This window comes from Choristoneura fumiferana, chromosome Z (assembly GCF_025370935.1).
Source record: "Choristoneura fumiferana chromosome Z, NRCan_CFum_1, whole genome shotgun sequence".
NCBI lineage: Eukaryota > Metazoa > Arthropoda > Insecta > Lepidoptera > Tortricidae > Choristoneura > Choristoneura fumiferana.
The window spans coordinates 12,598,491-12,862,430 of record NC_133472.1 but is presented as its reverse complement, the minus strand read 5'-3'; the positions used below and the strand labels follow the sequence as shown (position 1 = coordinate 12,862,430).

Sequence of the window (263,940 nt, the reverse complement as noted above, 5' to 3'; positions counted from 1 at the left end):
ATACGATGCAAATGAATGATTGAAGTGCGAAAATGACCTAACCTAAAGAACGACAGATTGTGCCTGTAAAAGCTTATATTGCTGATAGATATTACCGTTACGTAACCAAGATACAGATTGTAATGTTTACATTTAAGGCCAGCATAACCAAGAACCCTTGTTTTTCTAGCTTGCACAACATGATCCCATTGTTTTTTCCACTGAACATACATTCTTTGTTTTCAGTATTGGAATAGCATCAGTATATGGGAGTAGGACATCAAAACTAACGTCAATAGGAGAAGAGTTTGCAATTGACTGAGCCAAGAAATCTGCATTTTCGTTACCAAGATACGCCTAATATGTGAAAGGAGTCCATACATGAATTCGATAACAAATTGTTGTTTTTAAGTGAAGCTCAGACCAAAGATCTTTAATTAGAAAAATTAATGAATTTGTATTAGATTTTACTTTATTATTTTTTATAGCTTTTAATACACTCATACTATCACTGACAATTACCCATTTACATGCCTCTTTTGCCTTTGATATGTGCTTCAGTGCACAAGAAGCAAATGCCTCAAGCTGTGAAAAATACTAGCATGCTTGTCTAATTTGAAACCAAGAACCCATTTTGTTTTCGGAGTTGTATATTAGCTGAAGATACACTAGACTCATTCTTTGATCCATCTGTATAAATTAATTTAAAAAACCATTCCATGAAGCTAATTTCTCATATACTTGTTCCTTTCTGGAGAGACCATTATCAATCACAACATTTATAGGACTAAATTTACTTCATAAGGCCCATCGAAAGCAGGTAAGTGGTTATTGCTTTTATGTATACTAATTTGATTTTAAAAAACTGCTAAATTCAGATAGGCCCTGCAAAACATAAAAAGATTTTTGGAAAGGCAATAGATTAATATTCAAGAGTTCTTTTAAAAGGTGGTTGTCATATTCAGCATGTAGTTTTACAAACAAATCTTTCTTCAAATATGCAAGTCTTATTGTTACTGGAGGGAGATTACACTCTACTTGTAATGAAACAATAGGAGTGGTTTTAAATGCTCCAGTCAACACGCATGCACTTATTTTTGAATTTTTTCTAAACTCTCTATAATTTTTATGGTCTGAAGCAAAACACATAAACCCATATTCAAAATGACTGCGAACTAAAGATTTATAAAGCATAAGTAATATTTTGGGGTCAGCCCCCCATTTTGTACCACGCAATGACTTAAGGATATTAAAAGCTTTATGGCTTTGACTTCTAAATGCTCAGCATATTTTTTTCCAGGATAAATTGTGACAAAATATACACACCCAAAAACTTAGTATCTGTGACTATTGGCAGAGGTGTATTATTATACAATAAAGAGGGCAAAGTAGCTTTAGATTTTAGACCAAAAACGACAACTTTTAGACTTAGATGGATTAACTGCGAGATTTAAATAAGAGAGGTAATTATGGAGTTTTGTTAATGCTAAGTTTAAGTTATTTATTATTGTGTTAAAAATTTTCCAGATAAATATACAACAAGGTCATCAGCAAATTGTAAATTTTTGATATTAGGACCCATTACCAATTTAAGCGACGTATATTACAGAATGAAGATCAGAGGGGATAAAATTCCACCCTGACAAACTCCTATGGAAGATAGTCGAGGACCAAACAATCACCATCATACTTCACAAACACTTTCTACAAGATAGAAATTTTTGAATCCACTGTACAACTTTAACTGGAATACATATATTTAAAAGTTCTGTACATAAAATATCAATATTTACATTGTTAAAAGCACCAGTAATATCAAAAAACACTGAAATAAGTTGTTGTTAGTTTTGATGCTTTTCAGTATATCTAAATGAAACAAAGATATGCTTTCACGTGCTGAACGACCTCTACGAAAACCATACTGATTGTTTGGAAGCAATCCATTATGTTCTACATAATATTCAAGACGCTGCTTAAGTAATGTTCAAAGACTTTTCCTGCGCATGATGTCAATGTTATAGGACGATAAGAGTCTGGATTAAACCTAGGTTTGTCAGATTTTAATATAGGAATGATGCAATCAGTTGTCCATTCAGGTGGTATGTCGTTTTTTGTCCAAAGTGCATTGTAAATATTTAGTAAAAATAATCAGACAACTCTCTGGCAGTTTCTTGAACATCATATATGGAATTCCATCTAAACCAAACGAAGTATCCCTACGTGAATATATGCAGATTTCAATTCTTCAAGGGTAAATAAGTTTATGAGATAATCATTGTGCGGGCTGGAAGGGGATTCAAGAGACAAACTACTTACATTTTCCACACTATCAGGAGTATATTTTTGTAAAGAATCTAGAATCCATTCATGATTACTATTAGAGTGTCGAGGAACATAAGTTTTATTGAATTTGCGCATGAAGCGCCAAATTACTGACAATGGAGTAAACCGATTAAAAAAAGTGCAAAGATCAGCCCAAGAATTTTGTCTTTCTGTTTTAATAACAAGTTTTTTCTTAGCTTGGAGTTTCTTAAATTCTAGTAATTTTCTAAAGTAAAATTTTGTTTAAAATTGATGTACGCCTGTTTGGAGTTTTGAACAGCTGTGGAACATTTATCATTCCACCATGGAAGATTAGATTTTTTCTTAGATTTTCTAACAGTACAAAAACGATTAGGACTATTTGTCATGGGACAGGGACCTTTATGATTCGGTATGGACTCTGTGACAGCACACATTAGGATAGTGAACAAATTGTAGGCCTCAAGAGGCGTGTAAGAGTCGAACTGAAAGTTATTTAACTTACACTCCACCTTCTCGGCATACATTTGCCAATTCACCATTTTAAAATTGGGGTGAGTGGGCAAATGTACTCCATTTACATTATTATTTACAAAATTATTTACATTGTTATTTAGAACCAAATTGATTATTCCAGGTAGATGATAACTACCCAGAGGATCGTCGTGGACTGACCAAGTACAAAGAGGAGCCAACGATGGAGAAACTATGGCTAGATCCAACGCATTAGGACGCCAAGTCATTGAGCCCACAGTAGTGGGCGTGCCATCATTTAAAAGTACCAGAAAATTATCATCGACAACATCTAACACAGTACGACCACGTGATGAAGTAGAACAACAACCCCATGACGTGTGATGAGCATTAAAGTCTCCTGCGATTATCATGGGTTCGGGTATAGATTTAATTAAATTTTCAAATTTTGTTTTTTCAAAAACTGGGTTGCAATTTGTAGGCTATAAAAGCTTACTATACTAATTTGTTTACTATTAACAGATATTTGTATACAAATATTTTGAAGAGAGTCATCAAAAAATGTGTTAATTTTGTTATATGCAATACTATTATGTATCAGAATACATACACCATTATGTTTGTTACCACATCATTGCGCTCTATGTTAAACCCAGGGACCTTTAGCCTCAGATGAGGCTTTAACCAGGTTTCGCAAATGATCGCAATATCTATATGTTCTTGATATAAAAAGTTTGTAAATTCGTGCGCTATTGTGGAGTATACTCTGAGCGTTCCAATGTACGATTTTGAGAGCGTTCATTATGCTTTAGATTGAGCGTTCCCTCTTATCGTACCTTGGAACGCTGCACGTATTGTTTCTGTATTTATAGGCGATTCGTTTTTATTAGCTACTAGCTTTATGATCACTTGCGTGATCATATTTAAAAATGATTGAGATTTTAGCATATTCTCTAAGTAGGTTTCGGCTGTCCTAGCCGCTAGTTGGGGAAAGACTTTTCATTAAATAGATCAGCATAGGCTGCAGTTCGGGATTTGATTTTGTTTCTTCTATTTTGGTTTTTTAATAGGACAAGACGCGGAAATTGCAATATGTTTACCCTTGCAGTTGGCGCAAACTGGATTTTGTTTGTCGGCGCCACAGGCCTTATAATTGTGATTTTCGGAACAGATAGAAGCAAACCTCATTATTTTTGCAAAATTTAGCAATATGTCCGAACTGTTGGCACTTTAAGCATTGCTTAACTGGAGGGACATATTGCGTCACCTCGTGTCTCCATGAGTCCAGGTACACGTACTCAGGCAGCTGGGTAGAGGCAAACGTTACTGCGACAGTCTGCGTGGGAAATACGCGACGCCCCCATCTGCCCTCACCCTGCGCATGAATCGCCGCACCTGGATGACGTTTCGTGAGCTGCCGATCATTGCGAAATATATTTTTTGTTAGATAAACCAACTGGGACAGATTTACGACTCCAGTAACTTCTGTGTCTGCTGCGGGGATTGAGGCGTTAAGCCCCAATTCGTCTAGGAATTTATTATGACCTAAAAACGTGTTGGCATTGTGACAAATCGAATGTTATAGCCACTTTATATATTCATAGGCCTCAGATGTAGCACTCCCGATATGGCGTATTTTCTTATGGCCTGGGACAGTTTACTTTATCGCCATCCGAAAACGGCTTGTCGGCGCATTGGTGTGTGAGGAACAAACGAAGTCTCGCCTCTGTGAATTTTCTGGATATTTACGAGAATAATTTGTTACCTTGTACGGCCTGTACTTATCTACATCGTTTTCATAATCGGAGTCCTCGGCGGAGGACCCTCTGTCTTCAGCACCTTCTTTTTTTTTCCGTTTTTTAGATTTCTCCCGTCCCATTATAGCTTATGTAATATTTACACACTTATCCGTAAGTATGTACAGATATTTACACCTAAAAACAATATATACAGAATTATTAATAATTATAAATATTTTTTTTTGGAAATTCGCGCCTTTCCCTCTCGAAGGTTCCCGCCTTTTTTCGTTACACACCACTACCACCACAAACAGCTGACCTGTGTGTTGTCATTATGACATGTAGATTTTTTTTGGAGAGCAAAAGAAGCGTCACCCATGCAGCCAGCCAAATCGAAGATAAAAAGTATTATTATTTACTTACTATTGTAATGCTTAGGTCTAAGTCTTCTTTAACTTAGTACCATAGCATTGCTTGCATTACCATACCATAGCATCTGCGGTACGAATGTCTCAACATCCTTTAGCCGGTGCCAGTGATTTTGACAGCTGATTGATCCGCAAAACAAGCTGCAGGCAGTCCAAACTAAACTAAGGTCCAACACGAATGCAAATTTCTCTGTAAAACAAACACCAGTTTAAATAAGACTCTACTCAGTTCGGACATCATAATGTTGCTGTTTGTTTGCTTCAAGTTTAGCGTATGGTTTACGTATAATTATAGTTTATTTCACTTTGTAAATAAATAACCCCACTGGTAAAAATTACCAACATTTCGTTTCGTATTAGTGAGGTTATTATAATCATACTTAAAAGTAGCCCGAGCTAGCCCTACCATTGAAACCAAGGTACTTTTAGTACTTTACCTTATTTCAGGGTTCAGTACTTCAGACTTGCACCTTACAAATACAACTTTACAAGCTATTTACTGCACCAGTGATAAGAAGAAAATGCCAGTAAGTAAACAGAATTTTATAGTAACTTATTTATCATTTGGTTTTCATATAAATTTTTGGTTAATTTTTTCCTTTTTGATAGTTATACATGTACCATATTTTTGTACATTTCTTTTAGGATATAATTATCAATCACTTTTATTATTTTGTTTCACCCTTAGCAATAAGCTAAGCTATGTTTGTGTCTATGTATAATGTATTTCATCCAACCTTTGCATATGCTTAGCATTGCACAATTACCTTTTTGTTACAACTTTGTAATACTGTAAATTTGTTCTAAAATGTTTTTGTTCAAAGGTCTCCTTAGTATCATGCCTTTTTGCCTGGAATTGAAGTAATAATGTTGACTTGTTTTTGTTGAAATGCCTTTTGGTAGCAAAAAAATATTCACCAATTAAAAAAATAACAAATAATTTGGTTTCTGGGAACTATTCAAATTTTTGGGATAAAATATCTTATTTCTGGAAAACTATGCTTTCAGCTATGTTGGTTTGGTAAAATATGCTGCCATGCGAATAGTTCTGTATACATAGAATGTTGTGACTTTACACCTTAGGTTGCAATAAGGTTGCAATAAAGATGATTCAAAATTATTGAGCATGATTATTGATGAGATTTCTGCTATCTTAGTACTAGCCCATTTTAGTTGCTAGAACCATAAAGACTAGCTATTAAAACAAAATTCTAGAATTTTGCAGAAACTCCCATGGGAATTCCCAATAATTACATAGTATTATTACATAGTAAAAGTTATTTACATAGTAAAATTCATTACTGTTGCATACAAACTTCCACAACACTTGATTTTACTCATAGCAGTTACAATTTTTTATTTTATCTAATTTTTTTTTAGCCTTTTTTATTTTACCACTTTGTCGGCTTGAATGATATGTATATTTATGCCAAATTGCAGCTTTCTAGTACTAACGGTCTCTGAGCTTAGCCGCGGACAGACAGACAGATGGACATGGCGAAACTATAAAGGTTCCTAGTTGACTATGAAACCCTAAAAGTAGCCTATTTGTTATTCCAGACAGTAATTTACATATTAAAATGTTATCTAAATCAGAGGCATTTTAGCATGGAGAAATAACAAACACACACACACACACACTCACACACATACTCACAAACTTTCCCATTTGTTATATTTATAGGATACAATACAGAAAGTAATGAAGAATAATGCTTTAGCATTATACTCTTCACTGTCACAACACAAACAAAGTGACATGCTCTGTATGTAACAGAAAAATCAGCAACAAAGCAACTTGATTTCTAATTACATTGTAGAAGGATTCATTTCGAGTTGAATGTTGGTCATCTATAGATGACCATGGTGTGTGAGGCATTTCATTGGCTGTCACGACTGGATGCCTTTGGCAGTTAAGAGGTTAATAAAATTATGAATTGCAATATAATCTATGGCAGCTGGAGGCAGCATCAGCCATCTGTAACTTCCGAAATCTACTGGTTCCTGATTAATTCACATGCCTAGGCACTTAATTCGAAGATATGCAATCAGTGCATATTTTTCTTAGAGTGAAAGATGAAGTATAGAGTAGGCGCATCTCACTTACCCAGTACAACCTACTGAAATTTACATATTAATTAATAAACATTTTTGTCAATTTATATTCTTTTGCATGTCTTTCAGGTGGATCTGAATGCAGTCAAAAACCAGTTCAAGCAGACCTGGCTAACAACAATTTTGAGTCTAATTTTGTTTGCGGGAGTCACATATTTCCTGCTCTGGGCCGAGGTGAATTTATATTATTTATTAAAAATTTTGAGTCACACACTCAGATTTCAGTTTACTTAGGTAACCGTTTTAATATTATTTGGTGATTCAATTTAGGTGACAGTTCTACTATTTTAGGAACAAATATTATTTATTAGGTTGCCGAAAACGCATTTATTAGGTGATCAATAAAATCGTACCCACTTGAAAGCCAGTATTTTTTATTATGGCTAAAACATTAAAGAAATCGTTCCAGTTCGGCAACTTCAGCATTAAAACCATCCATTCTTTACAAAAAAATAAAATGTTGATTGGATTTACCTTCATTTGATATAATCGATTGCAATTTAGCTATCTTTGAAAAAACTCGTGTGGATTTGTATAATTTTAAATATAAATAAATATTTTACCTTTATTTTTCTCAAAAACGACACGGAATACTTACGCTTAACCGAAAAAAATGTAACAAAACTAGTTTTTTTTTACCCTATTAAATACCATAACCTAACCATCAATAAGTTGGAAAACCCCCGACTTTGTCACTTCTAAGTTCAATACCTCAAAAACGGCTGAACCGATTTTGATGAAACATGTCTAAGAACTGCTGTTAAATAAAAAAAACCGCATTCAAATCGGTCCACCCGTCTAAGAGCTACGGTGCCACAGTAATACACACAGAGTCAGACAGACAGACAGACACACCATACTGACAGACAGACATACATAGGGGTCAAACTTATAAAACCCCTCTTTTTGCGTCGGGGGTTAAAAATCTTAAAAATGTCCGAATTTGATTTACTCGAGTTTGAAGTTAAGCGACTCAATTGTAGAGAAAAGATGACCTCAATTATGTCAACTCCCGAAATTGACAAGTAGAACCTTATTATTCTCTACTCACTTTCTTTTTAACCAATCCTACATACTTTTAGAGCCATACAATTCAAAGCAACCTAATGCTAGAAGAGCTGGTCTCATCCGCCGTCAGCATAGATGTTCATACCGGTGATGAAGCAGCGCGGTATGAAGGCCGAGTGGTACATATCGTGGGCCCTCTGCGCATCCTCGAGCCCATCTCAGAGCCCGACTACAATATACAAGTGCAGGCTGTGAAACTGAGAAAGAGAGTGCAGATGTACCAGTGGATAGAAGAAACAACGTAAGTGTTATTAACTTTCTATTAATTACAATAGACATAGTTTCCATGAGATGTAGGTAAACTGCGATTACATCTAACTACCAGTGTCATTGCGTCACAATGCGTCTGTTAGCGATCATGAAGCTGGTAGACGTGTCAAATTACCGGGAGCAATATTTACTGCTCCCAAAATGCATGAACGACTTGTCCCCGAATCATTTGTATTGTAGAGTTCGCGACTATCGTGCAGTATGAAGCCAATAAAGCGCATTACAATTAAATGATTTAAATTTCGTTCACGTGTTGTGTCAGTCAAATCGTGCAATTTTACGTAGAAGTATAAAACTGTCCTATTAGAAAAAAAGGTGTTATGAACTTTAGGATTTCTGTGCTTTCTAGTAAAAAATTAGTTTTTGTACCATGATTTTCACAGGGAGCAGGAAAACTTCTTAAGTGAACCAGCAGAGGAATCTCAGAAGACATATTGGTACCACAAAGATTGGAGAGACTATGTGGTGGACTCTAACTTGTTCTACATCAGGCCCGGTCATCACAATCCGACATCAATGCCGCTGTTTAGTGAAACGCATATAGCTGAAAATGTTAAGATCGGATGGTTGTTTTTAGGTAAAATAATTGCTTACGGAGATACTTTTGCTTCAGCTTCACTTCATTAAATACAGTTTGCGAGGCTTAACCTGGGCTTCGCATTTGTGTGAGATGCAAATCTGGTCACCGCCCGATTCTCGCCGTACCTACACTATCTGCGTGCACTCGCAACACAACTAATTTATTTTGCGCACTGGGCATCGACCGATCACAGACATCATTGCAAAGCTAAGCTTCTGCCACGCGCACTCTACAGTCACCAGTACCTGACACAACACAGCGTGCATTAATATCTGATACGACTTCATTTCTAGGGCTGGTACGACGTGCCAGATATTTTATCACGCTCCGCTGTGGCAGATATTAAGGTGACTGTACTTTTGATAATTATTTACCAATGATTGCTGTGGCACAATATGAAATCACAGATTAGAGAAGAGTTTATTACATTGTCTAGGCGTAGACGTAAAGCGGAAGGTCAACGATTACTACGAGATCTGGTCAGACTCGCGGCCGGAGCGCTCGGATATTAAGCTCCACTCCGGTTTCTACTATCACGGAGAGAGCGCTTTGCAGCACGAAGTCGGCGATCTCCGCATACACTTCTCTTACGCCGGACGAGAAGATGATATCGTAAGTTTGCTACTGTGATCGTAGACCCATTTTTTGCACAGACAAGATGTGAATTTTATTCCGATCTCACGCATAAAGATTGCGTAGTCATACAAACAGCTCGCTTACGGGAGATAGTAAAGTGCACAATGCTTACACTACCTGCTAAATTGAATTCGATTGAGCAGGTACAGTCCAGTTCTTATACATTTGAGCAAAATTTTATCAAAAATATGTAAACTAGACTGTTGTTAACGGCATAGAAGCAGGTTCAGATATTTTTGATTTAATTTTTGGCCAGAAGTGTATGAAATCGACTGTACACATATCCTGCTATACAATTTGTAATCTTACGAAAAAAAATATTTCTACTTTCAACCCCAAATATTAATTATTAGTTCTATAATTATCACACACAAACATCACAAACATCACACCTGTATTCCAAATGGGGTAGGCAGAACTCACGAAACGTTACCGCTTCGGAGCCACTTTTAGCAATTTTAGGTTTATAGTTGACAAAAACGGTACAATAGTATCAGGTTGCTAGTCTGTCGCCTACGGTATACCTTAACCTACAGCTTAAAACTAATTTATTTAAAATTTTTTGATTACAGTACACAGCGGTAGGCATCATTGAGGATGGTGTGCTCCAATCGTACAGCCCGGGCAACTTCCCAGGCGCGGACCCGATCTCTCTGCTACGCAAGGGATCGTTCAGCCTGCAGCAACTGCACGACCTGGAAAGTCGAGCAGCTAACGTTAACACATGGAAGTACAGGATCCTGGGTTTCGTGCAGGTGTTCGCCTCCGCTATGACGCTGCACCCCGATTGGATCACTTTGTGTGAGTTGATGTTAAAGTTTTTGAGTCTTTCCGATCTTTTTAAGTTACAGGAAAGTGACACAGGAATATAACAAGAACAACTCACGCTTGTATAAATTTTGTTGTATCTGATATATTTTGTTCATGTACCTAAATATATAGGCATTTATAGTAAACAGGTCAGGTCACATCGATATCCCGACAAATAAGTCACCTTAGTTCAAATTACAAATGAACGGATCCGCAGTACACCCCCTCAACCTGAGTTAGGTTTTAAACTTCGAAGCTGCAGTTACTAAGGCGGCTGCGTCGCACCAGTGTATTTTACTAGTCCGCCGTCGCCCTAGTTAGGCTTCAGTTTCAGAAAAACCTTAATGCAGTTGCTAAACAGAACTGTCTATGTTTTCAGTTCTACAGTGCCAGTGGATATCGAGCAGCTTGCGACGGTGTACAAGGATTTGGGTCAACCTGGTCCTTTCGTTTTCATACACTCTTTTGGTCACGTCGATTCCATGGTAAGCTATTTGGGTAAATTATAAGACACTTAGCCATTGTTTGCAACTTCGTCTGTGCATTTTTCCGGGGTACAAGTAGCCTCTTTTAATGGGAGATAAGTGTAGCTTCTATTGGTTAAAGTATTTTTGAAATCTGTTCATTAGTTGCAGAGTATGTAGGACATACAAAAAACAGTTGTAAAATGTATTTTGTTATTAAAATAATACAGTCGCCTGCATTAATATCTGCCACGGCGGAGCTTGCAAAAATATCTGGCACGTCCTACTGACCCTAGAAATAATAATAATAATAAATTTGTTGTTTTAGGAAATCAGCCCATTATGACAAAATGCAATTAAATTATATTAAATTAAACTTAACTAAAGTATTGCAAAATCAATAAGCTATTTATGAATGCTTTGTCTTGTCAAATATTGGTGTAGACTGGATATTGGTAGTGACTGTACATACGTACACATAGATATGATAAGTTGATAACTAATTAAATCTAGGTCATCTGCTAGGCATCAGTTTTTGAGAAAACTATAATATGATTACGACATGCCATCGAAGGTTCTTAACTTAGTGGTTGCATAGAACTATCAATATATAACACACATTCGATAATTAGTGATGTACCCTAGTTATTTTGTCACGTGCCACAACTAGCCCGCGTGACATTCATTCGCCATTTTATGTTCTCTACACTCTTTGTATCCTTGCATCTGCCATATTCCCTGATGTAGTTAGTATCAAAAGTAGAAGATGCTTTAAATAAATTCTTTGTAAGGTTTACCACCTTCACCGCTCCAACATTTCCAATGCATAGTCGGCATCGGAATGTCATACGAAATTACTAAAGTAGTTTTACCTTTTCAGGTTGGTGCACAAACCTACTTTTGGAGCAATAATGCTAGGCGGTGCAATGCTTCCAATATTGCACTACTCCACCCTCTTGACCAGGCGTCCTTGAAGTTATACAAAACATTGTTTGAACATTGTTATTATGCTAAACAGAAAATGGGTCCACGAGAAAATTTGATGAAACCGAATCCTAATAAAACATCTTAAAGTCTTCGAGATAGTCAGTTTAACACATAAAGATGTGTAGGTATTTAATGACAATGTAAGTACAGTCAATAAAAACCGGCCGAAATAGGGTTCCGTAGCCATTATGAAAAATTCAAGTAATATTTGTCTAAGGATTTCGTATTTTGTACGGAACATTCCAAGTTTAGGTATATTTTATACCTTAGGCTGCTATTTACTCTTAAACTACTAATAATTCTCAAGAAAAGTTAACCGTTATAGTTTTCCTTGTAAGTTTGATATACTTAAAACCATTCTGATGAGAAAAAAAGCACTCCCGCTTTACGACTATGGGAGGTACTTTAAAAAAAATTTTTTTTGATTTTTTTACTGTTATATTTTGTCGGCATCGTTTACATACATATTCGTGCAAAAAATTAAAGCTTTCTAGCATTGCTAGTCCTTGAGCAAAGCCGCGGGCGGACAGACAGTCAGACAGACATGGCGAAACTATAATGGTTCCGTTTTTGACATTTTGGCTACGGAACCCTAAAAAGAGTACTCTAAAATTGACTATAGTCAAAACAGCAAGAAAAGCTTGTGTTGTTTGCAAAAATAGAATATTGTTTTAGCTTATGCAAAGTCTTAAAAATACGTAATACAAGAAAATTCGAGTAAGTTAGTTTTAGTTCTATAATTCTTTCTATTTGTTAATTATTGTATCTATTGTGTGTTATTTATTAAATTCTAGTAGCGTAAATATTAGAAAATTCTTGAAAATCTATTATCAAGAAGACACGAGTTTACCATAGCTTAAGAGTGGTATGGGAGTAGATAGTTGAGACAGATTCATATTATTTGTATGATGATAATCGTAATCGAAACTAGGTAGGTATCATTGCGGTCGGAAAAATGCACCTATGCAGGAACATGTTTTGTACAAACCGTCACGGCCAGTGCCGCTCGTCAATTAAAACTAAGAATTGAAGATCATGAGCACAATAATATTGCTTAGTATTGAATCAATTGAATGCAAAGCATCACATGTTACTAATGTACTTATGGTAGCATTTCACTTCTCTATTCGAATGCGCGAGGGATGATTTTGACGCGCGCGACTGAGATGCAATGATTGGTGTAAAATACCAAAGGGAAATTGATCAAATACATTATTTGTAATTGTAGATGCTTTTTCTTTGAAGAAGCGCTCAATCTTTTGGCTACTTGCCTCCAATTTGTTCAGCTGGTTTTCCAGTACCTTCGTGGTACTAATATTATTTTGGCAACGTTGATTTTACATCTAGCAACTTTTGTTTAGTAGCTTGGCAAACTTGGTAGATGTCTCGGTGTGTGAATCGATCAAAGCCTACTAAAATTACGTGTAGCAAAAAGGAGTGCTGTAATTTTATCATATCATTTGCTAGTAGGACAGTAAATAAATGTCCGAGGAGATGGAATTAGAAACTACTTAGAGTAAAGTAAGTTTTGTGTGTGTACGGTACAGTAAATTATCGCGTATCTTTTGGATTTGATGGATTATTGCCAGATGGATGGAAACATTTACCTAGATGACCTGATAGCCCAGGTTAGATTATGAAGCTTGAGGTCCCGGGTTAGATCTCCGGTTGGGCCAGATATTTGTATGAAAATACGAATGTTTGTTCTCGAGTCCGTGTATCTATTGTGCTTAACTATGTTTATCCGTTATCTAGTACCCATAACACAAGCACACAAGCTTTGCTTACTTTGGGACTAGCCTAGTCCGACTAGGTCATTTGGAAACAAATGTCCCGTGATATTAATGATATTTATTTGTTTTTAATTACTTATCTATCAATAAATATGAACAGCACACCTAAATAGTAGTAAAACCAAAGCGTTCTTTAAATTTCAAAGAACGAAAGATGCACAGCTGTTTAGGGATTTTCGTCTTTGCTTCTTTAACGAGAGGACACCACATCGTCCAGAAATCGGAGCGCAGGAACATCTGCTGATGGAGACACGTGTAACACGACATTGATACACGGCATGAACCATGCTATTCACCGCGCAAAGGTTTGTACAGTCGCGTTCATAAACTTGTGAGCAAAAATTTGGTCAAAAATATCTGAACTCGCTTCTACGCCGTTAACAATAGAGTCGTGTTCAGATATTTTTGATCAAATTTTTTGCTCACAGGTTTATGAGCTCGACTGTACGTTGGCGTGCATTGGGTCGATTTCAGGGTAGGCAGTTGGTAGTTCGCGCAGGCCCTGTTTCTCAAAGCTTGCAAGTCTAATAATATTAGTGTTTTGTCTCGTAAATTGAATGAAAAAATGAAACAAAACACTAATAATATTAGACTTATATGCTTCGAGAAACATGGGCTAGCCCTAGCGCTGCCTACCCTCTGCTGCGTACTCAAGCAAGGCATGCCATAGGTCCCACCCTGGCCGTGATCCAGTTTCTTTGACTGTACATACAAAATTATATCCTGGAAGCTTTTGACTTAGATAGTTGATTGTTAGAGTAAATAACCTAAAACACAATAATTGAATGTTGTGTAAAACCCTTATCAATAAATAATAACCATGTGAAGAAATCGACATGAATGGCAGTTGTATATTTAGAATCTAGTCAGTAGAATGTGTAATGATCATAATTAAAATAAACTAAAATTTATTATGTACAAGGGTCTTAAGGTTTTTCAATCTTTTAGTTTAGAGTACTTCTGAAGGGCTACTACGAAACTCGAAGTTCGTGTCGTGCGGTCCCTCTCGCTCTCGTATTAAACAGTATAAGTGTCAGAGGGACCGCACGACACGAATTTCGAGTTTCAAGTTTCGTTGTAGCCCTGCTGTTCCATGCGACGTACAGTCAAGTGCAAAATAAGTATCTATTCGAACCACTCAAAAATATATTGCATCGGAATAAGAGTGTGGTACTTATTTTTGAAACTTTGAATAAGTTCATATTTTTACACTTGACTGTACGTGGATCGAAGCAATTGTTATAAAGTGTAATAATAATAACAATAGATAAAAAGTTATTAATTTTTTCAATCACTTAAATCAGTCAAATTTCATTAGGTATTATTAACTCTATGAGCCCAAGCAATTATCAACGCGCACAATTATCCTTTTATCACTGTCGTAACTCTACTAGCACGTGTATAATTAATAAAATAAAACACGACGTTTTGTATCTTGAACAACGAAAGAATGTCAAAGCAAAATCGGAGTAGATATCAAATATTCACAGGTGGATGTACAGTACTTTCATTGTAGCGTGGCGCGGGTGACAGCTGTCAATATCACAAGACTAGAGAGTCAAAGTGTCGAAACTTGAATCGATAAAACTAATAATTTAAAATCTTAATCATAATTAATGTCATCATTAATCCGATTATTACGCTAATTTTGATTAGAATATGTATTAGTGAAATTTTTGGTTGGAACATTATTTGACACTTAAGTAAGGCTAAACGGAGGTTGCAAGAATATTCGTTAAAAATACAAACTGAAATATAGATGCACAGAAAAAACAGAAAAATAAGACCATCACTGGGAATCGAACCCAGGTCCTCGGTAATCCGTACCGGTGCTATACCGCTACACCACTGATGGTCAACGGTACCGACACGAATTTCCCTATGCACCTCATATCTCAGCTTGGGTTTCTTACTTAGTCACTTAAGCAGCGACGCTAGCGACATCTATGCCGTAAGCCCTCAAACTTTTTCGGCATTCCTTTGGAACTAACCGCTCACCCGGACAAGAGATATCGTTTCTAAGCAATCAAATTAAGATTACCGAGGACCTGGGTTCGATTCCCAGTGATGGTCTTATTTTTCTGTTTTTTCTGTGCATCTATATTTCAGTTTGTATTTTCAATTTCGGTTTTACGGGATGACCGTAAAAGTAAACATTTGGAATTGAAATAAAAAATACAAAAAGATTCCAAAAAACCAATCTTAGAATATTCGTTACTTACGAATTACTAAGTACCGATATAACTCAAGATCCATTAGGTCCCATCACTAAACGATCCGAGTCTTTGGTGTTATGTTACGTTACATGCATATTACGTTTCTTCACTTTATTGTGCTTTGAATTTAATTAAGATAGCTTAAGTTTATTTCGTATAACATAGTTCTTTAGGTTCAAATATTTTACGCCAGTCATATTCAGGCTATAACTGAATACAGGTTGGGCCAAAAATTTTTGCAAATAGCAACATTGAATTTTTCGAAAACTGTCTTTTTTTAAAAGTGAGCGTTCCACGGTAAAACAAATTGCATACAAATATAGTGTGTATTAAGTACTAGTGTTTACCCGCGGCTTCGCACACGTAAATCATTAGGTCCAGCAGCTGAATTGAAATTCCGGGATTTTTTAAAATTCCCATGGGAATTCCCGTAAATTAAATTATTAATTTCATTGACGTTACATTAAAAACAATCATGGTCAAATTTCATGACTCTAAGCCCAGCGGTTGTTGTTTCGAGATTTTATCCCTATCCTGTGGGAATATCGGAATAAAAAGTAGACTATGTTTTATTCCAGATGTTCAGCTATCTACGTACCAAATTTCATGACTCTAAGCCCAGCGGTTATTAGTTCGAGATTTTATCCCTATCCCGTGGGAATATCGGAATAAAAAGTATTCTATGTTTTAATCCAGGTTAAAAACTAACTTTCTGCCAAATTTCATCCAAATCAATCCAGCCGTTTCAGCGTGAAGAAGTAACAAACAAACTCATTCACTCACTCACTGGAGGATAGGATAACAAAGATATTGTACCTACGATTGTATGGATTCGCTTTGTGTATGAGTCAGACTGAAACTTAACCTGTTTATAAATATGTAGGCGTGTCAATATTAAAATTTGGATCTAACTTTGTATTTTGTAGTAAATAGTTTATTTTCACTGTTTTTTTGTAATTGCAATTGTATTGTTACTTAATTATCATATAATTCTAGTTAATTTACTAATGTTATCGCCAGATGACAAGCAAAACTCACAAAAAATTCTGTCACTGCTCTTAAAAAAATCGTATCAAGTTAATATTTCATACTGAGATACGAGCTTTGTTGAAAACAAGTAGGTACCTATTTGGTACTTAGTGACTTTTGCTTATCAACCGAAGTTATAATAAGAAATAAAATACATAGTGTTTGGTGATATATATTTTTTTTGTTAACATAGGGTCCATGAATGATTTAAATCTAATCAGCGTTATATATTTAATATTGAATTAACTGCATACATACCTTACATAATAATAAATAGTAAAACATTCAGTGCTAGTGTGTTTTCCCGTCTACTTCTCGAGTAGATGTTTTGACATTCACAACCCGAAAAATATTAATGAAATTAGTACCGATCTATACAAGTATTATTAGTTATATTACTTACCTTAGTTAAACGATATTTTGCCTTAAATTTAAGTTTATGTGCGATACGATAAGTGAAGTGAGCATTAATTATAAGTATAATAGCTGGTTGTTATTTTTGAATCTCATATGTATACAGGTCTTATTCTGAAATAAAACCTTTTTGGAACTAACTTTTAATTTTCATCCAAATCAAATCCAAATTTTATTTGAAGGGTTTGTATTTTATGAATGGGGTGAGTAGGGTAGGCGAGGGCGGGGATTGCGGGTTGCAGGCTGCCGATGTGAATGACCCGGTACGCGCCGCGCAGGCGCCTGCCGCCAAAGTCCCCTCCCCTTTGCACCGCCACCCATCTTTGTTCCTGGTGTTCCTTTACGTCGCTGTCACGCTTTCTGCAAACACTAATTTGCTCTGAACTTTTAAGACATGTTGTTTTCTATATTTTTATTACACTGTTGACGGGAAACGGAAAGCTTAACATGCGGCTCATGACTATAGCGGTATGGTCGTTCATAAATATCATTTTCTTCGGCATGTGCGGCTATATGTATCTTGTGTGGTCTAAATATTGGATTTCCATGCCGAAAGAAGACTTGCAACAATCTATTGAGTCTCAACTGATGTCTTTTGACGGGGTCACGCGATCGTCAGATAAACATCAACAGTCGTTATTGCTTGCAAAAGTCCGCCGGTCAGCTGTAGGACATTATCGGAAAAACAAAGTTGCGAATAAAGCTAACAACACCGGCATCGCGGATAACAAAGTGATCAAGAAAAGCCACGGCAGTCCGAGATTCCCAAATATTCACTCGCCGGTTTTAGAGTTTGATAGCGGCAGATACTCTTGCAACGATTCGACGTCTATACAATGCGTTGGAATTACATCTTCTTTTAGAGAGTTGGTCGAGAAGGAGTTTCATAGGGTACTGATGAGTGAGAGTAGAGTATTTAAGTCTGGGTTGGCGTCGCAGAATATTTACAACGTGCATTTTGATGGGGAGTATGGGAAGCGGCGTCCGCGGGGGGAGGTTCTGTGCGCCCTCGGAAGGGTGCGGGTGCGCACGGTGACGAGGCAAGACCAGCCGTTCGCGAGGTTGGGATTCTCGGTGCCGCCGGCGCCGCTGCAGCCCGAGCGCGCCTTCAACACCTGCGCTGTCGTCTCCAGCTCCGGCGCCCTGCTGGGTTCACGACTCGGAAGTTTTATTGGTAAGTGTACCTACCTATTTGCAGAATTTTGCTAAAGATATGAAATACTTTTTGCCCGGGACGATTGATAAATCAGATTTTTTCTTTGTCGTTTGAACTGTTTCAAAATTTTCACAAAAATGTCGCTAGTCAATTTCTCCTTTCAACCGTCGATATAAATCTTAAAACTCGGAAATGAAAATATTTTGTAGGCGTACCGGCGCTGGCGCAAATACCGTAACGGTTTGTAACAGACTAAGTAGGTAGGTACCTATTTTAGGATGGAGTGTAAAGAAACAATCTCTGTGTATGCTAAAGTATCCGTCGAAATCTATCATATCATACATATATACGCCTTTGGGCTGTGCGTTGGTATGTCAGTCAGACAGCTTCTTTTTTATTACCTATATATTTTTTTGTATGTAGTAACTACAACAAATAATGATTAAGGAAAGTGAGAGCGTATGAGTGAAGACACTGTAAGGGTCTGGTACGTTTTCTTGTTTCTGCATTATATTCACAATATTTGCAAATATTTACAAGAATGACCACAATATTTTCTCTGGAAAATAAGTAGGTACCTACCTAGTTACGACTTTTTATTTTGTGGCTATTCCTTCACGTGGATAATTTTTTGACTATCTACTTACTAAGAGGCAGTCAGCCGTAGAAGTTTAATAGACACTACAGAAATTTTGATTAATTAATTATTTACTAACACATTACCGAATGAATCACTAAGTATATTCTAAACTTGGTTGCTACTAACTGTACTTGCTTATGTACGTGTTAAATATGTGTAACTACTTCGTTAGGCTCTCTTTATGTACAGCAGGTACAGTTATCGTCCTCAATGTATTTTCGGGTACTATTTTTTACTAGGTATAGTTAACTCATTTCGTGTCAGGGCGTTAACCCAAAATTAGCACTAACTTCATCTTATACATATCGTGTAAGACAGAACACATGATAACATACAAAAAATTAAATAATAGAACGCGTTAGCCAGTATTAATTGCCCACTGCTAGAAAAAGGATTTCCTATTTTTATACCAGCTACGGTCGCGTCCAATCGTCTCTCTCTCCTGTGCCTGTGACTGATGAAAACACATTATAGCATCGTAATATTGGATCATTAAAAATCAATGGGCCGTACGGAACTTGCAATATGGTTAGCTTCTGCGGCTTCGAGCTAAAGTATGTTCGAATTAAGTAGGGGAGCCCAATAGGGGATTGTGCGTTTTCCTACTCAAGCGCGTCAGAAACCATATAGGGAAATCCTTGCATCCTGTGTGTGATGTGCCCACCACTATATATGAACACTTAATATAGGGCGTGCGTTGAGGGTAGGTAGCCGATCAGATTAGTAAAAAAACAACCCTTTGAAAAACTCGACCGCGTCAGATTAAGAAAAGGTAAGTTAATTATATGAAGAAGTGTACATTTCAATAATCTGACTATTTAAGCGTGACATAAAAAATGCGAAAGTCACAAAGTTATAATAAAATAACTTCTCGAAATATTCAAGCGCGATTTTATTTTTATTTTAAAGGAAATCCTTGTTTATTACGGAAGACATTAAATCTGACGATTTTCTCTATTCAATTGAGCTAAAACTATCAATAAAGCCTGGAGCGTACAGCTATTGAGAACTGTGTATTTCCCACTCTGCGCCTCTCATTCCTTCCAATTTTTTTTATATCTTACTCTCTCGCATGGTCCCCACACTAGTACCGTCTGATGCCATGATGCCATTTCAGCTGATCATAATAACGTGTTCGTTCTTGATATATATCCTTTTATATTTCATATTATCTATTACTTTATGCTTTTGTTTCCTCGGTTACGTTTTGATGTTTGTGTCATCTGCCAGAGATTTAATAAACGATTTTCAATACGAGTTATAAATTTACACTGGCGACGAAATGATGGGTATTGACGTGGTAAAAGCTCACCGCGCCTAGGCAGTGCTGCGCGGCACGCTCACAAGGACAAACAATATTATTTTCAATCAAGAAACATTCACTAACCATAAATGGGTACATATTCAATATTTGTCGGACAACTTACAAATATGTCAAAATTTACAATCAACAGAATCACGAGATGACGAGAAAATTGACCAAATCAAAATGAATCCAGTGACGATGAACACGAAGAAACTTTCTTTTAGATTTTTTTCTTTAAAATATTTTTGTATTAAGAAATTTCTATTACATTTATATATATCTTTATACATTCAGTAATAATAATAAAAAAGAAACAACCTACATTTTTTTCACTGGTCAGATCAACGAATTCCCTTCATATAATTGTCAGATTTTAATTTAGCTCAACCCGCTGAAACCATCTGCAGAGCTACTAGAAAATCGTAATTCGAAGTCGTGTTGTGTGGTCCCTTGCGCTCTCGTACTAAATAGTTAAGTGTCCAGAGGGACGCAGACACGAACTTCGAGTTACGAGTTTCGTAGTAGCCCAGCTGTATAAATCTGACGCGCTCGAGTATTTCAAGATCACGTTTTTGTAGTCATTTAAAAAATCGTCTTGCTTTTTGGTGGCGTTATTGAACGTACCTAACGCTGGCCATCAGTACAGTCTATGGCTGTCGTATATTTTGTATAATGAACAGCCCTGTCACTGTCTCCTATGAGGTTTTCTCGGAGCTTTGTCATGTTTTGGAATTTGCTTTTAATAAACTTATTACATATATTATTCGTAGTTTCTGACCTTCTAATAGGTTATGGGCTTGCTAAGGTGTATAAGCTTATTCACGTAATATAGTGTGTGAATATTGTTTATTTGGCGAAATATGGGTGAGCATTCAAATCGACGGTTACTATGGAAAAGCTAAAAGGTACCATTAATTATCGAGATTGGGCATTTCAAATGCAAAATGTACTCATTTTTGAAAACTTGTGGCAATTTGTTACCGGAACAACCGAAACCGAAAAAGCCGAGCTAAACTTCGAGAGGAGAAGGCTCGAGCTAGGATCTGTTTAAGTGTTGACAAGTCATGTTTCTCATATTATTCAAGCCAAGACGGCGAAAGATGTGTGGGATGCTTTAAAAAAGGCGTATGACGATACTGGTTTGCATAGAAGGTTGACATGTCTACGAGCTTTATGTTCGATAAAGTTAGAACAGTTTGATTCCATGGATTATGTAAATGAGATCTTGTCGTTGGCTGATCAACTTAGTAGTATGGATAAACCTCTAGATGATGAATTCTTGCTGCTATAATGCTTCAAGGGTTGCCTCAAGAGTATGAACCCATGATTATGGCTCTGGAGCACTCAAGCATTGATTTAACGACAGATAAAGTCAAAACTAAACTGCTTCAAGATAAGCGATGGAAAGGGACGGCTGCTGGTGGTGATGACTGCTTGTTTACGCGGAATCGTGGTTACAACAAGACTAGTTCCATGGTAACGGTAAAATTACCAAGTACGTCTAAACATGCTAATACCTCGTCGAATACGAGAAGAAACTTTGGTGTTGGAAGTGTCGATCAAAGGGTCACGTCAAGAAAGACTGTACTCAACCAGATGATGGGTCGAAGACTAATCTGGTTTGACCGCTCTCAGCACGGCTAAAGGTGATGATACTTCTTGGATTATAGATTCCGGAGCTACGAATCATATGTCAGGATGTCGTGACTGGTTCGAATCTCTTCGAGACTCGTCGACGAAGGAGGTTGTGTGGCTAATGGCAAAAACTAGTCGTAAGCGGCAAAGGTGACGTACATTTTACATCTAAGTTTAATGGTGAATTGTGGAACATAACTTGAAAGACGTTTTGTTTATACCTGATCTTACTGTAAATTTGATATCTGTATCTAGTTTAACAGAAAAAGACTTTAAGCTTTCATTTACTAATACAACATGTAACATAATAAAATCTGGTAAGGTAGTATTAACTGCTAGGAAGATTGGGAGAGTTTACATACTTCTTACTGTTGGTAGAGCCAATCTGACTACTTCAGCTACTTCTAAGGACATGATGTTATGGCATCAACGATTAGGTCACTAAATTTTGATAGCTTGGCGTCACTTAGGAAGTTGCTAATGGTATTGATTTTCAGGTTACTACTCAGAAGGAAGTTTGTGAGGTGTGTCTTAAGGGTAAGCAATCGCGCACTCCCTTTGTGACTGATCCTAACAAGCAGGTCGCTAAAGCACGGCTGGACCTCATTCACACTGATGTCATCGGGCCGATGCCGACGACTTCTCTTGGAGGAAAAGCGTTACATCCTCACATTCCTAACGACTACTCCAGGAAAGTGTTTGTCTTCCCATTGCGAAGAAGAGTGATGTGTGTAAGTACACATTGATTTTATTAAACTTGTTGAGAATCAGTGCAATGCGAAAGTTAAAGTTTAAGATCAGATAATGGTATGAATACGTTAATACCGAGTTGATGAACTTCCTAAAGGGAAGGGGATCGTTCATCAGCTGACAGTACCATATAGTCCTCAGCAGAATGGATCTGCAGAGCGTTTCAACCGCTATTGCTGGATAAAGTCCGTTGTCTACTGTTTAATGCCAATTTAGATGACAAATGTGGGCAGAAGCTGCTAATACTGCAGCATTTCTTATTAACGGTCGCCAAGTTCGAGACTGTCGGGTAAAATACCCGAAGAGGTTTGGAGTGGTAATAAGGTTAATCTTAAGAATTTGCGTGTCTTTGTTGTGAGGCATTTGCACATATAAATGACTGCAAAAGAAAGAGTTAGATCCCAAAAGTAAGAAACTAATCTTCTTAGGTTACTGTGAAACGTAAAGGGATATCGTTTGTTCAATCCTGATGACAATAAGATCATTGTATCACGTGACGTGGTTTTCAATGAATCTGTGTTTCCAGGTAGGCGCTCTAATAGGATACAAAAACAAATGTTTGAACCTATTTTTCTTACAGGAGGTGGTGAAGAGGAGGATGTAAAATTACGCCAGTCGAGGCGGAGCCGGAACGAGTTTCGATCGAGTCATTGGATTATCCTGTGGAGGCGGAGCTAGAACCGACTTCTATAGAATCACCAAATTATCCTGTTGAGGCGGAGTGCGAACATGAATACGTGCCTAGTGAAGATCGTCTTGAAGAACCTCAGGATGTACAAGAGTCTTCTAGTCACCGATACAACCTACGTCCTCGTATACCGAAACCAACTTGTAACGTAACTAATGTTACTAATGTAAAAGAGCCCGATAGAGCCACGTACTGTCAAGGAACATTGAGTTGTGAAGATAAAGAGCTATGGCAGAAAAGCCATGCAGGAAGGAAATAGACTCTTTTATCTACATGCAGCTTGGGAGCTTACGGATAACCTGTTGACAAAAATGTAGTGAAAAACAAGTGGATTTTTACATTGAAGCGAGACTCTGACGGAAACATTACACGTTACAAGGCGAGATTGGTCGCGAAAGGCTTTACCCAAAAGTTTGGTGAAGATTTTAACGAAACTTTTTCACCGGTCGTTCGTCACTGCTCTATATAGACTATTATTGGCTCTAGCTGTACAATTAGATCTAAAAATGATCATTAGATGTACAAACGGCGTTCCTAAATGGAGAGCTGCGCGAGGAGATTTACATGCAGCAGCCGGAAGGTTTCATGTGTCCTGGAGCGAAAATAAGAGTTTATAGATTACGAAAGGCTGTGTACGGGTTGAAGCAAGCGTCGCGTTCTGGTATGAAAAGGTAAAAGATGTCCTACTTTCTTTGGTACATACAGTGTAACAAGAGGACTGTGTCTTCATCAGGAAGTCAGGTGAGTCGATTGTTATATCGCTCTGTATGTGATGATTCTTTCTTCGTCTTTTATAACGATAATCGCTTGGCAGAGTCGCTAAAATCTTCTTGGTTACGGCATTTTAATTGAAGACTTAGGACGGTTAAAAACATGTTAGGTATCAGTAGAACGTGATGCAACTTCCATCAGACTTAGTCAAGAAAATCGTATTGACAAGTTGTTAGATCGTTTCGGCATGACTGACTGTAAGTCTGTAAAGTCTCCCATGATAACTAACATTAGTTCTATTGAGAGTTTTATGCTACGAATAACACTGTATCGAAATTTCCGTACCAAGAGTTGTTAGTAGTTTATGTATTTGTGCGTAACTACGCGACCTGACATTTCGTTTGCCGTGTCATACCTAAGTCAGTTTACAGTTGTTATAAGCAGAATCATTGGATGCAAGCCAAACGAATTGTGAGGTATCTTAAAGGAACTAAGCAAGCTTTAGTTTTTAAAGAAATCCAATGTAAATCCTATCCTAGAGGGATATTCGGATGCAGACTGGGCTTCAGATGTAGATGAAAGTCGTACACTGGGTTTGTATTCAAGTACGGTGGAAACTCGATATCTTGGGGTATTATAAACAGTCGTGCATTCCGTTGTCGTCCACCGAGGCGGAGTATATTAGCCTAAGTGAGGCTAGTAGGGAAGCGGTGTTCCTTCCAAGCACTCTTGAAGGAGCTTTTAATGTTGCGTTGTTGTAAATAGTGCTGTATTGTGACAATCAGTCTGCTATGCAGCTTGCTATTAACCACGTACATCACAAGAGGAGCAAACCATCGAAGTTCGATATCACTATGTTTAGGGATATGATAGACCGCTTCAATGTTTTTGATTTTGTAATTTCTATACATTTATATATATCTTTATTACCAGCCTAATTGGTTGCAAAAGAAACAACAACTAATTTCAACTGGTCAGATCAACGAATTCCCTTCATATAATTGTCAGATTTTAATTTAGCTCAACCTCGCTGAACCATCTGCAGAGCTACTAAGAACGTACTAACGAAGTTCGTGTTGTGCGGTCCCTCTCGCTCTCGTACTAAATAGTGTAAAGTGTCAGAGGACAGCACGACACGAACTTCGAGTTACGAGTTTCGTAGTAGCCAGCTGTATAAAAATCTGACGCGCTCGAGTATTTCAAGATCACGTTTTTGATCATTTAAAAAAATCGGTTTTGACTTTTGTTGCGTCTTAAGTCGTTAGTCATTTGACTAGGAAATGTTTCAGGTTCAGGTTCTCTTAACATTCCCTCTGAATATCTGATACGCTCGAATAGCTTTTTTTTCTACCCCTTTTTACGGCCACCCCCACCCCCCAACCCGTCAGATTAATACCTCTCGGTTATTAGATAGACGCAGGACGTATACTTTATGAATGTTTGATGCGCTTGAGTCCATGTGACTATATTTTTCATTTTTGAAAATTTGCACACGCTCTCCTCGCACAAAAAGGGCATAGTTAACATAAACTTTTTTTTGTTTTTGCACCTAATCTTCACAATCCAATATAGGTCCCATTACCCTTAAGTACCGTAAGTGCGGGTATTTTGACCAATTGGAGGGTTACTTTGACCCATATGAAAACCACATAAAAACTTGAAATAAAACGTAAAATAAAGACATACAAAAATGATCGATCAATTAACATCTAACACATGGCACAGAGCCATATTCTCAAAGCAGTAATTAAACTAGGACCGAGTTAATCTCAAGGGCTAAATTTACCCTTTAGGGCCAAAGTACCTCGACCTTACGGTAACTATACCCGCCTTCCCTTCTATTAAGCTTGAATGAAACCCACTGATAGCGGAGGCGCCGCACCGCTCCGCCTCCGCTGTCATTGGGTTTCTAGCTTTAACTTATACCGTGTTATGTACGACGGAAACTCAGACCATCGTTGAATATGTCGTCAACACGTGTGAGTTCATGGTAAAGTGAAAAAACTCACGATATAAAGTTGATAATTGTTAAAATGTAGGTACGGTCGGTTCCCTAACTTATGTACTTATCCACTTTTTCATACTAAGTAGTTGTATAGAAAAGTGGATACTTATGTTAGGGCACTGACTGTACATGGGCGGCTTCAAGATTGTGGTTTGCGGTAGCTTCATGCTCATACAGTTTGTTTTCGCAGTCAAGCGTGAACTCTACCCTGAGGTGTATCTAGCCGTTATTTTGCTCATCACAGGGCATAAGCCTTGATTTGATTAAGAAAAGGATTCTTCGACGGTGTTTTGTTTAGTGTCTTAATCTACATACCTACCTAGACCTTGCGGGACAGTACCGCGAGGTGGCAGGAGTGACGGGTGATCGACCGACCATTGTGCAGTTATCGCATCGGATCTCTGCGTGTGCTTTGTAAAACGCATTGACATGCACAGCCGGCCCTCTTCGCTTCGCCGAACGGCCCAATTCGTAAACGAATTACTCGAATTATTATTGTTCATGGGATTTCACTGATTACTCAGTGTTATAACCCAAAGCCACAATTTCATTTGTTACAATAAAGGAAATGAGTTTTTTGCGGAGAATTTACACTTATAAACAGAAACGCATTTAATGACTAAAAGTGAAGTTCTATTTATAAATCTTCGGTTCGGCTTGATATTTTAGAGTAATTAACATCCTTTGCGCCGTATCAGAGAAGTCTTTGCAGAATTTAAATTACGGAATACGGTACGAGAATTACCTAAGTAAGTACGTAGGTATACTTGTCTTCAACTTAATTTAGTGAGAAATAAGTTAAATGAGAGTATTTCAAACATGTTAAACGCTAAATTGTCGCTTTCCCGTTAAAATGCACAGGTTTGATTTGAGCCTTGCGCTCGCCCTGAAATGTGTGGCAACTCGACATTATTATGCTGATATGCAAGTTGATTATGTACACTCAAGTTTGTAAACAAATACCGTAGCGTCGAGCTTACGAAGCGCAGGCGCCACTCTTCTGTAAAAGCTGTGCGTTCGCTAGGGAAAATCCAACTAATATTGCCAGAGATATTCAGAAGATAACTGAGGATATAACTTTTTACCATCAAGTCAAAGGCTTTGTATGCAAATACCAAGTTGCACCTTTGTCAATCTTGCTTACCTAGTTGTGTCAGTATAGATAGGTATTCAAATACAAGCCAAAGAAAAATGTTGTTTCTAAGGAAGTCTGCCTACTTAATTTTTATATATGTGGGCTTGAGCACGAGCACGCCGGCTGGCCAAAGGTAAAAGTTAAGATGATTCACTAAGCAAACAAAATAAACGGAGCGTAGTATTAGTCATACAATAACCGCAAAACATGTCTTTGTCCTTTTTAGAAAAAAATGATGACAACTTTAAACAATACTGTGAACTATTAAAAGCTAAAGGGTGTAGAGCTACAAACTGACTTCATACCTAATTTCTTTTGTTTGAATCCCTACCCTTAAAACCATTTTAAAGTTTGTTAGAAAATTTCGAAATTATTTAACTAGAAACCACGATATCCACAGGCAAACTAATATGTATTATATATGCGAAAATAACTCTGTCTGTCTGTTACCTCTTCACGCTCAAAAAACTAAACCTATTGAGATGAAATTTGGTATGGAGATAGTTTGAGACCCTGAGTAGAACATAGAATACTTTTTATACCTGAAAATTACACAGTTCCACGGGTAGGGATTAACAATTTCTTCACAGACGGAGTCAACGGCAAGTCAACGGCTTACAACAGCTTGTTGAAAATTAATGATAACTAATATATAAATATACTACGCATTAACTAATTAGATGACGCATGTTGCATATAAATATTTACTATTTTTTACGTGATAGCGGAGGTAAATGTCTTATTCATAGGTGGTTTAAAATGAGATTTGTTTTAGAGCCGCTATATTTAAGTTAGAAGGTAATTCATGAGTTTTAATGCGACTCAAATTTGAACCGTACCTACAAAAATTCAAACATAACATCTATAGAATGCTGTTACGTTAAAAACTCTGGTACCTAACTCAAAAATAAGGCACTTGTAGTGGTCATGGTTTACCCTTTTTTGGGCCTTCCTGCTTAACGTTCTTATTAGTGGGTGAACGCGATGTCGTTTTACCGTCCACATGACAATCATTCCACCTATAGAGAAACAATTAAGTACAAGTGCGATCTCGTAGAATGGGTCACGAGGGCTGATACGAGTTATTTGTAGCCATCTACTTCTCGTCACCTTTTCGCTTTGTTGTGTGCTGAACTTTTAGAAATAATAGAAATTGAAATCATTTATAGCATTATTACAAAGTATAGCGTAGCATAACAAATTGATATTATTTTTTTTAAGAAAGTTGTATGTTACGAAATGAGCGGAAGTGGGGGAATGTCCTTTTCAGTTCATAGTACCTATTATTTATTGTGAGTACACAAATCAATTGTTTTCCCACTAACCTTCTATTTGAACAACTAGCATAGTCTCTCATAAAGGCATTTAACATTTTTATCTCTACACGTTGTTCTGGTCAGTATACTTACATATCATTACGGGTAAACAGCGGTTGCAACGCTCATAGAGTGATCCTCCCGTGTATTGTGAGCTGGAGTCATCAACCCAAGCGTGTGTAAGGGCTGTGCATTATTCATACCAAGCGAGCTGGCACTATTGTGCTGCGCCGAGGCTTACCGCCTGCGATTTACCGTGTGATCAGCAATACACGATGTTACAGTTGACATTTATGGCGGCTAGTTTAGATAACTGTGAGAAAGTAGAACGGCAAATTGTGTTGTAAATACTTAATATCGGATTAAAACGATACACTAGCAGACTCATTTCCTCGTACCCTGGTTGAAAAATGTCACTTACGCACATAACTAGACTGGGTGACCCGTTGGCGTCATTAGATCGGGACCAAAAATTTAAGATTAAATGTTCTAATTAGTGGACACCTCTATTGCTAAGTATGTAATAAAATTAAAGATGGCAACTACTGGGATAGTAGTTTACACACAATGTCACTATAATTACGTTTGAAATGTATCCGAAAGGTTTATCTTAAATTTTACAACCGTCAGAAAATTTAGCTAGGTACATTCGCACTTGACCGAATTTTTGTACAAAATCATTGAAAAATGCACAATCTCGAATTAAAAGTATTTACAATATCTTTATTCAATTGAGGCTATCATGTACTTATGTTTATGAATGTAAAAAATCTACTACCTAGCTGTTCACAAAAACCTCTGTTGACAAGAATCCGGCAAGATACTCTTGAATGACATGCAATAAACAATTTTTAATGTTTTAATTTTGAATTTTGTTTGTCTGGCAATAAAATATAATTTTGGAACTTTGCTAAAAATCGTATACATATTTTGGTTTTAGCCAGTCTGTAAGTTAGAGTTTTAAGCTTTCCTATGTTTCTTGTCGACGTTAATGGCAAAATCACATATATTTTTTCTTACATACACAACTATTTCAAATACATAAAACGATGGCAGGGGGGCATACCTATTTCTTTAAAAAACTATTTCATAGATTCACGTGAACCTAAGTTACAAATCACTCTAATTGCTATCTTTTTGTAAAATTAAAATTGAATCCACATCTGCAGCAGACTCACTTTGGTAGTTGTGAAGTGAGATTCCCACTATAGTTTAGAGTCGGTTGTTATTACTGAAAATACTGTTGTTTGTTTGTTTGTTTATACTCTTTATTGTACAAAAAGGAAAAACAAAAAGGTTTTACTGTTGTTTTTTCAAAATTAATTCATTAACCATTTAATTTGATTTAAAGCTATTAATGGGATAAATTTATCAACGAATATTTAAAACATTAATTTCCCTAGGATTGAGTAACGAATTATTAGCAGCAAATCATGCAGACATCATGGACATGGGTTCAATGAAGTCGATGTTTTTCCTACTAACCTTGTAAAGATTTGTTGATTTATCTGATTTTCGGCTCACCATATAAGTTAGGTCATTTACATAAACAAAATACAAGAATAGGACAACAATGTGTCTTTAAACTTGGTTTAAGTTTGACAGTTCTAATAAATAACAGTACTAAACTGAGCTTAACACGGAATCTAGATTTTCCAGCATATAATTTTCCTGTTTTTAAAACGGAAACTGCATTTGTCTCCGTCGCCATAAATAAGTTGATCAGTGACAAAACAGGTTTAATATTATGATAACAACACAATCGTGTTGCAATTGCAACACGCTGTAAATTGCCGACAAACAATAGAACAAGTGAAGCTTCCACGCACCACATACATAATTGAACAGTTTTATTTTCCATTAAATTGTGCTGGATTGTCTCGGCATTTTCTTTGCTTTCGAGGCGATGAGCACGTGACTGGCTCCACTAATGAGTGAATGACACAAACTTATCTATATAGGTACACTAATATGATAAATGAGAGCGAGTTACTGTGGGAGTGCCAGTAGTAGCATACAACTATTTAGAATAAGGTTTATTCAATATCGTTGGCAATTATGGTTTACCGCAAAGCATAATTCAGTTTGTTCCGCTTTAGCTTATGTTAGATAACAAAATTATACGCGTTAAAAACCAAGTTCCTAAGGACTTGCCCACAAAAAAATTAGCACAATTTACGATTTTGCGTAATCGGGGTGTGCGATGCCGATCGTACCCTGTTGCTATGTGGTTTTCATCATGACTAACATCATATCATCATAGATCAAACAAATTGAGTTTTATCATAAAAACATACCTAACCCACAACATTTTTTAGATATCTAATCAGAACTGGAGCATAAAACTAAAAGTGTTCAAGGTTCGTCTCGGACGAATCTCGAATTCTATGTAATTTTTTTAAAGGTCTACTTACTCTCTATTTTTGTTTCGTAATTTTTTAAAGGTAGCAGCGGGCATGGTTTTAAACAGTCTGCTTGGGCCTTGTACGAATTGGCCACAACAATAAATATTTCCATTTGTCACGATCGTCGTGATCGGGACTTTCGATGTGGTTGCAGTTCTTGGATATGAACAGCTTGCGGTAGGCTGAGGGCAGGTAACTGACCGGGCCAGGTAATCTAATGGACAATTGTTACGATTTTCAATTGTTAAATGAACAGTGCCTACAGTTGTTACAGAGCACTGTAGAGATGATGCTGCGTAAGTTAGACCGTTGTGGATTTAAATAGCTTCTTGTGACCTTATGCTTTTTCAGATTCACACGACATGGTGCTAAGATTCAACAATGCTCCGACCACGAACTTTACCGAAGACGTCGGATCGAAAACCACCTTTCGCGTGCTCAATTCACAAGTACTATTATTACTAATATCGTATAAGCACATAAATAGGTACAAGCGGTATACTTACTTCTATTTTTACCCGAATGCGGCGATGCTAAAAAGGATGTATGTATGTGTGTCCTATGTCCTATCGTAATTACTCAACGGCTCTAACGATTTTGTTAAATGATCCGTCATTAGATACATAAAAATTAAACAAAATCAGAATGGTGGACTTTGCGAGCTGAAACTCCTCCTTTTTTAAAGTCGGCTAAAAGTGGTGGCTGTCTCAAAAATTTCCAGTAATAGTTAGTTTCCGACTGCTGCTGAACTCTTTATTACCATTAAATTTAGGATTTATTGAGTACCTACCTGTTTTATATCCATACATGAAAATATTTTAAAGTTATTCAATATATTACTCGTATTTAGTACGTAACAAAGGTCAAAACAACTAGACTTTTTTAGTGTTTATTTAAAGCTTTTTCTGCAATTGGATTTTTTTTTGATAAATTTGTCAATTACGATATTTTGCCATCATTTAACAGTTCAATTGATATAAATATATAGTAAATACGTCTTCGTCATAAAATGACAAAAAGACAGTATTTGGGACAGTACCACTACCATGAGTTTACAGTGACCGTGCTCGATAGCGACGGCGTAAATTATTTGTATGGAGAATTGTACAGCGCCTCTACAAGAGTAAAGTAGTAAAATAGAGCTACTTTTCATTGTAATCGTAATTATGTCTACAGGTGGTGACTAAACCGAAGTTTCGGTTTCTCCATGATCCTCTCTACGACAATGTTTCAATTATAATATGGGATCCATCTAATTATTCTTCGTCTTTAGAAGACTGGTACAGACACCCCGATTTTCCTCTATTTGATGTGTACAAAGAGTAGGTAACATTGATTAAATACTTATAGATACTTAATATGATTCAGTATTACCACGGATTGTAAAAAATATGGTCGATTACAGATTTCTTGAACTAAAACCGGACGCAGATGTTCACCTTTTGATGCCTCAAGTACTCTGGGATATATGGACTGTGCTACAGGAATCATCTCCGTATCGTATAAGAAAGAACCCGCCTTCTTCAGGTTTTATAGGTAAAATAAACTAATTAAGTATACAAGAGCCATCTATAAAATACGTTAATTTAGGTTTTAATTATTTTGTGATACGTGAAATAAATATGTGAGAGATATGCACTCTTGATACTCAATTCGATTATAAATGTTGAATATGCCAGGAATTGAAATTTTCTGCTACTACGACTCAGGCTGACATGCAACTTTTTTCTCAGGTATCTGGTTCGCAACTCAGCGCTGCTCAATGGTCCGGGTGTTGGAATACGTGCCGTCGGCTCGAGCTTCCAACCGCTGCCACTACTACTCGGACCATCGCGACCGCGACTGCACTCTTGGCTCTTGGCACCCACTGGCGCTGGAAAAGCTTCTCGCTAGCCAGCTACGCGACAATTCCGACTTTGAAGTCTTCCAGCGCGGCTTCATTAACATTCCCGGCGTTGCCACACTCAATTGTCCAGCTTGACAGCATGGATGTGACTTGGAATATAACGTCGAAACATGAAATGACGACTAACCTCTGGTTTCTGGTCCAAATGCAGCTTTTACCACTTTACCTTATTTATCGACCTTCAGATCAAAATTAGGTAGTTTAGATGCTAATACAAAAATTCTTCAGATTTTTATTTTTATCTCAATAATCATTACGAAGTCTATGACGACAATGAGGGCTATCGTTTTTTGTCTTTCTAGATGGCGCCACTGTTACATAGAGTTTTTAATTGTGGCTTTCTAAGTCTGTTATTACGGGCGTGAAAACAAAGTTAAGATTAAAATCATATTTACACCGTAAAACCGTACCATAAAAATATCGAGCAACCACAGTGTTTCGTAGTCCCGTTTTGAAGTGTATCCGAAAGACAAAACTGTCTCAAAACACAGACATTCATTGCCCCGTAACGCATAATTGAAATAATTTATTTCAAGCAATGCAAAATATTCACAAAATTATTCTAATCATAAATAAACCCGCGTAACTAACCCAAAAACTATGAGATTTGACATTTCGGAGACCTCACGCTACACTAGCGCCTCTAGCGGCGAATTCATACGCGATAGCCCTCTTAAATAAGCAACATCTACCACACCGTCGGCAAATATTTTTAACTAGCCGTTACCCGCGACTCCGTCCGCGTAGAATTCGTTTATCACTATCCCGCGGTAAAAATTGGTTAATTGGTTTAGACGTGATGAAGTAATGAACAAACATACTTACAAATTTACGCATTTATAATATTAGTGGCGTATTGACCAAATAAGGTGTAAATTAAAAGCTTAGGAAAAATATTATTCAAAAATAGTTATTTGTTATGCAAGGCTGGAAAAGTGACTGTTTGGCACGAGTGTCTATATTGAAAGCCGAGCAAGCGAAGGATTCTAGGATTGAACCACGAGCGAAGTTTGATCGGGTGCGTTTCCGAATCTCTTTTCATTCATCATTTCATATCTAGGGCTATGCTCGCCATTGCATCTTTAAAAAGTCACCAAAAAGTTTAAAATGCTAGACAATGATCAAAAGTCTCCGGCAAGTTTAGAGGTTTTGAATTCGGAACGAACAAGTGTCCCGTAGGTACGATACAAATCTCATACTCATAACATGCATTGAACATAAAACTACTTACTTGTAAAATATGTCATATTTTTTAATACTGCAAAAATCCTCATCTTTGGGTCATTAAAAAGGTTGAACAATAAACGTATAGTTTATTATAAATGTTATTAAACCTTTAACTATTATTTTATTAGCATTTATATTAAATAAACATAAATAGATTTAGTTGCAAATGTATTCAATTTGACAAATATTTATTCCAACTTTAAGAGGTAGGCAGTATACGGAACGCTACTAAAAAAAAAACAACAGCAGCGGCTTTCGTGCAATGAGGTTGCATACTTTATTAAAAGAGCGGGAAAATTTTGACATTTTGGAAATATTTCTTTTTCATGTAATTTATTGTAGATATATTTTTAATACTTACTATAAATTTAATTTAAGATTTTAATCAACACATTTGATCCTATCTCTGGCTTTTTTCGTGTTGAAGTGAAAGTGCCAGATCAAAGTGAAGTTCATAGATCCAGCACTGTCTAAAATTTAAAAATAATAATTAAAAAGTTACTTTGTCTCACGGAGTGAGCAAAATGCGATTTTGCTCACTGATTTTTAATAGCAAAACATGCCTGTTTGAGCTGCTGAGGTGAAAATGTTATTTATTTCGATTTTATGAGTATAATTGTTATATTATCTTCCAATCTATTAAAAAATTCTTGTTTTTTATTTATTATAACCATTTTTTGGACCCCCGTAATTATGTAAGTACAGTACACGACTTTTGTACTAATGTCTCTTATTCCGGTATTATGAAAAAAATAAAAAATAAACTATGGGGAGGGGTCCATTCTGTTTTTAGGCTTCCTTAGTCAACTAGAAACCCTTATCCACCATGTCCGTTTGTCCATCCGTCCACGGTTTAGCTCAGTGATCATTATTACCTACTTGAAAGCTGAAATTTGCATGGGTATAATATTATGATTGGTTATTTGGAGTCTTTTTGTATTTTTTTTTATTTCAACTCCAAATTTGTTACTGGGTTATTTGTGTTGTGGGTATAATACATGTATAAATATAATATAATACATATAATAATATATTGTTACCTTTTTTTTTAGGTAAAAAATGGCCTAATCCAATATATACGCCGAAACACTTCAAAAGTCGTTAAGTTGTAAATGATGGGACAGTGACTATCATACTTTAATGTGATTATCAAACAAAATCTAATTTTGTTTTTGTTCTAGAAGTTATTTTATTATTTGATATATTCAAATTATTAAGTTGAATCAATAAATTTAACTAAGCATGTTTTTCATTTTGTCATTTTAATTTAGATTACCTAAGTAGAGTATAATAAATTTCCCCCTCCAATTCCAATTCCTCCAATTCACGCAATACAATTTATATTTATTTCGTGATTATAATCATCATTTAAAAAAAGTATTTTAAGTCAACTATCTTGATAGATGCTTGAACAATGTGAACTTTAAAGCTAGCACGGAATTACGTACAACGACTCCCGGAATTAAGTCCAGAGCCAAATTTTATCACGGAATAAGGGACAAACGAAGGGTTTAGCGAAATAACGTTTATTTCTATAAATTAAAAGCTACGAAGTAAAATAATATCCTACATCCATCTTAAAAGACATATCCCTAAAATAGTTACCTACTACATTTAGAATCTTCGTATTTTTTTAAAAATCCTCAGTCAAAGTAGGAAACGCCTTAATATACCGTAATATGGTACATTTACCTTAAGTCCTTTACCTACATATTATAAGAACATAATAATATAAATGTTTTTACTTCTCATGCTCTAAAAGTAGATCAATATAGCCTTACGAGGCGGGAGTAAAATGACTACTTTAGCCTCTTAAGGAGTAAAGTAATTAACTTTTTAATTTACTTCGACTGACTTAGATAAACTCAAACAGCCAGTACTTGCTTAGTTTTTGGCATAAAATAAGATTGTGTGTGGACCATTTTCATGACGAAAATGTTACGTTCGTAGTATACGTGGTCTAAGTTCTATGCTTTTTCCGCATAGAAGGTGGCGCCATTCTATTTTTTCCAGTTTGTGTGTGGACCATTCCGCCGATGCGATTTTATTATATCTGTGGCTGGTTGGAAAAAAATACTTACCGCGAAAACTTTGAAAATGTTGTAGAGCGTAAATCATGCGATTAAAATAAATTCATTGTTCTCACAATGTCGTCAAGTGATAGTGAAAATTATGATGTCGAGCAAAGAGCAAAAGACATACCTACCTACTTTATTGATAATCTTTTGCCGAAATTTAGAAAGAATTATTTAAAAACCTATGAAAGTTTTATGTACAGGAGGTATAAGGAACGCATAAATTCTTTCGCAGAAAGCGTTTTCTCGCAATCAGAGTAAAAAAATAGAGTTTTCACCTTCAGACTAAAAGTCAATATATGTAGAGGAGGTGGATGTTAAACCAGGCAGTTGGCGTGTGGCAGGGCTCAGAAATAAAATATGGAAAGTATCCGACACGGAGCTTTATTCACTTCGATGCTTTGGTACAACAGATGATGATTATATTCTTATAACACGTAAAACGGAAGATTTAGAATTAAATAGAAAATAATAGTTCGCAGACCGGAAACAGAGGTCAAGAGGTTCAGACAGATGTGACAGATCAAAATCATGTGTTACAATATGTAAGAAAGCGAAACCAGTGATGCCATATCCTTCATGTTCAAATGTAAAAAATGACATTCACTAACAATATAAACCCTTGGATAAATAGACACCCTCGCTAAAGCTCGGGTGGCTAACCACCTCGGGTATATATTGGCTTATTTTATTCCCTCGATAAAAATATATTATTAAAAACCATTGCTGTTCATTATAACTTATTATTTAATTGATTTCATCACATGTGTTCATGTAGTAAAAAAATGCATGTACCATCAGCCAAATAAGTGGTCTATCAATTTTTGAACAACTTCCTATCAAATGAATATGTCGCTAAAGTCGAACTTTCAAGTTGACAGACACGTCTATTGGCATTATTGTTTAACGATTATCAACTTTAGGGTGGTAGACCACATATTTGGCTGATGGTACCTATGTAGAATATTACTAATTAAATTATTTAATGCTATCAGCTGTTTTACTGTGTAGAAATTGTAGCTAGATGAATACTTATGAACGCTTTAGAACAATTTCGCTTTAATATGAGCTTTTGAATTCGACCAAAAATATAAGGTGAACTAGAAATATTATAGAGATCTTTTATAGCAAAGTATGTGATTAACCTTTTTATGGCCATGGTATCACAGATTTAAGATTTAAGAATGTCAACTTAACACATACCTACGCTTCAAAGCGTTTATGATTAAGGGGGATATGTTTGTCATATTTGTCATAAGTTACAAAGTTTGTCAGCTGTTAACTTTGAAACATTTTGGTATTCCCTGCTTGCATTGTATTCCTTGAAAGCTCCAACCTGACTATCTTTGAATCTAAGCTCTAGGGCATTTATGAAACAAGCTTGTTTTATCTTAGGCTATATATTTTTTTACCACTAGGTACTACTGAGTGCGCAGTGTTAACGCATTTTTTTAATATTAAGGTGCTCTCGAAAGCCACGTCTTTGCTGAACATACAGGGAGGATATGTTTCGATTAGCCTTTAGGTCCTTCAATCGATGGTTTTCTATTGAACCATATGAAAATCTATACTTTAACTAGCTTTTGCCCGCGGCTTCGCTCGCGTTAAATTTGGAGTAACATACATTTACTTTCTGCGTTCCATGTTTCGTGTTTTGATTAATTTTTCGGAGGATTACATGGAAATAAAAATACAGACAGATTTTCTTTTAGACAGCGGTGCAAATTTTGTAATAGAAAAATCAACCTACATACGTATGTATTTTAATTAATTATGATTCTTACCAACTTTGAAACCCTGCTTCGCTGGTTCAGGGTTAGAATTTTAGAAAACGTTAAAGTACCTACTACGCGTTTCTTTTGCCCGCGACTTCATACACGATATAGGACTATATCCCGAGAAATTGTAAAGTTCCCACGGGACATGAATTACTGTTATGATCTATTTTAAAATTCTTAATTGTCGATTAGAGAAACATTATAGCTTTCTATTATTGAAATAATTTTGAAAATCTGCCTCAAAATTTAAACTTATTTTTATTCTGCGGAAAGTTTTCGTTTTTTTTAAAGTAAGTACTCTAATGTCAATCAAGGATAGTGAATCTTTCTATTGATAAAAGATATAGATTCATTACCTATAGTATAGGTAGAGTCATTCACGATGACGCGTGCCGTTGTTCTTATTACAATGTCCTTAATGTCTAATTTTGTCAAAATCACGCTTCTTCTTGGATGGCACTAGGTATAGTTCACTATCTGGTCTGGTACTAAATACGTCAATGTTTTTGTTTTTTTGACGTATTCAGTGTGAGAGTGACACGTGTCAGAATTGACTTCTTAACGGCGGACTACTTTAGTGAAAGTTACCTACTGTATGATTTTTTCTTTACATTCTTTTACTCTGAATTTCATAAATACCTAATACTTACCAAGAGTACATTTTTTATGGTACAGTATACAACGTATTAGGTTAGTAGGTGTGTAGACACTTTGGGTTGTTTAAATAATTTATCGCTCACTGCTGTCTTTAGGGCAAGTGTCAAAAGTCTAAATCACATACTTAAGGTATGAAACGGAATATCTAACTGCTTGTATGTACAGGCTTTACTTGTAATAGATTTAGCAAGATTGGTAGGTATTTAAGTTATTTGTTCGAAAAGCAAAAAGACTAGTTATGAATGGTGCAAAAGTTTGGGGAAATAAATAGCACGTGTACTCTATAAGTTTTTTTTTCTTATTTTTCAATTCTGTTCGTTGTACTTTTTGCTAACTTTTACAGATAGTGTGTAATTTCGTATGCAATATATTAACTAGATGATCAAAATTCATATTTTGAATGATATTTAAAAGGTACTAATTAGAAAAAACAACGTTATCTATTGCTACAACATTATCAAAGCGGAAGCGCGACACTTGTTCCAATAGAAACGAATTTTGCCTCCTTTTTATGTGATTAAATTGAGGCCATATCGGCCATGAGGTGCCCTTGCCGTGGTATTTTGTATTTTTAGCGATTTGTTATATAGCTACATGTAGAGTGGAGTGCGGGCGGCGCGGCATACTGATGACACAGATGGTGGACAAGGGTCATTATCGATTCCAAGCGGGCGTGCGGAATCAGCGCGACATCCGAGATGCTGCGCAACTCGCTTTGTACGTCGCAGGCGCAATCGCCTGCTTCCTCCTTCTATTTGACCACAGATCCTTCGTAAAACATCACTCAATATTGTTTAACTTTCATTAACTTTTTTGCTCCTACTTTCCGCTCTGAGGGGAAAAAGGTAACGAACGAACTATAATTTCTTTTGTGTTATGTATCAAGGCAAAAGTGGCCCGCCGCTATGGCGTTGCTTCTATTATCTGATCTGAGATAAAAAAGGTATTTAACGAACAAATTTATTATGTATTTTGTGTTTTGTTGTGTATTAAGGCAAAAGCGGTCCGCTAGAAAGTCGACGAAGCCCCGCTACTGCGGGGCTTCTATTTTCTGCTCTGAGGGACAAAAGGTAACGAACGAACATATCATGAAATGAGTGAATTTTTCTTAAAGAATGAGTACGAGCACTTCTAAAATCGTGTCTATAATTTAAAAAAAAACATGCGACTTGTTGCGACGTTCTGAATGCAGCATGCTCATTGGCGGAGCTGGCCGGTTCACGCGCGTGCGCGCTCTCATTCCCCCACAAAGCACCGCGAGGCGTGTTGCTAATTTTCATTAAAAAACAATACCACTCCTTGCAGTCGGGTAAAAAGAAGACGAATTATTAATTTAGTTGCTAAGTCATTATTTGCGATGATCTTTTTTGGGGGTTGATGTTAATTAAATTAGCATACAGAGAAGCTCAAAAATAAATAAAGTAGCTGACTTGCAATATTAGTCGCCAATCTTGAAGATATATTTATCGGTAGCAGAGTTATAATTAATTTTTGTTTGTTAATTTTCGCTCGATTTTGCATAATTTGCTGGTAGGTATTGTAGTGATGGCATATTAGTTTAATAGAAGCTGTTCTATTAACCCGTTGCTTACATACAAAAAAGACGTTCCGTTGCAGATGCTAAATAAAATTTTAGTCAATTCACTTATTATTTCCCATTTTATTTATCTTCACATCACAATTTATATTATTTAAAAGGTTATACGATTTACTCGTATTGGTAAATAATCTACAATAATATTTATGTAGTTAACATGATCTTGACATAAAGTAAATCTAAGAAAAAACGTAGTAAACAAAATAAGTTAATACATCTACAAGAGTAAATCTCGATGATGAGCGATTGAGATGAGATGAGAGATTAGTTTTAACCACTAGATTCATGGTGAGAAAAACCTCTTGATGGAAATTTGTACACACCTGCGAAGCATTTCAAAGGTATTTCCGTAGTACTGATTATAAATATACCTAATGTTTCTTAGCGTCGATTTTCATTAAGAAATGTTTGTAACAATTGCAAAGTTTCCGAGCGATGATTTTTTTTATTAATAAATCAAAGTCAAGTTAAAATCTAAGTTTAAATTAATAGAATTCCACGCAAAATAATGACAAACATCAAATGATATGGGCGTAATTACGGGCGATAAACACCATTTTAAATTCTATTCACACTTCGCCACAAAATATTTCAGTGGAAATTTTCTATTTTTGACATTATTTGATTATTTACTTAAACAGTACGTGTTGTGCTTATCTATACTTCTTCATATACTAATTAAATTAATAAATTTTATTTGTGTATACTCCCTGGAACTACAGAAGCGATTCAATGCTAGTCAACAGAAAACAGCTGTTGAGCCACAAAATGGTTTAGGTAAATAATAAGCGTTAATATTTGGAAATATTAATAAAAGCGTTTATTTCTCTTTACAGAATGTGATTAAGTCGTTTAGTTAAGTAAAACAAGAGCGCATTTTTATATGTATACCTTTCATATTAGATGCGTGTGTTTGATATACAACTTAGGAAGTTTAAACTTCATTGTCAAGGTGAAGTGACTTTACTTCGGAAACAAAACGCATAACACTGAAGTTACCTAGGTCAGTGGCATTTTAAAATGTACCACTGTTTGGTGCACTGCGCGTATGAGCTATGTGCTAAGTGGGGTTGGTACTAGGTATAGTAGCTTTAGATACCATGTAGTCAGTTAATGTACTCGTAATGAAGGTTATGATGTCAGTATAGGTACTAGGAAGCGCTGGATCTCCGCCCTGGCTAATGTCCAGCTATTATTTTAACCCTACGAAGTTAGCTCTGTAATTTATTTCCAAGTAGGTATTTATTTAGTCATCGATTGCATGAGATCGATACGTTTTTATTACCAAGAATTTTAACTGCAATAGCTTCTTGAGTTGATACAGTCACCTGTTGTCATTCTGCCACAGCGAAACATGCAAAAATCCTAGAAATAGAGTCGTATATGATATTAATGTAAGTACGCTTTGTTGTGTCAGATATTGGCGCTGATGACTGTACATTTTAAGTGTTTTATTTTATTAGTAGCCATATAAATCATTATTTAGACGATGCGAAAATCATCGTGCAAGCTTTATCCATTTATACCAGATCATTATATCTGCGTTGTTCCCTTGTAACTATCTCGTACATCAAAAATATAAATACGCCAATACTTAATGTAAAGTGCAGTTGCGAGCACAACTTAAGTGATTTTAAATAGGCTACAACACTTTATTTTTATTTAATTTGTCAGTTAGATTATCATAAAATATTATAGTTTTCTTTTGTCAGTTAAACAATAGTAGATTGATAACCAAGGGTGGAAAGTGACCCATTTCACCCGAGTTAGACACTACTTTTCATTTCGACTGTGAGGAATGTAAAATACTACAAAAAATTAGAATAATAATAAATTAAATTTACTCACGTCCGACACGACCAAGGAGCTTATATACAAAACTGGAGGTTGAACGCCGAACGAAGAAGTTTCACCTTTGTTACTTATTTATATATTCCATCTCTTTCTTTCACATTTCAAGAATGACTTCCATCTCTTTCTTAACCTAACTAAAGAAAGAGATGGAATATTATATTCGTGACATAATAAAAGTCAAATTTCTTGTTTCAAACGGATGTTCGGCGTTCAATCTCCAGTGCTGTAGGTACATAATATATAAGCTCCTTGGTCACGACGTGTATCTAAGTAGATGGCCAGGCCGAAACGTAAAAAAAAGTGTCATTGACGTAACTCAATTATCTTCAACTCCGTGGCTAATCGTAAAAATAAAAAATAAACTTTCCACCCTAGAGATGAAAATGCAATTTTCCACCCGGCTATCTGCCCATGAAAATTAAACTTTCCGAACAAGAGAGATGAAAAAAATTAGGTATACCTACTTAGCTTGTATAAATTTCGTGTGCTGTCGCTCCTTAATGCATTTTTACTTAGTCGCGGTCGCGACGCGACATCACACGCCCCCACTCACGAACGTTGATGCACTCTGAGGATGCACTTTATCTTTGACATTTTCAGTTTATCTGACAAAAAAAAAACATGCCCAAATTTTTTTTATTTTTACTAACAGATTTATCACAATAATATTTTATTTCCCAGGGCGCTACCCAATTGCCATGAATAATTAATTTTCTAGTGAGAAACTTAATGAAGTACGCTTTCGCGGTAAACCGGTGACCCAGGTCGCAGTAAAGTAATCGTTAGGTTTCTGAGGTGTTCGCGTGATTGCTGATGTCGCCGGCAATTGACCTCGAGAGTTAAGTAATAGGTGGCTTATACTTACGCATATAAAGCTGTAGGTAGGTATATCTTACACATGGATGAGGCGATGTGCGGAAACGACATCAATTATAATAAAGTAGCAGCCAAAGGTCTTTGCCATATACTCATCCTTCTTCAGAAGGGCTAAGCATTGTTCTGCGCATCTCGCAATAATAATCAGTTTATGGTTTATTGAAATGATGAGTCACGATAATGCGATGCCTACTCAGCCATGCAAATGTGACGGTCAATATTGTTTTTAACCCCCGATGCAAAAAGAGGGGTGTTATAAGTTTGACCGCTTTGTCTGTCTGTCTGTGTCTGTCTGTGGCACCGTAGCACTTTAACGGGTGGACCGATTGTAATGCAGTTTTTATTTGAAAGCAAGTTTTCTAGCGATGGTTCTTAGACATGTTTCATCAAAATCGGTTCAGCCGTTTTTGAGATATTGAACTCTGAAGTGGCAAATTCGGGGTTTTTCCAACTGTTTGTTGGTTGGGTTATATTTATATATGATTTGGAGTAACATAGGTAAGTACAATAAAAAGGAAATGAAAATATTATTATTATTATTACTTTGAGGAATGGAAGATTTTTATCGCAGAAGTTACCTTTCACACCTTATCATACCCTCGGAAACTTGGTATAAGTATTCAGAAGGATACCTTAAGGTAGAACTGTACCATTATTATTATTTTCTGTCATGCTGTTTCTTACATCTTACCGGAACTCCATTTCTGTGCTGTATATATCAAAAGCCACTAGAACTATTTCTTGAATTATAAAGGTGCATTAAAAAGATTGTTGACAGGTGTCCATGGGCAGCGGTGATTGCTTCCCATCAGGTGACCCGTACGCTCGTTTTCCCACAATTAAATAAAAAAAAAACTGAAATTTTTGCAAGGATAAACAATAAATAATAATACGCGCTCTAACTCAGAAATGGTTGGACGTATAAAAGCGTGATCTAGACAAATTTATAGAGACATCAAAAGCTGCAAAGTCGCAGTAGATACAAATACTTAAGTGAAATATTTGAAAAAAAACTGACTTTTGTTTTTGACCTTGCATGTTTTAAGACGCGGACACGGGATGCTGCGAGATTTTTGAGGTTTCAGAATACTATATTAAGGCTTGAATTGCATTTAAAATTTACCACGAGCTTTACGGTGAAGGAAAACATCTTGAGGAAACCTGCACAAACCTGCGAAGCAATTCAATGGTGTGTGTGAAGTTCCCAATCCGCACTGGGCCCGCGTGGGAACTATGGCCCAAGCCCTCTTGTTCTGAGAGGAGGCCTGTGCCCAGCAGTGGGACGTATATAGGCTGGGAATGATGATGATGATATTAAGGTTTATACCAGTTTTCAGCTTATTACTCACTCACTCGCTCACTTCAAGGTGCAATGCGTTTATGGCTCGGTTTAACAGTCAACAAAAGCCAAATCAAAATAAACATGGGAACAAATCATCATGAAGCTACTTAATAATATACTTCTAGGTATGTTTGAGTAGATACTCGTGCAATCAATAACTAGTTGTTTACATATCAAGCATCTATCCATCATACACGCGACTACAAACAATCAAGTGGCATCCAACCAAATATTATTAGGTGGGTGTTATAGAATAGCGCTATACGTGAATATGACTTCTAACGGACACGGTTTAAAATCATTCAAGTGAATCACTTTAGTCAGTATTTGGGGTTTTCCGGTCCAGGACTCCCATTGTTTCATTTATTCTCGTGGTTCCGTGGCAAAAAGGATATTAAATTAAATATTGAAAAAATTTATAACGTAGTTAGTTCTATTTAACATGTTTCGAAACAAGGGTAGATCTGGAACACGAAATCATTCTCCATTTAGGCATTAGTTGTAATGGCAATGCACGAATGGGTATAGTAAATCTGATTGCTTTTAATGGATCTTTCAATTGATAGGATATCTCTTTTCTGGATCACACATACTTAACGGATTATTTTGTTATTTGTATTACGTATCAAAATGGCGGGCATACCCGTTGATCGAAAGGTTAATTTCTAAGCGTGTAGAGCTATATTTGCACAGTCAATCTCAATTGGCTTTTGAACCATCAAAAACCCACTCTAACGCTAATGCCTCACTCACTCGATCGAAATTCGGTCAAGCTAACCAGACGTTCGGTGTACTGTTTGCTCTACTTAGATTTCTGTGAAGCGCGAGTATCCCGGGTCCCGTAGTGGCAGCCAGTAATTGTGCGCCTGAGTCATGCGAGCTCTGAATCACTTTGTAGCTGAATTTAAGAACTTTTCTCTCCATTGACGCACGCGTGGGTGATAAAGATGTAGGGTACACCAAGTGTCTCATGTTAAAACCGCAAGCTTCCTAACTAAGCGGGTTGTATCCGCTTAGTAATAAATTATTACTTGCAAAATACTCCTCTACATTTCCATGTCAAACTTCGTTGTGCAAAAGTTCCAGCAGTCATCTACCGTTTCTTTGAATTATCTTATTATAAATGTAGTTAGATAAACCAACGCGGTGAGTAATTGATTGTTTGCTCATGGTTTTTTTTAATAAAAAATACTAGACACGTTGTCGCTTAAAAACTATTTCATAAATAGATTTTTACTGTCTCCGCGTAGGCACACTTGTGACGGCAGACAATCCATTTATGAAATTAACTTATTCGGAGAACAGCAGGAAGAAATCGGCGCAGGCGACTCTTCTGACTCACTTTATTTATTATAGTAGGTAATAGTACGGCGGTTCAAATGCAGTGTAAAGTCTACTAAGTTTTGTTTTTAAATCGTAGGATTCATGAAAATCTAATGTCAGCTTGTACCTTTCTTTCTTAGACAGGCTATGTAAATACTGTAATATTGTTGTGATATTTTTCAAAATATACCATTCACTCATTCATTAATACTTACTTTTTTGAAATAATAAAAAATACTCAAATACTACTTACGCCGAATATTGCTGATTTACATATTTGGTGCCGAAATATGCGTTTGAGGAAAAATTAGAAAAATAAAAATTATTTCCATTATATCAGCGATGAACAGAACATCGAGGCTGCAAATAGCAAACAGTAAAATTTGATAGCTAACTGAAAAAAAAAGTACCTACATGGCAAATACTAAATATTTCTGATTTATAAATCTTAAAAAGCAAACAAACAGTTTACACTGCCGATTATTACGTGTGGTCAAATGGGCAGTAGTTATTGAATTAAGCAGCAAACTCATACCGTTTATAGCATTATAAGTAATTTACAAAACAATCATTAACTTAACACGAAGATTATCTTCTACGAAAATTTTAGGAGCATAAAAAAGAAAATTTTGAAATAAAAATCTTAATGTTAGTAAATATATCAAATTTACAAGGAAAACTATAGCGGCTAAGATTGCTTGAGAATTATTAGTAGTTTAAGAGTAAATAGCAGCCCTAGGTATAAAACATACCCATAAACTTGGAAGATTTCGTACCTACACAATACGAAATCCTTAGAAAAATAGCTTAATTTTTTCATATTCTATCTTGGGCGTGTCCGACACGCTCTTGGCCGGTTTTTTTTTGTTTTATGTAAGTTTGTTAAGTTCAGGATAGTTTATTCTAATTAAATTTTTATTTAGATACTGTTTTTTGTGGTATGTATGAACTTGTCTTTTTAACCGACTTCATAAAAGGAGGAGGTTCTATTTGATAAATCAATCTGGATGCCGCATGATCAGTCAACTCGTTCCAAATTGTTTTAACGGCTTCGCGTTAGTCACCGTGTGCCCCACAGACCGTCATTGTGCGCAGTTTTATGTAATGCAACTGTTACAAAATTTACTGTTAACCACCGCTCAAAGCGTAATAAGTACAAGCTCCTTTGTTTCAGACGAAAACAGAACTGAAAACAACTATGTACTTACATGAAAATACCATTGTGAAGGTTTCGAGGTCAGATATTTGACCAAATCCAGTACACTCTGGCCTGCAGTTAGTAAACGGTGCCTCTAATGCATTTCGTTTGGAACTAAGTTATTTCTTTACTGTTGTAGGTAGATCTAAAAAAAATAATTACAATAGCTTTCAATAATAAAAGATATCTTCTGTGAGATAAATCATGTTTAGTGTTTATTGAGCAATTACTACAAGTTTTAATTTTTATAAAGCTATTAATGAATATTACAAAAAGGCCTGCGATCAGCAGTTCGACAAAGCTTAGACATTATCCCAGATCATGACCATAGAACAATTTGAGCTCTCCAGTTGTTTTTGTATACTAAAGAGCTCAAATAGCCGAAAAAATCTTCATTCGGCCGACATTGTGGAAGATTTATAGGGTTGCGGATTTTTAGCACAAATGGGATATTACACAAATGAACGATTTTCCTTTGTAATTTAGGGTCATCCAGGGACATTGTCACATAATGGTTCATTCTTGCTTGTCAGTATAATATTATGGTGGTTTCTTCTTTTTCCGGCATTCTATACACCTATCTTTTCAAGAGATCGGCAAATGTACGGTTGAGAACATTTAAATTTTTCCGTGGCATCACGTTGGCTCATCGAATCTTAATCTCAAAAGTGCTGTGAAGCACTTGCAACTTCCACTTGGTTATTTTCTTGGCTGAGCGACGGCTACCACTTTTACGAGCTACAGTCAAACTCAAGCTCTGAAGTTAAGAGTGTTTATGGGCGACAAAGATGATTTTCTTATCTTACAGGCTGTTCATTAGCGTTTTCCATAAAAAACTAATTACCCATAATTGTATTCAATTCGTCACTCACTCCCATTTTTGCTGTTATGGAAATCCCAGTTTTGCGTCATACACTTATAAGAGTAAAGTCCAAACCACACATTTAACTAAAGCACTTGTTTTGTATAAATACTTGTATTCATTAAAAAAATATTTATATGAAAGTTTAAAAATCATTACGACATTCCCCAATGTCATATCTGCGTTGGTCGATATTAAACAAAATCTACGGGTTAGACTTATAAATTAGCTCTAATAGATAATTATTAAGATAGACGACAAATATAATCGTTATTCATAAAAAAACTAATTACCCATAATTGTATTCAATTCGTCACTCACTCCCATTTTTGCTGTTATGGAAATCCCAGTTTTGCGTCATACACTTATAAGAGTAAAGTCCAAACCACACATTTAACTAAAGCACTTGTTTTGTATAAATACTTGTATTCATTGGAAAAAAATATTTATATGTAAGTTTAAAAATCATTACGACATTCCCCAATGTCATATCTGCGTTGGTCGATATTAAACAAAATCTACGGGTTAGACTTATAAATTAGCTCTAATAGATAATTATTAAGATAGACGACAAATTTTAAAATAACAAAGCCATTATATAGATAAAACAAAAACGATTTTATTACAATTTACTTGGAAGGGATCACAAAAACTTACGCGATTTATTTTACTGGAGATTTAAATTTATGATAGGTAGGTAGTTGTAATACTTTCAAACTACCTTGCTGTCTAAACTCTAAAGTATGTTTCAAGCATTCGCAGCACATGCCGATTTGAATTCGCATATTTACTGTCTGCAGTTGACCGAATGACAAATACTAAATAAAGATTTACTATTTGATTTGTTTACCCACGTTCAATGTATAAAACAATGAACGCAAATTAATTAATCACAAGTAGTGACCTTCATTTCGGTCAAGATATTATACCCAACTTGGCTCTAAGCATTTAGTTGACCGATTACGTACTATCGACACATAATATGAGTAATGACTAACCATTGCTCCGTAAAAGTAATAGAAAGTTATTGATTAATGAAAAAAATGCAAAAATGTCATGTTAAAATTAGGTACATACATACATTTACACGGTGCTGACCACAACTAAATTGACTTTTCTTCAGCAGTTTTTTAACAAAAACCACTTGATTCGGCAAAACGAAAAAAAATGTTAATATTCATTATACGGGATTCGATGAAATCGGATTGATAAAAAAAGTAAGTGAAGTTGTGTTTAAAATCTTCTTTGAGCGTAAGCCTTGTATGATGTAGTTATCGAAAAAAATGAAAAACGCGAAAAGTGGTATCAGTACGTCTCTTTCAATTTCAGGCAACCGACAGTAAGTTTAAAAGTGGCACTGCTCAAGGTCATTGACGCATGTCATCGTAAGCATTAGAATTTACACGGGATGCGAAGGAGCTCGGGTCGCGGAGATGCGGCGGTGGCGGCGGCGTCTGCGCAGGAGTTTAAAAACCTTACTTCGTGCAGGAATTCGCTAGAATTTTGTTTTTCTGCTCGATCGGCGACCGGTATAGAATGTACTCAAGCTTATGCCCTATTGTTTGTAATCAAAAACCAGCTTGTTAGTATTTGATTTTGACTTTTTGAACTTGTTTTACCTTGTTAACCACAAATGTACTTTGTCAAACATCCAAGGAAATGTCGTCCTTATCTTCGTGATCAAAGAACGCCAAGTACGTTATTGTATAGCACTTATTGAAGATTTGCTCTAATTTCAAATTAGAGGATAGTAATGGAATTTCATACAACATTGCCGGCCAAGGCCAGCAAAGAGATTGTCTTTTGTTTCAGTGGGTTTTAATTCTTTTATTGACTATCTACGGCATACTACCAATTAAAAAAAACGTACTTAGTTCGTGAAAGTGTATTTACTTTTTAATCTCTTATTTGACTAGATGATTTAACCTGTCCTCTCCCAGAGGCACAAATTTGTGCCCAAATTCCTTTGATCCTGTTATCTTGGGAGATGACAGGTTGTTGTCGTCCTATGGTACCCCAGTGGTACAAAGGGCCTTCGTGAGACGTCGCCCTCCGCTCCTGTCCTGCGCCTGTTGCTCCGCGTCTCCCCAACTCAGCCCGGCCGCCCGCAGCTCGGCTCGGAACCAGCGTGGTTAATTAACTACAATCTTGTACTGATGAGCACCTATTAGCTACCTGTCATAGGTGCTTGAAATTGTAGTTAGTTATCACTGAAATAATATCCAGGCTAATTTATTCAATCCAAGTGATAAACTTGCTGATACCAACTTAATTGCTTGAATTAGGGTAACTAGATCAGGATTATCTCTTTTTCGGTATTAGGTACCATTACTAACATTTTTTTGGTTTACACAAAACGATAGAAGCACCATGAGGTTCAATCCTGGAGGCTAGCTTTATCTATCAAAAAAGTTAAGTAGGTATCTATCCTAAAATATTAAAGATTGTTTTCAATTTTACAATTGAATGTACAATGACGGATCATGGAAATTTGTTAATTATCCGGCCGTTATTGACAAAGGTTTGCAATGTTTTTGAGTGTCAAGCGGGCCGGGTGAATCGCATCAGTTCCGTCCTCTCGGTTGACTCCTAAACGATTTCAGCGTTTCTAAATGCCTCTGATTACTCCAAAAAATGACACGGACGCTCAATAAAAACAAGATGTCTCACTTCAAATCGTACAACTGGTATCTAGATATCTAGTTGTTACAAAAAGTGGTATGTATGAAAAGATACTAAAAAGTCATAGGCAATCATTTTGTTGAGCCAATTGCAACTTGAAGATGATACGAGCAGTTGCAACATTGTGCTCAGCTTTATCAGATCATCGGATGTCCCACAGACATGTCACGCAAGGAACTGAGCAATTATCTCCTTTTATCGAAGTCATCGCATCTAATTTGTAACTAACTAACAAAACAGCAATACTATACATGCAAATAAAAAAGCAATTTTATTCAATATTAGAGTGCTTCCATTAGTGATACGCATGTTGCTCATTGTGACTCGCGCTGCTCAAATAGGTAGGTACTCTACTCTACATAAGGTACACGGCCAATAATGCCTCCTATAACTGCACAACGTGTTATTTTTGATAATGTTAACTTCAGGGGAACATGACAAATGAAGTTAACTTTCCCAAGATATTAGTGGCCACTCTCTAACCGTTTTAAAGATAATCAAAAATTAAGAAAATGAAGTATGTGTAGTAAAACAGTATAATGATTCTTAAGTTCTTAATTTATGAAGTTTTCTTTTAAGTCCGTAACAAAAATGTTTATAATCCACACATAATTCACAAAAAAGGTTTAACATAGTGAATATTTTGTCTCTCTTAACCACCTCTTAACTCTCTTTCACGTCAATGCCACTCGTAAAGTTATTTTTCTACTCCTATACTGTAATATGTGATTTACTTAATCACGAACAGTAATATAACAACATACATAACAAGGTTCTGGAAAAGTCTATATTGTCTATTCCCCATAACAGCACTGTATCGTAATGTTGCTAAAACGATACTGAGGGCCTACTATGAAGTTCAAAAATTGAAGTTCGTATCGTACCGTCCCTCTCGCTCTCATATTAAATAGTATAAGTGTCAGACGGACTGCACGACGCGAACTTCGAGTCTGGAGTTTCGTAGTAAGTAGCCCTGCTGCAATCACTTACTTTTTTTTTCCTAATTCGTACGTTCGGACACGCTAAGGTGCCAGTTACATATTTTATATGGTTTTTATACAGAAAAAAACTTTCCGAACCTACTAATCCATAGCCTGCCACCATTTAAGTAATGCGTATTTTTAACATCGACACAGGCAAATAAACGTTAATCAAAAACAAAATTTAACTTAGACATATTTTGACGTTTTCATATTTCTCACTTGTTTATTGTTGTTTACCTTATCTTTGCGGTTGCGATACTTTTTACTAAAGTCTGAAAACCTTTCAAGTTTACTTTTTCTCTAATTTTGTATTTTAATTAATAAGTACCCAAGTCGAAGAAAAAGTATTGTATGCAACGTTGTATAAGTAAGTCAAAAAAAGCTCGTGGCGTCTTTTTCTTACGATGTTCGCTAAAGCTCACATCGTAACTCACGCCACTCACCTTTTTTGAATCCTGTTATACAACTGTTGCATAAAATACTATATTATTATTATTCCCCTTAATGGCGGCCTTAAGGCTTGGGCCAGTGTACTTGTAAAGTTTTCAAAGTTTGCAATATGACCTTTAAAAATGACTTTTAGGCCCCGTCTGCGCTGTTCTGTAACACATTGAATCTTATACGAGTATCCGCACTGGCGGTAAACAATTCGCAAAGAAATTGTATGTAAAGCACGGAATATAATTCGCGCAAATAAATGTCGCGCGGTGTAAATTCGCAGTGCGGAGTCGCCCTTAAGTTAACGCATTCACTGCCACCTGACTTCCACAGGTGCCAACGACGCAAATGTGCGTTCAAAATGTATGATAATTATGACATAATGTGCGACGGTGCTGGCAGTGAATGCGTTAAGTTACATTACGAATGAAAAAAAGCTTTGCAAAAAAATTAATCATTAGATAGTTTCTATCTATGAACTGAGCCGTCTGTCGAAGTTGACGGAAATCAAGAAAAACACGGTGTACAAGAGAAAAATTACGCTCAATTACTTAAAGATATCAAAGTCTAAATGCATTCAGTACTTATTTTCAACTTGAGATGTTTTTAACCGAAATAACAAAATTTCGAGGGCTTTGTATCTAATGTACCTATGTACAGTCAGCAACGAAAGTACTGAACGAAATAAGATTTAAAAAGTTACTAGACACATTCATTGCACTTTAGTTGCTGAACACAGGTGCAAACAAAATTATATTTACATCACAGAATTACAATAGTAGCTAAGCAGTAAAATTTCCAAAGTAACTGAACAGTTTAAAATTCCAAAAGTGACATGACATTATAATTTTAAAAGTAGCTAAACAGAAGGTATATTTTCAAAATTAGCTGGGCAGTATAATTATAATTACAAAAGTCAACGGAAATTGTAGGTCATAAAATATATGGATGATTTGGATAGATTTTTTTTACTGTGAACTTTAATACCTATTGCCCATTCAAACCAAAGAGGTTTGCCATATATGTACTTGCAATGGCTGGTGTGAAAAAAAACTACGACAACGAACTCATACCAACAATGAAAGAGACGAAATGACGTGACAGGTTGGCAATCTCAGATTATGTACTTCACATCTTCATTTCTCTAAGTTGGCACTCTTCTCGGTGATTGTCAAAATTCAAACTGAAGCTTAGATATAAGTACGTAATAATTAAATATGTTCAGCTACTTTTGAAAAAATAGTGTACTTACATCGTTTTCTGTTCGTTTGCAGTTGTCCATCGATATTTGTATTTAATTATGTTCAGTAAGATATTAAACTTTATAGAGTGCAGGTCTTAATATAAAAATTTGGATGTGTTCATGGACACGTTCAGCTTTAGACCTGGTAAACGGTCAATTTTAATCGTCGAGATGGTCGATAGACCCTTATAATAAGTACCTAATGATTGCACAACGGCCAACCGCGCCATGTATGCTAGGCATGGTAAGGGGGTGAATTGAATCACCGACCTTCACCCATTGGCGTTGGGGGTCACAGGTCGGGGGTCGATCGTTGTTTACCCAGCAACACTAACTATTCACTGAACAAATAAAAGCAAGTTTTAGGAATCGTAACACATATTGACATGGGATTATTACAATGCAAATATTAGGTACCATCAGCCAAATATGTGGTCTACCACCCTAAAAATGATAATCGTTTGCATGTCACAAAACAATAATGCCAAAAGACGTGTCTGTCAACTTGAAAGTTCGACTTTAGCGACATATTCGTTTCATAGGAACTTGTTTAAAAATTGATAAACCACTTATTTGCCTGATGGTACATATGGCGTGATATTAACGCTAGCGAGTTTTATTTCCTTAACAAATTTATGCTCCTGGTTGTTTCAGGGAATTGTTTACGTATTTTTAATTTTACGTTTTTCTATAATGAAGAAATCTGTAGTCTATTCATAAACATGCGCAAAAACTTACGTAGGTAAGGTAGAGACGATTTTGATGATACAAAACAAACTTAGAAAAAAAAACCTATATACTCTTTTAGAGGGGGGGGGGAGGCATGATTTTAATGAAAATTTGCACTTTAAAGTTGAATAATATTTCGCAACAAACAGATCACTGAATCGAAAATGGGATGTAGGCACCATAAAAAAAATCTTTATTTTACTTTTCCGGCGAGACTGATATGTATGTATATTCATTCCAAATTACAGCTTTTTAGTACTAACGGTACAGACAAACAGACAGACAGACTGACAGACATGGCGAAACTATAAGGGTTCCTAGTTGACTACGAACCCTACAAATTCTAACTGCCATAAAATATGGTGCATAACTGAGTGTATTTTATTTCCAGTCTCACTCTCGCAATGTCAATAAATTCAAAAACAATGTAAAACTAACGCGATGCCAAGAGCTAAGGTGTAATAATCAAGAACTTATTGCCAGATTGGAGTAAAAAAAACGAAATTGATTGAATTGATTGATTGAATTGATTGGAGAAAAATATATGACAAAAGCTTTCCTTTCGTAATTCATTTATACCCATCGGCAAACATTGGCAAACTCCAAAAATTTAAGTGCAAAAACTTATTTTACTCTTTTCTAAAAGTCAAATTCAACGTGTACGTTTTAAACAGCCTGCCATTAAGCATTTCCGGCAAACGGTGGTGGGAGCAGCGATGCACACCATCACCCTTGACCTTGAGCTGGTGGTGGTGAGCTCACCACTACGACCCCCGTGCCGCGCAGCGTTCGGGGAACCCACCCCTGCTTTAGTCACCGCAGACAATGGCCCCGTCATCGGCTAAGGTCATTGTAGTGTCATGAAACACCCAGCTAGCTCTGGCAATTGTTTCAAATGAAGTTTGAATCATGTAAGGCTTTGAAGCATTTGTGGTCGGGTTACTTAATGGATTGTTGGAAAACATCGCAGTCAATCAGTACGTGCATCGATTATAATATGCCCGAAAGTCACTTTTCGGTCTACCTACATTTATTTATTAATTATATGATAAACACTAAATACAATTTTCGGATCAAACTAAACTAAATATTTTGCGCGGATACCAGACTCTGTATGGCACGCCCCTCATGCATTAACACTTGTTAACCATCTGTTAACTTAACATTCATTTTGGTTTATTCATCACTGACATTTGACTTTTCTAGTCACACAAAAAGTATTTTTTCTTATAACAGTTTTGTTACTTTTATGAATAGGAGCTAGTAAGGGCGTTAACCTTCTGAATATGCATTAACAAGTATTTGTTACTTAAGAAATATGTACAATTACAAATAAGCCAAGTACTCGTAACATCCTGAGTATTATATAGCGATAAAACCTTTTCAGTTCCTTACAGATTCATTTTTATTTATTGCAAAACTCAACAATTTAAATACTTGCTAAACTGTGTACATTCACGTGCATTAATATCTGCCGCAGCGGAGTGTAGAAAAATATCTGACACGTCCTGCCGGCTCTAGAAATAGAGTCGTATTAGATATTTATGCATGAATTTGAATTTGAACTTGAATTTATTTGATACGAATACAGTATTCAAATGGATGTTAATATTATTGTTTGTCCAGTACTCAGTCATGTATTCATTCAGCCCGCATACAGGCGTGCAAATATTTAGATTAAAATTGAGAATTATTTACATAAAATAAAAATTAACATGTTAAAAAAATTAAAGTATTAAAAATATACAAATTATCTAATTTACATGTCTCGAGAAAATATTTCACGCTATAAAAACATTCGTCAAGAAGCCAGCTGTTTAATTTGCTTTTGAAAAATGCCCCTGAAGAGATCGTATCTCTTCGGGTACTCTGAGTATGTCTGTCATGCATTGTTGTGTCCTGATATTGATGGTGATAACTGTACAAAAATTAAATAAGTCACAAAAATAGACAGGGTTTTTCAAGTGACACAGTGAATGTTTCAGTTGGTATGAAAAGCAGCCCAGTACTTGAGTGAATAATAAACATAAGCAAAAAGCTAGCCTAAACACGTGTTCAGTACGTGTTTTACTGCAACAGCCCTAAACATTCCATGATGTCTGAAACTACAAGAAACTATAAGCAACCGGAAGCAATAAGTAGATTCCGTTTACATCAATTATGTAATTGATACTGACCGATGGAATGGAAAATATGAAGATTTTATTTATGATTTCGCTTCTCGGGAAACTGATGCTTCTGCGTGGAGGAAAATTGTGAATACAATACACTACTGTTTGTTGTACAAGTTTCCTCCTTTAAATAAGTATTGCCTTTGTTCCAGAAAACATATTTAAGAAACCATAAATATCAAGTTTCAAATAGCAAAACAGACAAATAAACAAAAAGTCGTGATAACTGTAGCGTGGGACAGCTTCAGCAGGGAGTCGTAGGTTCGAGCCCAGGTTGGCACCTGTGAGTTTTTCGGATATAATGTGCGAAATAACATTCGAATTTATCATAAACTTTGCTGAAGGAAAATATCATGAGTTTCCTTTTCCTTCAATGGCGTGTGTGGAGTTCTCAACCCGCACTGGACCCGCGTGGCAAATACGGCCCAAGCCCTCTCAATCTCAGAGAAGGCCCGTGCCCTGTATTTGGACGTAATAGGCTGCGATAAAATATCAAGTTTAAAATTAAGTAGAACTTTCTAAGAATTGCATTGGAAAGTTCGTTATGTTATGAAAGATAAAAAAAGTCATATGCAATAATAATAATTCAAAACCGTTTCTGTAGTATATTTTATTCACTTCGTGTCATTATAACTTCGAGTTAAGTTTACAGATGTATTTGGTAATAAGTACGCTTAATACTTATTTTAGTTTATTTTAAACTAGCCGTTATTCCCAAACTTCATTTGCGTCTCGCGGGAACCAAACACGTTTTCCTGGATACAACGAAGTAAGTTAGTTTATCAGGTGTGGTGCGGCTTTCTACAACTGAAAGAATATCCACTTCCAAAAACTAGCCTTCCTACATTTCTTTCTTTCTTCCTACATTACCTTCTACATACAAATAATAAACATTAATAACAGTAATTCTAAAGATTAATTTTCTGAACTTCCTTTGGCGGAAGCGTACAGGTAGGCGCCTTAAGCCGCTAACAAGACTGTTAAAAGGCTGGTGCATGATAAATGAATTGTCCTACATCTGACAGTTGCATGTAGATGTGCAATTAGAAGGCTGATATTTTTCTCCTTACATTATTTCAATTATGCGATAATTGTTGACTGATTGCTTCATTACAAGGGTTCCGTGGTGTAAAATTGAACCTTTGCGGGGTCACTCGGTGTGTCAATCGGCCTGCTGAAACCTGTTCTTAACATTTGAAGGTGTACACGTAATTATTTGAAGTAATAGACTAGATACTCCGAGTTTTCTTGCGAAGGAAGGACGTAAAATGACTAAAACAAAAATACGAAACTCGAAGAGTACCATCGTTAAGAAAATGAATCATCTGGTGCTATGTCTGCGCCTACATTTTTTTATTCCACCAAATACTTAGTCCTTTGCAAATCTGCGCGTTATGGTTGTCATCATATTTTTAGCCCTTGCTCTTTGTAAGTAGTTCATGCGAATTAACGTTTGGAAAAATAAAACAGATCATGGGTACCAAATGCAGAAATTATAAAAATACGACGGTAAACAAAGAATGCAGACCATTGAGTAAAATACATAGAAGCTTTATACTTAAGTACTCGTATTGACTGATTAGGGAAGTCTACTAACTAGTGCCGGTGCTTCTGTCTTCGTCGGTTACTCTACCCGTACCAAGAGTCTAGTTTGTAAGCCTTTAATTAATGAAGTTTCTTTGTTTTCATGAAAAAATAAGCCTTAAAACCTGCCAGTGATATTTTAATCTAGGAGGTACCAAAACGACAAAACAATTAAAATTGTAGGTAAAAAAATCTGTTAGTACTAGCTAAGTGCTTTATAGACTCAGTTTCATTACTTACTGGTCTGCTAAAAGGTATTAAAGCAGGTATAGGAATGTACATCTATATATTTTGCATAGTGTTTCCTGTTGTGCTGCGTAAATTGAAGCAATCTATGTGTCTACTTGTGCAAACAAGAAGAGTAGCATCAATCTCTGCAAGTTTATTCAATAATTTTAAGATATGTTAAAAAGGCTCTATCAATTTAAAAATAATAGTTACTAACCTGTCGGTTACAAATGATAAGTATTTTAGAGTTACCGACCTATTAAACTCTAGGGGTCCCGAAGTATGCTTTTTGCTGATACTCATAAGCTACATGAATCAATTCAAATTATCATGAAAGTAAAAAGTCAACGCTGAATTCGGCGAAAGCGCACAGAGCTTTGGCGTGTAACAAAGTTGAGCGTGATACCGGGGCGGGCGGGCGGCGCGGGGCGCGGCGCCGTGTTATAAGCCCGGGCTATCGGCGCGCCACCACACTCTCCCAACCTCGCGGGCTGCGGTAGGTCGTGCCAAGAGGGCGCAACGATCGCAGTCATTTTCCCGCCACGCGTCAAAGCACACATTTTCTTTGAAATTTGGTGCAATTGCAAAGAAAAAAAGTGAACCACGCGACACCTTCGGTGACCTCAACGAGTGTGCTGTGATTGATGTTACAATATTGACTCTATTTTCGACGGTATTTTGAACATTCCGACAAGAAGTAGAGCTTCTGTAATCCCGCTAGTGAAACGAATTAAAATTTCAACGTTTCAAGTAGTAAGGATTGCGTGGACTGTGATCGGGACCGAGTGGCAGGCAAGTAGATAGTTCTTTTCATTTATCATATCGCATACCGCTGTCAAGCACCATACATTATTCCGATAAGCATTAGTTTCTTTCACATTACGAAACAAGTTTAAAAACTAATTTCTACCAAGTTCATTTTGCAGTGTCGAAATAAAGTTACAGAAAAGTTAATTGCGTACCCGGTCGAGGCTCTAATACCTACTACTTATTAACTTTGGGTTGTTTGGTGCCTTTTTTCTATGCGGTGCGTCGTTAAAAGAATATTACTCTTTATTTGTGATCATCTGCTTTGCACAAGCCACAACACATCCGATCATTACTTGTCATTTATAATAAATAGCATTTACATAACTACTTATAATCGTAATGTTTCCATTTTCATAGTTTATGTGACTATACCTCATTCATAGGGCACATAGTACAAGGTGTTAATTAAATATTTGAAAACCTCAGACACCCGAAAATTTGTTTTAATTTTAAGTTAGTTGATTGCATTTATTTTTGAATATCTTCATTATTTAAAAATATATTAGTGCGTTTTGCTAAGTCAGTAATTCTACTTCATTTCTAACTCTACACTCATAATAATGTATTCGTTAATGAGGGCTATTGCGTATGAATTCGCCTCTAGAGGCGCTAGTGTAGCGTAAGGTCTCCGAAATGCCATATCTCATAGTTTTTGGGTGAGCTACGCGGGTTTATTTATAATTAGGAAAAATTGCATTACCTTAAATTAATTATGGCAATTATTTATGCGTTACGGGGCAATGAAAGTCTGTGTTTTGAGAACAAAACGAGACTACGCAACACTGTGGTTGCTCGATATTTTTATGGTACGGTTTTAAGGTGTATTAAATATGATGCTGATATGGTTGAATATGGTGCTGGGCACAGTAAAAACGGGATTTAAAAAAAAAACAAAAACAACCTGATTTAAAACATGGTGTAATTGAATCTTCTCTCGATTCTGAGCAAACTACTTTCTGGTTTTCAGTTATTTAATTAACATCTTGTATATATAATGTTGGTAACTCAATGACAGTACCTATAAAGCTTCTTTGGCTTAGTTTAAATATCTTAACCTTGGGAGAAACTCGCCTAACTCTGTTGAGTATTCTGTTGAATACCCCAGCAAATAAATAATAAGAGATATCTACGTTTGTAAAAATATTTAACACACGTAGGAGGTATTTTCTTTTATCAGTTAAATCCGTTGAATAAGGTCGCCTCCGTCGTATCTCGTTGATAAGAACTGATCTGAGATCACTCCTCAGACCGCTACGCTAGAGGCTTCCATGAAAATTGCAAGATGAAAACTTAAAGAATGAAAATACATTTTTGACCTGTATTAAATTCTGTCAATGAGGTTATTTCAAATGTTCTATTGTCACATTTGGGTCTGTAAAGGGATGAATGATCCAAACAATAATAGTAATAATAATAATGGTAGGAATATTTATAATATAACTTTACATTGAATAGGATAGAAAAATACTATATCATTTAATATTGAAACACATCAGGCTATAGGTACAATATATACTTTAAAGTTTTGTTTTCTACCGTTCCTGTCTCAGTTAGATATGTAGATACATACTGTCAACTATAAAGATATTGTTATACATATACTGTTCAAACAGCCTTAATGCTAGCCAATAAAGTCGTATATACATGTTTTTGTAACTCACTGTATCGATCTCTTTGTAGTTGACTGTACCTACTCGTCCTGAGTCTTCGACACCTACCTTTTTTTACCCTACCCTACCCACAAGTTAATTAGTTTTGAGTTTACACAAACATCTGTGCAGGGCGTCTTAAGTGGTTGAGTACATAAACAAGTTGATTCTCAAAATCGTTTGCGCTGTCAACACGAGATTGAGTCACGCGTAGTGCAAGGTGCACCGAACTTACGGACAACTGCTAGCATACTTACAGCGAGCTGTCTTTTATTATTCATCTCAGGCACGAGTAGGTTTCTACTCGATTATAGGTACTTACAATCAAACAAAACATTTATTTACTTGTTTTTGTCAAACAGCTATGAATGAGTTGTATGAGACGCCATAATAAAATATAATTACTTAAAAACAGCTACTAAAATGAAAAAAAAAAGATTTGAAAGTTAACAGTTTTTTTTTTATCTATAGTCGAGTCGCAAAAACAAAATAACGTTGTTTGAGAACACTTTATTAAACGCACTGAGGAGCCAAATCGCCGAATCAATCGGAGATGTTGCTTATGCGGATATGACGTATTAAGCTTAGTACCTGGGCGACCAAGCTTCGCTCCGCCTTAAACTCAAAAACACGCGTTTTCCCAGAGATAAGAACAAGTTAGACCGATTTTTCGCAACTAACATATCAAATTAAATCGAAGTTATTAGTGCCGTTTCCGAGATCCTCGAAATGAACCTACTTAAGTGTGTGACCGGCAGCCAGGCTTTTTTTCAGGGAGGTTAAAGTAACTTAATAACCATGACATTAATTTAATAAATAAATTAAAATTTAGACTTTTTTATCTTTCCAACAAAATTATAATTGCCAGCAACGTACAACAAAGTAAATTGACAAGTAAAGTGATAATCAATCAAATTTACTTTGCTGTACAATGCAAAATAATTTTGTTAGAAAGTTAACAAAGTCTGAATTTTAGTTTATTAATTAAATGAATGTCATGGTCATGTTACAGAAACCTTAAAAAAAGCCTGGCTGCCGGAAACACACTGTATAAGAATAGCTTGCATAAAAGAGTACTAACGTATAAAACAGTTGAAAAAGTTAATATACAAAATTTGTAAATCGTAAGATTTTTAAAAAGTCATAAAAGTGTTTTCGATGAAATAACTACGAAATAGGAACGTGTACATACAAATGGAGCTGAAAATTTGCTTAAGTTTTCGTGTTTTTCAGTTTCTTGTCTCTCAAATCCTTTTTATCGGTTAACGGCGTTCGTGACCTTCAAGAACAATGGCCGTTATCTAGTGCATTTGACACATCTGTACAATAAAGCCGGGTAAAACGTAATGAGATTTTCGAAACTGTTCTCGTGCAATCAATGTCACCTCAACTCTGTTTTGTTGTTCAATCAGTGTACCTCTACAGTACCTAAAAAAAATATCTGACACATCACAGAAACAGTGTCTTTAAGTCAGGAACAAACAATGAACATAGTATGGTCAGCATCAAAAGTAGCTGGTTACTTTTTTAATCTGTTACATTAACACATTTGTCAATCTTGTATCGCGCTAAGTACGTGACTGTACATAAAACGACAAAGTACAAAAGTAACAAGCTACTTTTGATGCTGACTGTACTACAAACGTATCGAAGGGTTGGCCAAATCGATTAAGTACCTATGTATATTTTGAAACTGACCGTATTTGATTAATGATATGCAACGTGAGACTTATATTTTTATTTTAATAGAATATTATTAATAAGAGTTAATTTAAGAATAATTGTTGTGCTCTAACAGGGTTCATACTGAAAAAAATGAATTGACATGTATTTTTCGTTCGAATGCAAATTTAACATCCCATTATCATGTCACCAAGGTAGATCTGATGAGAGGATCCTAAGGAAATCGAGTATATTCTTCAAATATTGTCGGGACACGTGCATTTGCTCTTGAAAATCACCATTTGGTGAAGTAGAACTGATGAGGAAGACCACTGTTGGCTATCGGAACTACTCAAATACAACTATTTCACGGGTTGAAATTCGATTAATTAAGCACATTTATCCTCGTCGCATGCATATGGTGAAGTTGAACGGATGGTGAAGCACCAGGACGACTCCTCAACAATTATCGTCTCAGCATCGGGAAAAAGAAATATTTTGTAAAACATAACGACCATTTGATATTAAGCTATTATAACCTAGATTACTTACACTAAAAAGAGAGAAAAAAATATAAAAAAACATTTAAAATAACTAAAAAACCGAAAAATTGCCAATATCTTCTTCGACTTCAAACAAATCAGCAGAAAGTGCACATAGATTCATAATTTAGTAATTTTTCGATTAAATTTTTAGTAATATATATTTTTTTTAATATTGACCTTCGTTATAAATTTTCTAGTAATTGACAGTCATTGATAAAAAAGCGTTCATTGGCAGCTTCAGTTCATTTCAAGATCAGCAGATTTTTTTTTTAACACCAATGTTTTTATGAATGGTTATTTTAGTTGAGGCTTAGTTCAAGACACAGGGAATCTGGTACATTGGTTTAATCTCAATAATATTTGAACGTAATTCCTACATACGAGTAGGAACGCATTTATACGAGTAGGTAGGAAATCAATACCTAGCCGGAGAAATAAAAATAATATATGTTTTGAAAAACTAGTAAGTATTCAATGTTTCTGCACTGCTTTGCTTTGGTAGTGCTAACAGCATTATTTGCAGAATGTTTGAAACATTCTTGATTATCACTTTTTATCTTTAGTCAAGTAAGTCCTAGCCCGGGTAATAATTTATTTACCATATTCCCACGAGTGGCAGTAATTATAAAAAAATCGTATAACCCGATCAAATACTTATTCCTGAATAATTTGAAAATATCCTGTGTAAATACAGTCTAAAATTGTAACTTGCGAAGATATTTAAGATTGAAATTGACAATGAAAATCAATGCATTCTGATTCCGTACTATTTGATTATGTATCAATTTAAGATACAACGCAGACTGACTCTTAAACAGCATAGATGTAGAGGCTGTGTTCTTATTAGTATTGGTGGGCAGCGCCCGGAAGGAGGAAGAGGCGCCATGGTCACGCAGCCCCAAGAGAGCTCGCTTCACAATACAGACACATACTGTGCATCTCTCTCCAATCTCCTTTTAACAAGGCTTCTGGTCAACCATCTTAGGATAAATTTACATCACTAGGTACATGCCTTGTTAATGTTGAAAGTTCTAAACTCACCGATATCATTTACACATACAAGCTATCTGATTTTGTTTTTCTGCAATTTGTTGGTTTTTGACGCAAAGTTATATTTGAAGTTATTCTGTAATACCTATGCATAATAGGAAAACTCACAATCATTGGATTAGGTACATTATTAATGTACTCGTATATAATATGAAGATCATGTTTTCACAAAATAGTTAAACGTACGAACTTAGGTGTTTATATGTTGTCGATTCTCATCGAAAAAAGTTGATCGTTGTTTGGCTTTCCTTGATAAGTAACTTTTTGTTTTTGTACACCTAACTTGATTTATGATATTTAACTACTGCCGCATAATTAAAACAAAACCGCAGCGTTAACTTGGCGTGGTGAAATCGATTAGTTTACTCCACGGTTATACCCGTTCAAGTATTCCCCACTTTTTGTGCAAGTTTTTGCAACACAGGAAATAGTATTTAAATCAAGCTATAGATAACAATTCACCATCTAGTTAGCGTGTCATGACAAGTCAAATTAAATTTTCAATCTGTCGATGTTAATTAAATTTCGTAAAACATAATTTGTTGATTTTCAGTGCCAAAATTGCCAATCGGTGGTCAAAATAGCCAAAAACTGTATGAAAAAAATATTTAGTGTTAGGTAAGAGATCTGATTCCAATGTCGCCGGTGAAACCGTCACCTCCGCCACGCTTGGGCGAGCGGAACATTGCTGGCGACACCTCTGTTTGATTTGAACTTTCGGTTCCGAAACCACATCAACAATGGTACGTGCGCCGTGACCGCGCAGATCCCCGGACTACCTTTCAACAAAATTCAACAATATTTAATCTGCCAATAATTATAATTCATACAGATCAGATTACATCTACGTATTACTGAGTTATTTACATCGTTTATTGTTCATCCACGTGCCTCACCTACTTACATCGTTTCACTGCAAACGCTCGTTTAGGTAGATAGTAATTGTAACCACGATAAGAAAAGATAACGTTTTTGGTGAAAATTCAGTTCAGCCATCTAATCAGTGTATCAGTATCCTTCATACTCAGTATACTTAAAAGGCGCGATTTCGTGTCCCTAACATAAAAATGTCGCAAAGCAGCTATTGTCAATCAGATACTTGAGTCATCAAGTGCTAGTGTAGTTAGTCAACGATAGTGTACTTGCAAAACGATAATCATGTTTGTAGACGAGCCCGCGATAGATACTTCATTTCCTCGTATATAGGTCACTGTCGTAAGTAAAATGTTTCGTAATGCCAGCTTTATTTTAAAGAAAAATTATAGCACATGTTTTGTTTCTCCGTGTCGCTAAATATCTCATTGTCTCGGTTATTTCTACATCTACACTCGTCGACTACTTTCACGTAAGCCTTTGATAAATTGATAATGTGGTACCTTTGGTTACAAAAGTAAATACTTTGTTTCAGATAACGCAAAAAGAAAACGTCGTTCTAACATCGAAAGAAGAAATAAATGGATAATTTATTCTGGAACCAAATACATTCTCAGAATTTATAAGTGTAATGAAAATTTTTGGAGTTATATGTTAAGTAGAACTTTAGTATAAATGAGCGTATCGCAGAATTTAAAAGGAAACAACATATCAAGAAACATGGCGGCTGTGAGTTTGAGGAGCGGCCTGCGGATAGCGACGATGGCGGTGACGACGCTGGTGTTGCTGGCCAAGAGCAGCGCAGCGCCCACCTTCGGGGGTACCGACAAGGCGATGGTATGTATACTCACCCGCTTTATGTACTACACAAAAAATATTGTTTGCAAAGCTAAACCCAAGACAAGCATTTCGTCGCTAAACTTACGTCTTACAGCGGACTTTTGATAGTTTACACATAAAAATCACAGGTAGCGGTCATGCTCATTGCCGATTACTATCGTCGGAATCGGAAATGACTTGTTACGTGTATCACAGATAGACTCCGCTGACTCAGTGTTTCTGAGAACGCGAAGCGGCGCCTCCGAAACGAGTCAAATTGAATCAGAGCCGAGTAGACCGCACCCACACCGTGCAGATAGTATACAGCATCGTTCATTCATAACGCGCTCGCATCCATCCGAGATAAGCGGCCGGCGCCCGGCGACCACTCTAGAGCGGATTGTTTGTCGTCTTACGCGGTTTGCGTAATACCACATGTGACTCATACTCACAACACTGAACACACACCGCTACACCTTAGCAGGATATTGGTCATTAAAGTCAATGAAGTTTACGTCATTTATATGTGTATTTGTAACATAATAAAATGTACCTTGTTATTGCAAGATGAATGATTCAAACATTTCATGCAGAATACCTATGTAGCTAATTGCTAAAAATGCATATGAGTTATGAAAGTATTATAAAAACATCTTTAAAATGAGTCATCATAATCGGAACCTTAAAGTCGCTAATAGGATATCCTTACCATAAAATAACTTCGTTTCTCGGAAACTGTTGAGTGCATGAGTCATTAACCAGTTGCTGAGCCCGTTCGCCGCCAAGTTCTAGGTCATAGAGCACCGACCAGAGGCTAAATGTACGGTACAAGCTAATCATGACCATCAGTGTCCATTTTGAGAAATCGCCTTTATATAACTAACACAAGGGCTCTTGCAATTATCACATAACTCCCGTAGCTTACCAAGTATCACTGAGCAATCGAACTCTTGGGTGCACAAAACCTCTATTCCGTCCTGGTAAAGAATAAGGTTTAAAAGTGTTACGACCACAATAACTTTGAAGTGAAGCTTAATTTCAATTAATTAAATGGTAAATTTAAATAGGATTTTGTAAGTAATTGATTTATTTTCACAACAAATAATGAAATTTTTGCCGCGACGGTGTCAAGGTGGTAGCAGCTCGTTCCACTAACCCTGTTCAAGCCTTTACACTGCGAAAAATAAATCAAGTCTCATAAAATAATGTTTAGCTCGTCTTGTTACTTACAAATGTGCTGACTAATGTCGACATTTAATCGGTGCCCGCGGTAGATGTTTATTATTGACTGCGTGAAGGTCTTCGAAGGTGTTTTTAACAGAAAATACTACGTTAGCGATAATGACGCTTGTTTTTTCTATTATTGTAATATAATAGTCGACAACTTGTAATGATAAAAAACGAGTCACAACACCGTGATCGCCGAGATTAGACCGGTTCAAGATGTGTGTTTGGAAAACTTGTTATTGGTGACTAAGGTGACGATAATCAAAGAAGAAAAATAATACTTTAATGTTATACGGGAAAAACCTAACAAGTTTCAGGAAGTACCTACTTAATAGTTGATCGTCATCATAACTGTCCTTATTGTACTTAAGTTCAAACTATGCAGCAAATAAGAACCTGTTAAAGTTTTACATTGCATAAATAATTTTCACGTAGATATACGAGTAACTAGTAGGTATATACGTAGTCTGATAAAGGCTAATATATCACCACCGGTTAAAAGAAGTATTGAAATGCAGAAATGGTTACTAGGTTACGCCTTAGGTACGGCGTGGGCTAATATGAAGAGCGCGCATTGACTTCAGTCACGAAACCATAAATTGTTTTTGTTCTGCTATGTTACTATTGGTACCTACTTACACTTGCAAAAACTAATTTCAGTCAATGGTAATACAAAGGTCACATATATGATGTTTCCCAAATATCTTTGCTGTCGACTTCAGTTGAACCATTTCACTCTTAAGCCACCGTAGAACGTTCTTAATATAGTAAGATTCATAATGGCTTTCACTGTCAGGTGATACGATGTTGCTGGGCATTTTCTATGAAAAGGTTCCTTACAGTGGGTCACGATTCAGTTGGTTGGGTAGGACTTCAATTACATTGTCATGGGCTGAGCATTTCCTGTCATTTCAATAGGTACTGTTATGATCCGCGAAGCACGTGCCCTTAAATAGCGGGTCATTCTCCTGGCGGGAGAACAATGGCGCGGCCAGAAAGTGCCAAGAACCTGATGTTCTTTGTTTTCATCATTCCTACCTGACTCGATTAATGCGATATAAAAATTCGACGCGTGTCCCATCGAGCGGACATCTCTCGTAAAATTTCCTACGGCACGTTAGAAGTACAATGAACTTACGAAACATATTTACTCGTTGATTTAACGCAGAATTTAAAAATTACTTATGTAGACATATGTGCTATACGTGCAAATGTGACAAACAGTTCCTGGATGTCGTAGGTCTATCGTTTGTGGCTGAGCGGGCGCGAAGGCCTGAGCGGCGCGGCCTCATGTAATGCGTTTCGGGAATCTCATATCGCGGCATCGCGCCGCTCGCCACCGCCGCGCAAGTAAACGTGACCGAAAACAAAATATTTTGAGCGTACAGTGCTACCGACCCGAGTCTTTAACCCTAGTCACGATTCACGATCCTGCGAAAAGCTTTTTTTAAGATTTCGCAGAAGATAAAATAGCTTACGGTGACAACTGTTAGGAATCGCGAGATGATTAAAGCGTGAGTAAGATGTAAGATAATCATATCAAGCCATAAGGTCCAAAAATAAGGAAGTGCCTACTTAATGCATATATAAAGAGATTTCACGATGTTTTTTCAATTTGATGTAAACACGGACCAAATTTTTCTGTTTACTCGTATGCTTTTACTTATTCTATTGCAAACTGACAAACTTTAAATGTCTACATCCTGCTATTGATCATAGTTAATCTCATCATACATTTTGCCAAATCGTAGGTAGGCACGTGAATCGTGTGTTGGCCTCACTTTATCATTATTAGTTACTAGTTGTCGTTTCTTCAGTACAGATTTAGCATAATACAAGTACTATGAGTGCCGTGACTCTACTGCACATTTATGTGTTTAGCCAACCGGTAAATTAGTCATATATGTAAGCCCAAATAATTGTAGTGCGTATTACCGTGCCAGGCTCGGGCTCAATGGCACAGTTGCGGACAATAGACCGCAGCCTCAAACCACCCAAGACAAAAAGAGACCCGGTCACCCAGCTAATACCGTAATTTGCAGTCATTCCTAAAAGTAACGGAAGCCTTTATTTTCTATGTCATGTTGTTTGAAGCTTTTTATTTAAGTTGCTGAAATTTGGTTGGCTACAACATAGAGCACTCGATGAGATGGCTCGTGATGATGACAATGATGAAAAATAATGTGATTTCGATGGGTATCTTGTTGGTGATAGTGGTGAGGCTGCGCGGCGCATGCGCGGCACGCACGCAGGAAGCGCCCGCGACCTTCGGCGCGCGCGCCACGGCCGCCCGACGCATCATTGTTCGCCAGCCTCTATCGCCATGACAACTCTGGGATCACATTTGTGTGCTCTACATAGAATTAACATCTAAACTGCCGTCAATCAAATCCTGATGAAATCACCATGGCATGTTCCAAGGTAATCGAAAATGGTACCTCATTAAACGTCCATTACAAAACGTTTACAATATCGCTCGCCAGTGTCGTCTGTAGTCGCACCCTGTCCAACCTTTGGCTAATTTAGTCGCGGGAACCTAATGCTTGAACAGAACGTTAGTCTTATCAACAAAATTTACAATTTAAATAAAAAAATGCTGCACTTAGTAGGAGCGAGTAAGGCGCACCTCCTTATTTCTCAATCAGAACAATAGGACATTGTGTTAGAGGCTGGAAAGTAAGCAATAGATGAACGAGTTAGCTCCCCTTCGGGTCGGCCTTCGATAATACGAGTTCCTCTTGCACTTTCGGCCGAGACTAAATATTATAGGTACTTAGATGAAGATTGGTCTCGCGCGCTCGCTCGACTAGATACCACGCTACCTAAAAATAAAAGGTTCGTGAATGCGGCAACTCAATATTGTAGTGTGCGTAAGAACGGTGTAAGACAATTTGCAAGGATTCTAGTGTGTGTGACGAATTGTGTTGCCAGCTGCTTCACTGTTACCCGAATTATTGGGAAAATAAATTATTCTGTGGTCTATTAAGTTACTGGTTACAAAATGTATCTTGGGAAATACTTAGAAATTAAGAAGTAATTAAGAGTGAATGTATTAATATGTTTGCGTATAGGTTAGGCGTAGGTTTCTTCTTTAAAAAAATGGTAGGTATGATGTAGGTATATCAATGATCAGGCCTCACTTTTAATTAAAAAATATATATATTTAAGGACATTCAATATTTACAAATGATTACCAAAAATTCATGGACTGAGTCACCAACTAAGAAGTTTTGCGTACTTAAGATAACACGTTGCACCTATAGTTAAACCTAATATAATGTACAGGTTAATTAAGACTAAAATAAAAAAAATGTTTACCAAATATACAAACATACATACATACTTACATACATACGCTTGAAAAACATAACCCTCCTTCGGGCAGTCGGGTAAAAAGTTAACATTTCAGGAAAATGGGTAGAAATAAAAAAAAAAATTTTTTTTCGTTTCCCGTAATACTTACCTAAGTAAATCAGCTGATTGGGCTTTTTGAATGGGAAGACGAAAAACATTTTTAATTTTAAGACACATTCACCCCTTAATTAAATAGTGTCGGGTAACAATTTATACACCTTCAGTGTATATATCACAAAGATAAACATTAAATAATATAGAGCTAGGTTATGTATATATAATAATTACGTTAGATACTTAAATAAAATAAGTTACTAAAATTTATCATCATTTAATGATGATAACACAAAAATTCAATTTATTAAAATCTCAACCACGGGGAATTTGATTCTTGTGTACGCGGCAACACAGAATGGCGTTTAGGGTTCATGTTATTTTATTTTGTAATTTCGAAATTATACGATATTTACTGATGGTATGTGATCCCAGTGTCCTTCTTATTTCTTGTAGTATTATTTTTAAACACTCACTGCGAAAACTGGCATTTTACTTCGGTTTATGACCAAAATTTAACAAAAATTCGGTACATGCACCTTACGCACAGTTTGCAAGGCGACTGACTCGCCTCGGGCTCGGGTACGCCGAATTTGGCGTACTATTTGTTGCCGCATTTGACAAGTACGCCGGCGGTATCTAGTCGAGCGAGCGCGCGAGACCAATCATTCGTCTAAGGTTTTTCTTTTGTGACATAATTATTTTTTTAAACGAGTCCGTTCTTAGTGGCCAGTACCTAAAACCACATATTTAAAACATAAAAACGGCAGCCTGGCTGCGGCAGCAAGTTGAACATGACGAGGATGTATGCTCGCGCACTGAGTAGCCTGGCTGTTCAGCCAGTGCAGTGCCGTGTGCAGCAGGTTTAAAAAGTTATAACGCTGTGGTGTTTTTTTCATACTTAAGAAAATTAAAGCATTTTGTGCATTTAAGGAAATAACACCTCATAAAAGTCATAAATGACGCATTCTCATTGGTCAATTTAATTTCACATGCAGGATTACTTTTGATTGGTCCTATTGTCGTTTCATGTTTCATTATATTCTAAAAAGTCGTATCGTACTATGAAATACATATATAGATACGACCTGTTACCGTACGAGCTGTTAAAATATGTACAAATATAGGCAGTTCTGTGTACTAGATTTAGGTTATCTATGGCCATATTTTCGAGCAGTGTCGTGAAAAAGCTACAAGTGATTCGATCTTAAGAGTCTGGTCAGCTACGAGTAATATTATTATTCGTAGCTAGCTAGGCTGCGAATCGTATCCATATGGAATGGTGATAAATAAAAAAAATGGATTAACAACACATAATCTCAAATAAAAAACCTAATATAAATTAAGGGGAGGTGCAGAAACATTCTACATTGTACAAAAGAAATTAAAATGAAAAAGAAATAATATATTTCTCTGTTCATATTTGTTTATCATAGTAAATAGCAAAGTCCGAGTATTACCTACTTTTAATGAGTTTTGACAGTTTTTCACACAAATAAAGCCTAGGAAAACCATCATCATCATCAATAATCACATCACTATCTCTAAACTAAATATCGTCCCAAAATGAGACGCGCTTTCCGTGGTTCATGTGCTTTAATGTACGTTATTTTAGTAACAGTTTTGCAGGTGGTAGGACCTTGTGCAAGGTACGCCCGGATTGCTACCACCATCTTGCTCGCTAATCCTGCCGTGAAGCAGCAGTGCTTGCACTGTGCACTGTTGTGTTTCGGCGTGGAGAGTAAGACAGCCGGTGAAATTACTGGCACCTGAGGTATTCCATCTTAGGCCTCTAGGTTGGCAACGCATCTGCAATACCCCTGGCGTTGCACATGTTTATGGGCGGTGGTGATCTCTTACCATCAGGAGACCCACTTGCTCGTTTGCCATCCAGTCGAATAAAAAAAAAATAGTTTTGAAATATCTTCCAATAATATCTTGTTGGTTCGGGCATTCGTACGAGTGTATTCACCAACTTTACGTATGCCTCAATTTAATTTTGATTTACATTGCTGCTTGCCAGACTGATTTTTAGAGTCAGAACGAGATCTGCTTTACATCGCTTGGGACGGGACTCGCTGGCCAGATTATACGAGTAGCTCCCATACATAACCAACCACCAATGTTTATTGGCTTATTCTAGCCAGCTCTTTAAAATAATGTATCAACATGGATATGATCATCGTGCATATCGGTACGAACAAAGCAATTAATTTAAAATGCTAATATTAACTTTTAAATTTCTGTCATTAGCGGTATTTCAACCCACGACCTCGTCTCTCATTTCAGTTGCTACTATAAAGCGCTGCGCCTTAACTGGCCATCAAAAGACGCCTTATTCGTAGGGTAGGGTAGGGGCTCAGCCCACCTAAAGAAGCTATTTATTTTACATAAATTCATACATTAACATTAACATCCCGTTTGACACGTGTCAAACAAGCAACACAGATGATTGGCGGCAATCAGTTGATTATCAACCTATTATCAGTGAAGCCTAAGACAATGTGCTCGTAACACGTGCCCAACGTGAGGCTGCGGACAAAGGGCGGATCACTTGAGTAACAATAGAAAAAATATGAACATTTTCTACATTCTACTGCGGAAAAGTAGTGGTTCACACGCGATTGATTCTATTTTAATCTTTTGAGATTTGCAACGTAATTGAAACTAATTGCTGATACAATTATCCGTTGCATGCGCGGATGTATGAGCTCAGACGCGACTCCAGCGGCCATCGGCGCACGCGCACGTGTCTCACGCGGGTTTACATACGTTTCCAATAAACCTGAAAAATATATACCTAGGTACTCAGTTCATGCAGTGATTCGTAATTCACTACCGTTAAGACTAGTAAAACAATGGAACTGGCCAAGTGCATGTCGGGCCACGCACAGTGTATAGGGTTCCGTACAATATTATATTTTAATAAATACTCGTTATATTCTGAAGCCTACCAAACTATACCCACTATCATCCTGTTTTTGGGACCATTGTATTGTCGCCAGATTTACATTAAGAATGCCAAATTTTAAGTCAATCTGACTACTGGAAGTGCGTCAAATTCACCTTGCAAGATTTGACCCGTATGTATAGTCACCAGCAGAAAAATCTGCCACAGCGGAGCGTGCTAAAATATCTGATACGTCCTTCCGGCCCTAGAAATAGAATCGTATAGACGCTTGTTGTGTCAGATATTGTTGCTGGTGACTGTATGGACACGATCGTTAATTTGGGACCCATTTCGAGAAAAGTTCTTTGAATTGTCATACAAAATAACAGATATGCGATCTTAAGTGGGTCCCAAATTAACGATCGTGACTGTACATACATACATTATACCTACATTTGAGTACACACATTGCAAGTTAAAATAAAAGCTTGTAAAATGTGTTTCTTTTCACTTATGATTCGCACAATCAACTATAAGATAGAAAAAAAATCCAGAATTTATACATACTTTACAGAGATATTAAATATAATGACCCGGATAACTCACGTCTTAAATCGTGTTTAGCTCGACATGTTAGATCAGGATCATGTCAGATATTTTTAGCCCTAACAATCTCCAAGCTATGCCGCAGACGGATGGACGAACGGACGGCCATGGCGAAACTTACGGAACCCTAAAAACAGAACTAGAATCATTTGCAGATAAATGCCAAATGATCAGTTACGACGCAGATGCCCAGATTAATGTCAATACGTCAACATAGATACTAGATCGTGCCCTGTTTGTGCGGCGGCAATTTATCTTCTTAATACCTATGGTTTTTTGCAAATTAATTACCAGATAATTCCTTGTTTACCTCGCATAGATAATGCCCACATTCCTAAAACCGTTTAAGCTATTGAGTAAATAAATGAATGTCAATCGACAGCTGAAGATCATGGCGGTCACTACTCGTAGCTAACTTGCAGCGACGCGCCGGAGATCAGCAGGGTTACCACGAAATTCGAAAATCGAAGTTCGTATCATACTGTCCCTCTCAATCTCGTGTTAAATAATATAAGCGTCAACGTGACGGCAAAATACGAAGTTAGAATTTTGCACTTCGTAGTATGGGGCTAGGCATGTCGCGGTCGCCCCATTACTGGGCCGTGCATACAACACGAACAACCTGTTACATAATACATGCCCTACAATGCACGACTACTGTCGTATAAATAAATGGTAAATCATGATTGTAAGCATAACAAGAGCTCATTGTCATTGGCTACATACGAGGCTCATTGGCTCGGCGTAGGCACAAGTAGTACGCGTACCAAGCTAAATATTTCATATGCGCAGTACACCATCGGATCCACCATTAAAATTCCAATAAGGAAATATACGATGGCGTGGTCTAGATATTTTATGCAAAAGCTGCAGCAAATTATTAGCGAGTCCACGAGCTTATGGTGGCGCAGCGAAATGAGGAGTCACCCCATCGGTATGTACCCACCTGCGTACCGTCCGCTGAACGTGGCCTACTTAATTGACGGATTCGATGCAACTGCGTGATACAGATTTCTAATTATGAATTAATTATGCGGATACTTACTTACATTCGTAAACAGAACTTGTGCATTTTACGCAAATTTTAATATCACTTGTGATCTTGGCTTGTGTCAAAGGACGCATCAGCTAATAACCGGCCTCACTTTAGCAGTGATTAACAAAAAGAAAATATAACATAAAAACAGATGTTATGATTTGTCTGAGAAGTTATGCCGCGTAGGCGCAAATCGTGTAATGTAATAGGGTGATTAGCATTGTAACAAGCTTGGTGCAGTTGTTATTTATTGCATCAGTAATACAATCGTTATCCGTATTATAAAACAATAAAGTTAATCAAATTACACTACTATATAGTACAATGGTATTTACACCTGAGGTGGATTTTAAAGCCTTAGGCATAGCTGAAGAGGGGTTTTAATTTTCATGTTAATTTAACAGATCAAGTAATATGCGCGTAAATGGAAACGTCAAACGTGGTAAAATTGACAAGAGCGTTATTATATATTTGTTTAACTACTTAAATGTTTTTTAATAGTTAAGTTCGAGGGAAATTGAGTTTAAAATTTTATAATTTCATATTTATTAATCATCTCCGAATCTCACTTTTCTTTTCTTTCTTTTACTTACTTTTTTATTTTTTCTGTTCTATGGAAAAAACGATTAGAAAGTAGAAAATTAAAAAACATAGTTTATTTTACTTTGCTAGTAGAAGCTGAAAATAGTTATTTGTGCAACAAGAGAGCAAAGTTGTTTTTTGTTGCGAGTGTTGATTTTGAATCCCGAGTAAGCGAAGGATTCTATAATTGAATCACGAGCGTGAGCGAGTGAATCTATGTTAGAATCCTGAGAGCAGCAAGGGATTCAAATACACGAAATGCAAAAAAACTTTGGTCTCGTGTGACACATACAAATTTTCACCTAAGCAGCGAGAACATAATTTAAATGTCACATAAGAATAAAACCACATATACCATACACATACATATACCTGTAATAAAACAAACACATTTTTTTTAAACAGAATCCGATTATGAAGAAACAAATATAATAATCACATTTAAAACCATAAAAAAGTGTCCAGTAGATACAATACAAATCTCATACTCATAACGTGCATTGTAATTTTAACTTAGAACTTCTTGCACCAATGTCACACTTATTTTTTAATACTGCAAAAAGCCTCATCTTGGGGTCATTAAAAAGGTTGAACAATAAACGTATAATTTATTATAAATGTTATTAACCCTTTAAATATGAATTTTATTAAGATTTACAAACTAAAAAAAAAAAATATTATATAAACATAAATAGATTTGTTAAAAATTCGTTCAATTTAACAAATATTTATTCAACTGTAGAGGCAGTATACGGAATTCTTTAATAAAAAAAAACTTGAGAAGCGGCTTACGTGCAACGAGGTTGCATACTTTATTAAAAGATCGGGAAAATTTACATTTTGGAAATATTTCGTTGTCATGCAATTTATTAGGTATCGATATATTTTTAATACTAAAAATTTAATTTATGATTGTAATCCACACATTTGATCTTATCTCTCGCTTTTTTCGTGTTGAAGTGAAATGACAGATCAAAGTAAAGTTCAAATCATCTTTGGTTCAAATATTTGGAATTCAGTGAGTAATTATTTACTTTTTTTACCATTATTATTGTTGATACCAGTTGGAGCATCTGCAATACAAACCTTTTTATTTTTATGTTTTCCCCATCACAAACACGGCCCAAAAGTTCCATAATTTTAAGGTATTAAATTAGGAATAATCTTACTTCAATTAATTATATTTTAAGCATTTAGTTTTTTTATTACCTTTGCTTCAACTATGAATTTAATTAGACTTGGTTTAGATAGGTATGTAACTAAATGTAAACAAAACAACGGCAATTGGTGTCTTAAATATTGTAATTCCCCCATTAAACTACTATCTAAACATTTAAATTTCTGTGTTGAAATATACTAGTCTAGTTTGTATTACAATGATAGATAAGTAAAATGTTTAAAATTCTTGAATGTACCTACCAAATCTGGCAGCTGAAGTTTAATTGTTGACATTTAGTTAATTAGCTATCCAAACCAAGTATAGTAAGCACCGGTAAGTACAAGCTTACAAAACCTTATAATTTAATCTAATTGATAAGTTTTTTTTAAACTCGAATTATTAAATCCAATATAATATGCGTGTACCTATTTTCTTTCAGCGTTGCTCAGCGAAATTGGCTTTAGCGTTTATGTATTTTTTCGTATTTCCGCTGTGCGATTTTTATTTGTTATTTTTTATAATTTTATTGATTCTGCATGCATAGAAAAATTAGATAACAAGGATACCCATAACTTACATATTATAACAGTTAGACATCATTAACCATTGATGCAGTGTTACCAACCCTACTGTTTTAACAGTAGATAAAATCTTTTTACCATAATATCTCTGTTTTCTGTTTAAATACTATTTTCTACTGTTTTTTTGGTGGCCAATTTCATTCCAGCCATATATAATAATATGCACTCATATTTAATACGAGAGTGAGAGGGACGGTGCGACACGAACTTCGTTTACGAATTTCGGAGTAGGCCCCCTGGCTTGGACGCAAAGCCAAAAAACAAAATAATAAAAAAATGCCTAAGCTTGTATCTGATTTTTTTAAATCTTACTATGCGATTCAAAATAAGAATAGGACAAACAGACAGACTTTCTATTGTCTAACTGTCACTTTTGTAGCTAATGTCAGGTTTATTTAACAGTCCTATTTTTATTTGGCACGTATTTTATTTACATGTTACTACTTTGTACTTAGCTACCTGCTAAATCTAATAACAGCTTGCAAAACAGTACATTAAATACAGTTTTTAAATTTGCAGCTACTGTTTTCTATTGCTTTTTAAGTTCGAACTACTGTTTTTTTGCTTTGAGAGGGTTGGCAACACTACATCAATGCATCCATAAGGATAAATTAGTCCACATGTTAGAATGGGGGCTATCGCGTATGAATTCGCCACTAGAGGCGCTAGTGTAGCGTGAGGTCTCCGAAATGTCAAATCTCATAGTTTTTGGGTGAGCTACGCGGGTTTATTTATAATTAGAATAATTTTGTGAATATTTTGCAATATCTTAAATTAATTATGGCAAATATGCGTTCCGGGGCAATGAATGTCTGTGTGTTGAGACAGTTTTGTCTTTTGGAAACCTTTGTCCTCCCTTTCTTCCGAACAAAACGGGGACTATGCAACACTGTGGCATGCTCGATAATTTTATGGTACGGTTTTAAGGTGTATTAAATATGATTTTATTAAAATTTTGTTTTCGCGCCCGTAATCCCAGACTTTGAAAGTCATACTTACAAACCTCACGCAACAGTGCGCCATCTAGTGAGACAAAAAACGATAGCCCTCATTACGCAAGTTTCTCTTTGGCGTATTTTTAAGAGTAAACTGATCAAAAAAAAAACCGAACTATTTAATCCTTTACATTAATTATTATTGTAATTTGTAAACTATTCATATCTACGTGTGCGTAGAGTAGACACAAATCACAAATATGTAAATTGCAGCCTGAGCTGGGCTGGGTGATGAGCGTAGTTTGTGGGCGTCATTAACTACCCGCATGCCATGCTGCAGTGCTGTAGGTAATATTCAAACAGCGGGTAATCACCGCTTTATAGTACCTCAGTTTGTAAAACAATAGAGTTATCGAAGTAACAAGAACAAGGAATGATAGATGAAAATTTTGTACCTAATCCGTAGTCCATACCGAACGATCTGTCTTTTTAGTGAACAACGCGGAGTATTGACTGGATGTCATATGCCAATCAAATGATTAAGAACTTATTAATCATTAGACCTTGAACAACAATGAGTGGTTCAATGACTTATTTTACGATGCTACTACGATGCAAGGCGACACTATATCTTTGTCTGATTCAGCACCTTACGCATACGACAAAGCAAAGGTGGGCTTACCGGAAGAGAATACAATAAGAAATATAGTCCCATCATATATTTTTATGTATAGCATAGTCCATACTGTCTAAACAAGCAAAGTTGTCCACGTAAGTCATTGTCCGTTTACTTTAGCGACTTATTACTAACTTTTACCGTTAAAATGTATGACTCAAACGAATGAAACAAACACTAGCCGCAGACCTCATGTCTGCCGTGTGTAAGTACGCTAATTTCATGTTTTTTTATGACCGTGAATAAGCTATGACTAAACTAAACAATAGACATTTTACGGTATACTACTATGAATCGTAATGTCACTTAAAGTTAAGTGTGTAACTAGTACACTTTCTTTAAGCAAAACCATAAAAGGTGTTCAAAGTTTAAATCTTTAATTTTGGGAAGTTAAAACTGTTCCGATCCGACAGCGGTGGGAAATTAGCTGTTTAAGGAAGGTTACTCATTTTACATTTTAAATTGGCGTGGGGTACAGAGCCCGCCTACATGCTACAAGCACTGAGTTAGTAGGCTAAAATTCGCAAAAAGAAGTAGGTCTGTGGGGCACGGGCCGCGCCGGCTCCCGCGCAGCATCCGACCGTTACTCGCGGACTGCGGCCGCGCTGACCCCGATACGTTCCCACTGATATTAATCACATATGACATCGTTTAAAAAGAAATTCCTCACTAATCGACCGAACGAATGTTTAGGTAAGCTACTTACATTTATCTATGACATTATCAGGTTACTGTTTACAATTTTGTTTAATTCGTACGAGTTCTCCAATTAGGACTCGGTGATAATATTGATAAGACTAATGATATCCGCAGTGATCCGTTTTCCCACAAATTATGAGTCATCGCATGCGTTTTGAAAATCGTGAGGTTCGACAGTTTTTTTTTATTCGACTGGATGGCAAACGAGCAAGTGGGTCTCCTGATGGTAAGAGATCACCACCGCCCATAAACATCTGCAACACCAGTTTTACGAGGGAATTAAATGTATAGCTCGAGCAGGTCACATAAAATAAAATATTCTTGGAAATGCACGTGTACGGGCTCCAGCGCAAGCAAAGCTGCATGGAAGTCAACGCCCGCGGCTGCCGTGTAAGAATGCGCGCTCAAAAATATACGCGATGAACTTTGAAATAATTAATCACTACCTATAGACCATAAATACTTACTTACGGCATTGAATTATAACAGGAATTGGTTACTACCATTTTATAAAATATTTTCAATACTTGTAATTCATTCGAAAATTGAATAAAATTTTCAGTTCAAAGCAAAAATAGTTAATGTACCTATTCACATAGGAGCAGCACATAATCAGCTCAGAATTCCCATAAGCATGCCTAGGTCTAGGAAACAAAGGTGAGGAGATGTGTTCCGCGGTACCAGCCGGGGATGTGAGCGCGCATTGCGATGCGCCGCACGCTTCCAACGCGCAAGGTCGTCCATGGCCGACGCTCATATCCGCACTTTGTGGACTAGCGAGGCGCCGATCAAATTAGATATTAATTGGACAAACTTAAGATTCGAAAACCACTGCATGTCGTGATGCTTCAACTGTTTCTAAAAATTTCTAGCTTTTTCCTAAGAAGCTTACACGAGTAGCGTCTGTACAAATTTACACGATTAAAATCTCAGAGTTCGTGTCTGTCACCAGGAGACCTCTTTTAATGCGCTTTGTTCGGCTTAGAACGACGCGAGATTACATATTTACGTCAGCCCCTTATCAGTGCCGAAGGCGTTAACAATAAACAAAAAGCCGGTATCCTTTGTGATCATACGCGATAACTTTATTGTTCCAAAGATAACCGTTGAAAAAGACAATCCGTATCAGATTTTACGAAAATTGGGGACAAACCCTTACAATTATTTACAGGAACTAAATATCTTTTAAACTTTTTGTATATAGGCTTTGAGACTTTTATAGAAGAATAATAAATTGAGCCCCTCCTCACGGAGGGTCACTCCTCATACTAAACGATTCAAATTCACTAATGATAGGTGGAGTTATTACAGATTGTGACTTGTATTTATATTTGCGTGATACCTACCTATTGTATTTCAAAATAAAATGTACCTAATACTAATAACGAACAGTGACAGCAGCATTGCACATAATAGCGCTTGCCGCGCACCCGTAATTTATCCCTATAATTTAATGAATCCCCCGTTTATCTTTTGTTTTACGAATAGCGATGTATCTATTTTGCACGCAATTGTTGATACTGGCAACGGAGGTTGTACAATAGCTTGTGTTTGCAGATGTACCTGGCTCAGTTCGGGTACCTAAGTCCGTCGGTGAGGAACCCCTCCAGCGGCCACATCATGGACGAGAGCTCGTGGAAGCGTGCTATTGCTGAATTCCAGAGCTTTGCGGGCCTCAACGCTACAGGTAATTGAACAATAATAATGTCAATCTTTTTAAATGCTAAAATAAAGGCTTCTGGGCACCAGAGTCCAGGAGCAATAGTTTTACGTGGCCCGTTACCGATGGACTGCGACCTGCGGTTTACAGAGCAGGTAGTATTTTGACAGTAAAGAACGACACTAAATAATCATTTTCTCAGACTTTGATAATGATAATCCATCCACGACAGCCCTGAGTGCTTGTTCGAAGTGGACATTTGTCGTGACAATTTCAATCGTACTACATTTTACATTATTAAACTTGTAATTGAATTCTTCTCACCCTCAATACCATCAAAGCGCCATGAACAAACAAAGTAATACCATACCTCAATTCAAAACACGGTACCATAGTCACTCCTGGCATGCATGACCATGCATTTCTTGCAGTACAAGGGTTGACGTAATTAATGTATGTAATGGTAACCCACATCCGCGCACAGCGCACCTTGACCTTGCGTGGTGCATGGAGCGCAGCACCGAAGCCGCTAGTTAGATCTTCTCGCTGTGTAATTTACCGGCCCTGGGGCCACTCATTACCTCTGTCACGAAACACATTGCCAATACACACACGTAACAGACAGTAAGCACCTAAATACCCTAGAATTATATGAGCAGTAGCTGAATCGTCTTCAAACATGTGTACGTGTCTTGATACGAGAAGTAGTGTATTGGTATTGGCTGTTATTATGTAAGCAAATAACGCAGACTGGACGCGCATTAATATAATCATGCATTAACAGTCACCGCACGAGTGTGATTCGGATTAGAACTCCGGACCGTGCCGTTGACTCAGTTCAATAACTTATTCTACGTCAGCGTTAAGTATAACTACTAGCAAGCAAATGTGTTCACGCTTTAAGATCACCTCAATTGATGCCAGTCATATATAAATTGACTCTGTGTTTTTGTAATTACTTCCTTCACTTCAGTTGGACAAAAAGTTTGTTAAGGTTTTGTCCCTTGATTTTCCTCATTATTGTAAAGTGCTTCTGTGGATGTCTGGAGTAACTAGAATGTTTTATGGACTGGTTAAACGTTCTTGTAGGTATAAAAAAATCATAGGTTTAGCTATTTCCGTAGTGATTATTTCCACCGTGGTATATTTAAAACATCTAAAAATAGTTAAAACATGCAATTGATGTTTGTTGCATTGTCCAGGTGAGCTGGACGAGGAGACAACACAAGTGATGTCGCTGCCGCGCTGCGGCGTACGAGACAAGGTGGGCTTCGGGGAGAGCCGCGCCAAGAGATACGCTCTACAAGGTAGTTTTTACGATCTGTAACCTAAGGTTGCCATATTTTACTGTATTTTGCAATATCTGCTAGCCACGCGAACTTTCTTTTGTCTTAGTGCTCAAGCTATGTTCATTTCAAAATGTATTTTTATTTAATTGTACCTTTAGTTGTGTCGTTCACCGTTTTACTGAGCTGATGTTTGTCGTAGGTTCCCGGTGGCGCGTCAAAAATCTAACATACAAGATCTCCAAGTACCCGTCCAGGTTGAATCGCGCTGAAGTGGACGCCGAGCTCGCTAAAGCCTTTAACGTATGGGCCGACTACACTGACCTTACCTTCACACAGAAGCGTTCCGGTCAAGTACACATTGAAATTAGGTATATTTACTCATTCAGTATAGCTTTAAGGAATTCAAAACTGGACCCAGTGTTACTTTTTAGTAGGAAAAGTTAATGTCCAAGTTTTTCCTTGTTAGGTAAATACCTATCAAAATTGATGTAAACTTAAGGCAAATAAAATTGTACTGACATGATCAGTGGTTTATGACAAAGGTTTATTTTCGTATTATTTGATTCTATGATTGTATTGCCAGTGTCAGTATTGTGTCACTGGCCATTTGGTTCAGTAATATAATGCGTTTTTTTATTACAAATCACGGTTCTGTGTTGCGTAACTAATGCTTGTATTACAATGGAGTTAACGATTACGCCTTGGCGTCATGAAAACGTCCTTATCTATTGATATTTGGTTGTAGGTTTGAAAAAGGAGAGCACGGTGACGGTGATCCTTTTGATGGTCCTGGCGGCACCTTGGCCCATGCTTACTTCCCGGTAAGTTCGTCAAAAACCTTGTTTCATAACCACAGTTAGGTAACATTTGATAAAATAAACTATTACCCAATCCGAGAAAGTAATCAATCAAGTGAATGATTCTTTGTCGATCTTAAAATAGCGTGGATCGACGATAATAGATCCTACTGTTCATGCGATATGTATGATGCTTAAAAATTATAAAACCTAGTACAGCATAATATAGTACTACTTTTACAACATTTTTTGAATTTGAGAAATACAACAAAGAATGTATTGTTAATTAATTTAACAACATGTGTAATATTACAGATGACTTTTATCATAGTATGTAACTGTATTGAAGAGGAATGTAACGGAAGTGACATATTGCTCTTCAACAAATGAAAGTACCTACGGGCCGTGTTTAAATTGTTCATTCTCTTTTGTGAACATGTTATTTATTTCCGTCATAAAAATTACTACGTTTTGCAACATATAATTATGGAATTATTTCCAGGTGTATGGCGGTGATGCTCACTTCGACGACGCCGAGATGTGGTCGATCAACTCACGGAGGGGAACCAATCTTTTCCAGGTATGATCCATTGTCACAATTGATTGCAGAAGGCACGTGCAAGCGGAAGTAAATGATTCATGCCAGTTATAACTGCGTCATTTCTTTATTCTCTGTCAGTCAGGTAACATGTCCGCATAGGTAAGCACCTAACCACCAGATAAGCATCTGTACCTAGTAATACGCATTTCATTTTTCAACTAAATTTTATCGATGTTACTTCCTTGACTATGAATTTTGTTCAGGAAATACTAACTGAACTAAATATTCTTTAATTTCAGGTGGCCGCACATGAGTTTGGACATTCGTTAGGTCTTTCGCACAGTGACGTTCGGTCCGCTCTCATGGCTCCCTTCTACCGAGGCTACGACTCCGCATTTCAGCTGGACCAGGACGACATTCAAGGCATACAGGTAAAACATTATTTTCACTTCTCATGCTCGTAAACTTCGTATTTTGCAACTAAGCAACATAAAATTACATTTGATGCTCTAGTGCATAAAGTAAAATCTTCGCCTAAGACTACGGCAATCAAGTGTCAACAGCCACAAACAAAAAAGTTTCTGTATATTTTCTGAATAATTTTAAATTTATATAAAACTAATAATACTTATATAATTATTTAGCAATGCAGGAAAAATAAAATGTACCTAGTAAGTGAACAATTGTTTCCGCTGTTGCGATTTAATGTCTTCGCAATCAAAGTGAAAAGCAGTGTGTAAAACTCGGGCATTAAACTAATTTTCCCTTCGACGTGTCTATCTACCCTCGCGGTACCGGCTCGGGTGGCTATATCAACGTTTCGGGTAAAATGGCTCGTTTTATGCTCTTGTTGTACATTCTACTATTTAATGACTATCGGCATATTAAGTAAAAAAGTGGGCATTTGCTAAATAATAATAATAATAATAATAAATACCTTCAAGACTAACATACATATAATTTATAAAAAAAAACAATATTTAAAACTAATTTATTGGTCCATTGTGGACCCAAATGAGCACAATAACACACATGAATCTTTTCTGTCTATCCTTATAAAAGGAAAGCCAGGCTGTGTAATAAAGATTCCTGGCTGGAAATAGTGATGATTCTGAATCAACTAATTTGTGATGTACAATCCACAGGCTTTGTACGGCCGCAAGACGCAGACAGACATCGGCGGCGTGGGACCCTTGCCGTCGGTGCCCCGTGTGACCACCCAGCAGCCCTCCGCCGAGGACCCGGCTCTCTGCGCCGATCCCAACATTGACACCATATTCAACTCCGCCGACGGAAACACATTCGTTTTCAAGGGTAATTGTTTTGTGCTGAGAAATTCATGTTCATTTGTCACGATGAGTCACATCCACGTGACGTGACCTCAGGGTGAAATAAATTCTTCATAAAGCTTACCTACGTTATGTAGATACCGATCTCCAGACGGCATTTTACCGTCAGATGTTATCAAAACCGTCTGCTAATGCAAATATTAACTTTTGAAAAGCAAAATACGTAGGTACTCAGTAAATCAGTTCCTACATTTTCAAGATACTTACCTACTGACATTATAAATATTAGTACCTATACTTCTTTTGGATAGGTATTTAACTAAATGTAAAAAAAAACAGCTACCATATTTGGTACATTCTAGGATACAAACTAGACTAGTGTGTTTCAATACAGAAATGTAAATATTTAGATAGTTTGATGGGGGAATCCCAATATTTAAGACACCAATTACGTTGCTTTATTTACATTTGGTTAAATACTTATCCAAACCAAGTTTATTTATTATGTTCAGGTGAACATTACTGGCGATTGACCGAGGATGGTGTAGCTGCCGGCTACCCACGCCTTATCTCGCGTTACTGGCCCAATTTGCCTGGAAATATCGACGCCGCTTTCACCTACAAAAATGGCAAAACATACTTCTTCAAGGGCTCTAAGTACTGGAGGTATAACGGACAAAAGATCGATGGTGACTACCCGAAAGAAATTAGTGAAGGTAATTACTTGTTTTAATTTTCAATAATAATTATTGGATAAATATTCAATAATAATATTGGCACATACACAAGCAAATTTCCCTAATCATTCCTTTGTTTACCTTCAAGGTTTCACTGGAATTCCCGACAACCTGGACGCTGCTCTTGTCTGGTCTGGCAACGGCAAAATCTACTTCTACAAGGGTTCCAAATTCTGGAGATTTGACCCGGCCCAGAGGCCTCCAGTCAAGTCTACATACCCTAAGCCTCTCTCTAACTGGGAAGGCATTCCCGACAATATCAACGCTGCCTTGCAGTACACTAATGGTTACACCTACTTCTTCAAAGGTGGACAGTACTGGAGGTTTAATGACAGGACGTTTAGCGTAAGTTACTGGTCCTGCTTGCTAATTTTTCTAACTTGTACATGATCTCTAAATTATTTATGTTTTGTTATTGGCATAGGTGGACTCAGACAACCCAGCGTTCCCGCGCAGCACGGCGTTCTGGTGGCTGGGATGCGCGAGCGCACCGCGTGGCACGGTCGGAGGTAACGCGCGGCTGTCCGCCTCCTCGCTGCCGTCCGATGACGACGTCGGCGACATTCAGTTCGACGCAGGTAGGTTCGGGGACCCCGGCCACGTGACTGCGATACGATAACCCAACGAATTACATATTAATTGGCAACTATTGATCAGTATTTTTTTTTAATGAAACTACCGCTGAATTTTTTTTCGGGGTATTTAATTCTATTAAAGTAATTAGACTTCTTAATAAGTACAGCAAGCTCGCTCCTCACAAAATTCAAAAGAAAAGAATATCTGTAGCTGATAATTTCGCCGAATGTGCGCTTTTGTGTTCTCTTTGTGTTTTCCGTTAATGTCTGTCTTAGTAGTCATACTTTGTGTTCTTTACAGTCGTTTTCATTTCATCTAGTTGTAACATTAGTATCACCATTTCTTCTTTTCAAACTGTTTCAATGTTACGTTTGATCAAACCTAAACTATTTATTTTATTCCATTATTTACCTATTTTCATGAATCTACGGATCTTTTATGTAAAGCTCATTATTCATTTTATTGTTTTTTTTTCAGTGCATCCAATATTAACCCAATTTAAGTTTTTAGCATTTGATAACATGCTTTGTGACCAATCACTAAAACTAACCACTAAACGTTCTTTACTTTAATGAACTAACCTAACCAGCAACTAACAAAGGCAGATGCTATTATGATATTCGTTTTACAAACTTGGTCTGGTTTGCCTAACAAGCATCTATGTAAAGCCCATAGAATTTAATATGCATTACACGTTGCGAGTTGTGCCAAATAACGCTTAAAGGAAGTGCTGATTAAATCAAGTAAGTAAGTGGTGGCGATCACACCGGGAGCGGGGCGGGTGGCGCGACGAGCGACTCGCGGTCGGGTTGGCTGCCACGTGGCTTCAGGGCGCCTTCGAACCTACCTCCAGCACTGTGGTTAAAAAACGGAGACGCGCAGTAACTGTGCCATTACATTTTTTTTTCGGTTTTAACCACATGGCTGTAAAATTTATCATATTTTTGAAAGCTTTTGAAAACCAATATCACTGGTTTTTTTTTAAATATATAATATTTTTGTAGTTCATATAACAAGTCACGAAGCAAATTAATACAACACTTTAAATATTGAGCACTCTATTTACATATGCCCGCCCACAATTTGTGTTAGTGTAATTTTAGTAAATGTTGTGTAACACGTTAATTTCTCGTATTTACCACACTATATTTTGTGAATGCCGCACCTCGTGTGTCGTACTCGTACATCTGCGGACTATGTCTTACACGGCGGTGCAAGGTATTTTTGTTCACGTTTCGATTTGTGTGTTTGTGTATTTTGTTTTTCTAGGTGTAAAATCATCCGCTCCCAGATCATTCTTCTGGTTCAGGAAATAGCCTCGGCGGAGCAATCCTGAACACTGTACATACAGAAATTGCATAAAGAACAAAGACTCAATTAGTAAATAGGAGAATATATGCGAATACCAGTGAGATTATAAACATAAGCGGTGATTTTAGTACCGGCCCGCTTGTCACGCGCTGACTGTACGTTCAGGTTCATTTCACTTTTGCATGCTTTTTGCCTGTTAGAATAATGCATTTACACATTTGGTGATGGTGTATTACACTTAAGATTAATTTCAGGGCATTAGTAATATTCATTTATTCATTATTGTTGATTTCAAGCATTGATATATTCTTTTACGTAAGGGTTTTATATGGTCGATTATACGCTTTATGGGTGCCATTAATTATTTTTTTAGAAATTGGGGTAAAAGACAAGTAATTGGAAAGTGTACTGAAAAGAGTTAATTTGTCTTTAAACGACGTTTAATAAAAATGCCCAGTGATGGATCTTAAGTTGCCTATCGTGCTTTAGCTTGATAGTGATCTTGATTATACTTATATGCTGCTTAATACATCATCATTCGTTTATATAAAAAAATATTTAGCCGATATCTCTTAGCGTTTCCCACCAAAAGTATTTTTTTATCTTTCACTTTGCGATACTAACGTAAGTACTTATCTTGGGTTTTGTATCTATACACAATTGCACAAGTAGGTCTAGTTGGGAAAGAGGCAAATCGGTACTGATATTTTTATGATATATAGGAACTCTACATTCTAGATTTGATCAAGCCTGTGAGGTGGGCATTGCATATAATAATGAATTGATGCCGGCAGTCTTGTGCGTAGAGTTGTCCTCAAACCGTCGTCGATTCATTTACGTAAGATACATTTAACACGTGTCCAGTGTGAGATACACTTGTGAAATCGGCCGCGTAGCACCCAAGTTAACATAAAATTAACACGTATTATTTACGATTACACGTAAAGCATGAAAGTGATATGTTGCACTGTAAATTGATGCTTGTAAAGTAGCATTTAATATTAATCCTTTAGTAATATTACCTAATACAGTTTTGTAACTAACTTTATTATTAAGTATATGTTATTAAATTGACACCACTTTTGTGTGTTGACTGTGGAAAATGCAATGAAAATAATCTACTACAACTAGTAAAAAATACTGCATGTAAATACGCGTGCGTAGAAATGTGACCATAGTGAAGTTAGTGGGTTTGATTGAGTAGCGAGTAGATGGGTTTTGGTTTCGGTGAAATAAAGTTTTCTTGCTAAAGGCAAGTTCATGTTTCAGTGGTCAGCGTTCAGTCGGGCGGTGCTAAACTGTAGTATTGTTGACGTGGCCACTAGCCGCTTCCTCATATAGGAGGGCTCGCTCTCCGCCGTGACGCCAACCATCCGCATCTGTAGGTTTCTTTTACTTCCATTTTTATTTTGTTACGAACGTTTTGTTTAACTGCGTTTCAGATTAGTAGCCTAATGTACTATAATGTGTTAAGTACGTTAAGGTACGTTTGCGGTATCCCCCATACCGCAATATTTATTTATACTATGAGTATGCACTCCTCGAAACTGTTATTATCAGCGTGGGCGGAATAGACAGTGCATTCGAATATATAAAACTTTAAAATTCATACATTATGTAATGAATAACCTACCTTACTAGCGAAACTATTCATTGTGAATTTGGCTATAATTAAGGCCAAGAGCGATTGCATTAGGACCGCCTTCCAAATTATGTTTGATGTTAACTGTACCTGCCAATCAATTAAAAACTTCAATCTAAAATATCCATACATCCCTCATTTTAAGCCAATTTACTATGTTCATTATCCGTTTCTTTTCATATCATTTAAACGTATTAATTAGGTACCTACTTGTTATTTTTGTAACATTTGTCAAAATGTCATTGTGTGTGTATGTATATGTAAGTAATCTAATCATAGTATTTAAATTAAGTGTTTGTTACTATTAGTCACTATCCGCACGAGAGCACTTTGTACTTCTAAGTTCCTAGCTGATCTTCTCGACGTCGACTAACAAAGTTATAAATGGTGACAGATTTTTAAAATCGCGTCTCCAGTTACTGAAATAGAAATATCAATTGTAGCTTTGTTATTTGGACGGAGCGTCGGCGCTAGGGCTTTTGGTGGTTCGTGCCGTGCTGACTGGGTGTGGTTTGCAGATCCCGAGGAGGCTTCGGGTGGCAACAGCGGGGCGCGCTCGCGGCTGTCGTCCGGCGTGGCGCTGGCGGCGCTGGCGGCGGCGCTGGCCGCCCGGTTCTAGCACTGAACTTCGGGTGGGAACTGCGTGGCGCGCTCGCGGCTGTCCCGGCGTGGCGCTGGCGGCGGCGCTGGCCGCCCGGTCCTAGCACTAAACTTCGGGTGGCAACAGCGGGGTGCGCTCGCGGCTGTCGTCCGGCGTGGTGCTGGCGGCGCTGGCGGCGGCGCTGGCCGCCCGGTTCTAGCACTAAACTTCGGGTGGCAACAGCGGGGTGCGCTCGCGGCTGTCGTCCGACGTGGCGCTGGCGGCGCTGGCGGTTCTAGTACTGAACTTTGGACACGTAGCAACGGCTAGAGGATGTCCGTGACTGCCTAATGACCTTGCGATCTTTAGCTAAAGCGAAGTGAGTTGGGCGGGTCGGCTCGCGCCCGCCCTCGTGCCTTCACCGACTGTTATCGTTTGTGTATGCCTGGTCGGCTTCGGTATATTGTGTATAGCGAACGCCACACTGTGATGATGAATGCAACCTTTTATATTGTTACGAGAACGATAATTTAATGCAAGTCATAGTTTTTATACTTATTATATAAATAGATGATGTAAGATGAGTGTGATATTGATGTAAGCGACGATTTTTGTATTAAAATAATGAAATTAACTGTATTGCGATTGTGTTTTTTCTTTCCTCTGGTATAATATTTTTACCTCGTGGCGTCTAGCCTATACTTGAAATAAATGAAAATACACGTCTGTATTTTTAATTGGTTTATTTAACGTTTTTCTGGTTCTCCAATAATTTTTATATCTACAAATTCCTCTTACTTTAGTAATTACAAGTTTATATGACAATATTTTTCGTTTTTATTCCATTTTCATAAACGTATTCTTTAATAAACATCTCCACAATTCATCATAACACGGTCGTGCGACCTACTGTCTCAATCGTTCTAACTCTTAGGAAAATGCAAATAATATTAATTTCAAAATCTGTCTACAATCGAACGTGACTAATCTTACTTCGAGTGTCGAACGATGTCTACCTACATGCGGCGCGGCCGACAGCGGCGTGGGCGGCCGTCGGCGGCGGCGCGCCGGCCGGTGTGACCAGCGGTAGGCACTGGGCACTGGGCGCTGGGCGCTGGGCACTGGGCATCGGGCGCTGGCACTGGGCATTCACCACCGCACGCTCCTCACCCCACGCTTACAGAGTTATAATCACTTAGAAGGCGTAACATAAGCCTTAGTACACGATCACTACTCGAGAAACAGCTACAACATCCTAGATCATATCAATATACCAAGCCCGCGTGCTGTGGCCGCGAGGCCGCCGGCGCCGGGCGCGCTCCCGACCCGTGCTTACGGCTGTAATTACGAGTAACATTTTATACTACGCTACCTCTCTCACTATCATTTAGGCATCTTTAATGATATTATATAGATAGAGATTAAAATTATGGTTAAGTGCGGTCCTTCGTACAGATCGACATTGTTTACAGGTAAGTAATCGAAAGTGTTATATGTAGTAAGTACGATTTATTGAAACTATAATGTAAAATTAAACTGCTTTACTTTCAGTTGAGTACTCTTGACTCGTAATTATACATATATTTATATGATCTAGAACTTATTAAGGATAAAGGGTGTTGTCTTCGTGACTTTCAGTAAATAACTTTCGTCAAATTATAAATCGATTTCGAGGATCTACATCGAACAAATTAAAACCTTAAAGTAACAAAATTTTCGAATACAAACGGTTTCTACGTAAACTCGTATCTAGTACCAACATAACACTATAAATGAACACAAAACATTTATATTCAAATGGAAACAACACTAATTACATACATTATCATTTATACTAATTTATGAACAAACACGTGAATTAAATAAATCACTACACATTTGTTACTTTAAAATAAACAAGATTTATAATAGTTGGTTACTTAGCGCTGGCAATGTTTACAAACGTACAAAGAGAACTCTCTGGGGCTGTAGTAACTAGACCATAAAACGGTCATCGTATGTACCAATATCTCGAAACGCACGACTATGTATCTGAATCATCATAAGACTTTAATTACAATTGTATCTTACGTACTAACCACCTTCATTTCTTTATATTGGAATAATTGGGAAGGCCATCTCATCCACCGCGCGTGCTCGCAGTATGGGGCCCGCGCCTCGGGCTCCCGCGTGCTGCTGGCGGTGGCGTCTCACACCCGATATCGCGCGTGTTCGCAGTACGGGACCCGCGGCTCGGGCTCCCGCGTGCTACTGGCGCTGGCGCCTCACACCCGATATCGCGCGTGCTCGCAGTACGGGACCCGCGCCTCGGGCTCCAGCATGCTACTGGCGCTGGCGCCTCAAACCCGATATCGCGCATGCTCGCAGTATGGGATCCGCGCCTCGGGCTCCCGCGTGCTACTGGCGCTGGCGCCTCACACCCGATATCGCGCGTGCTCGCAGTACGGGACCCGCGCCTCGGGCTCCAGCATGCTACTGGCGCTGGCGCCTCAAACCCGATATCGCGCATGCTCGCAGTATGGGATCCGCGCCTCGGGCTCCCGCGTGCTACTGGCGCTGGCGCCTCACACCCGATATCGCGCGTGCTCGCAGTACGGGACCCGCGCCTCGGGCTCCAGCATGCTACTGGCGCTGGCGTCTCAAACCCGATATCGCGCGTGCTCGCAGTATGGGACCCGCGCCTCGGGCTCCCGCGTGCTACTGGCGCTGGCGCCTCACACCCGATATCGCGCGTGCTCGCAGTACGGGACCCGCGCCTCGGGCTCCAGCATGCTACTGGCGCTGGCGTCTCAAACCCGATATCGCGCGTGCTCGCAGTATGGGACCCGCGCCTCGGGCTCCCGCGTGCTACTGGCGCTGGCGCCTCACACCCGATATCGCGCGTGCTCGCAGTACGGGACCCGCGCCTCGGGCTCCAGCATGCTACTGGCGCTGATATCGCGCGTCTCGCAGTAACCCGACTATATCGCGCGTGCTCGCAGTATCGGGATATCGCGCGTGCTCGCAGTATGCCCGCGCCTCGGGCTCCCGCGTGCTACTGGCGCTGGCGCCTCACACCCGATATCGCGCGTGCTCGCAGTACGGGACCCGCGCCTCGGGCTCCAGAATGCTACTGGCGCTGGCGTCTCAAACCCGATATCGCGCGTGCTCGCAGTATGGGACCCGCGCCTCGGGCTCCCGCGTGCTACTGGCGCTGGCGCCTCACACCCGATATCGCGCGTGCTCGCAGTACGGGACCCGCGCCTCGGGCTCCAGAATGCTACTGGCGCTGGCGTCTCAAACCCGATATCGCGCGTGCTCGCAGTATGGGACCCGCGCCTCGGGCTCCGCGTGCTACTGGCGCTGGCGCCTCACACCCGATATCGCGCGTGCTCGCAGTACGCGGACTGGCGCTGGCGCCTCGATATCGCGCGTGCTCGCAGACTACTGGCGCTGGCGTCTCAAACCCGATATCGCGCGTGCTCGCAGTATGGGACCCGCGCCTCGGGCTCCCGCGTGCTACTGGCGCTGGCGCCTCACACCCGATATCGCGCGTGCTCGCAGTACGGGACTCGCGCTCATCGTGCTCGCAGTACACGCGATATCGCGCGTGCTCGGAGTACGGGGCCCGCGCCTCGGGCTCCCGCATGCTACTTGCGCTTGCGACTCACACCCGATACTACTTTATACTGCCTTGAATTTGTCATTTTCAAGATCAACCATTATTTGTAATCTGAACAATACGTTTTTTCTACTAATCTTTCGGCAGTATTTTGGTTGAAATAGCACAATAATAAACATTAATACATTTCAAAACCAAAACACGTCTTTATTGGTTAATCGCAATAGGTACTTAGGTATATTAACAAAGATCGGCCATAAGTTTGAAACCGCTAAATCGTTCTTTTTACTTTAGATAAATCTTGATTTATTTGACGATTTAGCAGCTTTGCACACGTAGCTGACGAAGATGTTAATCTGTCGCATAGCATCATTATGCTCCTGATATTCGTGTCTATGCATTATGTGCTAACCTGAATGTTGGTCGTTTTAACAAAATCTTGAAATATTGTTGACAACGATATTAGCACATTGACCTATTATAATTAATTTAGTTATAATTGAACCACAGTGAGAATAAGTATTTCATGAGCGCTGGTAGTGTTACGGCGTTGGGTAGCCTGTACTGCTTGATGCTACGACACGTTAATATACCGTAGAACCGCAGCTCGCTGTGACGATCTTAGGATATCGCATAATAATAATTATTATCATAACACCCGTAAATGGTTTTAACATTTGTGTTTGTTATTACGAAATCAGTCATTTAAAATTCATAATCTAGGTTAAGAGTCGGAAAGAAAATTAAGGCTTTATTATTTTGATTTTTCACAATACCAAGCGTGTAGATGTAAATGGTTGTGTTATATTCGTTGTTATTGTGTGCTTAAATAGAAAATTAACCGTATGCGTATATAAATACTACTTACCTACATTTGTATTGCATACCACTTTTTAGGAAAGTGGCGATATAAAACAGCAAAAGAAGTAGCTGTCTTATACGGTTGATTAACTTTGGTGTTCGTTTTGTCATTATTCGTATTGCTATAATTTCTCTGCTAGATGACACCTTTTACATTCTTGTTTGACTTTCTAGTTTAGCTTTCATTTTACAAAGAATTTAGAAAATTATTTTTTATTTATTTTATTTTAGTACTTATCTAATGGAGTATTTTGTGTTTGCATGAAAATTGTTGGTGAGTAGCTTTTACAGCACGGATATCAATGTGGTTCAAAAAGTGACTGTGTTAATTCGCGTTTATACTCTTTCTTTGTTGTGCATTTGCGTAGAATCCTTGCATAACCTTCCAACGTACATTCCAATGTACAGAAGATAAAAACCAGTGTGTGATACTCTGACAAATCAGTTAGGGTAGGTAGGTATGCATCGTCAATAATATTGGGCTCTATCATGATATTACATAGTCTATGGAATTGAGTATAAATGTGAATAAACTGACTCCGTCAGCTGACCTACCCAAGTTTTGGCTTTAAATTAGCCGATGCGGCGCCAAGGAATTTCACATTTTCATTTACCATTAGCCGCCGATCTAATAATCCCTAGAATCAACACACGATACACAATCATGCCTGAAACATGTCCCTTAGTCGTAGCTAGATACAGATGTTGAACAGTCATCGAAGTGATGTTACGTAAGTACACCTAAAATTATTTTTATTTACGTTTACGTATCACACAATAAAAGCAAGTTTTGTCGTTATTTATAAACTTTATATTATATTATTAGCTTTCTTGTCTTAGGACGGATTTCATACGGCAGTGCTAAATCTAGGGATTACAAGACTATGATAATTATGAGAAAATTATAGTGTATGTACATCGATCTCCAAAAGTAAAATGGGATCAAGCTAAATAATATCAGAAGTTGTACCAGTTTAGCGGCAACACGTAACCTTTTTGCGTCGGGTGTTGCACCGTGAAGTGACCCTTACTTTACATTTAATAATTGTGCAGAATGCCGCTATCACTGAAACTCATACATATCATCATAAGCATACCAGTTCCACTAACATTTCAAAGATATTTCAATAGCAACAAAATTGGGCGACTTGATCAATTTAACGAACCAATTTGATTGATTGACGGTGTGAACGGCCTTATTATAAAACCTTAATTAATGATTGTAAATTTCAGTCCGAACTGAACATAAGTAGGTACAACAAAGCTCAACATTTTTTGTTTATAGCTAAGCAACAAGACCAAATAACGATCGCGAAGATGTTTTGTATGACATGAGTGATCAAATTTCGGTTTTCAGACCTCTGACTTTTTTAGGCGCTGACGGTGATACTTTACTTACATGTACTATCATGTTTATTGATGAATTTACTCTAAGAGATGATAATCACATAGAATCACCAAAAAAAATCTGCTCATTTCTAATTAAAAAATATGTTAAACGTTCTGTACACAGGCACAGTAGAAAAAACTCAAACACATCGAGTAACTTTCTTAGTATTGAATAACTATTTGAACTTAGACGTCTCGTCTAGCTATTGGTGTTTTACTTACTTCTGCACTTTACAGAGTAAGATATTATCCCTATATTTTATCTACTACTTTTGTTAAATCGAGATTATTGAGACTATTCGAGACGTATCATTTAACGACCCCGAAAGAAAATTCTCTGCTTGTTTTGTGCGTAAGTGTGACTGTTGGCTATTGGTATTGGTATGAACTAATGTCGTAGGGCAGATGCGTGTGCTGTACGCGTATGCGTCGTGTAGCGAGCGAGGGCCGGGCGCGGCCGCGCGGTCACGTCGCGGCGCGTGTCCGGCGCAACTCCTTGTCCAATTAGGCAATAACTCTCCAACTGTACCAAACGACCAAGACCAACTGATTATTTACATTAAATGTACCAACTAACGTGATTACTTCGAGAACAAGAGCTACTTACGCAGCCGATGGAGCACGGAAATTGCGACATTCGTATTGCTAATCAATTACTCTTCAGATACAGTTTACAGCTAAATACATAAGTAAGGTTTTCGTACATTGCTTTACATAATCAGCTTCTTTGTCCATATTATTTGTGCGTTAAACATTTACACTTTATTATGTACACCAAAACATACGTATATTAATAAAACAGAACGTACACTCTATCATAAATTTTTCAACGGAACATTGAAATACACCCGTTAGTTATACTAAGCTTACGGAGAAGTGCACGTCGCGCGACGCCGAGGCTCGCGCCGCGGCCGCGGTGGTCAGGTTAAGCGACTCATGGATAACTCGGGGAGCCTACCTTGTTACTAAATTTACTACGAATTATTGCTAACCTTGCGTCCCTACTGAACCAATGTTGTTTAAAATAATTTGCGGAGCGGACAGTAAAATAATCCATTTACTCTAACTCCCTCTATGCTGTTGATCACAATTATTTTGTTGTAAAAAGCGTGGGTTGGTGTTTATTTAATTGTAAGCACTTCTCCCGCGAACGTGGGTGAAGGTGCGACTTGCTAACCACTCCGATATTTAAAGAAGAGTGTCCATGTACAGTCAAGGGCAAAGATATCGACACGGCCAAAGTTGCAAAAATATGTATACACGACTTTATGCACTTAACATTAAGGCCGTGTATACATTTTTGCAACTTTGGCCATGTCGATATCTTTGCCCTTGACTGTACATACCGACAACATTCCAACCGAACTCCTTTCTTTTGGTCTTTCGATCTACTCGTGTACACAATAGTGAGTAAGTCAAGATATCAAGGTTTAAAGTGTAGAAACATCCACAAAGAAGGAATTTTCGGTCAATGTGTAAGTTTTAACAAGTGCTCGAAATTGATTCAATTAATTTAGGTTCCTAGTAATTCATTTTCTATTTCTAAATTTTAGACACCTTGATTATAGTACATATAACATGTAGAGATTTTTAAGTGAAGAGGAAAGGTGACTAATAACCTTTAGAACTCGGTACTAATACTCCCCGGAAGTGATTAAATTTCTCACTAAGTAGGTATGCTTTTATTTTAAATAGATAAATATGACATAGAAACTGTCGTCGGTTAACTAAAATAACATCAAATACTGGTAAATAAGTATACAAAATGAGCAATACATTTTATGAGAAGGAATCTTTATCCATGAGTTTTTGATTCTTGTTACGGTACACTATATTTTCGCAAATAATCGATTTTCAACATGGTAAACGAGCGAATCGATATATCCTCTAACAACTATATCAAATTCTCTTGAAGAAACTATTCCTATGATTTTTTCAAGTACTTTACTCAATGAGAATATGGCGAAGTTTATTTTCATGGCAAGTTAAAAAAATAGGATATTATTGATTTATCATGATGCGAATTAATCCACTTAAGAAGTGATTGTTTTTTCGGGAAGATTAGGTATTTGTTATTATTTTGTGAGCGAAACTGCCTGCACTCGACTAACATATCCAACTTGACCCGGTCATTCGTGGCCGTTGCACGGAGCTAGGTACATTGATGTTGATTGTGCGTTAACACTGCCATTGACCAAACTCAAGTCATCTGACTCCGCATAATGCCTACGAGCGAACGAGTAAAACCATGGTTGTTAGTCGACCGCAGCGCTGAATCCATGGACGAAGATTTTTTTGTTAGATAATGAAACCCAGACCAAAGAATGATATCCAATTATCAAATTATGTATAGAATGCCTCGGGTAATACTAGACTAAGGGGCAAAACGGAGTACCTAATGACAGTGACAATTTTTAAAACTTAAGGCAACATGATGCATAAGTTTAACTATTTTAGTAACACGCTTAGCGAAGTTACAATTAGTTTGTCCTTAATCAAGTCCAGAATCAACAAATGCACCATGTGTAATGTAAATGTAATAATAAGAAACTTGCTCGAAAATGTGGTGGTACCTATCCTTTACGTACAAACCTTTTAAGGTACCATATTGTTTAGAGGACATAATAAGAGAGATAATGTGAACGATGTGTGAGTAAAGTCGAGGCACAAGGCAGTGGTCGGCGCGGCGGCGCTCGGGACCTGACGAACTGGCGGTTGGTAACAAATTAGCGACCTAATAAGCATTAATAGACCTTTAGCACCTTTGTAGTGACTTTGATTAAGTACGGAATTGGAAACAACGAACCTTTTTTGACATATGTACACGATAAAAAACGTAAAAAATAACTTACTTAATATTATTATCATTTATCATTTGAATACAACAACTACATCCCCACACGAGGACAATATTTTCAACAAATTTCCATTCAATAAAGTCTTCATAACCATTATTTATATTTGTTATCGATCACATTATGTTCAACGACACCATTATATTTTAATACTTTTCAAAAATAAGAAAAAGTAACAAACATTGTTATATCAGACCTTCATATGCGAACGACTATGCCAATGATGGAGTTTGCTTTACACCACATATTTTTCATAATATACATATACAATAATATATATTAAAAATCAATTCATTATAAAAATCATTTTCAACCATGATACATCTGGCAATACTTGAATGATAGTTCATAAGACGGATATTATTACATACAACTCGCATTATATGTATTATTAGTCGTATTTTACTTCTTACAAAACAACAACTACTTTTAATTATCCCTATATTACTTTAATCAATATTTTTCATAAACCAGCTGCCTAGGCATTCGCGGTCGGCGCGGCGGCGGCGGCGGCGGCGCGCGCGCCCGTCGCCCGCGCCGCGCCCGCACCACTCGTTATCACCTACTTCAATGACAGTTTGCGAAACTAGTAAACGACTCCTTGTAACTGATACCAGTTCAAATATGTTTACTATCTATTGTTGCATGAGCATAATAAGAAAAAACTTCAGTTCTTCACAGTGCCATCCGTGTGAGGTGCCTACTTATATCTATAGCAAAATTTCAATCCTTTAACGAGAAGGGAAGGTATTGCCCAATACGGAGCCTAGACATTGTGGAACAGCAAATTTTCGTGGCATGGTTTATACAAAACCGTATTGTTCAAACCTGCATGAATTTCCCGTACTAATAGTATAATATACTCATAGTACAATTAACCCGAAAACATTTGATGCTTCTAAAACATGTATAAAAAAAGATCGGTTTTGTAAATTAACTGAGTCATCAACGGTAAACCGTAACATTAGCCTTTTCAACTTTTAAAAAATACTGTCTCTATGTAAACTAGTTTAGCAAAAATAACAAAAAAGTACAAAGTGCCTAATAACGATGTTACTGTAAAACTCTATTTAAAATATAACATCTTGACTTAAAGCAAAATGTCGTTTGTGCCAGAAATATTAACATACTGGCCGGAACTTCGGCTTATGAGATAAAATGCATACGTTGAGTACATTTGGTGTTTCTATATTTCGGGTGTATCAAGCATTTGGACACGAATATTCACTTAGTGGATAGTAGGAGCGTCACGCTGGCGCGGCGGCGCGGCGACGCGGCGGCTCCGTCCCGCCAGCCGCGACTCTCGTCGCACTCGAAACCGCGCGTAATTTATTATCATAAGTACTGTACTAGTAGTTCTGATCGCAGTCTGACGATCGCGAGACGCGGAGGGGCGACGCACATTAACGTAAAACTATAACCTTGAATCTCGCACATTCACTAGATGCATGGAGGGTGTCCAGTGGGTCCGTGTGTGCGCGTGCGCGGCCAGGCCGAGCAGCAGCGCGGCCGCCAGCAGCGCGGGGCGCGGCGGCGCGCGCGCGGCCGCGCCCGGCGCCTGGTACGGCACCGCGCACGACGACACGCGCTCGTCCACCGGCGCACAGCGCTCCGGCTCCGGCCGCGGCGCCTCGCTCAGCCGCGCCTCGCAGTGGTAGCACAGCCGCCCCTCGCAGTACGAGTAGCAGCACTCGTCCCACCCGTAGTTGGACTTGTTCTTCTGCGCACCTGTCTCTGGTATCCGCGGATCTGAAATATCAGTTCGATTGCCGTAACTATAGGTACACTTATAAGAAAATATTGTTTCACTTATATAAATGAAACCCGCTTAAATATGCCCATATTTCCTTCAATAGCGCATATCAAGTACATATACGTTCATAATTATCTTAATGAAAAAGAATGATCGATTGTCACTTTACCTAGGCATAGGAAGGTGGGCTCGCCGGCATACTGTGTCGGATACGCTGGCGCGCGGTCTGCGGGCAGGAAGTAGGGGCAGTGTTGCTCGACGAGCTGGCAGACGGACAGGCAGGGCTTGAGGCGGGCCAGCGGCCGGCCGGGGCCGGCGGCGGCGGCGCGCACCCAGCGGCCCACCACGCCGCCGCCGCGCCGCCGGTCCAGGTGCCCCACGCGCTCCAGGTGCCGCGCGCGCCACCGTGCCGCGTGCTCCGCCGGCGCCCGCCGCGCCCGCCCGCCCTCCTCTCCGCCCTCCTCGCCGCCATCCTCTACCCACAACGGCACTATAGTACTGCATGCCCACCGTCGATACGTCTCCTGCAATAACATAACACAACGCTCAACCATTTCAATAACAAAACCGACGACTTCTTATTTTGTATCAAAACGATAGGTTCTCAACGTTGGCGACAACACCACGTTGCGGACGTTGAAGGCTTTTAGGGCGGCAGCGGCAGTAAGTAGAACGCTCAGAGAAAACTAGGAGTCTTTACTTAGTGAATAAAAGAAAAGGGGGCTCGAACAAAAAAGGTTGAGAACCTTTGTTCTAAACTAAATTTATATTGGAGTCAGTTAAGAACGAATAATACTGACAATTTGAAATATTCATACTCGTTACAGTCGGAAAACAAAAGTTCACCAATATTTATTTAAAGACTTCGCATGGCAGGCTTATAAATTCATTATCGCAAATAGCGGCAAGCAGACACAAATATAGATATGTAGCGGCGACAAATATATCTGAAACAAATCGCTTAGGTCTGCGAAGTGCTTGCGAGGTGACGTAAAACTGTGGAGATCAAATTGGGACCGTGAAGAAAGGCTAATGTCTGCGGTCGGTCGACCCTTCTCACTTTTATCTTTAGCAATTTTAAATCCCGCAGGAAATCACGCCGCTTTGCTAAGGCAGTGATTAATTAGTTTACCAAGCTGCGCGTGGCGGCGACTGCGACACGCGGGTTACATTCATCGAGAAAAAGAAAGAAGGGTCCGAGGAGCACCTTGGCCGCGCCACAAATACCTAATAGCCGCGCTCGCTTCATAAATAAACAAGGAGATAGATGCAGACAGAAACATCTGTAAACGTAGACAGGCATCATATTTAAAATCACGTATTATGTTAAGTTATTGTTTTTTCTATGGTTATTAACATAATCAACACTTTTACAGATATTCATTAATAATAATAATCGACTTCAAATAGAAAAGTTACAGTAGTTTTAGTGAATCACATAATCAAATGTCCAAAAAATCATTGAGACTCGCAATCAATACAAACTAATTGAGTCTTCAATTTTTAAAATCGAATAAGACTGCAATTTGTATTCGCCGCATTAAATTGGTATTGATCGTAGAATTTTAACACAAATAGTCAATATTTCAGAAAATCGTTGTAATAATTGGCTTTGAATTTTCGATAGGTTGATACACTAATAGCTTGTAGGTAGGTACTTAAATAGTTTAACTAACTATTATAATAACCTATATATTAATACAAGTAATACAAAAAACCGGCCAAGAGCGTGTCGGACACGCCCGAAATAGAGTTCCGTAGCCATTACGAAAAAATTAAGTAATATTTTTCTAAGGATTTCGTATTTTATACGGAATCTTCCATAGTTTAGGTACATTTTATACCTTAGGCTGCTCTTAAACTACTAATAATTCTCAAGCATACTTAGCCGTTACAGTTTTCCTTGAAAGTTTGATATAGGTACTTACTGCCATCCTGAATTTTTTCAAATTTTTCCACCCACCTTTTTAGAGTTTAGAGGGGGGACGCTCGATTTTAATAAAAATTTGCACTTTAAAGTTGAATATTTCGCAAAAACATCACTGAATCGAAAAATCGTCTTAGCTATACAACAATACCTATCCAACGATATTCCACACTATAGGGTTGGAAGAGAAAAAAAATCACCCCCACTTTACGTCTATGGTACCCTAAAAATATATTTTTAAATTTTTTATTATACTTTTTTGTCGGCATAGTTTACATATCCGTGCAAAATTACAGCTTTCTAGCATTGATCGTCTCTCCGAGGACGGACAGACAGAGAGACAGACAGACATGGCGAAACTATAAGGGTTCCGTTTTTGCCATTTTGGCTCCGGAACCCTAAAAACACGTACACAATTTGATCAATCGTCAAGAAGGTCATTATTTTTACCCGACTGCTCGAAGGAGGGTTATGTTTTTCGAGCGTATGTATGTATGTATGTAAGTATGTATATACATATGTTAGTATGTATGTTTGTATGTGGGTATGTATGTCCATTTCTTTGGTCCTCGTTGCAGCCTAAACGGCTGGACGGATTGTAATATATGAGGTATCATTGGATTCGTCATAACTGTCGAAGTGACATAGGGTATACAATATTTCAATATGGCGTCTGCGAAAAAAAATATGGCGAAGGAATAAAAAATATATTTTGTATTTTAACAATATGGGAATCAAATGAAAGCTAATAATTAGCCCATTCTAAATATATACGGGTTATAATACTTTTAATCTACTATTTTCACAGAAATATCAAAAAAGTATAAAATAAAAAACCTTACATTTAAAAAATCAATAAACCCGACTGCCTTAAAAACTAAAAGGAAGAAAATAAGTCTAGTGGTCTAGAACTCTGTCAAGAAGCTCATTTAAGGTTCAACAGTCGGGTCTTAACCAGCTCAAAAAATCTTGGTCATGGGTCCCGACTGTTGAACCTTAAATGTGCTTCTTGACAGAGTTCTAGACCACTAGACTTATTTTCTTCCTTTTAGTTTTTAAGGCAGTCGGGTTTATTGATTTTTTAAATGTAAGGTTTTTAAAAAAAAAATAAACATACAATATAAATATAAAATAGCAATATTGTTTATTAAATAAAATGGAAATATGCTTTTTTTGTAAATTCTGAGCAAACCTTAAAACTTTGGAATGACCTATCTAACAATACCGCATTATGAATTTAGATGAGAAAAAATCATCCACTCTTAGGTAGTTGCAGGGGAGGTACCCTAGCAATAGTTATTTGTTATGCAAGGCTGGAAAGTGACTGTTTGGCACGAGTGCTTATATTGAAACCTGAGCAAGCGAAAGATTCTAGGATTGAACCACAAGAGAAGAATTCTGAGCGTAGCCTAGGGTTTCAAAGGCACGAGATGCTAAACAACTTTACAGCCGAGCGGAACACACAATTTTTCAACTCACGACAGCGAGAAAAATAGTAAAAGAAAAATAGAGAAAGAAAATAAATTGAACACTTATAAATCAGTTTCAGGTTAAACTAGCTAGCTTTTACTAAATCCCAGAATTCTCGTCCCATGGAAATATGTTAAAATACATTCACGTTCTTGTCTCCATAAAAAGAGGGAACTTCGAAGTTCAGCTTTCTAGATCCAGGATTTGGGTTGGAAGTTGATAAGTGAGTTAGTCAGTACTTTTTACATTTCATTATGCAAGTAGCTAAACCTACTCAAAGTTAAAATAATTATTACTAGAATTGGTAATATTGTCATTGTGACCTTTTTCCCTCCAGTAGGTGCGTTCTGAATTTGACCATATATCTATCTACCTATTTGTCGTTATTTTTGTGAATAAAGACGAAAAAACTTATGTTATAGAACAAAATGTAAATACTATCTATTTTTTGTATTAATAAATAACAACAATAAAAACAAGAATGAAAACACTAACGCATTTATATTAATGAAATAATTTATGACAAACCACGTTTCAGAACGTGTCATTGTGCTTTTTTTTCGAGTGTATTTCCGAATCTCTTTTCATCATTTGATAACTATTTTGTTCTTGTTTGTTCTGTAAAGTATTATTTTGTAATTATAGACGCATTTGGAATAATTTTAGAAAACTAATTTTGTGGCCAGATACGAGGTTGTGAAAGTAAGCGGTCGATATGTATATTCAACTACTAATAATTCTGAAGCAGTCTTAGCCGTTATATATAATTTTCCTTGTAAATTTGATATACTTACTACCATCCTGACTTTTCGCAAATTTTTCCACCCAACATAATGGATTTTAATGAAAATTTGCACTTTAAAGTTGAATATTTCGCAAACAGATCACTCAATCGAAAAATCTTCTTGGCACCCCCCACATTGATTTGGTTTCAAAAGACCTATCCAACGATACCCCACACTATAGGGTTACTTGAGAAAAAAGAAATCACCCCACTTTACGTTTATGGGAGGTACCCTAAAATAGTAGATTGTTGCACCAAGCAGAAAGTTATTTATCATTGCACCGAGTGCCGTTTTGGAGCCCGAGCGTTAGCGAGGGCTTTAAAAAGCACGAAGGCAATATAAATTACTGAATGCGAGGTGCATAATCTGCTTTTCTTTCAACTATTACAGGAATAGTAGAAGAAGAAAAAACTGATGCTAAAAAATGAATAGGAACGAAATGTCACTAGCAGTTGATGATTCCATTTTTGTAAGTTTACATTCGCACTCTCAAAAATTTCCACGGAAAATTCGCAAGGTTCCCGCCAATTTTTTTTTTAATTTCTTACATTTTTGCCAGAGTTAGTAGCAGATATTTTTACCTGCGATCTGTCGAATTTCGGATGGGCGCCAGGTTCGGTTGGCCAACCAAACACACAAAGTTTTTAAAAATATGGCTACTTACTATTTTTGATAGGATTGGTAGCAGCAATTTTTTGTACGCAATATGTCAAAATTCATAAGACCGTCAGGTTGACCAACCTAATACTAGATTTTTTTACACTATGCAGGCTAATTTTATAGCAAAAATACTTGTGTTACCTCTTTGGTCGTGCAATTTAAAAAAATCTAAAACAATGCAATAAAGGAATTTCATACATTTTTTCTGCTCTAGAGCAGAAAAGTCCAGCTTTGTGCTGAGTATTTAGTGGGGTTATGATGAAATTAAAGCATAGTTGGAAGAAAAACAATTTTTTAGTTCTTTTTATTTTACCACTGTCGGCGTGACTGATATGATATGTATAGCCATGTCAAATTACAGCTTTCTAGTACGGTGTTTGAGCTTAGCCGCGGACGAACAGAGAGACGGACAGGCGACATGGCGAAACTATAAGGGTTTCTAGTTGACTACGGAACCCTAAAAATGAAAATGTAACCAACTATAGGAACCCAACTTTTGAAAACATTGTCTCTGGAGGCTCTTACACTCACGCGTGATTCTTAATACGCTTGAATAATTCAAGGGTGTTCTTAGTCACCAAAGACCTCTAAGTGCAGAAAGTAGTTTCTAAATTATGCTTCGTTTATTACGTATTCTGAGGTACGGGCTGATTACGTCCTACCTACATTCATTACCGGGATCATCACTTAAATTTGCACGTACGACGTCTCTGCTTATAATATAATGTATATGTTGGGATACTTGGTTCCCACAACAATTTACTATATACATGTGATTGGAGAACGTGAATAATTAGATTAACACTTTAACGACAGCGTTGTTAAATATCTAATTATACGGTACCTAATTATCCGTACATCGAGTAGTAACGGAGTGGTCATTGATGCCCCAGCCTTTGTGTGAGAAAATGTATTTACCATTATGTTACCAGCTTTTAACTTTGCGTTTTTTTTAACCAAGCAATCCCTTTTAAATGGTTGACGTACAGCCGGTGCCCTAACAAGTATCCACTTTTCAATACAACTAGTATGAAAAAGTGGATCTATACACAAGTTAGGGAACCGACCGTACTATTTCAAAACATAATATGAAGTAGGACGTTGATACATCTGACATTTTTTACGCAACAGGAAATGTGCATTTTTAAGTAGAATGACCCACCAAAGACATTTTCGTGAACAAGAACCAACAGGGACTTTCATTTATTTCTTGTAAGCTTATACATTGGCTCTAATCCTACTAATACAATTATAAATGTGAAAGTTTGTGACTGAGTGAGTGGGTGAGTATGCTTGTTACTTTTTCACGCTGAAACGGCTAGATGGATTTAGATGAAATTTGACAAAAGTTATATAGTTCAAAAACTGCTGTATCTAATAATTTACGCGTGCGAAGCCGCGGGTAAACGGTAGTACTTAGATATTAATGGGAACTATATTTTCTGTCACAAAAATTTAGATTTGTCACTAAACTGCGATAAATTAATTATATATCTATCCCTAAGAAATATTAGTTACCATATTAATCAAAACTGTCTCTAAGTATGAATCATCAAGATTAACGTAAATATGTAACTTAAATAATAGTGTGATCACTTTTTTATATCCTGAATATAAGATCTTTCCTCTATAAAATAAGTCACGGCCAGCAATAATACATTTGTACCTAAAATAATAGGTCTGTCACCTAATAAATAGATCAGTTCCTTATTTCGATGCTTTTACCTATCCTACTAAGGTAGGTTTGGTTAGGTAAGACGACGAGCGAAGCGAGGAGTTTTAGGTAGAACTTCGATCCTCAGTGCGCGAGTAGAGCAAGCGAAGCGAGCGTGCCGCGGCAGCGGCCGGCGAAGTGCCAGATCTGTTTTTTTTTGCTAATACTTGTATGATGAATACGAATGTTTGTACCTATAGTAGGTACAGTCACCAGCACCAATATCTGACGCAACAAGCGTGCATAAATATCTGATACGACTCTATTTCTAGGGCCGGAAGGATGTGGCAGATATTTTTGCACGGTCCGCTGTGGCAGATATTAATGCTGGTGACTGTACTTGAGTCTTGGATGTTTGTATGCATTTAAGTATACATTAATGTCTATCCGTTGTTTAGCACCCATAGAACAAACTTTGCTTAGTTTGAGGCTGGGTCAATTGGTGTAATTTGTGAGAAGATATTATTATTATTATTTCATTCATTATATATCATATAGTCAAATTTCAGTTAAATTATTAGATGATCAATAAGTACTATTTTCAAGTAATAATAATTAATTTTTAGGTAGCCATTTCTATATTGTTTGGTGATTCTTTTTAGTGATACATCTATTATTTTGGAACCCAATATAATTATTTGATGATCAGTATTATTTCCAAGTAATTTTTTAATAATATTTAGGTCACCGTTTTAATATTATTTGATGATTTAATTTAGGTGACAGATCTACTATTTTAGGAACAAATATTGTTTATTAATTATATTAATTATGCTACTGGTATGTAATGAGGACTAAAAGACAGGCGAAGTATCGCTAGATGTCGTTAGTATCGGGAGACTAATAACTAAAAGAGCCAATTGCAAGCAAGCGTAACGTCAAAAAACCTCACTATACTAACGCCATCTAGCGATATTTCACCTGTCTTAAGAGACAGACGGACAGAAAGCCCTCATTATGTTAACACAAAACTTTATTTAATTATTTCTCTCAGTATTAGTGTGAGATAGAATGCTATGGTTGCAATATGCACCGGGCTCGTGTGGGAATTAGTTCAAGACCCTCGCATTCTGGGAGGTGGCTTGAGTCTTACAGTTAGATGTACATAAATGCTACGAATCCATACTAATATTATAAATGCGAAAGTGTGTGTTTGTCCGTCTTTCACGTCGAAAAGGAGCGACGGATCGACGTGATTTTTGGCATAGAGATAGTTTATGGGCCAGAGAGTGACATAGGCTACTTTTTACATGCTTTTCTTTAGCTTGCCCTGTTTGTTTATTTATTTACTAGAGTTTATCCGCGGCTTCGCACGCATAAACTATTTGATCTGGTAAAATGTTAATTCCGGGATTCCCAAAATTTATATCGTGATCTTCATTGAGGTTGTGTTAAGAACAACTGTTCAAAATTTCAAGACTCTAAACCCAGTGGTTGAAATTTCAAGATTTTAACCCTACCCCGTGGGAATATCGGGATAAAAAGTAGCCCATGTGTTATTTCAGATATCCTGCTATCTACATACCAAATTTCACCCAAATCTGTCCAGCCATTTTAGTGTGAAGGAGTAACAAACACACACACACACACACACAAACTTTCGCAATTAGTAGGATTTTATGTAACATAACTTATGCCGTGATCAGAATTTCCCTTCTTTTCGCAGCAGACACATGAATATAAAAAAAAATTGGCGAAGACTCTGAAAAGAAATAATCTTTGCTTAACCTTTTTGTTTTGTTTTGTTTGTACACAAAACATTTCCTTACGCTTTATGTAGCAAACTTCTTGGAGTTTTGTACTTTTTGGTGTATTTTTTGTAAAGTTCTTTTTTTGTATATTTTTCTTTTATGTGTTACTTGTCTGCATTGCTTTGTGTTGTGTGGTTGTGTTTTCAAGTCAAAATATTATATTTCAATTTTGACATATTATTTATTCGTTTGCTTTTTAGTTATTACAGTCCATTCATACGTTTCACTTAATAAAAATCCTCCTATTGGAGAGTGACATGCTTTGTCATCATTTTAAATTTCCTACTTACACTTTATTTTATCGAAACCAAATAAGAAAGAGAAATTATTTTACTGCCACGATTTGCTGTGTACATTATAAGCACCCTTTGACAATGCTATAATTGCTATGGGTAGGTAACATATGGACTGAACATGGCTGCGTCTTCTTAAAGAAAATGTTACTTTAAAACAATATAAGTAAACACGTCAGAAATACGTCATTATAAGCAATAGGTAATCGAGCTACATGAGCTAGATCTAGATTTCACCGGGCGCGTATCTAGGAAACGATTTTTTCCTCATCACCTATAAATAGAGAAACGTAATATCTTATTTGCTGTATTAGTGGTAATCCTTGCTAAGTATTGGGGTAGTTCTAGTCTGATGGATGAGAGAGGTCGATTGCTGCGTCACGCTGAGGCCTTGTCGTTTCAGAAGGTGCTTATAATTTATTACTGTCCAACTGCCGTAAGCATAAATCGTCTCTACTTAACTTTCAATTTGCACATGATTTATTCACCTTAGCTTTACTTCACGAACGATCGTAATTTGGAAGTAGCTTTCCATATAAATTTTGCATTTAAATCTACTGCAGATTTGATTTTACAGCTGAAAATAACAATTACTACCTATATAGAATAGGTATATATTGACTAGGTACTTGATCACCTAATCTACATTAGAATATACATGTAATCACTTGGCAATAGCGTGGATTAAACAATTTTTCTATTAAGAAACCCGGGGTACAGATTATTATAGTGTATAGTTATAATATCTGGAAAGTGAGAGAAGCGTGAGTAACGTAATCTTGCAGTTATTGAACACAAGCTTTGTCATACTCGTCGTCAGTGTGAAGTTTGGTAACATTAGTTAAAACCGCAGTTCAAAGATGACTGAACCAGGATGGGTTCAGTAACCGACATTAATATCTACCACAGCGGGGCGTGCAAAAATATCTGACGCGTCCCCGGTCTTAGATATAGTCGTATCGTATCAGCTGTTTATGCACGCTTTTTTCTGGCAGATAATAATGCTGGTGGCTGAACACCTTCCAACAAAGTATTTTCTTAACAATATTTACCAGTTTCGCTTTAATAAAGCCGTATTATTATTTTAAAAGGCTATTTTAAGTTCCAGTTTCGCTTAAGTAACTCTATTGTAAGTTCGGGATAATCCCGGCCGGCTTTAATGGAATATGTACTTTTTAACGCCATTCTAGCCTGCAAAGAGAATTGACACACATGCGCATGTTGCTCACCAGAGTTGAATTTATTCCATTTGCCTCCACCGATTTGAACAGTTACATTACCTATATATGTTGGAAAAAGCAAAGAGCACCCCACAGGCAATCATTGCACTGCGGGTTTTAAATCGCAAACCGATCAAATGCTTTGTTTCAATATGTTGAGAGCAGTAAGTATTTAAAGAGCATCTCAAGGGTAAGACGTAACGGCGATTTATGAAAAATACTAAAGCCGTATCAGAGAAGAATAGTAGTTTATCAATTTGTTTCATAATCGTTTTGTTAGTTTGCGGGGCAGTAGCCTACTGCCTCAGTGTAAACCGCCTGTAGCCATGCAGTAGTTTAGACCGAAAGGGACTCTTTATTATACACATACTTATTAAAACCAGCAAATATTGGGCTGCCAATCAGTTACGACATTAAACAGTTTATGGACAAAAAGGTATCCAAATATTTATTTATACACTGATGTTGGTTGACGCAGGCCTAGCCGCGATCAGCGCTCGCTCAGATAAGCGTCTTCCATATGGCAAAAGAATGTAAGCCCATTTAAAATTTTCAGGTATTCATAAAAGCTTTTTTTTATACCGTGATCAAAAACCTCCTTTTTAAGGCATTAAACTTATTTGCAATTTAGTGCTATTTAGAGAGTTCTTAAAATAATTATCCTTAAAAAGTAGGTACCTAAGTAAGTTGTTTAATTAACCCTACGAAATAATTCTGATTGATAGAATTGTATTGCTGCTTAAACCAACGCTCCTTGGAATTCATAAAATAAAATATAAAGTGAATGTTTACTAATTTTTATGTAGGTATCTTTTACTGTTAGATCCCACACAATTCTTTGAATAAGATTTAACTGTTTACACAATAGTTATTTGTGCAACAAGAGAGCAAAGTTGTTTTTTGCTGCGAGTGTTCATTTTGAAACACCGAGTAAGCGAAGGGTTCTATGAATTGAATCACGAGCGTAGCGAGTGATTCTAGTTTAGAATCCTGAGAACAGCAAGGGATTCAAACACACGAGATGCAAAAAACTTTGGTCTCGTGTGACACATATATTTTTTCACCTCAGCAGCGAGAACATAATTTAAATATAACATAAGAATGAAACTACATATACCTACTTGTTGACATAACAAACATAATTTTTTAAATATAAACGGATTATTAAGAAACAAATATAATAGTCACATTTAAAACCTCACTAAAAATGATACTCATAGTCGCGATAACATCTTTAAAGAGTCACCAGAAAGTTAAGAATGCCAAACATTGTTGAAAAGCGATAAGTAGAGAGTTTTTGAATGCGGAACGAAAAAGTGTCCAGTAGGTACAATACAAATCTCTTAATCATAACATTAATTTTAATTTGAACTTAGAACTACTTGTAAAATGAATACTGCAAAAATAATATTTATAATACTGCAAAAAATAATACGATACCTTAGTACCTATAGTAAATCATGTTGTGAGATAAGTCCTAATTAATAATTATTATAATATCAGCACGTGAATTCAACGCGTATTTAAATAACCAGATAGAGGTTAATTCGTAACTTAAAAAGAAAGAATCTTCCTTAAGGCTGTTTTTTTGCGACATATTGATGTATCTAAATGGTGGGTGAACCCATTTTCACCTGCTCTACGCTAAATAAAGAGCCGGTTTTATTACTTCTGTTGAATTTTTTTTTTTTCATTATAATTATATGTTCGTAATCAGCTTATTAAAACGCATGCTAACTAGGTTGTAATCCCCTAAATAAAACCCAAGGACTTTTTGTTTGTGTATCACGTACATGTACGTAATGAATGAGTTTGTTTTTTATTTGTAGTACATACCTAGGAATTACGAGTACTTACCTAGTTCCGTAGGTACATCGGCCAGGTTCAGATTTAAGCAAGGAGATTATACTCTTTAACCCAAATTGAAACGTCTGGTTAAAAAATATTACTGAATAATTGTTAATAAAAGTTGAAGCCGTGGTGGCCTAGTGGTTTGACCTATCGCCTCTCAAGCAGAGGGTCGTGGATTCAAACCCCGGCTCGCACCTCTGAGTTTTTCGAAATTCATGTGCGGAATTACATTTGAAATTTACCACAAGCTTTGCGGTGAAGGAAAACATCGTGAGGAAACCTGCACAAACCTGCGAAGCAATTCAATGGTGCGTGTGAAGTTCCCAATCCGCACTGGGCCCGCGTGGGAACATATGGCCCAAGCCCTCTTGTTCTGAGAGGATGCCTCTGCCCTGCAGTGGGACGTATATAGGCTGGAATGATGAATTGTTAATAAATACAATAACATATTTTAACAGCTATTAGGTACATAAAAATATTGCAGTACTTTTCTAACTTATTCGAATGTAGGTACGTCGAACAAATTGAATCATGACCCAGAGTGGAACCTTTGTGCTACTAATGTCATGTTGACATCCCATACTTTTGTCAAAGAAATCATAGCAAAGTCTCTGTAATAGGGTCCCGTAGACACCCTTTGGGTATGGAACCCTTATAAAGTATGATGTTTTACAAGGAGTTCTAACTATGTTCAAATTATAATGCATGTTATGAGTATGATATTTTTATCGTACCTAATGGATACCTACTTTTGCGTTCCGTGTTCAAAATCTGTCAACTTGCCGGAGACTTTTAATCGTTGTCTGGCATTCTTAAGTGACTTTTTAACGATGTAATGGGGTCTTTTGGTACGAAACATTTTTGAGAAAAGGTTTTAAATATGATTAAGTACTATATTTGTTTCTTAACAATCGGATTATATTTTAAAGTTTTTGATATTTTTTGTCCTCTAAATATATGTGGTTTTATTTTAACCTTTAATTTAAACGTTCTCGCTGCTGAGGTGAAAAATTGTATGTGTCACACGAGGACAAAGTTTCATTGCATCTTGTGTGTATGAATCCCTCGCTGATCTCAGGATTCTAAACTAGAATCACTCGCTATCGCTCGTGATTCAATGGTAGAATCCTTCGCTCACTCGGGTCGGGATTCAAAATGAACACTCGCAGCAAAAAACGACTTTGCTCTCTTGTTGCACAAATAACTATTGTCATTTCTATTTAATCTTAAATGAAAAATATTGTAAGTAGGTATATCACACAAGCGATACAGTTACCAGCACCAATATCTAATTAATAATCTTTAGGGAGGTAATCTTCCATAAAAATACAATGTTAACAAATTTATGGGCTACATTTGAAAATAGACCCAAATAACACGCATTATTTACCCTAAGCCAGGAAAATTCCTGAAGGTGTACATGTAAAAGGGCTAAGGAATATCTGACACAATAAAGCGTGCATAAATAGTAAAATATCTGATACGACTCTATTTCTAGGGCCAGTAGGATGTGTCAGATATTTTTGCACGCTCCACTGCGACAGATAATAATAGGTACAGGTGAGTGAACTGGAGTTTTGGCTTCTAATAGACCCTCGTTCATAATTGGTTATTTAGCACCTTTAAGAAACAATGTACTACTATGATATGAGACATAGATCATTGATTTGATTGAAATAGAAGTTATTTAATTAAACAAAATAAACCGAGATGATACGAGTACCTATCGATAGATATCAGGCATATAAGAAAACAGAAGCTTATTGTACTTAGCTTAACAAATTTTCAGTGAAAACCGGCCAAAAGCGTGTTAGACACGCCCGAAATAGAGTTCCGTAGCCATTACGATAAAATAAAGTAATATTTTTCTCAGGATTTCGTATTTTATACGGAATCTTCTAAGTTTAGGTATATTTTATACCTTAGGCAGCTATTTACTCTTAAACTACTAATACTTCTCAAGCAAACTTAGCCGTTATAGTTTTCCTTCAAAGTTTGATTTATGCCTACTTACTTTTGAATTTTTTAAAATTTTTCCACCCACCGGTTTAGATTTTAGAGGGGGCGGGGACGCTCGATTTTAATGAAAATTTCCACTTAAAAGTTGAATATTTCGCAAACAAATCACTAAATCGAAAAATTGTTTTCGCAAACCCCTAATGGTTTTTAAAGACCTATCCAACAATACCCCACACTATAGGGTTTGATGAGAAAAAAAAACGACCTCCACTTTACGTCTGTGGGAGGTACCTACCCAAAAAAAAGATTTCTTAATTTTTTTTTCTCAAAAATGTCCGTAAAAGTTGACATTATTCTTTACATATCAGAAGGTGAAGTGCATAGTTCATGGTCAGCGTAAAATTTAAAAGTTAAAAAGATTACAGGCGCGCTAGCTCGACAATAATGAATTAGCGCGCCGGCAATCAATCACAATTTTTTTTTAAAGTTAAAAAGGCCATGGAAATGTTGGCACAAGTCGTATACAGCCAATTCTAATGGCCGGTATCGGATATTTTGTTGGAAGTGCGGACTTTTTCTATTGGGTCTGAAATAGCTTGTGGTGTTTTCGGTGGAAAAATACACTTGCAGTTTATTTTTAATGAAAAGAGGCGGGAAAGCATAAGAAAAATATTGGAATAAAATTCAATTTTATAATATATTTTGAGAAAAAGTTTATTCTATTTCAGAATTATTCACCATTTTTGAGAAAAGCTTTATATTAGTCTCGGCTGGAATAGCAATTGCTGGCTTCGTATTAGTTAAACGGACTCGCAAGCTCGTCCGTTTAATACTCATACTCAGCCAGCAATTGCCTACTTCCAGGCCACGACAATAATCTTCTATTATTGCACCATGTTGTCGGCATAGTTTACATATATATCCGTGCAAAATTACAGCTTTTTAGAATTGATAGTCCCTGAGCAAAGCCGCAGACGGACAGACAGATAGACATGGCGAAACTATAAGGGTTCCGTTTTAGCCATTTTGGCTCCGGAACCCTAAAAAATAATAATTAAATATAGAAATACAATTCTTCGACTCCTTGACGATTTATACCTATAAACGTAATGTATTTAATGTACAGCAAAGAGTTAGGTAGTATATGTACATGTACCTATGTAAACACTTAAAAGATCTAAAAAGAAAATTTAATGTTGTCAATTAAGATGGTCCATACGTATACACATGTAATCATGTGTAAGAATGAATAACTTTGGATGTCAAAAAGTTTAAGCGTCTTTACGGAAGAAATGTGAACCGCTTTATTTAATTTATTTATAAGGCAATGTCCACTAACACTACTTAATTTTTTAAAAAAAAATACTCGAGGATTTTTTGGCATTAGGTATATTCAAAAATTTTCACTGTGATTGGAGGGATATTTTCACAACGAATTAACGACTTGTGTTTTAACTGGCGTAGTGTAGAGTATGTTTTTCGCTGTATTCATTTGGCCTTGTTAAGTACTTTAAACAAAATAAAATTTGGACAGTAATTCCATCCAACCACTTCCCAATAAAACTAAGCGACATACGAGTAAGTATGTACGACGGAGATACAATACGAATACTTAGTAAACTTTCATTTTAATGAGGTTTTAACCCAAAAGTAAAAACTCGGCTTAAGCTTAAAAGTAACCTTTTTTTAAAATGTTGTAAAACGAGGATTTCAAATGAAATGAAATGAAATGCCCATAATGTAATCAAAAGCAATTGGGGGATATTTTATGAATATTTAGCTAATCAGTGGCGTTATTTTGCTCTTTCACAGTGAAACTTTTAAAAGTTACGGGGGCTTAGAGAAAGGTATTAACTTCCGTACATAGGTACATCTACCTAACAAAAAAAAAGGTCGAATCCACCATTTTTACCCTTCTCTGTAAGAAAGTACTGATATTTTAACTTCTAATTTATATCTCATCTAGGTACATAGATGGAATAAAAAGATGTTATAATTTTACTTAACAATTTTCGATGATAAAATGCAAGTAACTACTTAACTTGAACCTAAACAAGTACTAATTTTCATGAGCTACAAGTAAATATAATGACAATAAAATCCCATCCCTTCCCGCTGGTCAGACTAGTTCCACTAATCCCACTAATTATATTATATAATATTACAATCATTATATATATAATATTATAAGGCGAAAAATTGTACAAATGGATGAATGTATGTTTGGATGTATTATCATTACTCTTTCACGCAAAAAGTAATGAATGGATTTGAATGAAATTTTACAATAATATGTATAGCTCATACATCAAAATAATACACAACACATAGGCTATAATTTATACAGATATTGTGTAAATTGGCCAAAATATAACAATGAGGGTCACGCAAATCGAAAAAAAACTCTCATCTGCGAGTTATTCTGGCATGTGCTGCAAAAACCGTAAGAGTTATAAGAATGCCTGCCCGCGGTCACTCTAGCGGCCTGCAAATAGATTTCATACAACTTTGCAGGCCGCTGGCCGGCAACCGGCAATGCGACTGTCTTTTGTTTCAACGCGCGCTCGCGCACGGCCTACGCCAACAGCACCCGCTCCGCAGCCGCCGCGCCTGCAGCCAGCGCGACACGCGCACACGCAACAGGGCGACCAGACTAGCGTCCCGCCATGCTTGATTTCTTGTTTTTTTATTTTATTTCATGTCATGTTTGAGAAAAGTATTGAACAAGCCTCGGTCGGAACGTGGGGTTGCCGGCCTCGCATCCCTATCCTATCGCATCATGTGGAAGAAAGGAGCTGGTGGAATAAAACGACCATGTAGTTTCAACGCACATTCTCCGAAATGTACTTAATTTGTAGAAAACTGACACACATCCACTCTTCAGCGGTGGCGAAGACTATAGTGGCGAAAATTCACCATAAAATCGACGCTGATGAGTTTCACCGCTCGCCCTTCCACTAAATCTAAAGCAGCCAATTGATACTGGGTTGAGCCGTTCCAAAGGTGACAGCAATACTTCATGCAGAACCGGACTTGGGCTCGGTAAAGGCGAAGGAGGTGCTTCGCAGTAAAGTACCGCCTAATCTTGGAAATAAAATTTTTAAAGAAAGAAAGAAAGATGTCTTTGGATTCGCCATACAGCCGCAGCGGTTTTTGCCAGAGACCCGATGTGACCCTCAAAGTTTAGTTTATAAGAAAGATCTAAGCCAAGTAGCTGAAAGTGGTCGGAAATACGTACAGGCACATCTCGAAAAACCGGAGTCCGGTTAAATGGACTTTGAAAATAAACACTCCTGAGTTTTATAGGCATTGATACCGACCAAATTGGCATCACCACAATCGGAAACCGCTTGGAGGTTTCGGTTTCCATCATCGCCTCTCTAGTTAAGACAATTGGTCTCAGAACTACTGACCAGTGCAGTAGACAAATATCTTCCTGACACTGTGCTACCCAAAGATACTGGAATTTGCCAATAGGTGGTTGATATCCAGCAAGCATAGAGTGGCAGGAAGCACTGACGCCTGAGGAACACTGGTATTACTGTCCATAAGGTCGGATGAACAACAATTAATAACACTCTTTCAATTGACCTACCCCGCAGGAAGACAGCAAGTCACAAGCCAGTTGGAATCCCGTAGGAAGGATTGACTACATATCTAATAATACATAACCAATCCATTTTGCTTGCACATTTGAGTGTACACATGCTTGCTCTGTTGTTTCCATGCCTGCTTGCATGCTTGCTTGCTCGCATTCCTGCTTGCAGCTTGATTGCATATTTGCTTGCACTGTTTTTGGATACTTACATGCCTGCTTGCATGCTTGCTTGCATGTTCACTTGCATCTTACTTACTCGTAAAATGTTTATGGTTTATACGAGCGCAGCCGGGGATAAAGCTTTCTATATACTCGTATATAAAACAGTAGCGTGACTGACTGACAGATAATGCACAACCTAAACCACAAAATCTATCGAATAAATCGGATAGCTAAGTTATTAGTGAAGTGACCCTGACTACAAAGCTAGCGGTCGCGGGTTCCATACCCGTGACGGGCAAATATTTGTGGGATAAATACGAATGTTTGTTCGTCTTGGATGTTTGTGTCTATATGTATAATTTAAGCTTTAAATTTAACTATAAATATATGTATGTCCATCCGAAGTCTAGCACCCCATAGTACAAGCTTTGCTTAATTTGGGACTAGGTCAATCGATTTAATTCGTCGCAGTCGTAAGATATTAATATTATTATAATTAATCTAGAAACCTGAAATTTGGAACATAGTTATATTCTTTAGAAGATGTAAGGAAAAGGAAGGATTTCCCAACAATTCCGAGGGAACGAAACATTCGGGACATTTAAGTTTTTATGAGAAAAACATATTCCTATGGAGTATTGTTTACCTAAATATCGGAATCCTCGCGGACGAAGTCGTAGGCAAAACTAGAAAAAAAATAACTATAAAAGTTGACAAGCACCTTAAACAAAAATACTTATCGGGCACCAGTACTAATAAAACAATTTGTTTTTAAAGACGTAATTACTCTAATAAGAACGAGTATTCAGTCCCATGACTTCAGCTGTACAATTTCCAACAAACACTATTTTATGTATGCCCAAAAGTCTTCCACGAAAAAGTTCAGAAATTTTTCCATCGGTGTTTAACTTAGGGCGTAATTTAATAATGAACGCCGTAAAATTGTTTCTTGAGTTCTAAAGTTGACACCATTAATATGAGATCATTTAAACTTAGGCATAGAGCGCGATAAAACAAATTTAATCGCAGTCTCAAATAACATTAATTATATTAGGATTAATTACTTTGCCATGAGAATTCACATGATGATAATTATTATTATAAAAACCGGCCAAGACCGTGTCAGACACGCCCAAGATAGGGTTCCGTAGCCATTACGAAAAAATAAGTAATATTTTTCTAGGAATTTCGTACTTTATACGGAATCTTCCAAGTTTAGGTATATTTTATACCTTAGGCTGCTATTTACTCTTAAACTACTAATAATTCTCAAGCAAACTTAGCCTTCATAGTTTTCCTTGAAAATTTGATAAACTTACTACCATTCTGAATTTTTCAAAATTTTCCACCCACCGGTTTAGATTTTAGAGGGGGGGGGGTGAGTTTCGATTTTAATGAAAATTTGCAATTTAAATTTGAATATTTCACAAACAAATCACTGAATCGAAAAATCGTCTTAGAAAACCCCTAATGGTTTCAAAATACCTATCCAACGATACCCCACACTACAAGATTGGATGAGAAAAAAAAAACACCCCCACTTTACGTCTGGGACGTATGGGAGGTACAATAAAAATAATTATTTTTGAAATTTTTATTGTACCATTTTGTCGGCATAGTTTACATACATATTCGTGCAAAATTACAGCTTTCTAGCATTGATAGTCCCTGAGCAAACAGACAGCCAGACAGACAGACATGGCGAAACTATAAGGGTTCCGTTTTTGCCATTTTGGCTCCGGAACCCTAAAAATCCTTAGGTAATCTCTACTTTGAACTTCTTTTTTTTACTTTTGTCTGTAACTTCTACACCGCTTAGTGAGTGGCCTCGGCCTGAGCCTATAAATAAATATACTCGCATAAATGACAGACCTAAATTGTTGTGATAAATGGACAAATTCTGTTATGTGAACTTACGGAGAAACAGGAGTGTGCCCTTATTAAATATAGAACGATAAAAAACATACAAGTAGGTACATACTAATAACTTGCCTACAGGAACATTGAAAAAAGTGGTAAAATACTTGAAGGGTCCACGGAAAGAACATGCCTATATAGTCACCTTTTTAAAATTGCGATTTTAACTTCAATATGTAGAGCTCCCAAAGTGCTATGATTTACCATTGAATTAAATAATCTGAAAATAATATAAAATATATATTTTTTAACTTTGAATAAATGGTAACCATAGTAATTGTTTGTGATGACTAACTTTCAAACCGCTATAACTCAAAAAGTTGCTTAGGTGACTAGACACGTTCTTTCCGTGGACCCTTCACTTGAAATAACGTTCAGAAAGAATATGTTTCTGACTATACCTAGTTTGTACTTGTTACCAGATTTAAATCAATCCAATTACTATAAGTGGTCGAAATTTGTCGAAAATTGACGACCGGATGGCTAAGTGGTTAGAGAACCTGACTACGAAGTTTGAGGTCCTGGGTTCGAATCCCGGCCGGGGCAGATATTTGTGTGAATAACACGAATGTTTGTTCTCGGGTCTTGAATGTTTAATATGTATTTAAGTATGTATTTATCTATATAAGTATGTTTATCCGTTGCCTAGTATCCATAGTACAAGCTTTGCTTAGTTTGGGACCAGGTCAATTGGTGTCAAATGTCCCATGATATTTATTATTATTATTTATTTATTTATTTGACTGACAAGATCTGATCCCAACAAATAATTAAATAAAAGCTTGTAAAAACTAATTTGTAAAAGAACGAGTACCTAGGTTAATTATCTTTTGACTTACTTATTACAAAATACGTTCTTCACAAATAGATCCGATCACGCTCAATAACTGATTTTACTTTACAGCCTTCTAAAAACTCCGACCACATTGCAGTCATTTTAAAAAGTAAATTTATTAATAATTAAACTTACACGTACACGCTTGGCAATAAAATCGAGTAATTGGTTTGGCTGTAAGGAATTATTCTGCGGTCTTCCCAATTACCATATTATTGTTTGAAGTTTTAAAAAGTTAGGGAAGCGAGAAAAATTAATTTCAGTAGGTACTTAATTTACTTTTCACTTCTCTTGCTCTAAAGTCAATATAGCCTTACGAGGCGGAAGTAAAGTGAGTACTTTAATTCCTAGGGAGTAAAAGTAATTATTTTTTTAATTTACTTCGAGTGACTTAAATAAACTCAAACAGCCAGTACTTGCTTAGTTTTTGGCATAAAATAAGATTGTGTCATGTTCATGACGAAAATGTTACGTTCTTAGTCTACGTGTTTTAGTTCTATGCTTTTTTCGCATAGAAGGTGGCGCCATTCTAATTATTCCAGTTTGTGTATGAGTCATTTTACCCGAGACGTAGTATACCTCTAGGGTTCCCTAGTCCTCACAGCCATGTCGTTATCTTGGGTCCACTACTATTCACCTGTCTGTCCCTGGCTGGCTAAACTAGGTGGCTGTTTGCTAGAGAGCTGTATGTAATATTGTATGAGCCTACATACTAACTACGAGTAGGCGGACAAAGTGGTAAAATACAATTATGAAAATATGAAAAAAATGTTATTTGTGCAACCAGAACGTAAAGTTGACCTTTTCTGCGAGTGTCAATTTTCTTGTTACTCGCTTGACTCGCTACGCTCGGAATTCAATTATAGAATCCTTCGCTTACTCGGGATTCAAACACTCCACATGCAAAAAAACTTTGGTCTCCTGTGACCACCTCAGCAGGAGAACATAATTTAAAGTTCAAAATAAAAGCGCTTGTATTTACAGAACAAACAATATCATTTTTAATTTTAGTCTTATAGTTTCGCTCTCTCTCTCTCTGTATGTCTCTGTCTGTCTGTCCGTCCGCGGCTTTGCTCAGGGACTATCAATGCTAGAAAGCTGTAATTTTGCACGAATATATATGTAATCTATGCCGACAAAATGGTACAATAAAAAATAAAAATTAAAAAATTTTTAGACAACCTCCCATAGACGTAAAGTGGGAGTGTTTTTTTTTTCACATCCAACCTTGTACAGTCAATTGCAAAAATGAGTATACACGACTTTATGCACTTAACATTAAGGCCGTGTATACATATTTTTGCAACTTTGACCGTGTCGATATTTTTGCCCTTGCCTTTAGTGTGGGGTATCGTTGGATAGGTCTTTTAAAACCATTAGGGGGTTGCTAAAATGATTTTTCGATTTAGTGTTTTGTTTGCAAAATATTCAACTTTAAAGCGCAAATTTTCATTAAAATCGAGCGTCCCCCCCCTCTTGCAATTTCCAAAATGCAATTTTTGCTCACTGATTTCTCATAGCAAAACATGCCTGTTTGAGGTGCTGAGGTGAAAAAAATATTTATGCACGTAATTCCCGTGTTCAGGTACGATGCATTTGTTGCAGCTGGTCATCAAAGGATTTAAGTACACTTAAAATGACTCAGTGTGCAATATCCGGGTTCATGGTATGATATCCAATAAGCCAATTTACCTAAATCGCCGACAAGGATTATTGAGGACGATTGAGGATTGTATGGATTATTGACGTGCATTATGTTTGCTTGCATAAGCGCATCGAGCTTTCGTATATGCTGCCTAGTGAAGGCCTGACGCTGATGCTATAAAAAGTGAACAAAACACGTAATATATCCTAACACGGCTTCTCATTATAACTCAAAGAATAATTTGTACCAATATTCAAAGTAATGCTATAATGTATAATGTTTATTTCTTTGGTATGCTCGGTAGCCTAAACGGCTGAACGGTTTTAACAGTCGGACTGACTTGGGGTGTATAATATTTCAAAAATGCTTCTGTGGATAAAAATATGGAGGAGGAAACAATTTTCCCTTATTGTATCAATATACATAGGTAATATGGGTATCAAATGAAAACTAACGATTAGCCTATTCCAGTACCTATAATCAAGTCATATCTTTGTACGTCTTCTAGGTAAACGGCCGTAGGCACAGTCTGCAGCAGAAGTGGATGAGCGGTTACGGTGCTCAAAATTATCTACACACGACTCTACTGCCAAGGCAATAAGAAAGTGTTTAGATCATCTTGTCACCGCGACTGCTGATCTACTTCTGCTGCTGACTATACTGTTGTCCATCTGTACAACCATAAGGTTATACTTACTATGTTGGCTTACTGAGACAATTTAGTGCATTTATTGTGAAGAGATTGAACTGCGATCGGGTTGACCTGAAATTTATTGACAGTGTTTTAACAGTGGTGTATTTATTTTAAGACGTTACAGTATAAACACGTGTCGTGTTCCAGCAGTGATATACGCGCTAGCAAAGGGGGAAGGGGAAAGGCGGGGGGGTTACTGATCTTAGATGCGGCCTGCGTGTCCGCTGGCGTCTGCGGTGTCGTCAAATAAGCAAAGTTTCTAGGCACCAGGCCATCCGCATTATACTTCCCTACCGTCTAGGATACTAAAACAGAATAAATAACGTTCTTCGCTAAATCAATTTAGTCTGAGATTTTATTTTAATACTTACCAATTTACCACCAGGCTTTACGATTAAATCTATATTTATTTTTTCCAGCACGTGCCCATGAAAAATAAGCATTAAAAGCGCTGTTAACTTTTCCAGAAAAAACAAAACTGTTCAAAATGCATGACCCATTGCAAATACGACAAAAAAAATACAACCGAATCGATAACCTCCTCCTTTTTTGTAGCCGGTTAAAACAGTAAAAGAGACTTATCATTTTCCTCGAATAATCCGATTTGGAGATCAACTTTACATTATTTACATCTCCTAAGTAGGTACCTGTTTTACTTAAACTTGCCTTTTAGTTATTAAAAGTAAAGCATTTAACGATGCTTTTTGAAGGAGGCAACTGTTCAACCACTGAAGATTCTCTATGAATAATAGGTGTAGATCCTGTGTCATTGAACGTGATAGTAAAATCCACAGTCGATCACTGATTTTACACACGCAGCTGGCGACATCTTGGTATTTAACTGTCGTGCCGTGCCTGCCGGCATCTTCAGTTGCGTGTCGGTTTCTTGTCTAGAGTTTGTTATTTTGTCGAGGTTCAATTTGGCTACAGTCAGTCAGCCAGACGATTCGTAACATGACGGATCAAGATCGTTTCGGCCTATACACGTCCCAATTCAGGGCACGCAGGCCTCCTCTCAGAACGAAAGGGCTTGGGCGGTAGTTCCCACGACTACTAGCTCGATAAGGCCAAGTGCACATATAAAACACGCCACGTGTCATCACGTAGCATGTTTTATATCTGCACCTGGCCATAGTAAATGTATAGGATTAATTAGTACTGGCACGCGTTGGGTGGCGTGGCGTTGCGTCGCGTTTTAGTAGTGTGTAACTAACTTAATGCGACGGTTTTACGAAAAAAAAATATCAACTGTCTCAACACTATTCTACTGAAATGCACAGGTCATATACAATCATTTAAACACTCGGTTCTAACGTTAGATCTTCCTATTCGATATTTGTCCATGCCACGATACAATGAATCTCAGGTTCTCAGGTGGTTTCGGTCCAACGTGCCCTATATACACATCCGTTTTGCGTCGCAGTGTATGAGTCTGTATTGTGGATATTCACTGAATGAGGTGTAGTAAGCACACGTAGAAATTAATGAATACACATACTACACACAACGTGTTAGTTTGAAAAGATCCCTTAATTCGCCTTTGAAGTATTTTTGCTCTGTTGTTTTTATTGTGTTTTATAGACAATACAGTACCTCTATTTACATACATACATACATTTACATACCTACGTGTATGTAGTGTGTATCACAAAAGTTTCTAGTGCTACAAATCGACATAATTATTAACATTCTCATTGAAAAAAGTGAAAATTATGCAGCACTTGTAACGTTTGTGGTATAGGGGCCAGATTGCGTTCATAATGGTAGCACATAAAAAACCAAACACTTTATTGCACGTAAAAAAGACAAGTATATGGAAAGAAGTGAACTTATCCCTAATAAGGAATATCTACCAGCTAACCTAGTTAACCGAAGAAAATTTATCAAAAAAATCACGTGCAATAAAAAAACCGAAATAATTACAAAATGCATGTATAACAGGGGTGGCCAACCAGTCTATCGCGATCGACCGGTCGATCGCGATTATTATTCCAGTCGATCGTGGCAAGGCAAAAAATGTAAATACGTAGAACAGACTGCGCAACCTAAATAATCACCAAACAAGTATATACTCGTATGTAATTGGTAGATCGCACAGGACTTGGTCAGTAAACAGTATAGATCTTTGGGTCTAATCAAGTCAAAATCCACCCCTGATATATAACATACTTAGTTTAGCAGACAAATAAAATAATTGTATATTTGTCTCCTACACACAATACACCAAAAGCGGACACAGTCTCGTCTCAGGTGTCAGTTGCATCGGCATTTAAGTATCTATGTGCACTACCAGCAGACGCAAATGTTAGACCTTGGTACTCTCAGGACTTGATTAATTGCTCGTCTGTTAATTTCGCAGCGGCTCGAGCAGCTGTCGCCGACGATGCCGGCTTAACGAGTACTAGGTACTTACTACTCCAGACAATGCAGATATGGCCCAAAACGTAAATACCTACACATATTTAACACATTACAGAAAAATGATACGAGTAACTCTCCTTCGGGCAATCGGGTAAAAAGTAACCAGATGATGGTTTTGCTGCTGTGTAGCGATATCGCAATTTTCAAGTGTTTCCATTAACCCAGATCATAATTAACTCTTGTTTTTTTTTTCGAGGAACAATAATAATAATAGGTTCTTTATTTCATTCAGGCTTAGAAGGTAGATTACAATTGGTCGAGACTTTCTGTTAGGTATTTTGTACTAACATTAGAAGTATGTAACATAAAAAACACTTATGAACTAATCATCATCATCCCAGCCTATATACGTCCCACTGCTGGGCACAGGCCTCCTCTCAGAACAAGAGGGTTTGGGCCATAGTTCCCACGCGGGTCCAGTGCGGATTGGGAACTTCGCACGCACCATTGAATCGCTTCGCAGATTCGAGCAGGTTTCCTCACGATATTTTCCTTCACCGCAAAGTTCGTGGTAAATTTCAAATGTAATTCCGCACATGAATTTCGTTAAACTCAGAGGTGCGAGCCGGGGTTTGAACCCACGACCCTCTGCTTGAGAGGCAATAGGTCAAACCACTAGGCCACCATGAACTAATCAACTAAGGTCTATTCATCCTTAAGTGTCTTATCATGTTTGTAAACAAACGTGACGTCACAGGTGATAATGGACAATGACTAGTGATTGGAAAAGTCGATAAAATACGAGTATACACGGTGTGACGGATCATTTTGCTATTAACATAAATAAATCCGAAAGCATGCCAAGTCGCCAGAAATATCACAAAAAGAGCACCCGTAACGTACGACATCAAGCGAAGTTGTGAATGACATTTCTAGACTCATCTCTTTTTATTTTATTTACTATTATTTCCTCCAGTGGAAAAGGCAAAGGTTGAACACCATTACAGCCAATGTTTCATTATATTTAATTTTGTTTTTGAAGATTCAACTCAATATGAAATGACGTTTAGTGTAACCATAGACACCTACGCACTGTCCGTGTCCGTCCTCGCTTAAAATAAATATTGAAATCAACCACAATGCATTTTCCGAAATCTCTCCATTAGTATCAATTGCCACATTTATCCAGATCGATAAGTTGTCACTTCCCAACAATACGATCATAGACAATCTAGACATTAGAATGGCAGATATTTTTGAGGTAATTCATTCGTTCCTTCGATTACTTATTAAAGGCAATCTTATTGGAAATTATATTTTTTCAGTGGTTACTTGGTTGATTTCAATGGGTAGCTATTATATCGAAATTGGTTACGTCGATTTTCATTTCATCGAAAACTATTCCAAGAATTTCATTACGTTTTTTTTTCTAATTACATCTTTAATTCATTACTTTTTATATAATCGAAAAACTTTTCATCGTAAATCGTTTCGAATCTGTCAAATCGTAGCGTAACGATTCATCGAATTTCCCTGTCATAGAATTATCAGTTATTAATAGTATCAAATTATTGAAACATTATTCACAGACGGTACGTCCTATATATTATTATTGCCACGAACAATGTTTCATAGTGGTCACGTTTCATCGAATGATGCATTTGTAATTATTGCAGCACGTTTAGAAAATATATTGCGGTCAGTCGTAAGTTAATACACAATTACCCTCTATTTAAGAATCCAACAGCAAAGATCATTTGTGAAGCAATATTATCCGGTCTGCTATAAAAAAATACCTAACATCGAAAGCTAGCTTAGCCTTAGCTTAGCTTAGGCTTAGCCTTCTGAACCTAACCTATCCGAGTCACTTCTACTCCGACCAGTCTTTCATAGTAGTTCATAGGATATACATTGTTAAAAATAAGGTGTGTGTTAAAAATAAAGGTGTGTTAAAAATAAAGTTGTGTTAAATACTTGTGATGTATACATATCATTTAATAATATTGTAAATCTGTTTAAAAAAATATATACCTCGTTGAGTTTCTTGCCGGATTCTTCTCAGCAGAGGTTTTTCCGAACCGGTGGTAGATTTTTTTTGACATTCATAAGTGGTTGTTATAGCCTAAATTGATTAAAGATATTTTGACTTTGACTTTGACTTTTACTTCCCTGTTGACCTTGTTGTGCATTATTGCAGATAGTTTATTATTGTAGATAGCAGTGCAGGCGGATTTTCTCGCAGGCACAGATGCAACTGTGTGAACAGTTCTTTTGTTGAACTAGTTGGGGTCGAATGTCATTGATCTGTGAAGTGTTAAGATTGCAGAGGTTACCCAGTTACAATAATTTGATAAGAGTGAAGCGATCTGTGATGTCCTGCTGCCACGGCAGCAAGTGCGACGTTTCGTTTCGAACACACACAAAGTAGTGATCGATGTGATCATGTATTGCATGCTAATTTATTTTATACGGCAAAAAGTCGTTTTTTTATTAATACAACTTATGGAAGTGTGTTTATTGTGGTGACCTTTGCCCTTAAAGTATTTAGTTTAGTATAACCATAATACACGCTGTATATAATTATATACTTAGTTATGAAAAATAATAACAAAGTGATTTGTTCAGTAGCCACATAAATAAATGATACTTAGTGCATTTCGAGCCAGGCGTAGCATAGTAGACTATTAATCCTAATCGTTGCCTTAAAACTTAGCTGATATAGTTTTGTACTATTATGGCTGTTATAATACTGTTATGGCTTTTCTCAAATGTCCAAAAACAGCTATGAGGTAAAAGCGACTAGGGGGTTATTGCGTTTATTTGAGTTATCTTTTTAACAGCGTGAGTTAAGTAATAGACACTTGAACTACTTGGAGAACAACCCGTAACATAAATTTTAAAATTTGTTACCACACCAGAGTTTAGCAGTGCTCGAGTTAGGTGAACAAAATCCATTTACATCCTCATTTTTTTAGGGTTTTGGTACTTTTGGTGTTTATTTGGCATTAAAAATGATCAGTATTAGTTGGTTCACATGTCTGAATTTTAATTTACATTAAAAATGCTACATTTTTAGAATTATTTCCATTTAAAATCTTTGCAAGTTATTTATGAAACTTTGCTAAATGCGTCAGTATCTTTGAGGTTATTGCGTCTATGCAACGCATTTACCCCAATGTGAGTGGTCAATATTTTTTTATAATGTAGTTTTAACAATTTTAACACGTTTTTCATAGTATATTATTTTACCTGTAGAATGTTTCACTGACTATCGTCTAAATAATGTCACTTAATTAAACTTTTCATCTAACTCTTTTCAATCGTAAAATCTTCTAGTTCAATCGGTCGATTTTTAAATAAAAAATAAAACTGCCTTAAAAAACACACACGAGCTAAAAAGCAAAAAAAAAAATATAAAGTAATAATTGAATTGGCTACAATAACCGACTAACTGAGAACCTCCTCTTTTTTTTAAGTAGGTTAAAAAATGTTAACAACCTCTGGTATTTAGCTTTGGATAAATGCGCCTGTAATTATACTATTTTTGGACTCAGCTGATTATTCGCGGTTTGTGGTTCTTGTATTAATAATATCTTCTAGATTATTATATTGCGAACACGTGCCATGAAGTTTTGAGGCGAAATCCCAAACGTTAGATAATTATTTTAAAAAGATGCATTTTCCCAAATTGAGGTAAAAAAACGCTTGAATATATTTTAATGGTCGTGCAGCAAAAAAGTAACTTCAGAAATGTTAATGGTAAAGAATTGTTTAAAGCACAGAACGCAAGAGTATTTCAATACACTTAATACATACTTCATAATATGAGATTTAAAAAATACCAAAAAAAAAAAAAAAACAGTGACGCCTTTACCTCAGGTGACCTTATTAAATAAGCTGGGAGAGATGTTTCATAATAAGAATTTGCACTATAAACTTAATATTAAAAATGTTGTTTCAGTTTTGCACACCTGCAATATTTTGCAAATGACCTATTCAACGACATCTCACAATAAGAGAAAGACGACTGAAAACAACATTACTACGTTACGCGTAAAAAAGCATTTCTTATTTGTTCCAAATTTTAGTCTACCACTTTTTGATCTGGTTATTATTCGTACCAATGCCAAATCACAGCTTTCTAATGCTAAAAGCCTGAGCAAAGTCACGTACAGACAGTTAGAAAGACAGAAAAACTAATTATACTATAAGTAAATGATCTGCTTACGAAACCCTAAAAAAAAGTTTGGAAACGACGTTTTAGATCATTATCTTGATTGTCAATTTTTCGCCAAAACAAAAGAAAGTAACACTCCGGTATATGCATAACTTTAAATTAGCGATGTCCATATCATAGACGGAAAACCAGTAAGTTTTATTTAGCTGCAACCAACCATACCTCCCCTAAAGATATCGGAGAATAAGAATATTATCTTAGGAAAACCGCCTCCATCGTCCCCCTCCAGAACTTTTACGCTCTAAGGTTTCACTGTCATAAAAATAAACCTGATCTTTAGTTATAGATCATTTACAGGATATCATGTTCATTTCAATAAGTATATACTGGAGGGTTTCGGCCGCACATTTTGCATTGGCACGGTTTTATTTTTCAATTTAAGAGGAACTTTTGCGCTTGGAACTCAAAAATGAGTCTCCAGAGTAATATTACGGTGGTTGAAACACGTTTTTAAGGCTTTAGTGCTAAAAAAATAAAAATGTTTTCACGACGAAAACTCTTGTACCATCAGCCAAGTAAGTGGTCTATCCATTTTAAAATAAGTTCCTATCAAATTAATTATGTCGCTAAAGTCGAACTTTCAAGTTCACAGACAAGTCTATTGGCATTATTGTTTTATAAAATGCCAACGATTATCAACTTTCGGGTGGTAGACCACATATTTGGCTGATGGAACAGTCACCAGCACCAATATCTGACACAACAAGCGTGCATAAATATCTGATACGACTCTATTTCTAGGGCCGGAAGGACGTGTCAGATATTTTTGCACGCTCCGCTGTGGCAGATATTAAATCTGGTGACTGTACCCTACAATGGATATTAGGTATTATGGATTAAGTCAAATATGGGGCACCATTTTTCATTATTTAGATACCAATAAGGTCCAGGGCACACGAGCTTGACTTTATATATTTTTTGTGAATAGGACTGACCGTAACTAACCTATTTATTTCACTATGTATTAATTTATATCTATCCTCCAGTGTTTTGAGCTCCGAAAAACAGTCTTCCGAGAAGTTAAGATGTATATCTAGTGTCCTTATCTAGCTAGTCATTTTACCCAGGTCCTAATACTGACTTAGGTAGGTATATATGAATCTAAACAATTACACATAAGTATTATCTGAAAAGTCGCGTCAGCTAAAAAAAATCTAGTTCAGGCCCAAAATATTAGGTACATGTACTTAATTTGTCTTAATTTGTCTAGGTTCGCATATTCGTCAAATTGAACTTAGGGCCATCGATCCAGTAGTGGCTGAGTTCGCCGGGAATAGTTAAGCATCACCTCGGGCTCTATTAAGTAAGCGACGAAGTAAATTGTTGATGCGCGCGCCGCCAACACGCATCAAATATGCAGCGATTCCCGCCTCGAGTGGCCTCTCCCGGCCTCTTACAGTCACCGACATGGAAATCTCGATATGCCGACTCGACAGCCCGACATTGATAGACAAACCCCGATGTGACAGCGACTCTTAGGATTGTGTCAGAACTATTTCGGATTCTTCGCAACGAAACAACGGAATTATGTAATTGGTTCTGAAAATGTAGCCTCGTAGTACTCGCGTATTTTTTTGCTAAAAAAAAATGTGGCCGTTGAGAATCCTTTTCTAAGATTAAATTTTTTGCGTGAGTTTGGAATGTTCTAATCCAGTATGAATTAAGAAAAATCTGCAGCGTAATTAAAACGTGATTGATAATACAATACAATACGATACAATGACTCTTTACTGTACACCAGAAATAGTAAGCGATACAGAAAACAAGTACACAGAGAGAAAATTACAAGGTAAGCAATAGGCGGCCTTATCGCTTAAGAGCGATCTCTTCCAGGCAACCTTTTTTTGTTTTTAGAGAAGGAAGGAAGGACCAGTTTTACAGTAACACAGTTACAGTTGATATTGAGCTGATATTAAGAAGATCTTCCATCCTAATGATAATAATCTAATTAAGTATTCAAATAAACATTCAATGGCCGCCAGGTAGATAGGCCGCGGTAGTAGCGGCCTATATTCTTTGACTTGTGTATATCTTTTATTTGAAAAAAAGAAAAATAACTAGACAATCCACTTTTTATTTTTTTCAAGCAAGGGTAAAAACCCTAGACTTTTTTACGTGAACTGTTAGGTCTAGGAGTCGAATTAAAATCCCTTGGAAATTCCCTAAAAATAAGTTTTTGGTCAAAATTTCATTTTTAATACAAGCTTTTTTGCTGACTGTACTTTTTGCCGACTTTATTTGCATACCCAATTTCAAATCGATGCCATTAACCGTTGATGAGTTCCGTCCTGCAGAGACGATCCTGGCCAGACTACCAGGATGTTACTACCAGATTATTAAATTGTCACGTAATTTACATAAGTATGCCAAAATTGAAGTCAATCTGACTACGGGAAGTTGGTCGAATTTAACTTGTAAAATTTGATTACAGACAGACAGACAACGGGACAGGTGAAAGTACTCGTACTCGTAAATAAAAGCTTGTAATAAAGCGCGGTCTTCGCCGCTTGTTTTACCGACCAACGTTTCGATTATTATTTCATCAGCAACGATTCATCGATTACTTATTCAAGTATTTTTACTTAACGTAATTTTGTTTCATCCACCTGTCATTTAAAAATTTCTTACTTGACAGAAAACCTGTTAAATGACAATTAGTTGATCGACGATTAATTTCATGAGAATTTGAAATGGCATTATTACTAAACAAACACCTACATTCATTTAATCGACGTACTAATTCAATACAAATAATTATTTCATAATAATAAACCCTAAACTAGCAATTGAGATTCCAATAAATTTATATGCAAACTTTTTGATCCCGTGGGTATATCGCAATATTAGTCTCTAAATTCAACTTAGTACAAACTACATTAATTAATATATTTCAGAAATTACTTTTTTCTCATAAATTGGAAGTTTGCATCAATTATCTGAAAACATCAACTTCTAGTCTAGTTTGTTTCGTCGTAATCCATTAAAATAAGAAAATGGCAATCAGCCAATGTAAACGGCAATGGCCTAGCGCGGCGTACCTGCGACGGTCGACGGTGGGCGGTCGGCGGTCGCCAATGCAGTTCCAATTCTACTGCATTCCCACCGCAAAATATCGTGACATATTTTATGACAATTCAACCTCATCCGATACAATTTATCCAGCAATTATACAATACCAGCGACGTTTGTTTCTTTTCGGATTAATGATAAAAACGAATGTTCATTCCAATCAGTGACTGAGTTTATTGAGTCTACACCGATAATTGGTGAAAGTGTAACAGGGCCATATTGCAATAGCAACAAAAATGTACCACCACCACCACAATAAATAATCAAACTTGCGTTTTTATGACACAAAAGAAGGTAAACGTTCGTGGATTAATATTATAGTAGTAAAAAAATATTCCAATAATCCAGTGCATCTTTTAGACATACATCTCAATAGTGCCCCGAGCATTATGTGAATCCAGCTGTCTTTATTAAATCTAAATTATCTGAATACATTATGTGAATCCAGCTGTCTTTATTATATCTAAATTATCTGAATAAATTATTTTAAATGCCAATCAAGTATTTATGGTACATTATAAAATTGTACTGGTTTGTTTAATTCTAAGTCAATTATGGTAATTAACAAATTAAATTCATAAATTTAAAACAAAATTAATCATAGTAACAATTCGCATGGCTGCTAATAAAATAACTCAAAAGCATACGCATTGACAAATATATAACTCTAAGATTATGAATTCGAATTCAAATAAATTGAGCCGCGGACCATGATGGAACCTTTTCGCTGTGAATGTCAAGTAGACATTCCATACATCTGCCTTAGAAATTAAACGGAAATTGAGTAAGAAAAGATTCCATCCGGGTAACTGGTTTAGTTTTCTCGACTGCACCTATGAAGGGCATCTCTATGGAGCTCAGATATTTTTTGGGAAAACTATAGTTATACTCGTACTTCATAACGGTAGCATTTTACTATTACAGCGAAGAGATAATTTTCATATGTCTCCCTTCGCGTACTATGAAAAACGAATGTTTCGTTTTACAAGCTCAGTATTTTATTAGAGACACTATATACGAGTATAATTATAAGACATAACAATAAAAAGTAATATTTTCAGAAATTATGTTCAAGGCATTTTGCTGGTTTTGTGTCACCGCCTACCTCGTAAAGCGAGGAATAACTAAAAAGGTTACTTTCATGTCTGCATTACATTTTACTATCTAATCCAGCGTTGCGAGACTGCCCGGTAGAAATGCAGTAAATTGAGTAAAATAATTTATGAAGAAAAGTGAATTACATAACATAATCTTTAATGATTTAAGGACGTCTTAAATGTTATTTTCATAAGAAAAGAAACACAATCAAAATCTATACATCGAACGTGACAAGCGATAAGATATTATTATTAATAAGCAAAAAAAACACGAATTCAATGTGAAATAAACAAACTTCGCACAATAATATTATAAAATGATTCTATGTATATTTGTTATTATTTTAAATACTTTCGCAGTAAAGAGTGTGCACAGCTCACACATTGCTATGAATCCACATGATGCTTCGTCCGGCACTCGAAACACTTATGCTTTTACAAAAACTCTTGAAAAAACAGTCTCCAAAATTTCCATTCGCTGATGCAAAAAAACGGGAAATTAACAAAATCCGATTTATTTAATCTGAGTAAATATTTCAAGCACCTTGTTTAGATGGTACAAATTAAATTGGTCATTGCAATATCAAAAAAACTTTCAAGAAGAAATATTAGAAAGATTAAACTTTTATGTTTGAATATGGGTAAATAACCTTCGAAAAACATACCTATTGTGTACTACTTAAAGAAAACCATTCTTTGCAGTAAGTCTTGAAGATGAAATCAAACACAATGAAAACCAACACGACAAAGAACTTTATATAACTCTTTCTGGGTACATTATTACGAAGAATACATACATCAGTTCAGTATTCATGATCAGATGAATCTTTCAAACACTGGTGCAAATAATAGTCTTGCCAATTCAAGTATTCGTTGCTGAATCAAACTCCTTGGGCTAAGGTGGCAAAACTAAATTATTAGAATGAACATACATTTGAGGCTCTACGGTTGTAGAAAACCATAGTTTTAAAGTAATAAACTCACCGTGCAAGATTAAACCAATACGTTTTAATCAAATGATATTATTATGTTAAGAAACTAATGCCAATACTTAAAAGTGGGTTGGAAAACACACACTTCTGAATAAAAGTTTTCAAGGAAAAGAGATTAGCACAAGGAAACTCATTTAACCGCCGATTTTTGATCCGCAGACCGGACAGCAGGGAAGCGCCGGGTTAAACGTTGAATTAATTGGAGCCGAAACTTCCCTACGTTATCTGGAGCAAACACAACATGAACTCATAAAAGTCAGAATAAGTGTTCATAAAAGCACCGTGACCGTGGTATTATGTCCATTTGTTAAGAGTAAGTGGCGGTATTTGATTTGGGACGCGCAGTTTTGGGCAAGCGAGTACTTAGTTGTTATACCTAGAATCATTTACTTATTATATTTTTGGTTTACTATCCTAGAGCTCCCTTTCAGATGAGATCCTCGGTAATTGAGCAATGCGGCAGAAACCACTAGGTACTTAGGAACAAGTCACTTACTGTTTAGTGAACTAACTGTTTGGTTACGGCAATATTGATTTTGGCAAAAAAAATTAACCGACTTCAAAATAAGGCGGAGGTTTTTTATTTTATTTTGTTATTATTTGTTGCCTGAGTATCTGCTCCGTCATTTAAAAAACTCTTCCAATTGAGTCACATTGTTAGTTAATAAATCAGGATCCCAGGGAAATCGAGGAAACTCTTCAGATATTGTAGCGACAGCTACAGCACAGTACTGTACACCAGAACATATTTAGAACATAGTAACTCATGCAAGTCGCTCTTGGAAATCAGCATTTGGTGAAGTGGAGTTGATTAGGAAGACCACAGTTGCCCAGTAGAACTATTCAATAACAAGTAATTTCACGGGTTGAGATTTCATTACTTTAACACAGTTGTTAAGAATGCTCGTCACAATGCATAATATCGTGAAGTAGAACTAGAACGGATGGTGAAGCATTAACTAAGTAATTAACGTCTGCATCGGAAAAATCGGAGAAATCTTTGGTAATAAATTGTAACTTTATAACTATCTTTATAATTTCAGGTTCAACTAATGACCGGTATATGTATACATCGATTTCACCTATGGTACTTTCAGAAACTTAATGTTAATAAATATTACGTGTGTAAAGGTTTACTAATTTATGTAAAAAAAAAACAATTAGTGAACCTTCTCTAACAAAAGTTTATAAGTAAATTGCATTAAGTACCGTGTTAAAGAAACAAAGTAGGTATTGTTTTTGCCAGTAAATAGCTTTTCAGTAAAGTTCCTTATGCTCGTATTATACAAGCGTGACAATAAAGCTTGGCTCGGGGCCGGGAGAGGTTGCGAGTTTCTAAATATCTAATTGTAATCTTATTTGCATTGAAACCGTTCGCTTATTCGCGAGGAATTTCTCGTTAACTCTGTTAGAACGCTTCTGGCTCTCTGCTAATCAGGATTGTGTCTCAGCACAAATTCTATTACTTGCACGCGCCGGCGCCGGCGCTGCTCCGGTCCTATGCCGAAGCATAATAAAACTGTAATGAGTAATTACACTGCTATAATAATATAATACTTCGTAATATTATTTATATAATTTTTGTGATTAATCAGCCTTTAAGTCGCTCCGACTTCGCTCGCTTGAATATTTAGGTCTGGCAGTTGAATTGAAATTTCGAGGTTTTACTAATTTTCCATGGGAATACGCTATAATTACAACATAATCTTCATTTACATTGTATAAAGAACACTCGTACAAAATTGTGTGTACTTAAAGATTTTTCCTACTCGCGGACGTCCTGATCCCGTGGGAAAATCGGAATTAAAGTAGCATATGCGTTTTTCTCGGTATCCCGTTATCGACATAGTAAATTCAAACCTCGAGTCAAGCCGTTTCGGCGTGAAAGTGTAACTTACACACTTAGCGTGAGTTATACCAAGTTACTATAATTTTATGTATCATAACCAATATCAAACCCGTCATCAAATCCATTTGATTTGAGGGCTGGCTTGACATTGATTATCGGTAAAGTAACTTGGTACAGTCAAGGGCAAAGATATCGACACGGCTAAAGTTACAAAACTATGTAGGTAATTAAGGTCGTGTATACATATTTTTGTAACTTTGACCGTGTCGATATCTTTGCCCTTGACTGTACAACGCTCGCTTAGAAACCTTTGCCTGTATAACATACATATATATTAGTACACGTACAATCGCTTTTGAAATGAAAAGAGGTAGGTGATGGAACAAACTATGGGATTTCTCTTTTTAATTTTAGGTTTAGGCCCTAAAATACATTTTGTAAAAATTTCAAATGTCGAATTATTACGGCTCAAAATATAAAGCCCACTGTATAGACATAAATGGACAGTGAAGCTTTGTAATCCCAAAGTAGCTAACATCTTTTAGATTCGGAACCCTAAAAACGTGTTTCCTATTGGGGATCATTAGCGTACGTATTTATCGATACAATTCACTATCGATTGAAGTGGGACAACTTTTTATATGAAAAATTGACACCTGAAGCCAGCATCAGTTTAAAATTAAAGGCGTATTACCGTGCGTATTATGAATTATTTTGTGTTAAAAACTTATTTACATATAATAGGTACACAGAAAAAAATAACCATATATAAAACTTAACTATTAACTAAGTACCTAACTTAAAAACTTAATACTTACCCACAACGTTAAATCTAAAAACCGGCCAAAAGCGTGTCGGACACGCCCAAAATAGGGTTCCGTAGCCATTGCGAACAAATTAAGTAATATTTTTCTAAGGTTTTCGTATTTATACGGAATCTTCCATGTTTAGGTATATTTTATACCTTAGGCTGCTATTTAAGAGTAAAACTACGAATTTTTCTCAAGCAAACTTAGCCGTTAATCGTTATAAGTAGTCTTCCTTGAAAGTTTGATATACTTACTACCATCCTGAATTTTATCAAGTTTTTTCACTCACCGGTTTAGATTTTAGAGGGGGGGGAAGGGGGGAACGCTCGATTTTAATGAAAATTTGCACTTTAAAGTTGAAAATTTCTCAAAAAAGTCAATGAATCGAAAAATCGTCTTAGCAAACCCCTAATGGTTTTAAAAGACCTATCCAACTATACCCCACACTATAGGGTTGGATAAGAAAAAAAAATCACCCCCACTTTACGCCAACATGGGAGGTACCCAAAAAAAATTTTGTTTTTAGTTTTTTATTGTACCATTTTGTTGGTATAGTTTACATATATATCCGTGCAAAATTACAGCTTTATAGCATTGATAGTCCCTGAGGAAAGCCGCGTACAGACGGACAGGCAGACAGACGGACATGGTGAAACTATAAGGGTTCCGTTTTTGCCATTTTGGCTCCGGAACCTTAAAAGGGCCCCCGTGGCATGGTGCCCAAGAGGCTGGCAGCATTCCCTCATTAAATGGCGATGGCGATTCGTTGAGAGAGATAGCTGCCAGCCCTTTGGTCTCCAGTAGGTAGTGTCGACCAAGCGCTTCTGCACTTCTGTAATAAAATTTTGTGCGCCGGGACCCTAAGGACCCAGGGCCTCAAATCCGACAGCAACGAAATTGTATGATGAACCGAGCACCGAGACCGGGTTTAATTTTTTCCTGCCCTCGGCCGCTTCAGCCGCTGCGCCAGCTTTTTTAGTTGTACCCTGGAGGTGTGAAGGGGCTAAGGTATCGGCGCAGGTTGCGTCCGAAAAAATAGTCTGGTATCATAGATGCATTATCTAGGCTGTGAAAAGTATTTATTTAATTTAAAAACAATTACACATCAGGTAGGTAAATCATTTTAATTGACACGCCACTCATGCCCATTTAAGATACCTATGTGGTGAAGTTAATTAAAAGTATGTACATTTATTATTAAATTTTAATAAAAATATAAATATGTTATTTAAACATAGTAGTCTATCATATCATACTATTTAGAACAAAAAACAATTTATAGTTTACGATTTACAAGTCCGCCCTTATTCGACTCACAATACGCACGGAACGCCCATACAATAACCATGACTTAAAATCACGCCAAAATTAATGTCGTATGATAGGAAATTCTCAAGCAAAAAGCTCACACAAAAAGAAACTGAAATATACCAGATTTGTAGAGTTGTAAAAGTTGAAACCATTGGCAGCATTAACCGAACTATGAACTCCACAATTTAAAACGGAGCCCGCCAATTGCTGCCCAGTATCATTCGCAGTAGATCCTCGATACAGATTAACGCAGTCCACGTGCCCGCGCTGATTTCATTTTGATAAACGTCCCGTGAACATATGATTTTTTTACATGTAAATCGGAAATGAAAGTTGTATATTTTTGACGATCAATTTCAATATTTTATCTCTGTTGAAAATAAATAAGTAGTTAAGATTTGTTGAAGTTTTTCAATTGCTAATTTCAATGCATCAAACTACTTTCAGAGTACACCTATCACTTTTAAATGAATCACGGATAATTAAATTACATACAATATCTGAGAGGCTACTACAAAATTCGAAAATCGTAGTTCATATTCGTACCGTCCCTCTCACTTTCATATTAAATAATATTAGCGTCAACGGGACGGTATAGGATACGAATTTTGTACTTTGTAGTATAGGGCCTTGTTACGGACGTAGACCGTTATTACCTTTAGTGACTTATATTTACTTTGATTTACTTTTAACGTACGTCAATGATAATGACGGAGAATATAAAATGTAGTCTACAACAAAGGCTTTCTCACGTACCCTACTTACTTGTACCTTGTAGATGAGCTGGCACAGCCGCAGCGTCGCCGGTAACAAACGTAACCAAAACAAAAATATATTTTCATCTGTACGCAGTCATCAGATAATTGGTACAAGTCACCTATATAATCTTCAACAGCGTGTTTTACTACTTTACTAACTTCAAGCAAGCAATTTAAACTGGAACGTACTCGTAGCAGAAACGCATAAAACTTTATGCAACTAGCAGATCTAAGATTTATAACCTATATCTATATGTGCTTGATCTAAATGAGGCATTAAAAATACATTGGTGGGGATAATTCTGCGGTAAACATCTGATTTAAAATATTCTGATATAAGAGGTCGTCGGGTTTGCATACTATTTCTATGCTTATTGTAGGCGATGCATATTTCTAGTAGAATATTTTAAGACCCAGGCACCACGAAACAAAATACATACAGCACTAAGCAGCTTTATATATTTTCACTCATATTTATTTCTACAGAGCAGTAATTTAAATTAAATTTATTCATCGTTACTTATTTATATTATCAATTATCAAGTACTGAATAAAATTGAACATAACGGGTCTGTAACCGTTCGTTAAATTCCCGAATGTTGTTAAGAAATATCTAATTGCGTATTTTTTTTTAAACCAGTAGCCTAGTTCACGCAGCTACAAGTTACAATTTGCAAGCGGTAGTCTTTGTTTAACAGTATGCATTGAAAAGAGACTACCGCTTGTAAATAATAACTTAGCTTCGTGAAATGATTCACATAGGGCAATAATAGCGCGAATGCGAATAGCAATAGGGCTACTACGAAACTCGAAACTCGAAGTTCGTATCGTACCGTCCCTACCGCTCTCGTATTAAATAGTATAAGTGTCAGAGGGACCGCACGACATGAACTTCGAGTTTCGAGTTTCGCAGTACTTAGCCCTGCAGGAATCTGTATCTCACTCCAAACTTGACTCGAAGAGGAAGTGCCACATTTTAAAAAAGGATTACACTACGGAGTTTTCATTTCAATCACAGATAAATCGAAAATATACATCAACACAAACTATACAAAAATACTACAATCACATCAAAAATACTGACTGCACAGCAAATTAACTAGAGCGTGCGTAGATGATACTCATTCTCATAGCAAAATAACTTTTACTGTCAATTTGACACCGGAAAATTAGGTACGATGACGAGCGGAGCCAGATGGAGCTTTAGGTACAATTGCGACCACAACGCGCGAGCCGAGCGAGCAAAGCGAGCACGCCGCGGCGGCGGCCGGCGAAGCGCCAGAACCTGATTTATTTAGGAAATAATTTGGCCCCTACTAGTGCTGGTTATGTAAAAAGTATATAAATGCTGAAAATAAATTGATAGGTAATTATATATTTGATTTGCAAAAATATAAGCTATATTTAAAAAAAAGAGTTACAAGGTATGATGTCGTTAGTCATTATTAGCTGTGCAATAATAAAATACTTAAAATAAATAGCGGCACGCCACGAAAGTTGCTGTTTATTACGTAATATTTTGAGTGGAGTATTTTGCTGTGCAATCAGTAATTTTGATGTGAATTCGGTTTTTTTTTGGATTAAAAAAGGACTTTTTTTGATGTGCGTTTAAATACCACCCTTATTTTTTTCAGAATAAATTGTTACTGAAGTTAACGTACTATAACGTATGTGTGTAGTTTTTTTTATAGTTATAGTATAATTTTAATCTGATAATAAATTGAGTGGCTACCGTGAACCGTACCGACGGGTCGGAACTTTTAATTACCCACACTGTAGCTAAATAACGATGTTAATCATCACGGTCCGGCGCGCTGTCACAACCGAGTCCTGTTCGAGCCTGCAGAGGCAGCCACTTAAGAGAGTTAAGCATCGCTGTATCTACTTCACTGTCTTGGCACAGAGTACCTGACCTATGTGTGTGTGTAATGGAAACCGAACGATTACTTGTGGCTTTGCCGTTCGACTATATTTTATAATTATCTTATTTCTTACTACCTAGCTAGTAAGTCAGTAATTACCATATTCACAATGATAAGTTTTGAAAAAACGGGTCATTAAGATATGATTGAGAGCTGGTACAGTGTTGATTAGCTGATTCTGTTTACTTAAAGTTGGCGAGCAACCCATTTTGATACCCTATTGTCAAGAAACACGTATTTATGTCGGTAAAAATGAAGGACTGGAAGTCATTAGTGTCGTTCGTACCCATATTATATTTTAATGGTCATGTACGTAGAACCCTGAAAATAGAATAGTTTTATTGTGCTTCAGAGGAACGCTAGAGATCGTCATGAAAAAAGTTTCAAAGGAGAAGCGTGAAGTTTGAGGGCGGACCATCTGGGGAGAGCGGAGAGTGGTGCGGCAAGCCGGCGGGGCGCGAGACGCGGGCGGGGCGCGGGCGCGGGGCGCAGAGGTTACGGATCAGCTGGGCGGCGGCCATATTGATTCTCCGGCCTGTTTGATCGGCGCCTCCCGTCGCCCGCGACCGCATCCCTCTACTCACTAATAGACGAGAACTTTTATGATTTCAACTCAAATCTGACGCTTGGCCACGCAATGCCCAAGAGAACGCCACGCTCGCCCTCGTTCGCCATAACTACCCCCTTCTACACACTGAAAATAAAAATCGCAAACTTCACTTAGAAAACGATTTCACAGTAAACAAACTTCCTTAATCAATAAAATCCAATGAAATATATTCAAATTAAGACGCGGTGATTTTATCTCGCATAACTCCAAGATAACTTTAGGCAAAATACGCTCATTCTTTTCACCATGTCAAGCCAAGCTTTACATAACTCAAAACGAGTTTACGCATTGTCGCCACAACCCTTTCTGAACTGTTGTTTTAATTTTTAGTTGGGGCTTTACTATTATGGCATAAACTAAATGCGGTAAGCTGATTAGTAAGTTCAGATAATAGCGTTTACTAATTAGCGTTTGAGATGCCAAGTAATAAGTATATCGCTTGAACGGCCGGAAAATAAATGGTAACGGATAGTTATTTAGACAGCGAACTAAACTTTTGGTAAATATTGCAGTAGACGATATAGGTACAATGCTTACACTAATAAGTATTTCCTGGTGTAAATTAAGTGCGTGACTAGACTAGTCTGAACTCTCCTCTAAATCAAACGAGGCCTAAAGTAAAGTGTCGGGGCAGAGCGGCGTAGACGAATTTCAAGTGTTATTCTTTAAGGTGGAGAAGGCGCGCGTGCATGAGTAGCGCCGCCTCAGACTCGGTCCTTTACTTTCAATCGACGAGCGTATGTGGCTTCAATGAAACTTCATGTAACACCTAGTAGGTAAACTTATCGGTACCTACCCACGACGTAAAAGAATATTTGCATTATAATATGTGCGATCTAAAATATGTTTAACAACTTCCCATGTGGGGTGATGAGGCTTTTTTTCAGGATTTCTTCTACTATGCTTGCTAGGGTACTTCCACTATGGGTTTACAACTTCAAACTGTCCGCAAAGTGGAATCATACTTGGACATGTGCTTTTGTCAAATAATTTTGTTTGGGGGCAGTGAACGAGTTAAATAACTTTACTGTGTTAGAGCTGCCTATTTAAAAGTTTCAAGGTCACGAAACTGATGCAAAAATCGTTGATTAAGTAAATGTTTCAATCATTGTATTAATTTCCTACGATATTTTATGCCCGTCCATAGAGGCGACATAAAACAATGCAGTACTTACTAAGTGAGGGTGTCACTTTCTTCGTAGCTGACCAATTTTTATTATGTGAAATACTTGATCATGGCAATAATTTTGTATGTATGTATGTTAACTCTTTATTGCACATAAAAATAAAAATAGAAATACAATTTTGTACATTGCATTTAGTTGATTTCTCATCAGTTTTCTACTGTTTTATGTAGGTTCACAAGGCAAACTTAACAGAACAAAACCTTAGTGCGCAACCATTTTATTTAGACTCACTAAGTAGGTTTTATTTATTTATTTTTTAGGTTTTGTTTTAACTCACGTTAAACATCTAAAAGTTTAAATTAACGATATGTTACGAGCATATCGGTATATAATAATATACCTACTGATAAACGAAAAAATAACCAGTACCTGAAAATTGTACACAATGGCAACTTTATTGTTATTCGCTGCATCGAGTATTAAGATAAACGTGACTAGGAGAAGATTTTTCAAATCACATTTCTGAAAATAGCATTTTAAAGTAATAAGTACCAACATAAATAGGTACCTTCATTCATAATCATAAACGTCAAATTTATCCCACTAATTTTTATGAATGAATGCCGCAGATCTCAATCTGAAAGCATCGATATCCTCGATACCTCCGCACTAATGTTTCAAGCCACGCCGCAGACTACGTAGAGCTCTCGCATATTATGTTACCTTTTATTTGCTGGCCATGTCAGCTCGGACCGGAACTAATTGTATCTGTTTAATTTCATTTAATTGTATCTAATTGTAATGGATTCAGTTAGGCGTTACGCACACAAATATTGTTTACCTACATTTGTGACTTACGCGGGATTGAGTGGGGGAACGCACTTAAAACGTCAGAGCAACGTCTCGTTCGCCAGAAACAACTGAGGCTGTATTGCCTAACGTTTCTGATATTCGCGATCGCAATCAAATGACAGATTTCGCATACAAAAACTGTCATTTGATTACAATCGCGAGCGTCAGAAACTTGAGGCAATACGGCCTCTGGTCAAGTGCATGACGTACGTAACGCGCGCAGCGGGCTCTCTACATAGATAACATTTCAAAAAATAACGTTGAAAAAAAATGGTCATTTGTTTATGTATTATGCCTGTCTCGGTTATGTACTACAGTGTTCCGCAAAGTGTGTGCCGCGGCACACTGGTGTACAGTGGTCATCAGTTAGTGGCCTCGGTAAAATAAGGTTATCTAACACAGCTAATTTGACGGATGGAAGAAAAATACTTACACAGATGTAAATCACTCATTTTTCATTTATGGTGTACTCTAAAAATTTTCACACAAAGTACACACAAAAAGTTTGCGGAACACTGATGTAGTAAACCCCACAATGGGCGCTTTTTCCAAAACAATTTGTAGGACAGGCGCGTGGACGCACTACAAGAGCTTGTCGCTTTTTTCGTTGACTTTGCGCCGAATAAAAACTGTGACAATGGGCAATCAAAGACAGACACTTGTAAGTCTCCATAAACCATTGCCCTGTCATTTTAGTTAACAAATAATAACAACTTTAAAAATATAATACTAATCAAAAATACAAGTATTGAATACCTACCAGTTTCTTAATTTTCGCGAGATGAGTAATACAATTCAAACTGAAAACTCTCAAGTTTAAAAATAATAAAAAATACATACTTAATTTCTACTTAATAATACTTAATTTCAATGGTAGGCGGTCGTCATTTTATCGTTTAAGCAACCCCCGTAGACCCCTCTACGTGACGATGTAGTAGCGCTACGTTTCTCGTAGAGGCCAGAGAAAGAATTTTAATACGAGAATTAAAACAAAACCAGTAATAGTGGTAGCTTTGTTAAAAGAAATACGATTTCCAACTTGATTAGTTTTCCACAATCCTTGAGTTAGCTACTGTTGTCATTTTTCTTTTGTTATTTCATCGCATTCTGCGGAAAATATAAACTGCGTCAAAGTAGGTGGATATTTTACAATCTAAGTAGTAGTAATTCAACACATTCTACACCTATTACGTGTGCCTATTAGAGACATAATAGCAATCCTATCTAAATCTAAGTAACAGTGACAAGAGTGTACCTTCACTCTTTGTCATTACCTGTCTCCTATCATCGTCACATTGTTTACTGATCGTATAATAACGGAATATGAGATAATGTAATATACTTCTCTGTATGGCCTCGCCTTGTTTGGCTTTGCGGTCAACCACCTAGTCTAGTCTTTTGTCTCATATATCTGACCATGGCTCTAACTTGACCCTATACCTACCTCTACGAAGGAAGAAATAGCTTCTGCTCAGCCCAACAAATACCTTTTTCTTATAATAATGAATTACTTGGCCAACCCAAACTATTGGAAAAAAACAATTGTAAACACTGAATATCACATTTGATTAAATCTTCGTTCCATTTTACCTTGAAAATTTAACGGTGAAATTCGCGCTTGTTTTTCAATAATCCAGTGGCGGAAACAAAAAAATCTATAGTTTGTGAGATCTAACTTCCAACATTTGACATTTGTCTATTGAAGTCTGCAGTGATGAGGCTAAGGCGTAGGTATCTTTTGTCGCATCTAGCGATTATTAACGAATTGGTCGAATCGATTTTTCAGCCGATTTTTACATGTTATATCTAGCCTATAATATATATCACATCTATGGCATCACATCTATGGCATTCTCCTCAAACAAAAAGTTTCAGACTTTTGACAAGTCCAAATAATAAGCACAAAGTCCAAAAAAGACAATCGGTTTTGTTTTGGTGTTCAATGTCTCATTTGTAAAAATATAATCGATTTTTATCAACTTACGGATGTCACATGAAATAAAAAATCGAAACGACATGTATCAAATGTTGGAAGTTAGATCTCCCAAACTATAAATTTACTGACCCCACTTATTTACCATCAACAGAGTCCTCCAATGAGTGCCATTAAATATGTGCCCTGTCTTCGGCTCGAGGCGTTCAGGTTCTACTAGCAGCCTTATTTGACATTCATTATTGTCAAATAATCCAACTTTTAAATTGGATTAATTTTAATTATCTTTAGTATTTAACAAATGAGAAACCAGACAAATCAATAAAATTACTTAATAGTATTTTGTTAAAGTAAATATAGTTTTAATGTCAAAGTTAGCACAACTTTCAGTACCTAACATCTTTGTCATATATGTATAAGGTATGCGAAAGTAAACGTTAAATTTTCAATGTTAAAATGTTAAATGTCAATGTTTCAATGTTACTTTGAATAAGCTCTCGTATATTTTATTAACATGTAAACTAAAGTGAACCTTGAAGCACGCCCAGTAAAGTTCACATAGTAAGATTCCCGATTTGGAGACATGCACATGCGAGGTTTTTAAAAATAGCGATATTTACTTCCTTTGGAACTTGCGGTAAACAAAAAACCGGCCAAGTTCGAGTAGAAGCAAAAATACGATATACTTATACACCGCAAAATTAAAAAAACTCATACTAACTGTAACTACATCAACTTTGTAGCACTTTTTTGTGAAAATATTGTCACAATAACCCGGTTTTACCAACTAATCACTCCAGTTCCGACTCGATTAACGTTCAACATTAAGAGAAGTCTCTTCGTTCCATTCTCCATACAAACGTAGTATTAAACGTAGCATTTGAAAACTAGGCAACGGAAATAGATTAAATTTTGTAAGAATGGACTAGACGTAATTATCTATGCCTGTGGTTTTCAGATTTTCATATTACTTAATGTGTAATATCAGAATTACAAAAGCTCAAAAGTCGACAAAAAAAGATGTCAACTTTGCACGAGAATTACAGACTAATAAAGCATTTTTACAAAAATCTAAAAAACCACAGGCATAGAAAATATAATGAATATCTTAATTGTAAAATATCATTGATTTCTGTGCTATACTTTTCGTAAAATATGAGGACAACGAAACCCAAAATTCAACCGCCCAAATCACGAAAAGCCTACAGCTATCTCGATATAAATTACGGACGTCGTTGCGGAAGGCATGGGGGAGCATGGGGGGGACGGCTGCGAGCGCTTAAGTCACGAGCGATAAAGACAGCAATATCCCAAACAAATACCTAACGGGCCGCGCGGGTGGCAGGGAAACTTCTCTTAAGTCCTTAATCTTTGGTAAGTCCCGTTTTGTCTTGACTACATCTAAATAAACAATTCGGCAACGTTACTCGAGATAAACTGAGTAAAGAGTGATAATCGGAGTGGAACAATAGTCACGTTATAATAATCAAAAATTATAATAAACATTATAAGCTATAAGGAATATTCGAAAATGATCCCCCTTGCGATCAAGTTTTAATAATTCGTGTGAATAATTCGTGTGTAGACACGACATACTATGTCAATGTGTTTTTAACCATATGAAATCATTATGCTCGTGGTGCAACACAACGACGAAATACGACACAGTAGTGTGTTCGTAGCACAAAAATATAAAAAAAATAACTTCTTAACAAGTTTATGTCAACCATTTACACATACGTTAAAAACTTAGAGCGAAAACTAAATAATTGCTTTCAGTTAATACGAAACCAAACTCACCTGCTTACTACTATATTCTAACACTAAGAACATAATATAGATGTCTACTTTATTTGTTTGTGTGTTTGCAAATATAGGACAGGAATTCCGCACAGATTATTCTAGCTCTAAGAACTAGCTAATTTTTATCCCGCCTCAACACGAGCCAGCAGGAGTGATTGAAGCCCAATATATATATAGTATGTGGGTGAGGTAGACGACTATAGTTCCTGCTGGCTCGTGCACCGGCTTCAAACTAGTAGAAAAATATTTTCAGGGTTTTTGAAGTCTGTTCCATTTTTTGTTATTTTTTTTTATGTACCACAGGATTTTTTAGGAAATGCCGAAATTTCAATTCAACTGTCAAATTCGGTCGGAACCGAATAGGTACTTTACACGAGTAACGCCGCAAGTAAAGGACAGTGAATGATAGCAGTACCGGTTTAAAAATGAACGCATCGTTAATGTCAAGATATCGTAGAATCTAATGTTCTGACTCTCCGGATATCTTTCCCGGCCAAAAATTCACGGATGTGGTACGGCTCGGACGGTTGCTGGATCCACCTCGCCTCTGGCGGCGCTCCAACAGTAAATCGTTGACGTCTTTACATAATTGCTTCGTTTTTGCTCTAACGGGCTATGACACCACTGCACTTTCACATTTCGCATTAACGAACGCCGCCGCCGTTATCGTTCTACCGAACAAATCAATATCATCGCATAAGTTATATTTCCACCGCGGTTTTAATACAGTTGGTACTTTAGTCATTCACGTGCGAAAGTTGAATGGCACATAAAATTGAGTATTTTTTCATAGAGTCGAGGCAGTGACATATTGGTACTGCATGATGGTTAAACGAACTGTTCTACTGAACACTGCTATTCTATTGCTCTAGATTTCCACTTGATCAACGCAATGATAAAAATCATTCTTTGGAATACACCGTTGATATTGTAATGTTTAGGTGCTCTTCGTCATCGAATATGGTCAGTGTTAATGTGTCATTGCAATAAAGTGGCTGGGTAAAAACAAGATCAAGTGTAGGTAAACGAATACCTACATTTCAGTATACTGGTGACTATGGCTGCTGCAACACAATGTGGTCGAAACGTTCAGATAAGTTTAGCAATACGTACATGTAAGGTCTTGGATGTGTTATTAAAATTATGAGTGTGGTGGTGGTCAGGTGTCGCCAATTAATAGCAGTACGGTGACCGTATCGACGAACAATGAACATAGATTTCATTCGCCGCATTGTCAGAGCGCATAGTCGGGGTCCGGCCAACAGCGCTGTGCAGGTAGAGGTGCGCTACACACACTACATATTTAACAACGTACTAGAAATGATGGATAGTTTGAATCGAAAAGACACTTGCGTGATTTGTGAAAATTCAGAGTCTAATAAATAATACGAAGGTTTACCTGTTCTAAGAGCAATAGAGACGCAAATGACATTCGCTAAATATTCATGAGCATCGAACACGCAATTACCGATATCTAAAGAAATAATAGCGGATTGTAATTCTTAAAGTAGAGCCGATAAATATTGGTAATAAAAAAATACAGAACGATTTTAATGAATTCTCCTTTAGTATGTCCTACCGCTAACTAAAGGCCTTTTCCCCTAAATTCCAATACCCCGGATTGTCATGTTGAGAGGCCAGTCCAAAGACATACGCGTCCAAGTTATCCCGCCAATTTAATCTTGGTCAAAATTTAATGAATAAACTCCAAACGCTGTGGCTATGTAGGTAGGTACACCTATAATATCTCAATACAGACTAAGTTAACGATTTTGTACATGCAACGAAGAGTTGTATTTACTCCACCATGAAAGACATCATACATATTCCTCTTTTCTGGTGGCTGTCAGTTAAAGAGAAGGGTTGTTTTGTTTGGTGTCAAATAAAAAGTATTTTGTGAGTAAGTTCCCTGAGCCGTGAAAATGTGTACCCGTTTTATGTTGTGCACATATAACGCTTGAATCGATTATGCTATTACACTTAAATTCTCAAACTTAGGTTTAATGAACTTTTTTCTCTTTTGTACTTGTGCTCACTCTCATGATTTTATGTCTGTCTAGTATGTCATATAAGTATATCCATATCACTCTTTTGATAAACTTGTACCTTAATTTACCTTGAAAATTCTCAATTGGCTATCACTATATAATGCCTTATACATAATCCTTAGAGGAAACAGTAACAAGCAAGTAGCCTCACTCCAAAACCACATAACTTATCAGTAGGTATAATGAGAAACAACAAGAATATCACATGGGAATACTTTACTAAAGAGATGTGGAACGTTTATATCTACAAGTAGGTACGCAAGCTTCTAAAAGCGACCACGCACTTACGGGAGTATATAGTCACAATGTTCCTAAAACTCGAACCAATATAAGGTTAATAGTACTCAGTATCTACAGGTAATCCTGCAGTCGTTAATCAGCTAATACCCACCGTTACCTATTATACAGGTGTAAATTATATAACTGAAAACCGACAAACAGACACCCCAAAAATATTTCTTCATTATTTCCAAAAATATTCGTGTGTCTTGCTCTGTTAGTAATTCTGCTTGATTTCTAACTCTACACAAATAATTTGTATTGTGTCAGTTGCACTTCCACGTTTGTAGAAGAAAATTAAACTGACAGTAACACGGCCAGCATTTAGACACGCGGTAGCGTGTCAAGCCAAGTTCAAGCTAACAGAACTGGCGAGCAGCACCGTGTGTAATTTTACCCGAACCATGTGAAGCCACTTTTGACCCCCTCATAACACAAAAACTATTTCACGTAAACATGTCAAATTTGGCTCATTTATTGAGACTTGTGAGATACATATGTGCTCCAAATTTCATAAACACACCTCAAACGGTTATTTAGATATTAACATCCAATAATCGTCATTTTTATCACTGACTCATCTATATATCAAAACTCTAACCCAGTTCCATACGACCTAGAAAGTTCAAATGTGGCATCCAGATAGGTAGTTGGGTGAATACAAAGAGATAAATCAGAAACTCGTAAATTTTTATCATTTCATTATAATTTTTAAATTAAATTATTTTTGTACAAAAAGTAATGATATCCCATCAAAACATAAATGTAAAATGAGAGCCTAATTCAATATAATGATATATGTCTTCATTGTTGACTTTAACGATAAAAGAAGTGAGATCTAAATGGGTGCAAAGTGCCAAGGTGCCAAGTTAGATGGTCGGTCCTGAAATTTATTTATAGCTATATAAAATATTTTATAACAACTTAAAATATAATTTCTTCTTATAACTTAGGATAATACAGCGTGTATTTTTGATACTACCTCAAACTGTAACCAGACGAAGATTTAACTGCTGTGAACCGATATCAAAACAAATTGTTAATTTAGAATTAACTACCAAAGCGTAATTAATTTTTGAAATATTTTCGAGCAGTAATGTAATGCGTACAAAGCGCTCTGTGACATCTGTCACGTCAACAAGTGCGACATTTTGAATAAAAACAAAGTAGTATCGCGTAGTGATACATTGCGTGCTAATTAATTTTGTACGGAAAAAATAAGTCTACATTTTTTACTAAAACATAATAAAATGTGATTATTAGGGCCTCCACTAATTGCCCCTAAAGTTTGAGGTAGTATCAAAAATACACGCTGTATGTATATTGAAGCCTAAGGTGGGACTTGGCCTTCGCAACTTTTAAAGTTATAAGTTCTTATTTTATTCTTCCGAAAATTTGGCTTGCTGGTAGAAACTAGCCATCGAACATAGGGCTCTTCCATTACTGTTTTAGTAGGTGCTTAATAATAATTCGTATATGAGAACTAGCCAAGTGAGACCTTAGGCTTCAATATATTATCCTAAGTTGTAATAAGAAATGATATTTTAAGGTATTACAAAATATTTTACCCATATGGTTCCGTGGATATCGTAAGAGGTGACTGAGGATATAGGTTAAGGCATACCGTAGGCAACAGGCTAGCAACTTGTCACTATTGTACCGTTTTTGTCAAACTTAAAACCTAAAATTGCTAAAAGTGGCTCCGAAGCGGTAATGTTTCGTGTGCTCTGCCTACACCATTTGGGAATACAGACGTAATGTTTGTGTGTGTATATTTTTTTATATTGTTATAAATAAATTTCAGGACTGACCATTGAACTTGGCACCTTGGCACTTGACACCCATTTAGATCTTACTTATTTTGTCGTTATAAAGTCAACAATCAAGGCATATATCATAATATTGAACTTGGCTCTCATTTTATTCATTAAATCATCTAAATAGTATGTAAGTATAGTAGTAAACTTTAAATTGGCGCATGTTGCATTCGTAAATTTTAGACTGGGCACAATAAAAAAGGGATTTAAAATCACAAACACAACCTGATTTAAATCATAGTGTGATAGATTCTACTCTCGATTCTGAGTTTTCTGAGCAAACTACTTTCTGGTTTTCAGTTATTTAATTAACACCTTTTATATTTACCAGCAGTTCTAATGGGTGCGCATTTTTTCACGTAACTTTTTAAGTCCTATTATCAGAAGTCCGAAAATATTTCTCATACACCACCTTATATTACCAATATTTGTTTTCATATATTTTTATACTATCGATTGAAACTCCTAATCATTCTAATTCATAACGCCAATATTCATAAATTTGTTGTACTTAAGTATATACTAATATTTGTTTTCATAAATTTCTTAATCATTCGGATTATTAAACCGCATTATTGACGCGCAAGGACTTGGAAAATTTTCGATAGTGTGAAAAGGACTCGGTTAGGTACGACGACGAGCGAAGCGTGGAGTGTTAGAGAACTGCAACCTTACAGCGCGCGAGCCTAGCGAGCTTAGCGAGCGTGCTTCGGCAGCGGCCGGCGAAACGCCAGGACCGAACATATTTTTAACTAATACTTATAATATAAATAATTAACGATATAAGTAAATCTTATTTTGAATTAATGCCATAATTAATAAGACAATTATGATATTTGTCTGTTATGAACGATATTTTTCTGAAAAATAACATTTTGAGTTAAAATATGTTCTTAATATAACATTATTGGTAAAAAAAATATGATCACAGTCTGTTATGTTATGAGTTCCGTTGTTAGTAATAAAACATGATCAAAAAAAGTTTGAGGAAAAAAATATTTATCTTACGAAAAATGCTATTAAAGTAAGCAAAATACACCAACCGTGCCGTCGCTGCATCGGTTAGCTGCCGTATTTTCCAAACTGCAAAAGCAGCAGAGCTCAATCTACCCGCGATTGCTGTGACGTGAGGTACTGTAGTTTGACTTTTATGAACACAAATCGGTAGTAAAACAAAAAATAGGAATAAGAACTTTATATAAGCCAATATTGACCGGTTTTTATACAACGTACCGCTATCTGTAAACTGAAAGCACCTAAAGTAACGTCGCTTACGTATATACATCTTATTCATCGACTAAGGCCCTCAAGTGACACCTCTGAATTGTCTGCGGAGACTAAAATGTAAGATAAGGGGGGCTTAGGTATTATTTACTGACGATGGACTTCAAAGAGAAGTACATGAGTGGCATATCTACTCGGTCCTTTTAATCTTATGACTGTGGCTGGGACACGCTGGTACAAAGTTACGTAGCGGTCGCGATGGACAAACTTTCTGCAACTTACCGCGTATTGTTTTATAAAGCAACATTGTTGTCTCGTACGAGCCATAATTTTGAGAGAACAAAAAATATTGTGCAGCGAAAATATATATGTATAGACATTTGGTACTCAAAAATGAAATATTTAGTTAATGCCAATGCTTTGTACCTAATAAAAGCTAGTATCGCAACAAGAAAGATGCTATCGATATCTATCAGTCGAATACTCGTATCTGTCTAAATTGGGTTACCAGGACGCCAATAAAGTAGTTTTATTGTATTCGTAACCAAGTGCATTTTTATTAAAGAAACTGGAGCAATATCGCAACATCCTTCAATACGGATTTTTTTCAAAATTATGTCTGTCAAGCCCTTAGGTGAAAACCTCGCCCTAAACCAGTGCTGCACAAAGTAATATTATGCAACGCATCAATAAATCATGACTATGTTAAACACACTGACGCAATGGCGACGTAGACACCGCAGCCGCTTCTTCCACCAACACCTGTACGTGTACCTACTTGCACCAATTGCTATTTATTGAAGCCTTGGTATTTTCATAAACATTAGGTTTGATCAATCACGTTCTGTAAACAAGGTTTATCTGAAGCAATTGTATTATGTTACGAGCATCTCATTTACCTTGGATAAAAAGTTCCTACCCTAACTCCATGTTCGGATATCAAACTACATCTTTACCAATTTCCATTGAAATCGTATCCTTTTATCAGAAACAAATGGCTGACAGAGTTACTCTTACGTTTATTTTATGGTATTAGTTTAGATATCAGTAGTTGATAATTCTACCTGAAAACAGTTGCCTATCTAGGATGATCTAGATAATACAGATACGTACTCATAGGTGTTTATGTTCTTGTTTGCACTACAATTTAGAAAACCTCACTAAATCCAGTAAATTGACGAGTACTTTACTATATTTTGTTTAAGGGTTCCGCACCTCAGTGATGGCAAAAACGGAACTCATAGAATCACTTTGGTGTCCATCTGTCTGTCAAGGGCCTCTTTCTTAGGAACGCATGGAGATATCAAACTCTATTAATATCAAATGGTCAAGTCAGCTAGGTACCCTTTGGAACCGATGAAAATATCAAAAAGTCAACATAATCAAAAGATACCTAGGTACGTCAGTAAAAAAAGGTACCAGGAAAGCAAAACCTATAGAGTACTCTCTGTTGTTCTAGAAACTTGAAATTAGACATGAAGATAGCTTTTACTCGTATTGATTTTTATATGTTTGTCTGCCGGTTTTTCTATGTCAGTTACTATCTAAAATGACCCAACACTTGGACTCAGCTAATATTGGATATTCGTGTATACCGCAATCGCAATTAGCCGGTTTTTTTGTATAATTGAAAGACTTAATAAGATGGCATCAGTTTGCAACAGTGCCAATTTCCGCGCAAGAACGTAATATGGATTACGGCCGTTGTTTTGATAGCGAGCATGACTAATTAATCTCAGTTAGCGCTTTCGCATTCAACATCATATTAGGTATATTAATAAGTTCCGCTTCGGCACATGACGCTAATATTTTAGCTTTAAGTAAGTACAGAGAACACTAACTTAAACAGAGCTTACATAAATTACACTTCACTATGCAAATACGCCTCGAGTGACATTGCGCTCATCACATGATGAGACATTCTTGACAGTGGACTTCAAGTCAGTACACAATTTACTTGTGGTAAGTAAAGGTCTGACACTATAAATGCCTTAATTACCTTTAGAAATGAGTCAGGGACCTGATTACCCTGCTGAGTTTCTTATGCTCCAGCTTTTAGGCACACAGTTAATCTTTGTTGCTCACGGTTTTTTACGAGATCATCGTGAAGCACGTCGGGCGTCGAGTGTTGACAGTCGTATTAAAATTCTTCAAAGTGTGTAAATGTGGGTCGTGGGACTCAAGTAGGTCACAAGGCTCTCCGCGGCGCCCGCTGCTGGCTGGGCACCGCGACGGAGCGCCGGGTCACGGCCAAATTTATTTCTCTGTATCACCAAAAAAAAAAACTCAAGACGTACATCTAACCAGATATAAACTGCACTGACCATATTAAAACGTCCGTAGACTAATTATAATTGATGCGCATCTATAGGTACTTGATATAACTTTTTTAATTATTTTTTATTTATATTTCTCCGTCTCTGATCACGACGAGTAAATGTATTGACAGCTCATCCCAGCAATAAGAAATGTGCAGGTGTAATTACACCAACGCGCAGATTTTAATGAAGGTCTCGCAAGAACTCAGCGTCTGAAAGGCTTGAAACCGTAATTCCCCTGCCTTTTGTTCCCTTTGTCCTCAGCACAGCACCACTCCGATTTTCAGCCAGGTTATTAGGTACTTTTTGGAAAAAAAACTGAAACGAAACAGTTGGTCATGGCCGTAATGGAGATAAATCATATTTTTTATCCGACTATATTGTGTTGAATAAAGGAATATTAACTCGAACGTTAAGACGAAATTGAATTTTTATTTCACTAAAGTTCTTTTATGCTATGAATAGGTATATAAGTAGCTTCATAACGCGTACAAGTTGCAGATTGTTCATAATACCAGTTCAAGTTTACTGTCTAAATAATATACGGTCTGGAAAAAATGGTATAGTAGGTATTGTTGAAGGCAAGGGATGTAAGATTCAAATTGGTACGGAAGGTAGATGAAATCATTGCGAGACGGCTTGGGCACGCATGCGCCGCCCGCACGCCTGCGCAGCACCACTTAACCTCAATCCGAGACGTGTTTTTGAATGAAACTTCATTCCCAAGCCGGTCCCCGCGACCACACTTTGCTTTCAGCCGACTTCGGGGCTTATGCGACTTACACTCGCTGTCCAAACTATTCAGAGGGATTGTGCACGCCACTTATGATATAAATGATAGATTGACTTTATGACTGAGATTCCAGCGCTAATGCCGTGATGAATTTTATTTTATCTAACGTACCTATATTTGATTGAGCTCCAGAATCCTTGTAAGTATTGAATTTGTAAAATTATCGTCAGTTAAATGTTAGCCATGACGTCAATAGCAGAAATATTATGTTGCTGTTGCTATCTACCTGATTCCTATCGTATAAATATTGTAATGTGTTGTTATATACCTGCGGAAACTTAAAGATAGTTACAATACTAACCGCTATTTACTTAGACCATAGGCGATGATAGGAATACGATTATGGTACACTATACAAAAATTGTAAATATCCTACATAAGTCTGAATAGAGAAATAGAGAGAGCATTCGTACACTAGCTAACAAAAAAACTTCTATTTAGGTTTTACCGTGTCTCCATTTAAGTTTTCCCTGCATTAATAAGCACTCGCCGTGTTAATTAAATAACTGAAAACCAGAAAGTAGTTTGCTCAGAATCGAGAGTAGAATCAATTACGCTGTGTTTTAAATTAGGTTGTGTTTATGTTTTTATATCATTTTAAGGGTTCCTGAGCCAAACTGGCAAAAACGGAACCCTTATAGTTTCGCCATGTCTGTCTGTATGTCTGTCTGTCCGTTCGCGGCTTTGCTCAGGAATTGTCAAGGCTACAAAGCTGTAATTTTTCTCATCCAACCCTATAGTGTGGGGTATCGTTGGATAGGTTTTTTTAAACACATTAGGGGTTGGCTCAGACGATTTTTCAATTCAGTGATGTGTTTACGAAATATTCAACTTTAAAGTGCAAATTTTCATGAAAATCGAGCGTCCCCTCCCACCCCCCTCTAAAATCTAAACCGGTGGGTGGAAAACTTTGAAAAATCCAGGATGGTATTAAATATATCAAACTTTTAAGAAAAACTATAACGGCTAAGTTTGCTTGAGAATTATTAGTAGTTTAAGAGTAAATAGAGCAGCCTAGGGTATAAAATATACCTAAACTTGGAAGATTCCGTTTAAAATACGAAATCCTTACAAAAATATTACTTATTTTTTTCGTAGTGGCTACGGAAAACTATTTTGGGCGTGTCCGACACACTCTTGGCCGGTTTTTATTTTTTATTATACCCAGTCTAAAAGTTAGACTGCAACAGGCACCGATTAAATATTTTAGCGAGGTTGCATAGTATTTCGATAATTTAATACTGGCCGTTTTGCTGTCAATGTGTGATTTTTCTTATGAGTATTTTCTTATAAAAACGTCAAAGCGCAAATGACAAATACAAAGAATGAGTGTAGTTAGAAATGAAATAGAATCACTGACTTAGTTTGCTAACGAACACACGAATATCTTTCATAGCAATGAAGGTATTCAAAAATAAATGCAATCAACTAACTCAAAATGAAAAATATTATAAAACACATAAAAATACATTGAGAAGCAAATGTACCTATAGACGAATTTATTCCATAAGGGGATCTCCTCCAGTTAACCTTTATATAACGTTTCATTCTCACATTAGGTGTCATAATGATTTCCCTTGTCAGTGAAAAGGTTCCGCGGGTCCGTTGGTTCGATAGTACATGCAAGCGAGCTTAAAATAAACCTACTCCTAAGTTCTAACCTATCTTGATATTATACTTAAATGCGAAAATGTGTTTTGATTTTTGAGGCTGTTGATCCTCCCTTGACGTATTGGCAACTCCAATATTAATCCTGACGAAATTTGATTATGTGCCATATCCATAGCCCATACACAGAAGAGGACCAGGTTGTATCCCGATTATTAAAGTAATTCTTGTAGGACACAACATCTATACATTATAGGTACCTACTACGTAAAGCTGAAGAGGGTCGAAAGTCTGTACATGGAAGATATCCGAAAAAAAGTTGGCGGGGGATATTTAGAATTAGACAATACGGCCACAGGTTCCAACACTTTTAGATTTTTTGTCTGTTTATCTGTTTGTCGCTTATTTGACCGCGCATCACATGAGAACGGCTGAACGGATTTTGATGCAAACTTTACTAATCTGTCGAGAGAATATCCCCACCCCAGGCTATAAAAATTCAACCCCTAAAAAGGGGGTAGCCGACTACCCTCGATTGGGTTTAGTTTGCACCTGAATAATTATGACGCTAAGGAGGTGGAGTCTTTTTTCATGCTACGACTATCGAGTACCCTGCTAAACTAACAGATGGCGCTGAAATTAATACGTTGTGTGTGACATGAAAGCCACTGAGGAAGGATTTTGCCAAATTAACATTAAGTTTAGAAGAGGGGTACGGATATCAACAAATTGAATTGAATAATTGATTTAATAATACAACAGAATGAAACGACAAAAAAATAATTGCCACAAATTTGCACAGTGCCATCTTTTGGGGAAACTGAGTAAACATTAAGTAATCAATTTTTTTTATTCGACTGGATGGCAAACGAGCATGTGCCAAGTGTAAAATTATTAATTTACTCTATCATGAATTATAATCGTAATTAAATATGTCGCATCCATATTCATACAAATCACCTCCTTTAAGCAATTAATACTGGCCACAAAGGTGGTTACTTAAAAAAAAATCATTTTTCTCCGTCGTTTACGGAGTAAATGTCAAAATATTTGTGACCAGTGTTGTTGCGATGGCGATAGATTCGCTATCGATAGTTGACCTTGAGAAATCAGTCGATAGCGCGACAGTTCTATCGAAAATATCGACATGTTGCACGTAGTGAAAATTTGGCGATACTATTGAACTTGGTCGATAATATCGCGCCCAAAAAGTTGATACTATCGATAGGAAAAAAGAAACATTTTATTCACTACGCATTGTATTATCATAATCAGACTAACATTAAGCAACATTGCTTAACTAGCACCCAGGCACCAAACCAGAGGCCGTATTGGCTAACGTTACTGACGCTCGCGATCGCTATCAAATGACAGATTTCGCATACAAAAACTGTCACTTAATAGCGAACGCGAGCGCCAGAAACGTAAGGCAATACGGCCCCTGGTAGGTAGGTATTATTGAAAATTCTATAGGCTTTCAACTTGTAAATCGCCTCCCACGCGTTCACGAGATGTCGCACCCGATGGCTTCGTATTACATTTGGCGGTAAATGAACTTTGGCATGTATGTACTCGCTCCACTGCGTATGATGGAAATTATTATTCGTGGCGCGACATATGTTTACCTCACGATAGCGTGGGACAGGACTCAGTGGCAGCTAGAGCCCTACTAGATTATTATGGGGTTAAAGGCAATTGGCTTGACACTTGCTGCGTCACTAGGTAAGTTTCTACATTGTCTTGGTGTTCTAAACTTATTTCTAAAACAATAGTGTCATCTATGAAAGATACCTAGAAGAAACGCAGGATTAAAATCATTTTTACCTGTTAACTTAAAGGTACAGGAAAATTATAGTTTGAAAAAGAATAAAACGCCTATGTAGATAGATATGTATCTATCTACTTAGTAATATTTTCCCGATGCTTCCACTCCACATACTGTTGGCCGTCTTAAAATACTAAAAAGTTCTCAGTTTATTTGTATCCTATTTTAGCTGACCCGCCCTATTTCACGACAATAGTGTTGCATTGAGACCTACCCATAACTACATTTGAATCGGATACAGTTTCAATCAATAACAGCTGTGCTCTGTAGATGTATGGGTTTGACAGCGAACAACTTCGCGACAATAACTAATTATAATATTAATTATACTTAATTTTTCCAGATGACAAGATGACTTCGTTCCTCGTATGATAAATGTATATTTTTCACATGTGCCGTATTCCATTAGGCACTTACATTATGCAAAGAGACAGGAAGATTAGATTAACATACTAGAGGCTACCTTTATCTAAAAGAAAGAGACTCGTTCTTTAAAATTGGAATAAAACCCACCGTTACCGATTACTTCTGACTAGCTCTCACAAAACCAGAAACAGGTGAACGCTTCAGAGAACTAAATGTAACTAAGTGAGGCTTTATTGTCTAACGCGCTCACGTTCACGATTGCAATCACCATCTCTTTCTATCCTCGTCTTCTGTCGTGTGACAAAAAGAAGTAGTGAAAACGATAGTGATTCCAAGTGTGTTAGACAATGAGGCCTTAGAGTCCGTATTGCCTCAAGTTTCTGACGCTCGCGATCATAATCAAATGACAGTTTTTGTATGCGAAATCGGTCATTTGACTGCGATCGCGAGCGCCAGTAACGTTAGGCAATACGGCCTCGTCGATTCACTAGAGCTGACAGCAGTTTTTTAAGGAAAATGACAGATGCATAACATTTGCACATTGTGTAAAGTGTATTCAAATAACACACAGATAGTTACTTTCATTAATTCATTCAATCTATTCGTGCCAGCTCTTGTGAATCGACCTGTAGACTTACTAGGGATTACTTAAGCAAAGCTATTGGGAGGGTGCGAAGTACTAGGTGGGGATAATCAAATCTATTGCAGCGCTCATGGTGGCCAAAAGTAGAAATAGTTCTGGCTCTGTTATCTATCATACTCATATGAATCTGTCATTAACAAAGCAATTTGTATAAACTTTAACTACCTAATTTTAGTAATAGATGTTTGTGTTATGATGTGAGCTTGAATTATTGAACACTGTCCCTGTTTTTTTCTTAATTCCTCTACATCTCGGTCATGTCCAGCAACAATTTTCCTTATGAAACGGTTTGTGGTTGAAATTTTATATTGAGTGATACTCAAAAAACCGGTCTTAAAAATTATACTCATTTTGATCTGAAAACGATATTTAATTTATAACTAGCGATATAAGAACAATTATATAATTTTACTATTAATCAAAGAAACCAATAAGATAGCTTTATCTTTTCGTTTTACAGTAAAAGTACAACTAATCATGAAGTAATAAACCCTGACATAACGAAAATAAAACACACTTTTTGAATAAATTTTACTTACCTACCTCATTTTATTTTAATGACCAAAAATGAATTCACAACCTTTTGTCCACCCAAATCACGGTATCACAGTAATTTTGTATTATAAATTAATACGTTATAGGTTTGATTTTGGTCACAATGTCGCGATGAAATTTCAAAACGTCAGAGCATCAGCGCCATAAAAGTTGCGGACACTAGGTGGCGCAGATGTCGTGCACAGAGCCAATAAGGTATTATCTTTAAGTTTTAAATAGCTGTTGCATTTGTAAATAATCGGGGTTATATAATAATGAAAATGCGGACAAGCAACGTTGGCTAGAGCTTGCTAAAACTAGGGCAGACCCGTGAAGGGGTACTCGCTGCCAAATTGTCAAAGCTGACAAGTGACAGCTGTTTTATGGAGCTGATAAACCGAAACATGAATCATGCCGGCTATTTAGAATAATGAATAGGCGTCAAATAATTAAAAAAAATAAAAGCGTTTATTTAATACTCCACCACAATTCCAGTCCACATTACAGTTGCATTAGATACAAGATTTGCGCGGTGGAGACTGGTGCCTGAACTAGGGAAAACCTGTACCTAGATCACCGCAGATCACTGCAGGCCTCCTAACCCCAGATGTCTGTAGCTACAGAGGTTATGCTGTGAAAAGTAAACTTAGGACTTAAGAAACTTATTCATGTGAAGTATAAAAGTTAAAAAGAAAATGCCCAAATGTGATAAAGTTAAGCAAAGAATAAGCACTAATACCAGTGAGAGCTGGCAGGGATGCAACACGGACATTGATATTTTGTAATGAGTTTGTAATAATTAGGGTTATAATTAGGGATAAAATCCGAAAAAGACGCTGAACGTGTAGTAGTGGTAATCCCTTCATCTATCCTTTTATTTTAACCTCCATAATGTTTTCTAATTTTACTAGGCTATACACACACACAACACAAACATCACGCCTGTATTCCCAAATGGGGTAGGCAGAGCACACGAAACGTGACCACTTCGTTGCCACTTATAGCAATTATAGGTTTTAACTTTGACAAAAACGGTACAATAGTGACAGGTTGCTAGCCTGTCGCCGACGGTATACCTTAACCTATATCCTCAGTCGCCTCTTACGACATCCACAGAAGAAGTGGAGAGGTGTAATTCTAACCCGACACCACACTAGGCTATGTCAGTCATGTTATTATAACAATTATACTGTCCCCCGTTTTCAAAAGTCTCAATCTTTTAAGTGTACACTCTTGTCTGATTAAATTATGGCGAGAGTTCATGTAGGAATATTTTTTAAGTTTAAAGAAATACAAGTTCTATACTATCAGCAATAAAGAAGATTTACAATATTGAAGATAAAATGAAGATTTACATTTATCTATAATAAATAAAATGTATGTACTTGGGCAGTGTCCCAAGGTAGGTACGTCCCTTCCTACGGCTTGGGTCTAATTTGAGCAATAAAATTTAGGATTATTAAAACATGCCTTGACAGTAAATAAACAAAAAATCAAGGTAGTTTGTGACGATTAAAGTTTATTAATTTTGAGAAAAATAAAGTGGGTACTTGGGAAGTTATAAGTGACAAATTAAAATGTTTGTTTTGGTTTCTAGTCTATAATCTGGTAGCATGGTGAACGGTTGTGTCTTGTTGCTCTGAAGATGATCTCTGGTTGAGTTCGAAACGCGTCAGTGTAGTGTGGTGGTGGTGATAGATGGGTTTGTAGCGACTCCTAGCGCCATCTAGTGAGCACATATAGAAACTCTAACCGTGTTCTACATCGCGCTATAGAAGTTTTACAATTCGGACGCATATATAGAACTACCGACGCTCGTCCTTCGGACTTCAGTCCCCATTCATAACACCTGCCTGGATAGAGATCTCTCTATTGGAGCCTCCCCCCACTAGTTTGTGTGATTTGTGGGTGTCTTAAGTGTGGAAGTGGAGGAACTGCATGAGGTGTACCTACTTAACTTGGTTTACTCGTAGCTTCGTATCGTAGTTAGCATTTAATGTTCATTTTATCAAAATCGTCCGACAGAATCAAACGATACTCAATTTTTAAGTTTAGCTAGAAACTTCACATGTTGCGGGTGGTGTGTCGCGGGGGATCGTGCGCTGCATGTTCGTAGATTACATATTAAATATGTTTCGTAGCTAAAACTGCGGGGCTACTCCGAAATTCGAAGTTCGTGTTGCTCCGTCCCTCTGACATTTATACTATTTAATACGAGAGTGAGAGGGACGGTACGATACGGACTTCGATTTTCGAATTTCGGAGTAGGCCCTCTGTGACAGCGGAATTTTGTCTGTTCTAAACAAATGAAACAAAGAGAGAGAGAACGAGACAACACTCCACACATCGCAACCGAAGGAGGTTTATGTTAAACCACAGATTATATGTATATACAAGTTACTACGTGGTTGGTATGTGTACTCATATCATTAGAAAGGTATTTTTTTGATATATAAGGAGCTAGAAGCTCTGAAAGTCGTAAGAATATGACGATAATAGTTATTTATGCAACTGTATCGTAATAGGGGTCCTTAAAACACGAGTGTGGTTTTATGAAACGAGGCGTAGCCGTAGCGTTTGGCAATTGCCAAAATAAACTAAAATTGTAAGTATTATACGGCCATACGGCCAACACCAGCCTTAATACAACACGCACATCGTAAGTATGAGTAATACAAAGTGAACTTGACTTAAAATAAGTACAAGTACTACTAGAAGAACACAGTCAACCGTTGTATTTTCGAATTTGAAGATTCGAAAACTCTTATTTTAAATTTGGAATGCAAACACAACGTCATGGACCAAGATCCCAATAGAGCCAGACCTTATCGTCATACATAGTATAAAGGCTGAAAGTTTTTTTATATCCTCCTAAGTCCTCGCTTACTTTATAAAGGATCAATTAAAACCAAGAATAACGGCCGAATGTAGGTAGGTACTTTATAAAGTACAAATTGTTCATTGAATTAAGAATTCTAAGAATTTTGAAATAATGTCCAAAATAACAAAGCAGGTCAACCACGTCTAGGTCTTAAACGCTAAGTTTGTTAAAAAAATGTCAGGACTCAGGAGGATATGGTGCTAACACAGGTTAGAACAATCCCCAACTATCTAAATAAACGATTTATTCATCATCATCATCATCATCTCAGCCTATATACGTCCCACTGCTGGGCACAGGCCTCTCTCAGAACAAGAGGGCTTGGGCCATAGTTCCCACGCGGGCCCATTGCGGATTGGGAACTTCGCACGCACCATTGAATTGCTTCGCAGGTTTGTGCAGGTTTCCTCACGATGTTTTCCTTCACCGCAAAGCTCGTGGTAAATTTCAAATGTAATTCCGCACATGAATTTCGAAAAACTCAGAGCTGCGAGCCGGGGTTCGAACCCACGACCCTCTGCTTGAGAGGCGATAGGTCGAACCACTAAGCCACCGCGGCCAACGATTTATTATTTATTATTATTATGAAGTTTGAATATTGAGCACTTTGGGAAAATTAAACATGATGAAATTTCATCCTTACTTTCGTTATAGTGTAAAACCCAATTTTTATATATCCTCATAAGTCCTGACTTTTTTATCATATATAGTTCTATCTATCTACAGACCGAAAGGCGAGAAATCTAAGTTTAGTGATTTTGAAAATTACTTACATGAATTTAAAGTTCATATTTGTACTCCACAAAGTACATTCGGCAGTTATTCTTACAATTGGGTACATAAAGTTTTCTGGGATAGTCCATATTATATTTTTTATCGATAAGACTTATAATGTGACTTACTCCTGTAGATAGATATATGTTTCACTTGCCGTTTTTTTGTAAAAATAAATTGAAACTTTATTTCGGAAAAACACACGTTTCGTGAGATTAATACGTTTTGTATCTTGGTCTGTTTGATTTAAAAAAAGAGGTCGTATTGACATCTGTCACTTGTCAAAGTTCGCCGTAAAACGACACATACGTACATACACACCTACACACATGTACGTACGTACGAAGACATTTAACAACTGACAGCGGTCAATCCGACCTTGTTTTATTAAATCAAACAGACCAAGACAAAACCTATTTATCTCACGAAACGTATGGTTTGCCGAAATAAACTTTCAATTTATTTTTGCAAACAAACGGAAAGTGAAAAAGAAAGTCTACTTATCTACAGGAGTGAGCTACATTATAAGGCTACTATCGATAAAAATATAATATGGACCGGACCATTCTAGAAAACTTAAGGTACCCAATTGATTTGTACTTTGTGAAGTACACAGAGACTTACGAGGATATTTTGCTCGGAATTATATTAGAATGAACTAAAACAATTTACTTCAATGAACCTCCGCAAAGTAACGTCTGTTTCAATAAATGGTATTAGAAATCCTATCCTTCATTGCCAGACACTTTATATATTGAGGCAACCCTCAAAGCAGCGGAACCCTCAAAACCTTCGCATTTATAATATTAAGTAGCACGATAACTTAAAACATTATATAAGCTGCAAGATAATGAAGAATCCCTTAAGGAAACAGTTGTGATGGGCACCACGTTTAACAGTGCTTGTATATTTCTTATAAACGACAGGGTTAGCGAAGTGGCAAACGTTCTGAAAGCTTTCACCTTTCAGCTGCAGGTGCTGTTCTGAGGACGGGAAATGACTTCAGTTACAGACACGCCACCTCCGCCTCTAACTACCCCTATACATAATAGTACTTTTGTTCAAGATGTTTTTTGTAAACACATATTTAAATACAAATTATGTACTTTAAAATTAATCCGGAATATTTCAGCAGGGTTAGTTTGACTGAACACCCCGTGGGTGTCTTTTACAGACTGACCAACTTATCTGTGAATCAGAGCAAACAATGCTGCACTTTATGCGAACGGCATAAAAAAAACAATTCACAAATAAGTTGTTCAGTCTGTAGGATTTTTTATTGTAGTTCACAAATGTGTTCAATTTATAGTCGTACCTACCGCGTCAAGCATACATTTTTAGTCAAAAAATCTGTTCAAAACCATTACAGGAGTAGGATAAACCAAACCAACCATTTACTGAAATGTTCTAGATCAATGTTAACACACCTTGTATAGTAATGTGAAGGCTTGTGATGGCTCTATCCGAATGGAAGTTAGATGGTACACTAGTTTTTGCCCGCGGCTTCGCACGTGCAGAATTAGCATGTAGTTTTAAAACTTTTTTGATCTCTCTCACGGGAACCATACATACATTATTTCGGGAAAAAAGTAGCATATAACTATGTTAATCCAGGGTATATAATTACCTGTGTGCCAAATTTCATGCAAATCGGTTCAGTAGTTTTTGCGTGAAAGAGTAACGAACTTACATCCAAACATTCATCAATCCATACAAACTTTCGCGTTTATAATATTAGTGGGATTAGTGGGATATTGGAATTGAGGTGGAAACGTCAGTCAAGAGTCAAGACAGGCCAGGCAGACAGACAGGCACAAGGTGTTTAAACAATATGCCTAGTAGGCCGTATTAGAGCATTATTGTTAAATGATAATACTAGAGACCCGCCCCACACACGCCCGCTTCGCACGAGAAAAATAAAAAATAAAACCGGCCAAGTGCGAGTCGGACTCCCGCACGAAAGGTTCCGTACCTATATAGGTACAACATTAGACATTAGCAAAAACCGGCAAAAAACACGTTTGCTTTATGGGAGCCCCCCTTATTTATTTTATTTTAATTTAATTATTTATTTTAAAAGTGAATGAATTTATTAATTAATATTCTGTGAATATTTCAAGCAATCACCTGTTGCTGTTATTAATATCGATATCGAGCAAAAAACTGCAAAAAAACACGTTTGCTGTATGGGAGGCCCCCTTAAATATTTATTTTATTCTGTTTTTAGTATGTTTTGTTATAGCGGCAACAAAAATACATCATCCGTGAAAATTTCAACTGTCTAAGTTCATGAGATACAGCCTAGTGACAGACAGACAGACGGACAGTGGAGTCTTAGTAATAGGGTCCCGTTTTTATTACCCTTTGGACACAGAACTCTAAAAAGGTCTCTAATCAAAGGCACTTCACACACATTTTTCAGCTCTATTTCCCAAAAACTACACCCGACACGCACGAAGCCGGGGCGCGTCAACGTAGAGTAAATTCATTTTTTGGTTAGATTGTTATTTTTAAATTCGTGATATCTTTTGAATGGAATGTCCGATTTGAATAATTCAAAAAGAAATCTACAGGTATTGAAACCGTCTTGAATATGAAATTATTTATCTGGATAAGGATTAATACAAAGGTACATAACATGGGCTGATTTTAATCGGCATTTCTGTAAACTTTTAAAATTTCAAAAAGTAGTTATAGTAACATATAATAATAATAAATAATAAATTCAATTCAAGAAATATGGTATCGCGAGGTTTTTTGTAGATATTCATATATTCTTTAAAATCGTAGAAAAGTTTTTTGTTCTATCATCAGGTAGCTAGCGATGAAAGATGTTTTATGGCAACTTTTTTTACACTGAGTTACATTATGGAAGTAGGAAACCCTAATTTTTTCTTGTTTTAATAAATATAGCCTATTGCACATTGGGATAATTTAGAATTATTTAAATCGGTCTAGTAGTTTTGAGTTAATTCGTAACAAACATCCAAAAATACAAATCTTTCACCTTTATTATTTTAGTATACCTAGATTGCTTACATTCTCACGACTAATAACATCAATTTGTTGGTAGCTCGTTGCTTCCCAATAATGCTAAGTGAAGCGCCTATTATATTGTAGGCTTCAACATTTTTTTCCGTTCGATACAGTTCTCTGTTTTGTTTTGTCTTGATCTATGTAGGTATTCGTGTTTTCATGTTTTTTTTATTTTCTCTGGTACCTAATTGTTTTTTATGTGTCTTTATATGACTTTGAATAATGCTTTATTCTATACTATTTATCAAAATTTATATATTAACTAGATTTTTCCCGCGGCTTCGCTCGCGATAAATTTGGAGTAAAATACATTTACTTTCTGCGATCCTTTTTTTCATGTTTTGATTGATTTTTCGGAGGATTATATGGAAATACAAATACAGGCAGACATTTTTTTAGATTAAGACAGATGGTGCTAATTTTGTAATTCAAAAATCAACCAACATTATTAATCATATTCGTACCAACTTTGGAATCATCATCATCATCATGTCAGCCGAAAGACGTCCACTGCTGGACATAGGCTAACTTTGGAATGGAATGTGGAATTTTGGAAAACGTTAAAGTAGTTACGCGTTTCTTTTGCCCGCGACTTGGTTCATGACATAGGATTATTCCCTCGGGATAAGTTTAAGTGAATTCTGTACACAGCCACACAGCTGTCCCTGTAATGTGAAGCAGGCTTCTTTTATCTAGGGAAATCGCAAAGTTCCCGCGGGACAGATGTAACTCTTTAGTTTCATTTATAAAAAAAACTTTCACTGACAGAAAACACTGTTTTTCTACTTTAATCCCGAGAAATTGTAAAGTTTCTGCGGGACATGAATTACAATTTTGTTATATTTTAACATTCTTAATTGTCAATGATCAGCCCCAGATTTGTATTCACTTATTTTTATCCGCGGAAATTTTTCATTTTTCGAAGAAAAAGTAGTCTATGTCAGTCAGGGATAGTGTAGCTTTCTTTACAACTTAAGTAATAGCTTGTTTTCGAAAACTTTTTTATTTTAGTTTATTTTCATCTTTTTAGCTCTATATTTTAGTCTCTCATTAAGTCATGTTTACCTACATCAAAACTGAACGTACATGTAAAATTTCGTATCTTTGTTATCAATCGTTGAGGAGTTCCGTCATGAGCAGACGACCTTGGCTGCAGTATTAGGTGGTGTCTATTATAAAAACGCATTGTCATTGAAATTAAATAATTATGTATAGTTTTTTTGTGTGTGCCATTAACTTTTGAGGAGTTCCCTTCTACGGAGACGATCCTGGCCAGGATGAGCAGGATGTCACTGCCAAATGATTGGATTTGCCAAATCTCCAGTCTCTAGTTTTATTAGTTTAGATTTCGAACTCTACGTCCCTATGAGGCCGTATCCTAAAAGTGTATTTATGACCTCTCTAAAGCTTAGAAACCTTCAAATGCAGCATTAAAATAGTACGGTGACTTTCAAGACTTTTATTTGCATTGCACCAAGCTTTTATGTGAGTTCAAACTTTTTTGAAAAAAAATCGAATTGTGTTTTCAAACATATTATGTCAAAATAAAATGTAAGTTAAATCAAAAGCACTAAGGAGTATTGATATCAACTTCGAAGCAAATTTACCCCAAAATAACTTTCTACACTTTTTAACTCCTTTAGGGGCTAAATTTCAATAAAATACGAAACACGTCTTCCATCATTCTGTTAAAGAATGTTTATGCAAGATTTGAAGTAGATTGGATCTAGGAATCACGCTGTCCCATACAAACTTTGCCCCTCTTTTTCACCCCCTTAGGAGTAGAATTTCGGAAAATCCTTTCTTATCGGATGCCTACGTCATACAAAAAACACACCCTCCATGTTTAAGGTCTTTACTATCAGCAGTTTAGGCTGTGCGTTGATCCGTCAGTCAGTCATTCAGGACAAAGCATTTTATATGTATAGATAGCTGTGTCGCATAGGTTCATTTAACACAATGAAATCTATATATAATAATTAATAATAAAGATGAAGAGGGTCGAAAGTCTGTATAGTAGAACAAATTGAATAATGACTCATGATTCAATTTGTTCGACTGTACATGGAAGATATCCGAAAAAAAGTTGTTGGGGATACTTAGAATCGATAACAGAACACGTTCCAACAGGTTTTAGATTTTATTTCTGTCTGTCTGTTTATCTGTTTAATTGACCGCGCACCACCTGAGAACGGCTGAACGCTAACTAACAGATGGCGCTGAAACTAATACGTTATGACAAGAATAAGCCTGTGAGGAAGGATCTTGCCAAATTAACCCTAAGTTTAGAAGGTACGGATATCAACAAATTGATTTAATAATACAACAAAATGAAACGACAGTAAATTAATTTCCACATATTGCCCAGTGCCATATTTTGGGAACTGAGTAAACATTAAGTAATCAAGTAAACTAAAACCGGCCAAGAGCGTGTCGTACACGCCCATAATAGGGTTTCGTAGCCATTACGAATTATTTTTTCGTAATGGCTACGGAACCGTATTTTGAGCGTGTACGACACGCTCTTGGCCGGTTTTAGTTTACTTGATTACTTAATGTTTACTCAGTTCCCTTAATCAATCCCCCTCAATCCTCCCAAACCTGGAAAGATCCCAAAGACATCGTACGCAATCTTGAGATCGCTCTATGTAGGAAAATACTAAGGGAGGATTTAAAATCTTATTCCTTGAACATTATAGATGATTGTGAAACTTGATGATCAGATTTTTCAATTGATTATTTAGCCGTAGTTTGAAGGGATTTTGTGGAACGTAGTGGGAAGGGAAGGGAAGGGCAATGCGGGATATTAACCTCATTCCTATGCAGTATTGTGTAAGTATAAAAATCTACGCAGACGGAGTCGCGGGTAAAAGCTAGCTATTATTAGTATATAAGCCAAAGTGACAGTACATACAGTCAGTCCGGCTGAAAACTAGACCGTGTTTAAAGCTACGGTCATGACATGAACTCATCAAGATACCAGTAGGTGCACAAATAAAATGTAACCAACCATAAACATATAGAAGATGACCGCGATCAAGGTAAAAAATTGCCCGCTTATTGGGGTCAAATTGCGAATTTTACCCAATGCGCCATCAGTCACACGTCAGCGTTAGCCAAGTGATTTGTTTTCCAACTTTACCTGTACCTATGTGTTGCGAGGCACAGTCTACACTGCCGCAGTTTAGTTACGCCAATTTCTTAGCACTTTTGTTTCAAACGCTAATGTATTGCGTTAGGTCCAGTAGGCTCGGCATTAGTGGGCTGTATACGGTTAAGGAAACTAAATCATGTTCCAGGTTGGAGCCTTTCCATTCCATAAACCAATTTCGCTATGATTTCTTTGGCAGATGTATGGGATGTCAAGATGACAGGAGGGGACATTACACAACAAAGGTTCCACTCTGGTACGTGATTCAGTTTCCTTGACTGTACATACATACGAGTATATATCAATTCATATCGTATAACATCAGTTTTTGTGCTTACAGACAGATACAGTGAATAATGTTTTGCCATCGTATTTTGTCGAAAAAGTTCGTATTTTAGCGCTTTCTCGACTAGTTTACTGAAGTTAATTGAGAAAGCAGTATAAATTATACGAACTTATCCGGCAAAACCCGATGGAAAATCATTATTCAATAGATCTGTACCGAATATTGGCCTCTTTTAAGTTTATTAAGATTAGATTACCTTTCAAGACAGTACCTATAGTAAGTTTGAAAGCAAAACCCTTCCGAAATAGGGATTAAATGAAGCTGACTCATTCAAAATCCTGAGTGAAGAGAGAGAAAACACGAACTTCACAATAATGTAAAAGCGGGTAGGAAGTTGAATTTATAATTACTTAGTTACGTTTTAGTAGCCTATGAGCAGGGCCTCGTCGGTTTTAGAATAGCCGGTTTATCAAAGTTTTTATACCTATTTCCACTTTTCCTTTGAATACCTACAATGGCTTTCAAATAAAAGTGTTTTTTTCCGTTACTCGGATCATTGTTCGGGTCAAATAAAATTAATTTCTCCAACTCGTAATGTTTTTTCTCATAATATTTTGAAAATTCATAAAAAATGTTCATTAATCCAACAGAATGACAAATTACCAGGCAGTCTGCGAATTTCTTAGCTATCTACCCATTACTCCTAATTATATATTTATATAAAAAATTTAAGATAACAAAACAGTATAAGTGTAACACGGTATAAGTTTGCCTGAGATACACCCATAGAAATAAGTTTATTAGGTACATACAATGTTAATACTTCATTTTAGGTACAAGTAATAAAGTATTTATTTTGTGATGACTCGATTATACGAGTAGTTGCGTAACTATAGGTACAATCTATTACAAGTACCTAAGAAATAAAGCACGTCTTAAATACGCTATCTCCATTTTGTTAAACTCAAATCTGACGCAAAACACATTTTATTGTAATTTCATAAACCAAACATACCTACCACCTACCTACTCTTTATTTGCTGTCGGGATTCAAAATAATTATGAAAGTATAAAGTTCAATATAATAAGATTACGAAAATCTTTTTTAACTAGAAGGCACATTTTCAATGTAAGTAGGTAAAAAGGAAGAAATAAGCCTTTCTTATAATCACAAATCTTGACACTTTAATTGGTTTTTAAACAACGAGATGACTGTTTCATAAGCTTCCTGGTGTTGTCGTGTCAGAGCTGGCGAGCTATTGGTGCGACCTGACGAACCAAAAACCTCCGGGGGTATACATGCACACATATGCATAATATACACCCACTCACATGTCCATCCCGCTTCTAATTTGGTTCAGTTGGCCGCCAATAGTGGGACGCAAGAGCTAAATATTCGAAAGGTGGATGTGTATTTATTTAGTAACAAAACTGATAGTACTGTAATACCTCTCCACCCTTAGCCGTGCCCATCAATGTTTCCTCTTCCTTGGCCCTTTGGTGGGAAACATTATGAGGGGGAACAAACAGCGAGTTACAGGCATCAAATGTTCAGTGTATGAGTGATTTTGAAATGATGCGTATCCTTATCTCGCTCGGTAGTCCGATAATACTGTCCACAGTATCCCAACCTCAAAGTTCATTCAATATCGCTTCCTATTATAAATAGTTATAAGGCAACTGCAGTGAACTGTCCGCCTACATCCTTAAATGTATAAGGGGATAGACTATCACAGTTGTATCTGTCTCATTTACTTTATAAGGTATCAAAAACCTATTCATATTGACTTTAGCCCCTTGTCTTGTCTTTCTAATGACCGGGTTTCATGAGCACGATCGGAAATCCATCCAATCGCAGATCAATAGGACAGTAATAATTGACTCTAATTAATCCATTTCTAAACTAAGCAAGGCTTGTAATATGTGTTGCTATGAATTAGATAAAAATACTTAAATTAATGTGAACATCTAAGACTCGAGAACCTCAAACTTGATCATCAAATCGACATAATGGATATGTTAGTATCCTAGTAGGACCTGAAACTTACATAGATGACTAAATCCTTGCTAATATTATAAATGTGAAAATAACTATCTGTGTGTCTGTCTGCTACCTCTTTACACTTACATAAACCGCAGAACCGATTTTGATAAAATTTGGTATGGATTTGGACCCCGAAAAGGATGTTTTGTCCTGGCTCAGTTCCCGTGGAATAATGATAAACGAATTCTTGGCTGACAGAGTCGCAGGCAAAAGTTTGTTAATCATATATTTTAACCAGAACTGCATTCACAGTTAAAGAAGTCTGCGGCTTGCAATTTTTTTAAAGCTGCATTAAACTAGTAAAACTTCCACGTCGATGTAGTGTAAAGCACGAGACTTAGAATATGCCGTTTTACACAGTATAAGCGTTAAGGTAGGTAAATATGTTAATTTATAAGCAGTTAAATCACTCGCGACGCAAGTTTTAAGCTGACTAAACTGCTATTTGAATAAAGTAGGTAGTATGAGAAAGAATCCTTACTAATAATATTATAAAATCTGAAGGTAACTGTCTATCTGTCTGTCTGTCAGTCTGTTGTCACTTTACGCTTAAACTGCTTTAGATGAAACCTGGTACGGAGATTGGTTTATACTTTGGGGAGGGCATAGGATACTTTTTATAGGGATAGCGAATAAACGAATTCTTCGTAAGTGGAGTCACGACCAATAGCTAGGTAGTTGGTTATAATTAACCGACTTTGTAAGGACATAATTCCTTTCCAAATTCCAAACAGAAACTATCACACTCTAACGGTTGTGGTCACCGGTCATTGGCCACTCCAGTTGATTTGATGCTCTGAGATAAATGATATTGAAGAACACCCATTCACGAGTAAGTAATATAAATAACAATGAAGTAAACTCACGGGGTGCGCGTCAAATAACGTCCTCGTGTGTCTAAGACTTACGATTCCCTTCGGGATCTACCCAAAGGTAAGAGCAGTGCTTGGGTCAGTACACCCGAAGCATCGGTCATTGATATCTTGCCCAATTTATGGAACCTCATTGGCCAATGGCCAATAATCCGCCTCGAAAAGAGCCCAATATAACCGTTTGGCCTTTCCGAAATATTTTTTCCTGACAATTTTTTTACGTCTACTGAAATTGGCACCAACTCGTGTATAGAGGCCAGCACTGACGAGAAGCAAGTAGTTTCAAAATAAATCAAATTACAGGTCGTAAAATAAAGCAGCTATCATACCGGGTTTATCAAGAATGATTAAATTTAAATATTATATTTTAAATAGTAGGTAGGTACGAGCTATGAATCTATTAGTGTAATGGAGAAGTTAGCTTTAATTGACCTGAAACGATTTGTCTTAAAGTTAACGGAAATTAAAAACACGGCACATTGGCTATCAAATCAGTAAGACATACCCCAATATTGGCCCCATATTGGTTATTACCCCAAATTAAGTAGGTAGCAATTCACCGGCTTAGTAATAAAATATGATCTAGACAGAGTAGTTCGATATACAGAAGACATTAAACGAGAAGGCCACTTCCTTTGCAACTGTAAAATTGTTTGACATAAAACGCGTACAAAATATCGTAAAGTTTTGGGCTATATCGTTGTGCATACTAGCGGACCCAGGCAGACGTTGTCCTGCACGAAAAAACGCAACATTAAAATTATGATATAACATACCAACAACAGCGCCATCTAGCGGGTCCAATTGCGTTTTCAAACCATCAACCAACGTAAACCAACAATCGGCCATAAATATTTGACAGCCAATATATATGTCAATCATTTTTAGGGTACCGGAGCCAAAATGGCAAAAACGGAACCCTTATAGTTTCGTCAAGTCCGTCTGTCAGTCTGTCTGTCTGTCCGTCCGTCCGTATATCACAGGCATTTTACTCGAAAACTACAAGATGTACATCAATGAAATTTGGAGTACAGATGTCTTGTCAAAGCCGCTATTTAGTTTTGTAGTTAAATTACAAAAATAAATATCTACTCCATACACGTAACCGATTTTTTTTTTTTTTAACTCGCATCAACGTGTGGCAAATAGTTTGACAGCAGCTGTAGTAAGTGTTTTAATTGTGTTATAACGCACATAATATTACTTGATTATTTTTGAAATGGCTACGGAACCCTATCTTGGGCGTGTCCGACACGCTCTTGGCCGGTTTTTTCTTAGTAAGTATGGTGTTTATTACATTACTAGTACTAGATATTATTAATTCAAAACATTGTTACAGAGCGCTGGGACGACGTAAGGATTCTAACGATACCACATTTTACACCACTAGATCATAAATGCTAAGCTAAACGAACCATCATTTGTGGCGTTATCTGGAAAAAGGTACCTTGTTGTCGGTATTGAGTTATTGATATGCCCATAATCTACATACATTTAGCTATCGAACCATGTAAGAAACATGCATGTAGGTTTAATAGATAGAAACCAACCAAGGAAACGACACAACACTTTTTCTTTTCTGGGTTCCAAGGACCATAAATGTACGAGCACTTGACAGCTCATACACTTTCTTGATAGGTTTCTTGTTGATTAGAACAGGAAAGACGATTTAAACTTGATAACTTGCTTTATTTTAAAACGTGTGCACACTTATAATTAACGAACGTGAACTGCCGTGTTTTGCATAAAAAAGCACAATAATAATTATAAATAAAATGCTGATGATGCTTTGACGCGAGTGCGATGTAATCGTACAAGATCTAAAAAAATGCTTTTGATTTGTAGTTGTAACTATTAATCGTTATTATATTATTATTATTATAAATCAACCTCTAAAGACACAAATTGGCGTAAATCGTCAATAAGGGCCTTATCACACTAGCGATTTGCGGGAGAGTTGAAAGCGAGGTGAGCGCGCAGTGAATTCGCTGCGAGCGTATAACGATTTCGCCGCAAGCGCGCAACGACATCGCCGCGAGTTCGCTGCTTTAGCGCCAAAAACGCCATATTGTAGACTTTCGTACAATAATAATAGGGCGTCTTCGGCGCTAACGCAGCGAACTCGCTGCGCGCTCGGAGCGACATCATTGCGCGCTCGCGGCGATATCGTTGCGTGCTCGCGGTGAAATCGTTACGCGCTCGAAGCGAACTGGCTGCGCGCTCGCCTCGCTTTCAACTCGCCCGCAAATCGCTAGTGTGGTAAGGCCCTAACTGACAACCCCCTAATGGGGGCCAGTTATTGATGATTTATCTTACTCTAATTAAACGCATTTTATGATGATTCTGATTGACATTTTTTACGCGCCGACAAGCACCGCACTGGGCCCGCGTGGGAACTACTGCCCAAGCTCTCTCATTCTGAGAGGAGGCCTGGGCACACCCAGCAGTGGGACGTATATAGGCTGGGATGATGATGATGATGATGACGCGCCGACAAAGTACCGACGTCCGACACGTCTTCCAAACCGATAACGAGCGCACAGAAAGCATTCAAGAGCGGCACCGACAATAAGGTACCTTTCTTACTAAACTTTAAGGGATGTTTTAACTCATAAAAAATCGATTTAAAAACTTGTGTCTTTGTCATATTAAAATTTAGACCCTGTTTATTAATATAGAGTAAAAAAAGAAAAAATGTTTTTTTTTCGACATTTTACTTTAAATGTGATTATCTCGGAAACTAGAACCGACAACAAAGTACCTTTTCGCAGATAACGCCACATTTATTTCATCATTGAATTTTTGCAGTAATGTTACAATTTAATAATGTTTAGACCCTTCTTTAGACCTCCTCAGTCCCAGCTAATTTGGTTAGTTTGCATTGTGAACAAATACATATACCTAATCTAATATTTCTAACAATAATAAAACAAAAGTAAAGTACTGTAAAACTAAAATAAAGAAAATATAATAAAATATAGGTAGGTAAAGTTATTATTAAATGGCAGGTATGATTTGCAAAGAATTTAAGAGATCCATATTGTTAGGTTTCAATTAAAATAGAATCTGTCCTCTATAAAAATATATGTATATCAAAACCAGCAAAGCAACAAAAGGCTACGAACGATAGTGATCGAATCGATGCAACAAAAAATAAAAGTATCTAAGACAAAATGAGAATGCATCATTGATCGCTGGGCACTGAGCACGGGCATGGCCGCATGGGGCAACGGCGGCACTGCAGCGAGCACGGCGCGGCGGCGGCGGCCGAGCCGACACGCCGCGAGCGGCGCCGGCCGCCCGCCACCACGCTCACCGACCCTCACCACTCAGCCAAAGAGACGGGACATACCCACCAACTCGATCGATACTCGCATCACAATCACTTAACCAAGCGGACGGGTCACACGGTGCCTCATGTTCGATCCTGATGCAGTCTTAATGTCCATTTCTTCATAAACATTCGCTATGTACATTCAGAAGACAAGAACGACAGGGATTTTCGTTGAAATATAGACACCTACTGACTCATGTATTCCACGTAGATCCACGAATTCAGCCGTAACCAACTTACCCCTGCTTACTTTTGGTCCTACTCCTAGTGTATAATGAGAATACATTGCTTAAAACCAAATATTTGTGGCTGTAGCAGTCATCTCTAAAACAGTCTATTCTATGTATGTATGTGTTGTAACAAGTAAGAGAACGCTTAGCGTTCCGGTAATGCAAGATCGACTCACCTGGCACTCGTCACACGTGTGCACGGAGTAAGCCTGGTCGCAGTCGTAGCGATGGAGGATGTTGACGAAGTCGCAGTGCACGTGCGCGACCATGGTGTCGAGTCGGAGGAGGTCGTGCAGCGTGCGCTCGCAGCGGTCGCCGCCGGCCAGCACGTCGGCGCGCGCGCTGCGGTCCAGCGCGGAGGCGGGCGAGCGCTCGCAGCAGGCGCGCAGCCGCAGCTCGGTGAGGCGCTGCGCGCGGGCACCGGCCCCCAGCTTGCACAGGTGCGGCACGTCGCGCGCCGCCAGCACCTCCGCCGCGCCGCCGCCGCTGCCGCACGCCGCGCCACCGCACTCGGGCACGCCGCTCGCGCCCTCCTCCTCCAGATCGCACGCGCTCAGCCAGGGGTTGAGGCGCGCGAGCGGACTCACGGCCAGGCCCGCGGCCGCCATCAGCAGCAGCAGCAGCAGCGGCGGCGCTCGCATGGCGGGGGCGGCGCCGCTAGCGGGGGCCGGCCCGCCGGGCGCGGCGCTGCCTCATACCGCATCGCGCATGGCGACCTACTCGCGCGGCCCGGGCCGCGGGGCCGCCGCGCGGGGTGGGCGCGCCGCCATGTCGCTCGCTCGCCGCTCGACTGACTCCCCCCGGGTGCGCATCGATCGCCCCGCGCCCCGCACCCTCCGCTGCGCGCGCCTCTCGAGCCTCCGCTGTCGTTATGTAACGCTGCGCGCGCAAGTAGAGCGCCGCCCGCCCTGTCATTCGCCCTCTAGTGGCAGCAACACTTTCGACGTCCGCCTAACGTGCAGCTCAACGCGGCAATCGGATCTAACTTGACGCCAACTCACAACAGATGGCTCTTTGAGGCAATTTCCTTCGGTACGTTCTCCCCAATGGATTGAACTAGACTGAGTGAATGTATCTAGGTGATAAGACTGATAAGATTAAGGTGTAAGAGTGCACCGCTACACCGATCTCTATGCGCTTATTGTTCAAACCGCACATCATCGATTAATTTATTATTTGACAAGTATATATGCTACTTACAGCATTAAGTTGTTGTTTCAGGAAATAGTTAAACATCTTTGACTTAATACACGTGTAAAAGATTATCAACACCTTTGAATTGTGTATCATTACGTTTCTATACATACCTATGTGGAAACTTTTATTTTACAACTTCTTATCAGATTAATATCTCGCTGAAGTTTATTTTTTCAAGTTGACTTGATAGACACGTCTTATCAACATTATAGTTTTAATAAATACATGCAAACGATAGTCACCTTTAGAGTGGTAGACCATATTTGACTGATGATTAATCTTACATAGCTCAAAAATGTCGGACAAAACCTTTATTGAGGTATTAAATATCAAGCTAAACCGCCTTAAGAACCTAAGGTCTTTCGCCGGCGACTCAACCCCCAAAAGAAAACGTCTGGTGTTGGACAGTTATATCATGTAACATTTAGTGACTTATCTGTTAAGTATATATTATATAGGTAAGGCATTTTATACCGAACTTACCATGCTAGCACTAGTTTTTTTGCTATAGTTTTCTAGGTTAATCATTCAGTTGATTTTTTATTATTTTTAGGGTCCCGCATCTCGAAAGAAAAAAACTCTTTTAGGTTCAGTTGGTTGTCCATCTGTCAAGACAAGACACTTTTTCTCAGAAACGCGCAGGTATCACGCATCAAATACTCAATTGGCGTTGATCACTTTTTTACAATATGGTCTTATTCCAAAACCATTTCGAGGAATAGGTTTATTAAATCATTATATAACATTTTTGTAAAAAAATACTAATTGGTTGTGTGTATATTTGCAAAATTATAACGTTTGACTTTGTTTGACTTTCATCGTAAATAAACGTTACCTATATAACTAAACCGCCTAATTCTAACACTGCCAGGTGACAGAAGACACTACGTTTTTTTTAATAATTGTGATGGACAACGAAAAACGTAGTTTTTACCGCCATGGCAACTATGGCTAGCTATAATTCCGGTAACTTCTACATAGGGTAAACTAAAACAAAAATCCTTCAAATAGGTGTCTTAAATTAGCCTATTTTATGAAAAAAAATATATAAAATAAACATTGTTTTTTTAGACCAATGCCAATTCTGCTAATGATAAAATCAAACGTTTAAAAGCAATCAAATACTTAATACAGTCGTTAAGAAAATATATTAGGTACCTACCATACAAATTTCTGTAACCGAAAAAACACCTCCGGTTATCATAGAAACTTGAAATTTGGTATGAAGGTAGCTCTTAGGTATAGCACGACCAATAAGAAAAGTGTGAAAATCTTATTTTTTTTATGTATGGCTATTGGCTGTCTATTTCAGTATGACTATCTAAAATGACCCACACTGCGTATATTTTGCATAGGAGAGGGGCTACACTGGTATTCATAGCTATACTAACAAATTTGTACGGAACCCTTAGTGCGCGAGTCCGACTCGCAGTTGGCCAGTTTTTTTTTATGTTCCTTACCTCAGGACTCCGTTATTTATGAACCGATTTCCACAACTTTTCGTTGGAATTGGAATACTTTCAATTAGGCCCCACCCTAGGAAAACCGAGGACTTACTCGTAAGTGAAGTGAAGTGAAGTGAAATGTTCAACTGTCAGTTTGGAATCTTACTAGATTAGTTCCAAACTAAAGGAGTTCAAATACGGTTATATTAACCACCACGCACTTGACGATAGTATCACTTATGAAGATTTATACAATACGAGCTTTCATTTTTGGTTTTGTTAATATCATTATGTGCGGGTCAAATCTTGGAAGTTGAAATTTAACCCACTTACTGAACCAGCAGTTGGTTGGACTTCATTTGTTTATGCATAAAATAGGTTTGATAACAAACGAGTTAGTTAATAACAAAAAGTAGTCGTAGTCGAGTTAGTTAGTAAGCAAAAAAGCTGGTATCAAATATATTGACCCGGATAACTCACGTCTTAAATCGAGTTTAGCTCGACATGTTTCGGGCTAATCCGTCCGTAGCCCTTCGTCTTCGGAGCACCGCGACTCAGCGGCTGCTGCAACACGCCCGCTTGCTTGCTTGTGTGCATGTTGCAGCAGGTTGGTTAAGTTAGATTATTTTACACTCGACCGCTCCATATATTACTATTATTATTTATTTATTTATTTGTTAAAAAAATACTTAATATAATGAGCCTGTATTTTGGTAGTTTTCGAGTGTGATTACAGATTAACAATAATTCAATTATGATTATAATATGTTACTGCTACGTCCAAATTTATACAATTAAATAAATTATGTTAAAACCTACAACTAAGTACAGCCATTACAATTTCAGAATAATAAATTTAAAAAAAATGTACTAATGGACCCGGCAGACGTTGTCTTGCCCGAAAAAACACTACATTGAAATTATGATAGATAACATACCACAGCAGCGCCTTTTTTCTTTAGTTTACACATAATAAATTTCTGACGTACGCATAAATAATTCACAACCAATATATATCATATTATAGTTTATTATAGTTTTAGCTTATTTAATTTTATTGTACCTAATGTACCTTTTTTATAGTTGGACCTGTATTGTTCTGGAAATAAAACTTAACATATATCAATCCTTTTTCATTTCATTACTGACATTATTCTATATTTTTTAAATCTAAAATACGCCATTATCCATTATCCGAATATCATAGATATATATTATCAATTGGAAACCTTTATTTCAATACGATTTTTTTGTCTCGCATTAGAGGAAAAAAGTAATGTTGTGCTGATGTAGGTACGTTTTCGAATTATCTGCAGTACTAGTTTTGTTAAACATTTAGTTTATTTGTATTGAAATAATTTATTTGATGTAAAAAAAGTATATAAATGATGAGAATAAATTGATAGGCAATTATTTATTTGATGTGCAATTATACCTACTACTCACGGCGAACCTTGATCCCATGACACTGACAGTGACTTTCATTAGCTCCACTTTTGTATAAACTTGTAATGGAGTCCTGTTACGCGAAATTGTTTAAAATCAATGCTTGGAAGTCTAGCACGTTATAATTTGTAGAATTTATAATATTTTAAAAATAATATTATTACATTATTAAGTATTATTTGTACCTAATTATTGGAAATAAGCTCATCCAAACTTACACGGCGACGTATATTTTGGAAAAGTTACTTCGTTAGGCTGTATCGACTAAGGAAGGGCATATCGATAAGCAGATGTCGATGGCTACAGCAGGATGTAAGAAAACATGTTTTTGACAATAATGTTTTTGTCAAGGACAGGACTAGGCAAAAATAAAACAAACGCTTTGAGTTATGATTAACTTTTCTATTTTAATCAGAATCTGATAGAAAATATTGTATCTGTCTGACTTTCGGAGTTTCAATGATGTGTGTAATGAATTTATATAAAGCACTCAACGTATAAATATAAGAATTTGAGAAACGTTACCAGTGCAACCATCTTATTTTATTAAAATAATTTATGCTAAATAACTTGGCTGAATGCAAGATATTTTACCTTTGCCTGCAAAAAAATGAGAAAATCGAAACTGTTGCATCACTATCAGAAATGTCAGTGAAACTTTCATAGGGATCAAGGTTCGCCGTGATTATAAGAGTACGTTATGCCAATCCAATTTATGGAAAGTGTAAACAAACCGATTTCATCAAAATTCTTGTATAAACACCCACTGGATCGAATCAATAACACATTATCTATAATTCGTGTCTTTTAACTAGACGTCTAATCACTTTTTTCACCATAATTCACTTGATTTCAATATTTACTTTTCATTTGAAAAATCTTCGTCAAAAATCTGACGTTATTTCTTGATTAAAACTCTTGTAACCAGTATACATGTCGGCGGCCGATCGTAAAATCCGCCAGATCACGAAATTCCTAGGCATATCGTGAAATGCCGCCATTTCATGAATTGGCTAAGGGACATCCGCCATATCGTTCATAACTCACCGTTTAGCGATTCGCCTAGTGATGTTTAGGCAGATCATGAAATTCCTAGGCATATCATGAAGCGCCGCCATTTCATGATTTGGCCAGTTTAGGCAGATCATGAAATTCCTAGGCATAACATGAAACGCCGACATATCGGTTCTGGCACTTCGCCGGCCGAAGCCGCGGCACGCTCGCTTCGCTCGCTCGGCTCGTGCGTCGTGATCACAATTAATACTAACCACTCTTCGCTTCGCTCGTCGTACCTAAATTTTTCTATATAAATAAATAACAACTGGTGAATACTTTATTTACCAACAAAATACTAACCTCTAAAATACGGGCAGACGTCCATGGTTTTTTCACATTGTGCACAGAATCCGTTTGATTCACATAAAAAGAACGGAGCTGATGTTCAAAAGCTTCTTTTGCACTTCTATTTTGAATTCAATCACTATTTTCGGTTTAAAGATCATTTTGTTGCGACGCCGACATTTTTCACGCGCTAAACAAACACGGCCTGTCAGCTGGTCACCAGGTGGCCAAATAAGAAACTATTTTACGATGTGCCCGGTATAGAGCTAGGAATATCGACGAATGCGTTGCTCTAATCGATCTGCCGTATTATTTCTCAGGCACATCGTGATATTCCTGGCCAACGTTTAAGCATATCATGAAATGGCGGCGTTTCACGATATGCCTAGGAATTTCGTGATCTGGCGGATTTTACGATCGGCCGCCGACATACACACTCTCATCTATGCTCGTGTATAATCTGTAGTAGCATAAACTAGCGTCGAGATGGTGGAAAACTTGACATTTTAAAAATCGATTAATACTCGATTGAATAAGCGATAATTATTTATATATTATGTTAAATGTCTGTAAAACAGTCTTTGGAATTAAATCAAGTACTTATTGTAAATAATAAAATAGACAAAAATACGTTGATTTATTATTCAATTAATAAATTAATCGATTTACTGAACAGATTGTTCATTTTGCAATAGGTTCTAGGTTTCACATCATTAAATGTCCGTGGTCGGGTTAATGGCGTCTTTGTTTACCCTTTCTTTAAATTGGATTGACATAAACCATAGTAATAATATAAATAATATTCCTTTTACGTTCTTTGATTTGAGGGGGGAGTTTAGCGTATCGACGGGATGAACATTAAATGTTTAATAGTTACGAAACCCTTGAACATTTTGTATGGGAAAACGTTTTTTTCTTTTATACATGTAGGTAATTTTTTCGCAATTTTCCAATGCTTTTTCTGACTGTACAGAGAGGTAATGCCGCCAGTGTATTGGGGTCTATGCCGCAGGAGGGCCTCTTAGATGGTGTTTTCTTTTTATAGTTAGGTGGGTCGATCAACTTTTTTTTGCCGGTCGTTGCTATAGTTACGGTCTCCTGGGTCACTCGCTAAAGCATAAGTTTATAGGATTAAAATTTGCCAAACATTCATTTTTGTGGTAGTTTTAAGCCCCTTCTATAATAATAATTGGTCATCTAATAAGCATGTTAGTATAATGTGGCACAACGTTTCTTCTATTAAATTGTAGCACTTTTGTCCCCTCGCTGACGGGACAGAATAAGAACAAAAAATGGTTGATACACCCAGGTATATTTATGTAGTTTTTATTAATTTTGTTTCCTATCATATTAGGTATTGTATCTTGTGTTGTGAATATATATTATATAGATAGGATTTCTTTAAACATGTTTTTAATACTTATTATCCTATTCCTGACGAAGACAAATTTAAAAACACAAATATCATAAAAAAAATTGTCCAGACGTTCTTGAGTTATAAATGGTGAAACTAACAAGACTTTGTTTTATATATATATATATATATATATATATATATATATATATATATATATATATATATATATGTTTCTGCTGTCGACGCTATCACTTGTAGGCTCTACCTCTGCCTTATCTAATGGTTGGCTGTTTCCTGGAAGCCTTATCATTTAATTCGAGAGCAAACAATCGCACTAATACCTAATTTCCTAATCGGTCCAGGGTCCTCAAACTTTGCTGCCATCGAGATCAATTTCAATTCCATATTCCTAATACCTTTTCACCTCTAAATAGAATATTTTTTTCAGACTCAAAATCCATTATAATAATATTTAATATAAATACCTACTTGTAAACGATTAATGTAGGTTCTACCAAATAAATGAGTATATTTAACCGATATCTTATTTAGAATTAAATGTTAAACAAGATGATAAGTTCGTAGGCCTCTGAACCACACCACAGTTAAGTAATAAATAAATAAATGAGTCACAATGGAGCGTGACATCATGATACAGTAAATACAGGAAAAAGTAATAAAAAGTAATAGAAAACTTTAATATTTCCAGAAGTCCGTCAATTATTTAGCACTTCCTTAAGTGATGTAACTGCAAATTTAAGTAAACGTTTTCGTTAATTTTGAACCGAGTTCAAAAAAAAGAAGGAGGTTATCTATTCGGTTGTATTTTTTTATGTTTGTTACCTCAGAACCCCTTCATCCGATTTCAATTTTTTTTTCGTTCGTTTAGGAATGTCTTCAATTAGGTCCCATAAGCACCAAATCAGGATCTGATGATTGGATCCTAAGGAAGTCGAGAGCTCTTCAAATATTGTAGGGACACCTATGGTAATTTGGATATACTTAGTAGTAACTCGTACATTTGCTCTTGAAAATCATCATTTAGTAAAGTGGAACTGATGATGAAGACCACATTTGACCAACAGTGCTACTACCCAATAACAAGTACTTCACGGGTGGAATTTCAATTACTACACAGTTGCTTAACAATTTATGCTCATTGTAATGCATGTGGTGAAATGGAACGGGTAGTGAAGCACCAGAACTCGTCAATAACGAACGTATCTGCATCGGAAAAGCAATCTTTTGTCTAAGGTGACGAGCAGTTGACATTAAACTAAACTATTGTATCTTAGATTATTTACACTGAAAAGCGTGTTTTTTTATATATATAACAAAAAATTTAACCAACTACAAAAAACCATGAAAATTATTTTCTACTAGTCTGACCTCGGTGCCTGAGCACGAGCCAGCAGGAGTGATTGAAGCCCAAAGTATATACTTAGAAGAAGTAGACGGCTATAGGTCCACTCCTGCTGGCTCGTTGAGGCACGGACTTCAGATTAGTAGAATATTATTTTCATGGTTTTTTCTAGTGGGTTAAATTTTTTGTTATAATTTTTTTTGTTAATCTACAACTATAGATACAATCTAGGAAACTAAATCACGTACCAGTGAAAAACCTTTGTGCTAGTAATGTCCATATTGACGTCCCATAAATCTGCCAAAACAATCGTAGCGGAATTGATTAAGAAAAAGTTCCTCCCTGTTTAGAGATTCAGTTTCCTCGACTGTACTCACGAGTAGGTTTGGTACATAATAGAGGTAGCGTAGTTTAACTTTGTATGTACCTAATTACGAAATAAAAATATTAAAGTAGTGGCTGGAGAATTTAAAAAAGATTTTATTTTAATAAAGTACGATGCAACTTGCTTCCATGGCTATATCGGTTGTGATGTGACAAGTGACAACTGAAGGAACTTTCTAGTTCTGTTCAACAGATTCACTTCTTGGCCGGTCACCTAAACTACTCCATTACATTATTCACTCATGATTAGGTATGAAGTTGAATAAAAGATCGTGAATAACTGGTCTTTGTTCAATGTTCTGTATAATCCAGTATAAGTAACGTGCCATGTTTTGAACAACGATCTCATTATTATAGATTCGATCTTCCATACACGCATACAATATATCTCCTCGAAACGCTTATGATTATTAAGTACGCTTATCATAGGTATATAATAAATCGTAATTCAAAAACAAAACAAGCTTAAATATGTCACTATGTAAATACCTATCATTTACAATTGCAAAACAATTAAAAGGCTTTTTAATGATCTTTGAGAAAAACCTTAAAACTTTTAAAAATCTACAAAATATTAGACGGACTAGGGCGCTGAAGGTTTTAGCACAGAATAAGTAATAGTACAAGTAGTTTTAGTACAATATAAAAGCCATCAAAAATAAAGATAAAGACCGTCGTATTTGTAAGAAAAAAAATTAGGGAGGTAGTAGGTACACTGCGATTTTCGGTAATTAGGGTTCCGTACCCAAAGGGAATCGTTTAAGGGCGCACTGGCTTGACAGTTCATCGTAAAATCTTAAAAGAGACAATGTTGTGTTGTGTGTATATGTGGTGTATATTTATATATGTATTTTGCATGTAGTTTATTTGTCTTGATATGTATTAGTTTATTGACTTTATTATTATGTATTAGTGTGTACCTATATGTATGTGTATTAAGATAAATATTGAATTTTTAAATTCGGCGTTAGACGTAAAACTCCAATTGACAAGATTTCATTTTTTTAACATCTGTTAATTACTACAGGAATCGAAAGAGTTTTGCCTCCTGAACATGGGAAAATATTTATTATAATTGATTTCTCCATATTAAAAAAAAATACAAAAAATTTAAAAAATATGTCTGAATTTGCCAACACTACAACAGAATAGATATGCTTCCTTTGCCTTTATCGCCAGAAAAATGAGCTGTCATAATTTTGATATTGTCTGTATGCAACGTCTACGTCAGATTTACGTGATCTTTTTTTTAAGAGACTAGACAAAAGTAATGGATCTATTGTGTCGTAGTTTTGGAGTTATGCCCTTTTAGAATAAGCACATCTTAAAAAAATTGTAATAAATTAATTAATAGTTGTAGTGAAATTTTAAAAATATCAGCGTTTTTCTCTTTCCAAACAGAATACAGAGAACGAATCAAATTATAGTCTTGGAAATATGAAATCTTGTCAATTACGTAAAGAAAGACCTAAGTCCTCCTACACGTATACATACAACCCAGCTGGGCAACTGTACTGTCATGCTAGGAGAGTATTTAAAAGTAAATTCGGCCTAGCCGGCCATATCAGAGCCCACAATAGGCGTCTTAATTAATAGAGGATAGTTTTGTATAGTCGCCGTCATCGAAACCGATGAGGAGGACTATAAGTGTCTACTCTTTGTCTGATATCCTGTCAATCGTTCAAAGGTTAACTGGAAGAGATCCCTTTAAACTTAAGTTTGCCTTTGTGCATATTATTATCCTGTGTTCTGTTATTTTAATGTGTTTTTATGTACAATAAAGAGTTTTACAATACAATACAAAGGGTGCCATCGGAACCCTATTACTGAGACTCCGCTGTCTGTCTATCGGTTCGTCCGTCTGTCAGAGAGCTTTATCTCTTAAGCCGTACAAGTTAGACACTTGAAATTTTCACAGATTATGTATTACTGTGGCCGCTATAACAACAAATACTAAAAATAAAATAAAGTTACAAATTAAAGGCGGTCGTCATAAAAAAAAGTGTTTTTTTTCATCGTTTTTTGGTTGCTAGGCGCCGTTTGAATGTTTACCTGTAAGTTTGCGATTTTAATGGTGTTTTACATTGGTGTTTTATAAAAGCTTCGATAATATAATATAGTGACTGTCTGATTGTGTGGTTTATTCATTTGTGTGCAAAATTTATGAAGAAATTTATGAACCATAAACCTCAACTTTGATAAAGCACTCGCCAAATCCGCACCGTACTAATCACTATGTTTACCTATTGTTTTTTACACTAAAAAAAACATACAAAGTATTTAACACTATTTATAAGGTTTATAATTCAGTTTAAAATTTATTCACACTCGTCGAGCTTCTTATTATTTAATTAAATTACACAAGATATGAAGCCGAATTTCCCGCGAATAAACCGCGCTGACAGCCATTTTTTTAAACCGCGCGGCGCGTGGCTATGGTTTCAGACGCCAATCAGCCAAAACCAAAGATTTTTAGATGATAGAATATTAAAAAAATAGTTCCTTACATACGTTGAATTATTATGTATTATGTGATTAATGGTTCAAGCATAATAACTGAATCCTCCTAGCATTTGCATTCTAGGTATTCTGCCGGCTGGAAAACAAAGGCTGGTGCAACTCGAGGGACAAGTTGAATGAGCTAGCCCGGGAAACTGGACTTTGTTTTAATTCAACTTATTAAACATACCTCTACATAGTGCTACCTTTATGCAAAATTTTAATAAGATATTTATTTGTTTGAATGCATGTAGTTCTCTAGCCTTTCATCTCATCTAAAACGAGACTAATGATGTGGCAGATTCAGAGGCCAATTGTTTTTTTTTAGTTAACTATGTTTTCACCATTCAAATATAGGTATGTACAACGTTTCCTCGATGTAAACTTCTAACTAAGAGTTTACTCACTTAAATAAAGAGTGTTATAAATTTGCTTGTTTATTTTGACTGAAAATGGTCAGTTTTTATTGGAGCTGTGATGCTAGCGTAACTCATCAAAAAGGCCGAATGAGTCACAAAATATTGCACGCTGTTAAATACCATTATAATTAGGCAGCTACGGATAAGTTGAGTTGATGTAAGCAACGTAGACAAGTTACGTGACGCAACGTATTATAGTATCTCTTTCGCACTCGGGGCAATAACCCATAGGATTTGAGTTCTCTCTTTCTGCCGCGAGTGACGTACGCGCACGTACGCGGCCGCGCGGACTGCATTCTCTCACAGCGCGGCGTAAACAACGCCAGATAACACAGTTCGTCTTAACTTCATTAACTTTAACTTGAGGCATTGTAACAAAAAACAAAGGAACACTTATCAGTTACTGTTTATTGTGTAACAGCTGTTTTTGATTTCATTTATTTTTAATTATCCAACCCAGAGTGAAGAAAGCGACTCGAAGGTTAAATTTCATCACGATGGACGCAACAAGTAAGTAAGAAATAGTTTAAACCATTTATTAATAATTACGATGGCAACATAAGCTGTTAGGTACTATTTTTAAGTTTTCATATTAGGGGTACCTACCCTTTTCTCGTAGGTAACCAGGGAATTACTTACCTATTTATTAAGCAGGCAGAGTTTAGACTTGCAAGAATAATCGTGAAAGTTACATTACATTGCGGCGCTCGATTGACCACTACAAACTCGTTGGCTTTACGGCCTCGCAATGTAATGCAACTTGCACGATTTTTCTTGCAAGTCTAAACTCGGCTTTAGAAACCTAAGATAAAATAATCTAAATTCATAAATGAAACTAAAACAGAATTTTACCTTGAATTAAAGCAAAAGCATTGGCATATTTATCGGTAGGTATAAGACAACAAGACTCAGTGAGGCGAGCGAACAGTATTCTTTGTTTAGCTATGGACTTTGCATTTTATAATTGTCCATCGGCTAAATTATTCCAGGATTGCATCGCATAGTGATTAAATTGTAGGTATCTCGCCTTAATTTAAACTGGTCCAACCTAACTAAACAAAACAGTGTAGGTACATACCTAATTAATTAGCTATAGTTTCGTTGTTAGTTCGGTGACCTTAGCAGAATGTTTATCTATTTTTTGTGAATTGAAATCTACCAATTGCTTTTAACAAAGGAAACAATTAAAATCAGGACGGGTCAGTTATTACCTAGTTAATCATCGCTCAACTTCCGAAACACTAATAATAAGGCCTTAGTTGCCGTTGTTTTGTTGGATCAGACAGACAGTAGCTGAGCTAGATACTACCTACCGCCTCTTTCATGCCCTGAATACTGCAAGCAGCATTAGTTTCGACATTTACTCTCCTTAATTTTCGAACCGATTAGGTACTTTAATTACCACACAATAGTGTCTGAGAACATGATATTTAAGAAACGAAAAATTAATAATAAAATAAACTGCAAAACATTTGTTGCGTACCTACTTAGGTAGGTACAATATATTTTTTCAGAAATATACCTACCTGGTTCGCCTTGTATACGCATATCTTTATGTCATAATTCTATTTTGCATAATCTGTTTACGCATAATAGTATTTATGCCGAAACTGTTTTTGCATAACAAATACGCAGAATTCTCTTACGCATACATAATGTAAGCCGAATGGGCTTTACAATTTGTGAATTCCGAATATTGTTCAGGCAGAAAATTACTTACGCAGAAAGTTACTTTCGCATAATTAATGTAACTTTAACGACTTATTTAACTACTGTGAGGGGAAGTCGACGGAGCTCCTATTCCGCCTAGTCAAGGCGCTTCGCGCTTTGACAAAATAATAATCTAACCTAACCTATAGTTGAGGAATCACGTTACCTGGGTTTTCTTTATTGCGGAGGGTTCCGCCCCCCGAGCCCCCCTTTACTGTTTCGCCTATCCAAGTATCAAATATTCATTTTTTTTTTCAAAAACCTTCGTAGAATTATGTTTGTTTTTTACATGTGAGGGGCTCTGCCCCACCGAGCCCCCTTCTTTATGCCCGTGCCTATTTTACTGGTGGCTGTTCGTTCCATTACAAATACAATTCTAACCTTAATAACCTATTTTTCTAGTCATCAATAGTAATTAGGTAATTTATTTTCGGACATAGATTTGGACAGGATTTCGGCCTATCTAAATTGGGCTAAATTACATATATGCTAAACAAGATTATGCATAATACTCGTAAAATACGGCCATATTAATATTATGCTAAAATAAATTCGGGTAAACCATTATTCGGCTTATATGCCGAACTAAATTTTGCCAAGTTTAAGATTCGGCGTAAATAAATTATGCGAAACCTGATGCGTAATCTATTAGAAAATCGTTTTGAAATAGGCGACTGAGGCGAGTGGAACTACAAAATATTAGTCGAAAAACCGGTACCGAACAAGGTGACAACCTTTTGAGGAAAAATAATAAAAATCAGCTGCTCGCGTATTAACGTAGGCTGTATATTGTTCGTTCGATCATTGGTCATTTTAATAATAAGAATGAAAGTAAAAATTGATTTGTCTGTGTGGGTACGCATTACACTGGAATCAACTAAATCGTGACCCACTCACTCGTAATAACTGACAAAGATCATTGTTATGACATTTACATAAGTACGTCACGATTTTAGTGGTTGTAGGTATGTACAGTCGAGGTCAAAAGTATCTTTACACTTTTAGTGCCTTGTCATTGTTACTATGCCTTCTGTCAATTTTTTACAAAAGTTCAAACACTAAGTGACAGCGGCAAGGTACCTAGTTAGTAGTAGGTAAGTAATGTGTAAGTTTGACTTCGATAGTACTATCGAATAAACTGAATCGTGGCACTTTTCACAGAAAATGTCATAGTGACATCATTGTTTTGACACTTAAGGAACTGTAAGAACGATACGACGGGTCAGAAATATGAAAAATATCAGTTAAAATATTATGTATACTCGTACCTAGTTGATAAATAAATATATAGTATGCCTATATTAAATTAAAATGAAGTTAAAATAAGCTTTAAAGAAAATAATAATGTATTCGAAAGGAATTCGTCTGTACAGGACAAGGAAAAGATAGGTGAAGGACTTTGTCGGTTAAAGAGGAAACATAGAGCTTCCTAGCCATAGAGAACCTAGGTTAAGAATGCAAGAAGTTGCAACAGAATCTAATGTTTCGACTGCAGGTATAAGTATTATTTTCTGTGTGCTCTGCAAATTTTCAGATGCAACTTGAGACATCGCCTAATAGGACATAAGTATATGTATAGGTATAGACCAAGTATAGTATATTCTACGCATGATCTATTTTTTTTTTGGTATAAGAGAAGAGCTTAATAGTGAGACCTAAAGAGGTCTATGTCGACCCCCAGGAAGAGACCTGAGATTGCACGTACCTTAAAAAAAAGATAAATCTGTATTTATATTGCCCAAACTTTTTAGTAATCGTTATTCTTAGGTTTCACTAGGCAAAGAAGCAACAATTCGTCTTGGCAGTCTGTCCATATACGTCACAATGCACACACATTTTACTCGGAACTAGGGAATAACTAAGGACAACCCCAATAAAATTTTGAAGGTGTCTTCCGTGAACTTTGACATAAGTACCTATGTATGTAAGTATTTCTGTATATAAAATACGCAAAATTTTCCCATAGCACATGGTATCCACTGTTTTGTTTAGTTAAGCGGTGTACTGCCTTTTCGGCGAAATATGTTTCGCCAAATTTCTCTTAGCAACCAACCTTTCGCCAAAGTTTCATTTGGCAAACTAATATTTGGCATAACTTTACTTCGCATTTTTTTTATTTCGCTACATTTTTACATTGCAAAATTTTACTTCATCACACATTTATGTGGCAAAAAATTATGTAGCAAATGCTTGGCTTAGGCAAATAACAAAATGTCAAATAACATTTGGGCAATTTTTTACATTGCAAAGTTATTCTTGAACTTGATTTGTGCGAGCGAGCGAAGCGAGCGAGCAAGACGGTTCGGAATAGAAGCGACTTGGATAGTTTAGGTTCAGAAGGCTAAGGCGGGAGCGAAGCGGAGCGTAGCTCCCGCCTTAGCCTTCGATGTTAGGTTTTTTTTTATAGCAGCCAGGATAAATGACACTAGAAAAGTAGGTTGGATGCCATTCAATAAGTTGCTAAATTAAGGTATGCCAATCAATACATTTGACGAAAACATAAATGACATCTTAAAAAAATTCCAGGTAATAATTTGCATAATAATAATTTATCGAATCATTAGTTGGGAAATGATATCAGTGCGAAACGTTAAGTTGGGAAATAACATTTCGCCTAAATAAAAATATGGGATAAATAGTTTGGGAGTTAATAATTTGCTAAATAATTTTCGCCGATACATTAGTAAACCTAGTTAAGCACATGTTTAAGTTTTAGCTAACCCTGTTAGTTTAATCTTAACTTTATGAGTACCTATGTATAGTTCGATATTGTGTTGCTTGTTTGTGTCCGAATTTATATATATGTTATGGTGAAAATAAAGTTTTATTCAATCAATCAATCAAAAAAACTTTGGAGGGCTCTCCATACCGCCCACTTAGTGCGAAAGAATAATCCATACTAATATTATAAATGCGAAAGTATGTGTGTTTGTATGTCTGTCCGTCTTTCACGTCAAATCGGAGCGACGAATTGACGTGATTTTTGGCATAGATATAGTTTATCGTTCAGAGAGTGACATAGCTACATTTTATCCCGGAAAAATGCACAGTACCCAAAGGAACAGCGCGCGATAACCGAATTCCACGCGGGCGAAGCCGCGGGCAAAAGCTAGTTCTTCGTAAATCCCAATTTAACTATGTTATAATGAAGTGTATGTATCACCGCCAAAAATAATTACCTAACACACACTGTAAAATTATTTTTATAGCGAAACTCACGCTCGAGCTCTTGACAATAGATTCTCGTATTTATACCTACAATTATAGAACTGATGAGATGAACAATTTAAACTGATGTTATGGAACTTATTTTTTCATATCAAAAATAAAACTTAACGAACAAACCGAGGGAGAAAAAGTATGAAAGCAGTTTCCTGAAGTGATAATTTTCGCTAGGAATCCTGGAGAGTGAGAGAAGTGTGCAATGCAATGCGTCTCGTCACAGTTTGTGCACACAACTATTGACATAGTTTTGATCTAGGTAGGAATCGAGTTATATATAATCTACCTAGCTGTGGCCTGCGACTCCGTCTGCGTTGTCGTGAAGAACCCATTTATCGCGATCCCACGGGTATATGCCCAATTCCGGACTGAGGACCGAATTAGGACAATTAGTATTAGTTTGTGACTTTGGGAAGGGCATAGGACATGCCCTTTCCAAAGTCTCAAACTATCTCCATACCAAATTTCATTTAAATCAGTTCAGTGGTTTAATAGTCAAGAAGTACTCCATACATCCCTGTATTTCTTATATTATTATTTTTTGTATTTTTTTTTCTTTAATTGTATAATATAGTTTTTAAGTATTTTATTTGTAATTATATTTTTATGAAAAAATGACTTTCTGCCAAGTTTCTTGCGGCGCATTCTTCCTGGCAATGATGGTCTTTCCGAAAGCGCTGGTAGTTTAAAAAAATGACGTGTAAAAGTGCCCATTGCGGCCTATTTACTGAATAAATCATTTGAATTTTGAATTTGAATTTGAGTAACAGACAGACAGACAGAGTTACTTTCACATTTGTATTATCTAGCACAGATTATAGAAATACAAACGATTGACGGTCTGTGCTGTGTAGACAGAGAAAATGTGTGGCGTGGCGCGGCCGCGCGGGGTGCAGCGGGGTACCTACTTAGTATCCGTAATAAAATATTATATTTTCATCTGTCAGTTAGATTATTAAAAAATATTGGACACGTGTTTTTTCTTTTGTCAATCAAACAAAAAATGGCAAAGAAAAAGTGCGTCAAAGTTCGGGAGTTGACATTCACGCGGAACTTTAACTGGCTAGTGGCTATATCGTCATATTTCTGGACAATAGTAGATTGTACAACGAGAGCATAAAACGAGCCATTTTACCCATGACGTTCATATAGCTATCCGAGCCGGTATGGCGAGGGTGGATAGACACGTCGAGGGGAAAATAGGTTTAATGCTCGAGTAATACACTCTGCTTTTCACTTTGATGCCAAGGAAACGAAATAGCAATAGTGGAAACAATTGTTCACTAACTATGTACATTTTATTTTTCATGCATTACCATATAATTATAATTATTAATTTTTATTGATTTATTTTGATTGATTTCATTAATTTTTAATTTTATATAAATTATATATAATAATAATAATTAATAATAATTTTTAATTTTTAATTTATATAAAATTTATATTATATATATATATATATATATATATAAACTGCTTTGTTTGTTGCTGTTGACACCTGATTACCTTGGTCTTAGACGAAGATTTTACGAGCATGAGAAGTGAAAATTATATTTTTTAGGACTAGCTTCTACTAGCCGGTGTATCACTGTCCCGGGATCGGATTTAAATATTTGTGGCGACTAACATTAGACGTAATAGATTTGATACAATTTTATTGTATGAAGTTTTCAACATACCTAGGTATTTTAGGTCAAGACACGCATATAACTACTAATTATCCTGAGAGTGCTTTTCATCTCTACTTATGGTAATCTTTTGCTAGATAGTTAATATGTCTTTATGGCACAATGTCTTTTTTTCTTTCTTTTTTAGTATATAAGAGTATGTAATAAGGTTGTCTTATTTTAATTGTGTTTTTTTTTTGCTGTGGCGAAGTTTGGCAAATAAATTTACTTATTCTTTTTTTTTTTTTCTATGTGACCATGACCAAAGTAACGTAGACAAAACATCGAGATAGATTTAAAGATGCTAAAAAGGGCCCAATTAGGTAGGTACAATAGAAATGAAACTATGCAAGTTTACGAACAAATTTATCTATTCGTACCTAGATATACCTAAGTAGGTATAAATTGAAAATACAAACTGAAATATAGATGCACAGAAAAACCATAAAAATAAGACCAGCACTGGGAATCGAACCCAGGTCCTCGGTATTCCGTACCGCGTGCTATACCGCTACACCACTGCCGGTCAACAAAAACATGGGTGTTTATAAACAAAGCTGAGAAGCAAACAAGCTGAGATATGTGGTGCATAGGGGAAATTCGTGTCTGTACCGTTGACCAGCAGTGGTGTAGCGGTATACCACGCGGTACGGAATACCGAGGACCTGGGTTCGATTCCCAGTGCTGGTCTTATATTTCTGGTTTTTCTGTGCATCTATATTTTAGTTTGTATTTTCAATTTAGGTTTTATAGGATGACCGTAAAAGTATAAATTTGGAATTGAAATAAAAAATACAAAAAGATTCCAAAAAAACAATCTTAATAATTAGGTATAACTTAAAGCTGAGCATGTTATTATTTTTTTTTATCATCATAGAAATGATATCTAAAATTGATATATTATTTACGTGATTTTATTTCTAGCCATTACAACGTTATGCTAAATGTGTTGTGTGTTTTCGTAATAGAACAAATAATATGACCAATTAAGGGAGACCAAATAACCCATTACTGTAAAAAAATTAGTCTCAATACTCTTCATTTTGCGCACTTATGCAATGTCTATTAGGTACCATACATAACCCAGTAAAATACCAGCCCAACTGTCGCTGACGTGGCCAAAATAACGTGAGTGTTGGACGATACCATGCTATTCATTATTGCGTACCAACCTACTCTTAAAAACGAATGAAACGGTCTAGGTACTTAACTATTTATATCGTCTTATAAAGGAATTAAGAAGACGCAAAAACCGCAACGCGAATTGGAGTATGATAACAAAGCGTATCTTTGTAGCTAGCGTGTAATAGTAGTATAAAAATATGTTTCAAAATATTCAAAAGAATTGGTAACTAATCAATTTAACTATCTAATAAAAGGTAACAAGTAAATAAGGATCTGGCTCTTAATTACACAACACAAGAATACTTTATACATTCGCCTGTATACTTCTACTTAAACAAAATAGGTACTTAAGTTCAAAGGTTTTTTTTGGTTATGCTATAATGTCACTAAGTTTTAAGTAGGAAATGGTGAAGGTCCTATTAAAACAACTGTAACTAGAGATTCTTAGAAATCCGTGATAGTAAAACTGAAAGTTTAGGTGTATTGTCACCTACAATGTAATTGTTGCTATGACCATAACTGTTTATTCGACTTTATTACATGTTCATCCATTACAATGTAAAACTAAGGTGCCTGCCAAATGCAATGCGAATTTAATTACCCGATTACGGCAAAGTAAAAGGAGGATTATGATTTCGACTGCTATGTTTTTACATTACTGCTTTGCGATTAATATTATTCTCTTGTATTCTTACTAAAAACCATTCGAGAACCTTATGAAGTACATGCAGGCCAGTTAGAATAGGTAGGTACTAAATATTATTTATCTGATGTCTGCTGTAATGGCTAAACCTGTCAAAATTACATTAGATTACAATTTATTGATGAGATACCAAGCGGATACAAAATTAGCCCAAATACCTTTATTGTTTCTAACGGACTTCAAACAAGGGGAGGTTCTCTATTTTATTTACTTGAATCTTCGATGTATATTTACTTTTCCAGAACTGCTGATCCGATTTAACAACAAATTTTTATGCATGCATGTAAATCTGTATAAACAATTTGATGGTTTGTATTTACTTTAGTTTTATGAGGTATACAATCCATTCCATTTTTTGGACGACCAGATGGCCTAGTTGTTAGAGAACCTGACTACGAAGCTTGAGGTCCCGGGTTCGATTCCCGTGTCGGGGCAGATATTTGTATGAAAAATACGAATGTTTGTTCTCGGGTCTTGGGTGTTTAATATGTATTAAGTATGTATCTATATCTATATAATTATATTTTTCCGTTGCTTAGTAGGTACCCATAAAACAAGCTTTGCTAAGATTACTTTGGGACTAGGTCAATTGGTGTGAATTGTCCCGTGATATTTATTTATTTACTAGCGTTTACCCGCGGCTTCGCACGCGTAAATCATTAGATACAGCAGTTGAATTGAAATTCCGGGATTTTATTAAATTCTCGTGGGAATTCCCTAAAATTACATTTGGTTTTCATTGACGTTATACTATAACAACCATGCCAAATTTCATGACTCTAAGCCCAGCGGTTGTTATTTCGAAATCTTATTCCTATCCCGTGGGAATATTGGGATAATAAGTAGCCTATGTGTTATTCCAGATGACCAGCTATAAACGTACCAAATTTCATGACTCTAACCCCAGCGGTTATTATTTCAAGATTTTATCCCTATCCCGTGGGATTATTGGAATAAAAAGTAGCTTGTGTTATTTCAGATGTCCAGCTGTCTACATACCAAATATCATGAACCTAAGCCCAGCGGTTGTTATTTCAAGATTTTATCCCTATCCCGTGGGAATATCGGGATAAAAAGTAGCTTATGTGTTATTCCAGACGTCGATGTTGAACGTATAGCGTATTTGAGTGTCAGATTCCGACACGGGAATTATTCCTAACAAAAGTTTAGCCCAATTCTTTCAACATTGTTATTGATTTTTTCAGTGGAAAATAAAATGGGCCTGCCACCCCCATACGAGCCGACGGCACCGAACCCTGTGCCCCCGCCGTCTTACTTCGGGGACAACCCGCCACCGCCGCCCGGGCTCGTAGTGCCCGCCGTGCCGCCGCGCACCACCGTCACGGGGCCCAGCGCGCCACCCTGCGACCGCCCCGTCAAAATGGGCCCCGGACCCACGGGCACTACTTGCCCCACATGCCACAAGTCCATAGTGACCCGCGTTGACTTCGTACCCAATACCCGCACGCACATCGTCTCGGCAGCTCTCTGCGTACTCGCCGGGTGAGTACCTTGGCTACCCACGAGTAATGAAATCCGATACTTAGTAGGTACTTTACAAACCACCCTAATGATAATTTCTTCTGTCGAACCAGCTTTTGATAATCAAAATTCAATCACCAAAATAATAGATCTGTCACCTAAGAAATAGATCTGTTCTTTAATTAAATGCTTCTACCTATTTTACTAGAGGTCTGGTTAGGTACGACGACGAGCGAAGCGAGGAGGAGTGTTAGGTAGAACTGCGACCCTCAGCCTTCGAGCCTAGCGGCCGGCGAAGTGCCAGAACCGACCATTTTTTGCTAATAACTTACGGCATGAAACTTCGTTATATTAAATCTATTCAAATTTACCATCCATCATCGTCTTCAGCATTATTCTCATCATCATCACATCACCATCACCATCAATCATCACCATCATCAGCAGCATCTTATTAATACGAAACGTAAGCCTAGAGAAAGGGACAACCGCAGGCTGCCACGTAATTTAATAATTAATATTATTTTCACTTCTCATGCTCTTACAATGTTACTTTAGTCGCTGCATATCAGGACTAAAGCTCCTTTTTATTCTCTAGGGATAAAAGATTTTTTTGAAAAATTTACGTTGGTATCCCCTAAACAGCCAACACGATGTTTGTGAATCGAGGATTTATAGGCGTGGAAATAACCTCAAAATGACAACTGTGCAAAAATATAAAAAAAAAACAAGATTTAATTTCGTGAAGTACAATTAATGATTACGAATATGAATCTATTTGATTATATTAAGGATTAATTCATTTTATTATGCATAGTCCAATTAGTTTTAAAATAGTTTTAAATTTTGAAACTGTTGGCTAGATATGCAAGCTTTTAAGCGTCACTTCATAAACTGTGAAATAAAAGGGGCACAGATCTTCCGAAGAGTAATTTTATTTAAAGCTGAACTCCACTTTCTCACAAACAATAAGATCAAACCAATATGAGTGACATGAATATTTCTTCTTAATAACATAAACTACGTAGAGAGTATTCATTACCTCAAAGAGGTTCCAACATAAACAATAATAAAAGAAAAGAAAAAACCGCGCAACAATTTTTTATTGCTATTTGAATTTTGAACAGATGGCCTGTCCATTAGACGAGCGTACGTTTTTAAAAAGTAATATTGTAATTTTGAACAAAACATTGTTTTTTTTCCTCGCATTGAAAGTGAACAGTAGAGTATTTAACGCGAGACTAAACAACTCGCTCTGCTCGGGTGGCTTAACATCTCGTGTCATTATGGTTTGTTTTAACCCTTGTTGAACAAACTACTATTTTCAGTGATTAAAAATTAATTTTTAGGTAAACATTTTTATATTGTTTGGTGATTCAGTTTTAACACTTTTATTATTTTGAAACCCAATATAATTATTTAATGATCGATATTATTTCGAAGTAGTTTTATATTAATATTTAGGTAGGTAACCGTTTTAATATTATTTGGTGATTCAATTTAGGTGACAGGTATACTATTTCAGGAACAATAGTACATTGTTGTAGAGGCTTGAAAGTCAGCAATAGATGAACGAGTTAGTTTGAAGGCCGACCCGAAGGATAATACCGACCCGATTTTTCTTGTAAACGCCCATAGAAACTCATGTCAGTTTGACACGAGTTTACACGAATAATCGAGTCGGTATTATCTGGACCGGTAAATAGTATCACCCCTCCCGCCGATTTTAGTTTTTCTTTTATGACATATATTTTTTTTTTAACCGAATCCGTTCTTAGTGGCCAGCAGGGCTACTACGAAACTCGAAATTCGAAGTTCGTGTCGTGCGGTCCCTCTGACACTTATACTATTTAATACGAGAGCGAGAGGGACGGTAAGATACGCACTACGAGTTCCGAGTTTCGTAGTAGCCCTGCAGTAGGTACCTACGCAACCACATATTTAAAAATCAAAACGTCATCCTCGTCTGCATTGTCCGACTGCGATGATGAGGCGTTTTTTCATACTTAATTTTTTTTAAGTTTTTTTCATAACACTTGCTCGTAAACAGTGTCGTAACATGCAGGCTACCTTGGTTGCAACCCCCCAAATAAAACCCTCGACCTTAATGTGCTTGTCGTGAAACCCGTGGTCGATAAATGAGTCATTGCCCGTACTAATTTTCATGTCATGAAGCCCAAGGTCGGTAAATGAGTTTGTTGCTGCATGGTGTGCTGCTACTCCGTGCGCGCGCTGCACACGCACGCCATGCACACGCTGCGGAGGGGTAGGGCGGCGGGGAGCTTGCGCTGCCAAGAGCGCAGATAGCGATATCGGCAATTTTTGAAAGAATATTAGTTTTTCTTTTACAAATGTACAATTTTACTTGCAAATGTGATGAAAAACATTGTATATCGCACGGGCGGTACTAGAATGTAATTATAATTAATAATATATTATAAATATATTATAAGGTAATTCTTTATTTACCGCCCTTAAGACACAATGTACTATTGTGCATATTATGTTTGATATTATGCTTATATGTATATTATGCATATTATTATTATGCTTATTATTGTATTTTCAATTTACGTTTGACGGGATGACCGTAAAAGTAAAAATTTGGAATTGAAATAAAAAATACAAAAAGATTCCAAAAAAACAATCTTAATTTGATTGCTTAGTAACGACATCTCTTGTCCGGGTGAGCGGTTAGTTCCAATGGAGTGCCGAAAGTTTCTCGATGAGGGCTACGGTATAGATGTCGCTAGCGTCACTGCTTAAGAGGCTAAATAAGAAACAAACAAGCTGAGATGTGAGGTGCATAGGGGAAATTCGTGTCTGTACCTTTGACCAGCAGTGGTGTAGCGGTATAGCACGCGGTACGGAATACCGAGGACCTGGGTTCGATTCCCAGTGCTGGTCTTATTTTTCTGGTTTTTCTGTGCATCTATATTGCAGTGTGTATTTTCAATTTAGGTTTTACGGGATGACCGTAAAAGTAAAAATTTGGAATTGAAATAAAAAATACAAAAAGATTCCAAAAAAACAATCATATATTATGCGCTTAAGAAAAAAAACACCTCATAAAAGTCATAAATGACTCATAAATGACTCTCATTGGTCAATTTAATTTCACATGCAGCAGACGATTACTTTGATTGGTCCAATTGTAGTTTCAGCACGTCAGGAATTAAATTCAGAAATTATATTCTTAAAGTCGTATCGTATTATGAAATACATTTATATTGATACGACCTGTTTTCGTAATGTGTTACATTGTTGTCGTGTTTTGCGAGCCATAAATGAGTCAGCTGTTGAATATACATATATGTAAATATACATATGTGTGTTTCGGGTACTGGATTAAGGATATCTATGACCACATTTTCGAGCAGTGTCGTGAAAATAGTTATTTGTGCAACAAGAGAGCAAAGTTGTTTTTTGTTGCGAGTGTTGATTTTGAATCCCGAGTAAGCGAAGGATTCTATAATTGAATCACGAGCATCAGCGAGTGATTCTTAGTTAGAATCCTAAGAGCAGCAAGGGATTCAAATACACGAGATGCAAAAAAACTTTGGTCTCGTGTGACACATAAATTTTTTCACTTCAGCAGCGAGAACATAGGTAATTTAAATGTAACTTAATAATAAAACCACATGTACCTACCGATTTACAAAACAAACACATTTTTTTTATATAATCCGATTATTAAGAAACAAATGTAATAATCACATTTAAAACCATAGAAAAGTGTCCATAGTAGATACAATACAAATCTCATACTTCTTGTGCTAGGTATGTCTCACTTATTTTTTAATACTGCAAACAGCCTCATCTTGGAGTCATTAAAAAGGTTGAACAATGTTTCACCATCCATTGATTAGTGTTAACTGGCGGTTAGGTGTGATGCCGTCTCTATTTGTTTTGTTTGAATAGACGGAGACGGCATCACATTTAACCGTCGGTTAACGCTAATCAATGGATGCTGAAACAGCCCCTAAACGTATAATTATAAATGTTATTAAACCTTTAAATATGAATTTTATTAAGATTTGTTAAAAATTCATTCAATTTAAGAAATATTTATTCCAAATGCCTTCACGCTGAAACGGCTATACGGATGTGGATGAAATTTGGCAAGAAGTTAGTTTAGAAGCTGGATTAAAACATAGGATACTTTTTATCCTGATATTCCCACGGGATAGGGATAAAATCTTGAAATTGCAACCGCTGGGTTTAGAGTCTTGAAATTTTTGTACACTTGTTCTTATCACAACGTCAATGAAGACCATGATATAAATTTTGGGAATTCCCAAGGGAATTTTGTGAAATCCCGGAATTGCAATTGTAGCTACTATATCTAATAGTTTACGCGTGCTAAGCCGCGGGTAAACCTTGGTACTTAATACTTAGTTCTAAAAAATCTGGTCCAACATTGCATCAAATACGAAACGTTATCCGAGCAAAACTTTGTTTCACAGATGTTGCTGTGGCTGCCTGGTCCCATACTGCATGCGCTCCTGCAAAACTGCAAATCACTATTGCCCGTCGTGCAAAGCCTTTATCGGCACCTATCAGCATTCATAAACTCGGATACAGGAACTCAAGGAAACCAAAACGAAGCGATGCGGTATGAAAACGAAGACTTAGGCAATTAAGGTGTAATTTTAAAACAAGTATGAATTAGTTATGGAGTTTTGAACTACACACAAATCGATTTTAAATAATACGTAATAAGTGCCGGACACTTGATAAACGAGTAATTAAAAGTCAACAGAGCAGGGTCTAGTAAATTGAAAAAATCTAAATAATTGTTATTAAGATAAAGCACATCATATTATGTCTATTTCTTTTCGAAGGTGCATAATTAAAACATGTTTAATATTATATATTTATTATTTTTGTGTGGTAAATCACGGTTTACCTCATTAAATATGCTATTATGTATGTGGTATACCTAACTAACTCAAACAACAACTAATCGCAACGAACAATTGTTAAGATTCTGTGATATTTTTATTACCAATAAGTACCTAATTTTTTTTCTAAAGTATTTAGGGCTGAAATGAAATTATAAGATTGCGTAGAATTATTGGTTTATAACTTTATACTATGTATGACTATTATATTTATAGTAATGTAAATTTGAGCATATAAACGATCTGGCTAAATTGCATTAAGCAGATCTCATCTGTATCATATAGATAAACTTAGTTCTCCTAGTTAAATCTGTGGCTCGGTTTTTTTTACTAAGTACATCGTGTTAAGTATTTTATCATTTGCCCTTTGCATTTTATAGACTAGACGCTCTACAACGACCTGAAATTGGGTAGTGTCCTGGGTAAAAAATAATACTATAAGGGGCTGTTTCACCGCCCATTAATTAATTTTAACTGACGGATAAATGTGATGCCGACTCCGTCTATTCGAACAAAACAAACAGAGACGCGGAATGGCGGAATGGATGGTGAAATAGCCCCTAAAGATAATAAAATACGTCTGTCAGTAGGTTCTACGTTAGATTATCAAAAAATATTGAACGCATATCTTTTCTGTCGTCAAACAAAAAAAACAAGATAAAACGCATCGAAGTTCGGAGTAGGGGGCCGTAACGTCGCGTCAAAGTGTACCAAGCGGGTACCAAGGCATCATGTTTAATAATAATAATACCAAGGTATAGTCTTGGGTTTGGGTCGTCCCATTCGTTTTTAGTCAAGTTCTTAAATCGTCTCATTTTGATTTCGTCATCCTTTCTTCATTCGTCACTTTCGCTGGTAGTCTTTGTCGTCTTTGGTCATATTCGTTGTTTGTCTTTTTCTTATTCCGGGCCATTTTGCTATTAGTCTTCATATGTTTTGGTCATAATCGGTGTTAGTATATCTCTTTTTTAGTCTCATTCGTTATTCGTCCTATCGTCTTTGGTCTTATTCGTGTTTTTCTTATTTGGCCTCTTTAGAAATTGATATCATTCTTTATTGGACACATTCACGACTAGAATCACGATAATCAAGAAAAGATAAATAATTGTATAACTAAAGCGGGAATTGAGACGAAAACCGAACAAGACGAATTATGAATGGACCTAAAAACGAAAGTGACTTACTGCTAATGGAACCAACAACAAACGTGTCGAAAAAAAATGTGACGAGTAACGAATGAGACTAAAAAATAAAAAGACTAACACCGAACATGTCAAAAGAAGAAGAGATGAACATCGAATGAACCTGAATAAGAACAAGACAAACAACAATTATGACCCAAGACGACAATGACTAAGAGCGAAAGCAGAATGAGACGAATTAAAAAATTGACAAAAAACGAATGGGACGACCCAAGACGATACCATAATAAATACGTGTTCAATATTTTTAAACAGCATGTAATCTAACTAAACTAACGGACTAATATTTTTTCTTAGGAATTTAGGCTATTTTGAAGAGTTACGAACTACCCTTCGTTCTTATATTTTTACGAAATATTACGAAAATAACCGAGCAGCAAAGACGAGTGTAATTAGTGTTCATCATTCTGAACCCCGGACACTCCCGGACTTTATTCTGCCAGATTTCGGAAGTAGTTTGGATCTGTTATTTTAAAACAATACCCAAAGGAGGACATGAATGTAGGTTAGTATGGTAGCCTCCACGGAGTAACATGCCTAGTATTTTTAAAAGCTCTTCCAAGAGTCAGGTACTCAGAAAATATATAAGTACATATTTAATCGTCAGCAAAGAGTAATTCAATTGAAATTTAACTGATAATTAATTTATTAATTTAGTTAAAAATCACGCTATAATACGCTACACTATAAATATTGGAAATAAAAAAGCCACTTAATTGGTTTCGGCTACGTTTTTTTACTCTACAAAACCATCCAATTCACAAACGTAAGGTATGCATGACTTTGTATAGTTATTTAAGATAAGGGAGAGTTTTTAATATATTTCTTAATTAAATAGATTCTACACTTAAATATAATGTCTGTACTTACAAAAAAAATGTTGGTGTTTTTACGTCTCAAATATATGATTACTAGAGAAGCATTGTTTCATTTTAGTGAAATGTCAAGTTACTTTTCATTCAATTTGAGAAAATTGGTATAGGTAGGTGCTAGGCAATTATCACGTAGCGTCAACAAACAAGCTCATATAAGTCAAAACTTCCATTCATCAGAAACCCTAGTACCTAGACAGTTACAAATTAATGGAAGTAAACAACAGTATGAGTGATAAAAGCACATATAACATTATATTATATATAGCATTTTTGTATTTTGTTATGTTCAGTGTATTTTTTCTTTTTTTAATGTGGCAATAAATGTCTTTTTATTTATTTTATTTTATTTATATTTTAGTATGCGTCTATATAAATCAATTTACAAATGTAAAACTATTTTGCTAAAAAATTCATTATCACTTCTCATGTTCCTAAAATGTTACTTTAGTCTCTGCTTATCGGGACTAAGCTCCTCATTAACTTCTAGTGATTAAAGTTTTTTTTTTATTTACCATTTTAAGTGATTGTCTATACTTAGACAATTTTAGGGCGTGGTAATAACCTCAAAATGACAACTGTACCTACATAAATATTTAAAAAACACGATTTAATTTCGTGAAACACAATTTATTATTACGAGTATGAATCTACTGCTAATTCAATTATATTAGGATGATTTAATTTTTATTACACATAGTCCAATTAGTTTTAAAATAGTTTTCAAGTTTGAATCTGTTGGCTAAATATGCAAGAATTTAAAGCGTCACTTTACAAAAAAATAAAAGAAAAGAAAAACCGCGGAAGAATTTTTTTTGCTATTTGAATTTTGAACAGATGTCCATTAGTCGTATTGAGCGTTTTAAAAAAAGTAATATTGTACTTTTGCACAGAATTTCGTTTTTTTCCTCGCATTCATAGTGAAAAGTAGAGTGTTTAACACGAGACTACACAACCATAATGACTTGTTTTAGTCCCATGTTGAACAATCTACTATTTTAGTACAAGATTTTGCTGGCAGTACTTTTTGTTCTGTTCTTTCATTGCCATCCACCAACAATACATACATACACCTCGATTCAATCCTACTAAGTAGGTCAAAAATAACTTAGTAATAAAAAAATATACAACAAATAAATTGAACCGACTACAAAAAACCATGAAAATAATTTTCTACCAGTCTGAAGTCGGTGCTTTACAGCCGTCCGGTACCTTATAGTCGTCTACCTCACCTACATTACATACATACATTGGGCTTCAATCACTCCTACTGGCTCGTGCTGAGGCACCGACTTCAGACTGGTAGAAAATTATTTTCATGGTTCTTTTGTAGTCGGTTCAAATTTTTGTTACTTATACATTTTTTTTCTTTTTTTTTAGTGTAAATTGTCTAAGCTATACAATAGTTTAATGTCAACTGCTCGTCACCTTTTACGAAAAATTGCTTTTTCCGATGCAGAGACGTTCATTATTGAGGAGTCCTGGTGCTTTACTAACCGTTCCATTTCACCATATTTATTACGAGGAACATAAATTGCTTAGCAACTGTGTTAATGTATTTGAAGAAGATTTTCAAGAGCAAATGCACGAGCTACTACTAAATATATTAAAATTACTATAGGTGTCCCTACAACATTTGAAGAGTTCCCTCAATTTCCTTAGGATCCAATCATCAGATCCTAATTTGGTGCTTATGTGAACTAATTGAAAGTAATCCTAGACGAACGCATAAAAAAAAATTCAAATCGGTTTATAAATTACGGGGTTCTGAGGTAACAAACATAAAAAAAAATACTTACAACCGAATTGATAACCTCCTTTTTCGAAGTCGGTTAATAAAACTCGTCACATATTTTACCACTAAAGAGTTCCTGGGTTCCTTCAGCTCCTCGCTTCCAACCCCGCATTTCGGGAGGCATTTCGATACCCAGCCACTCTTGTACTTGGTGGAATACTCATAATGCGTGATATTTTGCTGACCCTTTAGCAGTGGGGAGAGAGGAGAGATCAGCTTTGGACTTGGTGCTGGATTTTACAAAAAGCGAGTATCGATGGCTGTTAAGAGCAAGCTGAGTAGTGGGCGTACAAAATATCGTAAAAACATAGTTTCTCCTGATTTTGCTATGGCTTCCGATGTTGATGTTACACATCCTGTAGCTCCTAAAGTATTGATCATAGAGCAAAAATAAAAAATGACCAAAGTTGTCGGATTTTTTATGTAGAAACTTTTGTTTGAAGTACCTAATCCTAATACTTTTCGAACAAATTTTCGAGATATGAGCTAAAAACTGAAAAAAGGTACCTTCAACCCCATCTATACCGTCAGCACAGCCGGTGTAATTACTGGCACTTGAGGTATCCCATCTTAGACCTCTAGGTTGGCAACGCATCTGCAATACCCCCGGTGCTGCAGTTGTTTATGGGCGATGGTGATCTCTTACCATCAGGAGACCCCACTTGCTCGTTTGCCATCCAGTCGAATAAAAAGTGCTGCAGATGTTTATGGGCGGTGGTGATCTCTTACCATCAGGAGACCCACTTGCTCGTTTGCCATCCAGTTGAATAAAAAAAATGTTCATCTGGACCTGGATACCGCAAGGTATAACTGTACTAATTTTCAAAACTACATGTATTTTTTCCCCTGATTTTATTAATTTTCTCGCCCTATCAGTAAGGTAACTACGAGTCAGTGACTCACCTCGATTAATCGACTTAATACATAAAAGCACTATACATACAATAACACAATCGAATAGAGAACCTTCTCCTTTTTGTAAGTTGGTTAAAAAACAAATGTAAGTAAACTAAGTATTAATAATAAGAGCGTTTTCAGATTATCCGATCCAATATCGGTATCGGTATATGCATATCATTTTCTATGTATTTTTTGCGCTGAATCGAAAGAGACCATATCCATTATCCATGGTTTACTAATGTTTCGGCGAATAACGTTTGGCAACCTGTTTCATTTCGCAACTTTTCATTTCCCAACTGTTTAATATTTCTGAAACTGTAAATATTTCAGGATTTTTATAAAACTAGCCTAACCTAACCTAAAGGGTTCTACACGATGGCCCTGAAATAAATCCTGAAATATTTACAGTTTTAGAGTTTACGAGCACTTCCTCCAGGCGCGTCGAGCGCTACCTCCAGGCGCGTCGAGCGCTACCTCCAGGCGCGTCGAGCGCTACCTCCAGGCGCGTAGAGCGCTACCTCCAGGCGCGTCGAGTGCCTCTTCAATCTTCGTACTTCGATCTTCGGTGTCCGGTCTCCGTCGGTCTCTTCCGAACTCGATTCCACCTCACTAACATACATACTCACTCCACATTTTTTTTTATAAATTTATTGTAAATTATTTTAAATTTTTAATAAAGTTGTTGTTCCATTATATTTTTGTTGTTTGGTTGTTGATAGGTTAGGTTTATTTTCTTTTTCAATTGTCCCTTGACGACAAAAGTCATAAACAAAGTTTCATTGATGTACATAATATTTTGCCGCCAAAATATTCAATTTCAATACAGATAAACAAGTAGCACCTATCTAGTCTAGAGACATTATTTAGCCTCAGATGAGTGATAACTACTAGACGGACTTTTGATTTTAGGATTAGGTACGTATTTTTGAAGTTCTCAGAGTGCAATAAAATAAGAGCGACACTTTCTTTCGTCACAACTTTCTTTTTCTTTCGTTTTCTACTTTTTGGATGTCGAACTCTAAATCACCTTATTGCTTACATTTCTATGCTTAAACTAGGCTTAAACTGTAATCTGCGTACTATTGTAACTTGTAAATGTAATAAGGTAGCTATCTACCCTATTCAATTTTATTAGTAGCTGGTCGATCTTTTTATATGTAAAATATTTTTATATGACAGTTGTTCTTGTATAAACGCCTAAGTGCTTTCGACAGTTGGGGCAATTGTGGTCAACGTTCTTCCACCTCTTCGTGACGTACGGGATTATACAGCAACAGAGCCACCTGTAGAGAAAATCATCGTGAACAGAGCTCTTATTTATGTTATTTATTCAGGTTCTAGTGGTACAGTCAGCAGCAGAAAAAGACGCGGTTACGGTACTTACGGTGCTCAAAATGATCTGCACATGACTCTATTGCCGCGGTAATAAGAGAGTTTAGATAAATTCGATTACCACAACCACTCATCCACTTCTGCTGCTGACTGTACCTTACATTACATTTACATTACAAATGTATAATATATATCAGTGGTATATTGACTGAGTTTAAAGAAGTACAGGAAGCAGGCCGCGGCGAAGGTGATGATGGTGGTGGTGATGATGGTATGGTTAAGACGCGTTCTACGCACCGACTGTCCAGACAATGCCAAGCAGGGCCAATTAGAAGTCTAGAAAAGAGACCCTTGTCCGGAAGTGAGACACTATTACTAAGACAGTAAAAAAAATGTCGTTTCGCTACTACTACTACTACTAGTATTTACGGCGTGAAAACTTTTCTAGAAGCATGTGGAGATTCGGACACGGTTTTGCATTTAAAAAACATAATAACTAGCGCTATAAGACCTAGTAAATCACTTTAGCTGATACAAAATCTAGAGAACCAAATGATATTAGCAATGACTTGCCGAGCTAGTGACGCGTTCGGTGTCGAGACAATCCATTGCATAGCGACATCACACATAAAGCACTTAACACCTGCATATACTATGTATATACCTAGCTATCTAGGTAGGCCAAGTATCTATTTAGGTAGTTACATAAACCAGGTACATTGGCAAGCATGACAACGTGGATCAACGTGGATCTCGAAGTTGCTTCGGCTCTTGTGTTGAGCTTGACATATTTTTATTTAAAGAATAAGGATACAATTTCTTTAGTTAGGTTAGCCTAAGCTCACATGATGGTCACAAAACTCGAGAGAGAAAGAAACTCGAAACTCGAAGTTCGTATCGTACCGTCCCTCTCGCTCTCGTATTAAATAGTATAAGTGTCAGAGAGACCGCACGAGACGGACTTCGAGTTTCGAGTTTTGTAGTAGCCCTACTGTACACCAATTTCATACAAACGGCCGGAACGCGAGTTACACCTACGCGCCACGAATTCTCAGCATACCTCGGCAACCATCAGTCGCGAGTGCTCCGCGGTTACGTACAGACTTACGCGCATTTATTACGTAGGTACTTACCTTAATATGTCACAACGATACAAACAGTATTGTTCGGTGTACGGATGTTTAAATTCATCTAATGTAATATAATAAAAACGTATCTATTGAAGTTATTTATCAGAATACAAATTTTTTATACTCTTAAATTCAACATTACAGCTTTTCGCACATCTCAGAAGAGGCGAAAATACTTCTCCGTAGCTAATTTGTAGGTAACAAATATACGTTGTGATGAAGCCAAATAAAACAGTTTAAAACATAATACGTTTAAATATAAACACTATCTTTAAATTTCCCCTAATCCTTTCCCTACTTTAAATTTCATGTGACGTTATCAAATCAAATACATAATAACTAAAGAGTAACAGTTAGTAGAGTAGGCAGCCCTATCGCGCGTTTGTGTACCGAGCCGGCGTAGGTAATCATATCAAGGACGTTGCCGAGACGGTATACTGCTCCTTTTTTATACTGTGACTAAACGGAAATTCGGCGAATTATTCAGTAACATATTTACCAAAACAAGATCCCCAATATCACGGCAACTATGTGAGTGATGTTGGTGTTTCTGTACGTAGCCCTGGTCATGACGTCCTCCTGACAGTAGGGGCAGCGCATGCCCACGGGCTCCGAGCCCACCTGGAGCACATCCATGTCGATGGAAACGGCATTCGAACTTTGGGCGATCTGCTGGTAGCTACTGGAGTCCACTGGAAAAAAAAACAAACCCCGGTGAACCATCTATGAATATAATCACAGCTCATAAGTACTTAGCACACACCGTGGTGGTCTACGGTGGGTTTGACTGTAGGTCAAATTTCCGATCTGCTCTGATGACGCTCGGGAACGTTAGTACTATTATGTATTCTGCGACTGGGGGCAACAATTACAACTCAAGGCTCTCGTTCTGAGAGGAAGACTTTGGTCAGCATAAGGGGAAAGCTGGAAATTAGGGCAGATTCTCGTTAGATTCGGGGTATAGGTACAATAGACAATTTAGTAACCGACTTCTAAAAAAGGAGGAGGTGATAACATAATAAATTCGAGTGTTTTTTTTTATTTATTCGACCTAGGCGTGTAAATAGAGGTTATTGGGTTTGATTGAGTATAATAAGTGGGTAAAAAATATTACAAAGTAGAAAATGATATGACGTTAGTCAATAATAAACTTATGTAAAGAAAGATAGTATCTAACTTGTACAGTCAAAGAACCTGATTCACGTACCAGGGTGAAACCTTTGTGCTACTGTGTCATGTTTACATCCCATACATCTGCCAAAGAAATCATAGCGAAATTGGCGACGAAGTTTCCACCCTGGTAGTGATTCAGTTTCCTTGACTGTACCTGCGTACATCCTATTTGTTTTTATACCTACCGTAATAGGTAGGTACAAGTACGTAAGTATCATTCAAACCCGGTCAGCCGTTCAAGCTTCACTGGTTTACAAAGGTACACTAACCACTCATGAAAGGTTAGTGAATCAAGAAAAAGATTTACCTTCCGCCTTCTACATGGGTTATATTTATAATTTATTTATGAGAACACCTGGATGGCAAACGTATTATAATGAAGACCCGCCCGAGACCTTCCTTCACTTATACATATAATAATAGTGGTGAATTACATTGCGCGCCCTGTAATAGGACCTTTAAAACAAAGTTTGGCTTTGCCAGCCATTAGGGCACATAATAAAGAAACCTAAAGGATCATCTTTATCGGACACGACATGGAGGACATCATATATGAGAAATTCAAAAATGCTACAGAAGTGCTTGGTCTGTGGTATTTACCTCAAGCGGAATAAAAGGGGATTGACACTGTAAATATTGTATAGTTCTCTCAGAAATCCAAACCGCCTTCATTTAATGCTTGTCTATTTTATTCACTGGGTAGATAATAATCTATTCTGTGTCACTGGAATGTATCGCGTCATTTCAGAGTTCGAACTGTTAATCGTTTCCCGGTAAGTACTGGCTGCAACAGTTACATAAACTTGGTTTACAATTTCAATTAGGGCAGCGGATCCCTATGAACTTAGAGAATGAACTTGCTTAACAGCCTCAAGCCCAAGAAACTCGACACTGGATAAACTAAACATTTTCAAAGAAAATTAATAGTTAGCCAGTGTCAGAAATTACATCACTTACTTTTCATAAAGGACAGGTGCTTCTCAGACATCGAAAATTGCAATGAGCACTTGTTTTACACTATTTAAATAACTTTTAATAACTTTTAACGTAACTTAGTAAATATTTTTCACGTGTTGTTTCTCGTTTGTAGCAAGATAATAATGGAGTAGGTACCTACCGATATCCGACGGATATCGAATCGAATAGATAACACCCGGCAGGTTGATACCTGCAGTAGGTCAGGCAGTACCTATGTGAATACCTATGTATGTGTACATGCGTAAATAAATAGGTAACTCTAACTAAGTACGTGTTATCATTGTTATGAACGTTCTTTTTGTTGATAACTCTACTTAGGGCGGAAAAAATACATATTATATCTACCTAGTATCTAGTAATAACTTCACAGTTACAGTTTTCATGTTTCCAGACTACCTACGTTTTGTGGTTTAATAACTATTTTAACATTTCCGAACATATATATACTCGTATTAGTATATTAAATCAAATTTATGAATATGTCGTTATGAATTAGAATGATTAGGAGTTTCGATCGTTAATATAAGAAAAATATATGAAAACAAATATTAGTATGAACGAGGTGTATATTTAATGATATATTTCGGAATCTGATAATATGAATTTCGATCGTTAAAAAAATATATGAAGAGTGATCATTATGTATGATGTAAAATGGTATTAGAAAAAATTTCGGACTTAAAAAGCTATGTGAAAAAATGCGCTCCCAGGAAAAATGAGCATGGCACTGCCTTCCTCTCCGAATAATGGGGCTTGAGTCGTAGTTCCCACGCGCACGGGCCCAGTGCAGATTGGGAATAACGTATAAGTACACCACTGATTTAATAGCAGGTCTGTGTGCAGGTTTCCTCACAATTCTTCATTGTAAAGCTCATGACTATTAATACCCACGTAAACCCCGAATAAGTACTCAAGAGATGCTAGCCCGAGCTCGAGCCCACGAGTCCCACGACCCTCTTCTTGACAGACCATCAGTGCCGGACTAACCCATAAGCAAATTAAGCAATATTGCTAAGGGCATCACTTATTGGGGGGCTTCATAAATAGCATAAAAAAATATTATCAGGGGGGGGGCACAGGCGTGGATTGCTAGGGCATCAAATAGTCTTAATCCAGCACTGCAGGCCATAAATCAATTCAATAGGCTGCCACGGCTTTCTTGCGGTTATAAGTGGGTAAATATAGAGTTCCAGCTATTGCGCGTATCTAATTGATTTTTCTTTGAGCTGTATGCTTTTAAAAACTAGTTATTTTCAATTAAATTACGCATTGATTTTATGACGAAAACTTTGACCATTTATAAAAGCTGTTTAACCCCTCGTATGCGGGAGCCGTTTCAGAATTTGATACCTCGGTGCGGCAAGTTTACGTAAGTAGAGGTTGCCTGCTTCGTATTTTAGTACTCTGAATTTTTCTTTCTAAAGTTGTAATTTCAGCGTAGTCGATTTGGAACGTATCCGTGCTTACGCAGTTCATGAACTGCAGGACTACTACGAAACTCGAAACTCGAAGTTCGTATCGTACCGTTCCTCTCGCTCTCGTATTAAATAGTATAAGTGTCAGAGGGATCGCACGGCACGAACTTCGAGTTTCGAGTTTCGAAGTAGCCCAGCTGGCACGGATACGCGTCAAAGCATACGAGGGGTTAAGCTTATGCTACATTTACACACTTGCCAAGCTTCGGCAAGCTCTCACAAGCACCAGTGTGTAAACAGCCCGCTTGGATAGGCTTGCGTGAGCTTGCCAGTATTGCCAGGCGCTTGCCGCCGATCTGGGCCGGGCGCGCCGGTGTCGGTTTCTCAACACAGATCAAAGGAACTTGCGTCAAACGTTGGCTTGGCTCGTGTTTAGTGTCGCTCAGCAAGGTTACTACGAAACTCGAAACTCGAAGTTCGTGTCGTGCGGTCCCTCTGACACTTATACTATTTAATACGAGAGCGAGAGGGACGGTACGATACGAACTTCGAGTTTCTTTCTCTCTCGAGTTTTGTGACCATCATGAGAGCTTGGGCAAACGAAAAAATTGTTTCCTTATTCTTTAAATAAAAATATATTGTCAAGCTCAATACAAGAGCCGAAGCAACTTCGAGATCCACGGTGATCCACGTTGTCATGCTTGCCTGTCCGGAATACACTGACGAGCTTGCAAGCGTGTAGGTAAATGGCATTCAAGCGTTTGTATAGGCTTGCAGTTTGTAGACGCTTGGCAAGCCCGGCAAGCCTCGGCAAGGGTGTAAATGTAGCATTAGGTTCCTTTCCCTTATACAGTCAGCAACAAAGATATTAATACAGCCAAAGTGCAATAAATATGTATACACGACCTTAAAGTTCAAGAAATAAAGTCCTGTATTCATATTTTTGGCACTGGCTGTATTCATATCTTTGTTGCTGAGCTGACTGTACACTATAATTTGACATTGACTTGACAGCGACAGCGTGACAGCTACTATTCTTGTAATCTGTCTGTGGGTGTTTCACTCAACACTCAACTCATAAAAACTTAAGCCGAGCCGAATAAGATTTGTTTACTCTATAATACTCTACATTACTTACGTTTAATTTATATATATTTGCAATGCAAGCTATAGAGGATAAATAATAATATAACACATACGATACAGCAGGGGCACGACTTGTGAGTCTCGTCTCCCAATTGTTAAAAGTTCGTTCTAATGTTTACTCTGAATCAAAATCCTTAAATACAAAAAAGCTATTAGATTTAATATATCGCTTACATTGGACTGCATTGGATTGGTTTGCGATTTATACTTAAAACTTACTATTATTATTTAAATAAAGCCAAAGCAAATTAATTTTTCGTGGTTGAAAAATTAACTCTCACTTGAAAAGGTGAATAAACTTTACAATTTACTATCGAATTTAAGAATGTATGTGGATTTACTTTGGCTGGGCACGGTGTCTATGCCGCCAGATCCAATTCTTTGGTTTGAATTTCTGTTGGATCAAAATCTTCTGAAGAAACATCTAAGCGACCCATGCCTAAATAGATATAACCTTGGAAAACTATTACTATTATCTTATTAAAATAACCCATATCTTGCTTGGTTCAATCATTATACCTAAACCACAAACTAATTTAAATGTTGCTTTATTTCAGAACCAACTGGAATGGATTTAATTTTAGAGCTCCTGTTGTTGATGCAGACCAAGATTTGGAAGAGGCCCAGCAAACAGGCTGTGGACTTGGACATGCTGCTGACGCCACCATACTCTGGCAGCCCTGGATCCATTTTCTTTGCACCTCTGACACAAAAAAGGTTGCCCTTAAAATTGCTGCTACTCTCCACTGGAATTTAGGTAAGTACCTATTATATTTTGTTTTTATGATGTGTATTTTTTTTCTTTTCTTTTTGTATTTTCTATGAGTCATTGTTACTGGAAATAAATGAATATTATAATTATTACTTATAAAGTTAAAATTATTTAATTTCATAAGATTTTTTTTACCGTTAAATGTTAAAGGTACTTGTAAACACAATTTCTTAAAAATAAAAAAATCAATATATTTTTGGATTTTATTAGCTAATACACAACTGCTTAAAAAAATCTAGAATTTTTTAACATCTAGTGTGATGAGCAAGATCTATGCAAAATGCTTTTTTTTTTTTCATTTATCTATGTGATTAATTGGGACAAAGAAGACTTTTTTTTAAATAGCGTATACGGTGTTCCACTGCTGGGCAAAGGTGTCCCCTTTCTCCTTCCACTCGTCTCTGGCTTTGGTAAAACAAGCCTTATTCCAGCCTTATTTTTTTTCCTGGACAGAAAACGTTAAAATTAAAACAGTTTTCAATGGTTTATTTTATTAACAAACTAATGTATGGTGCTAGTGGGCTCCAGACTTACATGACATCCAAATATTAAATTGACTTTCAGATACCTCATAATGAAAACTGACACAACACAATAACAATGTGGGACTATGCAAGCCGCCCCACTTTGCTCACACTCCCGCTCACTGGCCACCACTCACGAGCCAGATCACACTGCCCTGCCATCTTCAAGTGCCTCACTGAAAAGGTAACCTTTGTAACCATGCTTCTACCAATTCCACTTGTAGTTTATCACTAAATAACATGAAACATTTGATTTATTAATATATGGATATGTTGTTAGTAAAATAATACCTAACTCAATGGGGTCGGTCAATTTTCGCTAAGCTCGCCTTGAAATCATAGATATTTTTTGCAATTTGAAGGGCTTCAGGTCAACAAGAATGTTATGCTGTGAATATTTGGAAGCTGTGTGACAGACAATGGATGGACGGCAACAGCAATAGGGCTCCGTTTGAAACCTTCAGGTACGGAACCTTAAATATGGATGTTTTGTATGTACAGTTCAGGAAACTAAATCACTTACAACAGTAAAGTTCAAAAATATGTTACCACAAGCTTATTACAGTAGTAAGAGTCTGTGGTACATAGTGGTTGAAAGATTAGATAAGTCCATATTTTTGGACTCAACTGTACCAGGGTGGAACTTTGGGCTGCTAATGTCAGGTTGACATTTCTGCAAAAGAAATCATAGCAAAGTTGATTATGAAAAGGTTCCACCCTGCCTGGTATGTGTTTCAGTTTCCTCAACTGTAGATTAGGTAGGTACTTTTCAATTGTCTCAATTAAAGTTGGCGTTGAAAAGGCCAATTTTGAGGTTGCTATGTTTAAAATATCCCTCCCTCTAGTTTCGATTTCCCGCTCATTTGATTTCTATTATATTGTACTAGTTTTTACCCGCGGCTTCGCACACGTAAATCATTAGATCCAGCTGAATAGAAATTTCGGGATTTTAAAAATTCCTGTGGGAATTCCCGAAAATTGATTGTGGTTTTTCATTGACATTACATTCAAAACAATCATTTTAAATTTCATGATTGTAAGCCCAGCGGTTGTTGTTTCAAGATTCTATCCGCTGAAATATCGGAATAAAAAGTAGCCTATATTTAGTGCTAGCAGTACGCCCCGAAATTCAGAAAAACGCTGCACATGGTGTTAAAAGCATGAAAATCGGAACGATTGATCTTTAGGACATATGAATCAATTTGACCCGTAGCACGAAAAAAAAACAAGAAAAGGAGAGGAGTTATGACGTCATCTTTTACTTGTATGGGAAAAATAAAATTTTTGTTCTGAAACCTATCGTGTGTGGTATCTAATAAAAGGGCTTACTAAGCCGACTCTAAAAATATATCACATAATTATATTTTAGTCACTTGTTTTAAATTAAAACAAAAATCATTTTCAAAACATACCAAGTTTTGGGCTCCTCCAGATATGATGCGGTTGAATCATTATTCACACCTAACCGCCAGTTAACACTAATCAATGGATGGTGAAACAGCCCCTTATTCATTAATTTATATGTGGCTGATTATCCCATTGCCTATATTTATTTTAGACATGTATAATATGTACGATAATGTGTATGTGTAGATGTGTTTTTGTTGCATTTTAATTTTTCTGATCTACTGTTAATGCACCACCTGCTGTGAACTAGTCCTTCCTTCTTTCTGTAAAATAGTTGCCTGGAAGAGATCGCTCCTAAGCGATAAGGCCGCCTATTGCTTACCTTGTAATTTTCTCTGTGTACCTGTTTTATGTAGGTATCGCTTACTATTTCAGGTGTACAATAAAGAGTAATTGTATTGTATATTGTATTGTATGACGTCATAACTCCTCTCCTTTTTTGTTTTTTTTCGTGCTACGGGTCAAATTGGTTCTTATGGCCTAAAGATCAATCGTTCCGATTTCCATGCTTTTAACACCATGTGCAGCATTTTTTGGCGTACCGCTAGCACTATGTTTTATTCCAGATGTCCAGCTATCTTCATACCAAATTTCATCCAAATCCGTCCAGCCGTTTCAGCCTGAAACAGTAACAAACATACTCACAAACTTTCGCATTTATCCACTTGACAGTCCGACGATACCATGGTATCCAAAACCAAAATGCTTCAAACCGTCCGTGGATACTTTAGTGTCGTTAACCTTGATTTTGCGAATAAATCATAAATTACATGCTTGTTTTATAAATAGTATTTGAATGAGTAAACATCAATTTACGTCTCGGTATTTCATCTTTATTCAAAACCTTGTAGTTAAAAAATTTTGGACACAGTGCGTTTCGTCCGGCAATAAAAATCCCGGACGGTTTGAGACATATTGGTCGCGCGCTCCGGACTGTCAAGTGGATACAATATTAGAACGATTTTGGGATATTTAAAGCGAGATGTTTAGTATGACATTTGAAGTGCACAGTGTCAATTTTTTTTTTCATACGGAACCAGTGGATTCTATGGACGCGTATTATGGTTGCCTGTGGGACGGCACCTTGCTAGACGTAGCGGTAACTTTGTGCACACGGCGCGACGAGGATGATTGCACGTACGCCTCCGGAGTCCGGACGTTGTTGGCGTGTAGGTCTAGACTACACGCCAACAACGGCGAAGATATACAACGCGACGCCACCGGCGCATGCGCCGCCCGCGACTACTACAGGCCCTCACTAACCCAGTACGTCTTCTAAATCACACAATGCACAACTAGAGTCCGCCTTGATTCTGGCTGGGAGAATCTGACAATAAAGAATAGAAATTAAATGTATGTATTTATAACTACACCTGACTCGATAAAATTGTTTATATTATTATAAGTATATACTGTGGACATGAAAGTTATTATTATTACAATAAAATAAAAAAACGAGTCGCTAGCGTATTTGCTGTCGGGGTTAGTCAAACATACAAATTTTTATATTAATAAAAAATAATTTCTAACGTAAGGCCAGTCGCGTTTTATTTGACAACTTGACGCCTAGGGCGCCTCCAACAGGTTTCTATCAAGTAGGTAGGTATAATACCTATTATAAGATTATATGAGACTACGGGTCTTGTGACCAAAAACATACAGACAGGTATAGATCACTATTTCGTGAGATTTGTCATGCGGGCGCTTTCTTTTAGATTAATGTAATAATAACCTTGTAAAATCACTTAAATCTGGGCCCCAAATCTCAGTACCATCTCGATCTATCTCGATTGTGTAATTTCATATAAATTAAGTATATTCTTCACGTTTTTTATGGGCCAATACGATTATAAATTGTCACTGCAATAATTTATTTTGGTTGGCACCAGCAGCAGAAGCGCAAAACACTTATGATGTACTTATTTAATGTAAAATCTACCGAGTTGGTTTCAAATAACAATATATCTTCCGAGTATGTACCTACCTAAGTAAATTCCTGCAATAAAACTACAAATGTGACTGTTTTACTATGCAAAATAACACACACTTTCTCGGCTACCACGTCAAAGGACGCATTACTAGAGTTAAAGAAAAAACTATGTTTGACGAAACTATTTGAAATAATATCCGTTGTAAATTAGGTAAAAAACCTGCAATTTTATTAAAAAAAAACAACTCTACTGAATCATAGTTTAATTAGAAATCAAATGCAAAAATTATCGGTAAATAACACATACCGAAAAGATATAAAAAATGCTTGCACACAGCACAATAGATACAATTACTTATAATATCTAAAAGCTTAGTAATATATTTGTTACGAGTATTTGGGTAACAGAACAACAATGGCACTGGAGATCACATTTACTTAATTATTTTAGTTTCCTGATTTATAGCTGAAAATTAATGTTGCAAACAATCATCAGGAAAATATTGGTTTTCATAATTTTCAAATAATTAATGACAAATATGAATGTACTCCAACTAACCCCTCGTATGACAGAAGTAAAAAAAACTGCATTCAAATCTCGTTTTTATTACAAAATAATACCAAATTCGCAGATTGAAATAAAAATGGAAAAAGATAGCCTTACCTTTGGCACCGATCTGTGTCTAGACATACGAGAGGCTAAGAGGCCTTATTGTCTAATACGATCGTAGTCAGGCTGCTTGTAGACGTCCGTTGTCTCACCGGACAACGGACCGTTTTTTTTTTGCCGGACTAGTGGTGTTGTTTGGCTAAGTAGCTGGACAAGTGTCCGGTGCATGTACCTACACACATTCATTGTAAGCCATACAACACCACAAGCCCGGCAAAAAAACGGTCCGATGTCCGGTGAAAACAACGGACGTCTATAGACGCGCGACAAGCGGCCTTACAATCTGATTACTTTTTTTACTCTACCGCCATTTGACTGATGGAGTAATGTCTGATGTGACAAAAAGATATTGTAAATGCGATTGCGATTATACGTGCGATAGATAACAACCTACGATTTATGAGTGGAAGCCGTTATTGAACTTATAGACTAAATCTGACGCGCTATATGAAACTAATAGTCATATTTAAATACCCTCGTGGTCACTTACGTGACTTTTGATGGCATCGACCTTAAAAAACTTTGTACTTACAATTTTAAAGATATTAAGAAAAGCGAATATAACAAAATCGAATATGAAAAAGCGATTACGAAACATACAAAGACTTGAAAGATCTAAGATCTCTTGTAAGTTCCCAAATATCTATGGCAGCTTGGACAGTAATGGTCAGCATTCTTCGTAGAGTCCGAACAGAGAGGTATGCAGCAAAGGCAACTGAAAACAATAAAAAAAAATATTTTATGTACAGATTTCAGATAATTTAGTTTTCTTAGATAATTTTTCTACTCCTGTGCTTTTATTTGACAGTTAAAGGTCCACGAACACAAATACAATGATATACATAATAAGTCCGGGAAAAAGTCTATGACTATGGCTCATAAAAGCACACTTATGAAGAGGGCTATCGCGTATGAATTCGCCGAGTGTAGCGGAGGTCTCCGAAATGTCAAATCTCATAGTTTTTGGGTGAGCTACGCGGGTTTATTTATAATCAGAATAATTTTGTGAATATTTTGCAATACCTGAAATTAATTATGGCAATTATGCGTTACGGGGCAATGAATGTCTGTGTTTTGAGATAGTTTTGTCTTTCGGAAACTTTTGTACTCCCTTTTTTCCGAACAAAAGGGACTACGCAACACTGTGGTTGCTCGATATTTTTATGGTACTGTTTTAGGGTGTATTAAATATGATTTTAATCTAAACTTTGCTTTCACGCCCGTAATAACAGTCTTTGAACGCCGCACTTAAAAACCTCACGCGACAGTGGCAACGCAGATGTGTGTAGAAATACTAGAAATGGAAGTCTTTAGCCTGAGCAGCCTGAGTGATGATTGATGATTTAAAAGTAGTCGTAGAAAAAGTATTATATACAACGTTGCATAACTTGGTGTTAGAACGCTCGTCTTTCATAGCGATATATTCGCCTGCGACTCATATCGCTACCCGAGCCAACTCGCGTTTTAAGACCTCACTTATACAAAGATTGCATAAAATACTATTAGTCCATCTAAAAAATAACGGGCTATCCATAAATTACATTAAGTGGTTTTGGTGCAGCTTGTTCTTTTCCCAATTAAATAAAGGTTTGAAATTCATTTAATTTAGAGCGGTCGCTCTCAATTTTTTTTTGTTATGAAAATTTTACTCAATGATTTATGTCATAAAAATCAATATTCCGTAGTCTTTTTTTTAGATATTTATACATTTACAGTAGTAGAACTAGGCATATACCCGGAAACTACTCAAAAACATCTATTGGTTTAGGAGAAAAAAAATGTTTTTTTGAGTTATTACCGTTTTACTACGGAACTACTTACTCGTTTTTTTTTCATATTATATTTTGTGTGATATTTGTAATATTTGTGAGTAAACCAAATAAAAAAAAGCAAGTCAAAATAGCTCAAGGGCAGATGTTGTTCCCTTATCCAGCTACGGCCTTTCTGCTAAGGTTTTTGAATGACCCCTCCATAACACGTAGATAGATTATGTGCGCATTTAAAGTAATATGCTTGCAAAATTGTGATACTGGCTCTGGACAAAAATAGGTAAACTCAAAAGCATTAACTGTTTTCACTGAAAACGTTAAGTTCTATGAAAATTTAATAGGACGTGGAATGAAAGAGGGTTGTAGTATGAAGGGACCCTTACCACGCCGTGCACCACAGCGCCCCCGCGATGTACGTCAGAGCCGTGCTTGTGTACTGCACCGATGTCTTGATGCTGGCGTTGCAGAACGGACAGTCGTACAGAGTGTTCTCTGGCCCCAGAAGCGGCAACTAGTGACACGAAACAAAACGAATGTTGAGAATCAAACCGTCACCCATTAAACAAAATTTTCTCAAAAATGACCCTAAAAGATGTCATTATTCTTTACATAATAATATCAGAATTATTCTTTACATAATAATATCAGAAGGTGAAGTGCAAAAGTAGTTTATGGTCAGCGAAAAATTAAAGAGTTAAAAAGATTGCAGGCGCGCTAGCTCGACAATAATAAATTAGCGCGCCTGTAATCAATCACAATTTTTTTTTATAGTTAAAAAGGCCATGGTAATGTTGACACATGTCGTATACAGCCAAGTCTAATGGCCGGTATCCGGTATCAGATATTCTGTTTTTATTGGGTCTGAAACAGCTTGTGGTGTTTTCGGTGGAAAAATACACCTGCAGTTTATTTTTAATGTAAATAACCTAACCATAAAATTTTTATTTGTAATACTTACAAGCTTTTTTCGCTGACTGTACTTTTTGTTGACTGTACTTGTATTGTCACCCAAACTACATTTGAATACCAAATTTCAAGTCGATGCTATTAACATTAACCGTTCAAGAGGTCCGTCCTGCAGAGACGATCCTGGCTGGACTATCAGGATGTCACTACTAGATTATTGTATTGTCACGTGTTTACATTAGTATGCCAAATTTCAAGTCAATCCGAATACTGAAAGATGGTCGAATTTAACTTGCAAGATTTGACTACAGACAGACAGACAACGGGACAGGTGAAACTAAATAAAAGCTTGTAAAAAACGCGGGAAAGCAGAAGTAAAATTTATTGGAATATAATTAAATGTTATAATATATTTTGAGAAAAAGTTTATTCTATTTCAAAATTATTCACCATTTTTGAGAAAGGCTTAATTTTAGTCTCGGCTGCGGAATAGCAATTGCGTGCTTGGACTCGCAAGCTCGTCCGTTTAATACTCATACTCAGCCAGCAATTGCCTACTTCCAGGCCACGACAATAATCTTCTAATGTCAGCTCGCAAAATTAAACTATGTTTATAGTAGATTATTGTCGTGGCGTGGAAGTAGGCAATTGCTGGCTGAGTATGAGTATTAAACGGACGAGCTTGCGAGTCCGTTGAACTAATATGAAGCCAGCTATTGCTATTCCAGCCGAGACTAATATAAAGCTTTTCTCAAAAATGGTGAATCATTCTGAAATAGAATAAACTTTTTCTCAAAATATATTACCTATATAATTTAATTTTATTCCAATATTTTTCTTATGCTTTCCCGGCTTTTTTTTTTCATTAAAAATTAACTGCAGGTGTATTTTTCCACCCATAACACCACAAGCTGTTTCAGGTTTCAGACCCAATAATAAAAGTCCGGAGTTCTAGCAAAAAATCTGATACCGGCCATTAGACTTGGCTGTATACGACTTGTGTCAACATTTCATGGCCTTTTTAACTTAAAAAAAATTGAAATTTATTACAGGTGCGCTAATTTATTATTGTCGAGCTAGCGAGCCTGCAATCTTTAACTTTTTAATTTTTCGCTGACCATAAACATGCACTACACCTTCCGGTATGTAAAGAATAATGTCAACTTTTACGGACATTTTTGAGAAAATGCTTTGTACAGTTCTAGTGTAATTTTTGAGAGGTTATAAACTTTGTTTAGTGACGGTTTGATTCTGCGATAGATGCGATAAGCTAACAATCCGAATCACACAACATTAGAACTTAAAAAATATTTAGGTATATTAGGTGTAGCGCGTTTATCCCGCGGGTACGAGGACTACGTAATTTTGCATAATAAAAACTATCTAGGTAATCTAAAGTATCCGCCAAATTTTATCCAAATCTGTTTTAGCCGTCGAGCGTTAAAGAGTAACTAACATACACACTGACACCTACACACTCTCAAACTTTGCGTTTATTAGATTAATAGAGGATGTAATACTCTTAACTAATATGCTGTATGAAAATGCAAGAAAGAAAACAATCCGATCACCAGGCATTTTCTGAAACGTAACAAGCGATAATTTACTTTTTGAAAATAAACAAAAAATACCTGGCGGTTAGGTGTGATGCCGTCTCTATTTGTTTTGTTCGAGTAGACGAAGACGGCATCAGATTTAACCGGCGGTTAACGCTAATCAATGTTATTGATAAGTAGCTTTTTATATCACCATCATTTAATAATTTGTAAATCTGTTTAAAAAAATATACCTCGTTGAGTTTCTTGCCGGATTCTTCTCAACAGAGGTTTTTCCGAACCGATGGTAGATTTTTTTTGACATTCGTAAGTGCTTGTTATAGCCAAAATTGAATAAAGATATTTTGACTTTGACTTTGACTTTTATCCGACTGTGCTTGCGTGGTAATCCAACGTACAAACTACTGTATTATGTGACAGCTATGGCGTTGTATGTTATACCTGCAGTCACCAGCACCAATTGACGCAACACAATAAAGCGTGCATAAATATCTGCTATCACTCTATTTATATGGCCGGTAGGAGATGTCAGATATTTTTGAACGCTCTGTTATGGCAGATATTAATGCAGGTGTCTGTACATAATGATGATAAATATAGATCAAATAACATTTATCACATAATAATATTATTCACATAACAATGATAAAAACCGGCCAAAATCATGTTAGGGTACGACTTTAAAGGTATGACTAGAAAACAGGTAATACATACCCCGGGCTTGGAGACAGGAACAGACTGTATTGGAGCGGAGTTCATGCTGGTAACAATTTCTTTCTGCATCAAACAAGATCGTTATGTATCTCTACCTCTTACTCTTATGTTAATTCTCGTAAAGCCACTCACAGGGAACTGACTTATTTTAATGTTTTACATAATTCTGTTTGGAAATTTTGAAACTTCAGGTATTATGAGGGACCCCACCGTAAAATTCTGCACCGTTACTTGATCACAATGTGATCAAAATAAATAGTAACTAATGTGATCATATCAATAAAGTTGCAGAATAGTCTTGGTGGAACCGTTAAGATTCCTGCGAGTTACAAATTTTTTATTTTTTTTTTATAATTGATTAAAATTGTTCGAATTTTAATTGATTACTTTTAGAAGTTTGAAACTGGCCAGAATCAAAATATATCGAAACTAGTTTTCACCTTGCATTCAAACTAAAATGAACAGACACGAAAATTATTCAAAATAACACGAAAATTAGTGGAAAAAAGCGAATAATGGTGATTTTCCAACGGCGAGGCGAGATGACAATGGATTTTTTTATGGCGGCCCTCGCGGCGGGCGAGCGAGAATGCAATAAATTTCAATTCTCGTCTCGCCTCGCCGGTGGAAAATCTCCTTAATAATATCACATTATTTTCTTACTTATTTCCGTGTTTTTTTTTAAGTTTATTAGATTAGAATTAGAATAGGTACACTTTTAATCCTCAAAACCAGATTGATTTGCAATTCACTGTAAAGTTAGGTACTTTTTTTTATTAGCTTAGAAATTGATTACTAGTTGGTCAACAGTTCGCTAGTCTTATTCATAATCTTTGAGAAATCGTGCTTTGAAAGCTTAGGTACAAAAGGTATATCAATTGATGGTGTAGCAAAATACCTGATAATGTGGAACCAGTGGTGACGACGAACTCATCTTTGGACCTAAAAATAAAATAAAAAAATCGGTCAAGTGCGAGTGCGAGCGACTCGCGCATGAAGGGTTCCGCACCTCCGTACGACTTACAATGTTTTAAAAACATTAGTTCAATACAAGCTTTTTTGCTGGCGGTACTTTTTGCCCCTGGTTACCAAAGTAGGTAGCCAAGACGAATCAAATGAGACCAAAATCGATGCGGTCGTGCCGTTTTATTACGAGTTCCTATGGCCAACATCTAACTTCATCTTCAGATCAGCTCTACGTCATAATAATATTGCATTGTCATCCGATTTATACATGCATGCAAAATTTCAGCTCAATCGGTTGAAGATCACTTCAAATTTAAGTTGAAATGTTAATTCCACCCGAACAAACATAACTAGTTACATTACATTACAAGTTAATAAAAACATATCACCAAAATGTAAGCACTAGGTGCAAGAGGCTAAATAGCGCCGCGGCAGAAAAAAAAATGGCTGTCAGCGCGGTTCATTCGCGAGAAATTCAGCGGACTTCGTATGTTGTGTAGTTTAATAATAAGAAGCTCGACTAGTGAGAATATATTTTAAACTGTATTATAAACCTTGTAAATAGTGTTAAATACTTAGTATGTTTTTTTTTGTGTAAAAAACAATAGGTACCTAAACATAGTGATTATACGGTGTGGATTTGGCGAGCGCTTTATCTAAGTTGGCTTCATTGAGGTTTTTGGTTCATAAATTGCTTTATTAATTTTGCTCAAAAACAAATCAAAACAACACAATCAGACAGTCACTATATTATACTATCGACATCATTAAAATCGCAAACTTAAAAGGTAAATATTCAAACGAAAAAGCTAGCCGTTGCTAGGCGACTCGGTCGCCTTAGCAACGACTAATAACGCCTAGCAACCAAAAAACGCTGAAAAAAACACGTTTCTTGTATGACGACCCCCTTTAATTTGCAACTTTATTTTATTTTTAGTATTTGTTGTTATAGCGGCCACAGTAATACATAATCTGTGAAAATTTCAAGTGTCTAACTTTTACGGCTTAAGAGGTAGTGCCCTGTGACAGACGGACAGACAGACAGACCGACTTTAACCGACTACAAATTTTATTAATTTTAGATTATATATGTATTACTCTGGCCGATTGATAAAATAATATAACTATGCCGTGTTTGGGCTTAATGAAATCGTTGTGAGATGCACTTTGGCTACAAATCACTAAAATTCATGGAATTCCGGCTCACCGAATTCAAAGAACTTGAAAATAATTTTCTACCTGTCTGAAGTCGGTGCCTCAGCACGAGCCAGCAGAAGTGATTGAAGCCCAATATATTATAGTATGTGGGCGAGGTAGTAGACGAATATAGGTCCACTCCTGCTGGCTCGTGCTGAGGCACCGACTTCAGACTGGTAGAAAATTATTTTCATGGTTTTTTTTGTAGTCGGTTCAATTTTTTGTTATAAAATTGTTTTTCACGCTTTTTAGTGTAAAATATCTAAGTTACAATAGTTTAATGTCAACTGCTCGTCACCTTTTACGAAAAATTGCTTTTTCCGATGCATAGACGTTCATTATTGAGGAGTCCTGGTGCTTCATCACCCGTTTCATTTCACCAAAATGCATTACGATTAGCTTAAATTGCTTAGCAACTGTGTTAAAGTAATTAAAAATCAACCCGTGAAGTACTTGTTATTGAGATGTCGTTCTGTTGGTCAAATGTGGTCTTCATCATCAGTTCCACTTCACCAAATGGATTTTCAAGAGCAAATGCACGAGTTATTACTAAATACATATATCTAAATTACCATAGGTGCCCCTGCAATATTTGAAGAGTTCCCTCGATTTCCTTCCAATCATCAGATCCTGATTTGGTTAATCGGTTCATAAATGACGGAGTTCTGAGGTAACAAACACAAAAAAAATAAACGGAATTGATAACATCCTTTTTTTGAAGTCGGTTAAAAACCAAAAATTGCTAAGTGGCTCCGAAGCTATAACGTTTTGTGTGCTCTGCCTACTGCTTTGGGATGGGAATACCTACAGTCGTGATGTTTGTGTGTGTGTGTGTGTAGAGCAGTCCTGTCGCTTGACTCATGTCATGAATCATGACCATTTACGAGGAATACAGACCTACTGCTATACTTTGATACTGCTTCCACGTGCAAGCACCTGAATGTACCTATATGGTAGCAATAACCACTATATGCCAGGTTTGAATTCACAGTGGACGTCATTTGTTATGACACTTCACCTATAAGTTTCTCGAATTTAAAGCGCGCTTGGCATTTCACAGCGCATTGCATCGGTTTCGGTAGAAACTCTAATGCAGATTTGGTCAATAAATTCCTAGAAATCCTGAGTCGACCGACAAAGTCATGGGACGAAATACGAGTAAAGCCAACGGAGTTTTTTTATACAACTAAAGAGCTTGCTTATCTTTTGTTTATGTTCACAGATGGTTAACACTTGCAGAGATCTTTGCTTATTGTTTAGGTAGGTACTGTAGGGACTAGGCAGTATACCGCTGGCAGGTGGTAAAACTGACCACCTAGTGTCTAACTATTACGACTCAAGAGATAGAGCCCTGTGACAGACTGACGGACAGACAGAAAGACAGCGGAGTCTCAGTAATAGGGTTCCGTTGGCACCCTTTGGGTACGGAACCCTAAAAAGTTCACCAGTGTAACGTATTGCCTTAGGTAGGTACTGTAGGGACTAGGCGGTATACCGCTGGCAGGTGGTAAAACTGACCTATTACTGGGACTCCGCTGTCTTTCTGTCTGTCCGTCAGTCTGTCACAGGGCTCTATCTCTTGAGTCGTAATAGTTAGATACTTGAATTTTTGACAGATTATGTATTACTGTGGCCGCTATAACAACAAATAGTAAAAACAGAATAAAATAAATATTTAAGGGGGGCTCTCATACAACAAACTTGATTTTACGCCGTTTTTTTGCTATTGTCTAATGTTGTACAGATAATCGTGCGCGAGTCCGACTCGCACTTCGCCGTTTTTTTTTTTCGTTAAGATAAGGTCCACATATTGTCAGTTACTGTTTTGGTAGAAAATATTTTCAGAATCAAAGCAAATTTCTTTGTGTTAACTGTCCTCCCTATAACATGTGGATATGACTCCTATGCATGTTCACTGTTCATGGAAACGAAAATAATTTTGAGATTGAAAAATGGTAAAAAAAAAAACGTTGACCTGCACGGATTTCAAAGTTACTCAATCAACAATATCAACTACCTATATGGAAAATCCTTGATAAAAGATTGTATTTAACGATCTAGCACGGGCGTAGCCAGCCAGAGCTAACTGATATGTTCAAAACATAAATATTGTATTGACCATGTTTTTTTGTTTTATTTTCTTGTAGGTACACAGTCAAGTGCAAAGGTATGTATCTATTCCAAGTTCAAACCCCTCAAAAATATTTTTCATCACACTTGCTTGTAAACAGTGTCGTAACATGCAGGCTACCTTGGTTGCAACTTGCAACCCCCCAAATAAAACCCTCGACCTTAATGTGCTTGTCATGAAGCCCGTGGTCGGTAAATGACTCAATGTGCGTACTGATGGTGCTGCGCGCGCTGCTGCAGGAGAGGGCGTGCAAAACCGGAAGGTTTTCAAAACCGGTTTTGAATTGCGGTTTTGAGAGCCCAAAACCGGAAACCGGTTTTTTCCCCGGTTTTGGCAATGTTTTTAAATATTTTTTTATTATGGTAGTAATGGTAGAATTTGATAAATTAAATCATATTCTTAGATAGTTTATATACCCACAATAAAAATATTTATTATAATTACAATATTAGTTTGGATTTATTACAATCTTTCAATATATATTATAATCAGAACATTACAACTGCGTTAAAAAAAAACAGTTACGTTAAGCATTATTATTTTCAATTACTTTCTTAACTTTAATCTAAAATGAAATAACTACCTACCGAATAATTCGTTTAAGTTTGTAGACGTATATCTATTTTAATTGAAAATAATAATGCTTAAAATACGCAGACACATTTTAAGTACGTTTAAATAAATCGAGGATATTCTGGCAGAACCGGATAAGTGCACTGCACAATATTAATTTTTATACGGTTTTGCTAGATAAATAAAGCAGAAAACATTGAGTATGCCTATATATGTAGCTTTAAAAAAAAAATGCACTTATTCTGTTTTTCCAGAATACCCTCGAAATAGGTAAGATTATCCATTACATTTATTTTCACATATCTAAGCCATACCACATATAAGTACTTTTTAATGTCATTGGTAGCACTTATAGTACTACTAGCTTTTGCCCGCGGCTCCGCCCGCGTGGTATTCGGTTATCGCGCGCTGTTCCCTCGGGAACTGTGCATTTTTTGTTTATGTCACTCTCAGGCCCATAAACTATCTCTATGCCAAAAATCACGTCGATCCATCGCTCCGTTACGGCGTGAAAGACGGACAGACACACAAACATACAAACACTCTTTCGTATTTATAATATTAGTATCGATAGGGTTTTGCAATAGTCAGCCCTGTATATCTTACGCACACATTGACGCGTGTACAGACGTCGTCGTGCCTATGTAGATTCAAGAACGCATATTTTGTACGGCGTGGCCTGGCCATCCTGTGGTTGCGGGTGCATGCGAGGGTTACGGGCGGAGGTAGGAGTGTAAGTAGTATAGATAGGTTGCGTTCGGATTTCGGATATTATTCGATGACTCAAAATTATATATTTCTTAGAGCGTTCGAAAAAAGTTGATTTAAATCAAAATGTACGTCAATCAATTACAGAAAAACCGGAGGTAACTCCGGTTTTGTGATTCAAAACCGGTTTTGAAAAATCGGTAAATATTGTCCGGTTTCCGGTTTTCAGCAAAACCGGAAAACCGGTTTTGCACGCCCTAGCAGGACCACATGCACACGCACGTTGCGGCGCATGCTGCGGGAGGGGGAGGGCGAGGGGGAGGGCAGCGCTGCCAAGAGCGCAGCCTAAGGTATCGCCAACATTTGGAACAATTATTTTTTTTCTTTTAGAAATATAAAAATTTACTCGCAAATGTGATGAAAAACATTGTATGTCGCACGGGCGGTACTAGAATTACGGACATCGAATCATTAAAGCCCTCAGTCTTCGACTTCGGGCTTCTTAAGACACAATGTACTATTACCACGGCCTTAGTTATTACGTCGGAATAAGATTCTGTGATTACATATTTTTGAAGGGTTAGATAAGTCCATATTTTTGAATCGACTGCACACCCCGTCGATAAAGCTCACTGATATTAAAGTTTGGCTACGCCCGTTTGACTTTGACTTTGACTTTTGGTGACTTTTGGATGTAACGACGGTATTGAGATGGTCCCTTCGTCGTCTCGTGTTTATTACTAAAATCAACTGTACCTATATGTATCCTCTATCGCTATGCAGCATACTGAATGGTCTAACAGACTAACAGTCAACATAAGATGCGACTATGATAATATGCAAAGAACACTGTATTTTTACCTGTAAGTACTTAGATATTATCACTTTATCGTAAAAGTGCATTTATATTTTCATAATAGAAAGTAGAATATTGAATGCTTTAATGTTATTTTTGTTACTTATCATAAAATATACGTTTTACCGATAATTTACAATTATATCGGAAACCGAAATCATGGAGCAGCACTGTTCGTTTTATGCTGGCTACATTAGACATTTGACATTTCAGACTGTCATTTTAGAATCTAGGTTTCAGAAATAGAACATACATTTATCTATATTAATAATTTCGTCGATCGTTCATCCACCATTACCTCTCATATTTCGTTTTCTACATTTTTTTTACCGTACAACGGCAAAAACTACTAGACACTGGCAAAATTGTCCTCGAATGGACAGAGCCATATTTTTTTAAAGAAACAACAACAATATTTTCGTCAAGGGGTACGGTAGACTCGAACGAAATGCACATCAAATTGAAGAGCGTAAAAAATTAGTCAATCCGAGTCGACAACTTGTAGGCGGAAAATTCGGATTATCAAGTATTTTCAATATAAACTTGAATAAATTACTAAGTATATAATGGCGTTGCGAAGTAAACATGTCAAAGTCATCACATCAAAGTGGCGTTAGTGGCGTTTCTTTAAAAAATATGGCTCTGTCCATTGAAGGACAATTTTGCCAGTGTCTAGTAGTTTTTGCCGTTGTACGGTAGGTAATAAAATTCTAGAAAACGAAATATGAAAGAAGTATAAGAGGTAATGGTGGATGAACGATCTATGAATCCCGGCGTTAGTGTCACGGTCACGTCATCACGTGTCACAGGTGTCACAGGTTTGCATTTCGTTCTCCATTGTGACCTCTTAAGGGCCCCACACACGGTACGATTCGTTGCTTTGCATCAGATCGATCTTACCGTATATCGTAGACCTTTAGGTCTAATTTCTTTGATTATGAGACAGAGACATCATAATTATTTGGGCAAATAAGATTTAGGAGAACTATCTACTGGTGAAATACCGATACGTAGGTTAGCTGTGAAAGTGTTTGTGTTAATATTAAGGCTGGGAATATAAGTCAGATTTTTCGATAAGTGTACGACAACTCTTTACACTGGCCAATTTTTTTTTCAAACATTATTATGAATACATTTTACCCGAGCGAAGCCGGGTTTTCATCTAGTTTATATATATATACAATATCTCGTTTTATAGATTTTTTTTACCGTACAACGGCAACACCTACTAGACACTGGCAAAATTATCCTCCAATGGATAATGATATTTTTCTAAAAAACCAACCAACCATACATTTATATGAATACAAAATATTTAAAAATACCCATAAAAACAGAGTTGCGTCAAATTAATAATCTATTTTGGTTGGTTCGAAATTTTTAGATACGTGCCAACACAACTTGTGCTAACACAGCGTCTCGGATAACGTAAAATACTAAGAATGCAGACCAAGCTGCAATTCTTTGCGTAGGTAGGTACTTCGATTCGAGTGTTTATATTTTGAATACGACCCTGTGTTTCTTTAGGCAGGTACTTTAGCCGCTTCAGCAGGGATTCTCAAACTGCGCTGCGTCACCCGCAAGCTTTGTGACTAAAGAATTCGATCTGTGCTCTGTTTGTAGTGAACTGATAAACTTGTCGAGAGACGACTAGCTTTCGTTTTTATACGGTTTGTTAGTCGGACATTGCTCGTGCTTTCTAATCACGTAAAACTTGATACTTGATAAAGCACGCAGTTACTAACTAACTAGGTGACTTTGGGAACCCCTGAACTACAGCTCAAGTGGCACTCTATTGTGCCAACACAGCCGCACACAGTTCTAAGAATTGATAAATCTTACAAGAGCGTAGCGTTTTATGTTTAAGAGTTAATGGCATTGCTATATCTAGTGCCATCCACGAAGACGCGTGATTTAGTCAAAATTAGTCATTAATGACATTGTAATAAGAACCACGGCACGCGTCATCGTGAATGACTACCTATAGGCATTTGCAGATATTATAAAAGTAGTTTTTATATTAATCTGGAATAGTGTATGTGTAGCTGTCTATAAGTGATAAAAAAAAATCGGTTCTGTAGTTCCAGAGATTATGCCCTACAGTGTATTACAGTGTGTAGCTGTAGGGCCTACACACATACAGCCAAGAAAACTGAATCACGTACCAGGGTGGAACCTTTTCATAACCAATTTCGCTATGATTTCTTTGGCAGATATGTATGGGATGTCAGCATGACATAAGTCGCACAAAGGTTCCACCCTGGTACGTGTCCTCAAATTTAGCAGATGGTTAGATTATTTAGACTAAACACCCCTGCAAATGTTTTTCAGACTTTTTCAATTTTAGTGTAGTTCACCAAACGCGTAATTTGACTATAATGATTTTTAAATCAAAAATTCTACATACATTTATAGGTAAGTAACAGTAATGTGTATAATAAGTATCTTTCGATTTAAGTAGATGATAGATGATACAAAACATATTTTTTTCAGAAAGTCAAATTAAATAAGAAAGCCACTCATCGCCAAAGCGAGTCAAGGAAAAAAAGTTGTTTTTTTTTCTGCGACTGGATGGCAAACGAGCAAGTGGATCTCCTGATGGTAAGAGAGCACCACCGCCCATAGACACCTGCAACACCAGGGGGATTGCAGATGCGTTACGAACCTGGAGGCCTATGGTGGGATACCTCAAGTGCCAGTAATTTCACCGGCCGTCTTACTCTCCACGCCTAAACACAGCAGTGCTAGCACTGCTGCTTCACGGCAGGATTAGCGAGGAAGATAGTGGTAGCAAGCAAAGGTAGTACATTACTGCCGAGGCCGGGAAATAGCAATTTGTGGATGAGTAGTTTATTTTTTTTAAATAAAAAATATTAAGAAAACTTCGTAACAAAACGGACACATCCATACAATATTTTGTGGACACATCTGGAGACCCTGTTTTTCCAGCTCGTAATCATGGACTGAGTCTACCTACCAAATTTTGTTGAAATCGGAGAGATAAACTGAGGGTACAACGGTAGATAGAAATGCCCAGGTCTGTCTTCATCTTGTTTACGGATTTGATCTTTTTCTCGTGTTCTTTTCTCGATGCAAGTTTCGGATAACGTCAAACATAATCTCCTTATTTTTAGATATTAATTTTTGAAGATAGGCGAGTTCACGTGATAGGTATTAAATTGTTTGTCTGGAAAATCATTACACCTACTGACGAACCAAATAGGCAGTACCTAAGTAGCTAATTTTATTTTACGGCTTTGAGAGCATATTCTTATCTTAATAGTTAGGTAGGTATATATCTTGTGTATAAAAAGTCCTGACCACTTCCCGACGTAGGTACCTACATAAGTGAGGGCGCTTTATTTTATGTATTAATATTTTAAGCGATAAGGCCGCCTTTTGCTTACTTTGTAATTTTCTCTCTGTATACTTACTGTTTTCTGTATCGTTTACTATTTCTGGTGCGCAATAAAGAGTCATTGTATTGTAATGTATAATATTATTAGGCAGTGCTTTAAAAACATACGAGAGATAGGTATGGAATATTTTTATATAGGTAATTAAATATTTTTTTGACGTCTTTCTACATCATTCCGGTAAGACGTCTCCATACTGCATAGGTACATTTTATTGCTTGGGATAGGAGCAGCGCTCTGCTAGTAGGTACTATTATCTATTCTGTGGCTCTGCTTACACTGAATATGGAGAGTACTCATAAATATCTACAAATTTGTACAGGTACCCTGGACAAGAACTACGCAAACCTCACTCGCATAGGCCGAGTGTCAAGTGCCCATGTCCTTATGCTAAATTATTGTTTTTGTGTAGGTATGTAAAACAGAATTAAAGATGATGATGATGATGGATGATGATGAATCGGTTATATATTTGAATATCGAAGTCCAAAATATCGAAGTACAGAGTATCGAAAATTCTATGTATGAACTATCACGTGTAGGGGTCGACGGAGCTCCTATTCCGCTCAGTTAAGGCGCTTCGCGCCTTGACGTCATACTAACCTAACCTAACCTATTGAACATGAATTACCAAAAATATTTGGTTCGGTTAGGTTAAATCTGTGACCATAACAACGCACGAGCCGAGCGAGCGAAGCGAGCGTGCCGCGGCAGCGGCCGGCGAGTGCTAAAAATGACTAGATTATGTAAAATAAATGCTATTAAGAGAAAGGAGCAATAAATAAAGCCGATTTGTATGTACGATATATTAATTTTCGACATTCAAATATGTTGACATTTACAACTTAGATATATTGGCTATCGATATTTTTAATCATTCGATATTTTAATCAATCGACATTTCAATCTTAGACATTTTGACCATAGGTATAACAACTTTCGATATTGTGATACAATCGATATTTTAATTTTCGATATTTTGAACATCGACATTTTACCCGTAGATATTTTAACTTTCGATATTCAAATATGTAACCGATGAATCTTATAGGTAGGTACACTATGCGTGACTCGACTACCTACTGCTTTAAAATAAACTGGTTCATTCACATTAATTATTTTTAGGGTGTGTAGGGAAAAAGGATAAAAACGGGACCCTATTACTAAGACTTCGCTGTCCTTTTACTTTCATGTCTCGAGTACCACAACTGTTTCGGCTAGACCCAATGCAAGGATTCTCCTTTTATAATTTGAATATTTGAATTTGGATACAAGTTGCCAGACATAGGCGCCACCTTTCAAAGAGAACATTACACTATCGAGCGAAACCGCGAGAAAAACTAGTCGAGCTATTAACAATTTAGTCCCATTTGAGAAATATTTATACCTACAATAAAAAATGTAGTAGATAGTACTTCATATCAAAACTATATGTAAGTAAGGTACTTTTCAATGGGGGCTACTTAAAAATCAATTTTAAAGGATAATGGTAATTAACTTAGCATTTACTTAGCTTTAAGTTGACTAACAAATTGTCTTGGGAAATAAATTACACAGCACTTGGGTAGCTAGGTACTTACTACTTAGCTCGTACATTTTTAAACCGGGATGAAAATCGACACTATATTTACTTAAATAATATTTAGGTGAGCAATGTCCGGCACAGCTGTAGTCGAAAAGATACCTGTTTTAGAAGCATTCATTCGACGATTTCGACTATTCAAATTAATACTATAAAAACATTTTCAAGGTCACCACGTAGCATCATTAACGAATTAAAAACGAAATTACAAATTAGTGTAATACATAACAACTCACTTGATCAAGCTTCTTGTATTCTTAACTTTGGATAAAACTCAGTTTATACATAAAATAATATTTTGCTACCAACAAAGTACACGTTACCTTAAAGCACAGGAGCGAAGCGACTACACTACACTACTACAAATACTACAATAAAGTCAATATACGAAACCGAAACGAACGAAACGAATACGTGACGTAAGTGGTGGGATGGGACACGGATAGCGTGACCACTTTTTTACCGTCGAATCTACCATATATCATAGTAAATTCTACCAACACCTACTATTTTTATTTCTAAAACACAAAAAACCATAACGACTAAATAAAATGTCCATAGTAATAAGAAACTTCAACTTGAAATTACTTGAAAAGGATGTAAACTCCAATTCAATAGAATCTGACAATCCTGTAGACACTTCCAGCCTACTAATATAAACACCGGGCTGCCTAAGGCTTTGTGATGTGACTATTATTCTTTTTTGATTCCTTTTAGATGATAATTGCAACAACAGGAACATATACATATAATCAAGTGTGCCCACGATAGGGTGTCTTAAATATGTAGAAAATTGACAGATTCTATTGAATTGTACTTTAACTATCTTATCTATATAAGACCAAGTCGTGTTATTATAACTTTATAACTCAAGAACGGCTGTACCGATTTGCTGAAAATTGTTGCTGATGCTTAGAACCATGAGATGTTACATGGCTACTTTTTATCCCGATATTCCCACGGGATAGGGATTAAAATCTCAAAATAACAACCGCTGGGCTTAGAGCTGAATTTGGTATGTGGCTAGCTGGTGTCTGGAATAACACATAGTTACTTTTTATCCCGATATTCCCACTACCTAGGGATAAAATCTCGAAATAACAATCTCGGGCTTAGATGAAATTTGGTATGTAGGTAGCTGGACCTCTGGAATAACAACATAGGATACTTTTTATCCCGATATTCCCACGGGATAGGTATAAAACTCGAAACACCACGCCTTATCCCAAATGGGTAAGGTAGAGCACACGAAATTACCGCTTTGGAGACTTTTAGAATTTTAGGTATTTGTCACGGGTACAATAGGGATAAAATCTTGAAATAATAACCGCAGGCTTAGAGTCATGAAATTTGGTATGTAGGTAGCTGGACATCTGGAATAACACATAGGCTACTTTTTATCCCGATATTCCCACGGGATAGGGATAAAATCTTGAAATTTCAGCACTGGGTTAGAATCATGAATTTTGTATGTAGGTAGTTGACACTCTGAATAACCATATCTTAATTTTTATGAAAATACAGATAGTGTTTAGCGAAGAGAAAATTTAAATCGTTAAAATAGGATTTAAAGTGATTTTTTGAAAAATCTATAGTCTCTTGAAACGCTTTTCTCTATGCAGCAAGTATGACGGTACTGGCGTGTGACGTCACATGCCAGTATGTCTTTCTCTGTCTAATCTTGAATTTCAAACCTTTATTATTTGAAATACTTAAAATTGTTTTCTATTCGATAACAATTGTGTAGTTTAATAGTAAACATATGGAATAGTCAAATACCGTATTTTCACATTCCAACACAACCCACGGGAAACCACAATATAAATCTTGAATATAATAATAACTGGGCCTAACCATGAAATTTGGTATGTAGGTAGCTGGATCTCTGGAATAAACATAATTATTTTTTTACCCATTCATTACGTTAGTAAAATCCACATCTTGAAAATTAACACGACATTATTGTTTGCCTATTAAGTAGTACGAAGTTGGGACAGCTAGTTAAGTATAAAGACCAAGTTTTGTTATAATAACTTGTAGGTGTAACTAGTAGTTTTTTTATTTTTTATTTAATGTTGCTGATGCTGTGTCCATGCCATGTTAATGTATTCATTTAATAATATTTTCTAACTGGATGTTTTTATGAATAAATTATTATTATTATTATTATTAATATAAATGTTAAGGAAAACCTCCTAAGCCACTAAGAATTGTTAGCCGTAAAACAAAAAAAATAATTGGTGTATAGGGCGGAATGGAATATTCTGTAATAGAGAATTGATACCTACCAAAACCTACCGATTTTTTTAGCTTCAGACTAGACATGGGTAATCTCAACTCCGCGAAGTGATCTGACTCACTAGATCCAGCTTGTCGGTACCGAATCCGCTTATTGAATCCGACTCCTTTATTGACTCCGGTTCTTTCGGCGATTATTAATTTATCTATCCGATCCGCGGCTGGTTCGGTCGGTCGGTGTCGGTACGGTACTGCGGTGCCCGCCCGCTACTGAACTGAAGTACAGATTCGTGAGAGAGAGAATTCGTTCGTTAGAATTCCGATAGAACCGAACGAAAAAACATAGATAATTCAAGTCCAAGATCCGATCCGCAGAGCTACTACGAACAACCGAACCGAATCGACCAACCAAACATAGATAATAAATCCAAGTCCAAGATCCGATCCGCAGGGCTACTACGAAACTTCAAAATCGAAGTTCGTGTCGTGCGGTCCCTCTGACACTAATACTATTTAATACGAGAGCGAGAGGGACGGTACGATACGAACTTCGAGTTTCGTAGTAGCCCTGCCGATCCGATCCGAGCCGAGCGAGAGCGAAAAGCAGGCGGACGGAGCGAGTCAGTGTGAGTGAGCGTGACGGCGATCACGAGTGAGGCGAGCCGCTCGATCCAGTCGGAGTTAGTAACTCCGGAGTCAATAAGATTTGAAAGGAGTCATTAAGGGATTGGATCCGCTTGAGGATCTGACTCTTTTGAATCTTCAGATCCTTTACCCACCTTTAGCTTCAGACCGATCGAAACGACGAATCGATAGTGCATGTCAAGATCGTTAACGATTTACTTCATTCAAGACGATGTCGGACGGAGATCGCAACAAAATCCCATGCAATCATGAATATCGTAACGATGAATTGACAGTGTATGGCTCTTACGATCAATCGTCACGATTTTCATCAGATCGATCGTACAGACAAATCGTACCGTATATGGGGCCCTAAGGTAATTTTATTTTAAAAACAAACAAACTAATTGATATATGTTAGTGGTCACACTGAACGAACTTCAATTTTATGAATAGGGATAGACGCTAACAACAGTGCTGCCAATGTAAGTTCAAAAGGCCGCTATTGGTATTTTCCGTCCGATAGTCGTCTGTTGTAGTCACCATGGGAGGTGGAGGTCAAAGGCCGATGAAAGGTTAACATTGTCTATGACATTGTTCTTACCTTCGATTACTGTCTTCATCGGATAAATTATTGTATGAGTAACTAGGTATCTAACCCAGGTCTGGCCATTTTTAAAAGCCCAAAATGAACCTATGTATTATACAAATTAATATTTTAAAATGGTCAAAATAAGAAACAAAACTGTTTTTGCCATTGACCTATACACCTACGGACTGGAAAAACCTACAAAATACGCGTGCATATCTAAACATTGCGCATAAAATGGCGCTCAAGGGTTGTGATATCGATTTCGAAACCAAAGTATTTGATATCGATATTCAAATTATTAGCGGCTAAAACACTGAGCAGCAATGGCATAGTAAAAGAGAACTTCTCTTTTACTATGGCAATGGTATCAATATTTTGTGTTTCTTTTTGGAACTATCAGTTTTAAATTCACTTTGTCCATAATTACTTTGACTGCATATAGGTAAGGGGTAGAGGTATCTCGAAATCAGTAGTTACTTAAATACTGATGATAAGGAAAAAAATTAATATGTGCATCTATTTATTGGAAAAATAATCAAAACAAAAATTTAGAGGTTTATTAATTACTTTGCAATGTTTATTAACAGGAGGTTAGAAAAAGTAACAGCAAATAAAACATTTATTAGTATGGCCACAATAATCACAAGTTTTTTTTTATTGCGAGTGAAAAGCACCTGCAGGGCTACTACGAAACTTGAACTTCGTGTCGTGCGGTCCCTCTGACACTTATACTATTTAATACGAGAGTGAAAGGGACGGTACGATACGAACTTCGAGTTTCGTAGTAGAGTAGCCCTGCTGCTACAAATGTATACATATATGGTGTTAAAAAAATCCTGTACGATAATTTAAACCACATTAAGGCTACTGATAACTAATACGATACAAGTAGAAAAACATGTAACCGAACGTGCAAAAGAAAACTAGGCTTGTTTCAGAGACTTGCACGAATTAAGTAACGCGTGACTTGTGCTGACTAAATTAAGCAGCAACAACGTTTTAAATGCCCTTTATTTGCAGAAAAACGAAAATAATACATGATTTTATAAATTTACATAAATCATCAACTATCTCATGTTACAAATATCAAATATAATAAAGCGAATCTTATAATGTCTAAAGTTCTGTTGAATTGCGACTCTTCATAATACAACAAACAGATGTCCAGTCCAGTTTCTTATGCCGTGGATTTATTATCTGCGCCTATGGGGTCGAACTACTTCCGCCGTAATACATAATTTTTAGGGAATCTGTAAAATTAGAATAGCCATTAGTCAAAAACCATGGACGAAATGCATAGTTATTTCAGTTCTACTTATGTCGATATTCAGCACAACACTAAAGAAGATTGTCAATTTTACCAAATTCAATGGAACCAAAAATATAATGTTAAATGGTGAAAAATCTGCATATCTTTAATGGAAATGATAAAATTAAGTAAATATTACCATGAAATGGCACTATTTGATGGAGTAACGGCAACTAACATATGAATAGTCAAATACGGTTGATTTCTCATTTTCCGAGAAGAACACTGTTCTATGGAACACAAAGGCATATTGCCTTTGCATCACTTAAAGTCCACAACACGAAACCAAATTTAAAAGTATTTTTATAACACTGAAAATCACTAAAAACTCCGTAGTATTAGTTTACTTGATAGCTCACGTACCACAAAGCCTCTGGCGCATAAGATGGCGGATGGCACGATGAAACGTCAATTGCTCGTAATGATAAACCATTGGCGAGTATAGTAGAATAAATAAATGTCATGCTGTCTTTGTTTTTATATGCCGGCACACCTTAGAAAGAAAGAGATAATACGTGTTTTTTTTTATTTCTATAAGTATCGATTTTACACATATTTGCATTACAAAATGTATCTATAGTAGAATAGGGCCTGTCCATGTGTTTACTTGCTCTAAGCCCCTATACGCTAGAACTGACGGAAACTCCCGTAAGGTGGCATCACTGGCTCATAGCTCTTGGCTTTGTAAGCAGGGGATGGGCCTTCTCAAGTAAAGGAGTGTTGCCAACACGCTGGAGCACAAAAAAATTGCATCTGACGGTGGATTTAGTTAGTGCATTCTTCGACATTATTGCTTGGTATTACCATATTACTACGTAATTATGTTGCGAGACTTGCAGCTTTTTACATGTAATGTTTTTGATGGGATCTCATCACTTTTTGTAGGCAGTCCTTCTTTTTTCTTATCGGGTACTACTTCTGGTACTTATGCATAGTTATCGTCTTTCGTCCATCCTCCACGCAGGTGTTATTAAAAGAGGTAATGCCCAGGTTGTTTTGTTATGAAAATTGAAGACAATACCGATGCTGAATTTGGCGTAATTAAAATTCTTGTGAGTTGTCTTTTCGTTGTGTTATATAAACGTGGGAGGCTAATGACGTTTGAGCGCGCGGTCAAAACGCTCGAATATTTGCCCTATTGTGATCAGCTGAGATGGCATCATGGTCATGGTGGCAGACGGTACCGGACGGTGTGAGAGAGTAAGATATAGAATAATAATGAGAAGGAATGAGAGGCGCGGAGTGGGAAATAAGTACACAGTTCTCAACAGCTGTACGCTTCAGGCTTTATTGATGGTTTTAACTACATTGCCTTGAAAAAATCATCAGATTATATTTTTTTCGTAATAATTAAAGGATTTCCTTCAAATTAAAAAAAAATCGCGCTTAATTATTTCGAGACTTTTTTTTAACACTTGGTGAATCTCCCATTTTTTGTCACGCTCAAATCGTCAGATTATTGAAATGTACACTTTTCTCTATGTAAGTAACTTACCTTGTCTTAATCTGACGCGCTCGAGTTTATCTAAGAGTTGTTTCTTTTACTAATCTGATCGGCTGCCCTCAACGCACGCCCCTATATTAAGGGTTAATTTGGTGGAGGTACATTACAGGGTGCAAGGATTCTCCCTATATGGTTTCCTGCTTGAGTAAAATGCAAAATCCCCTCTTGGGCTCCTCTACTAGTACATTTACACAGAAAATCTAGTAGGTAATTACTTTATGTATGTAGTTATGAATTGTTCTCTTTCTAATTCTTATTTCCTAAATAAGCATCGAATTAGCGTTAATTATAATGAAATGACAGATTTATAACGACGCTCCGATTTAGCAGACGCCGCGTCCGTCGCCTACTCAACCAAGTAGGTACCCTATACATTACCACGTAATCTGGGCATTTCGGTCTACCGTTGTAGGTACACTCCGATTTCAGCAAAATTTGGGAGGTAGACTCAGTCCTTGATTCCGAGCTGGAAAAACAGGGTCTCCAGATGTGTCAACTCATATGTCCCCAAAATATAGTATGGATGTGTCCATTTTATTACGAACATTATTAAGAAAAATTCGTATGGGGACTGACCGATCTAAATAAATGTATCATCCTGTATTGTATAGAAACTAAATCCCCGTTAGACTGGCGGTTATTTTAAAATTTGCTGTCTAACTAACTAGTCACATTGAACTTAACATGAAACTACCGTGAGACTCACCCATATAAAATGATATTGACCCGGATAACTCACGTCTTAAACCGAGTTTAGCCCGACATGTTTCGAGCTAATCCGGGTCAATATCATTTAATGTACATATTTGAACTTTGAACAACAATAAATGAAGAATTATCTTCTCGTAGCAAATCATATAAAATAAGACTAACAACACACATAAATGAGCTTGCACAAGCATTGGCCTTGGGTGACACTAAAGGATGCCGTCTTAAGAGAAGCAAAATATTGGACGCAGCTACGGATTGAACCAGAACCCCGTCAACTGTGAAACTTAGTTAATGAGGAAGATAGCAGTCAATGGACTTCTCATTCCAAACGCCATACTACACGAAACAGATTTGCTTATGGTTTGATGTACCGATTGCAGATGTTACTGAAACAAAAAAAATGTACAATATTTGAACTGATTTAGTTCAGTGAGGGACGCGTAATTATTTTTAGCTTACACAAGCTCTGCTAGTAGTAAATAATTTACTTCCCTTTGGGTAAATAAGCAATTAATTGTATAACATAACGTACCTAGATATTATGTAAAGAATAAAATAAAGGTCCACGAATACTGATTTTAACCATTTATTATGTAATATTCCCCCAACTAGTACAGTGCAACGTATTATTAAATAATACACAATAATATCTCCTAAACACAAAACAATCATTACAGACAGGAGTAAACAATTGATCGATTACATCTTTACCAGCAAGTAACACAAAATATTAATAATGATGTTTTTACAAATGAATAATACTTAATAATGCCTTACAAGTACATGTAATACACTGATCTAAATGACCGCTATCACTGTTGATTGACTCATTTGTTACTGTGCTATTGTTACCTAATGCCTTCTAAATTCCTGTCGTTTAATAAAAATATTTAATTTAATGTAGATATAACTGATGAACTGCTCCAGCTAGATTTGCAGATGTTCCCTATAGCTTGATCCCTTCATTCCTGTTAGAGCTAAGATGCGGCGATGGTGATCTTATCTAAGTGCGAGCCGCGTGCGCGGCGCCAAGCTGCGGCCTGGAGCAGCCGGAAACAGCACCACAATGGTTTAGCACCACTCATCTCACGACCTAACGTGAGCCTTCTTCATTTTACAATTCAGCAATATTTCACGCCAAATAAATCGGGTTTTACGGGCTACGCACTTAAGTAATTAATTACTTACATGAAGTTTTACAATATTTCTTTATCATCTAGTAGTCTGCTTATGGAAACCCACATTGACTAGCAAGACTTGAATAAAATATATCTAAAATATTCCATTCAATATCTAATCACATAATTTGAATATAAATCCCAGAGGAAATTAGATTTAGGTACATTAATTGAATGATTTACATGGCAAATTCTATTAGCGCGATCATGGAGAGGGCTGCTATGGCTGCCACGGCTGGGACGGTCACCACCCACGCGAAGATGATGTTCCTGCACAAACGGATCCCGGTTAAAGTCGTCACTTGTATCTTGTAATCCTGCAAGCCTTCTGAGTTGACTTACCGGAACAAGCTCCAATCGACGGCCTTGTCAGAGAAATAGCCAACGCAGACGACGGAGCCGACCTTGCAGTGCGTGGTTGAGATGGGCAGACCGGCCTTGCTGGCCACCAACACCGTCAGCGCCGCGCCCAGCTCGATGGTGAATCCACTGGACCACAACGTAACAATCGGTTACTTACAATTTATAAGAAATAAATGTGACATAGATGCCATTTCCAGTGCCTGATTTAGATTGGCATCTAAGTGGCACGTATTTTCCTAAAATTACCAGATATTACTAAGTTGTAAGTAAATCTCAGCTTAGCTTGTGATGTCATTTTGGCTGGCTCCTAATATTAGTAGCATAGCAAGTAGCATTACGTGTCAGGAGTAATTCTGGCAAGGTCTTCGCCCACGGTGCGGATGACGCGGCGGCCCCAGAGCCACAGCCCCAGCGCGATGCCGACGCCGCCGTACACCAGGATGGGCAGCGGCGTCTCCGCGCGGTCGTGCGTGCTGCCCACAGAATACAGCAGCCACAGCGCCACCAGCGGCCCAATAGCGTTGCTGGACACAAATAACTAACGTAAAAAGAAGTAATTTTAGTCTTCTAGTTCAGAACTCATTTCTAACTACAAGGAACCCTTATGGTTTCACTATGTCCTTCGGTCCGTGGCTTAACTTAGAGACAACGAGTAATTTGGCACGAACGTAGATAATAACTACGCCGACAAAATGGTGATGTTGAATATTGAAAAGTTTATTTTGGGTCCATACGGCTCGCATAATTATTGAAAGTCCGAATGTATCTAATTAATGTTTGTCAGAATGATCGTTTTGTCATAACTCTTTTTTCTCTGAATCACAGAATAACTTCTGAATACAATAATTGTTCAGAATTGTTATTAAACAAATAACCTAACCTATACTTTTCTATAGGATGACCATTTAAAAATTTCAGAAAAATTTAAGGTTTCAACGAGATAAAATTATAACAAACGATAACTCGGGCAAAAATTACGGTATGACTAGCGAACTACATGCGAACTTTAGCGCTCCCGTTTATTTCAGTTAAGTTTTTTGAATACCTAGTTAACTACTAAAACTTGGACAGAGAAATATAGACTCAAAATTATTTATTTTGTTTATTTAATGAATCAAATGAGTCTTTGCAAATGAAATGGCCATTTTTCCAAACCACTTTTTTATAGTAACTAAAGAATACGAATCAAATGATTTATTTTACATACTTATAGAAATATTACAAAAATGAATCATTGGCGGCCTCTGCACTAGTCTGGTGACCAGAATTGCATCTTTAGCGGAGCAGTACCTGACATCATTCCCGCCGTGGGCGAATGCACCGAAGGTAGCCGTGAGGACTTGCAGGAAAGAGAACAATTGTAAAGCTTCCTGGTGCTGCGGTGGGGGCGGCGGCGGCGGCGGTGGCGGCGGCGGGCGCAGTAGCGGAGCCGCGCTCGAGTTGGGCGTGATGGGCGCCAACGGCGCTGCGCCCGCGCCTTCCACACTCCATGCGCTTCCTGCCTCCGGGCTCTGATGGTAACAACCTTGTGAGGACTCCGTAGTCACATGCAGCCTGTACTCATTTAGTAGCTTCAGCCAGTTACATGTAATATAGTATAGACAGACCTACGTACGACACTTAAGTAGCAAGAACGGTGGTGCCTAAAGTGGAAGGCATTCATAGTCCCCTTTTCAATGCTCCTTCCAAGTCCACTGATATCTATATCGATATACGGCAAATAACACATTATGCCTCCATTGCTTAGCCCTATAGTAGCAGAACTCCCTATCCCATGGGAATTTAGTAAAATCTGTCTGTAAGTATTTCTGGATTATATCATGTCTGAAGGGAACATCTATGCAAAATTTAAGCTTTTTAGACCCAAGCTTTTGGGATGGGCGTTGATGAGACAGCTTGGACATCAGTTAAGGCTTTCCTTTATATACGAGAACAAAAAGAGAATACTTTTGACCCCCTGGTTTACCCGTTACTGGTATAAACGTTTCTAGCAAAGTAATCGTAAACTTACTTTGTCAGTTCGTGGCGGTGGAGTGTCACCATCTCCTGCATTCGAAGGTGGCAGAGCTGACATGCGGTCGAGATCACCACGGGCGATAGTTTCATACGAGTCGCCTAGGAAACCGTTGCGCGAACCATAGCTTTCCCCCATTCCAGCCATCTGTGTGGAATCTAGGCTCTTACAGCAGCTCAATGTCTCATCGATGTATTTGAGGGTGTTGATCTGAAGATCGGCGTCTTCGAGCAGGTTGGATCGGTTAGGCGGGCTCATGCTGCATGACGGAATGCTGCAATCGTCCATGGTCGCCAAAAGGGCTCGGTTTTTGGCATTCTTTTCCCTGACTTCTTGGGACACACGATCTACGTCACTAAGGGTGAGCATCTCGTCACTCTCAGTGATGGCTTTGAGCGCTTTCGCCTCTTCAGAATGTATGGACGCTGGATGTGCTGCGTTATTTCCATGGCTCGGACTATTGATTGGCGTAGTTTCTGCGAACATATTCAACTCCAAGTAATATAAAAATCTAAAAAGGTTCATAGACATCACGTAGGTATAAAACCTAATTCACTAGAGGACAACAAAGATGGCGCAGCTTTCAGTAATGATAAAGTTAAACTAACCATCGGATAAACCTAGTGTAAAATTGACTGGCGTTGGCTTAATGATTTGACGTTTGTAGTAGGGCACCAGGAAGACTCTCACGATCCCCGCAGCTACCATGCCGACAGCCACCGAGCCAGAAAGCGCCATCCATAGCGGGATCTTGTCCATCTTCAGAACTGGGTGCACAAAAAAAAAGTCAAGTAAATTGCCACTGAGTTGCGTGTTAAGTTAACAGATTAGTTACCCAGGTTAGAGTTTAAATTCATTAGCAAATAATAAATAATCTTCCGTGTACAATCGTACTTAGGTACACTGATCTAGTGTAGTCCTAGAGATCATATTTATGTCTTAGCAGTTGTGTTTTAGTCTGAAAGTGATAGCCAAATTAGGAATATGTAGAAAATAAAAGTTCTGAACTTTTATCTCTCGGTGCGCGTTTATACCTGCTGAGCTGGCAACGTTGCATTTTTGTTAGTTTTTCTCGATTGTTCCATAATAATTTAATGAAAATTAAAAATTTGTTCTGATAGAACTGTTCTTAATATATAAGTTAATGTGTCTACTCCAATAATTATTCGTAATAGACATACATTCTTTAAAAACGAACAAAAGTTTATTAACAGTTTATAAAGAAAATAAAACTCTATCACGCATAATTATTAAGATCAGTTCTATCAGACCACATTTTTCATTTTCATTAAATTTTTATGGAATTATCGAGAAAAACCAACAAAAATGCAACGTTAAATTGCGGTATTATACGACGGGACTGCGTTGTGTTTCTGTAAAATATCATGCACATGCCATTAATTAAATATCAAGGCCCTGTGCAGTTAAAATTCCCTATATTGAATAGGCCCTTAGTGTATACAAAAACAAATGTCCCAGCGCACGCAGGGCCCTAATGAAGATTTATGAGTAAAGTACTAATTATAGCAGTGAGTGTTGCCTCACGTTTGGGTCCATCATGAACCACACTGAGGACGTTAACCGCGATCGTGGCCCCGTAGAAGTGCGGTAGCGCGCGAAGGCCTGCTGTCAGCGGTGCCCCGGCCCGCAGGATGAAGCGCCGCACCAGCCAGAACAGCATTGCCGACAGCGCGCCGCTCATCACCGGGGAGATGAACCAGGATCCCACTAAACAGTAAAAATACATCAGCATCTCTAATCCTATAAAGTACTCTGTATGTAGGCTTCGAGATGCCTAAATGGGTCATCGGCAGTTCTGAAACTCAGGTCTGAAAAATAGATAAAAGTTCAATTTTTGTACAATCTCTCTTGCTGACAGTGTTGACTGTACTTGAAGAGTCGTCTGATCTAAATAAGTGTATACCAAACAATTGGGTACCTTAAGTTTTCTGGGATGGTCCATATTATATTTTTATCGATGGTAGACTTATTAATGTAGCTCACTCCTGTAGATACGAGTAGATAATATATTTTTCACCTCAGCACCTCAAACAGGCAGGTTTTGCTATGAGAAATCAGTGAGCAAAATTGCATTTTTCTCACTCCGTGAGACAAAGTAACTTTTTAATTAATTTTTTAAAATGCTGAGTACAGCAAAGAGGATTTGAACTTTACTTTGATCTGTCATTTCACTTCAACAAAAAAGCGAAGCGAGGGATAAGATCAAATGTGTTGATTACGATCTTAAATTAATTTTTTGGTATTAAAAATATATCGATACCTAATAAATTACATGACAACGAAATATTTCAAAAATGTAAATTTTCCCGAGCTTTTCATAAAGTATGCAACCTCGTTGCACGAAAGCCGCTTCTCTTGTTTTTTTTTATAAAAGAATTCCGTATACTGCCTCTACAGTTGGAATAAATATTTGTTAAATTGAATGAATTTTTAACAAATCTATTTATGTTTATGTAATATATAATTTAATTTGTAAATCTTAATAAAATTAATATTTAAAGGTTTAATAACATTTATAATAAATTATAGTTTATTGTTCAGCCTTTTTAATGACCCCAAGATGAGGCTTTTTGCAGTATTAAAAAATAAGTGTGACATTAGTACAAGAAGTTCTTACAATGCATGTTATGAGTATGAGATTTGCATTGTATCTACTGGACACTTTTTTATGGTTTTAAATGTGATTATTTTATTTGTTTCTTAATAATCGGAATCTATTTTAAAAAAATGTGTTTGTTTTTTAAACAGGTAGGTAAGGTATATGTGGTTTTATTCTTATGTTACATCTAAATTATGTTCTTCTCGCTGCTGAGGTGAAAAATTGTATGTGTCACACGAGACCAAAGTTTTTTTGCATCTCGTGTATTTGAATCCCTTGCTGCTCTCAGGATTCTAACCTAGAATCACTCGCTGACGCTCGTGATTCAATTATAGAATCCTTCGCTTACTCGGGTCGGGATTCAAAATCAACACTCGCAACAAAAAACAACTTTGCTCTCTTGTTGCACAAATAACTATTTTTTCACTGGCCTTTTTTTGTAAAAATAAATTGAAACTTTATTTCAGAAAACCACACGTTTCGTGAGATTAATAGGTTTTGCGCCTTGGTCTGTTTGATTAAAAAAATGAGGTCGTATTGACAGCTCTCAGTGTAGGTACGTGTCTCTTTGGTACGTGTGTTTACAGATGTGTCGTTGAAACTCGCTGTCACGCGACAGCTGTCAAAAATACCACTTCTTAGGGGTTCCGTAGCAACTAGGAACCCTTTTAGTTTCGTCATGTCTGTCTGTACGCGGCTAAGCTCAGAGACCGCTAGTACTAGAAAGCTGTAATTTGGCATGAATGTAGACATCAGTCACGCCGACAAAGTGGTAACATATAAAAAAATGGAAAGTGAAAATAAATCTATCTACAGGAGTGAGCTACATTATAAGTCTACTATTGATAAAAAATATAATATAGACCATCCTAGAAAACTTCAAAAAAAGACGACCTAAGCTGGGTTGTTAACAACTTCAAAGGCGTGGCTTTATCTCCATCCGATATCTTCCTTTACCAAAAAACTCATGATAATTTTTAAGTAGGTAGCATTTGGCACAAGTTCCGAAAACTAAGAAGCAGCTGAGTCCGATTTTAGATCCTGAATGTTTGCTTGATTTCTTTGAGTCAAATAAGCACGTTATTTCCTTCCTAAACAACTAAATGTCGATCCTAGCTTTTTTTAATGCTCTTCTTTATTATTCAAAGGTTGACTGGCAGAGATCCCTTCAGGGATAAGTCCGCCTTTGTACTTAACCCCTTATTTTTTCTGTAACCTTTTATTTTCCTTTTGTACAATAAAGATTTTGGATGTTATCGCGATTAGAAATAATGGAAGTAATTTGAACTGACAATCGCTTTCGCTCGTCCTTTGCTATCCGGATAAACGAGAAGTGGAATTATAATATTATATCAGATTTCCTATTCAAGCTAATTTAATTTAAAAGTTTCATCAAACTCATAATATGATATAGTCTTTTTACTTGAAAGCAGGTTTTTACTGATTGTTTTTTGCCCCTGGTTACCACAATACTCGTCAAGACGAATCAAACGAGTCCAAACTCAATGCGGTTGCGTCCTTTTATTACAGAGTTCCTGTGGCCACCCTCTAGCTTCATCATCAGATCAGCTCCATGTCTTCATATATTATCGAAGTTTTTATAATATGGCACTAAAATCGCAAACTTATAGGTAGGTAAACATTCAAACTACATTGGGTCACTTGCGTTGCCCCTAGAAATTAACTGACAGCAGTCACTTTGGCCGCCTAGCAACTCCTAACAACGCTCCGTAAAAAGCCTAGCGACCAAAAAACGTTTAACTTTTTAATTTATTTTATTTTTAGTACTTAGGTATTTGTTGTTATAGCGCTACAGTAATGGTGGTAGGTAGGTATAGTTAACATGCGATGTCTTACCAATGGCTCCGAGCGTGGACCAGCGCACTCCTTCGGGGCCCTTAGCGATGAGTGTGAACCCGATGGTGGCGCCGACGACGGAGTGCGTCCCGGACACCGGCAGCCGTAGCGCCGTGGCGAGCAGCAGCCAGACCGCGCTGGCGAACAGCGCCGACAGGCAGCCCAGTGCCAACAGCCGCTCGCCACCATCGTCGTACAACTTGACATCCAGTATGCCTTTGCGCATCGTGTCCGACACCTTGTATCCTGGTTAAATGATTTCCAATATTTCAAAGTGACGCAAAGGGTGGTGTGTAAACTTCTGCGCTCAAGTGTCAGGAATAAATATAGCGTTACTACATAATTGCTTCAAGGGTGAATGCGTTCACGTCGGAGGCGCATGAATCACTGTACTTTTTTTGCGGTATCATCGCACTCAAAGATGCTTTCCGTTGCGATTTCCGCCTCTATCTTAAAAGTGCTCACCCCTATGGAGGTCTTGAGAAAACACCAAAACTAGTCTAATTGTTCTTGACCTGTGTAGTGGTTGAGTCTGGTCATTTTCTAATATTATAAATCATATGTCTCCCGACAGATTACTTAATCGTCTTGCAGAAAGAGTCATATTTAAAGGGTTTAAAGAATCTTAGCCTAAAAAGGCAGTCATAATTATCACACATGAAGTAATAGCATAATATAACATGCATCTGTTTATGCCACGAACATAAAGAAGCCCTTTTTGAGCTTTACATTCGCAATTATGAACCGAAGGCCGGCGCGATAACGGCCCCGTACGAGTCCACGACTCCACGTGTAAGTTTTACTTCGGTCGCAACTTTCAATCGATGGACAGATATATATATATATATATAGATAGATAGATAGACTAGCTGTTGTCCATGGCTTCGCACCCGTCAGTCTTTTTTATTTTGTTTAGCATACCTAAACCTTGTTCTGACAATAACGAATAGGTACAACAAAAAAATAATAATCCAAACTTTGGAACATAGAACCTCCTCCTTTTTTGAAGTCGGTTAAAAAAATATCTAATTCGGTGCCGTCGTTCGGACGTTATGCGCGTACATACATTTCAGCGATTTATTTTTATTTATATAGAAGAAGAAGATAGATAGATAGATAATGAGTGTCATTTTCATATGCATTAATATAATATGGAACTTTATTATTTAGTGTCAACTCTGTCAAAACTGCTGAGCAGGACAAATACAAACTTTCCAAAAAAAACGATAGAAAACCATTATGCACTATTATACCGTAATTGTAGACATTTGTCTAGTTATTGTTACGTGCATATTTATAACTAGCGCTTACCGATAAGTACAGCTCCCGCGATCTCAAAGATGGTTGCAAGGACGCATGCTTGCGTGAGAGTCAGCACCTTGGAGCCGACGCTGGTCCCGAAAGAATTGGCGACGTCGTTCGCACCGATCCCGAATGCCAATACAAAAGCAACCACAAAGCCAGCCAGTACTATCCAAAGCATTTCGGGCGTGAACGGATCCATCGTTACCGCTGATTACTCTTACACTTAAGCCTCAAGAATCAAATAACCCGAAATTAAATTTTACTAAAAAATAGCACCTACTGAATCATTTTAATTCGGAGAAATAATCACCTTCAAATAAACATTTAATCAAAAATATCGCAGATCAAATAAAAACTGTTTAAAAATTAATTTTAATTATGTATGCAGGCATGTCCAGTAACATTAATAGCGATCCAAAAACATGTTTAAAATTAATAAATTATCGTAAATTTAAAAGATGGTAAAATAATTTTATTGAATTGACTATTTAAATTATAAAATCGTTTGATGTTTAAATAGTCGTAAAAGATGACGTGGTCTTGTTAGTTTTGGCTTGATCATTTCTGAAAGAAAAAAAAACAGCATATTATTGAAAATATTGTATAGTAAGTACCTTCCTAAACTTCAGGTAATTAGGAGCGAGCTAAAAAATAAAAATCGGTCAAGTGCAAGTCGGACTCGTACATGAAGGGTTCCGTACTACCGTACAATGTTTTAAAACAGTTCAGTAATAAGGTTTTGTTAAAAATTCTAATACATGCTTTTTTGCTGACTGTTAATTTTGTCCCTGTTTACCAAAGTACTCGTCAAGACGAATAAAACGAGTCCTAACTAGATGCGGTCGTGTCGATTTGTTACAGAGTGCCTATGCCATACTATAGCTTCGTCATCAGATCAGCTCAATCGGTTTAAGATATCCACTTCAAATTTGAGTTGAAAGATTCCACCCGAACAAACATAGTTACAGTCGCCATCAGATATTTCGGAACGGCCAAGGTGATCAAAAATATCGAAACATGAACTCTGATATCTTAAAAATAGAGTGCATGTGCCGATATTTTTGACCACCTTGGCCGCTCCGAAATATCTAATGGCGACTGTACATTGCAAGTTAATAAAAATGAATGAGTTAATAAAAAAAAATATCAAAAAATGGAACCAACTTCAAAAACCTTGAAAATCATTTTGTACTAGTTTGAAGTCGGTGCCTCAGCACGAGCCAGCAGGAGTGGAACTATATGTCGTCTACCTCGCCTACAACAGTCCTACATACTTACTGCTACACTACTACATACTGGGCTTCAATCACTCCTGCTGGGTCGTGCACGGACTTCAAACTAGTAGAAAATTATTTTCAAAGCTTTTGAATTCGGATCCATATGTTGTTAAAAAAAATCCATGAATTTTAGTGACTTGTAGCCAAAGTGCATCTCACAACGATTCTATTAAGCTCAAACACGGCATAGTTAGGTAAAAATATTATTTTATCTTTCGGCCACAGTATACATAATCTGTGAAAATTTAAGTGTCTAATAGTCTAGTCTAATACAGTGCTATTACAGCTCAGGAGATAAAGCCCCGTGACCCGTGACAGATGGACGGACTGACAGACAGTCTGACAGCCGATTCTTTGTGATAGGGTCCCGATGGCACCCTTCAGTTTGTATTTTCGATATGGTTTCACGGGGTACCCGTAAAAGTAACAAATTTGGAGTTAAAATATATATAGGGTTCTGTAGCCATTACGAAAAAAATAAATAATGTTTTTTCTAAGGATTTCGTATTTTATACGGAATCTTCCAAGTTTAGATATATTTTATACCTTAGGCTGCTATTTACTCATAAACTACTAATAATTCTCAAGCAAACTTAGCCGTTATAGTTTTCCTTGAAAGTTTGATATACTTACTACCATTCTGTTTTTTTTCAATTTTTTCCACCCACCGGTTTAGATTTTAGAGGGGGGGGGGACGCTCGATTTTAATGAAGATTTGCACTTTAAAAGTTGAATATTTCGCAAACAAAGCACTGAATCGAAAAATTGTCTTAGCAAACCCCTAATGGTTTTAAAAGACCTATCCAACGACATCCACCACACTATAAGATTGGATGAGAAAAAAAAATCACCCTACTTTACGTGTACGGCTCTAAAAAAAATTTTTTTTTTTCAATTTTTAACTGTACCATTTTGTCGGCATAGTTTACTTATATATCCGTACAAAAATACAGGTTTCTAGCATTGGTAGTCCCTGAGCAAAGCCGCGGACGGACAGACAGACAGACATGGCGAAACTATAAGGGTTCCGTTTTTGCCATTTTGGCTCCGGAACCCTAAAAACAAGTAAAAAAACCGACTCCAAAAAACCATGAAAATAATTTTCTTCCAAGTAGATTGAAGTCGGTTCGGTGCCTCAGCACGAGTCAATAGGAGTGGACCTATAGTCGCCTACCTCACCTACATACTACATTGGGCTTCTATCACTCCTTCTATCACTTCAAGAGATTATGGATACAACACACGTGTCGAAAGTGGTAAAAAAGTTACACCATCTGTACCGCGTGCTAAAATCACATGGTAAATCTCCTAAACATTATGCCGTAGCCCTCAGCGCGCGAATTTTACTCACACTTGGCCGATTTTCTTAAAACGCCTTTAATCAAAGTTCACGGAAGGATGCATACGAAACTCGTCCATAATTACACGGCTAAAAGGACAAAGGTTTACAGTTATAAATATCTTCTCCCGCAATTTATCCTAGACGCATCTCATCACCTTATACTTATAGGGTCCATAATGCTATTGCCAAAATCAAATGGGACATTTTAAAGTGACAGTCAGACAGTAGGTATTGGTTCTGGATGACACACAGACCACATGGCATTCGGTGTTATCGATTGATATGTCGAGAAAGTAAAAACCACTTGTCACTTTCCCGGTAAAATACGTAACATTTGGTGGAATCACTTCTAATCTATATAAGAAGGATTTACTTCGGTCGAACCTTCCTGTAAATAATGAATGAAGGTGACAAGTGCGGCGACTGGTAAAACTTATGTAGAAACAGTAGTTAATTACATCGGATAGTTTCACCCATCACAACTGAATTTTCCGTGGGTAAGTATGCTAAACAGTTCCCCTGTTGGCACTGGTGAGCTGTTGTCACTTTTCTCTCATCACGGCCACGGCCGCCGTGCTCATGTCGTGTTTTTATATAGCCAAAATCCATAAAAGATACACGTGCCCGCTTGACGCAGTCTCCTATTTAGGGAATGGCACCATATTTACAGTATCAAGACGGCGAATAGCGTTTTAAATATTTGGTTTACTTACTTCAAGAATCGTATATGATGTTATGGTGGCAAGCGCGCTATTTCGCTGCAAGCACGACTCGGCGCCTTGAGCTTCCCAACGTGTACTGACTGGATGGAGTCGTAACTAGCAAGGGTTGCCGTGCCTGGGACGGCATCTGAATGGGGCATGCGCGGCGGCCGCCGCCCCGCTCCTGCAACCCCCCTATTATGTATTAAAAGTAGCTCGCGACTCGAAAAGAGCCCTTCTGGAATTGGCCAACAATTGTCCAGTCCTCGTGACCTTCAAGCTGTCTGTCTCCCTTCTTGATATTATTTCGTTTGTTTAGCCGGTTTTGAATACTAAGCTTGTTTTTTGCACTATTAGGTAGGTGATATTTGATATTTTTAATGACTAACATATAGAGACCGTATTGCCATAGAATAAGTAATTGACAGATTGCGAATAGGTACAAAAGCTGTCATTTGATTGCGATCGCGATCGCAAGTATCTGAAACGTTAGGCAATACGGCATTCTGGAGTACATCCGCTATGCTAGCTGTCATTGAAAGCGCGTAGGTAGTAAAATTTTGATCGAATAAGTAGTTCTGCTGCATAATAATAGATAAGTACTTTAATATTACAGATTAGAATATACGTCCATCGTCCACCACCATCTTGCTCGCTAATCCTGCCGTGAAGCAGCAGTGCTTGCATTGTTGTGTTTCGGCGTGGAGAGTAAGACAGCCGGTGAAATTACTGGCACGTGAGGTATCCCATCTTAGGCCTCTAGGTTGGCAACGCGTTTGCAATACCCCTGGTGTTGCAGATGTTTATGGGCGGTGGTGACCTCTTACCATCAGGAGACCCACTTGCTCGTTTGCCTTCCAGTCGTATAAAAAAAAAAAAAAAACGTAGTAAGTACTATTATTTATTCTGTGATATAGCTACGCTATACGAAGTGGAATAGTTGTTATTGTTAATAGGCTAGTCCTGAAAAGACAAAATCGAAACTGCAACCATTTACCTACTTAATATTTACTATTCATATTTCTGAAATAATTAGGATTATTTTAGGCATAATTTTATTGATAAACTAGCTGTGCGGACTTCGTTCGCGTGGACTCAAATAAATTTATCTCAGCCTGTTATTGTTTGACTGTCTAACAGTTTACAGAAGATACTTACCTGCAATCAAAATTTATTTAATACAAATACGAATAACACTATAGATACTCGTAATTTATTGTATCAGGCGTTGTCGGAGGGTCAAATCAATGAACTGAAACAATTACTTTTCATCTCTCATACTCGGAAAGTGAGGAAAATCATATCTAACAACAGAGAGGAAATGTATACTTTTCTCCCAAGGGTAGATATAGATAAAAAAATAAAAAGGCATTGGATGTCAGTGGAAAACATACGTATTCAGCCCATACGGCATATACATGATATAATTATTGAGTTTTTTTATTAATTAGTCATACATATTACAAATTTTATAATGCAAGTCAAATATTATTAAATTATTTTCATTCGTTTCTTAACGTATAAAACAAAAGAGTTAATAAATTGTTAAGTAAAAAAAAACAATTGGTAGGTAAATGACAATGGTATATGTCCACACAGCCTAGCTCTGAGCTGCTTCTTGCAGCTCAATTTGATAATGATAATTTTAGAAATAAATTGACTAAAAATCTTATTTTATCTACTGTTTGTCTCTTTCTAATCATTATTTTGAACATTTCAAATTTTGTTAAATAATTTATTGCTAACAATAAAGTCGGTTGATTTTTTTTAAATGACCACATTGACCTTCGACCTATCCTTAAAAAAAAGATACATTGTCTTTTATGAATTGTAATTTTTTTTCTATTTTTATTAGATAGGTACTTTTTTTCTCATATACTTACATTATGTATTATGTATATTTTTTTACTTTCCTTGTAGTCGAAATGAAAAGCAGTGTTTAATTCGGGAAAAACATAAATCACACTCGAATAGCACCCTCGAAATATTGGCACCCTCGCTATGCTCGGGTGCCAAGTTACCTCGTCTGATATTAGTACTTTTCCTCCCTTGTTAAACAATCTACTATTGCTCAACCGCGACCCTATGAAAGCTACATTTATGCAAGAAATGTGTGTTCATGCAGTTCCTCGCCAAAGTAATTGTTTCAATTCACATATAGTACTTTTATTTTCGGAATACAAAAACGTTCAATTCAAAGTACCTAATAGTAGGCTCGTAACGAATACTTTTTTTAAATTAATTGGTTTGGATTATGTTGGGTTTATAGTTTGGGGGATATCATAAAAAACTTTTCATCATACATAATCTACATATACATACTTATAAATATACACTGTTTTTAGGGATCCGTAGTCAACTTAGAACCCTTATAGTTTCGCCATGTCTGTCCGTCTGTCGGTCTGTCTGTCTGGGGTCCATATTTTTATTCTACTACCGATTATATGGGTATTTATTTTTAAACAAACAAATAATGTTTATAATTATTTACGGAAATAAATAAAAAAAGAACTAAAACTAACTTACTCTAATCCTAAAAATCTATATTTACAAATATCGCCCAAGTCGTTGCTATAGGGCAGGGTGCCCATAAGGCTGGCTGCGTTTCCTCGTTGTATGGCAATGCCAATACGTTGACCGAGGAAAGAGCCAGCCCTATGGTCGCCAGTGGAACGGGCAAGCTTCTTTTTTTTAAATTTAGTTTTTTTGCTTCGGGACCCCATGGACCAAGCGTTTCAACAGCAAATGACGCAAATATGAAATTGTTTGCCAGATTCTCTTATTTACGACATTTTGCTGTTTCGGCCGTTGCAGCCGCCGCACCAGCCCTCAATGATGTCTTAGCAAGATGAGACGGCGCCAATGTGTCCACACATGTGGCGTCCCAAATAAACGGCCGTCCCATTTGCCAAGGAACAAGCGTCATTCCGTCAGGTCTCTTGTCATCATCACGAGCTAAACCAATCGGCTCCAAAGTAGACGGAACGACTATATTTAAAAAAAATTGAATATGAATCTATACTAATATTATAATGCGAAAGTGTGTGTATGTTTATACTAGGATACAATATTCAAAATAACCCTCCCTTGGAGAGTCGGGTAAAAAGGTCTCCGTGCCGGCAGCCCGTAGTTTGCACGGGAAAAATTTGCACGCACGAAGGGTTCCGTACCGTTATCTATACAACATTTAAAAATCACGTTTTTGAATGGGAGGTCCCCTTAAATATTTACTTTGAAAATGTAAAATATTACTTTTTTTCGTAATGGCTACGGAACCCTATCTTGGGCGTGTCCCTTTCCGCAGCGCATGCGATGAGAGACATTTTATGACTCTTTTTTTACACCTTGAGTTACATTATTGAAGTTTTAGTAGATACGGCGGAGCCGCGGGCAAAAGCTAGTACAATATAATACATATATATTAATATTTAATTTCTCTAAGCATTAAGTACCTCCTCGTATCTAACTTCGTAGGTACATAAAAGAGACGTAACTGCTTATAGGGTAGACCGGGGTCAAGAGTACCATGGGTCAATAGTACCATCGCCAATAACTCTGCAACTACATCGAAATATGCATGTGTGTGCCCTAGTGCACTAGTACACTAAAAATATGAACACTGTTTGTTATGAGTTCTGAAATTAGTAATAAAAAATTATGAACAAAAACAGTATGAGATAAAAAAATTATGAACTTATTAGGTATTATGAACACAAATCGGTAGTAAAATAAAAAATAGGATTAAGAATTTTGTGAGAGTCACTATGGACCTCCTTGGAGTACTAGAATTGCTAAAATTATCTCGACGTTCCGGAAGCGTCCAGGCGTAGCCCGTTTTCAGTTTCACAGTATATACATAAGCTAAAGCTTATACATATATATATATATATATATATATATATATATATATATACTGTGCCGTTTTCTAATGCCTGTGTTAGGGAATAATTATAATGTTGTTTATACAAACTCTTTATAGCACACCCAGTAAGCAGTACAGAAAATACAGGTATATACATAGAGAAAAGCAATAAGCTACGGTAAGCAATAGGCGGCCTTATCGCTTCAGAGCGATGTCTTCCAGGCAACCTTTACAATGGACAGAAGTAAGGAATACATTTTAGCAGGTTGTGCAATTTACAGTAGATTAGAGCAGTATCAAGAATACATAAAACTAACACATACAATACACATACACAGCAAATCTAAACAGATAGATAAGTAGATAGATACCATGACAACATATAAGTAAGCTAACTATAACATTAATATTTATGTTAAAAGAGACAAATATCTTTGCAAATAAACCAGCAGGTATGTAAGTAATTCCAATATTCCAATGAGTCTTTGTCTCGGGAAGATTCTGGTAAAGTAGGGATTTATTCTGGTCCAGTAAATATTCTGTCGCCCCTTATGTACTTTAATGTATACAACAAAAGCTTGAGGTGAAATGATTAAATATAAATCTTATACAATATTCATAAGCATAATAACAATGAATTTAGGTGTGTTCGTGGAAAATCCCTAGAATTTCAAACGAACACATTGATGACAGGTGGGCTACGCAGGTGGGTGCCTACATATTAGGACATCACCCCACATGTAAGATATACAATAAGAAAAATAGCTAAGTATAATATATATACCGTAGTAGGTTAAAAAAACCATAATTCTCCGTCGGACAGTCGGGTAAAAATCAGCCAAAGCTGAGAAAAACCCAAAACACTGATAAAATAAACATGATGCATCATCATTATGATTGGTTTTTTTGGAGTCTTTTTGTATTTTTTATTTCAACTCCAAATTTGTTACTTTTACGGGTATCCCGTGAAACCATATCGAAAATACAAACTGAGACATGGATGCACAGAAAAACCAGAAAAAGAGACCAGCGCTGGGAATCGAACCCAGGTCCTCAGCAATCCGTGCTGCGTGCTATAACCCCTATACCACCGCTGGACAGGAATCTAGACACGAATTTTTTCCTATGCATTCATATCTCAGGTTGCTTATTTCTACTACGCTACTTATGCAGTAACACTAGCGAACTAGCACTAGCTTTAATTAAACCAATCATAATTTGATTGCTTAGTAGCGACATCACTTGTCTGGGTGAGCGGTTGGTTCCGAAAGAGTGTGACGTCTCTCGATGAGATCGGAACATAGATGTCGCTAGTGCTGCTGCATAAGTAGCGTAGTAGAAATAAGCAACCTGAGATATGAATGCATAGGAAAAAAATCGTGTCTAGATTCCTGTCCAGCGGTGGTATAGGGGTTATAACACGCAGCACGGATTGCTGAGGACCTGGGTTCGATTCCCAGCGCTGGTCTCTTTTTCTGGTTCTTCTGTGCATCCATGTCTCAGTTTGTATTTTCGATATGATGCATCAACGTCAAAATATTCATAACAACTAAGTACTGCTGCAGCTTATTGTATTGATGTACGTATTTGTCTTTTTATTTACTTATTATGGTGCCTAAAATCCTCTTTTTCATTGGCGAAGCGTAAGTTTTCGGCGGCATTAAGATTCCTATCCATTCTCGAATGTTCCTCAGCCACCACTTCCGTCTACGACCTGGGGCCATTGCATAATTAATAACTAATTATTAAACCTAATTAACACTTATTTTTCTAAAAATTTACAAAAGTTTGGTAGGTTGATGGTTTAGACCGACACAGCTTACATTGTCAACTGAGTGCTGGTCGTGTTATAGACATGCGTGGCTTAACGACCTTATCCGCCGGGCACTCAGCACTATTGCCATACCTCGAGGGCATGTCTGCTTCGGACGGAAAGAGGCCCGACGGGTGTACGCTGGTGCCTTGGAGCTTAGGAAAGCTTTTGGTGTGAGACGTTACGTGCTCAGACACGCTGGCTCCGTCCTACGTCAGAGGTTCTGCCAATAAGCCAGGGACTGCTGCTGACCACGCGCAGACAACCAAGTGCCGCAAATACGCGTCCTTAACAAATGATTACATATTTGCGGCACTTGCGTTAGAAACTTTAGGACCATGGTCATCCCATACCAAAAAATTTGTTCGCGAGGTGTCGGATAAACTAGTTGGCGTCTCTGGCGACCCCAGGGCCGGGTCTTTTTTTGCCCAGAGGCTGAGCTTAGCCGTGCAGCGAGGGAATGCCGCAAGCATACTAGACACGATGCCCCGGGTAGGAGAGATACAGGGTTTAGATATTTTTAATGTATATAATTGTTATCGTTTCTTTTTATACTATATTATGTTTGTTGAAATAAATAATGAGTGTAAAAGACATTAAAGTTTGGTAGGCTTTTGTATTCCAGAAATATTTTCATGTAAAATTGATGGATAATTTTCATTTTAATAATTTTCTTCGTCTACTTATACTTTAATTCCGACCCTCCATATTTCTTCAGTCACACGTGGTGACATCATGCAATGCAACTTGTTAGTGAAAATGATTTTAATCCAGCAACTACCTAGCGGCGATTGCCTGAATGTAGGTACATAGGTATAAATAATGTATGACATGCAAATTACCATATGTACCTATCATAGTTATTGTTTAAATTAAGTTTTATAGTTAACGATCTAAGAACACTGGATTCAAAAATTTCGTAGCATCGCAGTATGACAACGTCCTTATACACCTAGACCTTGATGGTTGCGTAGGCGATGAACTGTAAAGCTGTAATCACACTAATCACAACAAGTCAGTCTTAGTGTTAACATCATCTCTGTGCGATGGAAGGCTCGTTCACCTACTGATCCAGATTCCAGATTTTCGATTTTTTGCCAGATTTTTCAAGCCAATTTTTCATGTAGAGGGGTGACACTTGACTCTAATAAAAATTAAAACTTTAAAGCAAACGGATCTCTAAGTCGAGAAATAGTCTTCACAAACCTACCTACAATGTTTTTGAAAGACCTATCCGACGATTGGCGACGATTTTAATTTTAATTTCATCTTTGATTATTGTACGCCTACCGGCAAAACATAATGTTCCATGCCAAATTTTTCCACCACTGTAATCAGTTATACATATGTTTACAAATAAATCACTTTGACTTTGATGCCGCGCTATTATTTAGACGAGAGAAAAAATCATCCCCACTTTACGTCGTACGAGGAGAGATTACACTAAAAAGTGGTTTATTTCATTGTACCATGACTGAATTGTTAAAAGTAATGATGCATGTATTAAGTATGGTATGTTTTAGAATAAGTAAATTATTGACAAATTGTAAAATCTTCATTTAGGCATAACAGGTTATA

General features: G+C 36.9%; 8 protein-coding genes and 1 long non-coding RNA gene across 27 annotated transcripts; 5 read left to right on the top strand and 4 right to left on the bottom strand.

The window, feature by feature from the left end:
- The first annotated feature begins 4,914 nt into the window (after positions 1-4,914).
- On the top strand, positions 4,915-14,570 carry LOC141427766 (transmembrane protein 43 homolog). Of its 3 annotated transcripts, none has more exons than XM_074087366.1 (9): positions 4,915-5,285; positions 5,369-5,448; positions 7,106-7,210; positions 8,119-8,345; positions 8,758-8,951; positions 9,391-9,566; positions 10,163-10,391; positions 10,780-10,885; positions 11,745-14,570. In XM_074087366.1, the coding sequence occupies exons 2-9, from the start codon at positions 5,443-5,445 to the stop codon at positions 11,836-11,838; spliced, it is 1,137 nt and encodes a 378-aa protein (XP_073943467.1). In that variant the 5' UTR covers positions 4,915-5,285; positions 5,369-5,442; the 3' UTR covers positions 11,839-14,570. The 3 variants fall into 3 exon arrangements, with proteins under 3 accessions (XP_073943467.1, XP_073943461.1, XP_073943475.1); XM_074087374.1 differs by having other exon boundaries at positions 5,013-5,249; XM_074087360.1 differs by having other exon boundaries at positions 4,915-5,448.
- Positions 14,571-17,647: 3,077 nt separating this feature from the next.
- On the top strand, positions 17,648-33,053 carry SiaT (beta-galactoside-a-2,6-sialyltransferase). Its single transcript, XM_074087352.1, has 5 exons — positions 17,648-18,477; positions 31,402-31,499; positions 32,227-32,372; positions 32,456-32,586; positions 32,784-33,053. The coding sequence occupies exons 1-5, from the start codon at positions 17,751-17,753 to the stop codon at positions 33,029-33,031; spliced, it is 1,350 nt and encodes a 449-aa protein (XP_073943453.1). The 5' UTR covers positions 17,648-17,750; the 3' UTR covers positions 33,032-33,053.
- Positions 33,054-58,286: 25,233 nt separating this feature from the next.
- On the top strand, positions 58,287-90,071 carry Mmp1 (Matrix metalloproteinase 1). Of its 13 annotated transcripts, none has more exons than XR_012451351.1 (14): positions 58,287-58,595; positions 64,928-65,229; positions 80,568-80,697; positions 81,873-81,977; positions 82,159-82,327; positions 82,705-82,780; positions 83,259-83,336; positions 83,597-83,728; positions 84,443-84,611; positions 85,099-85,302; positions 85,412-85,668; positions 85,748-85,832; positions 88,480-88,591; positions 89,371-89,462. XR_012451351.1 is itself a non-coding variant. In XM_074087326.1 (13 exons), the coding sequence occupies exons 2-13, from the start codon at positions 65,068-65,070 to the stop codon at positions 89,469-89,471; spliced, it is 1,668 nt and encodes a 555-aa protein (XP_073943427.1). In that variant the 5' UTR covers positions 58,287-58,595; positions 64,928-65,067; the 3' UTR covers positions 89,472-90,071. The 13 variants fall into 13 exon arrangements, 7 of the variants coding, with proteins under 7 accessions (XP_073943427.1, XP_073943399.1, XP_073943437.1 ...); XR_012451349.1 differs by having other exon boundaries at positions 85,748-85,901; XR_012451347.1 differs by lacking the exon at positions 88,480-88,591 and adding an exon at positions 87,169-87,365 and having other exon boundaries at positions 85,748-85,901.
- A 6,866-nt stretch (positions 90,072-96,937) lies between these two features.
- On the bottom strand, positions 96,938-177,875 carry Mid1 (calcium-permeable channel component Mid1). The gene is made up of 3 exons (XM_074087281.1): positions 177,342-177,875; positions 100,061-100,415; positions 96,938-99,887 (listed from the first exon to the last, which is right to left on the bottom strand). Exons 1-3 carry the CDS (start codon positions 177,804-177,806, stop codon positions 99,553-99,555), a joined length of 1,155 nt encoding a protein of 384 aa, XP_073943382.1. The 5' UTR covers positions 177,807-177,875; the 3' UTR covers positions 96,938-99,552.
- Positions 177,876-188,903: 11,028 nt separating this feature from the next.
- Positions 188,904-205,553, top strand: LOC141427663 (lipopolysaccharide-induced tumor necrosis factor-alpha factor homolog). Its single transcript, XM_074087266.1, has 3 exons — positions 188,904-189,126; positions 198,252-198,549; positions 202,995-205,553. The coding sequence occupies exons 1-3, from the start codon at positions 189,114-189,116 to the stop codon at positions 203,098-203,100; spliced, it is 417 nt and encodes a 138-aa protein (XP_073943367.1). The 5' UTR covers positions 188,904-189,113; the 3' UTR covers positions 203,101-205,553.
- A 3,610-nt stretch (positions 205,554-209,163) lies between these two features.
- On the bottom strand, positions 209,164-213,024 carry LOC141427675 (LITAF domain-containing protein-like). The gene is made up of 3 exons (XM_074087275.1): positions 212,794-213,024; positions 211,163-211,355; positions 209,164-209,484 (listed from the first exon to the last, which is right to left on the bottom strand). Exons 1-3 carry the CDS (start codon positions 212,822-212,824, stop codon positions 209,370-209,372), a joined length of 339 nt encoding a protein of 112 aa, XP_073943376.1. The 5' UTR covers positions 212,825-213,024; the 3' UTR covers positions 209,164-209,369.
- Positions 213,025-215,271: 2,247 nt separating this feature from the next.
- LOC141427647 (uncharacterized) lies at positions 215,272-220,225 on the top strand. 3 transcript variants are annotated; one of them, XR_012451343.1, is made up of 5 exons: positions 215,272-215,449; positions 215,933-216,132; positions 216,712-216,855; positions 217,034-217,135; positions 219,119-220,225. It is a non-coding gene; the product is annotated as an uncharacterized lncRNA (long non-coding RNA). The 3 variants fall into 3 exon arrangements; XR_012451345.1 differs by having other exon boundaries at positions 215,272-215,476; XR_012451344.1 differs by having other exon boundaries at positions 215,272-215,664.
- A 31-nt stretch (positions 220,226-220,256) lies between these two features.
- LOC141427627 (lipopolysaccharide-induced tumor necrosis factor-alpha factor homolog) lies at positions 220,257-237,471 on the bottom strand. Of its 3 annotated transcripts, none has more exons than XM_074087247.1 (5): positions 237,376-237,471; positions 226,522-226,565; positions 225,624-225,686; positions 222,831-222,958; positions 220,257-221,393 (listed from the first exon to the last, which is right to left on the bottom strand). In XM_074087247.1, the coding sequence occupies exons 2-5, from the start codon at positions 226,555-226,557 to the stop codon at positions 221,294-221,296; spliced, it is 327 nt and encodes a 108-aa protein (XP_073943348.1). In that variant the 5' UTR covers positions 226,558-226,565; positions 237,376-237,471; the 3' UTR covers positions 220,257-221,293. The 3 variants fall into 3 exon arrangements, with proteins under 3 accessions (XP_073943348.1, XP_073943356.1, XP_073943340.1); XM_074087255.1 differs by lacking the exon at positions 237,376-237,471 and adding an exon at positions 237,289-237,375; XM_074087239.1 differs by lacking the exon at positions 237,376-237,471 and adding an exon at positions 237,051-237,081.
- A 7,129-nt stretch (positions 237,472-244,600) lies between these two features.
- On the bottom strand, positions 244,601-256,857 carry NaPi-III (Na[+]-dependent inorganic phosphate cotransporter type III). The gene is made up of 10 exons (XM_074087288.1): positions 256,700-256,857; positions 253,374-253,931; positions 252,063-252,308; positions 249,131-249,313; positions 248,194-248,352; positions 247,583-248,061; positions 246,862-247,082; positions 245,910-246,095; positions 245,551-245,697; positions 244,601-245,478 (listed from the first exon to the last, which is right to left on the bottom strand). The coding sequence occupies exons 2-10, from the start codon at positions 253,564-253,566 to the stop codon at positions 245,388-245,390; spliced, it is 1,905 nt and encodes a 634-aa protein (XP_073943389.1). The 5' UTR covers positions 253,567-253,931; positions 256,700-256,857; the 3' UTR covers positions 244,601-245,387.
- Positions 256,858-263,940: the final 7,083 nt, after the last annotated feature.

Excerpts from the sequence above, each read along its gene's own strand:
- Mmp1 (XM_074087298.1), top strand. The coding sequence starts at position 65,068 with ATGAGCGTATCGCAGAATTTAAAAGGAAACAACATATCAAGAAACATG. Across the intron at positions 81,978-82,158 it reads CAAGAGATACGCTCTACAAG|GTTCCCGGTGGCGCGTCAAA; the intron begins GTAGTTTTTACG and ends TGTTTGTCGTAG. Across the intron at positions 84,612-85,098 it reads AAACACATTCGTTTTCAAGG|GTGAACATTACTGGCGATTG; the intron begins GTAATTGTTTTG and ends TATTATGTTCAG.
- LOC141427627 (XM_074087239.1), bottom strand. Across the intron at positions 222,959-225,623 it reads TTCCTGTCTCCAAGCCCGGG|TTGCCGCTTCTGGGGCCAGA; the intron begins GTATGTATTACC and ends TCGTGTCACTAG. Across the intron at positions 221,394-222,830 it reads GCGCTGTGGTGCACGGCGTG|TTGCCTTTGCTGCATACCTC; the intron begins GTAAGGGTCCCT and ends TATTGTTTTCAG.
- LOC141427766 (XM_074087366.1), top strand. Across the intron at positions 8,952-9,390 it reads GATCGGATGGTTGTTTTTAG|GCGTAGACGTAAAGCGGAAG; the intron begins GTAAAATAATTG and ends TACATTGTCTAG. Across the intron at positions 10,886-11,744 it reads TTGGTCACGTCGATTCCATG|GTTGGTGCACAAACCTACTT; the intron begins GTAAGCTATTTG and ends TTACCTTTTCAG.
- Mid1 (XM_074087281.1), bottom strand. The coding sequence starts at position 177,806 with ATGCGAGCGCCGCCGCTGCTGCTGCTGCTGCTGATGGCGGCCGCGGGC. Across the intron at positions 100,416-177,341 it reads ACACGTGTGACGAGTGCCAG|GAGACGTATCGACGGTGGGC; the intron begins GTGAGTCGATCT and ends ATGTTATTGCAG. Across the intron at positions 99,888-100,060 it reads GCCCACCTTCCTATGCCTAG|ATCCGCGGATACCAGAGACA; the intron begins GTAAAGTGACAA and ends CTGATATTTCAG.
- LOC141427675 (XM_074087275.1), bottom strand. The coding sequence starts at position 212,824 with ATGTCTGAGAAGCACCTGTCCTTTATGAAAA. Across the intron at positions 211,356-212,793 it reads GCACCTGTCCTTTATGAAAA|TGGACTCCAGTAGCTACCAG; the intron begins GTAAGTGATGTA and ends TTTTTTTTCCAG. Across the intron at positions 209,485-211,162 it reads ATATTGGGGATCTTGTTTTG|GTGGCTCTGTTGCTGTATAA; the intron begins GTAAATATGTTA and ends TTTTCTCTACAG.
- LOC141427663 (XM_074087266.1), top strand. Across the intron at positions 198,550-202,994 it reads GCTCTCTGCGTACTCGCCGG|ATGTTGCTGTGGCTGCCTGG; the intron begins GTGAGTACCTTG and ends TTTGTTTCACAG.
- SiaT (XM_074087352.1), top strand. The coding sequence starts at position 17,751 with ATGCGGCTCATGACTATAGCGGTATGGTCGTTCATAAATATCATTTTC. Across the intron at positions 31,500-32,226 it reads TTCGCGTGCTCAATTCACAA|GTGGTGACTAAACCGAAGTT; the intron begins GTACTATTATTA and ends TTATGTCTACAG. Across the intron at positions 32,373-32,455 it reads CTATTTGATGTGTACAAAGA|ATTTCTTGAACTAAAACCGG; the intron begins GTAGGTAACATT and ends GGTCGATTACAG.
- NaPi-III (XM_074087288.1), bottom strand. The coding sequence starts at position 253,566 with ATGGATCCGTTCACGCCCGAAATGCTTTGGATAGTACTGGCTGGCTTT. Across the intron at positions 248,062-248,193 it reads TACACTAGGTTTATCCGATG|AAACTACGCCAATCAATAGT; the intron begins GTTAGTTTAACT and ends ATATGTTCGCAG. Across the intron at positions 246,096-246,861 it reads CACGGCGGGAATGATGTCAG|CAACGCTATTGGGCCGCTGG; the intron begins GTACTGCTCCGC and ends ATTTGTGTCCAG.